Source organism: Megalobrama amblycephala, linkage group LG24, assembly GCF_018812025.1.
Source record: "Megalobrama amblycephala isolate DHTTF-2021 linkage group LG24, ASM1881202v1, whole genome shotgun sequence".
Lineage (NCBI taxonomy): Eukaryota > Metazoa > Chordata > Actinopteri > Cypriniformes > Xenocyprididae > Megalobrama > Megalobrama amblycephala.
In genome coordinates this window covers 4,342,956-4,631,313 of record NC_063067.1, presented here as the reverse complement: position 1 = coordinate 4,631,313, position 288,358 = coordinate 4,342,956, and the positions used below count along the sequence as shown (strand labels likewise).

Below are 288,358 nucleotides of genomic sequence, written 5' to 3'. Positions count from 1 at the left end.
TGACAATTGATCAAATTCAACAATTTGAACATGGAGCAGCTTTGAGATCCCCATATCTATTGGACTGAACTATGTAGGCCTTGAAAATTAAGATTTCAAAAGGAAACTTTATTAAGAATGATAATCTAGAAGGATATTAAGACATCTTGAATAATTTTAGAGTTACAGGTATGCAGACTTTGGAAAAGGCATATTTACGGGTATGTTCTATGTAATTGCGCTGAGCTACATTTCTAGTTTCAACATTATTTGTTCTTCAGCTATTTTAGTGTACAATTTACTCATGGAGTCACAGTAACATGTCCATATATCTGGGATTGAACCATCTTGAGGCAAAAAAAACATTTAGTGGTATTAATGGTCACTGTTTGCATATAATGAAACAAAGTTTGCTAAAGTCAACAGATTTTCATAACAGACCTTCCAATAAAAAAAATGATGCTGCCATCTTTCTAGAGTCATTTTTATGTCCCTGAAAATTGGCTCCAAGTGTCAGGTGAAAAAAAAAAGGTCATTCTGACCCCCTCTACAAAACAGTGGATTACTCAGTACATGTACATATGTGACATTTAATATTTTGTCTTTCATCACCATTCATGTCTGTCTTTCAAATAATAATAATAATAATATTAACAAAGTAAAAAATTAAAGCCGGGGACCTCAGATTGAGATGACACAGAATGACCCATGAGGAGTTACTGCTGTGGATCACTGGTGACATTTATATCACCTAAATATTATCACTTTAAATTGTTTTCAAATGAAGCTTTTGCAAAAAACACTTGCTTATTCATAACTTTGAGCACAATCATGAATGACGATTTATAATTTTTTACTATTCTAGTACATTACAGGCAAAGATACATTAAACATAGGCTACTCACTGCAGTGGACCACAAGCGTAGCACTCGCTGTTGGCCTCTTATCAATTAAGGCTTCTGCTGTATAGAGTCCTGCATCTCTGGAGATGCTGACATGTTGAATGGTTACATTCACGCGTCCTTCCTCAACCACCAGTGAAACTCCAGGTCGAGGTTTATCATTAAAGATCCACGGGAGCCGAGCAATAACACTGGGCTGTTCCTCGTTGACTCCCTTAAAGGTAATCCTCACTTCGGTTGTTTTCTCCACTTCTTTTATGTCGAAGGATATTGTCACATTCTGCCCCTCTGTTGCCTCCAACTTCGACCCCGCAACAATCAGAGCTGCAAATAAGAACCACTGCGTTAGAATAATGACTTATATACTGACAGTACCGTTTATTTTGGTTATACGAGTCTCCGCCCATTAGCCCAAATCATCACTCTACCTACCTGAAAAAAGTGCCAAATTGATAGCGACAATGATTTTCATGTTCAGCAAAATTCCGGATAATGACCAAGATTGTATTCGAAATGCGTAATGCATAAGAATTTAGTCTGTTTTAACGCTTAAGGCGCTCCTTGACAGTGATGCTAGCTTAGCAGTCCGAGCTAACCGGTTAACGACTCGCTTTTCTTCTTATGAGATTTGCAGCAGCTGCACTACACGGGTCATTTGCGGAATTCCATCGATTAAGTTAAATCTACTCAACTTCGATAGCAGCTACTGGCTCGCTGAAAGATTGCACGCTGTCACAAAACTACTACACTACGGATGCTTATAGCGGCCAGTTCCGGCTCTCCGGCTCTCCGCCTCTCAGCCAATCGCTGCATTCACACGGAGCGTCAGCAACCGTGCCCAGTTCTCTAGAGGAGGAGCTTGTGTGCTTCTCAATCAGCTCCCGAGTTCAGTAGTCAGTGGTGCACAGACACATTCACGGTACACTGATACATGAGCTAGGCAACTAGAGAGCTGATTGAGACGCAGCGCTGGACTGAAACCCTATAGCCTTTTTTTTCTTAATTTTATTATTATTCATCTTTTGTCCTGGTAATGTGCATCTGATCCTACGGTTATAATATAATTATTAAGTATTAATGTTGTTATGCTGTTTGTATATTATAGCCTACAATGTTCAATAATAAAAAACCTTTAAGCGCTGTTTTCTTCCAATTTCCTCGTTTTTTTATTGTTACTATCGCAATTTGGTAGGCCTACGGTTAGGTTTTGTCGTTATAATAACGTATGGCGTATGTGGAAAATATATAAGACTCAGTCCGATCTCACACAAAGCTGGGCGGATGTCAGTTCTACAATCCTAGTTCTCAAAAACAAAGATTCAGTTAGATTCGCCTATAAAGGTCATATTTGTATTATCTACTGCGTTTGTTAATAGGTTATAACACAGATTCATTTTACTTACTTGCGACATCGAAGGTTTCTGAAGCTACCACACATTTTCAGTAATGGCTTCCTTGCCGTTGTGAAAACTGCAATCCAGTATGCGATGTCGGACTCGATCTTCTCTGTGTCTGAGTCATCGGGCTGTTTTTGCACTGTTGGGGCGGAGCTTGGCTGCAGACCAAGGACAAGTTGAGCTCCACTCTCGAACAGGAAATACGTCCTGTTCGAAATGTGTTTTACATTTACATTATCCAAAGCGACTTACATTGCGACTTGGATCGAACCCATGATCTTGGGATTGCTACCCTGCTGAAAAAAACAATAGAAACCATTACAGAAATCCTAATGGTTTCCACTACAAAACCATTACAAACCATCAGCCATTAACCATTAAAACCATTACAAAATGGTTTCCATTACGTAGTGTGTTTTGGGCACATTCCATTAGGATTTATTGGTTTGTATTGGTTTCCATTACAGATTTGTATTGGTCTTTATTTGCAAATATTTAATGGTTTCCACTGTAGTTTTCGTATTGGTTCTAATGGTTCCATTATAAATTTGCATTGGTCTTTATTTGCAAATATTTAATGGTTTCCATTGCAGTTTTTGTATTGGTTCTGATTTGTATGTTTAACTGGTAGCTGTTAATTAGGTCATTGATTAATTAAATAATTTAAATTATTACTACAATTATACACTGGTTTTCTCCTTGTGGCTTAAAAAAACCCGCTCAAGAATATATAATTTTAATTGATATAAACTGCACACCAACTTTTCAATAGCTAACTGTTCAGGTTGTGTTTTGCAAAGAATTAAGAACATGAAACTGAAATCAAAATTATACTTGGATCAAGACCATCTTTTTTACTAAACCCAGCTGGAAATAAACATCTGACAAAAATGATTAACATTATATTTTTTATTATTTAATGTGTAATAGAAATACAAGAACTATGAACTGTGTTTTTGGCTTCACTGTATCCACTGTGGCTGGCTTAGACCTGCAAAAAGGAGGAGAATTCATTAGGACAATGTACCTCTTAAACCACATTACCAGTACATGAGATTATCCATACATTATATATTTATATGGGACTCTCAAAGAAGTTGCAAGAACATAGTTGTTGACACAACTTCATTATTTCATCCAACATATTTGGGTGCACTTTGAGCAGATTCAAGATCTTGAATTTTATCCATTAGTCATGTCAGGTTCATAGCATGACAGTCATCTGTTAACCTTCTCCAGTTGTAGGTTAGTGATGCGCGGGTCGTCTCATAACCCGCGAACCCTGCGGGTCGGGTTGGGGCGGGATAAGAAATTGTCACTTTATTTGCGGGGCGGGTCATTAAAAAACAAAATTAAAAACAAATCCATATGTGTTGTGTGCAATTCCCTATAGCCTATATTAAATGTTTGGGAATATCTATTTTCATATTTTTTTTAGGTTCTTTGATACGGTTACAATATGAAGGCTGTAGCAACGTAACCATTTTGGAAATGAAGCGTAAATGTGAACATCAAACATTTCTTATGCTGCTGCGCCCTCTATAGGACCAGCGACTAGTCGACGTCAAGCTTAAAGTCCCTGTAAAGCCCTATTAAAGTCTGTGTTCTGAGTATGTCACACCACAGTAAAATGTGTTATTAACCACCCAGCCAAATTTGAATGATTAAAAAAACGTCAAGTAAATTAAATAAATTATCAAATCTTGAAAAATTAGCAGTATTCTCTGCTCTCAAACGCTGGGGGCATGTCCGCTGTCAGCGCTGAAACCACACCCACTCGCGAGAGCTGTCGACTCAACATATTTGTCTAATCAGTCAAACTCACTGATGCATATAAACAAAAGAATCACGTTAGAGGGTTGCAAAATTTAGTAGTTACTGTGGACCACCTACTAATTAAGCACACAAGGCAACATACACTCATTGGTGGGCATGTACTGCCGACTGTTGTCGAGTCAACAGGTGACGGCGCCGTGAGATGGAGGATGAAGGCCGAGGCGGGAGATAGTCTGTTCAGCCCCATTCACCAATAACAGCAGATTGTCAGTGAATCCCAGTTGTCTGATGAAAGTTTGTAAAACTCTCCGGTGTAAAATTATCACAGCAGAGACTAATTGAATCCACCCCTTCTTCATATCAAATTTAAATAAGGAGAACAAGCTTCTTTTGTATATTATCGCAACCAGGTAATATGCATTTGTGTGATGAAGGCATTACTAGCTAGCAAAATGTAGGCTGTATAACTAACAGTATTGACACTCGAGATTAAGCGGGCAAGCTGCTGTAGCGTTAGGGGTGGTGCCATGCTCGATTACTCTAGTGCGTCAGACAGTTATATAGTGTTAGGGGTGGGGCCATGCTCGGTTACTCTAGTGCGTCAGACAGTTATATAGTGTTAGGGGTGGGGCCATGCTCGATTACTCTAGTGCGTCAGACAGTTATATAGTGTTAGGGGTGGGGCCATGCTCGGTTACTCTAGTGCGTCAGACAGTTATATAGTGTTAGGGGTGGGGCCATGCTCGATTACTCTAGTGCGTCAGTTATATAGTGTTAGGGGTGGGGCCATGCTCGGTTACTCTAGTGCGTCAGACAGTTATATAGTGTTAGGGGCGTGGCCATGCTCGAGGGCTCCAGTGCGTCATCGAGCCCCCAGTTTAGCACCGCCTTTTGTGAAAAGGTTCCTGATAATTTACTCACCCCCATGTCATCCAAGATGTTCATGTCTTTCTTTCTTCAGGCGAAAAGAAATTAAGGTTTTTGATGAAAACATTCCCGGATTATTCTCCTTATAGTGGACTTCAATGGAGCCCAAATGGTTGAAGGTCAAAATTACAGTTTCATTGCAGCTTCAAAGCGTTCTACAGGATCCCAGATGAGAAATAAGGGTCTTATCTAGAGAAACCATAGCTCATTTTCTAAATAAAATTAAAAAGTATATATGTTTTAACCATAAATGCTCATCTTGAACTAGCTCTCTTCTTCTCTATTTGAATTCTGGCAGTGTAGACACTGCTAAGTGTATTACTGCCTCCGCAGGCCAAAGTTTGAACTAACTGTTATATACTATTGAACTAACATATTGTATATAAAAATTAGTTCAAAACTTTTACCTGTGGAGGGCAGTAATACACTTAGCAGTGTCTACACTGCCGGAATTCAAATAGAGAAGAAGAAGAAGAGAGCTACAGTGGGTTCCAAACGGGATATATCGCCCTCCGAAGGGCACTTCGGAGTGAAAACAATCATGGCCGCCATATTGAAGGGTTGTTCCAAACTAAAGTGCTCAAAACTGACCACTTCAAAGGGCCCTTCGGAATGAAGGATTTCAAAGGGTACAACTGATGGACACTTCGGGCCCCATGATCCTTTGCACAGGAAAGTTGTTTGACATCACAGAATGGGCACAGGAGGTTAGGAGTTCGATTTTACCTATAAATGTATGTATAGTATTTTTCTGTACTATTGTAATATTTATATGAGTTAGATTTAGTAAATTATTATGGTCAAAACGACAGTGTACTTCAACAAAAATACTTTACAGCTCCCTTTATTAGTCCATTCAAATGTTTCAAATACATAGACACAATATAAAATATGGTGTAATAAACCTAAATAAATAAACTAACGTTAAACAAAGGGCACCGCTTGCACAATCTACTCCTCCTTGATTGTCTCGTTAAGATGACGCAGAAGTGCGTTCCAAAAAAAGAGGGTTTTTTTACCCCTACACCCTTCATCCCTTCGAAGCTCTCACTCTGAAGGGGAAACCATCTGAAAGGAATTAGGGCATAGGGATGAGCCCTTCCGAATGGAACGCAGGGCTACTTCAAGATGAGCATTTATGGTTAAAATGTATAAAATTGTATTTTATTTTTTAGAAAATGAGTGATGGTTTCTCTAGGTAAGACCATTATTTCTTGTATGGGATCGTGTAGAATAATTTGAAGCTGCAATGAAACTAATTTTGACCTTCAACTGTTTGGTGTCCATTGAAGTCTACTATATGGAAAATAATCCTGGAATGTTTTCATCAAAAACCTTAATTTCTTTTCGACTGAAGAATGAAAGACATGGACATCTTGGATGACATGGGGGTGAGTAAATTATCAGGAGTTAAAAAAATGGTTGAAGGTCAAAATTACAGTTTCATTGCAGCTTCAAAGCGTTCTACAGGATCCCAGATGAGAAATAAGGGTCTTATCTAGAGAAACCATAGCTCATTTTCTAAATAAAATTAAAAAGTATATATGTTTTAACCATAAATGCTCATCTTGAACTAGCTCTCTTCTTCTCTATTTGAATTCTGGCAGTGTAGACACTGCTAAGTGTATTACTGCCCTCCGCAGGCCAAAGTTTGAACTAACTGTTATATACTATTGAACTAACATATTGTATATAAAAATTAGTTCAAAACTTTTACCTGTGGAGGGCAGTAATACACTTAGCAGTGTCTACACTGCCGGAATTCAAATAGAGAAGAAGAAGAAGAGAGCTACAGTGGGTTCCAAACGGGATATATCGCCCTCCGAAGGGCACTTCGGAGTGAAAACAATCATGGCCGCCATATTGAAGGGTTGTTCCAAACTAAAGTGCTCAAAACTGACCACTTCAAAGGGCCCTTCGGAATGAAGGATTTCAAAGGGTACAACTGATGGACACTTCGGGCCCCCATGATCCTTTGCACAGGAAAGTTGTTTGACATCACAGAATGGGCACAGGAGGTTAGGAGTTCGATTTTACCTATAAATGTATGTATAGTATTTTTCTGTACTATTGTAATATTTATATGAGTTAGATTTAGTAAATTATTATGGTCAAAACGACAGTGTACTTCAACAAAAATACTTTACAGCTCCCTTTATTAGTCCATTCAAATGTTTCAAATACATAGACACAATATAAAATATGGTGTAATAAACCTAAATAAATAAACTAACGTTAAACAAAGGGCACCGCTTGCACAATCTACTCCTCCTTGATTGTCTCGTTAAGATGACGCAGAAGTGCGTTCCAAAAAAAGAGGGTTTTTTTACCCCTACACCCTTCATCCCTTCGAAGCTCTCACTCTGAAGGGGAAACCATCTGAAAGGAATTAGGGCATAGGGATGAGCCCTTCCGAATGGAACGCAGGGCTACTTCAAGATGAGCATTTATGGTTAAAATGTATAAAATTGTATTTTATTTTTTAGAAAATGAGTGATGGTTTCTCTAGGTAAGACCATTATTTCTTGTATGGGATCGTGTAGAATAATTTGAAGCTGCAATGAAACTAATTTTGACCTTCAACTGTTTGGTGTCCATTGAAGTCTACTATATGGAAAATAATCCTGGAATGTTTTCATCAAAAACCTTAATTTCTTTTCGACTGAAGAATGAAAGACATGGACATCTTGGATGACATGGGGGTGAGTAAATTATCAGGAGTTAAAAGTGGACTAATCCTTTAAGTGAAAACTCTTACCTGAGAATTTTTACTGCTATTTAGGAGAACTTTTAGTTGTAAGATAAAACATTTCGTGAATACGGCCCCAGGTATATTGGACCAGGTTTGGTGTTAAAGTCTGCAGGACAGTGGTTCTCGAGGGCCAGAGCTGAGATCACCTACAATATGTTATGAACATGACTTTCAGAGAATCAGATTGACTGCTAGATCGATCACTTACAACAGTGGTGTCCAGTCCTGGTCATGGAGGACCAACGTCCTGCAGTATGTAGCTCCAACTTTCTCACACACCTGCCTGTAGTTTCTGGTGATCCTGAAGACCTTCATCAACTGGTTCAGGTCTGCTTAATGGCTGGAGGCACAGTTAATTCTGCAAACAGGACGAGATGGCAATAAATACTGAAAAGAGAGATGACAAACAAAATTTAATGGTATAAAGCCAGTTTAAAAATTGTATTCATGAATATGTATAATAACATCTGAGAATGTACACCACTGTACTGAAAAATACAGTATTTGCCATTTAAGTGAGGATCATCTCATTTTTAAAAAATGACACCCGAAATATTAACAGATAACATAAGCAAAATCTTAATGAAAATACAGTTATATGATGCAAAGAAAGTTTTTGTAAATGTGCATGACAAATCTACAATGCAAAAACTGAGAATGTGTGACTGAGTCAAACAGTACTTACAGAGCAGAACCAATGATCTGATTACACACAAGGAAGAGGGAGAAAAAGAAACAAAAATTAATATATCAGTCAAATATTGCTCTGTATGGATGAACGTGCTGATTAAATATACACATTCAAGAGAAACTATTATATTAATATTTTAGTGATTTATTTCATGGCCTAAATGTTTTACTTCAGTTATATCTTTTCATAATTAATTAAATATTACAGATGGTTGATTTAATTTGACAGTTATCTTTTCGGGTGAATATAGGCCAATGAGTCCTCTCTCTCTCTTTCACTCTCTGTCCCCGCGCGTGCACGCGCCAGCTTGTGCGTGAGACAATACGTACAAAGTTATTGTAAAATCTGTTATTTTTAGGTCACGATAACATGATAGTAATATGACCGTAGCTTATGTAACGAGATTTAATAAGGGTGTGCAGCTTAGTTATTGTATTTACGTCGCTGTATAAAACTTTAATACAAAGACACAACTCAGCCCGGTCATCATGGCTAGCTCAGTCGAGTCATCGCGTAAAAACAGCAACGGAAAAACAATAATAAATCAAATTAACACCGAAATGGATGTAAAACAATTCAAAGTAATGAATTAATGCGGTTTTTAAAGTATATTACCTCAGATTACCAGAAAATGAATTGTCCGAGCGGCTAGTCGACCGTTATAACCGTTATAATTTAAACGCAGCAAGCTAAATAATATAATTTAACTTAACGTTACTCATCAGATAAACCACTAAAGCGGGTGTAATTTAATTCCAATTAATTAATTCATTACCATTTCGACCTGTTACACTAATTTTAATAGAAAACTCAGAAATTACTATAGAAATATAAAAAGCTTACCTGTTTGCGGTACCAGTCGATTCCGGAATGACAGTTCATGGATGCTGTTCCAGCAGTCTCATTGGTTAGAATTAATCACGTGATGTCATATTATTAATAATTTATATTTATTTATTTATTTATTGCCATTTCAGAAAAATAATATATTAATATTGTGTGTGTGCATTATATATATATATATATATATATATATATATATATATATATATATATATATATATATATACATTACCGTTCAAAAGTTTGGGGTCAGTAAGATTTTTTAATGTTTTTAAAAGAAGCCTCTTCTGCTCACCAAGGCTGCATTTATTTGATAAAAACAATAAAATAAAAAAATACAGTAATATTGTGAAATATTATGACAATTTAAAATGACTGTTTTCTATTTTAATATATTTGAAACTAATTCAATTGTGATTATTATCTATTATCGATTACTATTCTTGTGATCAAAGCTGAATTTTCAGCATCATTGCTCCAGTCTTCAGTGTCACATGATCCTTCAGAAATCAGTCTAATATGATGATTTGATGCTCAAGAAACATTCATTATTATTATCAATGTTGAAAACAGTTGTGTACAATTTTTTTTTTTAATTCTTCGATGAATAGAAAGTTCAAAAGAACAGCCTTTATTTAAAATAGAATATTTTCTAACATTATAATTGTCTTTACTGTAACTTTTGATCAGTTTAACTCATCCTTGATGAATAAAAGTACTGATTAATTTTATTTCTATCCCCTAAAAATAAAAATAAAATTCTTACTAACCCCAAACTTTTGAACGGTAGTGTTTAATGCTACAAAAGATTTAGATTTCAGACAAATGCTGTTCTTTTGAACTTTCTATTCATCATAGCATCATGAAATAAAAATGTAAATAACTGTTTTCAACATTGATAATAATCATAAATGTTTCTTGAGCATCACATCATCATATTAGATTGATTTCTGAAGGATCATGTGACACTGAAGACTGAAGTAATGATGCTGAAAATTTAGCTTTGATCACAGAATAAATTACACAAATGACATAGAAAACAGCTGTTTTAAATTGGAATAATATTTCACAATATTACTGTTTTTGTTTGTATTTTTAATCAAATAAATGCAGGCTTGGTGAGCAGAAGATACTTCTTTTAAAACATTAAAAAATCTTACTGACCCCACACTTTTGAATGGTAGTGTGTGTGTATATATATATATACACACACACACACACACACACACACACACACACACACAGTTGTCTCAGTCTGACTTTATTGGTCTGGGAGCAGCTACAAACAGGTAAAGACAGTACTTGTCTTACTATCTTGTTGACTGTGTGCAGTTTTAGTTATGGGATGGGCAACTGAATGTAATGACATTGGTGACATTTTACTAGATTGTTAAAAATAGTTTGATTAACCCTGTGCCTTGAGCATTTAATCATAAAATAATGATTTAACTTGTACTGTGCTGTGAACATGGGGGTTGCCCACAGTAAACCTGCTATGGGCCCCGGAGCTAAGGGCCCCACATGGGCTAACCAACTGGGGGCCTGTGTGGGTTTTCATGGGGCCCCAAAGAGTTTGCTCTTGCCCACACAGCCCCTCAGAAAACCCACACTTAGTGGGAAAAGGATGAAATCAAATTAAACTTGAGTTCTATGTTGATAAATTAAAATTGATTTCTGGATATCGTTATGTTATTTTTGTACACACGCAAACAAACACGTTGTGCTTTCATGTTTTATGGGGACTTTCCATATACATAATGGTTTTTTATACTGTAAAAATTGTATATTCTATCCCCCTACACTAACCCTACCCCTAAACCTACCCATCACAGAAAACATTCTGCATTTGGGAAAATGGGACAAATATGACCTATGAATATGATCTAATATGACCTACATGTCTTATATGAATGAACAATTTTGTGTGAATTCTATTAAACAATACATATATTTAACAGTATAATTTCTACATATTACATAAGGATAAGCTTAATACCATTAAACAATTTAAACAATTTAGTTTGTGTGTCATATGTGTATATATATATATATATACACATATATATATATATATATGTGTGTATATATATATGTGTATATATATATACACACACACTACCATTCAAAAGTGTGGGGTCAGTAAGATTTTTTAATGTTTTAAAAGAAGTATCTTCTGCTCACCAAGCCTGCATTTATTTGATTAAAAATACAAACAAAAACAGTCCACGTCACGCCTCTCTTCATCTCTCTTCACTGGCTACCACTTGCTGCTCGTATCAAATTCAAGGCGTTGACGCTTGCTTACAGATCTGCCACAGGCTCAGCACCCTCCTACTTCCACTCACTCTTACGAGTCTACACTCCTACCAGAAACCTGCGCTCATTAAAGGAGCGAAGGCTTGTGGTACCATCACAGAGAGGCACGAAATCACTTTCCAGAACATTCTCATTCACTGTTCCTTGCTGGTGGAACGATCTTCCTGCCTCCATCCGGAATGCGGAATCCCTGGCAATATTCAAAAGACAGCTGAAAACCCATCTCTTTCGTGAGCACTTAACCTCATCTTAAAAAAAAAAAAAAAAAAAAAAAAAACTTCTTACTCCTATCCTTTCACTTCCTCTAATCCCTCTCTATTGTATCTTAGGATAATCTGAGCACTGCCTATAACTTGTATTATGAGCACTTCTTGTCTATTTGCCTCGTCATGACGACTCGCTTGTTGTATTCCTCACTTGTAAGTCGCTTTGGATAAAAGCGTCTGCCAAATGAATAAATGTAAATGTAATGTAAATGTCATATTTAATCTATTTTGTTGTGTTGCAATAATTGTAAAAATAAATAAATCTGCATCTAACCTAAAAATTGTGTATGTGTACATCATTAAATCAAACTAAAGAAACCACTCAATTTATTGGAGTTCTAATGGTTCGTACTGGTGTCAAGATACCAACGTGTAATCTATAGGTTACCAAAGATGTTCTATTGGTCCTTAATGGTATCCAATAGGCAAAATATGCTACCAATAGAAGGTGGCAAATTACCAATAGAAACCCACTTGGACCATTATATTTTCCATTAAAACCAATACAGGCAAATAAGCAAAACATGCCACCAATAGAAAAAAGCTAATTACCCATACAGACCCACTAGGACCATTACAGTTTCCATTAAAACCAATACAGTTCCCTTTAAAACCATTAAAACCATTACAATTTCTGTAATGGTTTCTATTGTTTTTTTCAGCAGGGTAGTGCCACGCTCTAACCACTGAGCTACACTGGTTAGAGCGTCTAATGTCTGTAATATCTGAATTCAAATACAGAATTCAAGTCAATGTTTCCTGTTCGAGAGTGGAGCTCCACTCGCCCATGGTCTGCAGCCAGACCCTATTGGGACAAAAGGAAAGAAAGAGAGAGGAGAAATTTATTTTTTTTAATTATTTTAATCAAACATGTTTTCTTAAGATATTCTAATAAAGCAGTCACTTGTTTTGTTTGTTTTGTTTATTAAGATCCCTATTAGCCACTGAAACACTATTCTTCCTGGGGTCTCCTCAATATTCATTACATGTTTACTTATATTTTTTACACCATTAACACAACTGCACACACAATAACAGTACACAAGACATACAAGAGTTCATAGCAGCTAAATGCCAAACAAAAGAAAACTCAAAAACAGCTCATTTTCTGGTATCATTATACACTACAATACATATTCTATAATTACAACAAAACTAAATCATTAGTGATGAAGCCTCGTGAAGCAAGTTTTTCCAAAGCCACTGGAAGGCAAGCCTGCAACCTTAACGGCTGTGGCGCAGGGGCGGAGCCAGGGCTGGACCTAAGCCTTGACCACCCCGCTCACAACTGCAGTTTCTGTCTACTTTTTTGTTGACAAGAATTGCGTTTATTTAAACGCAGAACCGTCTATTTAGTGTCTATTTACACTAAGTGCAAATAGAATCCCTTGTTGATAAAAGCTATTTACATTAGCTCCACCCACCAATGTCTGGTTGGGCCACTGAAGTTTTAAAAAAAGACGTGCAGAATTCGACATCTCTAGTGATCTGGCTTTTAACGTGATCGACGCGGGTTCGAATCTGCTTTTTCCAAACTCACATTTATCTTCAATAAAAATGAAAACAATGTTCTGAAAGTGGAAATAAAGTGCAAACGAGTGTTTAATAAAATTAAAAATGTTTATGGGTAGGGTTAGGGGAAGGTGTAGGGAGGGTTTTTATTCTCCCAATAAGGCAGAATCCATTTGATCATTTTAATAAATATAATCATTTACACTCTATAATATTGCATCCTGTTTAATGTACAAAAATACTGAGGTGCAAATAGTATCTACCAATATAAGTATAGCAGGGCTCTCAAGTCTCACGCATTGGGCGTGAGACACACGCATTTCAACCCGTTCACACGCTCACACGCCACACCTTGTATTTCTCACGCAGAGAAATCTCCAGGATAACGCACAAGTTGCGCCGCTATTAGAGGAATCAAGCGAGTTCCCCATAGAGTTCAGAAGGCCCTGCCACGCACCAGTTAATCTAATAAAAAATATAGCTACCGAACAGCCAATCAGAAAATAGAATTACTGTATCCAGGTAAGATTTAGATATTCCCGCCACAAAAATATTTATGTTCTGATTCCAACGACACATTCTGTGATTCACGGGCTCGCGCACTGATTCAAATGCTCGCTGAAGTAGTTAGCTACAGAAGAGCACATCTGTCAGTCACATTGATTCACATCTGGCTACAGACTGATCGTGATCGATGTGGGACCATATCCTATGAGTACAGTAAGTCATCTCATCAAATTGCTGGGGAATATTTGTGTCCAGGCAGCTGGTAGGTTAGTTAACAGTTTGTCCAGAGTACTTTTACGTGAACTTGCCTGGCTAGGAGTGATGGGCATTTTTCCAAAATATTCGAATATTTGGGCTAGTAAAAAAACGAATATTCGTGTATTTAAAGCTGCAGTCCGCAACTTTTTTTGTGTTAAAAATGTACAAAAATTATATAATGAGAATATACAACATGAATCCATTTTCCAAACCGTGTTTTTGTCTTATCCTGAATCATTATGGTACACTTATAATAAGTGTTTATATTCGGACTATTTCAGACCGGACTGGTAGTACTCGCCGCAGAGTAGGCCTATGTAACTTCGTGACTCGCCATAGACATACTATGAGACATACGTGGAGAAAAGTAGCTCCGGCTAGAATGTTCCTCCGCAAGACGCGTGCAGTTCTGTTTATTAACCGCTAGAGGGCCAAAAATCGCGGACAGCAGCTTTAAATTACGATTATTTTGAGAAAATGAGAGACGTTTTTTATTTATTTTTTATTCTGCTGCTTTTATATTTTTATTTTATTATTATTTTTAATGTCGTCACCATTTCTGAACAAACTTAGGTAATATACACAACAAGTTTGTGTTTTATCTTAAGGTTTTCATTCAGTTTAAAACATTAAACAATATGTGTAAACAAAAAATATAGGCCTAAAGAAAAAAAGCATTATAGGCTCAAGCAGCGAGCGGGAAAAAACACTAGTAAAGCAGAGCGCGCCAGTTATCGTGCAGAACGTAACGTACATATAAGGTACACTAGTGTGGTACTATGGTTACCATGTTTATATTGTTTCACATTACAATGTTGAGGAAAAACAACAATATAATGTGTATGATTATATTACCATTATCTATCTCTCACACTCACTCACTCACATACACACTAAAATGCTGAATTAAATAAATATTTTTTTATTTGTGCGAATTTGTGTCATTTTTCATATCAGACCCCCGTCCCCACCCAAACCCCCGTCGCCGCCGAAATCTCACTCTGAACTCAGTTCAAAACTTGAGAGCCCTGGTATAGTTATAGCATCTAATTATTATGATTTACTATTGTTGCAAAGAACTTTTACCTTGCTGGATTAGTTTTTATTTTGATGTTAACTCGTTGTCAGATGATTGCGAATGAATAAAAACTTAAAAAGTCATATGCAATGCAATTTTCTAGTTTTAAAATATTACATCCAAAATATTAGTTTCTAAACAACAACCAAAAGTGAAAATTGTCAGTGAAATTTTTTTTTCAAATATGAAGGCACCCTGTAGACCCTGTTTTACTCGCACCAACTCCTAATACATTTTTATAAATTTACCAAAAAAGATTAAGTAGAAATTAAAACTTTTGTGTACACAAATATGTTCATTGCAATTTATTTGAAATGTTGGCTCGTGCATTTTGATTTCATGAACATATTAACTCAAGTATTTTACTGCTAGCACAATTTGTGATGGTCGCTTTTGCCACAAAGCTTCAAAAACATTTTTTTTGTTTCGAATCAGTTGTTCGGAGCACGTACAAACTGCCAAAGTCACGTGATTTCAGTAAAGTATAGTATAATAGGAATAATAGTAGATAATAGTCTCATATTGGCCTGTTTAGCCGAGTCATCAAAAAAGCCCTGAAAATTGATGAAACAACACATATTATTCAAACACTTAATATTTAATGGTATTAGATGACTAGTTAATTGCATTTGACAGATTATACTTTCAATAAAACATTTGTTATGGGTTTGTAAAAGGTGTTTTTATGCATATTTGGCCTGAGTTTTTGTTGCATTTACACTGTTCTGACCAGCAGGGGTCACCAGCGTGTGGCGTTTCGAACGCTTCGACACAATGAATCATTTTGCGAATCAATTGGTTAAATTGATTCTAACAATAACACACTTAGCAAAGAAACTGTCATTTACATTTGCATGCACAGCTAAATACAATCAGTTATTGATTTCATGATTTTTATACATGGTTTTAAGAGTTTAAACATTCTTTTGCTGCAAGCTGGTACTGATTTCATGATCACTTCCTGATGAAACTGAATATCTTCAGTGAGATTTTGTCACATGTTCACACTGCTCGAGAGCTCCAGATGAGACATCAACAGAAGACACAAACTGATGAATATCTGTCAGGATGTTGGTTTTCATTGTGTTTTTCATCAGTCTTAAAGGTAAGATATCTAAAACCTCATATTGTTTTTGTTTGTTTGTTTGTTTGTTTTGTTTCTTTAATTATTTTTTCATTGCTCCAGTTGCTCACACTGAAATACATTTAGTAGTCGGTAGTCTGCACTAATTTTGTAGTCTAATTGTAGTCTTCTATTCTGTAAAATTGGGATTGAAGCACTTGTAATATTTTTTGGCTCCTTTATGATCTTTATGTTTTTTCTTTGGCTTTTGGCCATGTGAAATAACAATTTTGACATTGTTTTGTTTAATAAAACTTGCTGTTCACATCAAAAACAATCACTGTTCCAGAGTTTCATAGAGTAAATCTAGAAATGCTCCCTTAATCATGAAGGTTAGTGTGAAAAGACAGGTGAATATATTGTGTGATGTTCAGTATTTGATGTATAAGCTAAAGTAAATATTATAAGAGTATGTTTTGAGTAGGCTACTCCATTTCAAATAATTTTATATTCAAATGTTGTTTGAAAAAACGGCTGATATTAGAAGATTTTTTGAAAAAACTCAATAGGTTCACCTCATGGTGTTCCATGATACCCAAGAAAATAAAAGTAAAAGTAAAAGGTTTTTTTTTTTTTTTTTTTCAAAAACAGTTGAGAAAATACATATACCTTCAGAAGAACATTAAGAAGCATTCAACTATAGACATTCGTATGTAAAATCGAGAAAGAAGTACGGAAAATCATATAGGCCTACATATGAAGAGGATAAAGTAAAAGTGAAGGGAAACAAATGTATGTACGAGTTACTTTAACAGAAGGGTGATGTAGCAGCAGTAATGAGGACTTCCTTTGTGGTCAGAGGACATCTCACCTACAATGAAAACAATCAAGGAAGTGAAAACATCAACAAGAAAGAAGTATAGACCAAATTACTAATCACTAAAGCATGAAGTGGTAATTACAGGGTTTTTCCTACAATGAAAATGTTTTGGCGGCCACCAAAACAATTTTTTTGTTCCGCCAAAGCCTTATTTGATCAGTTATTGAGTTGTTTATTAGTGATGCAGATGATTGTTGCGCTGACGGACAGAACGAGCAGAGCTCCTCCCTCATGTGCGCGAACTCTCTCTGTCTTCAAAGTAAGCACCGTCTTTACATATAAATCTAAATTAACTCACGATGCTAAAAGTTCGGAAGACCGAATCCATCAACAGCTGTGAATAGTGCTCAAAAGAACATCACTTTGAGGCCTTATAGACAGCAATGACATTTCCTCTCTCAAGATCCATTAATGTACTAAAAACATATTTAAATCAGTTCATGTGAGTACAGTGGTTCAATATTAATATTAATATTATAAAGCCACGAGAATATTTTTGGTGTGCCAAAAAAAATAAATAAATAACAACTAGTGATGGCCGATTTCAAAACAAAGCTTTGGAGAGTTATGAATCTTTTGTGTCAAATCATGATTGAGATGGCGTGTCAAACTGCCAAACTGCTGAAATCACGTGACTTTGGCGCTCCGAACCACTGATTCGACACGCTGATTCATTTGTGCTCCGATGCTTCCTGAAGCAGTGTTTTGAAATCGGCCATCACTATATAAGTTGTTATTTTGTTTTAGTCTTGTCACTTTATAATATTAATATTGAACCACTGTACTCACATGAACTGATTTAAATATGTTTTTAGTACATTAATGGATCTTGAGAGAGGAAATGTCATTGCTCTCTATGAAGGCCTCACGGAGCCATCGGATTTCAACAAAAATATCTTAATTTGTGTTCCGAAGATGAATGAAGGTCTTACAGGTGTGGAACGACATGAGGGTGAGTAATAAATGACAGAGTTTTCATTTTTGGGTGAACTAACCCTTTAAAGGATTAGTTCACTTTCAAATAAAAAAATCCTGATAATTTACTCACTCCCATGTCATCCAAGATGTTCATGTCTTGGAAAAAAATTAAGGCTTTATTACAATATTAAAATTAAAATAAGGGTCTTATCTAGAGAAACAATCAGTCATTTTCGGAAAAAAAAAAATTATATTTTATATTTTAGTTTACGACAAATAGCTAGTGAAGTTTCACATTTGTAAGTCACTTTGGATAAAGGTGTAATTGTTTAAATGTAATGTATGAAGCAAATCTGAGAATGCAATCTTGAGAGACAGGAAGATGTTAAATTAAATTATAATGAATAAAGACAACAGGTGAGAATTTGTGGGTTTGCCACGCTTTTCTGCAAAAGGAAAGCATTTAAAGGTGCAATATGTAAGATTTTTGCAGTAAAATATCCAAAAACCACTAGGCCAGTGTTATATATTTTGTTCACTTGAGTACTTACAATATCCCAAATGTTTCCAAATATTTGTAAATCGTGAGAAAATTGCAATTTTAACCAAGGCTCCGGGACGTGTGAGGAGTCGCCTGTCAATTGCGTCATACCCACGTTACCCTCGGTTTCCGGTTTATTTTGTAGAAACCATGGAAACACCAAAGACGCTTTAATATTTACGTGTTTTAATAGACAAGGGAACAACTGTTTTGATATATTTATAGACAGAAAACTAATTATTGTTATATAGCTCAACACATTTAGTCTTATTGTTTAAATAAATTTTCTTGATTTTTTCGAGTACCATGCTTTACCATGCCACAGAGAAAAACACAAGCCATCCAGCATTTAATATGATATTGTAAAATCGATCTATCTTACTGCAGTGTGTAACAGTGTCTCACAGCAGCCACCGAGCGAACGCACACGTTATAACATCATTTTCAACACACTCAAATGTATCTAATATGATAAACAGAGCTGCGTTACCTCATACTCATGACCGGAAAAGCGGAAGAGGCGCCGGCGACTGTGTCATAATAAAAGTCCCGCTGCTCGTGAGGCGTGTGTTGATCAATCGCTCCAGCTCCTCGTTCAGCTCCACAACACTCGCTCCTGCTCTGCTTCATACTACAGTAACGTTAATAATCACATCCATGAACATGATTTCTTCCCAAGTCCTATCCCTATTCTTTTCCACCATCCGTTGAGGTGGAGACCACATGTCCCAAGTTTCCACACTCAAAGCTACGCCTTTGTTTTGAATAGGCCTCTAGCGGACAAAATTATTACATATTGCACCTTTAAGTACAAATAAACAGATGTATCTCCCATACATATAAGCCTACCGTTTCAAATACATATAAAAAATTAGTTGCTATTTCAAAAATTTGGAATATCTGCATTTCTGCAGCAGAGCGTTGTCAGAAGTGTTTCATTTAACAATTGTAAATGTATCTGTCATGTCCAACAACATAACCTATATTTAATGCACATTAATATTGTTTCAGATCTCGTGAATGGTAATCAGGAAGAGGTAAAGACAGTGATGGAGGGAGATGTTCTGACTCTACATACAGGAGCTCAGCTGAAGAGAGACTCTGAGACAATGTGGTTTTTTAAAAGTGACAATCTTATAGCACACATTAATAATGGAAAAGTTTTAACTCATTTTGAAAAGAGACTTACTGGCAGATTGCATCTAGATCAAGAGAGCGGATCACTGACCATCTGGAATATCAGTACCAGTGATTCTGGACTTTATGAAGTATCTCTCACCATCAGGTTACTCGTCAATGAGAAGAAGTTCACAGTTAATGTATATGGTAAGTTACAGTTGCTGCACATTATTATACATTTCATTATTACGATAATGTTGTAGATAAAGGATGTCATTTAATGAATAAATAATTTCATATGGTTTCTACAAAATGGGCTTATTAAAAGATGTATATTTATTTCCTCTTGTCCTAAAGCACCTGTCTCTGTACCTGCTATTAAGAGGAACTCATTGGTTACTGCGCACCAATCTTCAGGTGAGTCTTCAGGGGTAGATTACCTGAAAATGAAAATTATCCCATGATTTACTCACCCTCAATCCATCCTAGATGTATATGACTATCTTCCTTCAGACGAACACAATCAGAGATATATTTAAACATATCCTTGCTCACAAACGATTTATAATGACAGTGAATGGGGGGTGGGGGGGGGGGATTCATAAAAAAAAAAAAAATGGATTCATAAAAAATAATCCATCTCCAGGGGATTAATAATGGTCTTTTGAAGTGATGTGATGGATTTTTATAAGAAAAATATCCGTATTTAAAACTTTATAATCTAAAATAACTAGCTTTCACCAGACGGCCGTATGCCGAATGCGCAAGTCGACTTTCAACACAAGAGTGACCTCTGACCCGATGCATGACGCACAATGTATCGTAAGCTAGACGCCTCTCACGGTTCAAACAAATAGGACTGTGCAACAAACTCAAGCTTCTTTCATTTTGAAATCCACCAACATTTCTCTCCTCTGTGCTTCCACATTCATCATTACGTCATGTGTCAGGTCAAAGGTTACTCTTCCACTGCAAATCGATGTGTACGGCCGTCTGAGTCTCTCCATCAGTGTCGACTCCGGTTTGAACAATGTAAGGCTGAACACCGTTACTGACAATCCTCATTTTGGCTGCGTGAGATTCTCCAGCTTTGTTGTTGTTGAGCTGTTAAAGCTCCGCCCTCTTCTGGAAAAGGGGCGGGGAGCAGCAGCTCATTTGCATTTAAAGGGACACACACAAAAACGGCGTGTTTTTGCTCAAGCTATAATAAATGATCTGTGGGATATTTTGAGCTGAAACTTCACAGACACATTCTGGGACACCAGAGGGGGCACATTTTATTTCTGTCTAATTGGCTCTGTTTGTGTGCCCGTGAGTCTGTGTGCTGAGATGAGTAAATATCCAATTACGCACAATTTAGGGGGTGCTTAGCCACGCTTGCACTTTAACAGGGTGAGCGCGCAGAGAAGTGAGGCTGCGGTACGAGGAAGCGCCACCGTCTTTTACATCATAGTATCATGCAACAGTACAAATTCTTTCATTTGCAATTCTGGCGCCTCCGTCTCAATGTACTGTACAAAGCGAGATAGATTCACATCATGTGTTAACGGTAGAGTTGCGCTCACTGCAGTTATTCACAATCGTGAAAGTTCATTATGTGCATGCGTTTTAAATCTTAGTTTAAACATTTCATTCACCTGCTGTTCTAACATGCGCTTTTCTGTGTGTGCACACAAGCCTGTCAAACAGTGATGGACTAAGTTATCTTACTGGGCTAATACAATAAAATACACACAAGGTTAACAAACACTTTATGCCTAAAGTGAAAGAAAAATGGAATGCGTGTCTGCATGTGTGCAGGTCTTAAAGTGATAGCAGCCTAATGGTGAACATGCTGCCATTTGTCCTTAAAGGGATAGTTCACCCCAAAATTAACATTAATAAAAGTAAAACAAAGAGTATTGCAATTAAAATACTATTCTTTTATCCTTAACCTCTTACTGTTCCTGTCGCCTGTAAGTAAAGAATAACAAAAAACACTTTGATGTGCCAAGCCATTAAAACCAAACCGAACCGAAAACCGTGGTTAAAAACCCAAGGTTTGTTTTGAACCGTGGACTGACTGTATCGTTGCATCCCTACTTGATATCCAGTCCTACTTCAAAATGTGCCTGATCACAACCATTAAAGCTTTTATATTTTAGATATATCTCTGATTGTGTTCGTCTGAAAGAAGATAGTCACATACATCTAGGATGGCTTGAGGGTGAGTAAATCATGGGATAATTTTCATTGGGTGAACAAACTCTTTAAGTCAGTTCATTCAGTTGCCATCTTGTCCTAGGGTTCTTCTCCTGACCTCTAAATCATTGCTAAGCCAAATAGGCAGGAGTTTGTTTCAGAGTAATTAAAGCCATAAATACTAACAGAATAAAGACCTCCTGAACTTTAACAAATGAAATGTAACCCAAAACAAATCTCTACCAGGCACTTTGAATCAGTCACGAGCAGTAGAAGATTTCTGCTCTGTGTTCTGCTCTGTGAGAAATGATCGAGACGTGTTCATCTCGTGGTATAAAGGGAGTGAAATGGTGAATCAGACCAGCAATCCTGATCTCAGCATCAAACTCAGTTTACCATTAGAGCTTCATTATAATGATTCAGAGATCTACAGCTGCACGGCTGCAAATCCAGTGAGCAAAAAGAGCGTCAGTCTTCACATGAACGAGATCTGCCCACGACATGAAGGTACGAGAACTCAAACTATATTTAACACAAAACACTCTTCCTGCCACAGTGACCGCTGTGCGGCTTCTGTTTTTCCACAGGAAAAAAACCCTTTAATGAGACAGAAAATGTTTCTGAACAACTCTCTTCTGTTTCAGATTGTCTGGATCATTGTGGCGTCACTGAAGCTCTGATTCGACTGGTTTTGTCTGGTCTGGTGGGAATCGCCACTGTTTTCTTTCTGGTTGAGCATGTGAAGATCTCCTCATCTCAGAGAAGAGCTGCTGCTGTGTGATGATGATACTTTCAGAGTTTGCAGGCTGTGAACTTTGACACTGAAGGAGGTTTGCAGGGTAAAGAGTTTAAAGTGTAAAGCACCTCATTTATTACTTTGGATAAAGCTATCTGCTAAAATGATATGTAGTAGGCTAAGTGTGACCAGTATGCTTTGCAGGTTACATAAAATGCACACAAACATTTATACTAACCTAAATATATTTATGTGTGAGTATGAATGTTTAATTTGTATGTTTGGCGGTTTGACTGTTATAATCATTAATAATGTATTAAAGTTTTGCTTGTAACTTTAATAGCTTAATTTTGTTCAGTGTTTCAGAGTAAAACACTATTAAAATAGCATTAGCAGACAGCACGAGGATCCTGGCTTTTTTAAATCAAGTATGGTTGATCTAGATAAAAAAAGTTTTTACCCTCGTCAATGTTTTATTAATTAAACGTTGATTAAAGTTTCCTCAATTTCATTATACAGCTAAAAGATTGTCAAGAACGCTGCCTGAACAATAAATCGAGGGGCAGGTTCAAGCTCAAACTGGTGTGCAACGTTTTGTTACTTTTTTTTTTTTTTTTGAACGACATGTTTCCTGGAAACGGTGTGCAACGGGGTTTGAGATACGTTTTCTCTTGTTTGGTGGGTGTGTCAAAAATGTCAGCCCAATCAGCATCAACATGTAAATAAACCACTCAGTATTAAAGAGACAGCTTGCACAATGGGTCCAAGTAAATTCGTTTACAAATGTGTTCTGTTTTATTCTGGACAGCAATTATTCAGTATTAAACACGTATTTATACCGACTTCATCAGGCTCTGAAAATTCTTCAAAAAGAACACAAAGAATGTCCTTCTCAGCTGCCATAGTTGCAACTCGTGCGTCATCAGAACAGGGTGTTCAACGCACCACCGTTTCCATTTAAAAAACTTTTCGCAGCGTTTTGTCGGGGCTGAACTCAGCCCTGGCCTGAAGAGATCTACATGCCAATATTCAGTTACAGTCATAGCGCCACCTGCTGGCAACAGGAAATGACGTTTTACTCTGTGATTAACTCCTCATAGAGATTTAACCAGATCAACATCATATTTGGTCAGTCTAATCTTAAGGCCTTTGTGATGTTAAATTGCAAAGATCTTGAGTGTTCGCTGAAGGGCGTGTCTGTGGAACGACAAAGTCTGGGCTGAGTTCAGCCCCAACAAAACGTTGCAAAACGTTTTTTAAACGGAAACGGTGGTGCGTTGAACACCCCGTTGTGATGACGCAAGAGATGCAACTATGGCAACTGAGAAGGCCATTCTTTGTGTTCTTTCTGAAGAATTTTCGGAGCCTGATGAAATCGGTATAAATACGTGTTTAATACTACAAAATACACTCGATGTTACAGTCACTGCCCTTGCCGTCCAGAATAAAAGAGAAAATCTCAATCGAGTGAAGGGATTTGTGGAAACTTCTAATTATTGTGATACAACATTTGCCTTTGTTTATGAAAGTTTATGAAAGTATCACTCCACAATATAATAGCAAAATAGTATAGTATTTTTATATTACATTAATCAGTGTCTAGCACACATTCGGATATGGACCAGAAGACATTGCAAATAAATGATATTTAGACAGACTTAAAGTTCCAGATCTATACTTGTGCTCTTATTGTTTAAGTTATTTTGCCATTAATGTAAATACACATGTGCAAACAATATACTTGCTCTAATATGCTCTTATGAATGTATTTTGTTGTTAATTACATTTACGAGCTGTCCCTTTAATACCGCGTGGTTTATATGTATGTTGATGCTGATTGGGTAAACATTTTTGACACACCCACCAAACAAGAGAAAACGTATCTCAAACCTGTTGCACACCGTTGCACACCGTTTCCAGGAAACATGTCGTTCAACCCGGAAACCGTAGCAAAACGTTGCACACCGGTTTGAGCTTGAACGTGCCCTGGATGTTTCGCCATTAAACAGGAAGTTGTTGTAACTCAGGCATACAGATTCTACGTCCCAATTCGCCTACTTATACTACGCCCTAAAAGTATGTACTCTTTCTGTGAACAAAAAGTACTTACTTTTGAGTGTGTAGCAAAAGAGTAGACAAGCTTTGGGACATACTATCACGTCATACAATCGCCTCTTTGCTCTCTGTCGCATCCTGTCACCGTAAACTGACCTGTCAATCATCTTACATCCTCCAGATTTCATTTAGCTAATTTCCTACCGTATCGGAGAGAAATGCAGCACGTTGATCTGCAGTCGAGGGTCTTTCATGTGGAGAACTCTCCTCATATTAATGCATTTAAATGTTAAAGGCCAATCGGATCTTTATAAATTGGTATTTACAGATAAAAAATAACACAGATGACAATAAATAGGCCTAAATATTTTCTATCAATTTGAACCAATTATTAGTCACTCAAACAACCTCTCAGCGTCGATCACGCATATTCGGCATGTTTTGTAGTTTTTTAACACTTTTTACTCGTGTTTGTAGTTCTGAACTGAATCCTCGTCCAATGCGCAATGGGTTGTGGGCAATATTAGCCTTTATAGTGTGCACGGATCCACACTTCGAAAATCTACCGGAAATAGTAGACCATCCGGGGACTTTTGGCATACTCTTTTCAACATACTATGCTTTGGGACACACTTATTTTAATCTCACATACTATTTAGGATGGATAGTACGGACATTGGGACGCAGGGAGTGTCCGATCTGCCCCAAACTTCACATGTGTGATAAGAGTCCCGGGGCCTAATTTATAAAACTTTCCGTAGATTTCATCCTAAAAGTGTACATACACACAAAAAGCTAGATTCTGCATACACACCAAAATTTCCAGATTTATAAAACCATGAACGCCAGAACCTGCGCAAAAATCCCTTTATAAATCCCAGTTGCACATATGTGCATCTCCACCCAGTCTCCTCCCCAAAATCACCATATATGGAGCTTATGACACCTAGTTTAACTATGCATAACATCATCTGCATGTCATTTCCATACATATTCCCATCCACGTGACACCATGGTTAACACCATCAAAGGTACAAGACATTGGAAAATAGATATGACTATAAATACCATTTGTGTAATAACAGTATTTTAATTGTTTTAATTGCATACATTTCATCAATTCAAATCAAATTTATGCAGTTTTGCCAATAAGCTGAAAATATCTTTTAGGATGTTTAGGCTATTTTTAGTGGAAACAGATAGGTCTGCTTATTTATTGCAGTGTAAATACAATTATCTGTCTCAGCGCATCACTGACAAAGTAGAAAAGTAAATGTGCAGATCTTACTGTTTTCTTCAAGTTGTATCCTTGAAATAGTGTTATTTTTCATAATTGTTTGAAGATGCCTTACTTTTTATGGTGTACTGAAATTGTAAAATAATTTATATTTGAATGCATTTCCACTTTTTGTCCCCAAATCTCAGACAATTTAACAAATAGCCTACCTTTGACTAAAGTGTTTTGTATTAGTAGTCCTTATGCTGGGGCATGTGCCAAAATGATTGATGACCTGACCTTTAACCTTTGACCTTTATGACATATGATATTTTTTTTTATTAAGAGAGTTATCATTTTATTTATAAACTTTTGGAGAAGTCAATGTTTTTCACTTTTTGAAATGCGTGTGTGTGCATAATCTTTTTCAGAAAATATACCATGTTTCTTCTTTTGTCATTTTGATCCGACTGTTTCTTCAATAGATTTTTTTATATTTTTGTCACTTAGTAGCACAGAGAGAGAGAGATGAGAGTTCCCGTGAGCTGGAATGCAGATGCCACCACATGAATGACCCGAAAGCTCAAAAATGACCCTCAGGACTTACAATTTGCACAGTCAAAAATCATCCATTCATTCCACTCCCCAAAGGGCCAAAGGTCACAGGTCATATCCATAACCCCAAGGTCAGAGGTGATACAACGGTCAACCATGGGGGAGGGATATATCCTGAGGGTAAATATCATATGTCATAAAGGTCAAAGGTTAAAGGTCAGGTCATCAATCATTTTGGCACATGCCCCAGCATAAGCACTATGTGTATTAAAGGGATAGTTCACCCAAAAATGAAAATTTGATGTTTATCTGCTTACCCCCAGTGCATCCAAGATGTAGGTGACTTTGTTTGGAGTTAAAAATCATCATTTGTGATCTACTGAAGAAACAAAATCTACATCTTGGATGCGCTGGGGGTAAGCAGATAAACATCAAATTTTCATTTTGGGTGAACTATCCCTTTAATTGTTTAATGAAAGAGGGATTCCTCTACACACACTATTAAATTCTCTAAAGGAATGTTTTATTGCAAATTTCTCCATGAATGAATTATAGTGAATACATCTACCAAATCAACAACATATTAAACTTTGTTCTCATACACTCTTGTTTGAATACTGTCTTCTTGTTTACTGTAATGTTCTACTATTCCACAAGGGGGAGTTGTGAGGAGTTGACCTTTTAATCAGTTGAGGAGAAACACAAGGAGAATAAGAAGGCTAAATTAGATTAGATATTCCTTCTGTTCTGCTTTGGTCAAAATGATTCTGCCCAATAGACAGATCTCACATAAACCAGTGATTAAGAGATTTTTTCATACAATCTATTTTCTCTTCTATATTTACTAATAGATAGAGAAACAATAACAATATCTTTACTAATAGATATTGTTAAAGCAAGGTATTTCACTTCAGATTTGACCGGAATTAATCCTCATCTCACGAATACAGAACAGGTCATATTTTTTAAATTCAAGCCTGATGATCTTAAAAAATCATGAATATTCATTGCTGTTGCATTTGACAATCAAGTGTTTAGAAACATCATCATATTTTATTAGACTGTTATTTAATATTAATAAGCAAAGCTTCTGGCTTCTGTGAAGCAACAACACTGTAAAGATCCGAGCACAAATAAATGCTTTTTATTCTTAACAGTGTTTGGGAAGTAATGCCTCACATCCATACATTTTCTGCATTGAAAATGAAGATCTGATAAGCCATCATCAGGCCCTGGAGTGACTGCAGAGCCTGGACATTAACTTGGCATGAAGAGTCACTGAATTAATCTTTTTAGTAAATGGATTCAACACTGATAATCAATGTCCCTGTAATGTCTTCCTCTAGTGAATATTCCCAATTTATGGGAAGAAGTGTCAAATGAGATTTTAATATTTCTTAGTAAATACAAAAGTCTAAATCGCTGATCAGTTTATTTAGGTATTTTGATGTTACCACCTTGGCAGATAAGAACGAGGACTGGGAACTCATGAAAATTAATAAAAACTTAAGTCATAATTTCTAGAGAAAATGCAATTTTCTAGATCTAAAATGTTAGTACTATACAAAAACCAAAAGTGTAAATTAATTTTTCAAATAAAATGTGAAGGAACCCTGTGGACCCTGTATTTCACCGGCACTAATAAGTTTTAAAGTTACCAAACTTTTTATTTTGTACACAAACAAGAATTTTCATTGCAATTTATTTGAAATGTTGTCTCATGCAATTTGATTTCATGAATATTGTGGTAAAGGTTCTTGTGTGGTGGGAAGGAAGAGGACAGGGATCGGCTTTGGCTGCTGACAGTGTTTATTCTCGCCAGAAAAAATATCAAACACATAAACAAAAAGTCGGTGCAACGCACACTCAATAATTCCACATCCGAGGACGGGCTTCACTCCAGCAGATGAGCACGGCTCACTTAGTGTGACTGTCAGCAGACCCTCTCTCTCTCAGCCGCTCCTGCTTCTCCTGGCGTTTTATCCTGTCTCCACGCCAATTACTGGAACGAGAAACAGGTGTTTGTGATTTACATTCAACCCAGGGCCGGCCCGAGGCATAAGCGAACTAAGCGGCTGCTTGGGGCCCCCCAATCGTGTTTTTTTTTTTTTTTTTTTTTTTACAATTAAATAACTTAAACAAGTGATATAAATGAATGAATGAATGAATGAATGAATACGAATGAATAAATAAATAATTCGAGACAAGAAAATTCTGATTTGCCGACAACTGCTGCTGTGTCTGCTAGCCTTTGAGTCATGCGCAATTGCGCATAGACACCTCGCGTGCATTGACAATTCGCGCCGGCGCGCAAGTGCACGTCACTGTAATAAATGTTATAAATGATAAGCCATGTCACAAAAAAGGATGTATCCCTCTGGTGCCGAAAAAAGAAAGAAGAAAAAGACAGAGGAGGAGAAAAAAAGAGCAAGATAAAGGTATGTTTGCATAATTATTTACAGAATGTTTTGTGCAGCAGCACAAATTGTGCTCATGTCACTTGAGGTAGCAGCTAGTCATGACTCATGATCTTATATAAGCCATCACCAGAGCTAACGTTAAATCGCATTATTAATATACATTTATCTAGGTGTATTTCACGTATTGATTATAGATATCAGTTTAAGTTGAAAGGGATGCCATATTTCTTTATTTCTTTATTATTTACTTATTAATATGGTGGCGAGTGATGTAGCAGTGCTATCCTCGGTAACACTTTAGAATAATGGTCCGTCATTAATAAGTAACTATGCAGGAAGTAATGCAGGACTAATGAGTAGATCTACATTAACACTTGAGCTACTACTATTAAGTAATATAGAAACAAGCTTAACTAATCAGTAAGTAATATCAAATTTAGGACAAAGATAGTTCCTTATTAGCTAATCAATAATTAGAGAATGACATTGGCATCAATAATAACTAATAGGTAACTATGAGAAATTATAAAGAATTACTAATTAATTACTAATCACAACATTAAAGTGTTTGAGATGTGAGCAATTGTCTTTTTTTACTCTCAGTGTGGTCATAAAATGCATCATTAATTACTCAAGTGTTACCTAGTCACTATGCAGGAACTACTAGTGATCAGGACCATTATTTTAAAGTGAAAAACATGTTTTTCACTTTAAAATAATGGTGCAGACCACTAGTAGTTAATCTCAACATCGTCATAAAATGCATCGCTAATTAATCAAGTACCTAGTCATTTTCTTCAAGAACTACTAGTGATCAGGACCATTATTTTAAAGTGAAAAACATGTTTTTCACTTTAAAATAATGGTTCGTGATCAGTAGTAGTTCCTGCATAGTGACTAGCTAACACTTGAGTAATTAATGATGCATTTTATGATTATATTCAAAGTAAATATTGTGACTGATTACATCTCAGACACATGCTAATGTTCTTTACAATTTGTCCATTAGTTAATAGTTATTAATGATGGTAATATCATTAGGTAATTACTGATTAGTTAATAAGGAACTATCTTCTAAATTTGATATTACTTACTGATTAGTTAAACTTGATTCTATAGTAGTTAATAGTAGTAGCTGAAGTGTTAATGTAGATCTACTCATTAGTCCTGCATTACTTCCTGCATAGATGTTTGTCTATTTTGGTTTTATTTAAAAGATTGCACATTTAATGCACATTTGCATTTGCTAATTATTTAATTCATGTTTTGTGACAGTTTGTATACAGAAGTTTAAGAATAAAGTATTTTAAGTATCGATTTTTTAATTATTTATTTTGTATTAATACATAACCTCACTGTATTCATTTATAATGTAACATTATAGTGTGACATTTGTGTCAATAATCTTTAACCACAGGTGACTTCACGTGGTGGGAGGGGGGCCCCCAAATCAAATGCTGCTTAGGGCCCCCAAGAGGCTCGGGCCGGCACTGATTCAACCCGTTCAATCACCGCACATCCCCAGACGCTCCCTCCGGTTGCAGACCCCGCTAAACCACGCCCCCCTCGCCACATATATATTAACTCAAATCTTTTTCCCTCTTTTCATTTTTCATCATTACATTCGAAATAGGAAATGAAATGATCAACAGCACTGAACCTTCAGATTCAGAAATGAAGCCATGGCAAAAAAGTCTTGTATAGCGGCCATTTTAAATTTCCGCCATAACCAAATTAGGCTACATAGGCCTATTTTGTATCTCATCTCCTAAATCAAACATGATAACACAGAAAAGGTGTGTACCCCTTTGATTTGTTGGTCAAGGATTACATATACGCCATCATAAACTGCTGTCTATTATGTTAGTGTCCACAAGGGGGAAGCATTTATTAATGTTGATATTTCTCAGTCGAGCCTTCCCTCTCAATGAACTGTTACTGTCAGAAAGGGGTCAAGAGGAAGAGTGGATGGAAAAAAAAATAAAAATTTACCAAACAACTGGAAGTAGATGAAAACAAAACAGCGCGGTTCACTTTCTGACCAGGAACCTTGTGGAAATGTGAGCCCGATCACCAAGTGAAAATACATCTAACTTTTTTTTCCTGGGTTGGTGTTATTATGATCAATTCAGTTCCTAATACATTAATTCTCTACCCTCCTTTTTAATATTGGCCTGGTAAATCAAAATATCATGATGTTCAGTTGATGTTTTGACAGAGTTGACAAACACTGACAGAGCTGACAAAGGTAACTGAGGTTACAACTGGTTGACAAGACAACAAATAAAGACAACTATTATAAAAACATTTTTTTTAAAAAAAAAAATCTGCACATTTCCTTTTCTTCCAGTGGTTTGCTTTTCTCCTTTAAGCTGCACAGTAGATTATGTCTCATTCTGGGTTTTCAGTTATAGCCTTGTCCAAATACCCACACTTGTTGTCACGTCAGGCACAGAGACAAAAAGGTAAGATCCATATGCAGCTTTAATGGGGTAAACCAAACACGTAATCCAAACAGGCAGGGGTCAAAATCCAAAGATCAGTCCATATAAAACAAAGAAAAACACAAACAGAAGCCGGTGATATTAAGTGAAACCACAATAACAAAAGCAGAAACAAACCAGGAATAAATAGACAGAACTAATGATCAAACACAAAACAGCTGGGTGCAATGACAGGATAATGAGTCCGGGAAGTGAGTTATGGGAAATGAAGTCCAAGGGTGTGGTGAGGAACAGTCCGGGTTGGAGTGCCCTCTCTGGTGCTCATGACACTTGTGGTCTTTGCACTTGACCACTTGTCTACTTACATGCCGTATTTTCATGTATTTGGCTCAAGTGTTCAAATGGGCATGAAGACCGCAAGTGTGTGTAGAACTTATAATAAGAATAGTCTTGCAAAAAAATGCAAGTGTTACAGCTTCTTTTTTTTTAATTATTATTTTCAGTAGGTCTACTCTCCATTTTAAAATACAGTTCTTAATGTCTGTTCAGTGGTCGCTATGTAACTAACAGAAGACACTATTTTAAAATTGTGGTGCTTCTTTAAGTGATAAAAAGCAGTTGCAAATGTTGTACAAAATAAACATAGTCTACTCATCTTTGCATCAATAAAATGCGCAACACTTTATATTTTTCTACCAAATCTATTATATAATTAACTTACAATGTTTTCCTTGATCTCACGATTTCGGGGCATAGGATTTCCCGAACATAATTGCATGATGGGATACACTTAGCCTCCAATAGTGCTCCGAAGCGGTAGACAGACACACACACACAGATCTGAGTTTCCCTCTCTTCTGTTGGTGAAACAGTTTACAGCATTAAAAGGGACATATGTGAAGTAAAAGACAGACACACACACACAGATCTGAGTTTCCTTCTCTTTCCTGTTGGTGAAACAGTTTACAACATTAAAAGGGACATATGTGAAGTAAAAGACAGACACACACACAGATCTGAGTTTCCTTCTCTTTCCTGTTGGTGAAACAGTTTACAGCATTAAAAGGGACATATGTGAAGTAAAAGACAGACACACACACAGATCTGAGTTTCCTTCTCTTTCCTGTTGGTGAAACAGTTTACAGCATTAAAAGGGACATATGTGAAGTAAAGACAGACAAACACACAGATCTGAGTTTCCTTCTCTTTCCTGTTGGTGAAACAGTTTACAGCATTAAAAGGACATATGTGAAGTAAAAGACAGACACACACACAGATCTGAGTTTCCTTCTCTTTCCTGTTGGTGAAACAGTTTACAGCATTAAAAGGGACATATGTGAAGTAAAAGACAGACAAACACACAGATCTGAGTTTCCTTCTCTTTCCTGTTGGTGAAACAGTTTACAACATTAAAAGGGACATATGTGAAGTAAAAGACAGACACACACACAGATCTGAGTTTCCTTCTCTTTCCTGTTGGTGAAACAGTTTACAGCATTAAAAGGGACATATGTGAAGTAAAAGACAGACAAACACACAGATCTGAGTTTCCTTCTCTTTCCTGTTGGTGAAACAGTTTACAACATTAAAAGGGACATATGTGAGGTAAAAGACAGACACACACACAGATCTGAGTTTCCTTCTCTTTCCTGTTGGTGAAACAGTTTACAGCATTAAAAGGACATATGTGAAGTAAAAGACAGACACACACACAGATCTGAGTTTCCTTCTCTTTCCTGTTGGTGAAACAGTTTACAACATTAAAGGGACATATGTGAGGTAAAAGACAGACACACACACAGATCTGAGTTTCCTTCTCTTTCCTGTTGGTGAAACAGTTTACAGCATTAAAAGGGACATATGTGAAGTAAAAGACAGACACACACACAGATCTGAGTTTCCTTCTCTTTCCTGTTGGTGAAACAGTTTTACAGCATTAAAAGGACATATGTGAGGTAAAAGACAGACACACACACAGATCTGAGTTTCCTTCTCTTTCCTGTTGGTGAAACAGTTTACAACATTAAAAGGGACATATGTGAGGTAAAAGACAGACACACACACAGATCTGAGTTTCCTTCTCTTTCCTGTTGGTGAAACAGTTTACAACATTAAAAGGGACATATGTGAGGTAAAAGACAGACACACACACAGATCTGAGTTTCCTTCTCTTTCCTGTTGGTGAAACAGTTTACAGCATTAAAAGGGACATATGTGAGGTAAAAGACAGACACACACACAGATCTGAGTTCCTTCTCTTTCCTGTTGGTGAAACAGTTTACAACATTAAAAGGGACATATGTGAGGTAAAAGACAGACACACACACAGATCTGAGTTTCCTTCTCTTTCCTGTTGGTGAAACAGTTTACATTAGTAAATACATATAGAAAGTTATAACCCTGTCAAAATCAGCTCTGCTTAAATGCTTTGGTATTACCACACAAAAAACGTAAAAAAAACATTTATGGCATCTAAAGGTAAATGCTTGTGACGTGATAATCCTGTTCTAATTCGCTCATTTGTTGCATTATAAGTTTTTGTTGTAGGCTACTGATGCATTACCACAGGACGTTTTTGTGCTAACCATGACCAGTTATCATTAGGGAGTGATGCTTGCTTGCTTGTAAGAGTTTCCAAAGTGCTTTCCAGAGTTTGAGAAAGTGGTGTCACGCAATGTTTAAGTGAAGAGATGTGTGCTTTACCCTCTCTTGATGTCAACTACACATCAGGTAGTTGGTCAGTTTTTGCCAAATAACCAAACCTGATACAAACCATACAAACCTGATTCCAAAAAAGTTGGGACACTGTACAAATTGTGAATAAAAAAGGAATACAATAATTTACAAACCTCATAAACTTATATTTTATTCACAATATAATATAGATAACATATCAAATGTTGAAAGTGAGACATTTTGAAATGTCATGCCAAATATTGGCTCATTTTGGATTTCATGAGAGCTACACATTCCAAAAAAGTTGGGACAGGTAGCAACTTATTAGGTCAATTGGCAACATGATTGGGTATAAAAAGAGTCTCTCAGAGTGGCAGTGTCTCTCAGAAATCAAGATGGTTAGAGGATCACCAATTCCCCCAATGCTGCGGCCAAAAATAGTGGAGCAATATCAGAAAGGAGTTTCTCAGAGAAAAATTGCAAAAAGTTTGAAGTTATCATCATCTACAGTGCATAATATCATTCAAAGATTCAGAGAATCGGGAACAATCTCTGTGCGTACGGGTCAAGACTGGAAAACCATACTGGATGCCCGTGATCTTCGGGCCCTTAGACGGCATTGCATCACATACAGGAATGCTACTGTAATGGAAATCACAACATGGGCTCAGGAATACTTCCAGAAAACATTGTCAGTGAACACAATCCACCGTGCCATTCGCCGTTGCCGGCTAAAACTCTATAGGTCAAAAAAGAAGCCATTTCTAAACATGATCCAGAAGCGCAGGCGTTTTCTCTGGGCCAAGGCTCATTTAAAATGGACTGTGGCAAAGTGGAAAACTGTTCTGTGGTCAGATGAATCAAAATTTGAAGTTCTTTTTGGAAAACTGGGACACCATGTCATCCGGACTAAAGAGGACAAGGACAACCCAAGTTGTTATCAGCGCTCAGTTCAGAAGCCTGCCTCTCTGATGGTATGGGGTTGCATGAGTGCGTGTGGCATGGGCAGCTTACACATCTGGAAAGGCACCATCAATGCTGAAAGGTATATCCAAGTTCTAGAACAACATATGCTCCCATCCAGACGTCGTCTCTTTCAGGGAAGACCTTGAATTTTCCAACATGACAATGCCAGACCACATACTGCATCAATTACAACATCACGGCTGTGTAGAAGAAGGATCCGGGTACTGAAATGGCCAGCCTGCAGTCCAGATCTTTCACCCATAGAAAACATTTGGCGCATCATAAAGAGGAAGATGCGACAAAGAAGACCTAAGACAGTTGAGCAACTAGAAGCCTGTATTAGACAAGAATGGGACAACATTCCTATTCCTAAACTTGAGCAACTTGTCTCCTCAGTCCCCAGACGTTTGCAGACTGTTATAAAAAGAAGAGGGGATGCCACACAGTGGTAAACATGGCCTTGTGTCAACTTTTTTGAGATGTGTTGATGCCATGAAATTTAAAATCAACTTATTTTTCCCTTAAAATGATACATTTTCTCAGTTTAAACATTTGATATGTCATCTATGTTGTATTCTGAATAAAACATTGAAATCTGAAACTTCCACATCATTGCATTCTGTTTTTATTCACAATTTGTACAGTGTCCCAACTTTTTTGGAATCGGGTTTGTATTTCCCGTCTTTTATAAATAATGCATATTCTAACATAAATTATAATGCGACCTGATTAAAGATCAGAGCTGTAGAAGCATTTGTTCATCTCTGACACATCAAACCTGCAATCTCAACAATACAGTTTTGTATAAATGTTCTTCTTCAAATTACTAGCATCCATACCAGCACACAAATAAAGATTAACAACATAATTCTTGTAGTGAATGTGTAAACACACATTTTCATTAAATAAATTCATGTACACTTTTAAATTTAAACAAATTTGTATTATATGAATATATGATGTCATCTTAAACTGTACACACTATTAATTAATATGTGTATCATTTAGCATTAATGATATATGTTACTTTTAAAAGTAATGCATAACAATATTGCTCCCTAAAAAGTAACTAATTGCATTACATTACTTTTTCTCACTGGGGCTGGATTTGCTTGTTTGTTTTTTAACCTCAAAAAAATTATATTTTCTACATTTTTTGCAAATGTTAAGGCCTTTTCACACCAAGAATGAAATTAATAAGCTTCAGGCTGAAGGAAATGCATGTTTACACCTGTACAGTAGAGGACGCTCAACATAAGGACAGGAGAGCTGTTGGTCAATAAATGTGAAAATGTAACTTGCGTTACTTTACTACTTACTTGAAAAAAGTAATCTGATTACGTAACTCAAGTTACTTGTAATGCGTTACCCTAACACTGTCTGGCAGAGTCAAGTGAAGCTGATGAGTGCATTTGACCAGTCAGATGAGAAAACACCATTCACAGCTGGGATAATATACAAGTGGGGAGAAAAAGATCAATTTATTTTTGAAATACAAGATAGACATTGACAAGAAATGAATTAGGATTCAAATTTATTATTATTCAAAATTATACAGAATTTCACTCTTAAAAATTTGTGCCCACTTACACAAAAATGCAAAAGGAATGAATGTCGCTTCGTACAGTATCTCATCTCATCCACAGATCGTGAACACTGTTTATTAACCGATTAATATTGCACACATAACAGGAAACAGCCTGACTCTATAATGTGGCACTTGTGTTTGAAAAGGCACTGATGTTCATATTATGAATTGTACCGCATCTGACAGTTCAGCAGGTTCATTGGCTTTAAAGGCAACGTTCACACTGTCAGTCAAATCTGATTATTTCTGTATCCGATTGGAATATGATCTAAATTATAGTTATCATGGCACCAACATTTCAGCAGTCAATAACAGTCAGAACCAATAACAGTCAAATTCCACAGTTCTCAGGACCAACTTTGCCATTTAAAAAAAAAGAAAAAAAAAGAAAAGAGATTAGTTTAATAGAAATTAATAATAGAAATTATGTTAATGCTTTTTTAATGACTTTAAATGAATAGATGAAAACTTTGGAATGTAGCCTTCAAACACTGTTCAGGTAAGAAGAAAAGTTAGTAATAAAATGAAAATTAAAGAAACCTTACAGGTAACAGAACAAGCAGAAGCTCTATTGCACTTACACTGCAAGACAATGCATTACTAAATGCAATGTAAAATGTAGGCTGTGCTCTTTACTTGCTTTGTGTATTACCCATTTACATGGCATGAAAAACTGATATATAGGCAAAAAAGCTACATTGTCAGACTGAAGAGGATTTTTCAAGAAAATATGATTTCATGCAATTTTCTTTTTTGAAGTTCTCTCTCTCTCTCTCTCTCTCTCTCATATATATATATATATATATATATATATATATATAAATAAATGTCGACAGATGACGTTGGCAATTAGAAAATTCATCATGTCATTGTTGCATTCACATTCTCTCAAGTGTCAGCCCTTTACATTTGTTTGCTTCTCTGCTGCTACCCTTTTGCTTACATAATATATTTTAATACAGCAAAATTCCCAATAAAATTGTTTTATCTATATATTTTTTCTGTTTATGTTGTCATTCAATATGAAATGGTGACTGAAACGCGGCCCATTAAGATTACATACAGGGCTCGACATTAAGCCTTGTCATGTGGACACGCGTACATCTGTCATTCACCTGTACCAGTAAAACAGTTGCTTGTGCTGAAAATTTTTTTATTTTTTTGTGGTGGAAATATAAAATTTGTTCTGAAGCAATATCCTTTCAGAATATTGCAGCTTTGACATATGTAAATCTGCATATTTTTGATTGATTACAACTGCATTAAATAATGTTATGGGATTTTTTTAAAATATTTTTTGAAAATACAGATATGAAATGTTGGGGGGGGGGATGATAGTAGGTGGCGGCAAGTAACTGTCTTAATGAGTGGGTCACTGATTCATTCATTCAAGCGATTCATTCAAAACGCTGAATCATTCAGTAATGAAAACAAGGCTGAGTGTTGCTACGCTATGGTTCTGCTGTGATCTTTGTTTGAAACTATTTTCGCTGATAAAATCACTTGCACTGTCATTGTTTCGTCTCAAGATGCACGCAGTATTGTTTTTGTCCAAGACACATTTGTAAAACCTAGTTAAAGGTGATAGAGAGGATTTTTTCGTCGACTAAGAATCCAAAGACTGTTAGAGTTTTTGAAATAAGCGCATGCGTAAGAACAACCCCCCCTCCTTCACAGCTCATTTCAAAGGAACGCCTCCCAAAACTCGTGCACGAGTATCGGAACATGAGTGTTTGTTTACCACTGGCATTCGCTGTGTCGTGTTTTTTGGATTCATTATGTCGGACTCACCGCAGGTAACTCATAATCTGCAGTTGTTACTCCTGTCTCCTGACAAAAACATCACATCATCCTTTCAGTGCACCTAATAAATAGTCTTTTATCAGTTAGTAAAGACAGTTTCAAGTAATATTGCAAAAATGTATAAAACAAAACATCCTCTTTAGCACCTTTAAGTGTCCTAATTGTCCGTCTGTGAAACTGGGCCTATGTGTTTTAAGACTCTTGGATATCTGTGAGCAGAGCTTTAGCATTTTGTCCACAACAATCATTACAACTGTTTTTCCAATTCTTTCTTTTGGAGGCACTGGATCTGTAAAGAAAAAAACAACAGAAAACTGTCATTAGTGAAGCACAACATGACAAAAGTGATATCCTTCATGGAAAAAGTCATGTGACGCATCAAAAGACCTTAAATATTCACACTGAAGTGAAGAGCTTCATTTGGAGATGTCAGAGGTTTCTGTGGCTTCTTCAACATCTGCTGTTGACTCATGGTTCTGAAAGTCAACACAAACACAATTACAAGTCATAACCAAATAAAAAGGTGCTGCTGACACTGTTGCCATGGAAACAATAGTGAATATCAGAATCTGCTTCAGTATTTTGCACTGTTGTAGATCTCTAGTGGATCAGTTCCTTTCACTGCTGTAACTGTCTAAATTTGTTAAATCATCTAAAAAATCAACAACATGTTAGTAAAGTCACCTTTATTCCTCTTCTGAATATTATTAACCCTCATGCACTGTTATCCAAAAATCAGAAAAAAAAGTTCAATCATGTAGAAATAATTAACTTTTAATATCAATACTTCACACATTACAAAGAATAAATATCTGAACTTCTGATTTATAAAAATTTTAGCTCACTTCTGAATGAAATTTTCTGATCATTTACATTCCAGGGTTTTTCTCCATATAGTGGACTTCACTGGGTTTCAATGGGTTGAAGGTCCAAATGTCAGTTTCAGTGCAGCTTCAAAGAGCTCTACATGATCCCAGATGAGGAATAAGGGTCTTATCTAGAGAAACCATCGGCCATTTTCTGAAAAACAATAAAAATGTATATACTTTTTAACCACAAATGCTCGTCTTATAGCTCTGCGATGCGCCACGCATTACGTAATCATGTTGGAAAAGTCATGTGTGACGTAGGAGGTCAGTGTTTACAAAGTGAACATGCAAAGATTAAGTCAAACGCCCTTTAGAAAAAAAAAGGTAAAACAACGATATCAGACGATTTTGAAGTTGAAGGAGAAAATGAGATGGAGCTTTTTCGTCCTACCACGGTACTTCTGTCTACGTCATGCGTGACCTTTTCAATGTAATGCAGTGCAAGACGAGCATTTGTGGATAAAAAGTATATAAATTTTTATTATTTTTAGAAAATGTCCAATAGTTTCTCTAGATAAGACCCTTATTCCTTGTCTGGGATCATGTAGAGCTCTTTGAAGCTGCACTGAAACTGACATTTGGACCTTCAACCCGTTGAACTCCAGTGAAGTCCACTATATGGAGAAAAATCCTGGAATGTTTTCATCAAAAACCTTAATGAAGAAAGAAAGACATGAGAGCTCTTGAAGAGCTCTGACATACAACATATTGTTTTGTATTTTGGGTCTGTATAGTTGATTTTGAATGGCTGTCTATATGATTGACCCATGAACAGTATGAACGTATAAAATTTCTCTATGTACATTTCATAACACATCAGCATATTGAAACTTTGCATGCATGTTCATGACCCTAAATGAGAAGAAGTCACACAATTTAGAGAAAAACAATATACACTACCGCTCAAAAGTTTGGGATCGGTAAGATTTTTAATGTTTTTAAAAGAAGTTTCGTCTGCTCACCAAGATTGCATTTACTTAATTAAAAATACAGTAAAAACAGTAATATTGTGAAATATTACAATTTAATATTTATAACTGTTCAATAACTATTTAAATATATTTGACAAAGTAATTTATTCCTGTGATCAAAGCTGAATTTTCAGCATCATTACTCCAGTCTTCAGTGTCACATGATCCTTCAGAAATCATTCTAATAAGCTGATTTGCTGCTCAAGAAACATTTATGATTATTATCAATGTTGAAAACAGTTTCTAATTTATTTTTTCAGGATTCTTTGATTAATAGAAAGTTCAAAATAACAGCATTTATCTGAAATACAAAGCTTTTGTTACATTATACACTACCATTCAAAAGTTTGGGGTCAGTAAAAAATTTTATTTTTGAAAAGAAATGAAAGAAATTAATATTTTTATTTAGCAAGGATGCATTAAATTGACAGTAAAGACAGTTATAATGTTATGAAAGATTATATTTCAAATACATGCTGTTCTTTTGAGCTTTCTATTCATCAAAGAATCCTGAAAATCTAATATTGTACACATTTTATACAATTTTTTTTAAACAAATGTTTCTTGAGCAGCAAATCAGCATATTAGAATGATTTCTGAAGGATCATGTGACACTGAAGACTTAATTATAAAGGAATAAGTTACATTTTCAAATATTTTCAAATAGAAAAGTTATTTTAAATTGTAATAATATTTCACAATATTACTGTTTTTACTGTATTTTTAATTATTAATATCAATATATTATTTAAATATTATTTAAATGCAGCCCTGGTGAGCAGAAGAGACGTCTTTTAAAAACATTAAAAATCTTACCGATCCCAAACTTTTGAACGATAGTGTAGGTTAGATAGTATTTCAGATAGATTGAAAAAATAAATTATAGCTAATTTTTACCATATGTGGCTGACAAAATATTTTTTGTATTGAAATAAATGAGGAAAATTGCCAGACGAACAACACCAAAGTAACCAAAACATTCTTCAAAAAGCTTACGCCTTCCCTATTATTCAACTTACGAAACTGACGCAATGCCGTTTTCTTCCTCTAAATATGTAAATATGGAAGCCGGTCTGGCGGAAGCTAGATATTTTCTTCATAACTTGTTAAATATGGATATTTTTTACACAAATGCATCGTTTCACTTCGGAAGGCCTTTATTAACCCCTGGAGCCGTGTGGAGTATGTTTATGATGGATGGATGTGGATGGAGACACTTTCTTCAGCTCATACTGATGACCCCTGTTCACTGGATTATAAAGTTCAGATGCATCAGGATATTTATTAATATATATCCGATTGTGTTCATCAGAAAGAAGGAAGTCATATACACGGATGGCTTGAAGGTGAGTAACGCTTGGGATAATTTTCATTTTAAAGTGAACTAATCCTTTAAAAGATCAGTGTCATTTTAAAGGTGCCCTAGAACGTTTTTTCACAAGATGTAATATAAGTCTAAGGTGTCCCCTGATTGTGTCTGTGAAGTTTCAGCTCAAAATACCCCATAGATTTTTTTTTGAAGTTGTGTTTATGAATTATACAGACTGCAAGTGTTTAAAAATGAAAATAGCGACGGCTCTTGTCTCCGTGAATACAGTAAGAAACGATGGTAACTTTAACCACATTTAACAGTACATTAGCAACATGTTAACGAAACATTTAGAAAGACAATTCACAAATATCACTAAAAATATCATGATATCATGGATCATGTCAGTTATTATCGCTACATCTGCCATTTTTCGCTATTGTTCTTGCTTGCTTACCTAGTCTGATGATTCAGCTGTGCACAGATCCAGACGTTAATACTGGCTGCCCTTGTCTAATGCCTTGAACATGGGCTGGCATATGCAAATATTGGGGGCGTACATATTAATGATCCCGACTGTTGCGTAACAGTCGGTGTTATGTTGAGATTCGCCTGTTCTTCTGAGGTCTTTTAAACAAATGAGATTTAAATAAGAAGGAGGAAACAATGGAGTTTGAGACTCACTGTATGTCATTTCCATGTACTGAACTCTTGTTATTCAACTATGCCGAGGTAAATTCAATTTTAAATTCTAGGGCACCTTTAATATTCAAATATATTTATTCAACACATATGCAACAGCAGCCATGCTTAGGATTGTATTTGAGTCACTCTTACTGATCTACAAGAGCTCATGAGGACACTTAAAACTGTCCTGGTTTAGCAGATACTTTTAAATAAAATTAGGAGTGACACGCCTATCCTAAACTTCCATGTTAGAAGACACTTTTAGCTGAAATATTTAGTCAAATATGGACTTAGATGATTAGAATCGCAGCAATGATCATATTATAAGATTTATATTATACAGAATAAATGTAAGTAATACTTGCCCTCTTGCATTTACAGAAGCAAACGACCAATGAGATGATAACGACTAGAGGAATTAATACATATAGCCAGAGGAGGTTAGAGGAGTCGGGAGGTTTGGGGGAGGAGGTGTGTGGAGGAGCTTTAGTGGAGGAAAATGATGCTTCTGTAAGAGAGGAACAAGAACAGGAAATGTGAGAGGTTTCAAACTGCAAATCTTACCCTGACCATCACATACACCTGATAGTACATTACAGGCAAACACACATGCCAGACAAATTATAGTAACATACTCACTTACCTTTGACAACAAGCACAGCATTCACAGTTAACTTCTTTCCAAAGATGGCTAGTGCTGTATAGAGTCCTGAGCTGGAGATGTTGACATGTTGAATGGTTACAGACACTCGTCCTTTCTCGACCTGCAGTGAAACTCCAGCTGGAGGTTTATCATCATAGATCCACGGGCGCCGAGCAATAACACTGGGCTTTTCCTTGTTGACTCCCTTAAAGGTAATCTGAACACTGTCTGCTTTCTCCACTTCATTGATGTCGAAGGATATTGTAACATTTTGTCCCTCTGTTGCCTCCAACTTCGACCCCGCAACAATCAGAGCTGGAAATAAACACCACTGCGTTAGAACAATGAGTTATAAACGGACAGTACCGTTAATTTTCATGATCACTCTACATACCTGAAAAAAGTGCTAAATTGATAATGACAATGATTTTCATGTTCAGCAAAATTCCACATAATGACCAATATTGTATTCGAAATGCGTAACCCATAATAATCAAGTTTGTTGTAAAGCATTGGGCTGAGGAGCTCCGTGACCGTCTTTGCCAGCTAAGCGGACCGCTCTAACATGTTAACGCCTCGTTTTTCTTCTACTTATGAGATCTGCAAGTGTTGCAGCCCTACACTTGACGAATTCCATCAACTGAGTAAAATCTGTGAAAAGTCCATTTCTGTGAATTGCGGCTTGCAGTTGCTCAAAGCAGTCCATACTGTCACACTATGAAATGCGCTTTCCGAGTCCGAGATAATAGGTGTGTTCGACATCGGCTGCGGCTGGATGTAACCGATCGGCGAGATTAGCCGCGTGCAGGCGGGGAGGAGCTGAAAACGGAGACGTGAAGTCGGACACGCTGTGGTTCCCGTAGTTTGCTGCATTTACGTCAGTCATGGCTGATAATGTGGCGTTTGCTGTAAACTTATGCTTAATACTGTAAAAGTTTGTATGAAAGTCCAAAATAAACCTATACACAAAACCTTTATAAACAAATGAATCGAATAACAATAATGTAAAAAAAAAAGATGAAAACGACATGAAATATGAATTGTAGGCTACTGTTTTGAAAGTGCGTGTATGAGCATGAGTGGAACTGAAGAGGCTTACACTTACAGCATCTGTTTTTACAAGAATAAAGTTCAATATAAGCATATATTATTTAAATACCAATGTTGTGGGGTCTACGTTTCTTATCAGTTTTATTTTGATAAACATGACACAATAACATCGTGACTTCATGAAAAGAGCTTTAACTGTTATAAAAATACAGATTTGTAAGCATTCGTGGAACTGAAGGCGTGAAAATAAACACGAAACACACGTGATCGTTGTCATGCGGTGAATCCGGCCAATCGTGAAACAGCTGTGTCGTCATCAGCGCTCGTGCAGCTCCTCTTGAGAAACTGCGCTGGCTGCCTCAGGCGGCTGCTCTCGAATCGCTCTCGTGGTACTTTGAAGCCATACGTCACAGTCACATGGTGTCGGCGCTGTCTCAAGTCGGACAAAATTTCTTACCGGCATGCACTGCTTCAAGTCAGCCGCCGATCGGTCTGTGCGGCGCTGCATGAGCTCGAACACACCTTATATAGCCTACTACACGCTTCCTCGCTGATGATGTCACTTCTTCGTAGCCAATCGCATAACCATGTTATCTAGGCGGAGCTGTGTCAACTAACCCTTCAGACCCTGCGTCCATTGGAATGGACATCACATGGATTTTGGTTTAAACCAATAAGATTTTATGTTTTTAAAATGTATGTTTATTCTCTACATTCTTATTGCATTTGTTACAGTATGTGTTCTTTTCAAAATATTAAATGCTATAGTTCACATATGTGTTTGAACTGTAGCTCATAAGAACTGTTTGGTTCAAATATGACACATTTTTTGTTGCTTAAGCCCGGATGTCCATTGTAGTGGACATGAAAAAAATCTAATAAAAAAATTAGTTTGCACAAATCTTTTTTTAGACTCATTTATACATTAAAGAAGAGCAAATATCAAGTGGACAAATTTTTTTTTGCTCAGTGGAACATAATTCAGGTCTGAAGGGATTAAAGTATTTCAATAAAGAATAAAGAAAGTTTTTATTTATATTTTATTACAGAAATCCATCTCTGCCTTTGCACAGCAGTACTTTATCACCATTTTTAAATAAAGTTGTAGTTCATTGTTATTGTAACGATGGGAGACTCAGGCAGGGGATCCAAATGCAGCCTTTTATTAAAAGTGAGCATGGTCATACAAGCAGGGTCAAACAGGAACAATAAAGGGCAGGCAAAATGGGGCAGGCAACATTCTTTTTGGGAATCTGTAACGATGGAGATGATTGGCTGGGGATTTCTTTAAAGTAAGTTATTTAATGTGTAATATTATTTAGGTCTGGGTAACTAAAGAAACAATTTTTCTTTAATTTTCTTAAGGTGGCAGGAAAAATCCCTTTGTAGTTTGCCCAAGTTATGATTGTTGGGCTCCTTGGATTGGACCTAATACCCGAAAGTCTGACATTGTTCTAAACACTGAGCATGCAAAACTACAAAAAACAAAGTCCTGTGATGTTCCAGATCTTGACGTCACAGAGGAAAGGTTAGGTGATGAGCTCTTTAATCTTATGGTAAGAACACGTGCACGACATCTAATTATGTTTTGCAACAATTTTGGTATTAACCAAAGCCTGTCATATGTTTAGGTTGAAGCAGTGAGGAAGCTGTGCAAAGAATGTGCATTGGACACAAAGGGATCAAGGATGGATCTTGTGATACGTTTGAGAACAGAGATGCAAAACCAAAATCTTCCAGCAGATTTGGGGAGCTTCTGGTAAATTGCCTAACTTTCATCTCTTAAATGTCTATATAATAATAATAATAATACATTTTAATAATGGATAAATAGCTTTGATTGAAAAAAATAATAATAATGTCCCAGGAGTTTAAAAAATGTATCCTGATGGACATTTAATTTTCAGCAAAGCATTCATTAGAAGATGCAATATTTCATTCGCTATAAGAACTTACTTGCCATTTATACATGGGTTAATTAACACTGAGTAAAGTCTCTGAGTCAACCCACTGACAAATTGTTGGTAAAAGTAGGTAGATTCACAGGTATGAAGAAATTATGAAAACCTAATGAAAAAACTAAATTATAAAAAAAAACTAAGTTAATAGATTGTGTTATTTTTATTTTTTGTAATATATATATATATATATATATATATATATATATATATATATATATTAAATTGTACTTTCTTTAAATTGTGCTTTTGTACATTTCTCTTAGGTGGCTGGGCAGTCATTACATGTCCATGTGGAATAGTGTATTCAATCAAATTCAACATAAGAGTAGAGTCTCCCAGACTTTGCGGACTTGCTTGATGTTAAAATCCTTTATTTACTTGCGAAGGTTTCTGAAGAGAGAAAGATTAGCAAGCATTTTCAATCTTATCGCTGCCATTCATTGTTCGAATTATGATCACATTCGGATGTGTGTCATTTCTTACGTTGCACGAGTGCCCACTGCTGGCGGAACTGGTGCGTAAGCTTTAAATGAAACACTCTTGATCACTTGGAATTCATTATGGAGCTGATTTATTATTTAAACCCCTTTTCTATTTATGAATTTGTTTTATGCACCATTCTATATGCTTATAAGTTGTTGGAGAAAATATATAAAATCCTATAGGTATGTGAGCTGTTGGAGAAAAATAAAATGACACAAATTAAATAAAATATAAATAAACATTGACTGTGAACATGAGGTAGCTACAAGTATTATGCGATTAAATCTCAACTTATATTATAGACTATTGTATATATTAATAAATAATTAACATATCATACACCAGAGGTCTTCAACCCTGCTCCTGGGGGCCCACTGTCCTGCAAAATTTGTTTCCAACCTGTTTCAGCACAGCTGCCTGTGATTTTCAAGCAACCCAGGATAGCTTGATTCGCTAGTTCATGTATGTTTGATTATGGTTCCAGCTAAACTCTGCAGGATATTAGGCTGGTTTGAGATGAGCAAAACTGCATAGAACCGATCACCACGAGATGCATGCCGGTTAGAAATGTGTCCTAGGGTAGGCCTATATGGAATTACGTTTCAATTCTGCCCGTGCAAGATCATATGTTGAGCGTGCAAAAGGGCATTAATTAGTGGAATTTAAAAGTGACTGATATGGGGTCTCTAATGTTACATGTTTTCAGAAATGAAGATGGTCAGACTTTTCCCATTTTAATTAGTTAAGTGTGTAAGCAAGGTACAAAACTTGCCTCTGGATATTTAAAAATAAAACCCATCAAATAAACACAGAAATGCAATGTAATAATGGTAAAGTAATTATCAAAATACTTCACACTATTTAGGATGGTTAGTGTGCACATTGGGATGCAGGCTTGTTCTCCCTCACCGCAAAAAAAAAAAGAAAGAAAAAAAAGTGGGTAACAACGACATATATTCAAATATAACAGTAAGTAAGATCTTGGGCGTGACTTTACTTTATGGGTCCCCAGATCTTCACTTACTGTTATGTCATTGTTACCCACATTTGTTTTTGTTTTGTTTTGTTGCAGTGAGGGAGAGCTTTACCGTTATTAGGCCTATACATTGTATTTCTGCGTTTATTTGATAGGTTTTATTTTTAAATATCCAGAGGCAAGTAAGGGGAAAGGTCTGACCATCTTCAATTCTGAGAGCATGTAACATTAGAGCCCGATCACACGAAAATGCGTGTTCATAATATGAGTGTGCAATGTCGTGGAATGTATACGCCAAAATGAGTTTTGGCGTGCATACGATACGCACTTTATGGCGTATAGGCTATTATACGCACGAACATTGGGGGGTTGAACGTTGGTCTATCTATCTATCTATCTATCTATCTATCTATCTATCTATCATCTCAATATCTCAATATCTATCTATCTGTTTGTTTGTTTTCTTCCTAAATTAATCTGACTTTTGAACGAATTGGCTGAATGAACGATTTAAGTGACTCACTCAAAAAAGCGAATCATTGCGGCTGGAAATTATGAAGGATACATAGATAGAAAGATATATGTTAAAGAAATAAATTATTATCTAGAGAGCAAAGGTTTTGTGAAAAAAGTGGAAGACTTAAACACAACGTGTGTAAAATAAACTGTAAAAAGGATCTGATGATCACTAGTGATAGTATTTTATTCTGTGTTGTCATCATTCAGGTTGGATTTCAGCTTTAATGTACTTTTTTTTAACAAAGCAGCTGATTTTGCCATAGACACTAGTGGATTGCCACTTGCTTTCACCCCAAAATGGCGGAAACGCAGGGCCGCTGCTGGGCGCCGGTGTTTCAATGGAACGTTCTATTGAGTGTCGCTTCTTTGTCGGAGCAAGGCGGCCCACCCTCGGGCACATTTCTAACCGGCATGCATCTTGCGGTGATCACCGTTGATCGGTTCTGCGCAGAATTTGCTCATCTCAAACAAGCCTATTCTGCAGTCGGGTGCAGTTGGTCTCCACTGACTGCGCTGACCGAAAGCACAGTGGGAAACAGCGTGCTGACGTGACCCGTGATCTGCAAATCCAGCGTCAAACTGGGACAAACTGGGACAGTATTCATTACCAAAATTCAGGGAACAAACAAACACACTTGCACAACTCCATTGCTGCCCCAGAAAAACAAACTTCATCCACTGTTCCCTTAACGCTGGGTTATTTGGGAAGCTGAAAAAAGTAATGTTTCCCTCACAACCAAAAACACACTCCTTTGGTGACACTGTCATGAACGAAGCGCATTAATGGGCATGCTCTTGCTCTTTTTGTGGGTGCTGTGTGTGTGCACGCTTATCAGGGAGAAGTGCCTAAGCAATTCCACCATTTATGACGTGATACAGGCCATACTCAAAAAAACTCTCCGAAACTGGAAGTAGTGTAGTGTAGTGAGGAATACTCCATCATACATCCAACTTGTTTTTGGCCATGTTTAGCATGAGAATGCAAACTTCAACAGTGTAAATAAGCCAGAATGCATGAAAAAGCATACATGGTTTTAATAAGCCCCATAAATTTACTGTAGTAAATTTCTAACAACTTAGCGATGTTGTCTAAAACCCCCTTAGCTTATTGCTTTCATAAAATAGTTTTAAAAAATATTAAAACCAACAAATATGCATCAATTCAATTTTCATGAAGTAAAATCATTAAAAGGCTTCTTTCTGCTGGAAGAAAATAGTCCTTGACTGTGAACAGCAATAGAAGTTACATTTATTACGCCATTAGATGAGCAAGTCACTCATTTACAAAGACTTTTATATTGAAACTTGTTGTGAACACGCAAGACGTAAATGAAAAATGCTTGGACTAGCACTGTTAGTGTCAGAAGGGCACGGGGCATAAACACATTAAATGCTAAAAGTACAAGATCTCAGAGGACATTCAAACAAATTTTTATATGAACATGGGTTGACCTGAAGGAAAAAATTTGCTAAATTTGAATGCAATACACTCAATATTGTATATGCAGTTAGCTTCAGTGAACAAAATCAATAGAGAATAAACATATATAGTAGTCAGATACTGTTTTTCACCAAAAGAAGTATGTCTGAATTCACAGTACTCATAAAAGAGTCGGCAAAAAGTCCCCGGATGACCTATTAGCCTACTTCCTCTGAGATTCTGAAGTGTGTATATGATGAACAATTTACTATCCCATGAGGCCAAGGTAAAGGAAGCAGAGAAAGAGTTGGTTTCATTTCTTGGTTTCAGACTGAAATCGTGTTTGTTGTGGATATTTAGATCTGGACTTTGTTCATACATTCTTTGTTCAACTCATGGGCAGCTTTTAAATACAACATGAACACCTGTAGTGTGAAATCTATTCACCTTCAGATAAAAGTTTGTATGTTTCACATATTTGGAGGGGACTTACATGTTTAAAAAGTTGTTGTTAAGCATTAGCTTATTAAGTTTATGTTGAAATTTTATGAATTTAATTTCTACATTTTTCATAATCTGTCTGTAAATGTTTGTATCTCAGGGGATATGTTGCCCTTAAAGGGTTAATGATCTCTTTGCTACCTTCCTGGGGCTTGAAAGTGGTAGTTGTGTAGCTGTCAACAAGCAGTGTGATTTTGTTAAATGAATAGCAGGTATGATTTCAAACATGGTTTAAAGAGTTTAAATATTATTTAAATATTATTGCAAGCTGGTGTAACTGATTTCTTGATCACTTCCTGATGAAACTGAATATCTTCAGTGAGATGTCGTCACATGTTCACACTGCTCCAGTGAGCTCCAGATGAGACATCAACAGAAGACACGAACTGATGAATATTTATCAGGATGTGGGTTTTCATTGTGTTTTTCATCAATGTTAAAGGTAAGATATCTAAAACCTCATATTGTTTGTTTGTTTCTTTCATTATTTTTTCATTGCTCCAGTTGCTCACACTGTAATTTTCAGTAGTCTGCACTAATTTTGTACCTTTTTGTCGTCTTCTATTCTGGAAATGTGGCATTGCAGCGCTGCTAATATTTTTGGCTCCTTTATGATCTTTATGTTTTTTCTTTGGCTTTTGGCCATGTGAAATAACAATTTTCACATTGTTTTGTTTAATAAAACTTCAGTTCACATCAAAAACAATCACTGTTCCAGAGTTTCATAGAGTAAATCTAGAAATGATCCCTTAATCATGAAGGTTAGTGTGAAAAGACAGGTAATCATTGTGTGATTTGTTCAGTATTTGATGTATAAGCTAAAGTAGATATAATAAGAGTATGTTTTGAGTAGGCTACTCCATTTCAAATAATTTTATATTCAAATAGTTTGAAGAAACGGCTGATATTAAAAGCTGTTTGTGAAAAAACTCAATAGGTTCACCTCATGGTGATATATATATCAGAAGAACATTATGAAGCATTCAACAAGACATTTGTATGTAAAATCGAGAAAGAAGTAAGGAAAATCATATAGGAATACATATGAAGAGTATAAAGTAAAAGTGAAGGGAAACAAATGTATGTACGAGTTATTTTAACAGAAGGGTGATGTAGCAGCAGTAATGAGGACTTCCTTTGTGGTCAGAGGACATCTCACCTACAATGAAAACAATCAAGGAAGTGAAAACATCAACAAGAGAGACCAGATTAATAATCACTAAAGCATGAAGTGGTAATGCAGTTGTTCTTGGCAGATGTCTTGGAAATTTGACTTGTATTGGTAGTTAAGAATATCAGTCAAAAGATAGTTTATGACAAATAGCTTATGAAGTTTCTCATTTGTAAGTCACTTTGGATAAAGGTGCAATTGTTTAAATGTAACGTATGAAGCAAATCTGAGAGAGGAAGCAAAGGAAGCAAAGCTGAGAATCTTGAGGGGAAGTTATTAAATTAGATTATGATGTATAAAGACAACTTGAGAACAGGTGAGAATTTGTGGTTTTGGCATGCTTTTCTGCAAAAGGTAAGCATTTAGGTTCAAATAAACAGATGTATCTTCCATACATATACATATCAAATTACTTGCCATTTTAACTGGGAATATCTGCAGTTCTGCAGCAGAATGTTGTCAGAAGTGCTTCATTTAACAGTTGTAAATGGTTATATGTCCAACAACATAACCTATATTTAATGCACATTAATATTGTTTCAGATCTCGTGAATGGTAATCAGGAAGAGGTAAAGACAGTGATGGAGGGAGACGTTCTGACTCTACATACAGGAGCTCAACTGAAGAGAGACTCTGAGACAATGTGGTTTTTTAAAAGTGACAATCTTATAGCACACATTAATAATGGAAAAGTTTTAACTCATTTTGAAAAGAGACTTACAGGCAGATTGCATCTTGATCAAGAGAGCGGATCATTGACCATCTGGAATATCAGTACCAGTGATTCTGGACTTTATGAAGTATCATTCTCCATCACGTTACACATCTCTGAGAAGAAGTTCACAGTTAATGTGTATGGTAAGTTACAGTTGCTGCACATTATTGTACATTTCATTATTATGATAATGTTGTAGATAAAGGATGTCATTTAATGAATAAATCACCTCATATGGTTTCTGCAAAATGGGCTTATTAAAAGATATTTCCTCTTGTCCTAAAGCACCTGTCTCTGTACCTGCTATTAAGAGGAACTCATTGGTTACTGCGCACCAATCTTCGGGTGAGTCTTCAGGGGTAGATTACCTGAAAATGAAAATTATCCCAATATTTTACTCACCCTCAATCCATCCTAGATGTATATGACTATCTTCTTTCAGACGAACACAATAAGAGATATATTTAAACATATCCTTGCTCACAAACGATTTATAATGGCAGTGAATGGGGGGTGGGGGGGAACGTGTTTTGAAGCCAAAAATAAATGGATTCATAAAAAATAATCCATCTCCAGGGGATTAATAATGGTCTTTTGAAGTGACGTGATGGATTTTTGTAAGAAAAAAATCCATATTTAAAACTTTATAATCTAAAATAACTAGCTTCCACCAGACGGCTCTTGCAGTTCAAACAAATAGGACTGTGCAACAAACTCAAGCTCCTCTAATTTTGAACTCCACCAACATTTCTCTTTAAAAAATGACCTCTCTCATCTGTGCTTTCACATTCATCATTACGTCATGTGTCAGGTCAAAGGTTACTCATCCACCGCAAATCGATGCGTACAGCCATCTGAGTCTCTCCATCAGTGTCGACTCCGGTTTGAACAATGTAAGGCTGAACACCGTTACTGACAATCCTCATTTTGGCTGCGTGAGATTCTCCAGCTTTGTTGTTGTTGAGCTGTTAAAGCTCCGCCCTCTTCTGGAAAGGGGGTCGGGAGCAGCAGCTCATTTGCATTTAAAGGGACACACACAAAAACGCTGTGTTTTTGCTCAAATTTGTCAAGCTATAATAAATGATCTGTGGGGTATTTTGAGCTGAAATTTCACAGACACATTCTGTGACACCAGTGGGGGCACATTTTATTTCTGTCTAATTTTACATCGCAGTATCGTGCTACAGTACAAATTCTATCATTTGCAATTCTGGCGCCTCCGTCTCAATGTACTGCGAGATATATTCACATCATGTGTTAACGGAGAGGTAGAGTTGTGCTCACTGCAGTTATTCACAATCATGAAAGTTCATTATGTGCATGCGTTTTAAATCTTAGTTTAAACATTTAATTCGCATGCTGTTCTAACATGCGCTTTTCTGTGTGTGCACACAAGCCTGTCAAACAGTGATGGACTAAGTTATCTTACTGGGCTAATACAATCAAATACGCACAAGGTTAACAAACACTTTATGCCTAAAGTGAAAGAAAAATGGAATGCGTGTCTGCATGTGTGCAGGTCTTAAAGTGATAGCAGCCTAAAGGCCCCGGTATACTTCAAACAAAATCGAAGAAAGAACTGATGTGACGTCATTTCGAACAAAATCAGGCCAAAACGAAGTTCGTTTTGTGTTCTTTTTGGAAGTTCGAAATGGCTTGCCAAAGCGAACTTTCAGGAAAAGTTCGTTCCAGCACCAAAACACCTTCGTTCTACCATTGGTTAGTGATGATAACGTAACAGGAAGTGTGTGCTGAGGCTCCGCCTTCACTCGCGTGGACCGCGTCTCTGACTCATTTGATCTGTTCAGTTTGTTGAGGTAAGATCTCCGCGGGTGAAAACATGAACAGACTAGATAGCTGCTTTATAGTACAAAACGAAGTTGTGCTTGTAAAAAAATGAGGCACTAACACGGTTTTTCATGTTTGATACTGTAAAGCTGCTTGATTTTAAGCAATCCATTGAATAAAGTGCTATATGAAGATGTGACGTGACTGGAGTGCTACTTCTGGTTTGAAGGTGAGTAAATCATGGGATAATTTTCATTGGGTGAACAAACTCTTTTAAGTCAGTTCATTCAGTTACCATCTTGTCCTAGGGTTCTTCTCCTGACCTCTAAATCATTGCTGGGCCAAACAGGCAGGAGCTTGTTTCAGAGTAATTAAAGCCATAAATACTGACAGAATAAAGACCTCTTGAACTTTAACATCAAAATGTAACCCAAAACAAATCTCTACCAGGCACTTTGAATCAGTCACGAGCAGTAGAAGATTTCTGCTCTGTGTTCTGCTCTGTGAGAAATGATCGAGACGTGTTCATCTCGTGGTATAAAGGGAGTGAAATGGTGAATCAGACCAGCAATCCTGATCTCAGCATCAAACTCAGTTTACCATTAGAGCTTCATTATAATGATTCAGAGATCTACAGCTGCACGGCTGCAAATCCAGTGAGCAACAAGAGCATCCGTCTTTACAGGAAAGAGATCTGCCAACAATGTAAAGGTATGAGAACGACATTTACCACAAAACACTCTTCCTGCCACAGTGACCGCTGTGCGGCTTCTGTTTTTCCACTGGAAAAAAACCCTTTAATGAGACAGAAAATGTTTCTGAACAACTCTCTTCTGTTTCAGATTGTCTGGATCATTGTGGCGTCACTGAAGCTCTGATTCGACTGGTTTTGTCTGGTCTGGTGGGAATCGTCACTGTTTTCTTTCTGGTTGAGCATGTGAGGATCTCCTCGTCTCAGAGAAGAGCTGCTGCTGCTGCTGTGTGATCATAATATATTTTAATGAGAGTTCAGGAGGCTCTGAACTTTGACATTGAAGGAGGTTTGCAGGGTAAAGAGTTTAAAATGTAAAGCACCTCATTTATTACTTTGGATAAAGCTATCTGCTAAAATGATATGTAGTAGGCTAAGTGTGACCAGTATGCTTTACAGGTTACATAAAATGCACACAAACATTTATACTAACCTAAATATATTTATGTGTGAGTGTGAATTTTTTAATTTGTATGTTTGGCGGTTTGACTGTTATAATCATTAATAATGTGTTAAAGTTTTGCTTGTAACTTTAATAGCTTAATTTTGTTCAGTGTTTCAGAGTAAAACACTATTAAAATAAAATTAGCAGACAGCATGAAGATCCCGGCTTTTTTAATCAAGTATGGTTGATCTAGATAAAAAAAGTTTTTACCCTCGTCAATGTTTTATTAATTAAACGTCTATTAAAGTTTTCTCAATTTCATTATACAGCTAAAAGATTGTCAAGAACGCTGCCTGAACAGTAAATCGAGGGGCACATTCAAGCTCAAACCGGTGCGCAACAATTTGCTACGGTTTCCGGGTTGAACAACGTGTTTCCTGGAAATGGTGTGCAACGGGTTTGAGACACATTTTGTCTTATTTGGTGGGTGTGTCAAAAATCACAACCCAATCAGCATCAACATGCATGATATAAACCACTCAGTATTAAAGAGACAGCTCGCACAGTTTTGTCGGGGCTGAACGCAGTCATGGCCTGAAGAGATCTACATGCCAATATTCAGTTACAGTCATAGCGCCACCTGCTGGCAACAGGAAATGACATGTTTTACACTGTGATTAACTCCTCATAGAGATTTAATCAGATCAACATCATATTTGGTCAGTCTAATCTTAAGGCCTTTGCGACGATAAACTGCAAAGATCTTGAGTGTTCGCTGAAGGGCGTGTCTGTGGAACGACAAAGTCTGATGTTTCGCCATTTAACAGGAAGTTGTTGTAGCTCAGGCATACAGTGTCCGATCTGCCCCAAGCTTCACATGTGTGATAAGAGTGCTGGGGCCTAATTTATAAAACTTTCCATAGATTTCATCCTAAAAGTGTACATATACACAAAAAGCTAGATTCTGCGTACACACCAAAATTTTCAGATTTATAAAACCATGAACGCCAGAACCTGCACAAAAATCCCTTTATAAATCCCAGTTAGTGGAAGATTGCACACATGTGCATCTCCAGCCTGGCTCCTCCCCAAAATCACCATATTATGACACCTAGTTTAACTATGCATAACATCATCTGCATGTCATTTCCATACATATTCCCATCCACGTGACACCATGGTTAACACTGTCAAAGGTACAGGATATTGGAAAATATTAGATATGGACTATAAATACCATTTGTGTAATAACAGTATTTTAATTGTTTTAATTGCATACATTTAAAACTGCATCAATTCAAATCAAATTTATGCAGTTTTGCCAATAAGCTGAAAATATCTTTTAGGATGTTTAGGCTATTTTTAGTGGAAACAGATAGGTCTGCTTATTTATTGCAGTGTAAATACAATTATCTGTCTCAGCGCATCACTGACAAAGTAGAAAAGTAAATGTGCAGATCTTACCGTTTTCTTCAAGTTGTATCCTTGAAATAGTGTTATTTTTCATAATTGTTTGAAGATGCCTTACTTTTTATGGTGTACTGAAATTGTAAAATAATTTATATTTGAATGCATTTCCACTTTTTGTCCTCAAATCTCAATTTAACAAATAGCCTACCTTTGAATAAAGTGTTTTGTATTAGTAGTCCTTATGCTGGGGCATGTGCCAAAATGATTGATGACCTGTGCCCGGTTGCATAAAGCACCTTAAGTGTAATTTTCCCTTAAGATCGCCCTTATGTTTCCCTTAAACTTAAGGGTGTTGCAGAAAATAACCGTTAAGTATTACTTAAGGGTTTCTTTAGGTGAAACGTCATAAACCCTAAGAATTTCCCTCAAGTATGTATTTTTCACTTAAGTAATCCCTTAAAAAACCGTAAGTGTTGCATAAAGCCCCTTAACCGTCATTTCCCTAAGTATAACATAAGGTTAGGAAAACTTCACCTTAAGTGTTACACGGAGTGAGCAGGTTCAATCCAAGTCTTCTAACGAGACACGATCGACCGTTTTATATGATAAACAATTTGTACTTTAGCCATTTATTCACATAAACATTGATGAGATCACATATGTAGCACATATCTTATATGGACAACGGAAGCGCAAACGTGCGTGCATCACACGCAAAAACAAACCTCATTGGTTCTTGCGCGCACGTTTGAGCTTCCGACACAGCCGTAACTATGGCCGTAATCATATGGATGTTTTTCAATAAATGGACATAAATGATGAGAGAATATTAAAAATATCTTTATTTGTTATCCAAAGATGAATGTATGGAGTCAAATTAATGCCTTAAAGTTTTGCACAAAAATAAAGTTTTGCAAAACAAAAAAAAGAATTGAGCAATAAAAAAATGTTTTGCAAACAAAAATAAAGAATTGCAAAGGAAAAATAAAGTATTGAGCAGAAAAAAATAAGTTTTGCAAGCAAAAATAATAAATTGCAAAATAAAATAACGTAGTGCAAAAATAAAAATATAATCAATTACAAAAATCAATGACAGCTGTAATCCTATTTTATCTTTGCCACATATTTTTCATGCTCAAACCTACTAAATCATTTGCAACGCTCATTTTATTCTGCGTTTCAGTCAAGCGTGCGCTCACGATACCGGCTTTCGTTTGCGCTGCACTTTTCTGTGCGGATCTCTTTATGGCACTGGTTTGACGTGGGGGTGGAGTCAAGAAACGGGGGCACGTCCCCGCGAAACACGTCATCGACAGGAGACGCAGATCGCAACAGAACAGATCAAGCATAGAGACAGAGCGCATTTATTATAATCTGAAAACCATGCCCACCGGGGGAAAAACAATCCAACCGGGGGAAAAATCAATCCAACCGTCTCCATTGACTTTGTAATGCATGAGGCTGCCTCCTTGTCTTTTCTGACTCATTACAAAAAACAGAACAATGCCTAAAAGCTGCTGTGTGACAAGGTGTACAGCTAACAAGCTAAAAAACCCAGAAATAAGTTTTTATAAGCTGTCGACCCCAAAAAACGAATGTTTAAGGACACAAAAGTGGATACAGGCAGTGAGACAGAGCACAACAGGTCATATTACTATAAGAAATGCATTGGAGGGGGTCGTAATTGGCGACAACATATGCTAAACAAACCAACAAAAACAAACCATTCATTATTTTTAACCATGTCAAAGAATTATTTCACCTGTCGCTGATTACGTTCCCCTCCAATGCATTTCGCGGGGGCGTGCCCCCGTTTCTTGACTCCACCCCCACGTCAAACCAGTGCCATAAAGAGAACCGCACAGAACAGTGCAGCGCAAACGAAAGCCGGTATCGTGAGCGCACGCTTGACTGAAACGCAGAATAAAATGAGCGTTGCAAATGATTTAGTAGGTTTGAGCATGAAAAATATGTGGCAAAGATAAAATAGGATTACAGCTGTCATTGATTTTTGTAATTTATTATATTTTTATTTTTGCACTACTTTATTTTATTTTGCAATTTATTATTTTTGTTTGCAAAACTTATTTTTTTCTGCTCAATATTTTATTTTTCCTTTGCAATTCTTTATTTTTGTTTGCAAAACATTTTTTTATTGCTCAATTCTTTTTTGTGTTTTGCAAAACTTTATTTTTGTGCAGAACTTTAAGGCATTAATTTGACTCCATATGAATGGAAGTCTTATGGGTTTGGAACGACATGAGGGTGAGTGAATGACGGCAGAAATCTCAATTTTGAGTAAACTATCAATTTGAGTTTCTCGTCTGGTCGTTCTCTTTCATATTTGGTTTTCTTTTTTGTTTTCCTTATCCATCTTATGTTGTTTTCTGTGAAAACTTACCACGATATGTATTAACAAATAACGTGTCCATGGCAACAGTAGAATTTTATAACGGCAAAACCTGGGTTGCTGTCGTGAAACACTTAACGGTTTCCCTTACCTAAGTGAACAGTTTAAGAGATTATATGCAACACCCTTAAGTCATTCCCCTTAGTTAAGGGGAAATCACGCCTTAAGTGTCATACTTAAGGGAAAAACTTAAGGTGCTTTATGCAACCGGGCACTGACCTTTAACCGTTGACCTTTATGACATATGATATTTTTTATTAAAGGTGCCCTAGATTATGTTTTTTAAAAGATGTAACATAAGTCTAAGGTGTCCCCTGAATGTGTCTGTGAAGTTTCAGATCAAAATACCCCATAGATTATTTTTTATTAATTTTTTTAACTGCCTATTTTGGGGCATCATTATAAACGCGCCGATTTCATGCTGCGGCCCCTTTAAATCCCGTGGTCCACGCCCACAGAGCTCGCGCTTGCCTTGAACAGTGCATAAACAAAGTTTACACAACTAATATAACCCTCAAAATGGATCTTTACAAAGTGTTCGTCATGCATGCAGCATGCATGCGTCGGATTATGTGAGTATTGTATACTGTTATATTGTTTACTTCTGATTCTGAATGAGTTTGAGGCTGTGCTCCGTGGCTAACGGCTAATGCTACACTGTTGGAGAGATTTATAAAGAATGAAGTTGTGTTTGTGCATTATACAGACTGCAAGTGTTTAATAATGAAAATAGTGACGGCTCTTGTCTCCGTGAATACAGTAAGAAACGATGGTAACTTTAACCACATTTAACAGTACATTAGCAACATGCTAACAAAACATTTAGAAAGACAGTTTACAAATATCACTAAAAATATCATGATATCATGGATCATATCAGTTATTATTGCTCCATCTGCCATTTTTCGCTATTGTTCTTGCTTGCTTACCTAGTCTGATGATTTGGTTGTGCATAGATGAATGTTTTTCACTTTTTGAAATGCGTGTGTGTGCGTAATCTTTTTCAGAAAATATACCATGTTTCTTCTTTTGTTATTTTGATCTGACTGTTTCTTCAGTAGATTCTTATTTTTGTCACTTAGTTGCACAGAGAGAGAGAGATGAGAGTTCCCGTGAGCTGGAATGCAGATGCCACCACACACATGCTCACCACATGCGTGACCCGAAAGCTCATAAATGACCCTCAGGACTTCCAATTTGCAAGGTCAAAAATCATCCATCATCCACAAAGGGCCAAAGGTCACAGGTCATATCCATAACCCCAAGGTCAGAGGTGATACAACGGTCAACCATGGGGGAGGGATATATCCTGAGCGTAAATATCATATGTCATAAAGGTCAAAAGTTAAAGGTCAGGTCATCAATCATTTTGGCACATGCCCCAGCATAAGCACTATGTGTGTTAAAGGGATAGTTCACCCAAAAATGAAAATTTGATGTTTATCTGCTTACCCCCAGTGCATCCAAGATGTAGGTGACTTTGTTTCTTCAGTAGAACACAAATGATGATTTTTAACTCCAACCGTTGCCGTCTGTCAGTCAAATAATGTGTATCAATGGGAACTTCGTCTATAAGGCAGTTGGACATAGTGGTGTATTCGAGGTAAAAATGATATAAATACTGTTCGGTTTCTCACACAAACCGATCGTTTCGTGTCTTAGGATATCAATGTGCCGTCACGAGCCACAGGGTTTAATTTGGATTTGTCTGTGCATGTTTTTTTTACTCTTACAGATTGTGTGACCATTCACTCGCATTATTTGACTGACAGACATCAACGGTTGGAGTTAAAAATCATTTGTGATCTACTGAAGAAACAAAGTCATCTACATCTTGGATGCGCTGGGGGTAAGCAGATAAACATCAAAAATTTTCATTTTGGGTGAACTATCCCTTTAATTGTTTAATGAAAGAGGGATTGCTCTACACACACTATTAAATTCTCTAAAGGAATGTTTTATTGCAAATTTCTCCATGAATGAATTATAGTGAATACATCTACCAAATCAACAACATATTAAACTTTGTTCTCATACACTCTTGTTTGAATACTGTCTTCCTATTTACTGTAATGTTCTACTATTCCACAAGGGGGAGTTGTGAGGAGTTGACCTTTTAATCAGTTGAGGAGAAACACAAGGAGAATAAGAAGGCTAAATTAGTTTAGATATTCCTTCTGTTCTGCTTTGGTCAAAATGATTCTGCCCAATAGACAGATCTCACATAAACCATGATTTTTTCATACTATCTATTCTCTCTTCTATATTTACTAATTATCTTATTTGAATCTTTAGATATTGTTAAAGCAAGCTATTTCACTTCAGATTTGACCAGAATTAATCCTCATCTCACGAATACAGAACAGGTCATATTTTTTAAATTCAAGCCTGATGATCTTAAAAAATCATGAATATTCATTGCTGTTGCATTTGACAATCAAGTGTTTAGAAACATTTTATTTTATATATTTTATTAGACGACTATTTAATATTAATAAGCAAAGCTTCTGGCTTCTGTGAAGTGACAACACCGTAAAGATCCGAGCACAAATAAATGAATATTTTTACATTTACAAGCTCATGGAGGAGTGGAGCATAAAGGAGAAAGTGAAGTGCCTGGTAACTGGTGCGGCAGCCAATATGATTGCATGTGTAAGATCATTAAATGTTAGGCATGCAATATGCATTGCACATGCACTACATCTCATTGTGAGGAAGTCCTTTGATGACATCAGCAGCTTCAATGACATTAGATTGAAATGTAGGAAACTTGTGACATATTTCCAAACAAGCACAACAGCAAAAGAAAGACTGGCCCAAGTACAGGAGCAGATGGCGAGACCAATACTGAAGCTGATAATTGAAGTGGACATTCGCTGGAACAGCACTTATAACATGCTGGAACGGCTCTATCAGCTGAGAGAGCCAGTGGGGGCAGCCCTTGCCTGTCTAAGGACTGACATCACCCCACCTACTGCCTTGGAGTATGAGGCTGTCCAAGATCCCTTACATGTTCTTGCACCTTTCCACCAGGCTACAGTAGAGCTTTCTGCTGAGAAAAGAGTGTCTGCCTCAAAAGTGATTCCTTTGATGAAGATGTTAAATCATATGGTAACGAGTAAGCTGGAAGGCCTCAAGTCCAATTCAACAAGGCAGCTGGGTGACAGCCTGGTCTGGAAGGTTAGAGAAAATGCTGTACATTTTGAATCATTAAGTGGATCCCACATTATTGGATCCCAGATTAAAAAAACTGGGATTCTTAAGCCAATGGAAACTACAAGAAGCAGTATCAAGATTAAAATCAGAATGTGCTACTGTAATCAGAAGTTCTGTGAATTTTCACATAAGTGATTAGTACTGTGAACCATTATTAATGGAGTTTTTCTCTTTGTACCTCTATTATTAGGTGACATTTGGCATCTGCTGGATAGCACGGTTGATCACAGTAGAAGGAGCTCAAGTGCTACTGTTGAAGTGGACCGATATTTATCGGAAGTGAATATCGCAAGACCTGAGGGTCCACTGGTATATTGGGCTCAACAGAAGCATCTGTATCCTCACTTATACCAGCTGGCACTGGCATTCTTATGTTCCCCTGCATCCTCCGTTCCTTGCGAAAGGATCTTTTCCAAGGCTGGAGAGGTTTTGTCCAAGAAGAGGAATCGTCTAAACCCCAACACACTTCAAAAAATTATGTTCCTCAATAAAAATCAATTATAATCCTTCCTTCACCCACCCCAAGCTGCTCTGTTGCAGTTTGCTCCATATCCCCAGTCCCATAAGCACAACACTGTACACCAAAAAACTGTAACAATTCTTACCCTTTCCCTTCCCAAACTGCTCTATTGCAGTTTGCAGTATTACACTCCCTCCACAATAATCACTGCACTCAACACAGCATCAGTTTTGTTATACATACTGTCACTATCCAAACAATTGATGAATTAATTAACTGTCTGTGTGTGTGTGTGTGTGTGAGACAGTTGTCTCTGCACAAGTAAAGTCAGACAGAGAAAGAGAAAGATGCATATTTTATTTTATACCCAGGCAATGCACAAATGTCTGTTCAGGTCAGAGGCTCAGGATTCATTTTGTCTGCTATTGAAGCAGATAAAGGCCTGGATGAGAGGCTTCACTATGCTGATTAAACAGCTTTTGTGGGGAAATGATATCAACAGGAACAAGCGCACCTGACGATGGAAAACTTCGAGCCTTACACTGTAAGTTGATCAGCTAATGCATACGTTTGCAATATTTGTATTCTTTGCCAATTATAAACCAGCTCATGTAGATTTAGAATACAATACAATACAATAATTTCATTGTCATTGCACAGCTATGCAACGAAATTGTGGTTCTCCTCAGTGGTACATTCACATAAAAACATATATACAAACAAATATAGACAAAAACAAAGTATAAATCGTAACATAAAAAATAACATAAAAACAATTATATTTATTAAAACATTACTGCATTAAATTCAGTGTGTGCACCTTTAAATGCTTGTGCTCCCCGCCCCCAAGCTTGCGACTCCCATTAATACATTAAATAAACAATAAATTAAGTTCACTCAGCTAATATAACTCTCAAAATGGATCTTTACAAACTGTTAGTGATGCAGCATATCAGATCATGTAAGTATGGCATGTATTTATTTGGATGTTTGCATTTGATTCTGAATGAGTTTGATAGTATGCTGCTGCTAACGGGGCTAATGGTACACTTTTGGAGAGATTTATAAAGAATGAAGTTGTGTTTATGAATTATACAGACTGCAAGACATTAATACTGGCTTGCTTGAACATGGGCTGGCATATGCAAATATTGGGGGCTTACATATTAATGATCCCGACTGTTGTGTAACAGTCGGTGTTATGTTGAGATTTGCCTGTTCTTCGGAGGTCTTTTGCAGACACTGTTACACACTGCAGTAAGATAGATCGATTTTACAATATCATATTAAATGCTGGATGAATGGTGAAAATGCTGATAAATTGCATGCAATTAATTTTAAAACGTATTGTATGATGGAGAAAATTCTGTATTACTGTTAATAAAAATGAAGCTGCATCTGATTATGCTATGTTAGCTACTTCACAAGATAGTGTTTTTCTCTGAGGCATGGTAAAGTGTGGTAAAAATTAGATTTAAACAATAAGACTAAATGTGTTGAGCTATATAACAATAATTAGTTTTCTGTCTATAAATATATCAAAACAACTGTTCCCTTGTCTATTAAAACATGTAAATATTAAAGCGTCTTTGGTGTTTCCATGGTTTCTACAAAATAAAACCGGAAACCGAGGGTAACGCGGGTATGACGCAATTGACAGGCGACTCCTCACACGTCCCGGAGCCTTGGTTAAAATTGCAATTTTCTCACGATTTACAAATAGTTGGAAATATTTGGGATATTGTAAGTACTCAATGAACAAAATACTGGCCTAGTGATTTTTGGATATTTTACTGCAGAAATATTACATATTGCACCTTCAAATAGACAGTAGACATTTGCCCATTCGCGAATGCAGTTTGCAAATTAAGACACTTTTGATGAAATCCGAGAGGTATATGACTTGTCCATAGACAGCAACATAATAAAAACTTTCAAGGTCCAGAAAGACATTGTTAAAACAGTCATGTGACTACAGTGGTTCAACCTTAATATTATAAAGAGACGAGAATACTTTTTGTGCACAAAAACAAAACAAAAAGAACTACTTTATTACACTATCTTCTCTTTTGTGTCATTCTCATATGCTCTTTCAGAGCTCCTGTGTTTACGTCAGAATGCAACTCATTATTATCCGGCTCCTGTGTCAGCCAATAATGAGCCGGTGTCCAGAGCCTGGAAGCTCTGCACTGCGTTCACTGCGCCAACAGCATAGGAGTCTGACAGGGAAGAGAACAGATTGTTCAATAAAGTCATTATTTTTGTTTTGCTTGTAAAGTGACCAGTTGGTTTGCATATAAAAGCTTGAAATTCAAAGGCTTTTGTGATTGACTCGGTATTGAACTTGAAGCACCAGTTTTGAGAACATTGATCTAATGATTGTCTTTCATTTTCTGGAATACCTGCATTGGTGTAAGTGGCTAAAAAACAACTCCAGCTTCTTGGAGGAGTGTTCAAATACAGATGTTGTCCTGACAAAGACATTAGATGTTTAAAGCTGCAGTCCGCAACTTTTTTTGGTTAAAAATGATCCAAAATCAACTTTTGAACAAGTACATAACCAGCCAGTGTTCAAAACTATCTAATTATCTTGTCTCGATTCACAACGGTAAGCTTGTAATAATGTTTTATAATAAGAGCGACATGGCGGATTTCCGCGGGAAATTCAAGCATGCAGCAGTTCCTCTGTGTGTCGTTACGTCACGTCCGTAAACAAAGGAAGGAGTCCCAGGCTAATCGGTTATCATGAGGAAGCTGCCGGTAGCGGCACATTTATAACTTGTTCTCACAGCAGCTGAAATAATTAAACTTATCATTTTGATGGCGGATTGTAATCCAGAAAGATCCAAATGACAATCATCAGTGATCAACTGGAGATTCACCCGTAGCCAAAAAGCAAAAGACTTGGACTGTGGAGTGGATACAGAAATTGAAATCTACAGGTAACACTAATACACACTAAATACACAGTCATGCAATGCTGATGTTGTAAACATTTACAATTTAATAACAGTAATAATAATTTTCACGGTTTGGCATGATCCGAGCTAAGCAATCGTTAGATTTAATCATCATTGGCAGTGTGATTTATTGTAGGCCTAATGCTTTTCCCCTCAGTTGGTCAGAACAAAAGTGGCAGAAATGTTACTTGTTCAGATGATATTTTCCAGTGAAAATTCTTATATTGGTCACACTTTCAAGATGTAGAATCTGTGATTCTGAAGATCAGTATCCACACCGGTGCGGTGACTGACAGCAAACATTAGATTCATCCACGGTGACGAACTGTGCCGAGGCACAACGCACGTACAGATAACTTCCGCATATGACTGCAATCGCATGTTTCAAACAGAGATGGCAACAAAGAGGAAAAACTGCGGACAGCAGCTTTAAGATTTACATACTGTGAGAAAGTGTATTTCATGTAGCTTTTTTTGCCTAAATATCAATCAGATCAGTCAGACAAATGGATTTCTAGAGATGAGAATAGCATTTCAAACCACATTAAATTAGCTTGAAATGGATTTTTGTGATTTTTTTTTTTTTTTTTTGCCATTCACACTTACTACGTGTTCTAATATCAGATATGCACACATATCAGATTGACAGGACTGACAGTTTGAAAAATTTTGTAACGTTATTTAGTGTTTTAAGACACTCCGGTATCTGTAGGCAGAGCTTCAGCATTTTCTCCTCAACCGTTCATGGAGACTGTTACACAATCACTGTGGGGGTTTTCCAGGCCTTTTTTTTTTTTTTTTGAGAACACAGGATCTGTAAAGAAAACAACAGAAAACTGAGATTAGTGTCAAGTACACAATCACAATTACAAGACATTATGCAAACCAAATAAAAAGGTGCTGAAATCAAAGCTTAATTTAAACATTTCAGCAATGTTCAGTCTAAGATACACGTCACTTCTGATGTCTCTGCTGTGCAGAAAAAAAAGGCACACAGGGGACAGATGCAAAATGTTTGGAGAAAGACATTAGATTTTATTCTAGTAAATGAGAAATAATAGCAGTTCTCTGGTCAACCGCTATAGAGTTAGAACCAGGTTTCACGGAAAGAGAATGACATGAACCAAACAGTGTTCACAATTTAGTGACCCTTTAAGCAGACTTTAGCTATACTTTCCGTTTAAAATAGTTGGCAAAACTGGAGCCAAACAGCTCAACACAAGAGGTAAAGCAAACACAAAGACATGAAATAAAACATCATCATGTTTTAAAGAAGAGTGACTTGATTAAGTGTTGGAAGTGACAGATGATGGACACAGAACAGTGACGTCTGAATTAACTGCTTCTTTTCAAAAATATATGATTTATTATCACTAAGTAAGGGTCAAATCACATAGAAATAGCACATTAAAGTTAAAAGTTACATGACTGCATTTTTGTGTATGCAGTACAGGTCTGATCCAATTTTGCTCAGGTGAGAAGTTTTGCTCAGAAAGAAAAAGAGCTTTAACAGGAACAGGAACAGTTGTATTCATTTAAACGCTCTCACAAACACCCCCGTTAAAATCACGGAAGCTGACGACACTGCGACATGAATCTGTTACATCGAACCTGCACTTTGTTGTTTATGATTGGAGAATTCGCAAGTTTCAGTCAGAGAGCATGCGCACTGAACAAAACTTTTACTTTCAGCGATGACTAATCTGAACGCCTCTGATTGGCCATCACGCTCAACAGAATCGTGTGTTATTGGTTACAATGCTCAACGCTGTAAAAGGGAATCTGACAGAATGCTGCAGTCGGATGGATCGAATTTGTTTAACCAATATTATCACTTAAACATATATTCTATTTTATTAATATTTTGAATCAAATTTCCATGACTTTTACAAAACTTTCTGGGTTTATTTATTTTTCCAAAACTTTTTCAGGCCTGGAAATTGCTATGACTAATTCCATGACTTTTCCAGGTTTTTCATGACTGTACGAACCCTGATATTAAAAGGTCAGAAGAAGCAAAAATGATGATGGTGATGATGATGATGATGGCTGCAGCTGTTAATAACCCTTGAAGTTCAGAGGAGGTGGAGATGGAGGTGTGAGGTGGTGCTCTATTGGACAATGGTGGTCCTGTAAGAACAGGAACAGAAAGAGTTAAGGATAATTTGATTTTTAGTTTATAATCCTCTAAAACCTTAAAACAACTGACCTTTCCTACTTTAGCAAATGTTACTATCTGCCAAATTATCAGACAACCTTCTGCTCTTTTCTAATCTTTGATTGTTCAAAGTCAGTCCAAATCTGAACTCAAAACATCTGATTGGCCATTGCGTTCACATGCTTTACAGATACGTCTGTAATTTGTGATGAAAACATTCCAGGATTTTTCTCCTTATAGTGGACTTCTGTGGACTCCTTCGCCGCATTCGTTCCTGCACTGAAACTGAAATTTTGACCTTCAAGCGTTTGGAGTCCATTGAAGTCCACTATAAGGAGAATAATACTGGAATGTTTTCATCAAAAACCTAGTCTGGGTAAACCCAGCCTGATCTGCCGGCAATTGGATTTAGCTCAGCAACTCAGTCTGGAAACCCGTGCATTCATTTCTGCTGCGCTGTTACACTTTTGCAGGAACCAATCACAGACTGGCTTATCCACCTTGCTCGCTATTGGCGGGTATAACACGATGACGATAGAGAAGCGACGGCAAGCAGCTTTCAAACTCTATCTGATCTACCCGTCTCTCGCACGACCGTCACCCAAAATAACAATGCACAATCACAGTGACGCCGATTGTGTGAAGCATTTACCTTATCTGAGAGAAATGTAGCAGAGCGTTGATCCGACAGTCTCTTCATAGGAAGATTACAAACAGGGATTGATGACACACAATGATTCTCTGCTGTTATTTTGGTGGTTTGCTTCACGATGTGAGTACAGGACTCTTTTACTTCAATGCCCCTTGATGGTAGACAATATTTTTATTATTTGCTCTATATGTTTCGTCTCCTGCTTCTTGAATCTCGCGCCGCCTGAGCTGACTGGAATTCTTTTTGGTCGTCATGACAATGACGTAGTTTAGGGCGGCTATATTCCGCGTTCATTTACACTGAACCAGAACATCATAGTCGCCTTTTAAACTCTCGACGATGCTGAATGACTTCTTTAGTTAGCAAACAAATCGCTCGAGTGGGTGTAAATACCGATCACTTTCATGTTTTTTTGCACAACCAGCAAAAATCGCTCGATGCCATTGCTGCTTCTACAAACCGTGGATCAATGCTACAAACTAAACCTGCGTCTCAATCAGTTCCCTAGGTCGTGAATCAGTATATCATGAAAGTGAATGTGGCTGATTCCCTGATCAGTGCCCTGACTACTGAACTAGGGAGCTGATTGAGACACACGGTAAACCTGTCTGGAGTTTTCGCATCGCTCTGCAAAGTACGTCACCTGGATCGTTGATCTGATTGGTTTTAAGGATTGTGTGAATAATGCTCGTTGATCACGCCTCTTGTGCAGTAGGAAATACATAGCAAACTCCCCAGACCAATGTTCAATTTTAAATTGAGCTTGGTCTGGTGATAGCCAGACTATCAAAAACCTTCATTTCCTTTTGACTGAAGAAAGAAAGACATGAACATCTTGGGTGACATGGGGGTGAGTAAATTATCAGGAAAATTTAATTTGAAAGTGGACTAATCCTTTAATATATTCTCTCAATATTGATTTTAGTACAGTACAGGCAAACAGATATATTATAACATACTCACTGTTGACCACAAGTGTGACAGTGATCTCACACACGTCCTTTCCACAGAAGGCTTGTAATTTATAATGTCCCGATCTGGAGATGTTGACATCTTGAAGAATCAAGGACACATTTCTTTCTTCAACTTGCAGCGAGACTCCATGTGTTTTCTTGAGTTTACAGCTCGGAACAGTGTATAAATGGGAACAGTATCTTGCAATTAAAGATTTTTTCTGGTCTTCTCCTTCAAAAATTACTTTCACTTCTTCAACTCTCTTCAGTTTAACAATTCCGAAGGGTATGGCAAAATCCTGACCATTTGTTGCCTCCAACTTCGACCCAGCAACGTGCACAGAGACTGTTTGGAAAGAAAGAAATTACTACACAACAGTTTTATTCAGTTCCAATACAGCTTGATGTACAAAAGAGTGCTTTAGTCTGTTTCCATCTTGGAAGCTTATACTGTTGATAAAATGGCAAAAATACAAATTCATTATACAACACATGATTTGGTTCAGAGACCATATTATTAGCTAACCTTATAAGGTTTTTGTGATAAGATGATTCATGTTCTTTTTGAAGTGGGTGACCCATGATTTCATGATTTCATTCACAGTGACCCTGTCCAAAGACTGTCCCCTCCTTCTCCCCAAAACACTTTCTCATCAGATCTACACAAATCTCAGGTGACCTATTTTGATCTCAAAAAGGTAAATTCTCACCTAAAGGTGAGGAGTTTGCATCCATGTATCTATCATTCTCCTACTGTCTGATGTTCTCATAGTATATAATAACATGTGTTGTATGACTGTCAGAGGCAGGGCCAAATACAATCTCCTCTGTTTTTTTTATATTAATGTAGAGAGCATTGTGATCACAACACTAAACTAATTTATTTACCCCCAGAGGGTGCTGTTCTGGAGTTATTTAATAAAGATATTAATGCAGCATCATCAGAGTACCTTAAAATATATTGATAGGCCTAACGTTACTTGAACGACAATAGGTAGGGCTGGGCGATATGGCCAAAAAGTCATATCTCAGTATTTTTTGGCTAAATGGCGATATGCGGTATATGTCTCGGTATTTTCGAAATCTTTCTATTTAGATTTAGAAAAAAAAACAAACATCTATTTACTTTTAATGCAATAGGGAATGCAACCATGTAGTCTGGCACACTAATAGCCCTACAGTATGTGCAAAAAAGAGAAATTTACTTTACATTCTAACATTGTAACATTACAATCTAAAAATAAAAATAGGCTTAATGCTTTTTAAAGAGGAAGTTAAATTCACTAGACTAAAAATTTTAATAAAAACAAAAGCACAGACTAATTAGCTATATATTATTAGTTGCTGCGATCGTAAAATATACTTACTTGTAGGTTTGAATTTAAACTTCAACAACAAACATTTTATCAAAATGTATATTTTAGTCAGGATTATGGCGATCCCATTCTACTGAGCTCTGTCTGTTTGGCGCGAATGCGCGCGGCGACGCTCGTTCACGGAAGTCTATGAAGTTTAGAGGAGATTCGCTAGCAGAAGGCTCGTCCACTCCTGACAGCAAAATGGAAATATTTGTATGACTTTCTAACATTTACAGATGGAGAATATACCCGTGAAATGTAAGTTATGCGCGGAGGAAAACACCACATCATAAACGCATTAAACAGCGTAAATAGGCCTATCTGTCAGCACATCAGACGGAGCAAACTGCTTTAAACGATAGGCATACGTGTTAACTATATCTTAATCTTACGAGTTATTTTTAAAGCCCTTAATATTAAGCATGTCTAATGTTTAAGCCAAATTGTATTATGCACTTCCCCCACAGCAGCACTCTGCGGTGGGTAAATATCATTATAAAGGAGTGGCTAGCAGTGCTGTTCTGGTAGCCTATGAGGAGACACATTTTTATTTATTTATGAATGTAAATTCATGTGCATTAGGCCTACTCTTAACGTTGACACATCTTCCTTGTTAAATGAACATTACTTTACATTAGGGTGAATTGCCTTAATGTGGGACATTTTTTGCATTTCAGACTTCTGTGACAAATTGCGATGTGCAGCCAAAACATTAAATCCACACACAATACCATTAAAAAAAAAAAAAAACCCAGGATGTCTCCCAATCAAATCAAAAGAGAAAATGGAGATAACACATTCATAAAATAAATTGTTGTGCTCTTAGTGCAAGTCATCTAAAAAATCTGGTGTTTCCTAACACTGAAAAGTCTATGAGAAAAGGCCAAAATCTATGATGATGATGATGATAATAATAGAGGGTCTATGAAAAGGCCCAAGTCTATGATAAAAGTCTAAAATCAATTGATTCATGTAGAATAGTAAAATCTTAAAAGTTAATAATCCTCTTGGTTATGGATGGATTGACTGAACATCATCAGACAAATAATACAATATGATAGTTTTGATGCATTTATTATACAGACATTAAGCAACTATTTTCATAGGCTATGTTATGTAATGTAGATAGAAAAGAGTTAAATGCACAGTCAGAATTCCTCACTACAAACACATGCAACCACAACAGGCATAGGCTTATTTGTAAGCAAAATATAAAATCTTGCAACATGAAAAAAAAGCTTAAACTTTAGGCTAGATTTAACCTCGAGTCACAATTCATAAAAACGTTGTAAACTGCATTTAAAAACTTGTAAGATCATTTGGCCTTATGTTTTCTATTTTACTAAACAACAAACACAATCATCGTATTATTGCATAACTACACTAAAATCCATCAAAAAATATTATATTTGATATATTTATCAAATTTCCTAGTGTCACAATTTAGGAAATGTGATTTCGAAAAGTGGGACAGTATGATTAGCCTAATGTGGGACAGTACTTAAGTCAGTCAAAAATGTGTGTTAGGGCATGGTTTTGTGTGACAAAAATGGTTATTTACAGTGTATGAGAAAAATGCATAGGCTTTTGATCAAGGGAACCCGTGCACCGCTAACTTCCGGGTTGGCCTACAAAAACACGTCATCTCTGAGGTACTCGGTCATGAGAGAGAGGAAGTCATTGGGTGCTTCTCAATATCCGTCCTCGTTTCCTCGCTCCTCCGTCCTCTATCCTATGACCCGGAAACCGATCGAGCTCAGCCATCTTAAAGGCTATCTCAATTCTCTAACTGCACCGCGTGGAGGTGAGGATCTAGGAGTGAGGAAGCTTCCCGAGGAGTTATGAGCGAGGACACACAGGTGCATCCTTTGCGGAAGTCTTTCTTGTCGAGAAACGTGATGCACACATAAATTCTCCTCCCCTTCATATCTGTCACAATAATTTAAATGAATGCTTTAATTTTGCAGTTTAAATACTCTTTACATCTCACATATTTCTACGGGGCATCATGTTTTATTAATATATATATATATTTTTTTAAATAACCAAACTTTAACAACATACGGGCAGATCCCTCGAGCGCAGCTGATGACGCTTTGAAGTGACACTAAAGGGAGCGAGGATATCATTTCACTTGATTCAATTCCTCCATCCCCGAGTTTTTACTTTTCCTTGCGTCCTTCCCTTGCATCCTGGAGGGGTGGAACTAAGACGCAAGGAAAGGAAACAAGGATGCACAAGTAAGAATTGAGAAGCACCAAATGGCTTATGTAGGGTGTGTGACTGGCTACAGCTGTGTGTGTAATCAATGCAATGGATGATGGGAAATGTAGTCCAGGGTGAAGTGCAGTGGTTAGTGTGGTGCAAGAGTCCATACAAAACAAATGACAGAACTGGGATCATGACAACTTTACTGCCTACAAAATGCAGTAAGTGTAGCATTTTGTTGTACAGCATTTCCTGTCACCAAATTATCATTAAGTTTTTAATGGTAAAGAACGCCTAAACACTTTAGCGAACTCCATGTTACTTCCATATGATAGCCATCAGTTACTGTTAAACGTGCATGCGGGTAAATGTAGCCTACACTTTACGGTGCAATAAGCGATATTGTGCCAGAATACACACCCCAGCTTGTAACAATCTAAGTATTTAACATAATGTACTTTAAATAACATGAAAAAATAAAGTCAGAAAGATGTCAGTTCTGATGTTGTTCATTTACCAATAGTGGACACTGACAACACGTCAACAGACAAGACAGAGCAGGTAACTTATGATATTAAACAAAGTCCCAGCTTTCAAATTAGGTAATTTTTTAAGAAATTCGAACATTAAAAGACATTTTGTGGCTCTTTATTGTGTTGTGACCATGGCCGTAACAAATCACTGTAGCGCCTCAGCTTGTGAACCGATCATCTTTTCCTACTACTTAATTTATAGCATCAAATAAACATGAATGAACATGAGAAGGAATGTTGTTTCAAATGCACAAAGACGTAAATACACACCATTTTTCAAGTTCAAGTCCACCGAGGTTAATCTTCAAAAGGCTGATTTAACATATCTGGTAAACTGTAAAATTCCCCTACAGTTAATGGTGGAGTGAATGCGAGCAATCATTCTTCGGTTGACATCCCTGGCTAAACAACAAACAAGGTAGGAAGCTGTTTTATTATTTTAGGGCTGTTAGGGCTGGCTATCTGGTTGGAAAGGTTGAGAGAACTGGGAAGTGAGACAGTGAGTTTACGCACACACTGCGGCGTGAGTGTGGTACACCAGGTCATTGGATATGGCTGGTGTCACGCCATCTGAGGGAGATGGTGGGTGATAACTCCACTCCATTAAGGGGTTGGAGGAACACTGGAAGCCAGAGGCAGAAGGTGATGAAATAACTCCTTCCTATTGGAAGGGTAGAAGGACACCGGTTTGGTGGGGTAAAACAACTGGGGTAAAATCTTTAACGTGTCGCGAGGTCGGTGCATAGGATGCCGGATCTCCAGTCAAGCACATAATGGCTAAGATTTCGCATTTGACAGTAATGGATCGCCAGGTAAACGAATTTAACGGTAACGGGTCGAGTGGCACACAACAGCGGTAATGTCGGAGATTATCGGTACTACGGTCTTTTATAATTTATCCCTGGGGCCCATTTAATACCGGGTTTCAGATCCATTGCATATGATGTTAACACAGAACTGCACACCTACCTGTGACAATGAAGATCAAGGCTTCTGTGATCATCTTTTGTCAAAGCCCAAACATAATTCGGTGACACAAAAGCTAGCGATCCTCACTATGAGCAGCCCAATCACTCAGATCCATCACTCGCTGCCTCTCTTGCCCACTTCCTCTTTCTCTTTCTCTCACTGCCTCCCTCCCTCCATCCCTCTCTCTCACTCGCTCGCTGCCTCCCTCCCTCGATTTAGTGGTTAGTGGATTTCTGTTGCCATTTGCGTAACAAATTCTTATTATTATTCATTACGAATTCCGCCAAGAAACTAATTTTATAGGCAATTCTAGATTCCGAGTATAAAAAGAAATGGTAAATATAACTTTAAATTGTCATAGTATTGACTATTCATAGTTTTCAGTTATGTACCGAGACCACCTCTTCAAGCAGGTCTCGGTACGCTTGTTTGGTCCGCCTTTGGTGTGCACCCGAGTACGATTGCTGCTTTCACACCTGCCCAAACGAACCACACCAAATGGGGAAATAAACTCTAGTACGATTCAACCGAACTAAATGAGGCAGGTGTGAAAGTCGCGGAGTAAGAGTGCTTTCACACCTGTCACACCTGTAACAAGCCTGTCAGTTTTCCATCTTAAAAGCAAAAATATGTAAACAGATGCAAGTTTTGCCCATTAGTCATCCATATATCTACAGCACCTGCAGAGATTTCAATCACTAAAAACAACGGGACGATTTTTTAAAAAGCTAACGTGAAAAACATAGTGTGGTTATTTGCACCAATAAGGATTTAAAATAAGCAAAGTTTAACATTAATCAAGGATTTGTTGATCTGGGTTTTATTTTAAATAAAGTTGTGTTGCATCATTTAATTTGAAACACAGATTAACTGCAGAAAGACCGTTCGAATTAAATGGCTGATTTAATCAAGCCGCATATGCGGAGGGTGAACCGACACCAGGCTAAAGAATCAACACATTAATGTAGCCTACTTAAAGAGTGATATTAAAAGATTAAATTCAGTTTAACCCTTTTTGATGATGCATAATATATACAGGCAAGCAGATGAGCCCAGAATATGAAAGCAACACGTTTTATTTATAATGGTTTTTAATGGAAAAAATGCTTAACGAGAAACGTGTTGCATTAATATTCTGTTCATTTGTTTGCCTGTACGAAGTATGCATAGTCAATATGGTGTATATTGAATTTGGTCTTTTAATATCACTGTCTTACTAAATTAAATCCTACTACAAACCTGGTAAAAATGACTGGCGGTCAATGGAGAAAAACCAACCCTGCATCCCAATGTGCATACTATCCACCCTATCCGTGTTCGATTCCGGGTTTTTAAGAATTGACTCCCATTCCCAACTTCCACAAGAGTCGATAGGAATCATCCTCCTCTTCCTCTTCCTTCTTCTCATCATCATCTTCTACTTCTCCAGATCAGTCCACACTCCAACCGCCAATAAAAACATGTTTTTATTGGCGGTTGGAGTGTGGACTTATCTGGAGTGTGAACTGATCTATTCCAAAGTCCCTTTAAGACAAGTCATTTCACTCGGCGGCCATCTTTGAAACGCCTCTCGGGCATCCTGGGCATCATGCAATCTCTTTGAATGGGGAAACATCAAATTCTCTAAAACTGTTCGCCAACCTTACGATTAAATTTCATATTTGAAATCACCAATGAAATCTAACAACAACCGGCTCATAAATTTAGTTTCTAAACGCTCGAATCATGACAAAAAAAAACAAAAAATTTCAGGCTGGATCAAGCTAATGCGCATGCACAGACCTAAATGCGCATCTCTGTGGAGGCGCGCGTCTGACTGTTTCTATAGAAACCGGTGATTCTAACAGCCGCTGAAGTGACGCGATGACTTTACCAATCGGTGATTGCCTCTTATTTAGAAGGCGGGACTTATTCCGCCATATTGCGCGTTACACTTTCTCCCATTCAAAACAATACGAGTGACACGTCTTGTGTTATTCTATAGTCTTTGTCTATTCTACACAAACAGCCAACTGTTAAGAAGGAAATAATAATAAAATTAGTAAAAACTTCTGACTTACTAATATTTACACGTATGTGCTTGTTCTTCTTACACTTTAAAGCCCTTTTTGCTGCTTTATCTTTTCATTTCCATCAGCTCCAACATGTTAGGAGGGACCCACACAAATCTAACAGACAATTGCATTTGATGAATTCTGAATAATGATTGTAGTATTTCATTCAATAAATCCTTTCTACTCCTGGAGTTGCAAAATTTTAAACTCATTAATGTGTGATATGATGATTAAGGTCCCAAAGTTAATATAAAACTGGTTAATGTTATTTTTCTAATATTGTAAAATAGTATTTAATTCGTTATTTGTGTTTAAGAGAAGAAAAATGTTTTGTGCATTTAATAAATTATTTTTTTTATTAGAAACTCACCAATAATAGAATAGCGACACCTGCTGATTGGTGAGAAGCATGACAACAAAAGATTTGATCCCTCCACTGAGAACGCCACCATTTAACATCAGTTTCACAAGAATGAGTCTCTTGTTAAAAAAAAAAATAAAATAAATAATAATAATAAATATAGCTGCAAGCAGCAATTATGGGGCCAAGCACAAAAACGGCACAATAAGCCAGCCAACATGGCTGGGTGCATCAGACTAACTGCAACAGTGAGCAATGAAAGACCTATTAAGATCATTTTAGGCAAAAGAGCTAAAAAATGATCAAAAATGAGGATTTACTGGTTCATCACTTTCGACCAATAGGTGGCGCTGTGACCAAATTAATGTGATGTAGTCAGAGTGAGGTGACAATGACACTTGCAAAGTTTGGTGTCAATATGTCAAAGCATTGCAGAGATATAGCTTCAAGAGTCGTTTTTGCATCATGCCTCAAATTCATTGCTCCGGTATACATAAATGGTTTGACGTATCGACTTGAAATCCATAACTTTTTGTCGGCATGGTCTGAAGATGATACGGTTCGATTTTGGTGAAAATCGGAGCAACGATCTAGGAGGAGTTCAAAAAAGTATGTTTTTATAGAAAAATAATATGTCGGACAGGAATTTCAGCCGACTATGGCAAATTTGATATCTGTGTTCTTGATATGACCCAAGGAATCAACTGAGACCAGTTTCATTGCAATCGGTTAATATAGTCAAAAGTTATTAGCATTTTTGTAAATTTTGTTATAACTTCTGGTCTGAAACTTCTCAGGCTCCTTCAGTGCATTGTGCTGATGACCCATACAGAGTTTCGTAACAATACGCTAATGCGTTCGTAAAATACAGCATTTTAGCACAAAATTCCAAATGGCCGACGGCTAAAATGGCAGATATGGGAAAATTGGATATCATGTGACTCGGCATGATGCCCTGAATCCAACGAATTTATGATTTTTTGACAAACATCAGAAGTTATAAGCAAAAAAAAACAAATTTTCATATCTCCGGACCAGTAGGTGGCGCTGCGCCGAAACGCTGCATGTTGCCTTAGGTCATGCTTGTGATGACATGTACCAAGTTTGGTCTGAATACGATAAAGTGTTGCGGAGATACAGCCTTACGTCTATTTTCGCAAGCACTATGTACAATTCGTTCACGTGTTTTTCGAAGATGGTTTGAGGAATCGACTTGAATTCCATAACTTTTTGTCGGCATGGTCTGAAGATGATCTGGTTCAATTTTCGTGAAAATCGGAGTAACGGCCTAGGAGGAGTTCGAAAAAGTAGGTTTTTCAGAAAATTCAAAATGGCGGAAAAATTTTCATGACGGAAAATGACGTCATAGGGTGCCATCGATTTGTCTTGACCCAAGGAGAATTTTGTTTCTAGCCCTTACGGTTCAAAAGTTATTAACATAAACATGATCGCAACTTTGGACAGCTGGTGGCGCTAGAGGGATTGAGTTACAGACTCCAAATTGCTAGGGACACAGATCAGACTGTCCTCTAACTCTGTACCAAATTTCACAACTTTTTACCGTACGGTTCTATGGGCTGCCATAGACTTACAGAGCGGAAGAAGAAGAAGAATAATAATCAAAAATAAAAATAAAAAGAACGCCAACAGATACAATAGGTGCCTCCACACCTTCGGTGCTTGGCCCCTAATAAAAATATTTGCATTAGTACGAACAAAAATAAACATGGGTTTTCTTTGAGTGCTTTTAATGCTTTTAATTTCTTTTAATGCTGTCTCGTAAACCCCTAACATCAGGGGCGTAGTTTGTGGGGGGGATGGGGGGAGGTAACCCCCCCAATACTCAAATCCATCAGTTACAACCCCCCAATACAGTACAACCATACCAACGTTCAACCCCCCCAAAGTTGAAACCAAATCTAAGCCCTTGCCTAACAATAAGAGAAACTATCTTTTTAATAAAAACAAAGTCAGGCAATTTTATTTGGATGTCAGAACAATATTATATGAAGAACCATGAAACAAGAAAGTTTGTAAACCAGTTTGTATTGATCAACTCCTAGCTTAGAAGAGTCGCATCGCCTGCACTAATGGACTGACTGAGTGTACAGTTTCAGAGTGACTTACAAGCGAGCAGTCAATAAGTTGTTTTCAGTCAGTATTCTTCTTGAAACTCATCGACAGTCAGTTTTTCTCCATCAGTAAAAGCATCTGCTCATTTAGTAAATTAATTATTTTCATTCGGCATACTTGCATCACGTCATCGCACGGTGGTTTGTGGTGCACGCCCATGATATGCTTCGTTCATTCGCAGCAAATGCAGACATGTGAAGCCATCACACCAGCATTCTTTCTTTAATTCTTACACTTCTTTCCAGGTAACTGCAAATGCACAAAATATACTGTCGATCTGAGTATAAACATTGTTTGATATAATATAAATGAGCCGTATGCTGAAAACTGTTATTTGATACTTTGTTAAGAGTTGTGAGTGTGGCTGAGCATATGATAACCATGATATTCATTATGACACATGATTGTGCCATATAATGAATGGTTATCTTCAATTTACATACGTGGTCGTTTAATCTGCGTTGATGTCTGTTAACTGTGTATGCGGTACATTTGACAATGTATTTGACGAGTGAATTTCAAGTGTCGTCATTCAGTGTAATACATCAGAACGAATTGAGCAGTATATTCTCAACTGAGAATATGGTTTGGATCCTAAATGTATTTTTACATCAACTTCATGTTATAAAGGTTATATATATGCGATTAATGTTAAAGGTCCCGTTCTTCGTGATCCCATGTTTCAAACTTTAGTTAGTGTGTAATGTTGTTGTTAGAGTATAAATAAAATCTGTAAAATTTTAAAGCTAAGCGAGATATTTTATTTAACAGAAGTCGCCTACATCGAACGGCCAGTTTGGACTACATCCGTCTACTTCCTTCATTAATGACGTCACTAAAACAGTTTTTTGACTAACCTCCGCCCACAGGAATACACAAGAGTTGCGTTTGTAGAGTGTGTTTGTCGCCATGTCGTCGAAATGCTGTTATTTTCATCCCGCAGTCCAATCACCGGGTCTGATTCCGGCTCAAATTGATAGGGTAAAATTAAAGACATGTTTACAATAACACTGAGCGCGTGCATCTCCACGTTATGGTAAGAGGCGTGACCTTTCCGGGCAAGGTTCGCTAAGCTGCTGTCGAATCGCAACACAGGAACCGCTGGCACAATCAGAACTCGTTACGTATTTCTGAAGGAGGGACTTCATAGAACAAGGAAGTCATCAGCCCGTTTTTATGACAGTGGAAACAGCGGTATACAGATAAGTAAATTATGTGAAAAATACTGTGTTTTTTTACACGCGAAACATGAACACATGTTATATTGCACACTATAAACACAATCAAAGCTTCAAAAAAACACGAAAAACAGGACCTTTAAAGAGCCACAAAACGGTTGTTATTGTTTGAATTTCTTAAAAAACTACACAGTTTTAAAGCTGGGACTTTGTTTAATATCATAAGTAACCTGCTCTGTCTTGTCTGTTGACATGTTGTCAGTGTCCTCTTTGCTCCGCGATGCATTTTTCACTGCGTTTGGCGTGACAGCGTCAACAGTAACTAAGGGGGGCGGGTCTTTGCGAAGGGTCAATTGCCCCGAGTGCTCCCATAGACTTCCATTCAAAAAACTTTTTTTCAAACTGCAGGCACTGCAATGTATTCTCTGTGGGTTCCAGGAGGGCTAGCACTAACGTGCCTTCGTCATCATATGTAACCTTAACTTGTGCAGCAATTGGTGGAAACAAACATACCTCTATTAATATTTTTTTTTAAGCTGAAGTGACATCCAATAATTTCCTCAGTGCATAATTTACATTTCACAGACATATTCTTCATCTGTAAATGTTAGAAAGTCGAGAAAATATTTCCATTTTGCAGTCTTCAGCAAGCACAAACTTCCGTGAACGAGCGCCGCCGCGCGCATGCGCGCCAAACAGACGGAGTTCAATCAAGCGGCAACCTCCCCCAGTCTCTCGTGAAGCCAATACGGAAGTGACTTAAACTGCGATTCATCAACTGGCCGCTAGGGACAGGCTTCAAAAGAGAGCAGAAACTCATAGAGTCCCATGTTAAATTGGCCAAGTTTATAGCAGAAAAAAACATGTTTACAAGTTGGTTCAAATTGTGGTTTTGGTCTATACTGCTAATTTTGCCCTTCGTGACAACTGTGAGGGGGGTGAATTTTTTTTATACCTCATTCGTTTAAATTATATTAAGCCTTAAAGTTCTGCATAATTAAGGTAGATGCCACTGCTGTCTGTGAGCCGTCACATTACCTCAGCTAATTCCAGGCAGCCGCTGAATTTGGCATCTCAGCCGTTTGTGCTGTTTTCTCTCGAGTATTTCATAAAATTATAAAATATGGCTTGCTGCATAATATTCGAGACTGATGTGTGTCTGTGTAGATGTGCATGTATGCGGAAGAAACAGAACACACGTTGTTGGATCGTGGCATTGGCTAAAAGTTTTGGTTGTGAGATTTACTACAATGACAATGGCGGGAGGATATAAAAATCCGACAGCACTGCTTGGATATTATTATATTTTACCCAAGTGCCACATATTGGATTCATCTCGCGATCTCTATTTCATTATAAAGGTATGAAGTCCCATTTTGATTTTCCATTGTTATTTGTTCAGAACTCTATGGGTGACGTCACGGACACTACAACCATGAGTTCAATCTGAGTAAAATACATTTTACACTACACAATTATACACTGATATAATTGGGTAAACTGGCAGTGGGTGGATCACACAGACCGACACACAAAAACTGACATTTTCAAAAGAGAATGACTGGCTGTAGCATTGTTCTTAAATATCTGCAAACAGATTATGCTATTTTTATGCTTTAGTACAGTCAAAAAATTACACAGAGCCCCTTTAAGTCATAATTTCCAGAGTGAAAATGCAGTTTTCTAGTTCTAAAATATTAGTTCCAAAATATTAGTTATAAACAAAAACCAAAAGTGAAAATTAATTTGTCATGAGGGAACCCTGGAGACTGTTTTACTTTTAGGTGTCTTTTGTAAATGGCAGATGTCATGATTTCAAATAAATATATTCTTTTGGTGCAAGTTGGTGAAACTGATTTCATGGTCACTTCCTGATGAAACTGAATATCCTCACTGAGATGTCGTCACATGTTCATATTACTCGAGTGAGCTCCAGATGAGACATCAACAGAAGGCACGAACTGATGAACATTTATCAGGATGTGGGTTTTGATTGTGTTTTTCATCAGTCTTAAAGGTAAGATATCTAAAATTTCATATTGTTGTTTTGTTGTTGTTTTCTTTCATTAGATTTGAATTCATTGTGCTCTGTGGTTGCTCTCTTGCTAAAACACATTCAGTAGTTGGTCTTTGCAGTTCTTTTGCACTTTTTTGTAGTCTTCTATTCTGGAAATTTGGCATATATATATATATATATATATATATATATATATATATATATATAATATGTATATTACTGCTAATATGTTTGGTTACTTTATGACCTTTATGTTGTTGTTTTTTTCACTTTTGGCCATGCGAAATATCCTTGACAAACAATTTTTACAGTAAATATGTTTAATAGAACTTGCTGTTCACAGTTCCACAGTTTCATAGTGTAAATCTAGCACTGCTCCCTTAATCATGAAGGTTAGTGTGTGAAATGTTCAGTACCATTAATCCACAAGGTGTAAAGTAAATATTATTTTGAGTAGGCTACACTGTTGCGAATAATTTTATATTCAAATGGCTTAAGTCTTTGTGGGGAAAAAACAGTAGGTCCTTCTTGGTGTTCCATGAAAACAAAAGTGGAAAAAAAAGTATGTATGCATCATTTTAATGGAAGGGGTTATGGTCTGAGTATGGGCAGCAGTGATGAATATTTCCTGTCTGGTTTAGCGGACATCTCACCTACAATGAAAACAATCAAGGAAGTGAAATAATCTACAAGACAGAAGTAGGCCAAAAAATCACTAAAAAACTGTTAACCCTTACAGGTCACATACTGTGCCTGTCTATTCTGTGTGTGTGTGTGTGCGTGTTTGGAAATTGCATCTGGAGTGTTTGCTAATATACTTTAAAGTTAATACATGATTTTCAAGCAAGTCATGAAGCTTGTAGTTGTTGTAGTCATGTAGTTGTTCTTACTGTCTTTTGACTTGTAACTATTAGTAGGATATTATAGTTTATGACAAATAGTGATGTTCCTTATTTGTATGCTAATTTGGATAAAAGTGTATGCTAATTGTATAATGTAATTGTTGTGGCAAAAATCAACAGGAGTCTTACAGCATAAAAGATAAAAGCATCCAATTGTCTTGTCTTGCAATAAAGGTCAGACAGTCATACAGAAACACAAATAGCCGCAGAGTGTAAGCTTCCCTTTACCTTTATCTCTAATCTCCAAGGCTGAAGCCCCTGTCCTTTTACCATATTAGGAACATGTTTACCACTTCAGTGTTTTTCCACCTGTCATAATTTCCTCCACATAATATCTGAGAATGCAATCTTGAGAGAGGGGAATTTGTTAATTACAGTATATTATGATGTATAATGACAACTTGAGAACATGTGAGAATTTGTGGTTTTGGCACGCTTTTCTGCACACTGATACAAATAAAAAAAAAAAAAAAAACATTTAAGTACAAATAAGCAGATGTAACCTCATACTTATACAATACATAAAACATGTAAATGTTTACAAACAATTTCAATTTATACCGGCAAATCCAACAACGCACATTGCTACTAAAATCTATTTCATACCTTTAACATACTGACAACCATAATGGTGGTAAAAGAGGAAGCCACGTGAAGAATTATGAAGAAGTTCTTTCCAAAAGCTGAATTACACTAGTACAGAAACTGTTACAGTACGACTGACCATAAATGATCTAGCAGCAGTAAATCTGGATTTGGCTGGCCATGACCTAGTCTCAGCCTCAGTCGTCACACCCACGGACCATTGGCTAAATGTCTGATGCGTATGGTACACTTAACTGGAAACACTTCAGGAGTATCGAAGTTGTCATCTGGTTAGTTAAATTCTACAGGATGTCCGGGAGACATGTGTCGCGTTCTTTATCGGTTCACCTGGAAACAAATGCCGCAATGCTAAACCCCCTCACGGAAAAAGAAAGCCTTCGTGTTTCCAAGCGCTTACCAGGATCAACTAAACACTGGATTTTCAAAAGTATGTGAAGTTCCTGGCTCCGTTGTTGCAGTAATCGTGCACAATGCTCTTGTATGAATAATTTATAGATGCACGCTGGTCTGTTATTGCAGGCACATTGACTTTACATTTTCACGCCTGTAAACATGACACAAAACAAAACAAACTGTGATTGGTTGCTTTACATGAGAGTCAAATATCCTCTTGGGCAGTCCTTGTCCAGTGAAAGCTGTGATAGAGTCCAGACCTTCTGCCATCAGTCTGAAGGTCTGGCTACGTGAGACTGGCCATGACCTGACTGACTACCTCATGAAGATCCTGACTGAGAGAGGCCACAGCTTAACCATCACAGCATCGGTTCTATTGAGAGAAAGTCACCAGTCTCGTCCCTTCATGGCCGCCGTTCCAGAGTCTCATTCCGTCATGGCCGCCATTCCAGAGTCTCATCCCGTCATGGCCGCCATTCCAGAATCTCGTCCCGTCATGGCCGCCGTTCCAGAGTCTCGTCCCGTCATGGCCGCCATTCCAGAGTCTCGTCCCGTCCCGTCATGGCCGCCACTCCAAAGTCTCGTCCTGTCATGGCCGCCACGCCTGAACCCTCAGCCAAGATGGCCGCCATGCCTGTCAATTGAATTGATAGCTGTCATTCAGTTATGACAATGGGCGCGTGTTGCATGCAGTAGACCAATGACATAAGACTGGGCCATCTGACCAATCAGAGCTGTGTAGGTTCACGGAAAGGAGGGTTTAGAGAGACTGATTCTTTGAACTGCTTCAAACAAATTGTTTATGAAACATTGAGAACTGAGGTGAAATTAAATGTATATTATGAGAAAACAAAAGTGTTTTTTGACCTTGCATGCATTAAAACCTGTTGTAGGAGACTCCCAAAACAATATTACGAACCTTAAAAAAGGCATAATAGGGGCACTTTAAACAAAAGAAAATGTAACATGAAACCCAAATGTGCATAACTTTTAAAAACTGTACATTTAACAGTATTTTACTGTTAAAAAAAAACATGAAATGTCTAGGTTTCTTCCCCCTGTATTAGTTAGTTAATCCCCTGTAGTTAACTTATTAGCATTTTTTCCCCCATGCAGTTAAAATTACACTAATCTTTTCAAATTACTTGCCATTTCAACTGGGAATATTTGCATTTCTGCAGCAGTGAGTTGTCAGAAGTGCTTTAATTAACAATTCTATTTGTCTTGACTTCTAAAGAATGAGAAATGAATGATTTCAAACACAATTCATCAACATACAACCTAAATTTAATGCATATTTATATTGTTTCAGATCGCGTGAATGGTAATCAGGAAGAGGTAAAGACAGTGATGGAGGGAGACGTTCTGACTCTACATACAGGAGCTCAACTGAAGAGAGACTCTGAGACAACGTGGCTTTTTAAAAGTGGCAACCAAACAACCCGTATAGCACAGATTAATAATGGAACAGTTTTTACCAGTTTTGAAGAGAGACTTGCTGGCAGATTGCATCTTGATCAAGAGAACGGATCATTGACCATTTGGAAAATCAGTACCAGTGATTCTGGACTTTATGAAGTATCATTCACCATCACGTTACACATCTCTGAGAAGAAGTTCAAAGTTAATGTATATGGTAAGAAACAGCTGCTGCACATTATTATACCTTACATTTATACCATAATGTTGTAGATAAAGGAAGTTACTTAATGAATAAATCTCAAGGTTTCTGGAAAATGGGCTTATTAAAAGATGTACATGTTTCCTCTTGTCCTAAAGCACCTGTCTCTGTACCTGCTATTGAGTGCAACTCATTGGTTACTGCGCACCAATCTTCAGGTGAGTCTTTTAAAGTCAGATTATTCAGTTGCTCTCTTGTCCTGTGGGGTCCTGACCTCTAAATCATTGCTGGGCAAAAGGGGCGGGAGCTTATTTAGGAGTCATTAAAGACATAAATACTGAGATTAAAGACCTTCTGAACTTTAACATTGAAATGTAACTTATACACAACAAATCTCTACCAGGTACTTTGAATCAGTCACAAGCAGTAGAAGATTTCTGCTCTGTGTTCTGCTCTGTGAGAAATGATCGAGATGTATTCATCTCGTGGTATAAAGGGGGTGAAATGGTGAATCAGACCAGCAATCCTGATCTCAGCATCAAACTCAGTTTACCATTAGAGCTTCATTATAATGATTCAGAGATCTACAGCTGCACGGCTGCAAATCCAGTGAGCAACAAGAGCGTCAGTCTTCACATGAACGAGATCTGCCAACAATGTAAAGGTATGAGAATGACATTTACCACAAAACACTCTTCCTGCCACAATTACCTCTGTATAGATTACTCCACAAAGACATTTCATAAGACATAAGATGTTTATAAATAAGTCTCTTCTCTTTCAGATTGTCTGGATCATTGTGGCGTCACTGAAGCTCTGATTCGACTGGTTTTGTCTGGTCTGGTGGGAATCGCCACTGTTTTCTTTCTGGTTGAGCATGTGAGGATCTCCTCATCTCAGAGAAGAGCTGCTGCTGCTGTGTGATCATAATATATTTTAATGAGAGGTTGCAGGCTGTGAACTTTGACATTGAAGGAGGTTTGCAGGGTAAAGAGTTTAAAATGTAAAGCACCTCATTTATTACTTTGGATAAAGCTATCTGCTAAAATGATATGTAGTAGGCTAAGTGTGACCAGTATGCTTTACAGGTTACATAAAATGCACACAAACATTTATACTAACCTAAATATATTTATGTGTGAGTATGAATGTTTAATTTGTATGTTTGGCGGTGTGACTGTTATAATCATTAGTAATGTGTTAAAGTTTTGCTTGTAACTTTAATAGCTTAATTTTGTTCTGTGTTTCAGAGTAAAACCGATATTAAAATAAAATTAGCAGACAGCATGAAGATCCCGTCTTTTTTAATGAAGTATGGTTGATCTAGAAAAAAAAAGTTTTTACGCTCGTCAATGTTTTTATTAATTAAACGTCTATTAAAGTTTCCTCAATTTAATTATTCAGATAAAAGTTTGTCAAGAACGCTGCTTGAACAAGAAATCGAGGAGCACGTTCAAGCTCAAACCGGTGCGCAACGTTTTGCTACGGTTTCCGGGATGAACGACATGTAAACGGTGTGCAACGGGTTTGTCAGAAATGACGGCCCAGTCAGCAGCAACATGTAAATAAACCATGCGGTATTAAAGAGACAGCTCTCACAATGGGTCCAAGTAAAGTCGTTTACAAATGTGTTTTCTTTATTCTGGACAGCAAGGGCAGTGTCTGTGGCGGACCGACAAAGTCTGATGTTTCGCCACGGAACAGGAAGTTGTTGTATCAGGCATACATTGTCCGATCTGCCCCAAACATCACATGTGTGATAAGAGTCCTGGGGCCTCATTTATAAAACTTTCCGTAGATTTCATCCTAAAATTGTATGCATCAAAATTTTCAGATTTATAAAGCCATGAATGCCAGAACCTGTGCACAAATCCCTTTATAAATCCCAGTCAGGGGAAGATTGTGTGTACGTGCATCTCCTCCCCGAAATCACCATATATGGAGCTTACAACGCCTAGTTTTACTATGCATAACTTCATCTGCATATCCATGCATATTCCCATCCACGTGACACCATGTTTAACACCGTCAAAGGTTCAAGACATTGGAAAATATTAGATATGGACTATAAATGCCATTTGTGTAATACACTACATTGATAAAAAAAAAAAATAAATAAATAAAAAACATCCAATATCCTTGTTATGTTTTAGAATAAATATGTCAAAATATCCATAAAAAACAAAATTATAAATACTTTTATTTTACTCATTTTCACTGGCTAAATAGTATTTTAATTGCATAAATTCAAAACCGCATTCAAATTTGTGCAGTTTTGCTGATAAGCTGAACATATATTTTAGGATGTTTATAGGCTATTTTTAGTGGAAACAGATAGGCCTACTTATTTATTGCGGTGTAAATACAATTATCTGTCTCCGCGCGTCACTGACAAAGTAGAAAAGGAAATGTGCAGATCTTACCATTTTCTTAAAGATGCATCCTTGAAATACAGTGTTATTTTTCATAATTATTTGAAGATGCCTTAAAAAAATTACTTTTGAAATCGTAAAATAATTTACATTTAAATACATTTCCACTTTTTGTCCCCAAATCTCGGACAATTTAACAAATAGCCTTGAATATAAGAGTGTTTTGTATTAATTGTTTTAATGAAAGAGGGATTGCTCTACACATACTATTAAATTCACTAAAGGGACGTTTTATCGCACATTTCTCCATGAATGAATTATACTGAATCTATCAACTCAACAACATATAAAACTTTTTTGTCATACATACACTCTAGTTTGAATACTGTCTTCCTATTTTCTGTAATGTTCTATTATTCCACAAGGGGGAGTCGTGTGGAGTTGACCTTTTCAATCAGTTTTTTCAGAAGTCTTCCTCTGGTGGTGTGCTTATACCATAGACTGTAAAAAGAAAAGCTTTTACAGACAACACAGGAATATTCAGTGGGTGTAATAAAGTAAGAAATTTATAAATTTATGGGAAAAAGTGTCAAATGAGATTTTAATATTTCTTAGCAAATACAACTAAGCCTAAATCGCTGATCAGTTTATTTAGGTATTTTGATGTTACCACCTTGGCATTTTAAGAAAGAAGCCTGGGAACTCATGAACATGAATAAAAACTTTTTCATGAACCTTGGTACACTTGAACAGTTTGGGGACCTGAACCATTTCAGAAATGAAGCCATCACAAAAAAAGTCATTTTAATTTTCTGCCATAAGCAAATTAGGCTACATAGGCCTATTTTGTATCTCATCTCCTAAATCAAACATGATAACACAGAAAAGGTGTCTACTATGTTTTGATGGTCAAGGATTACAATGATATACAACATCATAAACTGTTCAGGTGAATATTAATGGTGAATTCAGTGATGTTGTGAGAAGGATTAAAATGAATTTGCAGTATCTGAGAAGATGCATAATTTTTTTTCAAGCATATTTTCATGTACTCTTAGTTTACAATCACTCTCTGGGACCAGAGTTGTCTATTATGTTATTGTCCACAAGGGGGAAGCATTTATTCTCAGTTGATACTTCTCAGTACAGGCTTCCCTCTTAATAAATTACAGAAGTGAGTAAAGAGGTCAAGAAGAAGGGTGGATGAAAAAGACAAGTTACTAAACAACTGGAAAGGCTTCCTGAGAGTAGATGAAAAAAAACAAAGCTCTTTCATTTTCTGGCCAGGAACCTTGTGGAAATGTCGACTACAAAATAAGTTTCCACTTCTGTGATATGTGAAAATGCATGAAAGCTGGTCCACTTGTACAGTTTGAGAATTGTCTAATGAACCATTTAAGGGAACAAGTTTTACTGAAAACTCCCAAATACATCGTGGAGCAAAGAGGATACTGACAACACGTCGACATTCAAGACAAAGCAGGTTACTTAATATATTAAACAAAGTCCCAGCTTTCAAACTGTGTAGTTTTTTAAGAAATTCAAACAATAAAAACCGTTTTGTGGCTCTTTAATGTGTCGTGACAGATTGCTGTAGTGCCTCAGCTCAAGAGGCTCTTGAAACCGATCATCTCTTACTACTAGTTCATTTATAGCATCAAATAAACATGAATGAACATGAGAAGGAATGTTGTTTCAAACGCAGAAAGGCATCAGTACACACTATTTTTCAAGTTTAGGTTGACCGAGGTTATTCTTCTAACTCCTGACTGCTTTGTCAGACAAAATGCCATGCCATTTATCAACACAAGCCATTCAGCATTTAATATGATATTGTAAAATCGATCTATCTTACTGCAGTGTGTAACAGTGTCTCACAGCAGCCGCCGAGCGAACGCACAGAGTAACGTTATAACATCATTTTCATCACACTCAAATGTATCTAATATGATAAACAGAGCTGCGTTACCTCATACTCATGACCGGAAAAGCGGAAGCAGCGCCGGCGACTGTGTCATAATAAAAGTCCCGCTGCTCGTGAGGCGTGTGATGATCAATCGCTCCAGCTCCTCGTTCAGCTCCACAACACTCGCTCCTGCTCTGCTTCATACTACAGTAATGTTAATAATCACATCCATGAACATGATTTCTTCCCGAGTCCTAAGTAGACATCTGTTTATATAAGCAGGTATCAGGTGGTCTATTTTTGTCATTCAATAAAGGAAACCAACACTAGAACTGCAGATATACAAACCGTAAATAAAGCCACACTTGCTTAAGCATTTGTGAAGATATTTGTGCATTTGAATGCTCAGGTAAGATGACATAAAATTAGAGCAGCCTTCTGTCTGTACCATCTTGACTTCTTTGCTCACTTTCATCACAAATGCTTCCTACAAGGCCTTGGCGTTGAGCTTTGAATGTTTCCTCCCTGCTCTCGGCTCACCAGGCCTGGCTTCTCATTGACATGAGTCAGCGGTTGGAGAAAGGGTCTGCCCATCTGTGTCCAGACATGCTGCTCTACATATTTCCTCTCCTTTGCCTCATTACACTGACTCGGGCCAGGGTGAGAGAACAGAGTTTGTCTTTGATTTTAATAGCTCCCAGGAGGCCCAAAGCACCATGACTCACAGAGATTATCCCTCTGCTGTATGCCCAGCTGTGACTTCTCCCATTATGCATTATTCGTAGATTCTCTTAAAGTCACCGGAAGAGCTGCTCCAGAGCGGGATCTTTTCATGTTGCTGGAGGCTTTGTCTCAACAGCAGTTTGAACCTCTGGAAAATATATTCCCATAAGCTTCTGAACATGGGCGTCGGAAGCAAAAAAAATGCGGGTGGGTCCTCCCCCTAATTTTTTTTTTACTGGAGCAGATAGTATCGGTAGTTATTGATGTTTTTAATAGAATAAGGAGACACAAACCTTTACATTCAATCGCGTTTTTGCTCCCATTTATTTTCACACATTGATCATACAGTGCACAGCCTACACAAACCTTTAGTCCAAAAGTGCACACAAAATGGAGAAATACACGTGTACCTTTGATTTCGTTAGATAGGATAAGCTGGGCCGTACGCAGGGTTTCATAATTACCGAGGTCACAAAAATTAGTTTGCTGGGGGGGGGGGGGTTCGGGGGCACGCTCCCCCGAGAAAATTTAGATTTCCTTGATGTACATATGTGCATTTTAAGACGTTTTAAGGCCAACAAATTGGATAACAATAGCTTTAAAACCATGATGTCAACAAATACATACATGCACAGTTCTGATGAGGCAGCTTTAATCGCATGTTTGGTAATTTCATGAGTTAATTTACAACAGAATAACGACGGTGCATTGCCCGTAGTTTCTTTTGCGCTTTAATTAATCTGTAATAAAGTAATATGCAGCGCGCGCCGCTGCATTTGCACAAGCAATTCTTGAGTTCGCGCCTCGAGCACAGTAGGCTAGCTGATTGGAGTTTTACTGACATATCCTCCTGACAACATCTCATCTGACTGCAGTTCACTGTTGTTCAACTGAAGGCCCCCGTCCTCACCGCGCTCGTTTGAAATGTCTTAGATAGATAGATCTTTATTGATCATCAAGGCAAAGTGCAGGCTCAGCAGCACAAGATGTTGCGCTGCCAGAAGAAGCGAAACTGAATAGCCTACTGGCGCGTGAGGTGATTGAGCTTTCTGCTTTTCACCTACCTCCTTTCAGTGGTGAACCGGAGACAGGGTCATGGGCGGCCAAGGCTCTTCGAAGGCTGGCCCATGTGATCCGATCCAACAGATGAGCTACTTTAGCTCAAATTGCTCAAGAAGTTAATGCTGGTTCTGATAGAAAGGTGACAGAATACAGTGAAACACAGTTTGTTGAGGCTGCATAGAAGGTGACCTGGTCTGATGAATCATGTTTTCTTTTACATCACGCGGATGGCCGGGTGCGTGTGCGTTGCTTACCTGGGCAACACATGGCACCAGGATGCACTATGGGAAGAAGGCAAGCCGGCAGTGTGTTGGAAGCCCTCGATGGGTCAGGGCTGTTTTGGCAGCAAAAGGGGGAACAACACAATATAAGGAAGGTGGTCATAATGCCTGATCAGTGAGTCAAAAGATGTAATTTGACAAATAGCTAGCTATGTTCCTCATTTGTAAGTCACTCTGGATTTGTGTAATTGTTTAAATGTAATGTATGAATCAAAGCTGAGAATGCGAAGAGGAAGCCACACGAAGAATTTTATAGACTTTCCACAAGCTGAATTACACTAGTACAGAAGGTCCACAGAACCATTCACACAAACTCAAAACACCATCATGGTATCACACATGACACTAAAATAATGCAATAAACATTCATTAAACAACAGAAGATGTAACATAAAACCCAAATGTGCATAACTAAAAACTGTACATTTAACAGTATTTTACTGTAAAATGTCTGGTTAGATCTTCCCCCCTGTATATGTGGGAAGTTACTGTTAACCTATTAACATTTTATAATATGTTTTTACAATATTTTACAGTTAAAATTACAAAAAAAATTTCTAATTACTTGCCATTTCAAATGGGAATATCTGCATTTCTGCAGCAGTGAGGTGTCACAAGTGCTTTGATTAACAATTGTATTTGTCTTGACTTCTGAAGAATAAGAAACAAATAATTTCAAACACAATTCATTAACATATAACCTATATTTAATGCATATTTATATAGTTTCAGATTTCGTGAATGGTAATCAGGAAGAGGTAAAGACTGTGATGGTGGGAGACGTTCTGACTCTACATACAGGAGCTCAGCTGAAGAGAGACTAGTGAGAGAGACAACGTGGCTTTTTAAAAGTGACCATCTTACTACCCGTATAGCTCAGATAAATAATGGAACAGTTTTTACCAGTTTTGAAGAGAGACTTGCTGGCAGATTGCATCTAGATCAAGAGAACGGATCATTGACCATTTGGAAAATCAGTACCAGTGATTCTGGACTTTATGAAGTATCATTCACCATCACGTTACACATCTCTGAGAAGAAGTTCAAAGTTAACGTATATGGTAAGTAACAGCTGCTGCACATTGTTATACCTTACAGTTATACCATAATGTTGTAGATAAAGGAAGTCACTTAATGAATAAATCATATGGTTTCTACAAAATGGGCTTATTAAAAGATGTACATGTTTCCTCTTGTCTGTCTCTGTACCTGCTATTGAGTGCAACTCATTGGTTACTGCGCACCAATCTTCAGGTGAGTCTTTTAAGTCAGATTATTCAGTTGCTCTCTTGTCCTGTGGGGTCCTGACCTCTAAATCATTGCTGGGCAAAAGGGACAGGAGCTTATTTAGGAGTCATTAAAGCCATAAATACTGAGATTAAAGACCTTCTGAATATTGAAATGTAACTTATACACAACAAATCTCTACCAGGTACTTTGAATCAGTCACAAGCAGTAGAAGATTTCTGCTCTGTGTTCTGCTCTGTGAGAAATGATCGAGATGTATTCATCTCGTGGTATAAAGGGGGTGAAATGGTGAATCAGACCAGCAATCCTGATCTCAGCATCAAACTCAGTTTACCATTAGAGCTTCATTATAATGATTCAGAGATCTACAGCTGCACGGCTGCAAATCCAGTGAGCAACAAGAGCGTCAGTCTTCACATGAACGAGATCTGCCAACAATGTAAAGGTATGAGAACGACATTTACCACAAAACACTCTTCCTGCCACAATTACCTCTGTATAGATTACTCCACAAAGACATTTCATAAGACATAAGATGTTTATAAATAAGTCTCTTCTCTTTCAGATTGTCTGGATCATTGTGGCGTCACTGAAGCTCTGATTCGACTGGTTTTGTCTGGTCTGGTGGGAATCGCCACTGTTTTCTTTCTGGTTGAGCATGTGAGGATCTCCTCGTCTCAGAGAAGAGCTGCTGCTGCTGTGTGATCATAATATATTTTAATGAGAGTTTGCAGGCTGTGAACTTTGATATTGAAGGAGGTTTGCAGGGTAAAGAGTTTAAAGTGTAAAGCACCTCATTTATTACTTGAGGTAATTTAAAAAATGTATTTAGTTACCACTTATAATACTACAAGTGGTAACCAAATACATTTTTTAAATACAGAGATAAAAGCACATTTTATTTCATATTTCATGGTGTCTCAAAATAGCACATTGAGTACACTTAGATGTTCTTAAGATTATCTTAAGAAGTACTAAAGAAGATTTTTTTGTGTATTAAGTACAAAATTAGTGCACGAAAATAGAGCACTTTAATTTCATTATAGAAGTGTACTTTTTTTTTTTTTACTGTCTTCCTATTTACTGTAATGTTCTATTATTCCACAAGGGGGAGCCATGAGGAGTTAACCTTTTTAATCAGTTGAGGAGAAGTCTTCACCTAGTGATGTGCTTTTACAGACAACACAGGAATATTCAGTGTGTGTAATAAAGTAAGAAAATGTAAGTGTCTGCAATTTATGGGAAGAAGTGTCAAATGAGATTTTAATATATCTTAGCGAATACAACTAAGTCTAAATTGCTGATCAGTTTATTTAGGTATTTTGATGTTACCACTTTGGCAGATAAGAACGAGGACTGGGAAACTCATGAAAATGATACATACATGGTACACTTGAACAGTTTGGGGACCTGAACCATTTCAGAAATGAAGCCATCGCAAAAAAAAGCCATTTTAATTTTCTGCCATAAGCAAATTAGGCTACATATTCCTATTTTGTATCTCATCTCCTAAATCAAACATGATAACACAGAAAAAGGTGTCCACTATGTTTTGGTGGTCAAGGATTACAATGATATACAACATCATAAACTGTTCAGGTGAATATTAATGGTGAATTCAGTGATGTTGTGAGAAGGATTAAAATGAATTTGCAGTATCTGAGAAGATGCAGAACATTTTTTTCATGCATATTTTCATGTACTCTTAGTTTACAATCACTCTCTGGGACCAGAGTTGTCTATTATGTTATTGTCCACAAGGGGGAAGCATTTATTTTCAGTTACTTCTCATTGCAGCCTTGATGAACTGTCACTATACTGTCACCAAGACAGAAGTGAGGAAAGAGGTCAAGAAGAAGGGTGGATGAAAAAACAAGTTACCAAACAACTGGAAAGGCTTCCTGTAGATGAAAAAAAAAGAGCTCTTTCGTTTTCTGGCCAGGAACCTTGTGGAAATGTCGACTACAAAATAAGTTTCCACTTCTGTGATGTGTGAAAATGCATGAAAGTTGGTCCACTTGTACAGTTTGAGAGTCAGCTAATTAACTTCAGTAAAGGAGCCAAGTGAAAAAAAATACATTCTCTAATTTTTTTTTTTCCTGGGTTAGAGTAATTATGCATAATAAACACTTTCTAAATTCATTAATTCTCCACCCTCCTTTTTAATATTACACATATATAATCATAGGTAAATCATAATATCATGTAGTTCAGTTGATGTTTTGATGTTGACAAAAACTGACGGAGCTGACAAAGGTTCAACTGAGGTCACAACTGATTGACAAGATAACAAATAAAGACATGTTACATTATAATATATATATATATTTAACAATTGACTCTTCGCAGGGAGTTTGATTGACAGGCGATCTAACCAATCATAATGCGAATCCACTGTTATGTCCACCAAAGCAGTCAGGGAGTTAGTTATGTTGTCTGAATAAGCACACCACCAGAGGGAGACATTGCAGGGACGTTGATTATCCCAGTTATTCAAATAACAGGAGACGAACATCAGGTGAGGAGTCTTTAGGCAATTCACATCAAAGGAGCACATCCGAGGGTCATAGATGAGACTAGACAAAGTGTGCATCTCAATCAGCTCCCTAGTTCAGTAGTCAGGGCACTGATCAGGGAGTCGGCTACATTCATTTACACAGTATACTGACATGACCTAGGAAGCTAAGGAGCTGTTTGAGACACATGTGGTGAGTGGGTGAGTGTGAGAGAGAGAGAGAGTGAGTGTGTGTGAGTGTAGAGTCCTTATAAACAGTGTAGGTGATGAGTGACAGCTGGAGGTGATCAGTGGTGACTGTTGATGGAGTGCAGGTGAGTAAAAGGAGGGATGATGGGAAATGAAGTTCAAAGTGGATGACAGGTCTGATGACTGAAACAATATCGTTATCGTTAAAGCTGTGGTGTGGATAGTGCTTTTATATTTTGAACGATTTTTTTAGAACTTATATTTATTGTTATCTTTATTTTCGTTTTTGGTGTGATCAGGCCTTAAGTAAACACCTGTCTATATAAGTAGGTATCAGGCGGTCTATTTTTGTCAATTCAAAAAAGGAAACCAAAACTAGACGTGCAGATATACAAACCACAAACAAAACCGCACTTGCTTAACCACTTGTGAAAATATTTGTGCATTTGAATGCTCAGGTAAGATGACATAAAATTAGAACAGCCTTCTGTCTGTACCGTGTTGACTTCTTTGCTCGCTTTCTTCACTTAAGGCCTTTGCACACTGAGTCCGATGAGTATTAATGAATCCGTTGTCCTCTCTCTTCTTAAAAAGAGAAAAAGAAAGAGGAAATATTGGGTCCATCCAATCCCGAGATTGCATAGAGATGAAGGAGAGTTCACCTTATCTCACAGGAGCTGTGTGATTATCCCGAGCGTTTCAAAGTTTACTTCAGGATGTATACTACCTTGCATTCTACATGTTGTCACTTCTTCCTGAGTCTCTCCATCATTGTCCAACTTCGGTTTGAACATAAAAAGCTGAACAGTTTCTGACATTTTCAGTGAACCTGCCTGAGGTAATCTTCTTCTTCTTCTTCTTCTTCTTTTTTAACGGCGGTTGGCATCCAGTTTAATGGTGCATTACCGCCACCTTCTGTTCCGGAGTGTGGATCAGTCAGTAAGTTTACAATCTAATCTATAACATCCAGGGAGAGGAGAAGAGAAAAAAAAAAAAAAAAAAAAGGGAGAAAATTTCCCCTTTATATCCTATAATAAAGCCCAGTATCCTTTAAAAAAACCAACAATTCTCTCACCTGTGCTCTGTCATTCATACTTAGTACTGTTTTTAAAGTGATTTTCTGCACCCCTTGTTCTTTAAGTCTGTTATCCATTATCACTCTCTCCCTCTGATATTTCCTACAATGTAGAATTACATGTTCCACCGATTCCTCTTCCTGACATTCCTCACACACACCCGTCTGATGTTTCCCCACCATTCTTAATGTTTTATTTAGAGCACAGTGTCCCAGCCTTAGTCTTGTAAGTACTGTTTCCTCTTTTCTATCTCTACCTCCTACCTTATTTACTTTAATACTCTTTTGGATATAGTATAAATGTCTCCCTTTCCCCTCACTATCCCACATTTCTTGCCATTTTTGGTTAATTTTTTCCCAGATTATACATTTTACTTCCGCTTTACTGACTCTTATTTGCATTTCTACATTTTCTTTCTTTAGTGCCTTCTTTGCAACCTTGTCTACTTTTTCATTACCCTCCACTCCTATGTGTGCCGGAACCCATAAAAATATAACCAGTCCACCTTGGTGTGTAATTCTTGTGACTGAATAGAGAATTTCAAATAAAATATCCTGTCGACTTGAATGGAACGATGTTAAACTAACTAGAGCAGAAGCTGAGTCTGAACATATTATGACTTTGTCAATTTTTGCTTTCTCCACCCAACGCAAAGCAACTAAAACTGCAACCATCTCCACTGTACATACTGCTAAATTATTAGATGTTCTTCTATTGACTTCAATTCCTCTTGCTGGAACCACCACACCCATTCCTGTTACCCCTGTTTCAGGGTTCTTAGTGCCATCTGTATATATTTGAGTAAAATTTTTATATACTCCAGTAATATAATCATTAAACACCCCAACCAGATCAGCACTTTCTTCTTTCCTTTTCACTTCTAATAAATACCAATCTACCTCTGGACATCTCATCTTCCATGGGGCTATGACTGGATGTACTATTGAAGAGCTGATATTCAAATCAGATACCCCAAGTTCTTTTGCTGTTTTGTTCCCCATATAACCAAAGCTATCCTTTTTACTTCCCTCTTTCCTCCAGCTTTCCTTCAGCACTTCTTTTGTGGGGTGCGAGTCATTATGCCCCTGCAAGTTAACCCAGTAATTTGCTATTATATGCCGTCTCCTTAGCTCCAGTGGCATCTCTCCTACCTCTACCTGAATAGCTGAGACAGGTGATGTCTTAAAAGCTCCACTACACAATCTCAACGCCTGAGCCTGAATCACATCCAAATGTTTTAAATGGGATCTAGCTGCTGAAGAATACACTATACTACCATAGTCCACCGTAGATCTTATCAGGGCCACATAAATTCTTTTCAGTGCTTGGCAACTTGCCCCCCATTCTCTACCAGTCAAGCATCTCATTACATTTATTACTTTTTTACTTTTTTCCACTATTCTTCTTATATGATCTGCCCATGTTAAACGCGAATCAAAAAGTACCCCCAAGAATTTGAATGTTCCTACTCTTTCTATTTCTTTTCCATACATCCTTATTTTCAATCTTTCATCTATTCTTTTATTAGTAAAAGTTTATTAGTTTTTTCCACTGAGAATCTACATCCCCATTCTTTCCCCCATTCCACCACTTTATCCACAGCTCCTTGCACTTTCCCAACTACATAACCCATATTTCTCCCCCTCTTCCACAGAGCCCCATCATCTGCAAAAAGTGATCTACCTATATCTGCTGGAATCTTTAAAAAGATATCGTTAATCATTATTATGAATAGTAGTGGGCTTACTACACTACCTTGAGGTGTACCATTTTCCACAGTATACTGATCTGACAATTCTGACCCTATTCTTACTTGGATATTCCTTTGACACAAAAAATCTTTTATCCAATTGAAAACTCTCCCTCCAATTCCCAACTTATGTAACTTAATTAGAACTCCTTCCTTCCACATCATATCGTAAGCTTTTTCTATATCCAAAAATACTGCAATTACCGCCTCTTTATTTTCCTGGGCTTTCCTTATTTCATTTTCAAGTCTAACAACTGCATCCATAGTACTCCTACCTTTCCTAAACCCACTCTGATAATTTGCTATCTTTCCCTTCTTCTCAAGCTCATATGACAACCTTTCTGTTATCATTCTTTCCATTATTTTGCATAAATTAGAGGTTAATGCTATTGGTCTATAACTGATGGGTTTTGATGGATCCTTGCCAGGTTTCCTTATCGGAATTACAACTGCTTCTTTCCATGTTTTTGGCAATCTTCCCTCTTCCCAGACTCTATTATACAGATGCAACAATTTCAAAAGTGCACTTTCTCCTAAATGCTTTAACATCACATAGCATACCTTATCTTTCCCCGGTGATGATGATCTTGACATTTTTATTGCTCTCTTCATTTCTTCCATTGTAAAAAATTCATCAATTACACTATCTACTCTCTCCTTCCTTTCTAATATCCCTGGATATTGACTTATTTTCCACTCTCTTCTCCTTCTTTCTTCCTCTGATAAGTTTTCTGAACTATGTACCCTACCAAATGCTTTGACCATACTCTCTGCTTTTTCCCTGTTTGATACTGCTAAACCTTCCTCAGTTACTATAACCGGATATTCCCATTCCCTTCTATCACCTCCCATCCTCTTTATCATTCCCCATACTTCACCCACTGGAGTTGTTCTACCTATCCCATCACAAAAAGTCCTCCAGCTAGCCCTCTTAGCCTGTCGTACTGTTCTTCTCACTACAGCCTGAGCTTTCTTGTACTGAATTAAATGTTGCATATTATGGGTTCTTTTGACTAATCTGAATGCTTTATTCCTACCCCTTACTGCCTGCTGACATTCCTCTGTCCACCATGGTACCAATTTTCTCTTCCTCCTATTTTTACTTTTTGGAATAGAACTCTCTGCTGCTATTATAATTGCTGATGTAAACTGATTATTCAATTCATCAACATCTTCAGATACCTCCACCCTTATTATCGCCTCCTCACTCAATACCTGGAACTTGTCCCAATCTGCCTTCTCAAATATCCACTTCGGACTTCCATCACCTGGTCTTTCTTCCCCTCTTTCTCCAATTGAACAAACCACTGGGTAGTGATCACTACCAATTGTATCACCTGTCCAAACCTCCCAGTTACCAAAGCCAGCTAGTGTATTAGATACTAAGGTAAGATCTATTGCTGATTCTTTCCCTGTATTTACATTAATTCTCGTACCTCTACCATCATTCATACACACTAAATTCCTATCCTCCATCAGCTCTTCAATTACCCTTCCATTTGAGTCAGTATGATAACCTCCCCACACTGTGCTGTGAGCATTAAAGTCTGCACACCATATCACTTTATTTTTGTCTTGACCTTGTATTGTCAATAGTTTACTCAGATCCAAACTTTTGCAGGGATTGTAATAATTTATTATGACCATTTCCTCCCCCTTATCCCATATTTCCACCATTATGCATTCCTGATCATCTCCCACACCCAGTTGTCTATATGAAATTCCTTGTTTAATAAAAGTAGTGCAACCTCCGCCTTTTCCAAGATCTCTGTCTTTCCTTATCCCTAAATATCCATAAATTATAAAGTCTATGTTTGGTTTCAGCCATGTTTCTTGAATACAGATAATGTCTGGTTTCACTGCCAATGTTTTAATGAAGTGTTTGAATTCCTGACCATTAGCCAGTAAACTCCTGGCATTCCATTGTAGGAGAATTACCATAATTAAGATTAACCAATCCATGGTGCATCCTGACTTGACTGAATGGCAAGGTTCTCCCTCACCTCTTCCCACGTCAGTCCTATTAATCCAAGATGGTTCACCGCTGCTTTAACTACTAGCTGAATTTTGTCGTTTTTAGATTTAACATCCGCAGTGCTATTAATAACACCTGCAATGAATGTAACCGAGTCTCTTTTATCCACGTACACCCTTTCATTTGATCTTTTTTCCTGCTCTTGGTTCCTGATTGCCCCTTGACTGATAATACCTTTGTTCTTTCCGTTTACCATACTTGCTGCTTCAGCATAGGTAATCTTTCTTTCTACTTTTGTTTTCTGGATTTCATTCTCCCGTTTCATAATCTCACAACCTCCGTAAACTACATTATGAGCTCCACCACAATTACAGCACTTTGGTTGCACCCCTGCTCCACACATTCCATATTCATGATCCCCCCCACACCTTGCACATCTTCTCTGTTCTTTACAGTTCCTAGCTATATGACCAAACCTTTGACAGTTAAAACATCTCAATGGTTTTGGAACATAAACTCTCACTGGGTAACTCAAAAAACCCAGGAACACCTTCTTTGGCATATTGTCTTCCTCAAATTCAATCAATACTGTTTCACTTTCCTTTTTTACTCCTTCTCTTGTCGTTTTCAACCTTTGAGCTTTTATTACTTTCCCTCCTTTGATATTCTTCTTGAATTCCTCCATTCCTACACTCATTGGCACTCCTGTGATGACTCCTTTACTTCCAGCCTCATTTTTCCCTCCCAATTTCCCTGAGCTTTCCACCTTAATTTTCCCTATCTCTTTCATTTTAAGAGCTTTCTCAACTTGATTTTCATTTGCACACCTTATCAGTAGATTACCATCATTTAACACCTTTGCATATATTATTTCTCCCACTTTATTCGCCAAGGCTGCTGTCAACGTAAATGGGTTAATTTTCTTCATGTCACTCTGTGATTTCTCATTAAATCTTACTATGATTGTGTACTTGACAGGTCTTTCTCTTTGATTTCCCTCTATGTCGTCATCTTCATTTTCCGATTTCTCTTCATTATCACTTCTAACTCTTTTACTCCCTTTATTTTGATTAATTTGCATCCATCTCCCTACTTCCCCCTCATTCTCCTCATCCCTCTCATCATTACAATCCATATCAGCCCAACTAGCATTACCTACCTCTGATCCATTCACAGAACAGTCGTGCTCAACCGCCTCACAAAAGATATTTCCACCTCGACTTGTTTTTTCCGTAAACTTCCGACTACTATTTTTCCGATCTCGGCCTGCTGATGCTGCCGCCATTTTTTCTCCTCAATACCAATCCTGTTGGCCAATTTTTTCGCCTGAGGTAATCGCTACTGACACCGTGCTAAAACAGGAGCTCTTGAAGCTCCGCCCTGTTCTTGGGATCAGTAGCTCATTTGCATTTAAAGGGACATACACAAAAACAGTGTTTTTGCTCACCCTCAAAAAGTGACAAATTTAACATGTTTTAAAAAATTATCTGTACAGTATTCTGAGCTGAAACTTCACATACACACTCTGGGGACATCAGAGACTTATATTACGTCTTGTAAAAGTGGCATTCTGACCCCTTTAATAAAATATAATTGTTAATTTCCTAATTAGTAGGTTACCACACACACAAAAACAGTAGAAAAACCATATATGTATGTTAAATACATATATTGTTTATTAGAATTTACACAAAATTGTTCGTTTACATACACCTGATATAACTGCCTAATTGAAATGTGAGTGCTTTCCCCTTTAATTGTGGTGATGTCATCATGAGCCAACTTAATTTCCTATTCTGTCCCCTCCTCTTCCTCTTGGCATTGTGATTGCATGGAAGAGAGCATGATAAGGGCGAGTCACTCATAGAGCCTGCTTTTTTGTTGTTTTCATATCAGTAAAAGATCAGCGAAACTGCTGCTTGCTGTCCCGTGTCTGAAAAATGTTGTAAGTTGACAATCGTTGGTTGTCAATATCATGTCGCTGCTTAAAATTCGCAAACATTAATTTATTGCACATTTATTGGAAAGTCTGAATTTATCAGAAGTCCGAATGTGCGAATATAAAACCAACTTTACCCAAGTGCGGTCACTGCCATATTGCCTCTGTCTCATGTCGCAGACTTCCTTTTCCTGTTTTACAGTGTGGTAGCTATTGGCCTAGATACCAAAAGGATGTGGGTCACTTCAGGCAATGATGCAAGACTGCAGGTCTTCTTATGGCCTGGACAAAATGTATGTGAGCCTTGAGTGGCCTACATGTAACATGCCAAATATGGCCCAAATATTTTAAAATGACTTTTCTCCTGTTTATTGGGTATAGATGATGTATCTATGGTGACTCCCCATCCCTGTGTCACCCTGGAAACCCCTATTTGTTGCATGTAGGTTTCTGATTGAAAGGCCTTTTAAGTGTAATGGTAGGTTTTCTGGAAGATTTTAGGTGTGTTTCAGGCATAAGGGTAGGTTTTGAGTGTATTTCAGGTGTAAAGTTAGGTTTTAGGTGGCTTTCAGTGCGGTCTGTCAAAAAAAGACTAATATAATAAGTAAATGATAAAGAATTGGGTAAGTCTTTTAGATGTTCAAAGATAATGAGGATAAGCGCAACTTTTCCTCCAAACCACTTCATCAGAAATCCAGCTAATTTCCAGCTAATTTCATTTGTTAAAGGGATAGTCCACCCAAAAACTATGTTTATCTGCTTACCCCCAGATGTAGGTGACTTTGTTTCTTCAGTAGAACACAAACGATGATTTAACTCTAACCATTGCAGTCTGTCAGTCGTATAATGCGTGTCAGTGGAAACTTTATAAGTCTATAAGTTTACAGTTCTATAAGAGTCAAAAAAACATGCACAGACAAATCCAAATTAAAAACTGCGGCTCGTGACTGTCACATGATCCCGTTCACATGGACTTTCAGTTTGTTTGTTTTCATTTGTCACGTGTTCCTTTTTTCCGCCACATTCAGTTACCATGGACACTCATTGGACCACACCCCTTTGTTAAGCTTGTTTGTGCCAGTGTATTTAAGTTCCTGTCTGTGTTCAGTTGTTTGTCGGGTCTCGTTTATGGATGTAATGTGTTGGTGTTTGTTCTGCTCTGGTTTCTGTGTTTCTCCCTGTGGATTATCAAGTAAAGACTTATTTTACTTTACTCTACCTCATCGTGCGTTTGCTCAACCACCATTAAGTAACAGTGACAACACATTGATGTACGAAACGATCGGTTTGTGTGAGAAACCGAACAGTATTTATATAATTTTTTTACCTCTAAAGCACCACTATGTCCAACTGCCTTGAGCATCCGGTTAGTGAGGTCTGATGGTGCTCTGATGACAGAAGTGATCTCTCGCACTCATTGAAGCAAAGCGCGAGACATCACTTCCGTCATCAGAATGCGTTTTTTGACCTCGCTAACCGGATGTGCAGGATACAATTTTTTGAGATCCTCCAATCAGAATGCTAGCAGCCGATCTTGTGACCAGCTTGAAGAGTTCAGAAAAATTCAAACAAGATGGCGGCCTCTCATCAGCAGTGTAGCGAAGGAAAGGAGAGTGAACATATTCATCTTTTTATGCTGGTAAGTTGTCATGTGTCAACCCAAAACAGCAAATTTACCTAATTTAATGCTTAAAATACCAACAGATGTCAAATTTAATGTACCTAGGCATGTAATTTAGCCATAGAATATTTTTAGTTAAATCCTAAAAAAAAAACATGTTACATGTAACTTCAATGGTGTAGGCCGTTGGGAGTATGGCTCATGAAAGTAGCTTTACAACAAAAGTTCGAATCCACCTTTCCCAAACTAATTTTTCTCCCTTTTCCCATCACAAATCAGATTGGAAATGCATTTATATTTAATAAAAATTTTAAATAAAATGCCTAACAAATGTTTATAATAAAGTATTTAATGGATTGACAATAGATTTGCTCCTCTCTGATTGGTTGCTGCCAACTGTCCGTTTTCTGTTTTCTGTTGACGGCAACATTGCCCAGCAACATTGCTCAAAAAGTTGCCCCATGTATCATCATCTTAAGTATGGTTAGGCAGAGACAGACAGAGTGGACTGTGTGGAAGTCTTTCCTCTTGTGTTATTCCCTTTTTGTTCTCATGGGTGAATTCCCCACAAAATGCCATCAACACAGTCACACTAAAGTGTGTGAAATGTGAAGGGTTTTTTCCAGTGTGACTGCAGTACTCCTTACCACTGATTTAGAAAACTTTAGATACCAGTTATCTAAACATATGGCACATATGGCATCGAAAGGTAAATTCTTGTGATACTGTACATCCTGTTATAATTTGCTCTGCTTGTAAGAGATGGCCCAGTGATCAGAGGGATTAATTACAATCAAGCTGGTCAGAGGTTTAGTGGATCCCAAAGAGGTGGTTTATTACCATGAGGTGGGAAAAAAAATTACATAGAGTATTATGTTTCCTGGGGTGCACTTATAATGTTAGTATGCATTTTATATAAAAAATTGTCAGAATTTAGAAACTAATGGCATTTTCCTACTCTGATTTCAGCCCTCTGATTTGTGTCACGATTCCTGTAACTTCCTGGACTCCAATTCCCATAAACCTCCCTGCCAGTCACCTGCACACACTCCACACTAATCACTAATCACCACACCCAGCTGCAGCACATTAACCGGACTATAAAAGACTCTCATTCACCACACATCATTGCAAAGTCTTGTTTCACCCTTGTGTACATTTCTGAGCGTTGTTATCCTGCCTGCCTGCCCGCCCGCTGTGATTGGCTAACATCTTTGTATATGAAATAGCTAAGTATTACTCTCTCAAACTTTTAGCATGTTTTCACTAAGTTTTCATCTCTCTTGATTTTCACTAAGGTTAACTAATCATGAAAAGTGTTGATTTTATTTAGATCCACAGCATTATATTCAGATCGTGGCATGAAAGGTAGTAGTGATGAACACTGTTGTAGCCGATCACAGACATGTTGTTGATCGCATGAAAGCAGTGATCTCGTCATTGTAACTCAATCTCTGTTCACTAACAAATGCTTTCATCATAACTAACAGTGCAAACGCAATGTAATTAAAAGATTCGTTGAATAAAATGGGAGTTTTGCCACGAGTCCAGAACTTAGTCACTGATAAACTCGCATTGTTTGATTGACAGCTCTAGTGATTGTAAAGGGAGCGTTCTTTGATCACTTTCTACATTAATCATCGTTTAAACAACAGGTTATTTTCATCCTACTAAGAAAAACAACATGAAGTTGAGCGTTTAGTCACTGGTTGGATTTACTGACACACAAAGAAGGTCTGACTGTACATGAATCATTAATATCAAATCAGGCATTAGAATGAACACGGTTACTTACATGTTGTTACATTTACTGTCGAGTCCATATTGTAAAAGTCTGTTTGCAAAGCCTGAAATGCGATTGATTTACCAAAGAATCCAGAGTGAAATTGCGAATACAAATAAATAAAGCTAAACTGAGACTTAAACATTGTTGAAAATAACTATATTCCTAGCATTAGGAATCAACACACTAGTAGAGATGGCTAATGTTGCACAGATAACGTAGACAGTTGATTTCTCAATTCATGACCCCTTTAAACACACCATATAAAAATGAAAAAGGAACAGAAATGCAAAGAATCATCCAGCTGCTATTTCCTCTTCCCCCAGACAAAACTGGTTCAGTCCAATTAGGGGCATGCAAATGCTATAAAAACCAGTTTGATCCACATGGTCTGTTTGATGGGGCAGCATGAGACTGGAAGGCCAAAAGGAGGCCTTTTGGATTTTGTATTTTCTCACAAGAAATAAAGGTAATTCTGACAAAAAAAAAAAAAACTGTGTGACATTCTTTAAAAAGAATAACTGATTGAACAAAAAACAACAACAGCAGTATCATACTCATTTGAAACAGGCAAAACAATTACAAAACACAATGACTTAAAGATAGTGAATGCTGGTGTAATCAAGTAATGATGTGTCCATGTGATTTCTTGTCTGTCACCGAGCTTGTCTTGTGAAACTGCTCATGTGGTTTTTGTTGTACTAATGCATTACTATGCATTGACGTTCTTGAGCCAGTTTTTGTAGATCATGAGGAAGTGGTTTGCTTGCATGCAACTAAGAGTGGTGTCGTGTGATGATTAAGTGAGGAGACGTGTGCTTTAACTGTGATCTACTACACATCAGGTAGTAGGTCTGTTTTTGCCAAATAACCAAGTTCAGATAAATTATTTTCCCTTCTTTTATAAATACTACAAATATATCCATATCCTGAGGTACATCATAATGTGTTGATCTGATTGAAGATCAGAGCTGTAGAAGCATTTGTTCATCTCTGACACATCAAACCTGTAGCCTTTACAATACCATAAGTTGAATAACTGTGCTTCTTGAATATATAAAAAATGTAAATTATTAACATCTATACCAGCACATAAGTAAATATTAAAGGGGTGGTTCAATGCGATTTCACTTTTTTAACTTTAGTTAGTGTGTAATGTTGCTGCTTGAGCATAAACAGTATCTGCAAAGTTACAGCGCTGAAAGTTCAATGCAAACGGAGATATTGGCTGCGTCCGAAAACCTAGGTAGCTGTCTTGGTGCCTCGCTGTCTTATAAGAGAATGACTTGTAGGGCAGCGTTTGTGCATGAAGGTACCTCACGAAACTGATTTCGGACAGACTTCTGAGGCAGCGTAACAGTTTAATGATCTACAGCAAAATAGTGCCAGCTTTGGTGAGAACTAAACAAATATTTAATTATTACAGTAGTAATTTTCTCGATAGCAATGATATCAAAATTGAAATATGTTGGTCAAAATCGTACATTTATACACAAACTGAACAGCAAACGCAACTTTCGCACACCATCTTTATTTTTCTAGCTCAACTGTCACAGAATGGAAAGCACAGGATTGTGGGATATCAAAGGCAGCTAAGGATACATCTATGCTTCCTTCAAAAATCGATCTGAGGAAGGTATCTCATGAGACAGGAAGTGAAGCTAACATTGGATTCGGACGTGCCTTGATGCCTTACTACCTTGTCACTACCTTACTACATTTCAGAAATGTGTCCTCAGAAGGCAGCATTTTCCATTTCCATTTTCCAGCAATTTCATTTTCGGATGCAGCCATTGTCTTTTAAAGTTATGGCAGTTTATTGCCTACAAAAATGGGCGGTTTGGACTACTACGAGCTTCTTCCCGGGTTGGTGACATCATAAACCCTTGCTATTAACATAAACACGCCCCCGGGAACACGCAACAAAGTGGGCGAGGCCATGTGGTGCAGAAGAGTTGTGTACACCAGACGCGAGCGGCACGACGCGACGCATCAAAAGATATAGAACCCATTATAATAATAATCTGTGATATTTTCTACACTGGATGCGGCGCTGTAGACAGCTTCCAGAATCTACACGAGTTTAATGCTGGATTTACACAAAGACTTTTACTGAAAGATGAAGCAGTTCCCACTTTAAAAGCAGAAGCTGCTGTTTATTGGCTTCAAACTGTAAATACATTTTATTGTTTGTCTTTTAAACATAATGTTATAGTTCTGTTGCTATTTTTAATGCATCAAGGACATATACAAAGAGCAACTCGTTTTTGCTAGCCAGTTAACGTTAGCTAAATTCTAGTGCAACAAACTTCTATGTTCATAGACAAACAGTTGTTCATGCTATAAATTAAACGATACCTTTACAAAAATGCGACTACTTAGTCATGTGTTTGGCTACAGTAAAGCTTTAATCAGGATAAAACCGTATATTGAAAGCTAACAAACAGCAGTGACAGCATATCTAAACACTTTGACACAAATACTAAATGAAATACCACGCATAAACTTACCTTAAAAGACGCGATTGCAGAGGTTCTGCATTTTCCTCTTCATCTGGGTCTGATTCGGCTCAATTTGATACAGCAATATAGGCGCTATTATTTACATTTCGACCTAAGCGCGTAACAACGGATGGTAAGGGGCGTGGCGTTTCCGGACGCGTCAGCGAATCACGATACACTGGGCCAGTTACCAACCTGCTAACCAATCTGAGCACATTGCGTATTTTGGAGGGAGTGGCTTCATAGAAGCAGGAAGTCAAACGAACCTTTCATATGACAGTGGAAACAGAAGTGTAGAATAAAGATAAAATATATGAAAAATACAGCGTTTTCAAAAAAACGAAGCATTAAGACATGTTAAACTGTGCCCCAAAACACAATCAAGCCTAGAAAAAAAAACAACTGAACCACCCCTTTAACATAATTCTTGTAGTGAATGTGTAAATACACATTTTCATGAAATAAATTCAATCTGTATCAATCAGATTTTTGTGCGTGTACACTTTTAAATTTAAATACATTTGTATTGCATGAATATATGATGTCATCTTAAACTGTACACACTATAAATTAATGTGTATTGTTTGTTTAACTTTTATGATATATTACTCTGACAGTGAAGCTGATGACTGCATTTAACCAGTCAGATGAGAAAACACCAGTCAAACATTGACAAGAAAATATTTTAGGATACAAATTTATGCAAATATTTTTACACTTACAAATTTTTGCCCACTTACACTAAAATACAAAGAAATCTTAATCTTTTGCACTTGCAAAAGTAAGAAATAAATGTTTCATACAGTATCTCATCCAAAGATAGCGTGAACACTGTCCATTGACTGATTCATTAATATTGCACACATAACTGGAAACACCAATCATAGCCTGCCTCTACAATGTGGCACTTGTGTTTTTTGTTCATATTATGAACTGTACATGTGCTTAAGAAAAATCTGCATCTCACAGTTCAGCAGGTTCATTGGCTTTAAAGGCAAAGTTCACACTGTCAGTCAAATCTGATTATTTCTGTATCCGATTGGAATATGATCTAAATTAGTGTTATTACTATACCAAAATTTCATCAGTCGGTACCAATAACAGTCAAATTTCACAGTTCTTGGGACCAACTTTGCCACACACACACAAAAAAAATCAAAAATAGCTTTTAATTTGAATGCTTTTAATGACTATAAATAAATAGATGAAAACTTTGGTATGTAGCCTTTAAATACTGTTCAGTTAATAAGAAAACTTAGTAGAACAAGTAGAAGCTTTATTGCACTTCCACAGCAAGACTTAATGCACAGATCTTTTTTGATGTGGTTTTCACTGTCAAACAGATTCAATCCCACAATTTAATACAGTTGTCACTCCTGAAATTGAGATGTGTACTTAGTGACATGAAAAATAAGCTTAAATTTATATTATAAATGGGTTATACACAGAAAGAAAGCAAAGAGCGCAGCCTTTATAATCTATAAAGCTGACATCAATTGAGCCAAACTGAAGTGATATCAGCTTTTTAGATTATAAAGGCTGCGCTCTTACTTTTTTTTTTCCAAGTTCACACTTACTATATATATGATTGGATATGCATAAAAATCAGGTTTGGACTGACAGTTTGAACACAGCTTCAAGTGTTTGAAATAATATCCCCCCATACATGTTTGAGCGGATTTAACTGAAAGCAGCTTGATCTGACATTATCTTAAAATATGTCACTGCCATTGTTTCACCTCAAGATGCACACAGTGTTGTTTTTGTCTAAGTCACATTTGTAAAACCTAGTTAATAAATGTCCTAACTGAATGAAGGCTTAATCTAAACCCTGTCTGTGAAACCAGGCCTGCGTGTTGTAATACACTGTGAGCAGATCTTCAGATGTTTTCTCCACTATTCATGGAGATTGCTATTGCTTTCCCAATTCTTTCTTTTGCACACACTGGATCTGTAAAGAAAACAGAAAACTCCTTAGTGAGGCACAACATGGCAAAGTGAAACATCCTTTATGGAAAATGTCATTCGACACATCAAAAGACCTGAAACATTCACACACAAGTGAAAGGCTTCATACTTGGAGACAGCAGAGGTTTCTGTGGCTTCAACATCCGCTGCTGACTCATGTTTCTGAAAGTCAAAAACACAATTACAAGTCAACTAAATAAAACTAAACTAAACTCTAAACTAAATAAAAAGCTGCTGTTGCTGAATATGGAAATGATCATATATTTATCGATAAAAGAATAAACATAAGCAGTACTTGCCCTCCGGCATTTACAGAAGTAAACAACCTCCTGAGATGACGAGAGGAATTAATGCACAAAGCCAGAGGAGTTGAGACAAGTTGTTGAGAGGTTTTGGGGTGGAGGAGTGTTCTGGCGTTATAGTGGAGGAAAATGCTGCTTCTGTAGGACACAACAAAAACAGAAAATGATAAAGGGTTATACACTGCAAATCAAATGACTCTGACCATCACATAAACCTGATTCTAGTACATTACAGGCAAACAGGCAAACTATAGTAACACACTCACTCACCATTGACAACAAGCGTAGCATTCACCTCAGATGTGTACTTTTCAAAGAAGACTTCTGCTGTATAGAGTCCAGAGTTTCTGGAGATGCTGACATTCTGAATGGTTACAGACAAGCGTCTTTTCTCGACCAGCAGTGAAACTCCAGCTGGAGGGGTTTCTTCATGGTTCCAAGGCTGCTGAGCGACAACAACGGGCTGTTCATGGTTGTCTTGTTTAAAAGTAATCCTCACTTCTTTTGCTTTCTCCTCTTTATCTATGTCAAAGTATATTGTAATATTCTGTCCTTCGGTTGCTTCGAACTTCAACCCAGCAACAATCAGAGCTGGAAAAAAGAACCACTGCATTAGAAAAACAGAAACTGACAGTACTGTATCTTTTGGTTATAAGAGTATCCGGCCATTGAAATCAATCTACCTACCCGAAAGAAGTGCCAAACTGATAGTGACAATGGTTTTCATCTTTAAGATTAAAATTCCGGAAAATGACCAAGATTAGCTCTGAAAAATTCTGACCGTGACCGTCTTTTGTAGCTATGCAGACCGCATTCATACATTCATTAAGTTAAATCTATGTAAAGTCCAGTTCAATGAAGAAATAGTGGCTGCAAGCTGTCACAGACTGAACTGAACTACATGCTTCCCACAACCATATGGGCTTGGCTCACTGATGTCAAATCATCACAGCCAATTGCTAGGTTCTAACCAGTTCTCTGGGGTGGGGGGTGGAGTCTGGGTCGAGCTCCACCCATTTGGCTCTTAAATACTTGGACATGAAATCTTGGGTTTGGGTATTTCACAATAAGTTTCTTTCCTACACAGAATCTCATGATGACAGAGAAAACTAAACAAAAAACAGTTGTTATAATATAAGACTATGATTTAAAAAAAAAAAAAAAAAAAACCCTAGCTTACTTATCTCTGTTTTAAGCTGCGTTCACGTCACCTCGTATTTACCGGAATCTTGAAATGACAACACGTGACGTTATATTCGGAGCTGTTCACGTCCTTTTGGTCCTTGAACTGGGAATTATGCGTTTCCATGGCAGCACTGTCGACGCCTAAATGAATCTACAGCTGTCAGGTGGTACAGCGCGGCCACGTGGTATATCTGGGAGCTTTCAGAAAACTCCCAGCTTACAAGCTGTAATTACGAGCTCTACGAGGACGTGAACGCTTTTTACAAGCTAGAATCTCGTAACTACAGGAATTACGAGGCCACGTGAACGCACCTTTATTCTTATCATTTGTCTATTTCCTAGTAATTTACTCTTGCACCTGATCCTGCTGTTATAATGTAATGCTGTTTTGTTGTCGCCATGTTTTTACAAGAGATTGTTCAATTAGTTTAAAAAAATAAAAAACACTTAAAGGGTTAGTTCACCCAAAAATGAAAATTCTGTCATTTATTACTCACCCTCATGCCGTTTCACACCCATAAGACGTTCGTTAATCTTCTGAACACAAATTAAGATATTTTTGATGAAATCTGATGGCTCAGTGAGGCCTTCATAGGGAGCAATGACATTTCCTCTCTCAAGATCCATTAATGTACTAAAAACATATTTAAATCAGTTCATGTGAGTACAGTGGTTCAATATTAATATTATAAAGCGACGAGAATATTTTTGGTGCGCAAAAAAAAAAAAAAAACTTACATAGTGATGGCCGATTTCAAAAACTGCTTCAGAAAGCATCGGAGCATTGTGAATCGGTGAGTCGAATCTGCAGTTTGTGCTAACTTTAACTTGGAGTGGGAGAGCTGTAGAGCTGTAAAGTCCCACCCCAGGTAGTAAAAAGAACCAATCAGAGATGAGGCTCTCCAAGTTGAAGTTAGTGTAACCCCTCCGGTTCTACTATCACTGCTCCGAGTGGGATTTGAACCGACTCCCATGCTAATGTGGACGCTAAAGACCACAGCCTTTAGTGTCAGTCGCTAATGTGCCTCTTGAGACCAGGGGAGTGAGGTTTTACTTGCACAGCTCTTAAATAACTGGCCTCTTTACACCTAAACCTCACTCCCATCCGGCTCATGGCACCAATGTAACTGGTCTCTTATCGTCTTTGCATTGTGTCAATAAAGCTTGTGATTCATCAATTTATTCACTGAGAAATCACTGATAACATGTATTATTAATATGATATATTAACACACAAAACACACTCACTGATCGCCACCTAGTGGTGTAATGCTGTAACCTACAGAAAGAGTCACTGAATTCATCTTTTTATTGAATGTGGATTCAACATATTTGATTAACTGGGATAATCAATGTCCCTGCAGTGTGCTTTTACAGATAACGTAGGAATAGTCAGTGGGTGTAAGAAAATAAGAAAATGTAAGCGTCTACAATTTATAATTTATAGGAAGAAGTGCCAGATGAGATTTGAATAATAGCCTACTTAGCTATTAGAGCTGGATCAGTTTATTCAGGCAATTTGATGTTACCTCCTTGGCAGATGATAGCAAGGCCTGGGAAACTCATGGAAATGAATAAAAACTTAAAAAGTCATAATTGAATTTAATTCTAAAATATTAGCTCCAATATATTATATTAGTTTTTAAACAACAACCAAAAGTGAAAATTATTTTTTTCAAATGTGAAGGAACCCTGTAGACCCTGTGTTTTATCTTAGTTTTAAAGTTTAAAGTAGAATTTAAAACTTTTATTTTGTAGAGAAACATGGTCTCTGTGAACCCATGAATCACGATCGCCCCCCAGCGGTGAATCATTGAACAGGCGTCTATGGTTTTTACCTTATCTATCTCTGATCAGTTTTATACATTTGTAGACTTTTTAATGAGACGTTTAGTATAATTAAAGGGAATAATAGTAGTTAAGTCTCTTATTGTCCTGTAGCTATCCATAGAACAAACCAAACACGCACTGAAAATGTATGAAACAGGGTGGAGCTACGGGTGGGCCTGGGCCCACCCAGATTGACAGCTTGCCCACCCAGTCAGATCCAGGGAAATAGATATATATTTAAAAAATATATACATATAGTTCTAACGTTTAACAATTCTTCAATAACTTTTTTAACTTTGATTTTTTTCCCCCCTGCATTAAAACGCTTAATAAGAATATGCTAATTCGTCTCTTCTTCAGTTACGTCACACGCCAGTATAGTTATGTTCTTCGCGCAAATATCCAGATTTCAACCAGCAGCGCCCTTTTTATGTTAAAAAATGGCTAACTCGCTATATATGGTGCATTTAATAAAGGAAAACGACTTGACAAAGATGACAGGACGTCGTAACAACTTTTATCGTTTGAACGAGAACTAACAGATTCCTAAAAGAACGATATCAACATCTTCAATTCAAAACCCAGCCGACTCTGAATTGTTTAGAACAGCCACATCAGCCATACAAGGTAAGCTATAGGTGTTTAGTCTGGCCCGCCGTGGCATGATAATCATAATGCAATATTTTTTGTATGTTATTTGAGAGCAAGGGGTTTTCTGAAATGTTTTAATATAATATTTGACCTGATCCAGCAAAATGAGTCACAGTGATCAAATCAATTGATTTTGGTATCAATGGAAAGATGAGACAATAAGCTTTAAAATGATATCCTAGTCAAAGTCATACCTTGAATGGTTTTAAAGATATACCCATTTGAATTATGGTCGTCTGCCCTCTTTTTCCATTTGAAAACCTGAGAAAATAGCTTTTAAAGTTTTTTGCCCATTTTTTGTTGATATCTTTCAAAATCCATTGTATTTAAAGGGATAAACTATTTATTTTACAGCTTAATTTGACCAAAGACATTTTTATATATATAAATGCTATTAAACCAGGCTGAAGCTCAAATTATTTTAAAGTATTTATTTGAATTAATATTTCATAAGGCACTTTTACAAAGATTTACTAAAATCAGAAAGATTGAAGGGTTTAGGCAGTGCCTCCTCAAAAAAAAAAAACAGGATGAGAAAATAATCCATATTACATATAAAACAACACAAATATTACAAATTATGACATTAAAAAGAGCGCAAGTCACGCGTATTTCTTAAGGAACACTGCCCAACAGCGACACCCGCCGCAAGTAAAGTTACACAGAGGAGTCATCCTTTACAGTCTATGGAGTCATGCCACCCTTTCCTCTCATAGGAAACCATATAAAATCATCAGACCCCCGGCGTGCGGTGGGTTTTGTGGGGGGTAATTGAGAATGAATGGGGGACAGTCACGTGAGAGGAGGCAATGTCTCCATCGCGCTATGATTGGATGTAATTGGTTATGATTGGATATGATTGGTTTGTGCGATAAATCCCGCCTCTCGTTGACTTGCGCATTACGCGCGTCAGTTTGACTGAATAAATGATGGCGTCAATCGGAAGACTAATTGAAAAGTAAGTAAACAGATCACAGTTAGATATCACTGCTTTATGTCAAGTCAAAATCAAACTTGAAATGGACTGAAAGCATGATGACTGCGGGGTTTATAGTGCAACCATGCAGCTTGGTGAAATTAAAAATACAATTCGTGTCTGTGACAGACGGTGTTAATGGAGCATGACTGATGATCCAAAATATCCTAGGTTGACAATTAAAAAGAAAAACCGCAATACACAAATAAAATATATTGTTTGAATTATTATTGCATTTAGTTATTATTTTGGAATGAATGTAGAAATGCTTAAAACACTAACTTGATGAGATTGACTTGGTTTTGATAAATAGAACATTACATTGTTAATGTAAAATTACAAAATAGAATTGTCTTTGGTTTATTGTACTGTAAAGTACAATACTTGTATGTACTGTAAAGTAATGTTCATTTAACAAGGAAGATGTGTCAACTTTAAGAGTAATGCACATGAATTTACATTCATAAAAAATTCATTAAAAAAATGCGCCTCATTTCAGAACACCACTGCACGCCACTGGTTTACGTTAGTGTGCTGGTGGCCGTTAGAGTTGCCATGGCAACCGGGAAAACATTCAAGCTGCTGGAGAGGACAGCGTTGACATTTCAGTTTTATAGCAATAAAGTTCAACAACTGCGTCAGATTGGTTAAGTAACATTACCTACAGTCTACTTTAAGTACTTTTAATATTTTTACCTCTGTGATTATATGGTATCTTTCTTTGATCGTCTGAAATATATGTTAGCAAAATGTTATGCTAGCATAGCATATGTTTTTAATAATACTGCGTGTAAACGTCTTGAATGCTTTTATTTTATGTTGCTGTAGGCTATATGTTTTTATTTATAGTTTGGGTGTATTTTATTATTGTTATTTGGATTTTTGTTCATGTTCTGTGTGTTTTTCAAAATAAATGGATTGAATTCATTTTGAGCTCTGCCAGGGGCAGATCTAGAAAATTATTTATAAGGTTGCAGAGGGGTGGCATGAGGTCTATGAGGGGTGGCAACACCAAAGCAAGTGCCCATGCATAGTTTTTGGAGATTTATGGCCTGACATACACAATTGTGTTCACAAACATTGCATTACCAAAATAAATAACAAGATTTCAGTATCCATCATGGCACCAAGTAAAGGCACTATATGAAAAACATCAACAGATTTAAAATGAGTCTGACCTTGTATCACTAAAGGAGATGAGCAGTTTTATTAATATTACACAGGTTACTTCGATGGCATAAATCACATGTTTTAGTGCAAGTTAAAGAACAACAAAAACTTGTTTTTTGCAAACAATTTTTGAGTTTCTGTTATTAACAGAGGTGGGAATGTGTGTGTTCACCCAGAACAGCCTATCAACTACATACTCTAGCAACACCCCAGCAATTGCAGCAAGAGCCTAACAACCACCCAGAATCTCCTAGCAACCACCTAGCAACACTTTAGCAATCACCCAGAACATCTATATTCTGGCCTAACAAACTATTTATGTTTTTTAAACAAGACTTTAAGTTGGCTTTATGACAAGCCAGCATAAATTTGTCTTTCATTAAAAAAATCTAGTTGAAATGAAACAATTCAACATTTTCTTACAACTATAAACACAATCTCAAAACTATTCACCAACTTGTACAAACCTCAAACTTCCAGGTCAAAATAAAATGTTTTAGTCAAAAACTTATTCTTGTCTGACAAAATCAAACTTTGGCCTCAGATGACACACAAAACTTAACAAATACACAGACTACTGCACTGCCCAGTGAACACTAGTGAGATCAATTCATGTAACACTGTAACAGAAATACCGCTTACTGGGATTCGGGAATTATTTTGCAGCTCACGGTCTACTACACTATACCAAAAAAAAAAAAAAAATTACAGATACAGTAAAATACAGCAATGATTTTTTCAGCAATCTTTCTTTTTTCATTTTACTATTGTAAAGTGATCTGGCAGTAGATATTTATGAACTTATGCAGCACAATACAGTATACTGTCAATTACAGTACAACTAAATTCAGCATCCTCTGCACATTTGGCCAAATTTTATTGCAGTATGTAAGGTACTATAGCAGTGTATTGGTCTTCGAACACAAGACAGTCATTTCTCAGTTCTGCAAAATACAATATAACAAATGGCTACAGAGAAAGTTGACAATCACAAGTTTGAGGGTGTACAACGTGCTACAGTTTACTGTACATAGTTAAATTTCCCTCATCTAAAGTACTGGAACTGTGTAAGTTTAAAACCCCTGTAAATATTCATTCAGCTCTCTCTCAGATTTTGACTGGTGTGTGTCATCAGTATTGCTACCTAATGTAGTCATTGTTAAACGTTTTGAGAAATGTGCGAATGGTTTGGGAAACTGGGCCAACTGGATCACTTATAATGTGTTAGCAATCGAGAAAAGATAAAATATGTGAGTACATGTGAGTACAGTGGTTCAATATTAATATTATAAAGCGACGAGAATATTTTTGGTGCGCCAAAAAAACTAAATAAGAACTTATATAGTGATGGCCAATTTCAAAACACTGCTTCAGGAAGTGTGACCAGAGCAGTATCTTCTGGTGAGATTCAGATAATAATGACTACGCCACCCTGGGCTTTACACCCAAGGAAATAGTGAAAAAGGACACAGGTGAAAAAGGTTTGGTGTTGCAATGAAAAGAGAGACGTGTTGTCCAATTTAAAACAACAAACTTTTATTAATAAAGAAAATGAATCAACCCAGAATCATCAAATTCATCATATAAAATGATAAGTTTATTATAACAATATTAAAACTCACAGAGATAAAAGAACATTTCTCTGAACGTCTGCAAAGGGCCTACTCACAACCAATGAGAAAAACTAAAGAAAAATTGGACCTTCCCCACCAAAATATATTTTTTAACAAACAAATTAATTACTAAAATAACTACAAGGCTAAAGCTTACCTTAGGGGTGGCAAACTAGCAGAAAGAAAGTGTGCTCTCAACCACACGTGCACAAAGCAAACAATAGGAAGAGGTGCTCACAACCTGGTGCTCCAAACTCACAATCGTGTGCTCCACCCAGGTGACTAGCCTCCCCCTCAGCACACTCAGCCTTGGCTCAAACTAGAAAAAAAGGGAAAAAAATTAGTGGGTCCAGTACAATATCAAATTAATTGTTCCACGTAAGGAAAAGGCCATACAATAAATACCAAGTTGACGATGGAATACAGCTACAGCAACAACTTCAAAGAACAAAACAAAACTATAAACACTAAATCAAAGGCACGGGATCAGGAACATTATGAGCACAAATGATCGCCTTGCACGTGTTTCCGCTTTCCATATTCTTCAAAAAGCTTACGCTGTATGCCCTATGCTTTCCCTATTCTAAAAACGAAACTGGCGCCGCGCTCATTACGCATTTTAGAAAAAAAATATCATTTCATTCAATTATAGCTATTGTTATTACTGTTATAATGGCATCAAAACATTTATTATGAATTATAGTACATTCATTAAACTTTATTATGGCTCAGCATTTTGTTTTCATCATTTATTAAATTCAGATCCATCACAGTAGCCACCTACTGATCACATTACAGACAGCGCTATATTTCTGCCAAGGACAATGCTTTGGAAATGTCACACAAAAAACAATTGCAATAACACAGACTGTATTTCTTATAGTAAATACATATAGAAAGTGATAACCCTGTCAAAATCAGCTCTGCTTAAATGCTTTGGTATAACCACACAAAAAAAAACAATTTATGGCATCTAAAGGTAAATTCTTGTGACGTGATAATCCTGTTCTAATTCACTCACTTGTTGCATAATAAGTTTTTACTGTATTGATGCATTACCACAGGACGTTTTTGTTGTAACCATGACCAGTTATCATTAGGGAGTGGTGCTTGCTTGCTTGTAAGAGTTTCCAAAGTGCTTTCCAGAGGTTGAGAAAGTGGTGTCACGCAATGCTTATGTGAAGAGGTGTGTGCTTTACCCGTGTAATCTCTCTTGATGTCAACTACACATCAGGTAGTTGGTCAGTTTTTGCCAAATAACCAAATTCAGATAAATTATTTCCCTTCTTTTGTAAGTACTGCAAGTATGCATATTCTAACATTAATCATAATGCATTGATCTGATTGAAGATCAGAGCTGTAGAAGCATTTGTTCATCTCTGACACATCAAACCTGTAGCCTCAACAACACAGTTTTGTATAAATGTTCTTCTTGAAACGATTAAAAATATAAATTACTAGCATCCATACCAGCACACAAATAATTATTAACAACATAATTCTTGTTGAATGTGTAAATACACATTTTCATGAAATAAATTTAACCTGTATTGCTTCAAGTCTGATTTTTGTGCATGTTCACTTTTAAATTTAAACATGTGTATTATACAGTATGAATAAAAGCTGTCATCTTAAACTGTACACACAATTAATTAATGTGTATTATTTAACATTTATGACATATTACTCTGGCACCAGTGTTGGGGAAAGTTACTTTTAAAAGTAATGCATTACAATATTGCGTTACTCCCTAATGGCATTACTTGCATTACATTACTTTTTCTCACTGGGGCGGGATTTGCTTGTTTGTTTTTTAACAACAAAAAAATTATATTTTCTACATTTTTGCAAATGTTAAGGCCTTTTCACTCCAAGAGTGAAATTAATAAGCTTCAGGCTGAAGGAAATGCATGTTTACACCTAAATGTGAAAATGTAACTTGCGTTACTGTCAGGAAATGAACACAGACAGAGGATCCAAGTGCAAGTATAACAATATTTATTGACAGAATTCGCTGTACAATAACTTCACTCCAAATGGACAGTCAATGCAGAGACTGAGGCGTGCAGAGTGGTGACGAGCAGGGTGGCGCAGGGCTGCAACGGGTATCAGAGACCAAGGATAATCCAGCCCAGAAAGCAGGGCACACGACGACAGTCCAGAGATCCGAGAACCAGGGAGAGACAACAGAGAGCACGACACCGGGACAACCTGCAACGAACTGACAAAGACGACATGTAGCCACGCACATTAAATAACACGCATAAACAAGACACGGCTGGCAGCAGATCACAATCAGACCATAATGGGTGACGCCCACACAATCATTCACTCACACACATACACACACAACAAACACACGAGGGCGAGTAAATGAATCCATGAACCGTGACAGTTACTTATTTGAAAAAGTAACATATTTTGTTGTAAATTGAAAAAGTAATGTGTTACTTTACAACTTACTTGAAAAAAAGTAATCTGATCACGTAACTCAAGTTACTTGTAACCAGGGATGTGGGAACTATATTGTGGGGGGGGGGGGGGGGTGTTAGTGTAGGCCTATAGTAGGCTGTGTTATGTATCCTGATTGACTTTATGATTAGTTAAATCTGTTTTGCACATGCATCGCCACAGAGTTAACCATTTCAGACAGTACAGGACAGCCTCTGTCTCGTTCACTTCACGTCTGTGGGCGTTACGCACAGCTCAGTGTGGCCCAGGCACGGCGCCATGATTCCAGTTTTGGATGGGCCAGACCAATTGTGGGTGGGCCTTAAATTAAAAATGTTAAATAAAAAAAAAAAAAAAAAACGTTATCCAATCACTGCTTAACCTAATAAAAAATATTGACTAATATAGCCTACTGTTATATTATCTGTGCGTATACATAATATAGATTTTAATAGCTTGATGTTCTTTAAATATTTTGTTGCATTGTTAAAAGTTTCGGTGCATAGGACAGACCTATCCGCGATCGCTCTCCATGGTTCTGACCAAAGAAGAGCGCTTTGGAATCTCCAAAGAGATCCAAAGATGAAATGCATCATACCTGGGCTGCGTTTCCCGATAACATTGTCTCTTAGCGCGCTACGAAGACTCTTAAGGTATAACTTAACTAAAGATATACTACCACTAAAGGTATATCATTGCTAGGCGTCTTCAGGGCTATCATCCACTCGCGAGGCATAGGCGCTGAAAGGCAGAGGCGCTGGCGCCCTCCTAGCAACGGCGCTGTTTTTGGTAAAACATGATTTTGACGACTTCATTAAGTTTTGTTTTATAGAAAACTCTTTTTAAAAGATATTCGTTTTGTATAAATTGTATCTTAATTTTGATCAATGTTTTATCAATCAATTGTCCGTATTTAATAAATAAGAAGCAAATATATAGCAGACAATGTAATAACCTTAGTGTAATTGACAGAATTACTAAAAAATATTTTGCTACCTAAAAGTTAAAGATTTTTTTGTGTCACGCATGCATGCATGTCTATTTCCCTCATATTAAATATAAAACGCATGTGGACTGATATTTTTCCAATGTCTGGACTTTATTAATGGAGTATATGAACAGACGTTTCAATATATTGGTATTAAATGCATTTTCTGAGAATTTATATTTCAAGTTTTTACTGCAAATGTCGAAATGCGCGCTCTTTGGTCCATCAGTGCTTGGGTCACTGATCACATTAGAATAAAATATCTCATAATAAAATACAATTGACTGATTTATGAATGTATATGTGTTAGCTATCGCATGAAATATCTGATATTCCGATTGTCAAATAGGCCTACATGCAAGTGGAAGTGTATTGTTGTTTAAACACCTTTATAACGATCGCGTTAGTTGAGCTGTATGCGCGATATAATTTTATGACACAAAATTTTGAAATGTAGGCTTAAATCAAACACATTTTAATTCAGATTCTGTATTGGAAGAATGTAATAAATGTAACAGGGGGGGCGGTCAGAAATGGTTCAATATGAAATGGCGACTGAAACGCAGCCCACTAAGATTACATACAGGGCTCGACATTAAGGGTATCCACGGGCATTAAAAAGCAGTAAAAGTCATTAAATGGATTTTATGAAAATTAAGGCCTTAAATGGCATTAAAAAGCATAAAATTTTATTTCTACAGGCATTAAATTTTTTAGATAATTTTGAAGAAAAATAATAGCCTACTACCAGTTTATATCGAATATAGCCTAAATTATTAATAACTTTGATTTGCTAGCTGTTTTAACTGAAAGCAACTTGGTCTTAAAAAAAATGTCACTGCCACTGCCATTGTTTCGTCTCAAGATGCACGCAGTATTATTTTTGTCCAAGACACATTTGTAAAACCTAGTTAAGTGTCCTAATTGTCCGTCTGTGAAACTGACCCTACGTGTTTTAAAACTCTTGGATATCTGTGAGCAGAGCTTTAGCATTTTCTCCACAACTGCAACTGCTACACAATCATTACAATTGTTTTTCAAATTCTTTCATTTGGAGACACTGGATCTGTAAAGAAAACAACAGAAAACTGTCATTAGTGAGGCACAACATGACAAAGTGAAACATGCTTTACGGAAAAAGTCAATGTGACGCATCAAAAGACCTGAAATGTTCACACAGAAGCTTAATTTGGAGACGTCAGAGGTTTCTGTGGCTCCTTTAACATCTGGGTTCAGAAAGTCAACACAAACACAATTACAAGCAAAGTCCCTTTAAGACAAGTCATTTCACTTGGCGGCCATCTTTGAAACGCCTCTCGGGCATCCTGGGCATCCATGCAGCTCCTATCTCTTTGAATGGGGAAACATCAAATTCTCCAAAGTTGTTTGCCAAGCTTTCAATTAAATTTCATATTTGAAATCACCAATGAATTCTGACAACAACTGTCTCATAATTTTTTTTCCAAACGCTCGAATCATGACAAAAAAAAGCTGGATCAAGCTAATGCGCATGCGCAGACCTAAATGCGCGTCTCTTCTGCCATGTTTCAGAGGCCCGCGTCTGACTGTTTCTATAGAAACCGGTGATTCTAACGGCCGCTGAAGTGACGCGATGAATTTACCAGTCGGCGATTGGCTCTTATTTTGAAGGCGGGACTTATTCTGCCATATTGCGCGTTACACTTTCTCCCATTCAAAACAATACGAGTGACATGTCTTGTGTTATTCTATAGTCTTTGTTCATGATAACCAAATAAAAAGGTACTGTTGACACTGTTGCCATGGAAACAATGGCAAATATCAGAATCTGCATCAGTATTTTGCACTTTTGTAGATCTCTAGTGGATCAATTCCTTTCACTGCTGTAATTGTCTAAACTTGTTAAATCATCTAAAAATCAACATGTTAGTAAAGTCACCTTTATTCCTCTTCTGAATATTATTAACCCTCATGCACTGTTATCCAAAAATCAGACTATATGAGGAAAAAAAAAATTAAATCATGTACAAATAATTAACTTTTAATATCAATACTTCACACATTACAAAGAATAAATATCTGAACTTCTGATTTATAAAAATGTTTTTAAAAGGATTAGCTCACTTCTGAATGAAATTTTCTGATAATTTACATTCCAGGATTTTTCTATATATAGTGGACTTCACTGGGGTTCAGCGGGTTGAAGGTCCAAATGTCAGTTTCAGTGCAGCTTCAAAGAGCTCTACATGATCCCAGACGAGGAATAAGAGTCTTATCTAGAGAAACCATCGGACATTTTCTAAAAAAAAAAGAAGTAAATTATATACTTTTTAACCACAAATGCTCGTCTTATAGCTCTGCGATGCGCCACGCATTACGTTTTGGAAAGGTCATGCATGATGTAGGAGGTCAGTGTTTACAAAGTGAACATGCAAAGACTATGGCCCAATCCCAATTCTATTTTATACCCCTTCCCCTTCCCCTTACCCCTTCCCCTTGAAACAGAGTGTCAAGGGGTAGGGCTGAAAATATTCCCCTAAGAAATGGGACACCACTACTAGACCGTTACACGTCATCATAAGTCGTCGCTAGCTCCTACGTCATAGATGCGCCGTTTATCACACAAGATGCCATCGATAGCTGTAGTGATCTCTGTTGCTTGGGCGACAGCTATTTTTACTATTAGTGCACATATCTCACAGTAATCAGGCACAAGCAACATAACAGATGACTCACTCCCAAAGTTGTTTTGCTGTGTATTTCGATTTCAAGAAACGCTGCTTGTTTTCTGCACGAAAACGTATGAGCCTGCGTGTTTCCTCAGGAATCCCTACATACAATACTGATGAATAAGCACGCAAACTGAATGCACTTTTTGTTTCTATCATGTAACGTACACGTATTTATGGATGTAACCACAACAAAACAATACATTAATCAGGCATGCAGCAAAAGACAAGTTAGCTGCCACCGGATTTGAATTTATGTTGTCAAATCAACGCGGGTTTCAATAAAATATAAAAAAATATGTTGTGGAACTATCATAAAGTAAAAAACATTAGCAAACTTTTTTCATAGCGATTTTAACAAATCTTTTTTCGGAGAACATAACCGTATACATGAACTCAAGATTAAAGGTAACATAAAACAAGTGATTATTTATTACTAAAATACTGTTTACCGTAAGAAAATACTTACATTTATTGGTCTCTCTGCTCGCTCGGTCGGCCATGTTGGAAATTTATCATACCCCTTCGTCTGAAGTGTGGTCCCGAAAAATCTTCGTTTGAAGGGCTACCTGGCCCTTTCCCCTACCCCTTCCCCTCCAACCAAATGAGAATTGGAACACCCCTTCACGTGAACGCGCGAAACAAAGGGGAAGGGGAAAGGGGAAGGGGTAAGGGGTAAAATTGGGATTGGGCCCAAGTCAAACGCCCTTTAGAAAAAAAAGGTAAAACAACGATGTCAGACGATTTTTGAAGTTGGAGAAAATGAAATGGAGTTTTTTCGCCCTACCACGGTACTTCTGTCTACGTCATGCGTGACCTTTTCAATGTAATGCAGTGCAAGACAAGCATTTGTGGATAAAAAGTATATAAATTTTTATTATTTTTAGAAAATGTCCGATGGTTTCTCTAGATAAGACTCTTATTCCTTGTCTGGGATCATGTAGAGCTCTTTGAAGCTTCACTGAAACTGACATTTGGACCTTCAACCCGTTGAACTCCAGTGAAGTCCACTATATGGAGAAAAATCCTGGAATGTTTTCCTCAAAAACCTTCATTTATTTTTAACTGAAGAAAGAAAGACATAAGAGCTCTTGAAGAGCTCTGACATACAACACATTGTTTTGTATTTTGGGTCTGTATAGTTGATTTTGAATGGCTGTCTATATGTGTCAAATTGACCCACGAACAGTATGAACGTATAAAATTTCTGTATGCACATTTCATAACACATCAGCATATTGAAACTTTGCATGCATGTTCATGACCCTAAATGAGAAGAAGTCACAAAATTTAGAGAAAAACAATATACACTACCGCTCAAAAGTTTGGGATCGGTAAGATTTTTAATATTTTTAAAAGAAGTTTCGTCTGCTCACCAAGGCTGCATTTATTTAATTAAAAATACAGTAAAAACAGTAATATTGTGAAATATTACAATTTAAAATAACTGTTCAATAACTATTTGAATATATTTTGCGAAGTAATTTATTTCTGTGATCAAAGCTGAATTTTCAGCATCATTACTCCAGTCTTCAGTGTCACATGATCCTTCAGAAATCATTCTAATATGATGATTTGCTGCTCAAGAAACATTTCTGATTATTATCAATGTTGAAAACAGTTTCTAATTTATTTTTTCAGGATTCTTTGATGAATAGAAAGTTCAAAAGAACAGCATTTATCTGAAATACAAAGCTTTTGTAACATTTTACACTACCGTTCAAAAGTTTGGGGTCAGTAAGAACTTTTATTTTTATTTTTTTGAAAAGAAATTAAAGAAATTAATATTTTTTTCAGCAAGGATGCATTAAATCAATCAAAACTGACAGTAAAGATATTTATAATGTTACAAAAGCTTTTCAGATTAATGCTGTTCTTTTGAACTTTCTATTCATCAAAGAATCCTGAAAAAAATATTGTACACAAATGTTTTGTACAATTGTACACAATCAATGTTTCTTGAGCAGCAAATTGACATATTAGAATGATTTCTGAAGGATCATGTGACACTGAAGACTAAATTAAAAGGAATAAATTACATTTTAAAATATTTTCAAATAGAAACGTTATTTAAATTGTAATAATATTTCACAATATTACTGTTTTTACAGTATTTTTAATTAAATAAATGCAGCCTTGGTGAGCAGATGAAACTTCTCTTAAAAACATTAAAAATCTTACCGATCCCAAATTTTTGAATGGTAGTGTAGTATAGATAGTATTTCAGATAGATTTAAAAAAGAAATTATGGCTAATTTTTACCATATGTGGCTGACAAAATATTTTTTTGTATTGAAATAAGTGAGGAAAATTGCCCTGCGAACAACACTAAAGTAACCAAAATATTCTTCAAAAAGCTTACGCCTTCCCTATTCAACTTACGAAACTGACACATCGCCGTTTTCTTCCTCTATAATTTAAATACGGAAGGCGGTCTGGCGGAAGCTAGATATTTTACTTCATAACTTGTTAAATATGGATTTTTTTTTTTACACAAATGCATCGCATCGCTTTAAAAGAACTTTAATAACCCCCAGAGCCGTGTGGAATATGTTCATGAAGGATGGAGACCTTTCTTCAGCTCACTCTCGTTTGATCCCGTTCACTGCCATTATAAAGCTCAGATGCGTCTGAATATTTATTAATATTTCTCAGATTGTGTTCATCAGAAAGAAGTCATAGACACCTAGGATGGCATGAGGGTGAGTAAAGCTTGGGCTAATTTTCATTTGAAAGTGAACTAATCCTTTAAAAGATCAGTGTCACTTTAATATTCCAATATTTATTCGACACATAAGCAACAGCAGCCATGCTTAGGATTGTATTTGAGTCACTCTTACTGATCTACAAGTGCTCATGAGGACACTTAAAACTGTCCTGGTTTAGCAGATACTTTTAGATCAAATTAGGAGTGACACGCCGATCATTTTTAAGAGCTGCTCCTAAACTTCCATGTTAGAAGAAACTTTTAGCTGAAATGTTTTGTCAAATATGGACTTAGATGATTAGAATCACAGCAATGATCATATTATAAGATTTATAATATACAGAATAAATGTAAGTAATACTTGCCCTCATGCATTTACAGAAGTAAAGGACCCCTGAGATGAAAATGACTAGAGGAATTAATACATATAGCCAGAGGACGTCAGAGGAGTTGGGAGGTTTTGGGGTGGAGGTGTGTGGTGGAGCTTTAGTGGAGGAAAATGATGCTTCTGTAAGAGGAACATAAAATGATAGAGGGTTATCCATCGCAAATCAAATGACCCTGACCATCACACAAACCTGATTATAGTACATCTCAGAAAAACACACATAACAGACAAATTATAGTAACACACTCACTCACCTTTGACAACAAGTGTAGCTTTCACCTCATACATCTTCTTTCCAAAGAATATATATGAAATATATATGAAATTACAGACTTTCTACTGATGGTTGATACATCTTCTTTCCAAAGAAGGCTCATGCTGTATAGAGTCCTGAGCTGGAGATGCTGACATGTTGAATGGTTACAGACACGCGTCCTTTCTCGACCAGCAGTGAAAATCGAGCTGGAGGTTTATCATCATAGATCCAAGGTCGCCGAGCGTTAACAACGGGCTTTTCCTTGTTGTCTTGTCTAAAAGTAATCCTCACTTCGTCTGCTTTCTCCACTTCATCGATGTCGAAGGATATTGTAACATTCTGTCCCTTGGTGGTCTCGAACCTCGATCCAGCAACGATCAGAGCTGGAAATAAGAACCACTGCGTTAGAATAATGACTTATAAACTGACAGTACCGTTTCTTTTGGTTATACGAGTATCCGCCCATTAGCCAAAAAATCATCACTCTACCTACCTAAAAAAAGTGGCAAATTGATAGTGAATTCTTGTATTCGAAATGCGTAACCCATAATAATCAAGTTTGTTGTAAAGCATTGGGCTGAGGAGCTCCGTGACCGTCTTTGCCAGCTAAGCAGACCACTCTAACATGTTAACAGCTCGTTTTTCTTCTGCTTATGAGATCTGCCAGTGTTGCAACCATACACGTGACGATTTCCATTAATTGAGTAAAGTAAAATCCACTTCCATATATAGAGTTTTGCAGCTTGCGGGCTTCTCAAAGCACTGAATGATGTCACACAAATGATCTGTACTTTCCCTCAACCGTTTTTCTGGGGTAGAGCCTGGGTCATTCTTCCCATTTTCTTTCCCTCGTTTTAATGTATTTCAATAAAGAATAAAGAAAGTTTTTATTTATATTTTATTACAGGGGTACAGTTAGGGTTGTGTATCTATAATAACGTATAACGTAGGCTATGTGGCCAAAACCAAACTGGGCGGAAATTACTTTTAATTTTAAAAGAAAAACCTGCTTGTTTACTTGTTAACAATTTAGACGGTTGATGTGAACTTATTGCACAGTTTCTTAATCAGTAATAGGGAATATATTAGTCTGCGTAAACGTGAACAGATTCACACTTAGATTAAAGGTCATTTTTGTATTATCGAAATATCTACTGCATTTCTTAATGTAACCGATTACTATTAATCTGTTACACTAAGAAATGCAGTAGATATTTCGATAATACAAAAATGACCTTTAATCTAAGTGTGAACAGATTTACACTTAGATTAAAGGTAAAATTCCAAGGGCTAAATATCATGTTATTTGGGCTTGCTTCAACCCGCGGACATGAAAAACAACCCACGGCAACAGTGTAAAAGTAGCCTAGCCCAGTTTCGCAGGAAAAATGCAGACTTGGCAACAATGTTTGGTTCATTAATTCACTCATTCATTCACTCACTCACTCACACACTTTTTACTCAATTTGAAGGTCTCCCCTCCCCCAGTTTTTAAAGTTTAAAACCAGCAGATCATATAGAGAAACACTTTGTCCATACCACCCCGTCACATCAGTTACCACCCCGTCACAGGGTCATATTGTTAAAGGTTTATGGAAAGAAAATGAAATATTACATAAATTAATGTTTAATGATGTTCTTGTTGTGTGGACTGATCAGATAAATGTAACTTTATTTGTATTTTTTAAGTACAAACAATGAGGCCATTGAAAGGTCAAAAGGTCAATTTCAAGATTAAAAATCTAAAAATAAGAAATATATATGAAATTACAGACTTTCTACTGATGGTTTCCAAAAAAAGGGACATTTTTCTATTATTAGGAAAACATTAGATTTTAAAAATCTATTTCTTGTTTTACTACTCCAATGGACAAAGCTGAAATTGCTGAAATTGCGGCATCTGCAGCCACGGACTTTCTCTGGCAGCTGTCGCTGTTTGTGACACCTGCCGCTGATCATTAATTCGGTGTAATATTTTCACTTTAAAACTACGTTTGAAGAAATTAATATTAAGCTGCTATATACACAGGACTGTCATTACATTATATAGCTACCATAAGTCATATACACACGCAGTAATTTCAGCGTGCTCTGATAGCAACTGCAGCGTCAGAAAAGGCCTACATAACAAAATTAATGATAAATGCTTACAAATGACAGTCATGTGATATATAATGCTATTTTGTTGCAATGTAGCCTTTTAAAATTAGAAGAATATCCGTGGCTGCTGGAAATGCCACCTGAAATGCCGCAACGAGATGCCGCAATTTCAGCTTTGTGCAGCATAGTCTATCAGAAATTAATTTCTGTATTGACAAAATATCAGTTTATATTCATGTGCATTTCAAAGCAATGGATAACATTGCAGTTTTATTTTATCAAAACATGTGATTTACTTTCTCTTATGTAGTGGAGCATCAGAACGTTATTAACAAAATTTGTGATAAATGCTTACAAATTATAGTCTTCTGGTATATTATGTTATTTTGATTAAATGTAGTTTTTAAAATAAAACAAAAAACAACATTGAATTATAATGGCCAGCGGCAGGTGCTGCCGAATAAAGTCCCTGGCTGCTCTAGATGCCGATGCCACGGCCGCTGGAGATGCCGCTCTAGCGACAGCTGCCGAAGAAGTCCCTGGCCGCTGGAGATGCCGCCGGAAGTGCAGCTACGAGATGCCGATGCCGCGGCCGCTGGAGATGCCGCTGTAGATAGAGCTACCGAAGAAGTCCCTGGCCGCTGGAGATGCCGCCGGAAGTGCCGCTATGAGATGCCAATGCCGCGGCCGCTGGAGATGCCGCTCAAGCGACAGCTGCCGAAGAAGTCCCTGGCCGCTGGAGATGCCGCCGGAAGATTCTAGAGACGATTTTTTTTTTTGGCTGATTCAGCGCAACTCCAAAAAGGAGGACAACAAATTCCACAACACTTACAAATAGTGAAACGCGCTGCAAACTCCACAACACTTACAAAAAGACAAACGAGCTGCAAACTCCACAACACTTACAAAAAAACAAACGTACCTGTATCTTTGGAGTTTGCAGCGTGTTTGTATTTTTGTAAGTGTTGTGGAATTTGCAGCGCATGTGTTGTCAAACTGATGAAGATGTTTTCTTTATTTGCTGGTGTTTTTTCTATTTGCATGTGTTTTCTTCATTTGCAGCGCGTTGAGCTCTCTCGGCCACCGTATGATTGGCCATTGGATCTCCACATGCCACATAGAACCAGGTGTGCCTGTTTGATTATCAGTGTGCAGAAGATCTCTGCTAGCAGTGAATGTGCTTCTTCTACCCAAGTTGGTGCTAATACTGGTTATAAAACCAAAGGAGAAGGGTTGCTAAAGCATGCATGGATATAGCCACTGAGTTTGGAAGAAACCACATGCTGAGTTTGGTCAAAGACAGTTGGGAAAAGCCACAATGTGTTCATTAACTTTGAGACTCTACTGGTAGGAAAAAGAATAATTTATTAAGACAACAGACAGTTTAAAAGAACAATTGTGAATGTCTTGCAAGTTGTTTGTTAAAGCAGAACTAAGTAACTTTTTTTACCTTCATAAATAGTTTTCTAAGTCCTTACAATGGTTAATTGACTTGTAGTGGTGTGTTTGAGGTGAGCACTAACCCCCTCTGGCACGTCTACGCCAGAATACGGCACTTTGCAAGTTGAGCTGCACCGACCCGAAACAATCTCGCCTCATGTTCACGTTCACGCGAGAGTGACAAAATGCTTTACGGTAATTCAAAAACAATGTATATATTATGACTTTATAAGACAATTTCGAAAATTACCCACCTCCATCGAGTTTACTGTATTTGCAAATTACCCACCTCCTCTTTCTTGTGCTGTATTTGCAAAACTACTGCGCTGGTGAGCGTTGTAGTCGTTGTAGTCCAGAGCTTCGCTTGGAGTATTTACGACAGTGTGATTCACTGAAGGAAACTGTAGGGGGAGCTTCGCAAATCTTACTGAGTTCTGCTTTAATGCTAACAGTTTTAGCATTCAATATGCTAATTGGCCATGTGCAGTGAGCACGTTTGATTTAGTGTTGTGGTTGAACTGCACTGCTATGTACTGTACTTTATGTGATTTATGAGTACTCTAACATTGTTTGTAGTCTAAATGATCTTTAACTGATCTCATTGCTGTGTGTAGTAACTTATATATTTGTATGTTTCTATGTGTAGGTTATTAAGCTAAGCATCTGAGTTAAACATCTGAATTAACCTGTGAAGAAAAGCAAATGAGGATCAAGTTGTTACTGAAAATAAAATTGCTTCGATGATAAAGGATGTTTTGAGTTATTCCATGCGCACTCAAGAGTTGATTGAAGCCTTTGTCAAGTTAGGGCAAACATTGGGGCAGAGAAGAATCCCTACATAACTTGACAATGACCTCCAGATATAATTTTTTAAGCTTTCATTGAAACAAAAGCCAAGTCCCTATGGAAAAATACTAAAAGAAGCAAGGCTGCTGAAAAAGTGGGCGGCCACTGTTGTAACCTGAGAAATATAAACCAGTCAATCCACCTTAAGGCAAAACCAAAAGTGAAAAAAGCACTAGAGACTTTTTTTTCATTCTGTGATCGAAACAAGGAGAGACATATTGAGGGAAAAAACGATGAAAACACTGGACAACTTGCAAGCTCAAACACCATATCTTTAAGTGTGTAACTTTCTGGTGAGGACTAGCAGAGGTGAGGTGATGCAATGTAGCTAAACTAATTTATTATTCATATGGTAATAGTGTGTGACTACAGTATTTATTACACAATGATTGTATGTGTTTGCAGGCAGGCTGTCCAGTTTGCAAGGAATCATGACCTCCAGATATAAACTTTCATTGAAACATAAAACTAAATCACAGAAGAGGTTAGAACATGATTTTTTGTACAGTAAATATATAGAACCCTAAAAAAGTATTTAGACACTCAAGACATTTAAAATATATGAATTACAACAAACAAGAAGTGGCATTCGAAAATATGCTTCATAAGCTTTTCTCAGAAATAACTTGTCACAGTGATTTTTAAAAGATCTATGTCTCTTATTTTGAACAGTATCTATTGTTTTATCATTTGATACCTACTGTAAGTTCTTTATTTAAAAATGTTAGTTTGAAAAGTGTGCTTGTGCTAACTTTCTTTATAATAAATGCCATGCGGTTTGATGTTTTGCAGCTGTGTGTCCCTGAAGAGTGACCAGTCAAAGGAACATGATATTAATTTCAGGGAGGAAAACTCTTCTCCTGAGATGAGGTCAGAATCATGGTTTAACGGGTTAAATATGTTCTTCTAGAATGTACTTTCTGAGCTGGAATCTGTGGTATCTGAACCTTATTGTGAAGGTGCTCACCTGTAAAAATGTTTTAGTAAAAGGACTGAAAATATAGATATGCTTATGTTTTCACTATTGACTGATTGTGTTTAGAATAAATAGAGCCACTATATTGTCACATGGGTTTGAGGCTTGTGGAAATGTAGGTGTTTCCATGTACACATACTACACATACAGTGTATGTGACAATTATGTACAGCTTATACATTACAATATACAGTCTGTAATATAGATAGACTGTAGTCTATCTACAGCACTGTGGAAAATGTTTTGTGAAGCATCTAATGTGTCAAAGATTGTTATCTTTTGCTTTAGTGACAATCAAGCTGGACCTCATTCCTCAAGAGGAGAAAACAAGAATGCCGTCTTTAAGGTGTGTATTTGTCTGCTTTTGTGTGTGGTTGCATATTTGTATTATACAGTAATAAACAAACACCCACACATTTAATGTAATTAAAGTGTCATTGATGATTGTTCCTTGAACTTTGATTTTAGAGGCTTGAGCACAAAGTAATTTCTCTGGTGAAAAATGAACTGAAGAGGTTCAAGAGACTACTGAGCCCAGATTATCCAACATGCTCTAAAAGAGAGGAAGAAGAGGATGAAGGTCAGAGCAATGTCAGAGATGGGGTTCTGAAGATCACATTGCATGTCCTGAGGAAGATGAATCAAACAGACCTCGCCAACACACTACAGACCAGTAAGAGCACACCCATTTTACCTTATAGGAACGATCATGATCACATTTATTTCATTATATTATCTTTTTTATTAAAAATTAGGAAAAAAAAATGTAAATTAAAACAATTGGACAAATACTATATAAGAGAGATTCTGTCATGTTAGGCTGTAAGGAAGGCACAACACGAGATTCAATGAAATAAAAACTGAATTTAATAATATAACCACGGAGAATACTTAGGAGAACACAACCATAAAACAGTGATGAGACCAAACAAAGAACTGAGGAAACTAATGGCTAAAATACACATGTAGAAACAAATTAACAGCCAGGGAAACAAACTAGGAACTCGGGTAGGCAAAACAGGAACAGAACCTGGTGAAAACAAAACCAAAACAGACTATACACATTACATCACTCCAGGGGGCAGTCCTCCTGCTCGAGGCAGAACAGATGGATGGCGGATAGGTCCATAAGTGAGCGGGAGAGGAAAAAACCAAGAAAAACGCTGCAAAATTCCTTTCTTAGGGTTAGCTGTAATGAGTGCACAAAGAAGGAATATCACTAATAAAGTCTTTAATTATAAATCAAACCAGTAACAACAAGGTGGCTAAATGATGCACAGGTGTAATTAATCAGAAATCTAGGAAATTAACAAAGAATAAAACCACAATAGATCAGGAAACAGGGAATACCAAACTAAAACACAATGAAACTAAACATAACCATGACCTATACAAATGAAATACACAGTGCTTTAAATTATATAAGGTACACAAGGGTTTTTTTTTTTTAACAGTGGCATTCAAGTGAGAAATTGAATGTCACATGTAAAAATAAATCTATATAGTCTTCACTGTATGCAAATATACATTGATTCTTTTTAAAGTTACTGAAGTTATTCAGTCAAGAGCAGTGAGTGTTTTTTTTTTCTATTTGATAAATAAACAATACAGACGGCAGCAGGTACTAGATTTAAAATGCACAAATCTAATATACTGACACTGAAATTTCTACCAGATTCTCATGTCTACTAGTATATACGCCTACTTATACCACTGAGTTGCTAAATAGGGGTTGTGAGTATATTGCGTTCTATGTTGGCACAGGGGCTCCAGCCAACTACAACTGATAGAATGTGCACTGTAGTGTGATACACACAATCTCTCTGTAAAGGCATTTTAATTTTAATACATTTTAGACATTTTAATAGTTCACAAACTAATATCGTCATTGCACACCACTACCTTAATGTCAAAATGAAATGGTATTAACAACCCATTTTTCTTTTGTAATGTGACATTTCTGAGTGAAACAGGTTATTTGAAAAATGTAGGGTGGGACTTGATTTTATTAATCGAGTATTGATTGAATCACATTGCATAGGATAATACAAGCCTTTTGTACATCAGAGCTTAATAAACACAATACTTTACCAAGCATGCCTGAATCTGTGATATCAACTCTGCTTACCAGAATTGACACCAACGAGTCATCAAGTACTAAAATCCAACCTGAGGTCAAAATTTAATAGAATTCATGAAGGAATTGCACTGCAAGAAAACACAACTCTTCTGAATGAGATTTACACAGAGCTTTACATCACTGAAGGAGGGAGTGCAGCAGTCAATTATGACCATGAAGTGAGACAGATTGAGACAGCTCCTAGAACACCTTATATGCTAGACACACCAATCAAGTGCAATGATATCTTTAAAGTCTCACCTGGACAAGACAAACCCATCAGAACTGTGCTAACTAAAGGAGTTGCTGGAATTGGAAAAACAGTCTCTGTGCAGAAGTTCATTTTGGATTGGGCAGAAGGAAAAGCAAATCAGGATGTACACTTCATATTTCCACTTCCTTTCAGAGAGCTCAATTTAATGAAGGACAAAAACATCAGTCTGATGGAGCTTCTGCATCGTTTTTTTGCAAAACTGAGATTACCAAGTTGTGATGACTGTAAAATCATCTTCATTTTTGATGGTTTGGATGAGTGTCGACTTCCTCTAGACTTTTCAAACAATGATAGCTTGTTTGATGAAACAGAATCAGCCTCAGTGGATGTGCTGCTAACCAACCTCATTAAGGGGAATCTGCTTCCTTTTGCTCTCCTCTGGATCACCTCTCGACCAGCAGCAGCCAGTCAGATCCCTCCTGATTGTGTCGACCAGGTCACAGAAGTACGAGGGTTTAATGATGCTCAGAAAGATGAGTATTTCAGGAAGAAAATAAATGATCAGAGTTTGGCCAATAAACTCATCACACACATCAAATCTTCAAGGAGCCTCCACATCATGTGTCACATCCCAGTGTTCTGCTGGATCTCAGCCTGTGTTCTAGAGAGAATGTTGAATGAAGCAGAGAATTCAGAGATCCCCAAAACTCTCACTGAAATGTTCACACACTTCCTGATCTACCAAATCAAACAAAGAAGCCAGAAGTACCAAGGAAATACTGAAGTAGATCTTCAGCAGACAACAGAAAACATATTTTCCCTGGGAAAACTGGCTTTTCAAGAGCTAGAAAAGGGCAACCTGATCTTCTATGAGGAAGACCTCAGGGAATGTGGCATTGATGTCAAAGAAGTGTCTGTGTATTCAGGACTGTGCACCCAGATCTTCAGAGAGGAGTTTGGATTGTACCTGGGAAAGGTGTACAGCTTTGTTCATCTGAGCTTTCAGGAGTTTCTTGCTGCTTTATTCAAATATCTTTATTTAATCCAAAAACCTGCCAAGCATTTAAAACTTTTTAGCTCCACAATGACCAATTTGCTAAAAAGAGAAGTAGACAGGGCCTTGCAGAGTGAGAATGGTCACCTGGACCTTTACCTTCGTTTTCTTTTGGGCCTCTCATCGGAGTCAAATCAACGTCTCTTACAAGGTCTCCTGACACTTACAGGGAATGTCTTTAAAAATGAACAAAAAATAATTAAATATGTCAAGGAAAAGATCAAGGATAACCCCTCTCCAGAGAAATCCATCAATCTGTTCTACTGTCTGAATGAACTGAATGATCATTCTTTAGTGCAGGAAGTCCAAACATACCTCAACGAAACAGGACCCAGTGGTCTTTCTGGAGTCAAACTCTCTCCTGCTCAGTGGTCGGCTCTGGGGTTTGTGTTGCTGAACTCAGAAGAGGAGCTGGATGAATTTACACTGAGTAAATATGATCAATCAGAAGAATGTTTTCTGAGACTGCTGCCAGTCGTCAAAGTTTCTAGAAAAGCTGAGTGAGTATATATTTATTTATATATAATATATATATTTAAAATAGATAGAAAAACATAAAAAAGGTACAGGGAGGGAGAAAATTGGGAATTATAGGATAATTGGATATAAGTTGTAATGGTGTGAATAAATTAATGTAGGAGATGAGAAAGTGAATTGTTTGATGAAAGCTTTAGTTGTATAGCTCCTTGGCATACAAACAAAACTGTACAACCCTCTGAAGATGAAAATCAGCATAATTTAAGATGACAATAATATCAATAATTAGCATTATTGTTAAACTTAAATATTGCCTTAATTTCTCTCCCAGGCTGTGTGATTCTAATCTGACAGAGAAGAGCTGCTCAGCACTGGCCTCAGCTCTCAGCTCAAACTCCTCATGCCTGAGAGAGCTAAACCTTAATTACAACAACCTACAGGATTCAGGTGTGAAGCTACTCTCTGCTGGACTGAAGAATCCGCAATGTAAACTGGAGACATTGCAGTATGTTATATCACATTTAACATATCACACATATAATGATGCAATAAATGTATATTTCCACACTATGTATGAAGTATCTCAACCCAGTTTAGCTGAAGATTCTGGAGAAGTATTTAAGAGCAAAGCTACAACATCCATAAGAAGAGTCATTCTCTTTGCAGGTTGTCAAACTGCAGTATTACAGAAGAAGGTTGTGCTGCTCTGGCCTCTGCTCTCGAGGCAAATCCCTCACACCTGAAAGAACTGAATCTGAACTGCAATGAACCTGCAGACACAGGAGTGAAACTACTCTCAGCTCTACTGAAGGATCCACACTGTAAAATAGAGAAATTTAAGTAAGAACCAGAAGCTCTTTCAACGTTTTCAGTGCTATAATGGATGTGTTTTTTTAAATAGGCAGTTTTTACAAATTACTTTTCAAAATAAAATTACTGTTATCAGTAATTATGTAAGATCAGCCAAAACCTAAAAGTCTTGTGCTATAAATGTGGTGATTGTCTCTAGGTTGCATAACTGCAGCATTACAGAAGATGGCTGTGCTGCTTTGGTTTCAGCTCTGAAATCAAACCCTTCACACTTGAGAGAACTCAATCTAAGTGAGAATAAACTAGAAGACTCAGGATTGAACCAGCTGTCTGATCTACTGGAGGATTCACACTGCAAACTGGGCAAATTATAGTGAGTATCATTATCATATTAACTATTATATAGAGGGTATGCACATGACGCCACCGTCAGCCAGAGTGACTGCGGTTACACCCACTGAGTGGCAAAAGACTGAGTGGCAACATTGATTTTCAGCGTAAATACCACAAAAAAAACCCCACACAAAACACATTCAAAACAGGAAAAAGCTTTGCGCTTGACTGTACAAATAGATTTGACAAGAAATCTGAGGTAAATTTTTACAGACTGCTGAAAGTTAAAAAAGAAGCAAATGGATCACTGCACTTCACAGAAACAACTGAACTCCAGTCAGCAAAACATGGATTTACCATCTTATACTCTGTATAATTGGGTGTTTTTAAATAAACACTGACAAAAACTATAGAAGTTTTAGGACTGGATTTTTGTTCACATTTTCATTTTTAATTATGAACCTACAGGACGATATAGGCTTATCCATTTATTTTGAAGAACAGATTAACAGATTAGACTGCGTAACTTTTACTTTAACATGAAATTTCTCTGTACTATACTATAGGCTACGTGTTGTAGCCTTTAAAGAAAACGTAGTTTCATATTTGTTTAAATAGTCCTATGTTATGTTTTAAATTCATCTATTTGATTATGAAAAATGAAGAGCATGAGTAAGATGTATCATAAGATGCGCAATATATCAGGAGACATGGAGTGGGTCAGACATGATTTTGACCACTTCATTAAGTTTTGTTTTGTAGAAAGCCTTTCTTTAAAGTGAATTTCGTTTTGTAAAAATTGTATCTTAATTTTAATCAATGTTTCATCAACCAACTGCCTGGATTTAATAAATAAGAAGCAAATATAGCAGGCAATTTAATCATGACATTGAGGCGTGGGCGCGATCACTGGCACGTTAACTGGAGCGCATCTTACAGGCTAAATGAAAAACTCAGCAGCTGCTTGACTCACAGACATGAGAAATATATCTATAGAAAGCTTTAAATATCTACTTTAACGAAAACGAAATAATTCAAAACAAAAAAGAAATAGGCTACTCTGATTATGTAGCCTAAACCGAATGAAATGTGTGTTCTCTCTCTAGGCGCGTCCACTATGAGGAGATGATGAGAGTCAGTAATGTTAACTTCATCTTTGCAGCTGACACTGTTTCAGAAAACATTACTTTAGTAATAGACAATTAAAATGTCTCCTTGCTGTTTTGGTCACATTCATAAGACCAATATCGATTCTTAAATCCCAGTGGATCTTTTGGTAGGCTATATGCTGTTTTCAGTTGATGAATAAACAGTAGTGCGCCTCCCATCTAATAAATCGCAATAAGCTTAAAGCTTTGTGTTGCTTTTGATATGAAACAAAGTCTCAGATTTCAAATTCTATCCATTTAATTAAGAAATTCAAGCAATAAATACCGTTTTGGTGCTCTTTAATGTGGCGTCATATATCGTTGTAGCTTCTGGGTACTCGCCTGTGCATTATCAAACGCATAGCAAAAGATTCGTGCCAGTTTCATTTTTGTTCTGGATCCAGTGCTCTGCTGCTACATTGGAGCGCACTCGCCACCAACTGGACAGGGGTGTGAATTACAGTTACAATTTACAATAGATCACCCTCAGTGTAATCTGTCAAAATGACGGACGGCCTTCAGATTTTTCCGTCAATGTTAAAAAAAATTCCATCAATGACGGATCATTTTCGGTTAACGCGACCTCTTATATATATATATATATATTATATATATATATATTAGTGGTGGGTTAACGTGCTGCGTTAACGTGAGACTCTTATCGGGCGATAAAAAATATATATAATGGCCCACCATTATATATTTTATATATATATATATATAATATTATATATATTATATATATTAATATTGTATATGTTATTTATTATATATATATATATATATATATATATATATATATATATATGAAGAGTTTGATTCCAAAACGCGATAAACGCCATTTTCAAAAAAATTGAGTTTCCGCCAAAATCAGTATTGCATCTGGTTGGTATTGAAAAGTAATTTATTAATTTTGCGCCAAATGCGATATCCGTCGTGTTATTGTGTAATGTTTTCTCCCTTTCTTTCCAAAACGCGACAAACGCCAGTCTCCTTTTTCTGCAGAACGCGATATATCCGCTCTCAACCAATCACAGCGCACCATTCCACGCACTGTAAACATTGAAGTATTTTTAAAAAGATGTTTTTAATACCAATGTACTCGGCAAATGTGTTTATTTAACCATGCGGTGGCGCCAGATACTCTTTAAACGGTAATGACAAATACTTTATAACATTAACAAGATGACCCGTTGAATTCATTTTTGGAGCGACAGCTGAATGTATTTTTAGTAAAATGCCTGTATATAAGATAAATATTGGCAAAGTTTAGACTCTGTCATATAATCAACTTACTTTGTTGTGTATTTTCAATTTCAAAAATAACTTTTATATTGATGGATTAATTGCATTTTGAAAAAAAAAGTGTCATGGATTTATTGCATTTTGGGAAAAAAAAAATAAGTTTTTATAATAAACTTTTTAAAATCAAAATGTAGATTTGATTTTTTAATGTTTTTATAACCAAAAGATGCTATGTGAAAGTTTGAAACAGAAAATAGTGGTTTTCATCTTGCCACTTTCTTGGTAAAGAAAACACCTTTTTACTCAAATTAATCAAAATGGATTTATTGCGTTTTGGAACCAAACTCTTCATATATATATATATATATATTGTTTTTATTACAGCATCGGAATCTTGAATTCAGTCTTGGTAAAATCTATCCTTACACTGGCAACGGACACAGTTTCACATACTCGCCAACGCCGATTTTTACTCGCATTTGGCGCTTGGTTAGTGTTCATTTTAGGCCCTGCTTGGGCATATTTGCAAGACAAAATACAAAGTTCTGGCATGAAACTCTAATGGGCAGGCTAATAGGTCATTTAACTCAACCTGCTAATAATCACATCATTATCTAATCTGGTAAGAAAAAAACCAAGGTGGTTTCATCAGCGATACCGCCGACTCCAGAGTGTTAAACACAACACAAATCATATTCACGGATTGACTACATTTTTGCTTCCTCTACCCTGATGTAGCATATGCACATGTATCAGGACAATCAATAAACTTTGGAGTTTTCAGAATGCTTTTAACCTGATGAACTGTGTTCGTTAATCACTAAGTCGGCTCCGACCAGTCTGCAAAGATGAGCCCATTTGACATCTTTGTGGCCTGGGCGAGGTAAGACAGTGGACCCAATTTCCTAGCTTTTGGAACATCAAAGGATCAACCCCCGGTTGTGGGCAAGAAACTCAGCGCCAGAGACTGACCAGACAAATTCCACACACACACCCCACACACACACACAGACACACACACATATACAAACATGCCTAGAGATGGTATGTACAGTTATTCTCAAGATATGACTGTGCCAAAGTGTACCCGCTATATTTTAAGTGCATATATGCTTCCTAGTGTTTAGATTTTAGAGTTTAAATGACTGTAGCCATTCTAGTTTCATTCCTATTAATGTAATTTTGTCTGTAAACCATAACTTCTTCTACATGTTTCGTTTATATGTCAAGTCTAGATTCTTTTGAAAGCTGTTCATCTGATTTATTCCATAATGTATGTCACACTGCTGACAAATGCATTGTACTATTTTTAATAGTACTTCGAAGGAAAATGAACACTAATCCAACCTTGTAAATCATGCAAATGAGTTTGCAAGACAAAAACAAAGGGAAAGCTTTCCCGCCAACTTTGCACCCATGTTATTGGCTACCCCACCTCAAGGAGGTGTGTCGGCTTATCTGTCATAAAAGCAAAGACGCACAATCTCTCCCGTGTTCTCTCCGATTGTCTCACGAGCATCTCGTGCACGTTTTTCCCGGACCTCTCCGGTGACCACGCGCTGCCACCGCGCTCAGCTTCGGGATCGCCATCTTCCAGCGAAACTCACTCTCGTCCTCAGTTCAAACCTTCCCGCTGAACGGAGGAAGCCAACGAACTGCACCAGCGCTAACCTGAAATTCGACACACGCAACCAATGCAAGTATACTACCGTTTCTCAATCTTAGATGATGAAACTGATTTCCGTGCTGGCTTAGGACTGGTTGTGAGTTTGCTACTTGCCTTCTCTCTTTCCTTCTCTACTTCTATTCTTGTACATAGGTGTGTATTTTCTTGTATATTTAGATGTATAACCTCTGTATTCGTAGTTTGCATATAGTAAAACGTTATTCATGCTCGATTGTTCTGTTTGTTCTTTCAGCTGAAAACCCAAGTCACTTTAACGTTTTTCGATCGTTTTATGCTTTGATGTTATAATAGCAGGTTATTTTCATGGCCAGATAACTTTGTTTATAATATTCTGTGAGGGACTTAGTTTGCTGGACAAACTAACAGTTTCTCTAAATAATTATTAAACCAGAACTAATCATATATGTAATTGATTATAATTCGTTGTAATTGATTCACGATATATGTTTAATTCCCCGTTGGGTCGATATATGAATCATAATTTATTCATAACCTTATGAATTATTATATTCATATTTCATCCATAAATTGATTAATAACTGTACGAACCGCTACATTCGTTACACTGACCTCAGTGATACTGTACTTGAAGTTGACATTCTCCCCTATCTCTTTCAGACCATAGTAGTATTTTTTTTTTATTTTCAATTACCCAGTGACCTCCACAAGCAATAAGTGGCGATTTAACCCAAATTTATTACAAGACAAGGATTTTTGTAATCAATTTTTAAGGCTGGCAAATGACCCACAAATACTGTGTACGAGAGTATGTTAGTTCTTCCTGTTGTTAGTTCTTTCGGCATCCCTCCTCCTCCCCTTCTCCTCCTTTTGTACTATTTTTTTTGCCTGTTATAGGGGGGGCAGTCGGAGCTCGAGTAGGATATCCTTTCCGAGCCCCTATATAGCAGACAGCAAGCCAAATCTGTTTACCACTTAAACTAAGATTATATAGGCACACAAACTCTTGAAAGGGCTTTATAAAGAATTTTTCAATTTCATACACTTCTTTGTGTATGATTCATTGCATGAAAATCTCTGACCTAGAAACCAAACTTCAATCATTAGAACAGACAAACCAACACTCTTTTTCAGATAGTACTGCAGCTAAAATTGAAACTGTTAGGAAACAACTTTATTTGTTATATAGATCCAGAGCTGAATTTCTTATACAATGATCCAGACAAAACTATTATTTTCATGGAAGTAGACCCAGCCATTTATTGGCTCTAAGATGTGAAAAATAATTAAAAATGTGCTAATTTTACAGCAGTGAAATCTCAATAAAACTGGTGAGGTTAGGACTGACCAGAAGAGTGTAAATGACACTTTTCATTTCTTCCTACTTCCTATGCTTTCTTCCTATCTACTCTTTATCTTCCACATCTGTCTCAGACTCTTAGCTATACCTGTATCAGTTGACAAACTAGAATCTTCAGTCAAATGTATGAGCAAAGGGAAATTCCCAGGCATAGATGGCATACCAGTTGAGTTTTATTTGACCTTCTTGGCTGAGTTGGGTCCACAAATGCTAGATATAATGTAATATTAAATCAAAAATCTTGGCAAAGTATGAACACAGCTGTTTTATCTCTTCTTTAAAAAAAAACAAAAAAAACAACATGTTCTAGTTATCGACCACTCTCTAATTGGTACAGACGTTAAAATTTATGCAAAAGTTTTAGCCGGTCGTCTAGAAGGCTTTTTTGACTAAATTTGTTCATCATGACAAAAAATCTCACTCTGCCTCAGATAATCTTCGAAGACTGCTTCATATAATTCACAGATGACCTCCCCCTATGCAATATTTTCTTTAAATGCAATGAAAGCATCTTGTATGCTAATTCTTCAGCTGCCATTCTTACTCAGGGTTTAAAGGTGCGGTAAGTAGATGGACATTGTTGATATTTGAAATCAACCCAAGCAAACCCACCCCTCTATTTATTGCTCCGCCTCCAAAACTCAAACTCCTATCCTAACCACCCTGCTCCGAGTTGATCTTGAACCCCGGCCCAATCGCTACTGGCATGAGAGGCGAGTGCACTAACAATGACGCTAAACACCACATTCTCCAGCGGTCGACAGTGTGCAGTGCTTTAACAGCAAAACTCACTATCTGGCCACTGTTACACACGCCAAGTGGATGTCTGTTTATCAGAGCTGACATGCAACAAAATGCTTCATGAAAAATAAAGCACAGTTGATGAACGAATGACAAGGAAGCACAAAGAAATGAACGTACAGTACACAAGAGTAAATACAAAGTGTTCGTTGTTAGTTGCAAACAGCACAGCAGCTCCAGACAATCAAAACCGTGTTACTCACATGAGAAGCGGGATCAAAGCACCCTCCGTGTCTGTTTTCAGGCCTTCCCGCTTGGCTCTCTCCAGCACTGGAAAGCTTTTCTAATATAAATGCGGGTCCTAAAGCACTTGCCAAGTCATAAACCTTCATTCCAGTGATATTCTTTTGAGCTCTTTTGTATTGTGTCCCATCTCTCGTTCTGCATTTTTTTTTTTTCTTATTTTCAAATCTCCCTCTTGCTCGTTCTCTCTCCTCGACCGTCATATGCCCCCTAATGCTGATTGGTTAGACGTTTGTTGTTGGTGTCAGCTGGACTAACTTCCAAATAGTGTTTTTGAAATTCTACTGAGTCCATCTTTAAATGGCATTAAAAATAATTACATTTTATTCCTACAGGCATTACATTTTTTAGATAGTTTTAAAGAAAAAAAATTACTACCAGTTTTTTTTTTTTTAATATAGCATTTATAATTAATAATTGATTTGCTGTCACAAAATATGTGACACACACTGAACCAGTCTTGTAATTGCTGGAGGAGTAAAATTGTGTAATTGTGTAAATAAATTGTGTGTGTTTATATATTATAAATTTATATATGTATGTGTGTGTATTTATATATACATAATTATTATACACAGACCACACACATATATTACGTAAACACAGACTTTTGTTTTGCTAGCGATTAATCGTGATGATACTGTGAACACACCAGGCCAGTAACAGGGTTTCTGCAGGTTTCATCAAATCTAATGTATTGCCTTTTTAATGCCAATTTTAAAATGTTTAATGCCTATATATATATATATATATATATATTTTATAATATGTTTATGTAAATATTTTATATATAAATCTAACATTTTTCTTAAATATATACATGTATGTGTAATGTGTATTTATATATACATAACTACTATAAACAGAACACAGACCTGAGCGCAGCATTCGATACGGTCGATCACAATATTATGGTTTCCTGGTTAGAAAACCATGTTGGAATATGTGGGATAGCTCTTAAATGGTTTAAGTCAGGGGTAGGCAAGTTCGGTCCTAGAGAGCCGCTGTCCTGCTGAGTTTAGCTCCAGCCTTAATCAAACACACCTGAACAAGCTAATCAAGCTCTTCAGGATTACTAAGGCTATAGGCAGGTGAGGTTTTTTTTTCAGGGTTGGAGCTAAACTCTGCAGGACAGCGGCTCTCTAGGACTGAACTTGCCTACTCCTGGTTTAAGTCATATTTAGCCGACAGGAGCTTTGCTGTGAAGTTGGGTGAATGTATGTCAACTTCGGCTCCACTAAAGTGCAGGGTCCCACAAGGGTCCATTCTTGCCCCCCTTTTGTTTTCTTTGTACTTGCTCCCTTTGGGAGCTATATTTAGGAAGCACCGTGTCTCATTTCATTTGTATGCTGATGACATGCAGATTTATCTGCCACTTAAAAAAGACGGTGGTTCTGATATTTCCCCTCTCCTTGAATTGTTTAATGGACATCAGGGACTGGATGGCATTAAATTTTCTGAAATTTAATGAAAATAAAACTGAGATCATGTTCTTTGGCTCAGATGGAAAACAGGGTACCACAAATTCTATTCTTGGACCGTTGGCTAAGTATAGTAAACCAGTGGTGAAAAATTTAGGAGTACTATTTGACCCAGAATTTAAATTTGATAAATAAATTAACTCTGTGGTCAAATCTTGTTTTTTCAACTTGAGACTTGTTGCGAAGATGAAGCCTTTTCTTTCTTTTAGAGATTTAGAATTGAGCACATTGAGTTTTTTGTCTTTCGACAGCATTAAACTGCCTTTATTTTCTGTAATATTGCATAATAATTTTTTTTCTTTGTGCAAAATATATCTCATTTATAAAATATAAAATGATCTGTTTGACAATATCCACTTGATGTCAGTCATCAGTTGTTTTGTTGACAAATTATTTAGGGTTGAAAACGTTAACATGTTAACTTATGAATTAATTTATGCATTATTAACAACAAAAATATTGTATATACACTGTTCAAAGAGATTAATTTGTCATCTATCTATGATGTTTTGGGGTGTGTTGAGCAATAAATTAGGTTTTCTTTCCTTCTTTCTGAAGCTTGTCTAACTGTGCTATTGGAGAAGAAGGCTGTTCAGCTTTGGCTTCGGCTCTGAAGTCAAACCCCACATACCTGAGAGAGTTGGATCTGAGTATGAATAAACCAGGAGATTCAGGAGTTAGGCTGCTCTCAGGTCTACTGGAAGATCAAAACTGTAAATTGGAGAAACTATGGTAAGTTAAAGATATACTCTTGTCATTATGTTTCTGTCACTGAAATAAGGCCATAAAACACATACTAAACATTTGTTCATAAGACTTTTGGGTACTGGATTTTGTAGACTAGAATGTTTGTTAAAAAATGATGTGAAAATCCTCTAAATCTGATCATTCTCATCATGAAACGTGATGTATTTTATTTTGACTTTGTTTGCGATTAGTTTATTTTAGGGAGGTACTGTCCTGATGTAGGCATTAACTGTTTGCACGCAGATCATTACCGTACAAATAGCATGCGCTGTGAGTAGGCGTGTTCACATTACAGGTAATAAACTAACACAAGAACATAAACATAAACGGAGAATATTTGTTTTAGTTTTGAATTAGATCATTTAAAAGTAGACACTTAAAATGTTTTTTATAGAAATATTGCTAATGTCTGCGTAACAAGCATTCACTGAGTTTTCTTTCATTTTTGTGACATGCTCCAGAAAAAAGTTAATGGAGACCGAGACAGAAGAAAGCACACTTTTTGTTTTCTTTATTTTATGAAAAGCACAATATTTTGTTTAGATTGTAAACAGACACAAATAAAATAAGACCCTTTACAGTTTTGAATGATGCCAGCGCGTTTGTCAACCCCAGAAGGTTAACTTATGTGCAAAATTGAAATATTGCATAAAACATTTTCGAATAAAGCAGTCTTTCCATCCTGTGTGTTCAAGAGAACAAAATCATAATTTCCTGGGAAATTGCCATAAAATATCTCTAATAAAAAGCTGTGGCTACATCATAAATGTTTTAGAGCAAGCAGGTGAAGCGCAATAAATGCTGTCATGTTATCTTGCATTCGGATGCCTGGTGTTTAGGAATGCAAACATGTGAAACACTTCTGGGTGGTCATTATACCCAATCATTCTGATGACAGACTTTGATCAACTGACTGCTGGTTAGTCCAAATATCCAATCACATCCACTGTTGAGGCAAAGTCACTTGAGCAAGGGATTTATTCAGTTAATTTGTTTCCATCGTAGTTTATGTGCATGTCTTCTTATTGGATAAAAAATTTATCCACCTTAATTTAGTGTTTAGTTTTTTATGCGCATTTTGCAATATCCCAAATTTCGCATAAAAATAGTTTGATGGAAACATAGCTAATGTCAGAGTTTTAAAATTGTTTATAGAATTACAATGTTTGTAATTGATATATGAGCAGAACTGGCCATTAAACTGGGAAGATCAGTGTAACAAATGGTTCATGCAAAACTTATGCTAGATGATGTACAAGTGCAGCACATGACAAAAAACAGGGTTTCTGTGTGTTATAAAAATGGCTAAAACTCTTAATTTGTCCTTCTGTAAATGAAGGTCCTTAAAACGGTCTTAGATCAGAGTAACAAGTCTTAAATACATAGGGTCATGGCATTAAATGTTGCATGAGAGATTGTTTTCTCACTGTGTTTTGTTTTGAAAGTGAAGAGAAGAGAAGGCGGTTTTTCTGTGCCACATGGCTTAGAGTGTAAAAGAAATTAAGACAAAGAAATTAAATAAAAGGAGCCATAACTTCAGGGTGCCCCAAGGCCAAAACAACAAACATAACAGCTTACAAATAAAATAAATAAATACCCTAACAAAAGAAACAAAAATTCAATCAACTTCCCTAACTCCCTAAAATAAACAAATCGCAAACAAAGTCAAAATAAATGGCAGGACACCCCTACGCTCCTAAAGCATAAACAGAAACTTAATTGGATCACTTTAAACAAAACTGGAACAGTGGTTCGCGATCTGCCGACGGTAGAAGGAATCCGGAGCTCCTCACGCCTGTATTTGGATTAGTTTCAGACTGTAGCAGAATTAATTTTATGATTATTTAATGAGCTCGTCCAAGCGAACAGACAGCATAATCAGTTATCAATTCTTGAAAACAAATTATCTTCCTGGCCAAGAAAGAATAACTTTTTCCAACAATATAAAGTACTAGCAGGGTAATAGCATGTAGCTAGATCAAAACGTTTAAGAGACTTTGATTTGTAAGCATTAACACAGAGAAAATAAAGCATGGATATAATGGTTTAATGAACGAAACTACATTAGGCTACACATACAACTAAAGTAAAGATTATATACAGAATAAAGAAAGTGAAGGAAAGTAAAGAAAGAGAGAGAGAGAAGAGAATGGCAAATTTACAAAAGTGAACCACAACCTGTGAGAAACATCAAAGAATCAGGGTCACCTTAAAAGTGGCACAATAACTTGAAAACGCATCTAAAGGCTGCAAACAGGTACTTGCACTGACTTTGGTTGCTGAATGTGAAATCTGAATCTGAAAAAATTTACCTGATCTAGGACTCTTAAAGGCCCTATCAGTTCACACCCATTTCAGTGAGTAAGCGTCTACTATAAACACTCCTTTATAGTAGCAATGCATCCACATCATGCTGTGTGAAATGTTTTCTCTCTTCAGGCTGTCTAAGAGCAGTATTAGAGAGGAAGGCTGTGCTCTTCTAACATCAGCTCTGAGATCAAACCCCTCACACATGAGAAAACTGGATATGAGTGGGAATCAACCAGGAGACTTAGGAGTGAATATGCTCTCTGATTTACTAGAGGAATCAAACTGTAAACTGGAGACACTGAAGTGAGTGTAACAGTCATACAGAAGGGTGAAGCGTAGTTACCTTTTATAATTTTAGTAAAGTGCCTCCCATTAATTAACATAATAATAACACTGGTAACTGAAAAAAATCTTTCTTGTTTATTCGCTTGATCTTTCATTAAAAATATTCACAAAAATAAAATAAAAAATTTGTATCATAAAACATGCATTTTTTTTCTCAAAAAAAGAGAGATAAAGATACAGCTTTAATTAATACTTTGTGCAGTCTCCCTTTGCCAAGATCTGAGTTGTCTACTAAATAATTCAGTCGAAAGAACTTCCTCATTATATCCGTAATCCATAATCACTGCCCATTTTAAGCTTTATGGCCGAGACAATCAGGTGTTGATTTAATGCCTATTGGTACATAAAGTCTATGATACCATGTACTCTAACAAGCTGTCAACCATACTTCACAGTGGGAATGATGTTGTTTTCTACATGGCCACCTTTCTGTCTATCCCAAAACCCATATCTGGTGTTTGTTTATGAATAGCTTTATTTTGGTCTTGTTTGACCATAGAACCCAGCCCCATTAAAAAAGCCAGTAAAGTCTGGCAAAATATAATTGCTTGAGTCTGTTGTTTGACAAAGACTTTTTTAATGACAACCCTTCCAAACAATGTAGGTGGCATCTAATCTTAGTTTTGGAGAATTTCTGACCCGCAAGACCCAATTAACGTCTGCAATTTTCCAACTTTACAGATAATCTGGCCACTCAAACCATTCTTCTCCAGGCTGACTGTCAAATCTTCAGCTGATTTAACTTATTAAAGAGAAGGGAATTAGACCAGGAAAGGATCTTGAGCCAAGACTCGGGACTCGGGTTGCCATATGTCAGAGCACTTGCCCACACGGCAATGGCTTATTGATTAGGAAAACTTAAGCAGTAAGCCATGACTTGTTTCATAAAAATCCTGTTTCACTGAGGTTTAAATATTAAGTGAAACACAGACTATATTCCTATCATATATCCCTCTGGGAGAGATGAGAGCATACATTAATGTGACAAAAGGTTGTTCAGCATCAAAATCAGGAAGAAAATAGGAAATAACAGTTGTTTATTTCCACTGTCAGGGCAATAATTAAAAAAACATACTTAACCAATTTTGATTTCATGGTCAAAATTGACAAATGCTTGGTCAATTCTTAATACAGGGGATTTAATAATTCTGCTATGTTTTGCAGCCAAAGTAGTATCATTTATTTAGCTTTTTTCTTGAGATTTCACTTTCAGATATTTGTGAATATATTCAATGAAAACTAAAAGGATAAATGGCCAAATTACAACCTACACAGTGCAACTGAAAACCAAAGTAACACATTTCAGAGAGAGAGAAAAAAATTAAATATAAAAAATTTGGAATAACTAACATAAGTGTGCACAGAGGTGTGTAGTTTTTAGACTTGTTTGTCATCACTGATTAATACAATGGAACTCATGTACTAACTAATAATTGTAGTTTCATATTTATAAAAAGATGAAACTTTTCTATGTCACAGTTTAATATTTATGTCACAGCAGATGTGTACTTGTAATTGTTCTAATGTTGACAAATTCAGATTTTTTTTTAAATAGGTAGTAATTAGCACAATACATGCCAAAATTATCATCATCTAATGGTTTTGAGCAGTTACACTGTGCAAACTTTTGACTGTCAAATAATTCCACTCTGTCATTTACTGTATGTTACTGTTTGTTTATTTCGTAAGTTTTGAGATGTGTTTCTTATTTATGCAGACTATCTAACTGCAGTATTGGGGAAGAAGGTTGTGCCGTTCTGGTGGCAGCTCTGTTGTCAAACCCCTCACACCTGAGAGAGTTTGATCTCAGTTGGAACAAACCTCAAGATTCAGCAGTGAAGCTGCTATCAGATCTACTGAAAGATCCACTTTGTAAACTAGAGAAACTGAAGTGAGATTTATACTTAATAATGACTAAACTATTACATAAACTGTGTAACTCTGTAACAATGTACAGAGTACAGAGTACACAACAACTGTAGTCATCAAATACTTTTGAAAGATTATCCAACAATCATTTCCACATTTTTTGTCCATTTGCACCACCAGAGTTTGCCTTTGAATATTGAGAATTATGTATGAAATGAAAATGTTAAAATTATAAACACACACACGCCCGCCCATCCACACGCACACAATCACACACACACACACAAATCAATGCATGTAATTTTAAATTTGGAAAATTACATGCTTGAAATATAAAACACTTAAATAAATTTTGAGACGTTACATTAGCCAACAGTTATTTTTATGGAGTAAATCATTTAATAATATAAGTCCCACTTATAATATAACCTACAGTCCTACTAAACTACAGTCTGTATTACTACAGTATATATTGCAGTTTAAAATGCTTAAAAAGCTGCATCCAAAATCACATATTTTCAGAGCTTTCAGTGAAGATCTTGCTTCTACCATTTGTGAAGTATGTTCTTTAGGAATGCAAGTGTGCAGTATGAATACATATACAGTACATAATACATATCACTCATTAACAGTATTTTTCTTCTTTTTGCAGGTTGTGTAACTGCAGTATTAGAGAGGAAGGTTGTTCTGCTCTGGCTTTAGCTCTGAAATCAAACCCCTCACACCTGAGAGAACTTAATCTGAGCTGGAATATACCTGGAAACTCAGGGAAATTATTGTCCGATCTACTGGAGGATGCAAATTGCAAACTTGAGTCTCTAAAGTGAGTTTTACTGTGGTGACTGTTACATTGTTTGTTTTGGTATTTGAATAACTAGAAATCCTAATTATGTCTCTTACTGATTTAATGTACCCTGTGTCTTTTTTCCCTTCTGTTAAACAGACTCTAGACTCCATCCATTTGCCCTACAGTGTAGTCTGTGTCCTGAACTCCATTGCCTTCAAACAATATTTTCCATCCAAACTGCTTCAGTCAGATGGCCCTATATGATCCGGCTCTCTGCTATTTCTAGATAAAATGCATTCACCCACTTAAATTTTATAATGATGTTGCAGTAGTGAACATATTATCCATGAATGCTGACACTATCAAAGACAGAAACATCTTTAATACTACAAAAAGCAATACAACATTAAACACTGTTCCCTTATTTGATGATTCTGAATAATGATTGTAGCATTTCATACAATAAATCCTTTCTACTCCTGGAGTTGTAAAATTTTAAACTCATTAATGTGTGATATGGTGATTAAGTTCCCAAGGTTAATATAAAACTGGTTAATGTTATTTTTCTAATATTGTAAAATAGTATTTAATTCGTTATTTGTGTTTATGAGAAGAAAATGTTTTGTGCATTTAGTAAATAATTTTAAAACTATTTTAAAACATCACCTTTAAGCTTATTTAAAAAGAATAGCGACACCTGACGAATGGTGAGAAGCATAACAACAAAAGATTTGATCCCACTGAGAATGCCACCTTTTAACATCGGTTTCACACGAATGATTCTCTTGTAAAAAAATAATAATAATATTCGCATTAGTATGTCTAACAAAAATAAACATGGATTTTCTTTTAATGCTGTCTCGTAAACCCCTAACATTAAGAGAAACTATCTTTAAACAAATAAAAACAAAGTCAGACGATCTTATTTGGATGTCAGAACAATATTATATAAAGAACCATGAAACAAGAAAGTTTCTAAACCAGTTTGTATTGATCAACTCCTGGCTTAGAAGAGTCGCATCACCTGCACTAATGGACCGGCTGACTGTGCAGTTTCAGAGACACGGCGTGCTATGAGGGGGAATGACAGCATCCAACGTATGTACTGGAAGGGCTTACGATAAGACACATAAAGGTTACGCCAATGGTCCAGACCTGAGTCGGGAATGAATATACGGCAGTCGTTCCATGAGCCCTACACAGCCTGGGTGGAGTGTGCTCTAACTCCAATAGGACACTGGAGTCCTAAGGAGGAGTATGGAAGCACTGTTGCATCAACTATCCATCTGGATAGCCTCTGCTTCGTGACCGGATGACCTTTGGTGCAGCTTTTGAAGCATACAAAGAGCTGTTCCAACTGCCTAAACAAGGCGGAACAGCCAATGTAGGTTCTTAGGGCTCTGACTGGGCAGAACAAATTCAACCCCTGCTCATCCTGTGATGGAAGAAAGTGCCGAGAGTGTGACAACCTGTGCCCTGAATGGGGTAGGGGGGATTTAAGGAACATAACCATGTCTCGGTTTCAGAACAACTTTGGAGTCGTTGGGCCCAAACTCGAGGCAAGAAGGGCTGACAGAGAGCACCTGTAGATCTCCTACCTATTTGACTGATGCCAGAGCCAGAGCCAGAGCCAGGAGCATAGTGGTCTTTAGTGACAGGGGACACAGATTGGCAGCCAGAAGTGGTTCGAATGGAGGGCCTCTCAGAACTGTGGACAGGTCTCACATGGGGACAGAGAGAAGGGTTCATCCTTCAAGAGCCATTTTAAGAAACAAACAACTGAGTTGTTTTTGCCCTCTGTCTGCCTGGCTATAGGAGCATGAGAGGCTGCTATAGTCGCAACATAGACTTAAAGGGTAGAGGGCATAGTGCTGTTGACAGCAGTCATGTCTGGGAACCAGTGCTGGTTTCTCCATTGAGGGGCCATCAGGAGACCCTGTGTTTCCCCTCCCTGGTTCGCTTGATAACCTGAGGGATCAGGGCGACCGGGGGGAAAGCATAAGGGAGAAGGAAGGGAGAAGGCTGGGCCAGCACATCCCTTTTCTTTGAAAAATAGATTTGGCAGTGAGAGTTGTTTTCTGAGGCAAAGAGGTCAACCTCTACCTCCCCGAAGATCTCCCATATTCTCTGAACCGTCTGGGGGTGGAGCATCCACTCGTCAGAGGGGATGTTGCTCCGAGACAGGCATGTCTGCTCCCTGGTTCTGTTTGCCCGGCATGTGCACTGCTTCCAGAGAACGCAGGTGGCAATGTGCGCACTCCAGCGGGATCTTTGCCATTGTGAAGAGGCGTGGGGAGGAAAAGCCACTCTGGCAATTCACGTAGAATACTACCGTCATGTTGTCCAATCGGAGACATGGCATCCTTCTAGATGTGGTAGCAAGGACTGTAAGGCCTGCCACACTGCCAGCATTTCCAGTTGATGTGCAGCTTTTTATCTTTGTTTTGGTCTGCCATTGCACAGGGCTCCCCAGCCCGTGATCGACGCATCTGTGAAGATGACCTTCCTTTTGTGCATCATCCCCAGGGGTATGCCCTGTTCGAACCACAAAGCTTCCTTCCAAGGGGCAAGAGCTGCGACGCAGAGAAAATGTGATTGGGTCAAACTGGTCAAATCAAGAAGTTGCAGGTCTTCAGTAGTTTAAAGTTGCAGTTTGTAATATTGACAGCTAGCAGTTGAACTGGGTATTGCAGTCCAAATTCAAAGTATTGAAGAAGGTTTTTCCCCTGGCCTCTCCTCCTCAGACTCAACGCTCACGTTGGTTGCCATTTTGATGATATCAACAGGAACAAGCGAACCTGACGATGGAAAACATCGAGCCTTACAACTGTAGGTTGATCAGCTAATGCATACGCTTGCAATATTTGTATTCTTTGCAAATTATAAAGTAGCTCATGTAGATTTTTCTAATCCTGAATTTGCGTCGCATTTGGGAAGCTGCACATACATCATTGAGGCAGTCTTATTTAAAGGGTTAGTTCACCCAAAAAAAATATTTCTGTCTATGTACTCACCCTCATGTAGTTTTAAACCCCTAAGACCTTTGTTCATCTTCAGAACACAAATTAAGATATTTTTGATGAAATCCGAGAGGTTTCTGAACCACCAATGGACAGCAACGTCATTGCAACTTTCAAGGTCCTGAAAGGTAGTAAAGACATCGTTAAAATAGTCCTATGTGACTACAGTGGTTCAACCTAATGTTATGAAGTGACGTAAATACTTTTTGTGCGCCAAAAAAACAAAATAATTTATTTAACAATATCTAGTGATGGTTGATTTCAAAACACTGCTTCATGAAGCTTTAAAGTTTTTATGAATCTTTTTTGAATCAGTGATTTGAATCACTAGATATTGTTGAATAAAGTCGTTATTTAGTATTTTTGGCGCACGTTAACTGTTTTAAATATGTTTTTAGTAGCTTTCTGGGCATCTGAATGTGTTAATTATCTTGCTGTCAATGGAGGCCTCACTAACCCATCGGATTTTATCAAAAATATCTTAGTTTGTGTTCTGAAGATGAACGAAGATCTTACAGGTGTGGAACGACATGAGGGTGAGTAATTAATGACAGAATTTTCATTTTTGGGTGAACTAACCCTTTAAGCTGTCTCCATCTCTCAAGTGCATCTTCAATATTTATATAGTTATTATACTTTTGATCATACTGCTTTTTAGATGGATGCCAAGTCTTTTTAGGATGGGTGGAATGTTTGATCTCTGACCCCTTTCGATGGCTGGCTTCCATGACTGATATAATTGGGTAAACTGGCAGTGGGATCACACAGACCAAAACAAAAACTGACATTTTCAAAGGAGAATGACTGGCTGTAGCATTGTTCTTAAATATCATATTATGATATCAAACATATCATGCTATTTTCATGCTTTAGTACAGTCAAAAAATTACATACAGCACCTTTAATAAAAACCCATTCTTTGTCAATACGTGTATTTGACTTTGTGCGGCTCTGCGCAGACTGAATGGAGTGTGACATAAAAATACCACAAAAGTGACTCGAAAACGCTGCTCGTGATTCTTGATGTTAGCTAAATGGTCTGTCTTACATCATATGTGTGAGAGCTGGCAACCCTGCCTAAACTGTAACACAAAGAATTATTTCAGCATATAAAGGGTTCTTCAGGACAATATGGTTCTAAATAGAACTGTTACTACATGTAAAGATCCTTTAAAGAACCATCTTGCGCACTGGGCTCCTTGACATGGATTTCAGTTGATGCAAACTCTGAATCAACATGCACGACTGGCAAATTTTCGAGGCGTCATGTGATTTATCTACAATTTATGGGCGAAAGTATCAAAAGAGATATTAATATTATTTCTTTGAGAATAGAGCTAAATCTAAATGAGATGTTACCTCCTTGTCTGATGATAGCATAGGCTTGGACAAGTCATGGAGATAGATAACAACTTAAGTCATAATTTCCAGAGAGAAAATGTAATTTTCGAGTTCTAAAATATTAGTTATAAACAAAAACCAAAAGTGAAAATTAATTTGTCTAATGTGAGGGAACCTTTTAGGTGACTTTTGTAAATGGCAGATGTCATGATTTCAAATAAATATTCTTTTGGTGCAAGTTGGTGAAACTGATTTCATGGTCACTTCCTGATGAAACTGAATATCTTCACTGAGAAGAAATCACATGTTCATATTGCTCGAGTGAGCTCCAGATGAGACATCAACAGAAGGCACAAATTGATGAATGTTCATCAGGATGTGGGTTTTCATTGCGTTTTTCATCAGTCTTAAAGGTAAGATATCTAAAACTTCATATTGTTTTTTTTTTTTCTTTCTTTTCTTTCATTAGATTTGAATTCATTGTGCTCTGTGGTTGCTCTCTTGCTAAAACACATTCAGTAGTTGGTCTTTGCACTTATTTTGTACTTTTTTGAAGTGTTCTCTTCTGGAAATTTGATATTGCTATGTATGTGTGTGTATATATATATATATATATATATATATATATATATATATATATATATATATATATTTTTTTTTTTTTTTTTTTTTTTTTTTTTGGTTCCGTTATGACCTTTATGTTTTTTCTTTCACTTTTGGCCATGTGAAATATCCTTGACAAACAATGTTAACAGTAAATGTGTTTAATAGAACTTGCTGTTCACAGTTCCACAGTTTCATAGTGTAAATCTAGCACTGCTCCCTTAATCATGAAGGTTAGTGTGTGAAATGTTCAGTACCATTAATCCACAAGGTGTAAAGTAAATATTATTTTGAGTAGGCTACACTGTTGCGAACAATTTTATATTCAAATGGCTGAAGTCTTTGTGGAAAAAACTAGTAGGTTCTTCTTGGTGTTCCATGAAAACAAAAGTGGAAAAAAAAGTATGTATGCATCATTTTAACGGAAGAGGTTATGGTCTGAGTATGGGCAGCAGTGATGAATATTTCCTGTGTGGTTTAGCGGACATCTCACCTACAATGAAAACAATCAAGGAAGTGAAATCATCTACAAGACAGAAGTAGGCCAAAAAATCACTAAATTACTGTTAACCCTTACAGGTCACATACTGTGCCTGTCTATTCTGTGTGTGTGTCTTTAAAATTGCTCTTAAGTACATACATTTTTTTCTTCCCTAGCAAGTCATGAAGCAGTGATGTGGTGATAATGTAGTTGTTCTTACTGTCTTAGAAATGTGTAACTATTAGTAGGATATTATAGTTTATAACAGATAGTTAGTGACGTTCCTCATTTGTGCTACTTTGGATAAAAGTGTATGCTAATTGTTTATTGTAATATATATCAAATCTGAGAATGCAATCTTGAGAGAGGGGAATTTGTTAATTACAGTATATTATGATGTATAATGACAACTTGAGAACAGGTGAGAATTTGTGGTTTTGGCTCGCTTTTCTGCACACTTATACAAATAAAATAAAAGCATTTAAGTACAGATAAGCAGATGTAACCTCATACTTATACAGTTTCAAATGCACACTTTAAAGCAGCTGATTGCCAGAATAATTTGATAAAAATACATTAAAAATGTAAACATATTTACAAAAAATTTTAATTTAAATGGACAAATCCAACAACGCACACTGCTACTAAAATCTATTTTGTACCATTAACATATGACTCCTTATCACGATCATATCCACCTGTGCATCATTACATTGTTAACCCGACCAATATAAGCTTGTGTCTTTCAATCAGTCGTTGTCACTGCGAGGATGTAGCATATGTTTTGCCTTTATTTCCTTGTGTGTCTTGTGTCATCTTGTTTTATTAAAATACTGCTTGCATTTGGATCCAGCCTCTCCTCTTCCCTGCATTGACTACGTTACAGTACGACTGACCATAAATGGATATAGCAGCAGTAAATCTGGATTTGGCTGGCCATGACCTAGTCTCAGCCTCAGACATCACGCCCACGGACCATTGGCTGAACATCTGATGCATATGGCACACTTCGAGTTTCAAAATCATCATCTGATTGGTTGAATTCTATAGGATGTCCGGGAGACGCACGTGTCACGTTCTTTAACAGTCCACCTGGAAACAAATACTGCAACGCTAAACCCCCTTGTGGAAGAAGAATGTTGTTGTGTTTACAAGCGCTTACCATGACCTGACTGACTAACTCATGAAGATCCTGACCTAGAGAGGCCACAGCTTAACCATCGCAGTTCCAGTGAGAGAAAGTCTCCAGTCTAGTCTCGTCATGGCTGCCATTCCAGAGGAAATTAATGATTTCAAACACAATTCATTAACATATAACCTATATTTAATGGCCTATTTATGTATGTAGTTTCAGACTTCGTGAATGGTAATCAGGATGAGGTAAAGACAGTGAAGGAGGGAGAAGTTCTGACTCTACATACAGGAGCTCAGCTGAAGAGAGACTCTGAGACAACGTGGCTTTTTAAAAGTGGCACCCAAACCAGCCGTATAGCACAGATAAATAATGGAAAGGTTTTTACCAGTTTTGAAGAGAGACTTGCTGGCAGATTGCATCTAGATCAAGAGAGTGGATCACTGACCATTCGGAATATCAGTACCAGTGATTCTGGACTTTATGAAGTATCTTTCACCATCACGTTACACATCTCTGAGAAGAAGTTCAAAGTTAATGTATATGGTAAGTTACAGCTGCTGCACATTATTATACATTACATTATCATAATGTTGTAGATAAAGGAAGTTACTTAATGAATAAATCATATGGTTTCTCCAGAATGTGCTTGTTAAAAGATGTATATTTCCTCTTGTCCTAAAGCACCTGTCTCTGTACCTGCTATTGAGTGCAACTCATTGGTTACTGCACACCAATCTTCAGGTGAGTCTTTTAAAGTCAGTTTATTCAGTTGCTCTCTTGTCCTGTGGGGTCCTGACCTCTAAATCATTGCTGGGCAAAAGGGGCGGGAGCTTATTTAGGAGTCATTAAAGACATAAATACTGAGAATAAAGACCTCCTGAATATTGAAATGTACTATACACAACAAATCTTTACCAGGTACTTTGAATCAGTCACAAGCAGTAGAAGATTTCTGCTCTGTGTTCTGCTCTGTGAGAAATGATCGAGACGTGTCCATCTCCTGGTATAAAGGGGGTGAAATGGTGAATCAGACCAGCAATCCTGATCTCAGCATCAAACTCAGTTTACCATTAGAGCTTCATTATAATGATTCAGAGATCTACAGCTGCACGGCTGCAAATCCAGTGAGTAACAAGAGCGTCAGTCTTCACATGAACGAGATCTGCCCACGACATGAAGGTATGAGAACTCAAACTATATTTAACACAAAACACCCTTTCTGCCACAGTGACCTCTGTGCAGCTTCTGTTTTTCCACTGGAAAAAAACCTTTTAATGAGACAGAAGATGCTTCTGAACAAGTTTCTTCTCTTTCAGATTGTCTGGATCATTGTGGCGTCACTGAAGCTCTGATTCGACTGGTTTTGTCTGGTCTGGTGGGAATCGCCACTGTTTTCTTTCTGGTTGAACATGTGAGGATCTCCTCATCTCAGAGAAGAGCTGCTGCTGCTGTATGATGATGATGATACTTTCATGAGAGTTTGCAGGCTGTGAACTTTGATATTGAAGGAGGTTTGGAGGGTAAAGAGTTTAAAGTGTAAAGCACCTCATTTATTACTTGAGGTAATTTAAAGGTTCCCTAGAACTTTTTTTAAAAAGATGTAATATAAGTCTAAGGTGTCCCCTGAATGTGTCTGTGAAGTTTCAGCACAAAATACCCCATAGATTTTTTTTTTTATCTGCCTATTTTGGGGCATCATTATAAATGAGCTGATTCAGGGCTACTGGCCCTTTAATTCTTGTGCTCCACGCCCCCGGAGCTCGCGCTTGCCTTGAACAGTGCATAAACAAAGTTTACACAGCTAATATAACCCTCAAATGGATCTTTACAAAGTGGCATGCATGCGTCGGATTATGTGAGTATTGTATACTGTTATATTGTTTACATTTGATTCTATATGAGTTTGAGGCTGTGCTCCATGGCTAACGGCTAATGCTACACTGTTGGAGAGATTTATAAAGAATGAAGTTGTGTTTATGAATTATACAGACTGCAAGTGTTTAATAATGAAAATAGCGACGGCTCTTGTCTCCGTGAATACAGTAAGAAACGATGGTAACTTTAACCACATTTAACAGTACATTAGCAACATGCTAACGGAACATTTAGAAAGACAATTTACAAATATCACTAAAAATATCATGATATCATGGATCATGTCAGTTATTATTGCTCCATCTGCCATTTTTCGCTATTATTCTTGCTTGCTTACCTAGTCTGTTGATTCACCTGTGCAGATCCAGACAGTAAATACTGGCTGCCCTTGTCTAATGCCTTTCATAATGTTGGGAACATGGGCTGGCATATGCAAATATTGGGGCGTACACTCCGACTGTTACGTAACAGTCGGTGTTATGTTGAGATTCGCCTGTTCTTCGGAGGTCTTTTAAACAAATGAGATTTATATAAGAAGGAGGAAACAATGGAGTTTGAGACTCACTGTATGTCTTTTCCATGTACTAAACTCTTGTTATTTAACTATGCCAGGATAAATTAAATTTTTCATTCGAGGGCACCTTTAAAAAATGTATTTAGTTACCACTTATAATACTACAAGTGGTAACCAAATACATTTTTTAAATACAGAGATAGTATATTAAAAGCACATTTTAGTTCATATTTCATGGTGTCTCAAAATAGCACATTGAGTACACTTAGATGTTCTTAAGATTATCTAAAGAAGTACTAAAGAAGATTTTTTTGTGTATTAAGTACAAAATTAGTGCACGAAAATAGAGCACTTTAAGTTCATTACAGAAGTGTACTTTTTTTTTTTTTTACTGTCTTCCTATTTACTGTAATGTTCTATTATTCCACAAGGGGGAGCCATGAGGAGTTAACCTTTTTAATCAGTTGAGAAGTCTTCCTCTAGTGGTGTGCTTTTACAGACAACATAGGAATTGTGGGTGTAATAAAGTAAGAAAACGTCTACAATTTATGGGAAGAAGTGTCAAATGAGATTTTAATATTTCTTAGCGAATACAACTAAGTCTAAATTGCTGATCAGTTTATTTAGGTATTTTGATGTTACCTCCTTGGCATTTTAAGAAAGAAGCCTGGGAACTCATGAAAATGAATAAAAACTTTTTCATGAAACTTGGTACACTTGAACAGTTTGGGGAACCTGAACCATTTCAGAAATGAAATGACGAGAATACTTTTTGTGCGCCAAAAAAACAAAATGACGACTTTATTCAACAACTTCTAGTGATGAACATGAAGCCAGAGCTTTCCCTATCTGATCATACTATTTATTAAAGCTTTAGGCTCGGTAGCTTCTGCAGCATGAACACAAGCATGTAGTCCGCTATTGTTGTTGTTGTTGCTGTTTTGTGCTGTTAGCGGCGTCTGACTACGGTCGACACGTACGGTGATGACATCATCGTTTTACAAAATATACGGATAGGCTGTCCACTCGAAAACGCAAAGGCCGTCGTTTTCAGATTTATCCACACCCGGTTTCAAAAAATAGCAGTTTCACCTTCTGAAAACACCGGATCCGTGTGGACAAAACGCCTATACGATACAAAATTCTTCCGTATACAGCTAAACTTGTCTCCATGTGGACGGGAATAAGCATATACATTTGTATTTTTGTGAAAATGACCGATCGTTTCTCTAGATAAGATTCTTATTCCTCGTCTGGTATCGTTTAAAGCTCTTTGAAGCTGCACTGAAACTGTAATTTTGACCTTCAGCCATCTGGAGGCCATTGAAGTCCACTATAAGGAGAAAAATCCTGGAATGTTTTCATCAAAAACCTTAACCTTTTTAATTTTTTAACTGAAGAAAGAACAACATGAACATCTTGGATGACATGAATTATCAGGAAAATTTTATTTGAAAGTGAACTTATCTTTTAAGGACTACAACAGACAGCTGGTAGGGACTACAACAAGCATGTCATAAAAGCAAGATGACAACATAAGTTATAAATGATGTTTTATTAACAAAGTTCGGGAGGAACATTCAAATGATCGAACTAATCATCACATCACTCCAACCAGCAGTCAGCAATCAGCAATCAGCATGTCTACCCAATCAGCATGAGTGGAAACCTATACATATACGCAGTCAACCTATGTTTCTCAACAGTTTTCAGCATTTGGCCCAGCCCTAAGTTCCCAAAATATCAGAAACAGAGCTCTTCCCATCCGGTGAAGAATATTTCAAAACTTTCTCCACTGCCACAGCAGTGATGTTCCTTCACGCTCCCGCAGGAGCACAAGAATCGGAATCAAGAAGCAGAATTGGAATCACTAAAATTCAAATGATAACCTTGATTATCATGACCATCATCATCATCATCGCTCATTATTATTATCATCTTCATCTTCAACAGCGAACATCATCACTAGCTTTATGACCATCATTACCGTCAGTCAACAATGTAATTATGACGATCATCATGATCGTCTCTCAACGTCGTCAACAGTGATGTTCCCTCTGCTCAGTTTCTTTAGAAATTTTTCCACTACGGCAGCAGTGATGTTCCTACACGCTCCTGCAGGAGCTCTGTTTTCTCTGGCAAATTCTACACCCTGCACCAATGTTTCTCTTGGAAATTAAAAAAAAAGAAATTCTCCACTGTTGCAGCTGTGGTGCTCCTTCACGCCTCATTCATGTGCAACCCTCCATAGCCGACTACCAGCAAGGCTCACCTTACTGATGACATGATCAAACAAGCACACTTTCAGCTTTGCACTCTGCAAGTTTTTGGGGGTTATCAATGTTATTTCCAGCTGCGGTCCTTTGTTAGTTAACTTTTTGAACAGCCTCGAACAGCACGCCAAATATGCATACTATTACTATCTGATTATTTGTAAGTGTGACATTGTGAAATTATGTTTTATTAACAAAGTTTGGGAGGAACAAATGATCAAATGATCATTTGATTGAACTAATCATCACATGACTCCAACCAGCAGTCAGCAATCAACATGTCTACCCAATCAGCATGAGTGGAGACCTATACATATACGCAGTCAACCTATGTTTCTCAACAGTTTTCAGCATCCCTCCATCACCCCGTCTCCTCTCGTTTCTTTCCTAAACCAGAAATACGGGGGGAGTTCTCTGGGTTCGGTCCAAATACCGAGCTCTGAGCCCTCTCCTCGAACAGCACGCAAAATACTATTACTATCTGGTGCGCATGCTATAACTATCTGATTATTTGTACATTCTGCATGTCACTTCTTCCTGAGTCTCTCCACAATTGTCTGACTCCGGTTTGTCTGACATTTTCAGTGAGTCTTCATGAGTTAATCGGTGCTAACAATGGCTGCGTCCAAAAACTGGAAAATGCTGCCTTCGGAAGACACATTTCAATGTAGGAAGGCATCAAGGCACGTCTGAATCCAATGTTAGCTTCACTTCCTGTCTCTTGAGATATCTTCATCTCATCTCGTATAGATCTACGTATACATCTTCATCTCATATAGATGTATCCTTTGATATCCCACAATCCTGTGCATCCATTCTGTGACAGCTGAGCTAGAAAAATAAAGATGGCGTCCAAAAGTTGAGTTTGCTGGCCAGTTTGTGAGTAAATACATATTTGACCAACATTCTCCACTTTTGATGTAATTTCTAGTGAGAAATTACTACTGTAGTAATTAATTATTTGTTTAGTTCTTACCAAAGCTCAAAGCTCGTGCTGTATTGCTGTAGATCATTAAACTGTTACGATGCCTCAGAAGTCTGTCTGAAATCAGTTTCATGAGGTGCCTTCATGCACAAATGCTGCCTTACAAGTCATTGCCTGATAAGTCAAGTCAGCTATCTAGGTTTTCGGACACAGCCAATATGTGCTAACTCGAGCTCTTGGAACTCCGCCCTCTTCTTGAGATCAGCAGCTCATTTGCATTTAAAGGGACACCCAAAAATGGAGTGTTTTTGCTCACCCTCAAAAAGTGACAAATTTAACATGCTATAAAAAATTATCTGTGGGGTATTTTGAGCTAAAACGTCACATACACACTCTGGGGACATCAGAGATATATATATCTGGTATAAATCTGGTAAAAGTGGCATTATATGACCCCTTTGACTGCATTTATTAATCTTTGTTAATGTTATTTAATAAAATACAATTGTTAATTTCTTAATTAGTAGGTTACCACACACTCACACACCAAAACATTAAAAAAAAAACATATATGGTATCTAATGGTAAATTCTTGTGACACTGCACATGTGATAATCCTGTTATAATTAGCTTTGCTCATTTAATATGTGGTAAGCATTTGTTGTAGGCTATGTACTACTGCATTAGGCCTACAAGTGTTTGACTTGAGAATGTGGTTTTGCACACACACAACAGCTGTTCTTAAGCATTCCTTCACTATGGCAAACACAGAGATGTGAAACAAGCCTGATAACCACATGATAACCACAGTTTTTCCCGAGACATAAACGCAGCTTATGCGAAGACATGTCTAGCTGAGTGATCTCTCTTGATTTTTGCCAAATAACCAAATTCAGATCAATTATTTTATAAATACTGGTAGTATGCATATCCTAACATAAACCATGATGTGTTGAAGTTAGCATTTGTTCATCTCTGTTACATCAAACCTGCAATCTCAACAATACAGTAAGTTGTATAACTGTGCTTCTTGAAATGATTAAAAATACAAATTCTTAGCATCCATACCAGCATACAAGTATATTAACAACATAATTCTTGTTGTGAATGTGTAAATACACATTTTCATTAAAAAAAAAGTCTGAATTTTTGTGCATGTACACTTTTAAATTTAAACAAATTTGTATTGTATGAATATGTGATCTGTCATGTAAGATATGTCATCTTAAACTGTACACACTATAAATTAATGTATATTATTTAACATTTATGCTATATTAGTCTGGCAGTGAAATAAAGCTGATGAGTGCATTTAACCAATCAGATGAGAAAACACCAGTCAAAGATGTGGGATAATATAGTGGGGCAAAATATACATTAATTTTTTTAATATAGAGATGTGAGAAATGAATTACGATACAAGTTTATGCAAATATTTTTACACTTACAAATGTGTGCACATGTACAGAAATACAGATGAATCTTATGGCAGCTGCGAATCTTCAGAGGGAATCTCCCTTCATACAGTATCTCATCTCATTCACCGACAGCATGAACAGTCTGACTGATTTATGGTATTGCACACAACTGGAAAGCACTTGTGAAAATCTCTAGCTACAACCTGCCTGACTCTAAAATCTGGCACTTAGGTTCATATTATGATGTTTCGTCTCTGGACGTAAAAGTTTGTTATTTATTTGATTTCTTGCTGTTGTGATGTGTTCTGTGTATTGTGTGCAGTTATCTCTCCCTCTCCCTTTGTGCAGTGTTAAATGAGCTCAGCTGTGGCAGATTACGTTGAGGAGCGGGAACTCTTAAATGCTGAGAGAGACAGCAGTGGTGCAGACCTCCTCGTGTAAGCGTTGTAGAGCTCTGCTGTGGCGGTCGCTGCCATTCTGCCCTCCGTCTCATACCCCAGACATCCTTTTCCCTGTTGTTAGTGCGGTAGCTATTGGCCCAGATATCAAACGGATGTGGGCCACTTCAGGCAATGATGCAGCGCATGGCCCGGACAAAATGTATGTGAGCCTTAAGTGGCCCACATCTAACATGGCCCAAATGTTTTAAATCACACATTCTTATGAATATGGCCCAAATTTCACAAACCAAATGTGGGCCATCTTTGGCAAAAATGTGGCACAATCGACAATGGCTAATCTGGGTGTAAACCAAATATGGCCCACATATGTTTACATTTTACTTTTACATTTAGTCATTTAGAAATGAGAAGAACAATAGAAGCAATCAGACCAACAAGAAGGCAACAGTATACAAGTGCTGTAACATAGTACATATACCAAAGATGTTTTTTATATCAGAATATGTTGCAGCAAATGTGTCCGTTATCTTAAAACTGGGCCAGTTTTGGCAAAGATGTGGGACAGTAATCAATGGTGAACCTAAAGTGGCCCACACATGGCATAGCAAATATGGCCTGAATACATTACTCTAACTTTTAACCACATTTGGCAAATGTATGTGTAAGGAACCCCCCATCAGCCCAATGAATCGAATCCGATGGCCTGGGCAAGATTTAACACGTGTATGTCTTTTTAGCGCCCCTGAGAAGTTCACTTAATTTTTTAGAACTTAGTTTCAATTTTACTTTAGCTGCTCGTTTAATCTGACTCCAATTTCAAATGATTATTACTCTTATATTGTGTTCCTAATTAGAAATTAACCATTGGTGATGTATTAATTTCAATATTATTCTGGGTATCCCATACTTTCAATTATTTGTTCATTACGGACCCATATCGCCCAGGTTTGCGTGGATCTCATGACACATTCACCAGTTTCTGATCTTAATCAGAGTGTGAAGAGTTTACCAGTGCCACATGCTTGTTCATACAAAAACACAGTTCTCTTAGTCACGATACTGCAACTTGCTAAGTCAGCGATAGACAGAAATCTGAAGGTCTCGCATGATGTGCAGCATGCTCCTTTCATTGAGCCTTTAGTTTGAATCTATCCTGATGCAGATTTGCGGAAATATGGACTCCAATAATCTACTGGTCATAATGATTTCAGAAGAATCCAGAGTAAATCAAATATAACATTTTATTTGTCAGGTAAAAGGGTATCATGCCAATTACACAAATAACCAATTAGAAGCAAATTCAGAAATCATAAATACATGACATGCTCAAAGATTAACTGTTTAATAATGATATATTCAGCGGGTTGGCAATAGATTTGCTCCTCACTGCTTCAATTGTTTGCTGTCTGTTGCCCTAATTAGTTGCCCTGTGTCTCAACAGGTTCCCCATAGATGGCAACATTGCTCAAAAAGTTGCCCCATGTATCATCATCTTAAAGGTGCTCTAAGCGATGTCACGTGTTTTTAGGCCAAAACATTTTTTGTCACATACAGCAAACATCTCCTCACTATCCGCTAGCTTCCTGTCCCCTGAACACACTGTAAAAAAACGCGGTCTCTGTAGTCGCCACAAGCTCCGAAAACGGCAACAAAAACTACCTGGTGCAGCCTGGACCACGAATCATAATAAACATGCTCCAGCCAATAACCGACAAGAATGATTTTAAAGGTGCCCTAGAATTAAAAATTGAATTTACCTTGGCATAGTTGAATAACAAGAGTTCAGTACATGGAAATGACATACAGTGAGTCTCAAACTCCATTGTTTCCTCCTTCTTATATAAATCTCATTTGTTTAAAAGACCTCCGAAAAACAGGCGAATCTCAACATAACACCGACTGTTACGTAACAGTCGGGATCATTAATATGTACGCCCCCAATATTTGCATATGCCAGCCCATGTTCAAGGCATTACACAAGGGCAGCCAGTATTGAAGCGTCTAAGCTGCCGCAAATTTCACAAGAAGAAGAAGAAGAAGAAGAAGAAGAAGAAGGGCAGCCAGTATTAACGTCTGGATCTGTGCACAGCTGAATCATCAGACTAGGTAAGCAAGCAAGAACAACAGCGAAAAATGGCAGATGGAGCAATAATAACTGACATGATCCAAGATATCATGATATTTTTAGTGATATTTGTAAACTGTCTTTCTAAATGTTTCATTAGCATGTTGCTAATGTACTGTTAAATGTGGTTAAAGTTACCATCGTTTCTTACTGTATTCATGGAGACAAGACTGTCGTTATTTTCATTTTTTAAACACTTGCAGTCTGTATAATTCATAAACACAACTTCATTCTTTATAAATCTCTCCAACAGTGTGTAATGTTAGCTTTAGCCACGGAGCACCATCAAACTCATTCAGAATCAAATGTAAACATCCAAATAAATACCATACTTACGCGATTAGACATGCTGCATGATGAACACTTTGTAAAGATCCATTTTGAGGGTTATATTAGCTGTGTGAGCTTTGTTTATGCTGTTGAAGGCAAGCGTGAGCTCCGTGGGCGGAGAGCACGAGAATTTAAAGGGGCCGCAACCTATATATCGGTGCATAGTTAATGATGCCCCAAAATAGGCAGTTCAAAAAATTAATAAAAAAAAATCTATGTGGTATTTTGAGCTGAAACTTCACAGACACATACAGGGGACACCTTAGACTTATATTACATCTTTTAAAAAGACGTTCTACGGCACCTTTAAATGTGCATTCATAACTGTTTCAGGAAGCACGGAGGAGAGGGGGAGGAGGAGGAGGGAGGGTCTAGCTAGCCTCTATTTTGTTTGACAACACTTCGAACGTCAACAGGAAGTTACTCCACCCAGGATCACTTAGAGCACCTTTAAGTGGGGTTAGGCAGAGACAGACAGTGGACTGTGTGGAAGCCTTTCCTCTTGTATTATTCCCTTTTTGAAGAAATAAACAAAATAGTATCATACTCATTTGAAACAGGCAAAACAATTACACAATACCATGGTGATTTAAAAGATAGTAAATGCTAGAATAATCAAGTAATGAAGTGTGCATGTTTATCAAGTCCATGTAATTTCTTGTCTGTCACCAAGCTTGTCTTGTGAAGCTGCTCATTTGTTCTGTGGTTTGTTGTTGTACTGATGCATCTATGCATTGACGTTCTTGTGCCAGTTTTTGTAGACCAGTTATCATGAGGAAGTGGTTTTGCTCGCATGCAACAAAGAGTGGTGCCGCGTGTTTAAGTGAAAAGACGTGCTTTAACTGTGATCTCTCTTGATGTCAACTACACAGGTAGATCTGTTTTTGCCAAATAACCAAATTCAAATTCTTATTGTGAATGTGTAAATATACATTTTCATTAAATAAATTTAATCTGTATTACTCAAGTCTGATTTTTGTGCATGTACACTAAATTAAATTTAAATACATTTGTATTATATGAATATATGTCATCTTAAACTGTACACACTATAAATTAATGTGTATTATTTAACATTTATGATATATTACTCTGGCAGTGAAGTGAAGCTGAATTTAACCAGTGAATTTAACCAGTCAGGGGAGAAAACACCAGTCAAAGCTGTGAGAAAATATACAAGTGGGGAAAAACATTTATTTTTGAAATATAGAGATAGACATGGACAAGAAATGAATTAGGATACAAATGTATGCAAATATTTCACATGAACACTGTTCATTGATTGATTTATTAATATTGCACACATAACTGGAAACACTAATCATAGCCTGACTCTACAATGTGGCACTTGTGTTTTTTGTCCATATTATGAATTGTACATGTGCTTCACACTGTCAGTCAAATCTGATTATTTCTGTATCCGATTGGAATATGATCTAAATTAGGGTTATTACTGTACCAAAATTTCATCAGTCGGTACCAATAACAGTCAAATTTCACAGTTCTCGGGACCAACTTTGCCACATGCACAAAAAAAACAATTTAACCCTTTGAAAATAAAAATAAAATATATATATGTATAAAAAAAATTTAAATTAGCTTTTAATTTTAATGCTGTAAGAATAAAAGTTAATAATAAAATGAAAATCAAAGAAACACATTACAGGTAACAGGACAAACAGAAGCTCTATTGCAAGACTTAATGCACAGATCTATTTTGACACATCTGACCATCATTGCTGTGGTTTTCACTGTCAAACAGATCCAATCCCACAATTTAATACAGTTGTCATGCCTGAAATTTTGCAGTGTGTACTTAGTGACATGAAAAATAAATTTAATTTAATTATACTTACATTATGAATGGGTTATATATGGAAAGCAAGCAAAGAGCGCAGCTTTTATAATCAAAGCTGATATCACTTGAGCCGAACTGAAGTAATATCATCTTTATTGATTATAAAGGCTGTGCTCTTTGGACTGACAGTTTGAACACGGCTTCAAATGTTTGAAATAATATCCCCTTGGATAAACAAACAAAAAACGGCACACTGCCAGCGCTGCTCTCGGATTCAATTTTTGATTCTAGGGTGCCATCGAATGGAAAATTGAATTTACCTCAGCATAGTTGAATATCAAGAGTTCAGTACATGGAAATGACATACAGTGAGTCTCAAACTCCATTGTTTCCTCCTTCTTATGTAAATCTTATTTGTTTAAAAGACCTCCGAAGAACAGGCGAATCTCAACATAACACCGACTGTTACGCAACAGTCGGGATCATTAATATGCACGACCCCAATATTTGCATATACCAGCTCATGTTCAAGGCATTAGACAAGCCAGTATTAACGTCTGGATCTGTGCACAGCTGAATCATCAGACTAGGTAAGCAAGCAAGAACAATAGCGAAAAATGGCAGATGGAGCAATAATAACTGACATGATCCATGATTACATGATATTTTTAGTGATATTTGTGAATTGTCTTTCTAAATGTTTCGTTAGCATGTTGCTAATGTACTGTTAAATGTGGTTAAAGTTACCATCGTTTCTTACTGTATTCACGGAGACAAGACTGTCGTTATTTTCATTTTTAAACACTTGCAGTCTGTATAATTCATAAACACAACATCATTCTTTATAAATCTCTCCAACAGTGTGTAATGTTAGCTTTAGCCATGGAGCACCATCAAACTCATTCAGAATCAAATGTAAACATCCAAATAAATACTATACTCACATGATCTGATGTATGCATGCAGCATGCATGACGAACACTTTGTAAAGATCCATTTTGAGGGTTATACTAGCTGTGTGAACTTTGTTTATGCAATGTATTATAGAGTCGCAAGCTCGGGGCGGGGAGCACGAGCAATTAAATGGGCCGCAGCCTGAATCGGTGCATTTCTAATTATGCCCCAAAAAAGGCAGATAAAAAAATCTATGGGGTATTTTGAGCTGAAACTTCACAGACACATTCAGGGGACACCTTAGACTTATATTACATCTTGTGAAAACACATTCGATGGCACCTTTAAATTATGTCACTGCCATTGTTTCACCTCAAGATGCACACAGTGTTGTTTTTGTCTAAGGCACATTTGTAAAACCTATTTAAATGTCCTAACTAAATGAAGGCTTAATCTAAACCCTGTCTGTGAAACCAGTCTTAAAACCTGCGTGTTTTAAGACACTGTGAGCAGATCTTCAGATGTTTTCTCCACAACTATTCATGGAGATTGCTATTGCTTTCCCAATTCTTTCTTTTGCACACACTGGATCTGTAAAGAAAACAGAAAACTCCTTAGTGAGGCACAACATGGCAAAGTGAAACATCCTTTATGGAAAATGTCATTCGATACATCAAAAACCTGAAACATTCACAAACAAGTGAAAGGCTTCATACTTGGAGACAGCAGAGGTTCCTGTGGCTTCAACATCCGCTGCTGACTCATGTTTCTGAAAGTCAAAAACACAAATAAAAAAGTTCCTGTTGCTGTTTGGTGAATATGGACTCAGAATCGCAGAAATGATGATATATTTATCGATACAAGAATAAACGTAAGCAGTACTTGCCCTCCAGCATTTACAGAAGTAAACAACCTCCTGAGATGACGAGAGGAATTAAAACACAAAGCCAGACGAGTTGAGACAAGTTGTTGAGAGGTTTTGGGGTGGAGGAGTGTGGTGGCATTATAGTGGAGGAAAATGCTGCTTCTGTTGGACACAACAAGAACAGAAAATGATAAAGGGTTATACACTGCAAATCAAATGACTCTGAGCATCACATAAACCTGATTCTTGTACATTACAGGCAAACAGACGTAACAGACAAATTATAGTAACATACTCACTCACCGATGACAACAAGCATAGCATTCACCTCAGACACCTTCTTTCCAAAGAAGGCTTGTGCTGTATAGAGTCCTGAGCTGGAGATGTTGACATTCTGAATGGTTACAGACACACGTCCTTCCTCAACCAGCAGTTTGACTTCAGGTGGAGGGGTTTCATCGTAGGTCCAAGGGCGCTGTGCAATAACACTGGGCTTTTCCTTGTTGTCTTGTTTAAAAGTGATTATCACTTGATCGGCTTTCTCCACTTCATCTATATCGAAGGGTAGCATAATATTCTGTCCAACGGTTGCCTCGAACGTTGACCCAGCAATGATAATAGCTAGAAAAAAGAACCACTGCGTTAGAATATCAGAAAATGACAGTACTGTATCTTTTGTTTATACGAGTATCCGGCCATTAAATCAATCTACCTACCTGAAAGAAGTGCCAAACTGATAGTGACAATGGTTTTCATCTTTAAGATGAAGATAAATCCGGAAAATGACCAAAATTAGCTCTGAAAAATTCTTCCGCAGAAGAATTAAGTTTGTTTTAAAGCATTAGGCTGAGGAGCTCCGTGACCGTCTTTGCTAGCTCTGCAGACCACATTCCTTCATTAATTAATTGAGTTAAATCTATGTAAAGTCCAGTTCAACGAAATAGTGGCTTGCTCAAAGCTCTGCAAGCTGTGACAGACTGAACTGCACTTTCTGCCTACATGCTTCCCACAACCATATTGGTTTGGCTCACTGATGATGTCAAAATCATTGCAGTCAATCGCTAGGTCTTAACCAGTTCTCTGGGGTGGAGTCTGGGTCGAGCTCCACCCATTTGGCTCTTAAATACTTCGAAGTGAAACCTAGAGTTTGGGTATTTCATTATTTCATTATTTGGGTTTCTTTTGTATACAAAATCTCTTAAGATGAGATTTTAAGGATATGATTTAAAAAAAAAATAAACCTTAGCTTATTTATCTTTATTTTTTATTCTTATTATTGGTCTATTTACTCTTGCACCTGATCCAGCTGTTATTATGTAATGTTTTGTTGTCACCATGTTTTTACAAGATTGGGCAATTAGTTAAAAAAAAGACTTACTGCCCTGTCCCTCTACTTTCCACTAGTCACTATAATGATCCTGCTGATCACAGATTGCATAACTCTTCCTGTTTGTTTTCCCTCATTTTAAAGTATTTCAATGATGAATCTCAAGAGTTTTTATTTTATTTTATTGCAGGGATACTGTTAGGGTTGTGTATCTATAATAACGCATGACGTATCAGTGGCGCCTGCAGCCGTACAGCTGTACACACTATGCGTACCATGAGAGGGCGCTAATGCCGTTTTTATTTTTTTACATAATTTATAAATTCATTATTAAAATCTATCTGCATACACTCATAACATATTAAGAAAGCAAAAGAGAATGAGAATAAATAAAGGTGTGGGTTTTTGTGTTGTAAAGACAAATGTGTGTATGTGCATGCATGGGTGGGCATGGGGGACTTGGGTTAAAAGAAATCTGATTGACTAATTTAGTTTTGACACTTTTTCCCACACATGAACAATGACATTACAGATAGTTAATGTTTAGAAACAGGCTCAAAATGAGTAAACGCTCTTTAAAACAGCTAAATTCGATTGAAACATTTTGCAAAAAGGCCTAAAACTATTGAGTAGGGATGAAGAAAATGAAGCCTATTAAATCTTTGAAGCTTTTCTCTAAATGTTTCAAAAAAAGTTTCAAAGCATCAAGAGTGTCGAAAACAGTGGGTAAAATAGAATCGTATAGAATCATGCCAATTCATTGGCTGATGGCTCGGGTGCCACCCCGACGCTCTCACATCGCCATCCTATACTGAAGAACGCGCCATCTGCTCCTCAGATTTTCTGCCTTCACAAAGCGGCCATTTTAGCCCTTCTGCTGCGGTTTATCTGGCCTGAATTTCGAATTGTTATTCAAGTGTTTCTTCATCTGCACTTCAGCGACTGCGATAGTGGAACTCCGTTCTCCTTGTGGTGAAGTGCCATGGAGTTTCTTTGTTGTATTTCGCCATGTTCTTGCTTCATTGGGAGCAACAACCCACACAGTAAGTGTGTTAAATGTTTGGGTTTTTCGAATGCACGCGAGGCTGTTCATGGCGCTTCTGATTGTAAATTCTGTGGAAAATCTCCTTCTCAAAACTCTCCATTCTAGACTTGCAGTTTTTGAGAAAGAGTCATCTGTTTTTCCTCGTCGTGCTCACAAAGCTGCCGAGGCCTCACGTGAATCCGCGACCTGGGGTTCGGATGTAGAGCTCGAGGACATGGAGAATGAGCAGACGGGCCTCACCCTTTCTCTCCCTCCCTCTCCTGAGCACATGCACAGGGTTTTGCCAGTCGAATTCTCGCATGATTATCTGTGCCCTAGCCCAGAGGCATGCGAGACAGTTTCCTTCATGCTAGACAATGTTATTTACACCGCAGCGTCCGACTCTGAGGATTTCGGGCCTGCTTCAGCTGATGCTCTCCCGCCCGGCGGCCAGGAAGCGTGGACTTCTGCGGCCTACTCAGAGCTTATCGACATGCTTTCGCGCGCTACAGAGAAGCTCGTTATTGATTGGCCCAATGATCCCCGCAAATCTCAATCGTCTAAACTGGATGAGAGGTTTTTGAGCGGCCCCAATTCTAGGCCAGTACGGACAAAGCTGCCCTTTTTCAGTTATCTGCATAGTGAGATTTCCAGTTCCTGGAAGCAGCCGTTTTCCGCCCGCTTGATTAATGCTGCAGCCGCTGACTTCACCAACCTCGTTGGTTCTGTGGAGCAGGGTTATATCAATTGAAAACACACTGGCTACACACCTCTCTCCATCTTCGGCTCCTTCTTGGAAGCCCCCTCCTTCCATCTAAACCAGTGGTTCCCAACCTTTTTAGGGGACTGTACCCCCAAAACACTTTATCCTTCCTGAAGTACCCCCACAAGCGCATGTGATCGGTGTGATTTTTAGATTTGGTGTAAATTTTAGGTTTGCACAGTGTAACATCTAATTTACCTGTAAATAATAATATTTTTACTTCCTATAATAACTCATACTTGTCTTCGTTCAATATTTGTATTACTTTTATTTTCACATCTTCACATGTCCAGACCAATTATACAAAAACAAAGATCACATTTTATATACATAGTAGCAGCCTACTCTAAATATGTTTAGACCTGTGTATGACACAAAAGGACTCACCAATTAATAAGAAACTTGACCCTGTCTCTCACTCATAAGCTTGGTCAGTCTTGGGGCAGTGTGGCAACAGCAGCTATCAGGCTTTTCTCCAAGTTGAGTCTGTTCCTGTGCTTGGACTTGATTACGGCCATGGATGAAAATGTCACTTCACATAAATATGTAGATCCAAATGGCAGGAGTTTATTCAGTGCATGTTTCCCCAAATCAGGATATTCCTTCTCCACATCACACCAGAACTGTGACAGGTTTGTTTCTGAGTACCTCATCTTCAGTCCACGGTCTGAGGACACATCCAGCAGATTTTCCTGTAGTCTGGTTGGAATGTTGTTATCCGTACTTTCAGTCATGAAAGGATTACGGACCCAGTCAAGTTTGGCAGACTTGCTTTCAATATCAGGGAAGTAGTGGTTGAACTCACTGTTGAGTCTGGATAAATGTGTGCTTACTAGTTGCACTATAGGAGCTCTGTCAACATCACCTGCAGAAAGGTAGCTGTTGAGCTGCTGGAAACAACTTGTGTCCCCATCTTCACATTTACTCTCCCACACTTTGATCTTCTTCATGAATCCACACACTTTATCATACATGTTTAGGATGTGTGTGTCTTTACCCTGCAAAGTTAAATTCAGGTTGTTCAGTTTGCTAAAAAAATCAGCGAGATATGCAAGGCGGGCTACCCAGTCTGTGTTCTCCAGCATAACAACAAGGGGATGTGAGTGTTCTGCCAGAAAAGCGCTTACTTCATTGCGCAGCTCCAAAAGCCTCTGTAGTGCTTTCCCTTTCGATAACCAATGTACGTCGGTGTGAAGAAGTAGCTGTTGGTGCTCAGCGCCACTGTCATGACAGAGCCTTTCAAACAGTCTGTGATTCAGAGGCTGCGATTCGACAAAGTTTATCACTTTCACTGCGTCATTCAAAACTTCATGTGACTCGGGACTCATTCTCTTACTGGCCAGTGCCTCTCTGTGGATGATGCAGTGATTCCACTGAACGTCTGGGTTTACTTTCTTAATCTGCGCTATTAATCCTTTCACCCTCCCAGTCATTGATGCAGCACCATCCGTGCACACATGAATACAGGACTTCCAATCCAGATTGTGCTCTGAGAAAAAGACATCTTTACCGGTAGTGCTCCCCGTTAGCTTCTTGCAGAATAGAATGTGCTCGTTAATTTCAGAAATGTCTCTGTATCGCACAAACGCAATAAGCTGGGCTTCCCCGCTAACATCTGTTGATTCGTCCAACTGCAGCGCGAATGAACCAGACAGTTTTAACTTTTCCACTACTTGATCGACAATATCAACGGCCATGTCATCAATCCTCCGGCACACTGTGTTATTGGACAATGGTACCGTTTTCAGTGCATCAGCTGCTTTCTTATCAATCATTGTTTCTGCAAGAATTACAGCAGCAGGCAAAATTAGCTCCTCAGCAACAGTAAATGGCTTTTTGGATTTAGCCACAAGTAGCGACACAGCATATGAAGCCTCCAATGCTTTGGTTGACACTGCAGTCGCTTTTTTTAATTTTTCTTGACTTCCCTTAAATTCCGATAGTTTTCTTTGAAAAAACTCTGCTGTCTTACCGACACAGGAAAGATGCTTGGTATTTAGGTGTCGTTGTAAATGGGCTGGTTTCATGCTATTATTAGAGAGCACATCCCCACAGAGGAAACACAGCGGCTGAGGCGGTTCAGTAGATGTGGACGTAAAACCGAAAACGACATACTGTTCATGAAATTGACGGTACTTTGACTTATCAGCTTTCTTTCTTTTTTCCATTGGTTCACTTGAGCTGCCGCTAGCACTGCTGCTGTTTGGAGCGGCACGTTTTTTTAGCCATTGATCCATAGCTAGCTAGTGTTTCTGTTTTACTCAAAGCTAGACTCTCTGCCTGTTGCTATGGTTACACTACCGCCTGGCAGCGTGCGCGCGGCCACGGACAAGCGAGCTGAGAATCAGTTGGGGGGAAGGACAGGGTGACTTAACTGAATGGTTTCCATATTATAACATGATTATTATAATGTTTTGAGAATCATCCCACATACCCCGTGGGGACTGCTCACGTACCCCTAGGGGTACACATACCCCCGGTTGGGAAACACTGATCTAAACTGTGCAGGACTACTTCCCCCCTTATCGGAAAGTCCTACATAGCAGCTGAAGAGGCTGGCAAGGCCCTTCATACAATGGCCATTCTCCAAACCTACCAGGCAGATGTTTTGAAAGAAATGGACAAGGACGATGGTCTGGTGCTGGAAGCGGTCAAGGAGCTCTGCAAAGCTCTGCAGATTTGGGCCTAAAAGCCACTAAACATACCATGCGTGCTATAGGACGCTCCATGGTGGGCTTATGGAAATCCATGATAAGAAGAACGTGTTCCTCATGGATGCCCCTATCTCTCAGTCTGGTTTGTTCTGGGAGGCAGTCAACATGGTGGTTGACAGATTTTGGGCTGCCAAGTCCCAGTCGGCTGCTCTCAGGCAGTTCATGCCCAGGAAAGTTAGGGACTCTTCCACTCCCTCCTCTTCTCTACCCAGAGAGTGCTCCTCGCTTAGGAAGGAGTCCGCCAATAGGAGAAGTGACCCGGTTCATCCCCCATGACTACGGACACTCTAATACAGGTATGTCCTCTTCATTGCGACACACTGCTTCCTCTATCACATTTGGTGGTCAACTGCCCTGTGGGTTTAGTGCTGGAGTTCCTGCAAGAGAAATTTGTTGCAGGGGCAGCTGCTACTACTCTGAGAGTTTATGTCGCAGCCGTTGCTGCTGAAAGGGAGTCCGATGAAATTCCCCTGGGCAAACATAGGTTGGTCTAGGTGTTTATGTGTGCCTGAAGTCAGCACGCCCCCTGGAATTCCTTCTTGGGATCTGTAAGTCGTCCTGGAGGGCTTAATGGAGGCTCATTTTGAGCCCTTGGAGTCAGCTCCAGAGTGGATTCTAACTCTTGAGGTTGCTCTTTTGTTGGCTCTAACTTCTTTAAAGCGAGTTTGGGATTTGCAAGCTCTCTCTGTTAGTGAGGCGTGTATGGACTTTGCCCCTGGTATAGTTAAGGTAACCTTAAGACCCAGGCCAGGATCTGTGCCCAAGGTCTTGTCTACACCATTTCGCTCTCAAGTTATCACCCTTCACTTATTCCATCCTCCTCCTTTCACCTCTGATGAGGATGAAAAATGTCACTTGCTCTGCCCTGTCCGAGCTCTGAAGTCTTACAGATCTCTCTAGCGGTTGGAGAAGAACGAATCAGCTTTTGGTATGTTTTGGTGTTGGCCACCGCGGACTTGTCAGTATAGAATAGCGATGTAAGAGCATTGGGGCAGCGCCTGCACCATCAGCCAATGAACTGGCATGATTTTATACAGGCTTCAGACAATCAGCACACCCAGAGGGTGTTCTCATTGCACCATAGCTACGCAGCATCTCGTTCCCTATTCAGAGAACATAGGTTATGCTAGTAACCTGAGACGTTTTTCGTTAATCACATGCTTCTCTGTTAATCACATGCTTCTCTTCTATATGCAGCTTGTAGGCTTGTTCGACTTCGATGCAGCGCTGTACAGACCGATCAGCAGCTGACTTGAAGCAGTGCATGCCGGTAAGAAATGTTGTCCGACTTGAGACAGCGCAGACGCCATGTGACTGTGACGTATGGCTTCAAAGTACCACGAGAGCGATTCGAGAAGTCCTTCTCAAGAGGAGCTGCATGAGCGCTGATGACGACACAGCTGTTTCATGATTGGCCGGATTCACCACATGACAACATTCACGTGTGTTTCGTGTTTATTGTCACGCCTTTAGTTTCACTAATGCTCACAAATCTGTATTTTTATAAGAGTTAAAGCTCTTTTCATGTAGTTGCAATGTTATATTGTGTCATGTTTATCAAAATAAAACTGATAAAAGACCCCACTACATTAGTTTTTATATAGTATATGCTTATATTGAACTTTATTCTTGTACAAACAGATGCTGTAAGCAGTACATAAAGTATTGAATGAAAATGTCTCTGAAACATTGGTGTATTACTCAAATATTTATTTAACTGTGATAAAAAGTATGCAAACGCTGCACGAGCGTCACTACGGGAAGCAGAAAGTGTCCGACTTCACGTCTCCGTTTTCAGCTCCTCCCCGCCTGCACGCAGCTACTCTCACCGATCGGTTACATCCAGCCGCAGCCGATGTCGAACACACCTTGTGCCTTTAATGGTCACCTGACATTCAGGTAAAAAAATAAAAATGTGACCCTGGAGCACAAAACCAGTCATAAGGGTCCATTTTTTGAAATTGAGATTTATACATCATCTGAAAGCTGAATAAATGAGCTTTCCATTGATGTATGGTTTGTTAGGATATATAATAAATATATATTGTTAGGATATATATAAATAATAATACTAATAATAGCCTACCTACTGAGTTGTTTGAGGCAAGTAAATTGTGCTGTTATTTTATTGTTTTTATACTAGTTATATGACAGAACATATGATAATGTAATATATGCTACAGGCTTATATATTTAAAATGTTAGTAAATGGACCTGAACTGAACCTCCATATACCTGTATAGTAGTGTTCTGGCTTCAAACATTCCACCAAAGTGAAGCATTCAAGTGACTGGAAAGAAAGGGAGGCTTTGTTTTTCATTAATCACGTGTTTCAATACTCACATTTTGAGACAAACCCATTCAGAGATAACATCTAGTATCAACACAAGCACATCAGGGTGCATCAGATTAGAAAAAAGACAGTCAGGGCGAGCTCCTGGAGGCGTGTCGTTGTGAGCGGAGACGAGCTGTCACAAGCACGTGCAGCTTTTGTGTAGATCGGCTGCAAGCTATCAATGGTCAGCTAAACAAAAATATTTAAACACACACAATACATCGCGTTATCCATGGAAATTGAGATTTATGCATCATCTGAAAGTTTAATAAATAAGCTTTCCATTGATGTACGGGTTGTTAGGATAGGACAATATTCGGAAATCTGAGGGTGCAAAAAAATAAAAACATTGAGAAAATGTTTGATATTAAAATATCTTCATGGAACATGATCTTTACTTAATATCCTAATGATTTTTGGCATAAAAGAAAAATCTATAATTTTGACCCATACAATGTATTGTTGGCTATTGCTACAAATACACCTGTGTCACTTATGACTGGTTTTGTACTCCAGGGTCACAAATATGTTTAAAATATCACTAAATTAAATATTTCTTGTGCTTAATTTTGAGTGTTTATATTATAAAACTATTCATTTTACATGTTAATAATTAGTTTGTAATGTTTTTTTTCTCTTCGGAATCGTGGGATAATCACCATCGATCGCCATTAAAATAATGATTCTCAGTTTATCCAGAATCATGCTTCACTGTAACTTTATACCTGTGCTAACTTCAACTCGGAGTGGGAGAGACAGAGAGCTGTAAAGTCCCATCCCAGCTAGTGAACAGAATCAATCAGAGATGAGGCTCTCTGAGTTGAAGTTAGTGTAACCCCTCTGGTTCTACTTGCACCGCTCTGAGCGGGATTCAAACCGCCGTTTCCAGCATGGGAGGTGGGCAAGCTAATGTGGACGCTAAAGACCCTAGCCTTTAGCGTCAGTCACTAATGTGCCTCTTGAGACCAGGGGAGTGAGCTCTTTACTAACTGGCCTCCTTTACACTCCCCCCCTAAACCTCACTCCCATCCGGGTCACGGCACCAATGTAACTGGTCTCTTATCCTCTTTGCTTTGTGTTTTGTCAATAAAGCTCATGCTTCAAGAAATCTCTCTTCAATTTATTCACTGAAAAAGCACCACAACACAGAGTGAGTTAATATATTCCAGCATATTCAACATCCCTTGTGTTGGCGCTACAGTAAAACACACATTTTGTCACTGTCACTATTTGGGCGAAGCCTGTATGCAACCTCTTTAAATAATATTATTGCCAACTGAATATACTGATTTATTATACTGAATAGACTTTTCAGTTTGCATGTTTACTTAAATGTAAACTTAAGTTAAATTTAACATAATACAAACTGAAGAACTAATTTGCTAGTACATTTCTTCAGTAATACTATATTGAAATGTATTGGTTTCATTTTTTAGGATGTGTGAGGCTCTGGTTTTATGAGGTTTACTGGCAGGGAAGGGCCTAGGTCTCGCTTCACACACACAAAAACACACTCACTGATCGCCACCTTGTGGTGTAATGCTGTAACCCACAGAAAGAGTCACTGAATTCATCTTTTTAGTGAGTGTGGATTCAACATATTTGATTAACTGGGATAATCAATGTCCCTACAGTGTCTTCCTCTGGTGTTGTGCTTTTACAGATAACATAGGATAGTCAGTGGGTGTGAGAAAATAAGAAAATGTAAGTGTCTACAATTTATAATTTATGGGAAGAAGTGTCAGATGAGATTTGTATATTAGCGATTATTGAGATTTGAATATTAGCGATATTATTAGCGATTAGAACTATCAGTTTATTGCATTTTGATGTTACCTCCTTGGCAGATGATAGCAAGGCCTGGGAAACTCATGGAAAGAATAAAAACTTAAAACGTCATAATTTTTTTAGAGAAAATGCAATTTTCTAGTTCTAAAATATTATCTCCAAAATATTATATTAGTTTCTAAACAACAACCAAAAGTGAAAATTAATTTTTCAAATGTGAAGGAACCCTGTATACCCTGTGTTTTACCTTAGTTTTAAAGTTACCAAACTCCAAGATTAGGCTAAGTAGAATTTAATACTTATTTTGTAGGCAAACAGTGGCGATGGTCTCTGTGGTTGTGAACCCATGATTCACGATCGTCCCCCAGCGGCGAATAATTGAACACGCGTCTATGGTTTTTACCTTAACTCTGATCAGTTTTATACATTTGTAGACTTTTTAATGAGACGTTTAGTATAATTAAAAGGAATAATAGTAGTTAAGTCTCTTATTGTCCTGTTTAGCTAGCTATCCATAGAACAAACCAAACACGCACTGAAAATTTATGAAACAACACACATCATACAGACACTTCATATTTTAATTTTATTAGTTAATTGCATTTGATTATAAATTATATTTTCAATAAACCATTTGCAATGGGTTTGTAAAAGGTGTTTTTATGAATGTTTGGCCTGAATGTTTGCCTTTATGAATGTTTACACTGTTCTGACCAGCAGGGGTCACCAGTGTGTGGCGTTTTAAAGCAATAAGTGACAATTGTCATTATTGTCATATCATAACAATAAAACAAAGATCCAACAGTTTTTCAGTCCAGATTACAGCCACTAAGCTTTCAAGTTTTTAGAAAAAACTCAGATTCAAAAAACATTTTCATCTCATGTTTAAATCTTAAAAAAGAGGTTTGTATTTAGTAAATTTTCATTTATGAATGTGATATTTGGCTAACAGAAAAATAAGGTTTAAAAATGCTGTATTATGCATGCCAGACAAGTTGGTGATGTCACTTTGTAAAGAAAGACTACGCGTCTGCGCATACGCAGTCCTTAGCGCCAAACACACATGCCTATCCACCATAATTATACACTAAATATTTTACATCATAAATTGTATTCATTTTTCCTTTTTTTTTAACAGATAATGCATGATTGACGTTAACTTTTATTGAAAACAATGTATTTGTGTTGAATGTTGAACTGGGTCTTGTATGGCAAAGTGATTGAAGTTATTGTGAAATTGTGCTTCGCTTTGTTTGTTTGTGTGTTTGTTTTTTGTCAGTTGTGGACTGACGAACTACAGGGGGGTCTCTTTTTATATATTGTATGGTTTACTCTGTTCAGGTGGGGGGAACAAGTTGTACTGGTTTGATTTGGGGATTGTTGCTTTTGAGTATGAAATTAATTTGGTTTGTTTTATTTGTGATCGAGTGAAAGTGTGCACTTATTGGCAGAGTATGTGCCCAGGCTTATGATATAATTGGGAACTCCTGGTCTGTAGGTTTATTGTTGTGGGTTTTTTTTTCTTTTTTGTCTATTTGGTTTATTTGCCAATTCCACTTATCCTTGGGGATTCTCTGGTTATTGTTAAATAAACATTGTTATTTGCAAGAAAGTTCTCCTCATCTCTTGCGAAATGCTGGGGTTACACATGCACACAATATGTCACATAATCTTGAAACTTTGCAGTCCATCCTCGACCTAACCACAGGCTCTTAACCACAATGGTAACCTGCAAAACTGCAACATAACAGAAACCTCTATAAATCATAACCCAACAGAAGAGTAAACACAAACATATATATCCCTATATTAATCTTGTGCAAAAATACACAAAATAATTTGTAAGAGCATCCGAAATCGCATACTTCCCTACAAGGCCTATATAGTAGGCGAAATACAGTATGTGACAAAAAAATTTGCAGTAATCATAAAAGAGTCTGCAAAAAGACCCCGGTTGACCTATTACTTCTGCCGAGAATCTGAAGTGCACATACAGTGGACAATTTACTGTCCCATGAGACCAAGGTAGAGGAAGCAGAGAAAGAGTTGGTTTCATTTCTGGTTTTCAAGTTGAAAGTGTGTTTGTAGTGGATATTTAGATCTGGTGACTTTGTTCATACACTCTTTGTTCAGCTCACGGACAGCAACATGAACATGTAGGGGGATAAAAGCTGATATATTTCGCATATTTGGAGGGGACTTAGAAAAAGTAAAAAAAGTTGTTGTTAAGCGTTAGCTTATTAATTTTATGTTGAAATTTTATTAATTTAATTTTTACATTTTCCATAATCTGTCTGTAAATTGTATCTCAGGGGATATGCTACCCTTAAAGGGTTAATGATCTCTTCTGAGGCTTGAAAGTGGTAGATGTGTACCTGTCAACAGAGGGACAGAAAGCAGTGCGATTTTGTTAAATGAATAGCAGATATGACTTCAAACACGGTTTAAAGAGTTTAATATTATTTTACAGCAAGTTGGTGTAACTGATTTCATGGTCACTTCCTGATCTTCAGTGAGATGTTGTCACATGTTCACACTGCTTGAGTGAGCTCCAGATGAGACATCAACAGAAGACACAAACTGATGAATATTTATCAGGATGTGGGTTTTCATTGTGTTTTTCATCAGTGTTAAAGGTAAGATATCTAAAACCTCATATTGTTTTTTTTTTTTTCTTTCTTTTCTTTCATTAGATTTTTTTTCCATTGTTCTCTCTAGTTGCTCAAATACATTTAGTAGTCGGTAGTCTGCACTAATTTTGCACCTTTTTGTAGTCTACTATTCTGGAAATGTGGCATTGCAGCGCTGCTAATATTTCTGGCACCTTTATGTTTTTTCTTTGGCTTTTGGCCATGTGAAATATCCTTAAACAATTTTCACAGTAAATGTGTTTAATAAAGCTGTTCACAGTATGTTATGTTCAGTAATTTTGATGCACAAGCTAAACAAGTAATGAGGATTTCCTTTTGTGGTTCAGAGATCTTGCCTACAGTGAAAACAATAAAGGAAGTGAAATTATCTTCAAGAGAGAAATATAGACCAAATTATTAACTAAATCATGAGGTGGTTATGTAGTTGTTCTTGGCAGATACTGTCTTAGAAGTTTCTGGTAGTAAGGAATACCAGTCAAAAGACATTCTAGTTTATGACAAATAGCTAGTGAAATTCCTATTTTGTAAGTCACTTTGGATAAAGGTGCAATTGCTTTTCTGCACACTGATACAAATACAATGGAAGCATTTAAGTACAAATAAACAGATGTATCCTCCATACAAATACTGTTTCAAATACATATCAAATTACTTGCTTATTTCAACTGGGAATATCTGCATTTCTGCAGCAGAGCATTGTCAGAAGTGCTTTATTTAACAATTGTAAATGTATCTGTCATGTCCAACAACATATAACCTATATTTAATGAATATTCACATTGTTTCAGATCTTGTGAATGGTAATCAGGATGAGGTAAAGACAGTGATGGAGGGAGACGTTCTGACTCTACATACAGAAGCTCAACTGAAGACAAACACTGCAACAATCTGGCTTTTTAAAAGTGAAAATCTTACCACTCGTATAGCACAGATGAATAATGGGAATATTTTTACCAGTTTTGAAGAGAGATTTGCTGGCAGATTGCATCTTGATCAAGAGAGTGGATCATTGACCATTCGGAATATCAGTACCAGTGATTCTGGACTTTATAAAGTATCATTCATCATCAGGTTACACATCTCTGAGAAGAAGTTCAAAGTTAATGTATATGGTAAGTTACAGCTGCTGCACAGTATTAAACATTACATTATTATCATTAGTTGAAGATAAAGGAAGTCACTTAAAGGGTTAGTTCACCCCAAAATGAAAGTTCTTTCATTAATTTCTCACCCTTCTGTCGTTCCACACCTGTAAGACTTTTGTTCATCTTAATAACACAAATGAAGATTTGTGAAATATGAGAGCTTTCTGTTCCTCCATAGACAGCTACGCAACTACCATTTTGACGCTTCAAAAAGTTTAGTCCAAGATTTTTTGAAGAGACATGATTCTCTAGACATGCGAGAACCAATGGGGTTCATTCTCGTGTTACACAGCACGTTTGAGCTTCCGTAAGAACCAATGAGGTTCATTCTCGTGTTACGCAGCACGTTTGAGCTTCAGCGAGAACCAATGGGGTTCATTCTCGTGTTACACAGCACGTTTGAGCTTCAGCAAGAACCAGTGAGGTTCATTCTCGTGTTACGCAGCACGTTTGAGCTTCAGCAAGAACCAATGAGGTTCATTCTCGTGTTTCGCAGCACGTTTGAGCTTCAGCAAGAACCAGTGAGGTTCATTCTCGTGTTACGCAGCACATTTGAGCTTCTGAAAGAACCAATGAGGTTCATTCTCGTGTTACGCAGCACGTTTGAGCTTCTGAAAGAACCAATGAGGTTCATTCTCGTGTTACGCAGCACATTTGAGCTTCCTCAAGAACCAATGAGGTTCATTCTCGTGTTACGCAGCACGCTTGAGCTTCCTCAAGAACCAATGGGGTTCATTCTCGTGTTACGCAGCACGTTTGAGCTTCCGTAAGAACCAATGGGGTTCATTCTCGTGTTACGCAGCACGTTTGAGCTTCAGCAAGAACCAGTGAGGTTCATTCTCGTGTTACGCAGCACGTTTGAGCTTCAGCAAGAACCAGTGAGGTTCATTCTCGTGTTTCGCAGCACGTTTGAGCTTCAGCAAGAACCAGTGAGGTTCATTCTCGTGTTACGCAGCACGTTTGAGCTTCTGAAAGAACCAATGAGGTTCATTCTCGTGTTACGCAGCACGTTTGAGCTTCAGCAAGAACCAGTGAGGTTCATTCTCGTGTTACGCAGCACGTTTGAGCTTCAGCAAGAACCAATGAGGTTCATTCTCGTGTTTCGCAGCACGTTTGAGCTTCAGCAAGAACCAGTGAGGTTCATTCTCGTGTTACGCAGCACGTTTGAGCTTCAGCAAGAACCAATGAGGTTCATTCTCGTGTTTCGCAGCACGTTTGAGCTTCAGCAAGAACCAGTGAGGTTCATTCTCGTGTTACGCAGCACGTTTGAGCTTCTGAAAGAACCAATGAGGTTCATTCTCGTGTTACGCAGCACGGTTGAGCTTCTGAAAGAACCAATGAGGTTCATTCTCGTGTTACGCAGCACATTTGAGCTTCCTCAAGAACCAATGGGGTTCATTCTCGTGTTACACAGCACATTTGAGCTTCCGTAAGAACCAGTGAGGTTCATTCTCGTGTTACGCAGCACGTTTGAGCTTCCGTAAGAACCAGTGAGGTTCATTCTGATGTTATGCAGCACATTTGAGCTTCCTCAAGAACCAATGAGGTTCATTCTCGTGTTACGCAGCACATTTGAGCTTCCGTAAGAACCAGTGAGGTTCATTCTGATGTTATGCAGCACGTTTGAGCTTCCTCAAGAACCAATGAGGTTCATTCTCGTGTTACGCAGCACATTTGAGCTTCCGTAAGAACCAATGAGGTTCATTCTTCTCATGTTACGCAGCACGCTTGAGCTTCAGCAAGAACCAATGAGGTTCATTCTCATGTTACGCAGCACGTTTGAGCTTCAGCAAGAACCAATGAGGTTCATTTTCGTGTTACGCAGCACGTTTGAGCTTCCGTAAGAACCAGTGAGGTTCATTCTGATGTTATGCAGCACATTTGAGCTTCCTCAAGAACCAATGAGGTTCATTCTCGTGTTACGCAGCACATTTGAGCTTCCGTAAGAACCAGTGAGGTTCATTCTGATGTTATGCAGCACGTTTGAGCTTCCTCAAGAACCAATGAGGTTCATTCTCGTGTTACGCAGCACATTTGAGCTTCCGTAAGAACCAATGAGGTTCATTCTTCTCATGTTACGCAGCACGCTTGAGCTTCAGCAAGAACCAATGAGGTTCATTCTCATGTTACGCAGCACGTTTGAGCTTCAGCAAGAACCAATGAGGTTCATTTTCGTGTTACGCAGCACGTTTGAGCTTCCGTAAGAACAAATGAGGTTCATTCTTCTCATGTTACGCAGCACGCTTGAGCTTCAGCAAGAACCAATGAGGTTCATTCTCATGTTACGCAGCACGTTTGAGCTTCAGCAAGAACCAATGAGGTTCATTCTCGTGTTACGCAGCACGTTTGAGCTTCTGAAAGAACCAATGAGGTTCATTCTCGTGTTACGCAGCACGCTTGAGCTTCAGCAAGAACCAATGAGGTTCATTCTCATGTTACGCAGCACGTTTGAGCTTCAGCAAGAACCAATGAGGTTCATTCTCATGTTACGCAGCACGCTTGAGCTTCAGCAAGAACCAATGAGGTTCATTCTCGTGTTAGGTAGCACGTTTGAGCTTCAATTAGTCCAAAATGCAGCTGCTAGAGTTCCTACCAAGTCAAGAATATATGATCATATAACACCATTTTTATCATCTCTATACACTGGTTACCTATTAAGTAATTAATGAAAGAATTTTCATTTTTGTGTAAACTATCCCTTTAATTAATAAATCTCATATGATTTCTACAAAATGAGCTTATTAAAAGATTGATGTTTCCTCTTGTCCTAAAGCACCTGTCTCTGTACCTGCTATTGAGAAGAACTCGCAAGCAGTAGAAGATTTCTGCTCTGTGTTCTGCTCTGTGAGAAATGATCGAGATGTATTCATCTCGTGGTATAAAGGGGGTGAAATGGTGAATCAGACCAGCAATCCTGATCTCAGCATCAAACTCAGTTTACCATTAGAGCTTCATTATAATGATTCAGAGATCTACAGCTGCACGGCTGCAAATCCAGTGAGCAACAAGAGCGTCAGTCTTCACATGAACGAGATCTGCCAACGATCTGAGGGTACGAAAACAACGTTTACCACAAAACACTCTTCCTGCCACAGTGACCGCTGTGCGGCTTCTGTTTTTTCCACAGACAGACATTGAATAACACAGATGTTTATAAATAAGTCTCTTTTGTTTCAGATTGTCTGGATCATTGTGGTGTCACTGAAGCTCTGATTCGACTGGTTTTGTCTGGTCTGGTGGGAATCGCCACTGTTTTCTTTCTGGTTGATCATGTGAGGATCTCCTCATCTCAGAGAAGAGCTGCTGCTGCTGTATGATGATGATACTTTCATGAGAGTTTGTAGGGTGTGAACTTTGACACTCTGAGATTTGCAGGGTAGAGTTGAGGTGTGAAGCACCTCATTTATTACTTTGGATAAAGGTAGCCTGTCTACTAAAATGATATTAGGCTAAGTGTGACCAGTATGCTTTATGCAGGTTACATAAAATTCACACAAACTTTTGTACATACTACCCTTGAATATATGTGTGTGTGTGTATATGCATTTTTAATTTGTATGTTTGTACTGTTAACATCATTAATAATGTATAAAAGTTTTGGCTATAACTTTAATAGCTTAATTTTGTTCAGTGTTTCGCTGTTAAACGCGATATTAAAATAGCATTAGCAGACCGCACGAAGATCCCGCCTTTTTTTAATCAAGTATGATTGATCTAGATAAAAAATATTTTACTTAAAGTATTTTATTAATTAAACGTCGATTAAAATTTCCTACATTTCAATACTCAGATATAAAATAAATGTAAAGAACGCTGCCTGAACAATAAAGCGAGGACTTTGCTCACGTGATGTCTGTTACTTTTCTCCGCAATAATCCGTATGAACGAATCACTGTTGTTTATGATTACTATAAGAAGCACTTTTAAATAAGCACTACACATTGCAATCCTTAGCGAATTTTCATATTTGTGACATAAATAGATCTGTAAAATGAGTAGGTATAGAAAGATTATACTCATTCTCATACAAACATCTGCAATAAAGACCAAACCGTCCTGATTTTTTGAATGCATCTCAATAGAGAACAGTCTCTCTGAGCCTTCGAGCGCCGCCTGGTGGAATAACAACTGTATGTCTCACATGAAACGGACTTTGGATCGAGTGGAAGGGCGGATTTCAGTGCAGCGTCTTTGATGACGTGTTGCCGTGAAGATGGCGGAAGTTCATTCCTGATCTGAGCCGGAGTCGCTTGGTACGGATTCTGTAATAAACTATTTCAGGACGGATCGGTTCGGCTTCACGTCTCTCATCTGACCCAGAGACACATTCGGGTAAGAGACGGACATCTGATCGAGGCTGTGCTGTAGTTTACCGTGTATCTATGTGCGTTGCGTTACAGTGACACTGAGTCGTGTTGACAGGTTAACTAATCACTTTGACTATTTAAATCTTATATAAATAGCTCAGATCTGACAATGAGAGTCAGGGGGAATCAACAAGGTGCCTGAATATGTATATGTGGGTTTGTTGTTCACTGGTCATGTTCGGGTCATGTATGAACACATGTGTTATGTTAATACCCCCATGTCAGATGTACAGCTTTGAGTTTGTTGTTGGTTTTGGTTTCAGCTGATTTGATGATTTAAATATTTCCTAGCGAAACAGGTTTGTCCTGAAGCTGCTCACCTGTCCACCATTATCATTTGCTAAAAATACCGCGGTATTATTTTTCTAAAAAAACTTCCTAGTTACTACCGTTTTGTTATTTGTGATTAACCTCAACTGTCATGCAAAACAGAATGGTAATTCTTTGATATACACCATGTTATTAAAATGACCATGGTAATTACATGGTATTACAAGTGCTTCCTAGATTAAGGAGTTTTAAATCTTTTATATGAAAAGCTTAAATTCAAAAGGCAGCAAAATTTTATATGAATAATACAGTGAAAAATGTTATAATATCAATGTGTAAAGCATGTCGTTTTTATTGCATTATCATTGTTTTTTTATTCATTGTAGTACTTTACTTTTTTATTAATTTTTATAATTTTTTTTTTATAAAATGTATTAATTGATTATTCATTTATTTAAATAAGATTATTTTTTAATCAGTTTATTTAGTAATTTTTACATATTTGCACTTCTTATGTTTAGGGTTATTTATTTTAATATTTGTTATTTTAATAAATAATGCATTAACTAATTATTTATTTATTTAAATAACTGATAAGAACTAACAATAAGCAATATATTCTTACAAAATGTATTAACTTTTGTTGTTTTATGTACATTTTCGCATTCATATTCACAATGCATTAACTAATGTTAATAGATACATCTTTTGCTTCCTTGATTAAGGAGTTTTCAATCTTTTATATGAAACAAGGACACCCAAAATAAGATCATCCTAAAATTCAAAAGGCAGCTACATATTTTCATGTATAAAGACTATAATACCGTGAAAAAATAATAATATTATCAGTGTGTAAAACATGTAGTTTCTATTACATTATCATTACAACTTTACTTGTTGGTGTGTTAGCTTTTTTTCTGAAATTGTTTTCATAAAATGTATTTATTATTAATTTAGATTTTAGACATTTTTTAATCAGTTTATTTATTTTACATATTTGCACTACTTATATTTAGGGTTAGCGTTATTTATTTTAATGCAATTTTAATCAATTTCTTTTAATGTATTAAATTATTTTATTTAAATAAATAAATAATAATTAGTTAATGCAAATAACTTACAAGAACTAACAATAAGCAATATACTTTTTTACAAAATTGATAACTTTCGTTAATGTTTTATATACATTTTCACATTCATGTTCACAATGCATCAACTAATGTTAAAAAAATACAACTTTTGAGTGTTGAGATTAACATTTACTAAGATTGATAAATGCTGAAGAAGTACTGTTTAGGCCTACTAATGTTAACTAATATAGTTACCTGATTATCGTAGTGTTATTGGAAAATGTGGCTTTATCGCCCAATTAATCGAGGAAACAATCGACAGATTAATCATTTGCCAAATAATCAATAGTTTCAGACTGAGATTTGATTATAAAATGCAGTCACAATCAAATATTCCACACTTTTTTATAACAGTATTGTTGTGTTTTGAGAGATAAATGAGATTCAGTTTGTTTTTCCGATTAAAAAGTGCATTGCTATGCTGTTGCTAGGGTGTTCTGTGTGGTTGCTAGGTGGCAAATCTGATATCACTTGGGTTCTTCTGTGGGTGTTTTGTCGTCACAAACACTCCCGCCTTCTGACAGGTAGCCCCGCCCCCAAACTCACGTTAACGGTCGAGTCAGAAGTTGACATGTCGGGTCGCGCAAACTAACAGATCGGTATTTTGATTGTTTTGACTTCTCAGGAAGTCAAACCAACAAATGATTAACCTTGACTGAACATTACAGACAGTGTTGGTGTTGAGAAGGCGACATACAGCACCTTTCACAGGAAATATCAGACAGAATTAGAGCTTTGTGTTTCCTGTGGAGATTCTCTCGATGTCTGACTGACATTTAGATCATGAATTACCGTGTCTGTCGTAATCTCTAACCTGGAGGTTTAAAAACATGTCCGTGTTTCCTCTGGATTCGGCCCGTCGACTGTTATTGAGGAGCGACACACGATCAGCGATGAATAATTAACCCAGAGATCAGCTCGAGTGAAAGTTTATTCAGATCTCACTCTTGTGCGAGACACACGTGAGCGTCAGTTTGATTGTGGATGACGTCGTGACGTAACCGGAGGAGAAGTTATCGAGCGCCTGTAATCTGGGATCTATTTACAACAGAAACAGAGAAAGAAAGCGAACAACTCTTTCATTGATAGTATATGAAAGCATAATCTATTTTTTTCCCCACTTCAAAAAAGATGTTGTTGCACTGATTTGTGGATTAAGTTTCATCATTTTGGAATATGGTGAGCTTGATTTGTTTCAGTTCCTCTGTCATGCTGGATATTCCTTGAAAAAATTACATAATTGTTTTACTGTCTCGTAAAAGTCAACCAATCTGACCTAGTTTACTTAGAAACATTTACTGTTTTACTTCTTTGATTAAACGTGACAATAATGATTGTTCTTCTAAATAAAATAAATAATCAATCCTTTTATTATATATATATATATATATATATATATATATATATATATATATATATATATATATATATATATATATATTATTATTATTATTATTATTATTATTATTATTATAAGTATACTTAAAAGTATAGTCAAAAGTCTGACAGATCTTTAATAATGTTTTTTTTTTTTTTTTTTTAATTATACTTTTATTCATTAAGGATGCATTCAGTTTTGACATTAAATACATTGATAATTTCTGTGTCAAATAAGTGCTGCTCTTTTGAACTTCTTATTCACCAAAGAATCATGAAAACATGTTTCCACAAGAATATGAATCAGCACATCCGTTTTCAACATTGATAATAATCAGAAATGTTTCTTGAGTATCAAATCATCATATCAGAATGATTTCTGAAGGATCATGTGACACTGAAGACTGGAGTAATGATGCTGAAAATTCAGATTTGATCACAGGAATACATTACATTTTAACATATATTCACATAGAAAACAGTTATTTTAAATTGGAAAAATATTTTACAATTTTTACAGTATTTTTGATCAATGAAATGCAGCTTTTGTGAGCAGAACTTCTTTACAAAACATTATCCTCCATAAATGAATGTTAAAAAAAGATGTTAAAGGTGCAATATGTAAGATTTTTTCAGTTAAATATCCAAAAACCACTAGGCCAGTGTTACATATTTTGTTCACTTGAGTACTTGCAATATCCCAAATGTTTGCAACTATTTATAAATCGTGAGAAAATTGCAATTTTAACCAAGGCTGCGGGACGTGTGAGGAGTCACCTGTCAGTTGCGTCATACCCGCGTTACCCTCGGTTTCCAGTTTATTTTGTAGAAACCATGGAAACACCAAAGAGGCTTTAATATTTACATGTTTTAATAGACAAGGGAACAACTGTTTTGATATATTTATAGACAGAAAACTAATTATTGTTATATAGCTCAACATATTTAGTCTTATTATTTAAATCTAATTTTCTTGATTGTTTGCGAGTACCATACTTTACCACGCCTCAGAGAAAAACACTATTTTGTGAAGTAGCTAACATAGCATCATCTGATCCAGCTTAATTTTTAGTAACAGTAATACAGAATTTTCTCCATCATACAGTATGTTTTAAAATTATTTCCATGCCATTTATCAACACAATCCATCCAGCATTTAATATGATATTGTAAAATCGATCTATCTTACTGCAGTGTGTAACAGTGTCTCACAGCAGCCGCCGAGCGAACGCACAGAGTAACGTTATAACATCATTTTCAACACTCTCAAATGTATCTAATATGATAAACAGAGCTGCGTTACCTCATACTCATGACCGGAATAGCGGAAGCGGCGCTGGCGACTGTGTCATAATAAAAGTCCTACTGCTCGTCTGTTGCGCAGTCGCTCCAGTTCCTCGTTCAGCTCCACAACACTCGCTCCTGCTCTGCTTCATACTACAGTAACGTTAATAATCACATCCATGAACATGATTTCTTCCCGAGTCCTATCCCTATTCTTTTGCACCTTCTGTTGAGGTAAAGCCCACATGTCCCAAGATTCTGCGCTCAAAGTTGGCGTCATCAAGCTACTTCTTTGTTTTAAATAGGCTTCTAGCGACCTCTAGCGGACAGAAAATCTTACATATTGCACCTTTAAGGTGTCTTTGAAGTTACATTTTATTAGGGCTATTAATTTCTACATATTGCTTACCAAAATCTGTTGTAGAATAAGTGGGTTACAAGATTCATGCCATCAGATCTTTGAAAGACACTTGTCAATAAATTGCAGAAGTGTATATTGCTGTGTCTGACACTTTATACCCAACCAATCACGTTTGAAAGATGCACAGATGTGTGTGTTCCTCATCCAGAATCAGCTCATTGTTCATTATTAATATCTGTGTGTGTGTTGCTGTGTTTGCAGGTCTCAGCGTAGCTGTATGTCATGGCCTGCAGTGTCGCTAAAGCAGGTCCTGCTAATGGCTTCCCTATGAAAGCACAGCTGCAGATCACGGGTATGTTTGCATGTTTCCACCTGTGATTTATCTGATGGGACGTTCTTCCTCATGACTGCTTTAATATATGCTAATATTTCACTTCTAACAGTGGTGCACAGATCACAGTTTCCCCTCTCTGTCTCTGCTATCTCTACTATCTCTAATAAAAGCCCAAGTTGTTTCGCTTTAAATCATTGGGGATCTCCAAACTCATCAAACTATCTTCAGGAAATGTGCATGTTGTTTGTGCTTGACTGTCATTAATAAGTTAATGTAGCCAATACAAAAAAAATGCTACTTTCTATATAATATAGAAAGTTAATAAACTTCTTAATAGTTTAAATAAGTTAACATTCTTTTTCTGCGGCTTTGCTGAATTGCATAAAACACTAAACTACTGAACAATATTACTTGGATGATGATTGGCAGACCAACTTTGACCAAACAAAAAAACTTCATCTTAATTTCAAACATGTTTATTTCAGTTATCACAAAAATGTCTTGAAATTTTGCTCATATAGTGATCATAATATATTCAATGCTTCTGAATAATTTTACACTGTGAAATTACTTGTCATTATCAGAGGAGTTTTTTTTAAATTATAAATTTGAGCGATTTTTATTATTTAAAAATGTTTTATTATAATAAAAAAGATTTTAATGAAAGCTTTTTTTAAAAGGGCTAAACAAAACCATTTGATAAAAGGTTCTGCTATTTAGTAATTTATCACATTAAAGCAAAAAGTAACATTTTCACTTTTGTAACAAAATGCAAATTTATGCATATTTTTTGCACATAATTTTTAAGAGGTACAGAGACCCGTAATTTTACATTTAGCCTGTAAAATAAATTAATGTTAATTAATGGTAACAAATTACAATGTTTTAATATAAAAAAAAAAAAAAGTTTTAATAAAATAGAACATTTTTATAATATTTTTTTCCACAGTTTCTGTGGAGTACATCACTTTTGTAATAATATGCAAATTTATGCATATTTTCTCTACCTTATTTGTATAAGGTACAGAGACATGTAATTTTAAATTTAGCCTTGAAAATGAATTAATTATTAGAGGAATTTGTATTATTAGCAATTTATGAGACTTTAATATTTAAATAATATATATATATATATATATATATATATATATATATATATATATATATATATATATATATATATATATATATATATGGACTACAAGCATGTTTATTCACATGCATGTTTTATTAAAAATATTATTTAAAACATTTGAATTAATTTATAGTTTAATTATAAAATAAAAATGTTTTATTAAAATAAGATTTATTATTTTTTCCACATTTTCTGTGGAGTCTGCTTCACTTTTGTAATAATATGCAAATTTGTGCATATGTTATGCACAATATTTTTAAATGCAATGTGTTTTCAACATATTAATCTATTCCCTCGTACTTCCTCCTCAATAACGGCTGCTTTTCTAATGTTTAGGGTCACTTGCGTTTGCAGAAATCCATCAAAAATCATGTTGTTTTGACCATGTGTTCTTCCTGTTTGCAGTGATCTCTGCCAAACTCAAGGACAACAAGAAGAACTGGTTCGGCCCGAGTCCGTACGTGGAGGTGTGCGTGGACGGCCAGTCCAAAAAGACGGAGAAATGCACCAACACACACTCACCCAAATGGAAGCAGTCGCTCACTGTGTGAGTGTGATTTGATTTAGTACCAGTGCTAATGAGTGTTATTATGTAGCAAACACAGGCTTCACCGGCACATTGTCGTGTGACTCAGTTCTCTAGTAATGCTTTTATCCTCCCTACATGAAGTGATTGTTAAGAATGACGTCAGAACAGACTATAGACTCCATTATTAGTGGTGTTTGCCAAGTGCAATTGTGTGACTGTTGTTTTAAAGTTGAGTGTGTTTTCTTCCTCTCTAGATCTGCTTTCCAAGTTTATAATGTCTGTGTTGTTTTTGTCCATCAGGATTGTCACTCCATTCAGCAAACTGATCTTCCGTGTTTGGAGTCACCAGACGCTGAAGTCGGACGTTCTGTTGGGCATGGCCACCCTCGATGTCAGCGAGACGCTCAAGTCACATGACATGAAGAGTGAGTTTCTATGCTCTGACCCCAGAGCCACATTAACCACATTAAAGAGTGCAGTGCTCTATCAGCAGCCTGAGATCGAGTACTAGAGGCTTATTCTGTCTTATTTTAAAAGGAAATGAAAATCACTGAGCCTACATGAATTCTCCCTCCATTTTTTAGCTAAAGTCATCATTTTTTTGTTGTCAGAATACTGTTTTTCATATATTCATGTTTACCAGCTCGGACAGGAATTATATTATTGGACAGACAAGATTAGTATGTGATTTATATTGATTTTTGTTGTTTCGTTCAGTCTGTGAGGTTGTGCAGACGCTGCAGCTGTGCGCAGACAGAGATCAGACCGATAACATCGGCGATCTGTCCGTCTGTTTGGACGGTCTACAGGTGGATCCCGAAACGTTTCAGTTGGCCGAGGCCAACAGCCAGAGTCAGTCACTCTATTCGTTTGTATAACAATGCTATTTTAAGGTTTTACACTGAAAAGACCACAAATGACTCTTGTTATTTTTTCCAGGTTCTTTAAATGGCGAGTTGGAGCTTAATGAAGACTCCAGCAGAAGGTATTTCATATCAGTCATTAATTAACAGAAGTGTAAATGAAGAACTGGTCGTCTGTACACTGTTTCTTGTTGTTAGTGTGCTGATGGCAGTTTGATTGTACCAAAAATCATGAATGGAACCTGTGATTGGTTGAGGAGCATCACATGTCTGTAATCATACATGGTTTCGGATTTCTCCTGCTGATCTCCGGTGTCTTTCTCTCTCTGCAGTAGCAGGGATCCGTCCCCAACGGTCTCAGAGGGTATGGATCGGCCGTCTGCTCCTAACGGCCGTGTGAATGGAATGGACTCTCCCTCAGGGTCAGCCAGAGGGTCACGAAGCCAGAGACCGCCACGACCCTCGCGACCTCCCCCGCCAACCCCACGCAGACCCACGTCTTCCCCAGGTGAGACCGTCTGCTCATACACATTTAGGGCCTAAAACTAGCTTTTTGCCACACCAACCAATGGCCAGTCACTTAAGAAAATGTACCGGCCATAAATATTTTTCACCGGCCATAAAACCGTTTTTGAAAAAACAGACCGTAAAATTTAGATAACAGTGAAAATTCACAATTTTCTGGTACAGAATTTTAATAAAGTAATCAAATGTAATATCAAGTGATTTTTTTCTTTGTCTTTTGTTCAGTGATTGACACGGACAGCAGCAGGTTTATTAGGCTGCTGTCACTTTAAGAGCTGCACCGATCCAATATACTGATACACATGCGCTTTCTTTCTCAACTGTTTATGTTCAAGACATAACTGACTGTGTTTATGAGGATACTCTTCAATACAGGCATTTTTCAAGTGCAAGAAGACGTGAAAGAGAGTTTAATTCAGTATTCACGTGCCGTCTTGGGATGTGGCTTTCTGGGCTCGCTCTTCGGATGTTTGTGCATGGAAACCTTCCCACACAGCAAGTTATGAATTGAGTTTCCTTTCACGTCTTCTTGCGCTTGAATATTTAATTTGGCAAGTCTTAAACTGCATTGCTAAAATTCATAAAAATATTACAGTCCAACTGGCAATTGACACCGTTTTGTATACTCACCAACACTGATTTTTACTGGCATTTAGTTCTTGGTTAGTGTTAATTTTAGGACCTGCACGTTTTGTTATGATGTTTTGATGTTTAATGTTCTCCTTTTGCATGTTAAAATATATTAAAAAAATCAAAAACAAAGTCAGAAAAGTCCAAAATATCATCCAGACTGATTGGCCTGTTAACAGAAGTATGTAATTTCCAAAATCTACCAATAGTTTTGCCATCAGTAATGCATTTTGTGAATTTTTAGTAAATATTATGTCAAATAAATGTGCATTTAATTTTATGATTTTTTGATTTTACATTGTATACGCACTACCGTTTCTTAAAGAAGTCTCTTCTGCTCACCAAGGCTGTATTCACTTGATCAAAAATACAGTAAAAATTGTAAAATATTTTTACAATTTAAAATAGTTGTTTTCTCTGTGAATATATGTTAAAATGTAATTTATTCCTGTGATCAAAGCTGAATTTTCAGCATCATTACTCCAGTCTTCAGTGTCACATGATCCTTCAGAAATCATTCTGATATGATGATTTGCTGCTCAAGAAACATTCTGATTATTATCAATGTTGAAAACGGCTGTGCTGCTTCATATTTTGTCTGTTTGTGTTATTGAAAAAATTTGAGCTGACCACTATTGTGAAATGTTTGTTTTTTTTATTCCCTCATTGTTTTTGGAAGATTGCATTATGAAAATGGTGGTGAAATCCCCCCTCCCCCTCCTCTTTGCAGCTTCCTCTACTGGATCTTTTCCTGACGGCAGCGATTCGTCTCGTTCAGACACTCCAGTTCGTAATCCCTCTGGGGGAGGAGCCTCAGATTCTAGCCCCGCCCCCACAGTGGAGCAGCCTGGTAGGACGGCTCTCAGTGTAGTCCCCGCCCCCAGCAGGATTCCCAGCATGGTCAACACCGGACCTCTGCCGCCTGGGTATGACATTCATATGAACCAGAAACCGTTTGAGAGAATCTGCACGAGCCGTAACTGCACGTTTGGTTAATAAACAGAAGTGCCGGTTCCTCCTTACGTCACTTCCCAAAATACATGTTTTCCCTTTTATATTAAGTTTATTTTTCTTACCCCATTGGTGGATATTTTTCCTTGTTTTAAGCATAAAGTCACTTAATTTTTATCAGTATTTCAGGAAACAAGACATATGCTTCTCAAGTAAATGTATCTTAATTTAAGAATGATTAGATATTTGTACTGGAAAACACAACAAAAATACTGAGAAATCTTTTTATATATATATATATATATATATATATATATATATATATATATATATATATATATATATATATATATATATATATATATATACTGTACTGTGTGTGTGTGTGTGTGTGTGTGTGTGTGCTTGCAGTTGGGAGCAGCGTGTCGATCAGAACGGCCGTCTGTATTTTGTTGACCATGTTGAAAAGAGGACGACTTGGGAAAGACCGGAGCCTCTGCCAACAGGGTAGGAAACTGAGTAATGGGACACGCCCTTAAAAGAATGCACCATGCATACTTGACGCATGCCTTTAGCATATTTAAACGGTAGTCAGAGCTTGTCTATTTCAGATCGAGTTGCTTAATAGTTCAGGACCTAGACTGTTAATAAAGGCTTTATGTTTGGACAAATAAAATATTTTAAGAAAATTCAGCCTATATTTTTAGGATCACCTTTTTTTCCACAGCGATTAAGGGATTTGTAAAACTGCATATTTGCCTGAAAATATGCCTGAAAAACAAGTTGACTAATCAACTTATAATTAGGCTGGTTTCACCTGACCCACATTTCTTAGGGTGCGTTCACATAAAACATGCTCTTGGCTACACGAGCAGTGACTATATTATATTTAATGTTGTTTAAAATGTTAATGCTTAAATATTTTGGGCCTCAAAAGAGCTTCTCTCTTGTAGCTGGGAGCGGCGTGTGGATCAGATGGGACGGGTGTATTTTGTGGACCACATTACCAGAACCACAACATGGCAGCGGCCCACGATGGAGACGGTGCGCAACTACGAGCAGTGGCAGCACCAGCGCAGTCAGCTGCAGGGAGCCATGCAGCAGTTCAACCAACGGTTCATCATCGGGGTGAGAGACTTAAACACACTGATAGATCTGAAATATAAAGAAGACCTGGTATTAAGATGCGTTTTGGTTGATCGGATCATTCCCGTTTAAAACTGGTGTTTTAATCCGTCTCTTTTGTCCACTTTCGACCATTTCTGTCCGGATTTCTTTGAGGGGTGGGAATATATATGTTTTGTTTTTTTTCAGATCTTTTGATCTAATGGATGAAATAAGCTTGCGCAATTTACATATGAACGTGACCGGAGATGACGGAAAAACATACAAAGAGCATCAGCTTGCGTTTCTGCTCTGATGAGCCGAAAGACCAGCCAAACGCTGTGTGTGTTTAATCAGGACTGGTGAGAGAACATTGTGTCTTAAAACTAAACTTGCGTCTTCAGCCAACAAAGTGTCTAGTCTGGCTAGAGCTCTTCCCATAATGTTTACGCATTAGGTTACTAGGCAGAGAGTAGATAGTCTTTTGTGGTGTTTTTTAGGAGTTGGGCTAGACCTCTTACTTCCAGTGAGGAGACATTTTAGACAATGCTTCCAACTTTGTGGGATCAGTTTGGGGAAGACCCTTTTTTTCCCCAGTGTGACTGTGTCTCAGTACACAAAGCAAGGTTCATAAAGACATGGTTGGATGAGTTTTGTGTGGAAGAACTTGACTGGCCAGCACAAAGCCTTTGGAATATCCAAACCCCATCCGACACCTTTGGAATAAACTGGAATGTGGATTTTTAGTCTGGTTTTTCATCCAACATTAGTGCTTGATCTTACAAATGCTCTATGGGATTAGCAAAAATTCCTACAGAAACGCACTAAAATCTTGCGGAAAGCTTTCCCAGAAGAGTGGAAGCTGTTATAGCTGCAAAAGGGGAACCAACTCCATATTAAAGGGGACCTATAATGCCCCTTTTACAAGATGTAATATCAGTCTCTGGTGTAATATCAGTCTCTCAAGTCCCCCACTGATCCTTTATTATAGCTTGTCAAATTTGCCCCTATTTGGGTGTGAGCAAAAACACCGTTTTTGTGTGTGTCCCTTTAAATGCAAATGAGCTGCTGCTCCCCGCCCCCTTTCCAGAAGAGGGCGGAGCTTTAACAGCTCAACAAAAACAAAGCTGGAGAATCTCACGCAGCCAAAATGAGGATTGTCAGTAACGGTGTTCAGCCTTACATTGTTCAAACCGGAGTCGACACTGATGGAGAGACTCAGGAAGAAGTTACAACTTTTAGAATGAAACTGGACGTTTCTGAATGGTTAGTGGATAAATTGATGTAGTTGCTGTGGAGTTGATTCAACTCATCCACTAGCATGTGCCGTCATGTTCATCTTTTGTGCAAATCCAGTGTTGAATTGACCCTCGTTTGTGAAGCAGTCCGGCGTAAATGACGGCATGACAACAACACTCTACTACAACAACTCTTCCTCTTCTCTAAAGCAGCCCAACATGGCCCCGCCCCCTTTGTTGTGTGTTCTTGGGGGCGGGATTTATGTAAATTTTGGGGTTTGTGATGTCACCAACCCAGGAAGAAGCTCGTTGTAGTCCCTACCAGCCGTTTGTTGTAGTCCTTAAAGTGATTTCTGTAAAAGAAAATATCTCTCTTTGCATTGAACTTTGAGCGTCGTATCTTTGCAGATGTTGTTTATGATCAAACAGAAACATTACACACTAACTAAAATTAAAAAAGTGAAATCATAATCACGAAACCCTGTCTATGTGAGGTCAGTCCCTGTTGGTGTAATGGTCAGATGTCCCAATAGTTTTGTCCATATAGTGTATGTATTATGCAGTTAGCAATAATGTTTTCCTTTGTGTTGTTCTGTAGCTGCAGGATCAGGCTTCAGCCACCCAGAATAAGGAGTTTGACCCGCTGGGACCTCTGCCACACGGATGGGGTGAGAGAGCGACAAACTTTCCTTTCATCACCAGGAGAAACCGCTGTGAAAACCTCTGTAAAATGCTGGACTAGCAGCCCCTCTTTATTGTTCTGGTATCATCTGCACCTGCAAAGCAGCACTAAAATTAGCCACTACATCCTTCAGTGTCCCAATTTAACAAATGAGAACCGCTTGCTCCATGCTGCAAACCAGCTGGTGAAAATAGCTCAGAAGCTGAAAATAGCTTTGAATGATTTGTTTGAGGCAAAGTTTGCAAAGGTTTAATCACATCTTTCTTGGCTCCATTATTTCTTACTGTCCTCCTGGTATCTCCTTCTGTCTCTCTCTCTCAGAGAAGAGAACCGACTCTAATGGCAGAGTTTACTTTGTTCATCACCCGACCAGAACGACGCAGTGGGAGGATCCGCGCACTCAAGGGTCAGATCCTCTTTATCTTTTTCCTCTGAACGGTTAATACTCACTAATGAATAGTTAGCCTTATCTAAAGCAATAATCCACAAGAGACTGTGTGTTATTCATAATTACAATGGTGTTTAAAACCCTCCAAAATGCCACAGAGAGACACAATAAAGCACTATAAAGGACATTTATGACCTTCAATGTAAAATAACTCATCCGACAACTCGTATAATCACCTGCTTTAATGCTAAGCTTCAGAAACTTGACTCAGAAGTTTTCTTGTTGGTCTGTGAGTTAATCTTCCACAAAATGTGGACATTGTCCTGTAATTTCCGCCAGCGGTGTGAATATGTCCAAAATAATACATTGACTCATTAAAGGTCTGAAGGTCTGAAGAATCATAAACTGTTGCTTATTAAAGTGTTATCATGGCTCTGTTTTTGTGTTGTGCAGTTTGCTAAATGAGAAGGCGCTGCCTGAAGGTTGGGAGATGAGGTTTACAGTCGATGGCATCCCTTACTTCGTAGATCATAACCGGAGAACCACCACTTACATCGACCCACGGACTGGAAAGTCCTCCCTGTAAGTGCAAATCTCCATCAAACACTTAGTGCTTGATAAACCTGCAGAGAAATTTATGAAATTTATGTCACACAGTTAGAGGATCTTAGAAGTCGTCAGTTTATCACACTGAGCATCTATAATGGCAAGTGCTGTCAAAATTAGCACGTTAATGCATGCAATTATTTTTTTCAGTTTAACACGTTAAAAAAATATTTAACGCATTTAATGCAAGCATCCATTTTTCCATCATAATTTGGCTAGCATTACATTATATGATCACGCTCTTATTCACGTGAATACTTTTAAACCATTCAAGCGCCACAAGACAAACGATAACGTGCTGTCTGTGAATGTCATGTCATGTGACACACACACGACTCGTGTGCACAGAAATCGAACCCCTTAAGCCGATTTCGCTTCTCTGTTTGCGATCAGTTTGCGATTAAGCCGCTAAACTGCGGGAAAGAGGTGATACGCAAACTAGGCTGTATAAAGCAAACCAGCGTCTTGCTAGTAAAGTTTTGATGGATGAGGATTGCAATCAAGGTAAAGATGATTGCGGTGACGTAAAAGAGTCATACAGTAAGCACAAGTTATATTGATGTGCAAACAAACTGTGTATATGTGCTCTCGACTAAACACAGCATCATACACATGCCAAATCAAAACATGATCCTGAATGTGTGTGGAAACGACGTGAATGTACTGAAATGTGTCTGTGCAACATTCACATAGTTTCCACACACATTCAGGATCATGTTCTGATTTGTCATGTGTATGATGCTGTGTTTAGTAATTCTGAATGGATCCGTGTACTGTAGTATATGCAGTCAGGTCAAGACAGTTGCTTGTTTTTTTGGCATCTCCATGAGGTCCTGTTTAGTATCGCAATTTGACACGTCTAAAATGTAAACACGCCCTAAACAAGCTCTTTGCTGTTGCCCTGTACACATATGAGTATGAATTATATGGACTTCTTGTATCATTTGGTTATTAGGTGTACTTTTGGAGTCTCCAAGTGTCCTTTTTTGGAAAGACACCTATATTTACCTTAAAAAAAAGTTTGCAGAAAATACAGTTTTGTTAGAATCACCCTTCAATCTGATAGTTTACTTTGCTGTATATTGCAAATGATGACAAAATAAACGTATTAAACAAGATAAATGATGTATGCTTAATTTCACGATCAGTATGCGATAAAAATTTTTTATCTATTGACAGCCCTGGTATAAATCCTACATGTAATTTATGACCTTGAGGCTGGCCTGAGAGATTCATAGTGCCTGTTCATTTGATTTAGCTTAGAGATGATGATCTCTTTGTGCATCATCATAACAGGAAAAACAGGTTTGTGTGTGAAACTGCATTCGATTGTTATCTTCCGTGATGAGTCAGCTCAGAGAACACAAACGCACCTCTCGCTGTCGAGCTGGAGAATGTGTGCATCGATTAACATAAGGTGTTTTTAAGGTACAAAGCGATCCTCTACGTCAGAGGAATGTGAGACGTGCTTCTGATGACACAATATTCTCAGGAAAACAAACATCTGTGCTTGTCGTTACCCGTCATGAGCGTCAGAATAAAGGCTCACGGAATCTAGATAAGACTTTTATTGGGATTTTTTTCACCATGAGAATGAGTGATTCAGCTGTTCTGGGTTCAGTTCCTGGATGTTTGTGAAGTAACCAGGCAGGTTTAGCAGGCAAAGCAATTTTACTAAAGTCATTTTCATATTTTGATGTTAAATGAAGACATGATAGAGACAACAAAACACTTCTGTGAATGTGTAATTTTTCACATTACAAAAAATGTATTGAAAATTTAAGATTCAATACATTTAGACAAATTCAGCAAGTAATTTGTTTCTGATTACTTGTTTACAATTTTTTTTTGTGATTTACAGTTTAATTCATTTCTGAAATCCAATTCAAATGGATGACTTCATTGCATGATTATTTTTGTGTGCAAACCAGTGAGGACTACAGAATAGAAACATGAAACGTTTTTTCATCTTTCACTGAGTCTTTGTGTCATATCACATTAAATTTACAATGAAGAATCACAACCAGCCTAAAAAAAAATCTTTTTTGCCACGGTGCTGTAGATTTAGTGGTTTGGTGACTGTACAGATCAAGCTAGGACTAGTCCTGAACAAAATATAAAGCCGTTTTTAACAGACTTTTATCTTTGATTCTCTTTATATAATGAACTATTTCACTCTTTCTTTCCCCTCAGTGAGAACGGCCCTCAAATCACATACGTACGAGACTTCAAAGCCAAAGTTCAGTACTTCAAATTCTGGTGTCAGGTGAGGGTTTCCTTCAGTTCTGCATATTTCATCCAGTGTTATTATTAATGGATAAATACAAAAAAATAATGAACAAACATCTGAAGATGTTTGGAAAAAAAATTATGATAATAAAATTTTGTTTTGTTTTTACATTTTCATTATAGCAATTAGCGATGCCACAGCACATAAAGATCACCGTCAGCCGCAAAACGCTGTTTGAAGACTCGTTCCAGCAGGTACTGCAGTCCGAGTTCAAAATAAACCATGGTTATGGTAAAGCCATGCTGCTTTGTAAAACCAGATCACTGACATATCCCAGTGTTAAAAGGTTCTCAGTGGAGCTGTAATCCAGGAGCAGGTTTAACCTGTGACTGTGGAGCATGTACATTTCTTTAAACGCTTCAGGCGTCTGCACAGTTTGCGGCTCGAGTCTCTGAGATGTGAAATGACGTTGTTCTGGTGTCTGTCTGCAGATCATGAGTTTCAGCGCTCAAGATCTCCGCCGCAGGCTGTGGATCATCTTCCCCGGGGAGGAGGGGCTTGACTATGGAGGCGTGGCAAGGCAGGTTTCATATTTCACTCTTTCTGGAGAAGAAATACCTAATCAAATCATTATGTGCCTGCTGACAAATATTTTGGATATTTTTGACAAATATTTTGGCTTAAGACGATCTACAGTGTTTATAATTATAATTATATATATATAATTGAATACGTTTATTCCTGTGATCAAAGCTGAATTTTCAGCATCATTACTCCAGTCTTTGGTATCACATGATCCTTCAGAAATCATTCTAATCATGCTGATTTGCTGCTCAATAAACATTTCTGATTATTATTATCCAAGCATTTATATCATTAATACAAGCTGATATGGAGTTGGTGTGGAAAGGAGCATTGTGTTGAGAACGGATACAGAGTTGGGTGTCATCTGCATAGCAATGGAAGTTGAAGCCATGATGATGGATAATATTACCTAATGGAGAAGCATGAAGATGATGAACTGTAAAGGCCCGAGAACAGAACTCTGGGGAACACCATGTGAGACAGGGGCAGTAGTGGACTTAGCCTGCCAGTTAGAGATGTAATGCTGATGGTCAGACAGGTAGGAAGTGAACCAGTTCCAGAAATACCAAGAGCAGAGGGTTGTGAAATTGTGTCAAAAGCAGAGGAAAGAGCAGCGACAACTTTTTCATGCGGCTTCGAAAGAAACGGAAGATTTCGAGATTGGTCTGTAATTGGCCATGTCAGAAGGGTTGAGAGTTTCTTTATGACAGGTGTGACAGCTGCAGTTTTATATAGCATCACTTGTGTGTAGACCTCGTGTAATGCTTTAAAAATAATGCTTGTTGTCTGTTTCGTGCAGGGAATGGTTCTTCCTGTTATCCCATGAGGTGTTGAACCCTATGTACTGCCTGTTTGAGTACGCTGGCAAAGACAACTACTGCCTTCAGATAAACCCCGCCTCCTACATCAACCCCGACCACCTCAAATACTTCAAGTTCATTGGACGCTTCATCGCCATGGTAATGTTGTTTCACCATATTTTGTCATTGTCAGATTGTATTCCAAGTGAGGAGATTATTTTTTGTTTGATAACTGGATTTCATAACTGGAATGAAACTATGTGGTGCCAATTTAATTTTTTTTTTTCCTGATTCCTGTAGGCCTTGTTTCATGGAAAATTCATTGACACAGGCTTCTCGTTGCCGTTCTACAAGCGCATCCTAAACAAACCCTGGGCTCTAAAAGACCTGGAGTCCATTGACCCGGAGTTCTACAACTCCCTCATCTGGATTAAGTCAGTTTACCTGCTTTACTGTACTCATGAATATTCATTAAGAATAAGTATAATGAATTAAAGTCTGAATGTGGTACTATGGAACTTCAGTACATAGGCTACCATAGTTGTGATTGATTACCATATTCAAGCACGATTGATATTTACATAGTACTCCAAGGTACTTTTTTTTTTTATAAATATATACACATTCAATATACATATTCATATAAATATAATTTTTAGATTATTTACAGTCAATCAATAAATACCATCCATTCATACACCCATTCAAATGATCGCCCCAAATCATTATATATGGGTACTTTTGTTAGTCCTTTTGTTAGAGTCACGAACGCCTCTCAAAGTGTATATGTGTGTTGTGTCAGGGATAATAATATCGAGGAGTGTGGTCTGGAGATGTTTTTCTCAGTGGATAAGGAGATCCTGGGTGAGGTGTCAACTCACGAGCTGAAGCCGGACGGCGGGAACATCCAGGTCACAGAGGAGAACAAGGAGGAGTACATCAGGTGCCGCTCTGCCCGTCTCTCAGTTTCACAATTAAATGCTCTTGATGCTAATTAAAGCCAAGCCCCACACTGACACACATAAAGCCCTCTAGATGCTTTAGTACAGCTGATGATGTTGTTATTATTTTAAAGGGTTTTATTTGTTATACTTGTAAAAATCCAATTAGTGCTCATATTATAAAGGAGCTCAGCCTGATTTTCCATTTCCCTCATTTCAGTGCCGTCACACTAGATCTGTTCCAAAACGTGTATATATAAAGTTGTTCAGTGTTTGTTGGTAGTAAATGTCCTGTTGTATGTGTTCAGGCTGGTGGCGGAGTGGCGGCTGTCTCGTGGTGTCGAGGAACAAACTCAAGCATTCTTTGAAGGATTTAATGAGGTTCTTCCACAGCAGTACCTGCAGTATTTCGATGCCAAAGAGCTGGAGGTAAGAGACGCTGATTTAAAATCCCATAAATCCCTGCTGCCTTAACAATAAAATTTAAAGGGGACCTATTACGCCCTCTTTTGGTCTCTACTAGAACAGGTTTTCATGCTTGAATGTTCAAAAAACACATTATTTTCTCCATATTCTCCATTGTTGCAGCTCCTCTCTTCCCAATCTGTCAGTAACGCTCTGTTTAGTTCCTGTCTCTATGAATTCCCTCCTTCTGAAAAGCACAATGTGCTCTGATTGGTCAGCTGGATCAGTGTGTTGTGATTGGTCAAGCGCTTCGAGTGTGTTTGGGAAATGTCCCGCCCCTTACCATAACTGACAGTTTCAACACACTACTAATTAACTCAACCAGGCCCCGCCCCTTTATTCTGTGTATGAATTATTTAAATGAGGAATATTGTGACGTGTCCGTTCCCGGAAGAAAACTCAAGACTACAATGGAGGCGTTTCAGGGAGTTCAGAAACAGTGATGCTGATATAGAGAATAACTCCCGCTGGAGCAGATCTTTTTCAGGCTCAAACAGCAACATTACACACTAAAGAAAGATGAACAGAGAAAAAAGCATAAGAGGTCCTCTTTAAGCATATCGTTAAGTCATAAAATTGGATAACAAAATGCAGTGACATTAAGATATATTTACAGTAAGTGTGCAAATAATTTTCTTTTGCAAGTATTCAGTATTTAACTTTTTTTTTTTTTTTTTGTATTGTAGGTGATGTTGTGTGGTATGCAAGAAATAGATCTGAATGACTGGCAGAGAAACACCATCTACAGACATTACACCTCCTCCAGTAAACAAATTTTGTGGTTCTGGCAGGTACTGACACAATTATCTCCTTAAAACAGTGAAGTATTTTAAATTAGGAATCATTTAGTTTGCTCCGAGTTTTAATACAATCTATCTTTCTCTCCAGTTTATTAAAGAGATGGACAATGAGAAGCGCATGAGACTGTTGCAGTTTGTCACCGGTACCTGTCGTCTGCCTGTGGGAGGCTTTGCAGACCTGATGGGTGAGTTGTTTTGGATGCACATCTGTTTTTATTTACATAACAACATGAAATAGCATGCTCTATGCATTAACTTCTATAATGTGAGTTACGGCAAGACACTACAGGTGAATAGGGTAAAAAAATAAATAAATTTATAGATATAACCCTACTTTCACCAATCATTACTTAATCACAGTACATGAAGACAGTTGTTTTGTTTTACAAGTTTTCTGAAATGTTATGTTTAAATATGCAAATGATAAAAATATGCACTAATTCGCATACATTTTCAGAAAATAAATCTGAACATTGGATAAAGCCAGGTTCAAAATTCTTGTTTGATTTTGTTGACATATTAGAGTTAAAGGTTTTTACTGAGGGGATTTTCAATATCTTTTTTTATCACTCTATAAATCAGAAAATACTGTCAACAGCCAGAAAAAATAAGTTTTCACCATATATTTATGAATAATATGTTGTATAAAACCAGGTGAATGATATATGAACAAACCCCACAGTAAAAACCTTCAGAATATTGATAGGAATAAAACTCTAAAATTTGGTGTATGTAAGTGCTATATTTAAAAAACTTTTAAATATAAGTATTGTAACTGAAATCTACAGAGGCAAATACATAAAGTGAAATAAAATAAACACTTAGGTGTGTATTTATTTCCACGTCTAAAATAAAACACAAGCAAACATCTCACAACTGACCAGTGCATTAAGACAGTGGTAACAGTGGTTTTGCCTGTAGTGTCTTTCCTTAAATTAAAATAATGTAAAATAATGTAGGATTGGACTTTATCCAATCAAGATTTGATTGAATCATGGATGATAGGCTGTTTAATATTATTTTGTCCTGCCAACATAGCCTTGGTTATGTCAGCAGATAACAAATGTTTCATATTTTGATGAATAGTTATGATAAACATTTATTAGGAATGTAAATAGCATCAGTTCTATGTTTTTGGGACATTTTGCAATAGGTCACAAAAAACTGCTCTTGGTCTTAAAAAAAAAAAAAAAAGAGCTGCATAAAGATAAATTTTAGTGTAGAGATTTGTTTGAGTTTTGTTTGTTTGGTCACAGGGAGTAACGGAGCACAGAAGTTCTGCATCGAGAAGGTCGGGAAAGAGAACTGGCTTCCCCGCAGCCACACATGGTACATAACCTCACTTCATCTGAAAAGAGCTGTTCACGTTTCTTATGATGTAATCTGTTATTGAATAGTTTTGTTGTTTAACCATTATTGTGGTTGATGTCATTATTATAATTTTAAAGATATTTTGAAAATATTTATATATTTTTATAATTATGTATATTTATATATTTTTTATTTATTAGTGCTTTATTGTTTATATGGTAACACTTAACAATAAGATTCCACTAATATTAATAAACTAATATTAACTTGGTTTCCGTTAATTAATAAAAATACTGGTCTATTAAATAATATAAATTATTATAAATTATATTACAATAAAATAACAGATACAGCTTTTGATTTTAATAAGGTATTAAAATAGACTTTTGAAGTGTTTTTCATCGTTAGTTCACATTAACTAATATAGTTAAATGAAAACCTTATTGTAAAGTTTTACTATTTACATTTAGTTTTAATAATTTAATAATTTTGTCTAATTGTTTATTCAATAATTATTATATAAATTGTTAAATAATTATTGAATGTAATTAGTTGTAAATCTTAAAGTGTGTTTATTGACTACTTTATTTTGAAATTAATAAATTGATAACTCATTCCTCATTGTTGACACTGTTTCATATACTTATGTAATTATTTACACATTTGCATTATGTATTCATACCTGTATAGTGCATATAATAATCATCTTAAATACCACCAATAACTATTCAGATTGTAGTGCAGCATATACAGTAGTCAGTGTTGATATCAGACCTGTAAATGTTTCTGCTTTTCTTTCTGCTCCAGTTTCAATCGTCTGGATCTTCCGCCATACCGGAGCTACGAGCAGCTGAAGGAGAAGCTGATGTTTGCCATTGAGGAGACGGAAGGTTTCGGACAGGAGTGAGATGCTAACACACACACACACACACACACACACACTAATTTAACTGAGAGGACAGACCATGACTCGATGATCCGGCACACCAGTGCATTATGGGAAAATGGGGGTTTCTGCACTCACCTGTCACTTGGTATTCATTTTTATATTCCCCGTGAGACGAAGAGGGCTTTATGCAAGCGTGTAAGATACGTGACTTTGATGTTTCTACATGTGATTAATCCATCAAGACTTCTGAAGTACGGAGAGCTTTCCTCTACGACTCCAGGTGAAAGACCAGAACGATCGTACTGATTCACGAGAGCTCTGTGAATGTGTGTTTTTATGTTTGCAACCCTATGACGGGTCTCCTCCTCGTGCCTTTTTTCCTCACTGTCATCCAAAACAACTGGGTTGTTAAAGTGTAGCACTCTAAAACAGCAGGAGCGTCAGTCCAGAACCTGATCGCTTGTTGCACGACTGACCAAAATATTCATTCAAACTGTCAAGAAATGCCTGTTTTCATCCCAAAATCAAAATCAAAAATTAAGAAAATGTATTTTGCATTGAAATTAGGGACCATTTAGATATTTTTCATTGTGACTTTGATATATAATACTAATAATAAATATTTTTTATTTTATATATAATAAAAAATATCTTTTTTCTTTTCTTTTTTTAATTTATATATCTTGATTTTGTGGTGAAATATGGCCATGACATTTCTAAAATTCTGAAAAAAAAAATTACTAAAAGTTCCAATGATTTAGAAGTAGAGCCTGAAGTTCTTGCACATCGCCTCTGGTGCGTTTAATTTCACGCTCTGGTTCTTGAGCACAGATTCACATTACTGAATTATTTCTCTGAAATTGTGTCATTTTTGATGCACAACAGACGTGGCACTGGCCTTGAATCCCTGAAGCGCTAATGTGAGTTTATTTTGGGACTAAAATTGGGAGAGTGCAGTATTTATTACAGGTACACGCGTCAGACCGACAGCGGAGTATCGAGCGCTCTAGTTCTATAGGGCGGTTGCTTTTTAACACATTTCTGGAAGCTCTTTGGCTGTTCAGACTGTAGTTTATTTCATGTTTTATCAATTATTTGAAGTGATACTTGTCTAAACCACTGGAGCACAAAAGCCCCGCTTATAGTGTACAGCTGTGCTTCGGTGCATTGCATTATGGGTAGTAATCAAGGCTCATATGGATGACTGTTTGAATTTCAGAAAAAAAAATAAAAAATCAACATCAAATATTTATTTAAACAGTTCTTTTTATCCAAATTACCCTGTTTGAATGATTATTTAACTAGTGAAATTCCCGGGACGATGGTTTATAAACTGACATGGCTTTCATTTTGACTTTTATTTCCGACTGATCCATGTAAACCAAACCACTTTAACTCTGTATATGAACTGAATCCTGTACATGTGTGAATACTCTCCTCTCTGTTCTGATGAAAAATTATGATTTTAGTATTAAAGTAGAAGCGACTGCTTTCACTGTCGTTTCAGAGTTTATTTACTAGAGTTGATTTGTATGTATAGTCAAATGTGAAAAGATGTTCAGCAGCAGAATAAAGAATTCTATGGGAAATGTCTTGTTTGGTGTGTTTATTTATGAGATCTGGACTCTGTTCGTAATGCGAGAAAAGGAAAAATCCACATGGGATGAGATGTTATTTTAAAAGTTAAAGTGCTATTAACTCGATACGGCATCTTAAAAACACTTATGGCAAAAACCTTACAAAACGATCCACAGGCAGCCAATGACAGACTGTATCCAGAGACACTTTTTTTTCTTTTTAGCTTTATTTTTATTTTAGTTTCAGTAATTTTAGTACTCAAACTTAAAAAACAGAAATTAGAAATGTTGCCTTGGCAAATAACTGAAATAAAATGTATTAATATTTTATAAAAATATATTAATATTTAGTTTTTTTTAGATCTAGATTATTTAATTTTTATTATATAAATGGTAATTATAATATATCTTTAGAATTAACTTATTTTTTTAGCTTTAATTTAGTTTTAGTAATTATGTGCTGATTTTATATATATATATATATATATATAATCAGGGCTGGGCATTGATACGAAATTTCACAATTTGATTTTGATTCAATATTGATTAATTGGGGACTATCAAGTACAGTACATGGCAGATAAAATATGCTTAAGTTAAAGTTTTTCATCTAATATTTATATACCAAAATTTATTTTAAAGTTTTAGCAACTTTAACAACAGCGTTTTGTCCAGTTTTTGGTCAGTATCCCATAAATTGCATGATTTATGAACAAACATTAAAACAAGACATGATAACCTTACTGAAAACGTGCAGAAATTCAGCTCAGTATTTTATTTGAAACTGTATTGATTAGTTTACAGTCTGAGTTCATCTCAACAAATGCAAGAAAAAATAAATTAGCTTACAAGAGTGTTTTAATATAAAACAAATCAAATATTTAAGATCAGCAACAGGGATTTTTGTCCCCTTGACAATGATAGAAAACATCTTTTATACTTTTAAAGATGACTGTGCAAGTCAACGCTATAGAGCACTGCAGGGATGATGTATTATTATAGGCCAAAACCTGGAAATGAGTCAGTGGGTTTTTGCCTAAAATGCCTGAAATAAGGTCTGTGGTTAACATAAGCTCATGATACTTTCAGGTTTTATTCTACAGCATAAAATACATCAGTAATACCCACTTGTGATTTTTTTTTTAAGCTGTTATGCGTCTTGAAAAAGGCGGTTTCTAACAAGTGTCAAGGAAGTCATGTGACTGTGGTGTAGTTCGTTTATAAACTGCATTTAGGCATCAAAATTCATAATAGTTGTGTTCATTTCTTTAAATGATCTTGATGGACAAAATGTGTAAGTATCATAAACTTTTGCTGATCACAGATATTATCTTCTGCAATAATCCAAAAGCCCATGGAATAATCCTATTGGGTTTTTGTTATGGGAACATCCGGGTTGTTCAAAATTTAATTCAAAATCAAATTTACATCATCCCTGCACCGCTCTATTCGTAAACAACATGACGCAAGTGTGTGAATTCTGGGAAATACAAGTAGAAAGTTCACTGCAGCTTGACTCTTCTTCAGTCCACCGTCTGGAAGCACATGGGTTCAGAGAGCAGTCTGACGGCTCGGTCTTCTTCCTGCATGTGATCCAGTCTCGTCTCATCATTCCTCTCTTCTTCCTCCTCCTCCTCTTCTCTCATCTGCTTCTCTCCTCCATCCATTCCCATCATTCCATCCTGCTGCGTCTCGCCATCATTATCCTCGCCCTCCTCTTCGGTTTCTCCGCGTTCGTCAGGCTCCACGGCAGGAGATCCGTCCCCTGAAGTTTTAATAAAAAGTATATAGATTAAAAATTCATACTTACAAATATATTCACTTGTGTGTGTGTGTGTGTGTGTACCCTCGCTGCTGTCTCGTCCCTGCGTCCCGTCAGCGGCCCGCACGTCTCCTGCCGCGCCCCCCGCCAGCGGACACTTGTGATCTCGGTAGTATTTCTGGCGGGTGAAGCCTTTGTTGCAGGCGGAGCAGCGGAAGCGGTAGTTGTCGGTGTGTGAGCGCTGGTGTTCCAGCATGTGAGCTCGACGACTGAACGACTTCTGACAGAACTGACACTTGTATGGCTTAATTCCTGCAGGACAGAGAAAAACATACATTATTATACTCTTCCACATTATTATACCATGAAAAAAATGGATATTTAAAAGCTTGTTGTCAGAGAATGTTTTCTGAATATAAATATTTTTTTCTAAATTATTTTTTAATTAACTCGCTTAAAAAGAAGAAAAAAAATATATATTTATATATTGCATATTGTAATATGTACAGTATATTATAGTTTTTAATAAAATAATATATATTAATTATATATATATATATATATATATATATATATATATATTTATTTTACTTTATATATATATATATATATATAACTATATATATATTTTATTTACTTTATTTTTTATTTACTTATATATATATATATATATATATATATATAATTTTTTTTTTTTTTTTTTTTTTTTTTTTTACTTTATATGTATATATATATATATTATATATATATATATATATATATATATATATATATATATATATATATATATATACACACACTAGTAATACACTTATATTAATAATATTAATAATAATAAAGTAATAATACACTAAAAATATATTAGGGCTTTCAAGCTATTAAATCAGCACATCAAATTTGGAAGAGAAATTTCTCCCAAAACATCATTTAAAGTCATTATTGTGTTAAATGAGAAAAGCATTAAATAAACATTACAAAAGTAGCTTTAGAAAAAAATATTTTAACTAGAATAAACTGTAAATACCTAGAATTTATCACACAAATTTTTAGGCTTCAACAGCTATGATTTCTTTTTCAGAAGCTGCATCTGAATTGGTATTTAGATATATTTATGGATCAAAATATCTTCTTTTATGTTATGCAAAAGATAGAAAGTCATAAAGGTTTGAAACAACACGAGTAAATATAAATAAACTGAAACCTTCCCCAAAATATTAAATTATTTTTTAATGGAATGATATTCTAAATAAGAAACTAAAACTGCCAGTAGGTGGCAGTAAATGTCTAAATGAATAAGTCATTGAATCATTCACTCATTCGAATCATTTAAACAGTTGATTCATTCAGGAATGAAGTACATGGCTCTCTTTATGAATGAATCATTGAATCATCGATTCGCTCAAAACACAGATTCATTCAGAAAGAAACACCACTGTGTGTTCGACCTGAAGTGGTGCTGCACAGACAGATCGGTGTATGACATCAAAATACCGCAAGAGTGATTCGAAAGCATACGGAGCCAACTATATCTATATATCTTGAGACGTGATGATCATTCTCACCTGAATGAGAGAGAATATGAGCTTTGAGTTTGTCCGGCCTGTTAAACTCTTTGGTGCAGCCCACATGAGTCCTGCAGAGGAGAGACGACAGAAATAATGAAACATGTTCACGTCAGATTGATGTTCTCTGTGGCGATCTGACACCTGTCACTCACCTGAAGGGACACTTGTACTTCTTGAAGGGTTCGTGAATCAGCATGTGCCTCTTTACTTTGTCCTTCCTGTTGAACGTGGCCTCACAGACGGAGCACTTGTACGGTTTCTCTCCTGCAAAACAACAAAACCAATCACTGTAATTAATAATTACTAAATTCAATTAATAAAATTAATAATTTCTGATGCCACTCATATACCAATGATATAACTACATAACCATAAACCTGCTTTTACGAGTGCAGGACATTTCCACCGAATAAAGCGTCACACCTGAGTGGATCTGTGTGTGGAGTTTGAGGTAGTGCTCAGTTTTGAAGAACTTTTTACAGATCTGACACTTGAATTTGCCGCCGACGCCGTGAGTGGAGAGATGCCTCCGGAAATACCTCTCGCACGGAAACACCTGCACACAAAAACACACTGACACCTGACGTCTGCGTCTCTAACCATTCTTCATTCTTCTCACACACCGACTCCTGCAGTGATGCCGTCGTTAACTGAAACTAAAGTAAAACTATTCAAAGTCGTTAATTGGAATAAAGCTGCAATAAAATAAAATATGTACATTAGATGAAAAACTTAAACTAACAAAACTTTAATTTTCTAAATTTAAGTTTTTTTAAATTAGAAATGTTGCCTTGGCAACTAACTGAAGTAAGTTTAAGCTGAAGTACTAAAATGACTAAAAATGAAATAAAAATAAAACAAATTTATAAAAATTACTACAACTTGAAAATTTCAAATTCAAAATATTAATAAACACTATAATAGTATTAATACTAAAACTCTAAAAATCATTTCGCTAATTGAAATAAAACTGAAATGAAATGTAGAAATGTTGCCTTGTCAACTAACTAAAATAAGATGAAGTATTAAAATTAATAAAGTAAAACTGAAATAAAAATCTAATATTAAAAATCTAATAAAAATTACAAAAGCAAATAAATTACTAAGACAAACTAAAATTAAAAAGAAAACTAAATATAAAACTAAAAGCTAATTCAAAATATTAATAAATACTATAACAGTGTATGAGTAATAATACAAATATTAAAATTCATTTTTGGTTAATGAAATAAAATATGAATATTAGATGAAAATCTTAAAGCAAAAATGATAAATGTTTCCTTAGAAAGAAATTGTAATAAGTTTAAGGTGAAATACTAAAATTACTAAGACTGAAATAAAAATAAATTAAAGATAAATGTATAAAAACTAATAAAAACGACAAAAGCACATAAAAATTGACTAAAAATTAAAATGAAAGCTAATTCAACATAGTAATATTATAACAGGTTATGAATAATAATAAAACTAAAACAATTAACAATAAAGCAAAAATAAGTTATTTTAAAAAGTTAAAAGTTGAAATAATTAAATGAAAGGTAATTAGAAATATAAAAAAAAAACTGAAATAAAAAAGAAAATTGACAAAAGCACAACACAATTACTAAAACTTAAACTGAAATTAAACTGAAAATATAAAATTAACTGTTAACTGAAATAAAGCTGAAATAAAATATGAATATTAGATGAAAAACTTAAACTAAAGTACTAAAATTACTAAAATAATCTGAAATAAAATAAATTTAAAAAATAACTAGAATAGAATATTAAAAAAATATATATAAAAGGGCAACAGCACATAACTTAATTACAAAAACTTAAAGTAAAATGAAGATCTAAATTCTAAATTCTAAAAATCTAAATTCGAGGTAATTGCAGTATCAGAGGAGTACCTTCATGCAGTGTGGACAGGGGTAGTTGTGTGTGGCGTTCAGCAGATGCTGCTCCAGAGCTTCCTGTGTGGAATATTTACTCTGACACTTCATACATCTGAACACAAGAACAACCACAACACACTCAGTTCAAACCTGACATTCAATTCTCTTCAACCTAAACTATCATCAGTGACCTGCAGAAGATGTCGTCATATTTGCGGAATGAATCCAATACTTGTTTCTGCTCATTTTAGGGAGTTGATTCCAAAAATAGGCCTTTGGTGACTTTCTGGTAATGCACTTCAAAAAATGATATTCTTCCTTCCTTTTGTCTTCAAGTACAAATATCTGAACATTCTTAAATCAAGATTTACTTGAGAAGCAAAATTAGATATTAGTCTTGTTTTCTGAAAAATCCATCAAAATTAAGTGAGATTTTGCTGAAAATAAGAACAAATATCTGCCAATGGAAAAATAAAAATAAACTTGCTTTCTCTTTGAGTTGAAAGATTAGTTCACTTTCAAATTAAAACGGTTGAAGGTCAAAATTACAGTTTATGCGTTCGTTCCGTAAGTAGAATAGGGAAGGTGTAGGACACACAGCGTAAGCCTTTTGAAGAATACGGAAAGCAGAAGCACTTACAAAGGCGATCGTTTGTTTAATGACTGATCATTTCGCTAGATTAGACCCTTATTCCTCATCTGGTATCGTTTAAAGCTCTTTGAAGCTGCACTGAAACTGTAATTTTGACCTTCAACAGTTTGGTGCCCATTGAAGTCCACTATATGGAGAATAATCCTGGAATATTTTCATCAAAAACCTTCATTTCTTTTCGACTGAAGAAAGAAAGACATGAACATCTTGGATGACATGGAGGTGAGAAATTTTTATTTGAAAGTGAACTAATCCTTTAAGCACATTGTTTTAATGATAAACTCACTTCATTTTGATCATTTTCACCGAAAACAAGACTTCATATTTGAAGTCATTTCGCTTCTCCAGTAAATGTATCTTGATTTGAGGATGTTTACATATTTGTACTGGAAAACAAGACAAAAATACTGAGGAAGAACATCATTTCTGCAGCATATTAGACCATTCTTCTCAAGATGCGGGGCTGAGTGTGTGTGTGTGTGTGTGTGACCTGTAGTAGTTGGTCTCTTTGCGCTGGTTCTGCTGCGGACAGAAGCTGTGTGAGTACTGGTGAAGGCCGAGCTCGAAGAGCGACGGGAAGACTTTACTGCACTGGTGACAGCGGTACGTCAGCTGCTCCTGGTGCGTGTGGATGTGCTCCAGAAACTGATCCAGCTTCTGGAAGGTCTGAGAGCAGCTCTTCACCACACAGCGGTACACCTGCACAACAACTCGTCACTACAACGTTTCACCATCCACTACTTACGACAGCCAAACACAATTTTCAGCCATAAATCTACGATGAAAGATGCCATTTCATATTTTCAGCAAGCACCTTTGTCCTGTTTCTGTAAAAATATTGGCAACACTTTGCAATAAGTACGAATGTTTTGTCTCTCCTGTCTGTGAATGTTTTAGTCCGTGTGGTACCTGTTCGTTTTTGTGCTGGGTCATGTGAGACTTCAGCTGGAAGTAGGTGCTGAATTTGGCCGAGCAGAACTGGCACTGGTACGAGCTGTCGATGAGGATGATCTGCTTGTTCTGGTTGGTCCCGTCGCTCTGCTTCCCCTCCGCCGGACCCTGCGTCTCCTGGACCTCCGCGTCCGGCTCTTCAATGGCTAAAGACGAGGCCAGACCAATGAGCTTGAGCTATCAGATATAACATCATTTCACAGATAATACCATTTCAGAAAACATAAGTTTTTCACAACTTAAGGACATATTTTTGTTAGCTGGGAAACAGCATAGACTAAAAGATGGCTCTCGGGATTTAAAGTCACTATGAAATCAAAATGGATGATTCTTGGTTTTTATGGAATATTGCAGTATTTATTATAAATGATTTATATGTGCACATCATTATTGTTTTAAATTCATCTTGAATCAGAATCTCTTCTCTGATGACGAGGGCGGGGCAAACTGTCACTCACATGAGTTCCACCAATAGCAAACCACAACCATCCAATCAATTCCACAAGCCCCGCCCCACATTTGTTCTTGTTTGAGAAGCAGTATATACACTGCCATCCAAAAGTTTGGAAACACCCCAGGCAAAGTGTGGTTTTGGACGATATCAGCATAAATCCTGATCATTTTTTGGTCCAAATAGTAACTTGACATTATCATTGAAGACCAGCAATAATAATTTTCATTTTGATTACATAATAATGGCAATATATTCATGTCAAAGTCAGACACGCCCCTTTGCCAGCTGTGATGCTGGTTACTGGTTTAAACTTGGCCCAGGTTTGTAAAAGATGATTGGGTCAGCACACCTTAATAGCTTCAACAATTGATTGCCAATTAAGTTTAGAATACAATGAACCAATCAGAACCCAGTTTAGGTCAGATAGCTGCTAATGCAAGTTTTTTCTATGTATAAACTGTTTATGTAATAAAATATGTATTCATAGTTTGTGTTGTCCCTTATCAGTGCAAAATTATCACAAATTTAAAAGGATTCATGCCAATATTGTCCAAAATCCCACTTTTCTAGGGCGTTTCCAAACTTTTGGAGGGCAGTGTACGTCACAATAGTGAACTAAAGACTATCACGACTTCCGTTTCTCTCACCTTGCTCGTGCTCCTCTTCCTCCGTCTGCTGTGAGTTTTCATGGTTGTTTAGAGGAAGCACACGGACGGTGATGGGCATCCTGGAGGCGGTGCTGTGAACTCCAGCGGGCCAAACCTTGTGCGTCTGCATGTGTTTCTTCACATTAGACTTCTGAGCGAAGGCACGGCCGCACACGATACACTGAAACGGCTTTTCACCCGTGTGACTGCAGAAAGGAGCGTCACGATGGATCACAGTGCTGTCACGTTTATTTGAACAATTGAATTTCGTGCCGTTAATATCACGGTTTGGATATAAATCTTCTCATTTACCTTCTAATATGCTGCTGGAGGTCAAAGTTCTTGGTAAACACTTTGTCACAGTAATTGCACTTGAGCTTCTGGGCTTTTCCTTTAGTTTGTCCTGCTGAAACAACATAAGCTTGTTTTCACTTCTAAATAAAGCAGTAATTTAAGCTGGTGTAGATGATGTATAAACGGTGTGAACTACCATCCTGTGTTTTCTTGGAGCTTCTGGCTCTCTTAGGGATGATAACCTTGTCATATTCGCCCAGCTCGGAGAGGTTTGTGCTGATGGTGCAGCTCTTGTTTTTGGCGGTCTGTTTTCCTGGGCTGTAAACCGGAGCGGCGCTGAACACCTGACCCTCCACACACTGACTGGGGACCTGTCACATCAGGTGAATAAATGATCAATAATCAGATAAACCTGCATTAGTAAATATATATATATATATATATATGCATTTGTTAACCAGACAAGGCCTAGATTCATTAATAATAATGAATCTTTATTTATATGTTATAAATTAAAAGCTGTTTACAAAGACTTTTAAATGGAATATTAATTGCATCTAACATAAAAGTATGTAAATATGTGTGTTTATATACACACACACACACACATTTACAAATGTTTATGTTAGATGTGATTATTCATGATTAATCGATTGATAGAAATCGATTAATCGTGAATAATCACATCTAACAAATGTAAATATGTGTGTGTGTGTGTGTATACACACTTATTTGCAAATGTTTATGCTAGATGTGATTAATCAATTTCTATCAAATCGATTGATCATGAATAATAATCGCATCTAACATAAAGTATGTAAATATGTGTATGTATATATAATTACAACCGTTTGTTAGATGCAATTAATCGATTTGACAGAACTAATATACTTATAGAAAATTTACATACAACTCCATTTACTTTTATTTTCAGACAGTGTTTTTTTTAACTAAAATTATTAAAGAATCGTTACAATTGTAATTGAAATAAAGCTAACAATAATAAAATAAAATAAAAATATTAGATGAAAAACTTAAAAATGTTGTAAGTAATGTTAAAGTACTAAAATTACCAAAACTAAAACTAAATAAATTAAAGCTAAATAGAAATAAAAATAAAAACTATTAGCAGTTATTGTTGTTATTGGTAACTAACACTCAAACTATTAAAATAGACTAACTATTAAACTATTAATTACATAGAGATGAAAAAACAATATTAGATGAAAAACCTAAAATTACAAAAAATTGAATGAAATTATGTGTTGAATGTTTCCTTCGCAACTAACTGATATTAAAATAGTCTAAGTTGAAGCATTAAAATGACTAAAACTGAAATAAAATAATTAAAGCTAAATAAAAATATAACACAAATAAAATAACAAAAGGACATAAAATTACTAAACAACTTAAATGAAAACTGGAAATATAAAAATAAAAGCTAATTCAAAATATTACTAAATACCTTAATAATATATAATTAATACTAAAATTATACTTCAAAATTACTAAACCTTAAAGTTAAATAAAAATAATAGCTAATTCAAAATATTAATAAATACTATAATAGTCTATAAATAGTACTAAAAATAACACTGTTTACAGCAAAACTATAATATAATATTCAGAACACGAAACAGGGTCAATTATATTATGTTTAAATAATTGTATTTACAATCTCTGTCAAAAAACGTGCATTTCATTATTTTAATACGGGTGAAATTCACATGACATTTGTGAACGTGTGAATGAATAAACAGCGTTGTACCTGAATGGACTGAAACGACTGCAGCCCCAGTGCAGGCACCTCTGCAGTACCGCCGCCGGCCATAGAGGGCAGTGTGCTGTACACCTGCACCACTGAATTACTGTTACTGGAGGGCACCTGTGAGGAAAGGGGCGTGGCCTGTGTTTGAGGGAGGGGCTGTGGAGGCTGCTGATGGTGCTGGAGGTACGAGGTTCCCGCATGCATGCTGAGATTGCTCTGAAAAACACCAGGTCAAAGGTCACCGTTTTACACACACATATATATGCCTCTGGTAGATATATCTCTGATGACGAGGGCGGGGCAACCTGTCACTCACATGAGATCCACCAATAGCAAACCACAATCAATTCCCTAATGGACAAAATCAAGCTCCGCCCTACATTTGTTCTTGTTTGAGAAGCAGTTTCACTCGTATGTAAGTCACAATAGAGAAGAAAAGACTATCACGACTGTGTTCACCTGTGTGGATCCCTGCATGGCTGCCATTGGCTGATCCAGAGAGCTGAAAGCTGATATCGCCGACATCAGAACCTCATCGCTGACCAACACGTTTCCCTGGACCAGCGTGTGTGTGAGCGGAGACTGCGGCACAGTGATGTACGACACCTTGAGGAATACACAAAGCAAATAAATATCAGAGATACGCAGTCATATGGATGGCGGTGTTTCAGCAGGTGTGCCGTACCTGTCTGTTGGTGGGCAGCTGCGCTCCCGTGCTGATGGACGGTACGGAGGTGTAGGCGTTGTTGGAGGCCAGAGAGACGGTGGCCAGTGACGGCGTGTTGGACTGACACTGTTCACGCTTGTGAGTCATGAACGCCGGCAAAGAGTTGAACTGCTTCTTACATTTCCCACACAGAAACACGTCGTCATCGTCTGCAGATGTGATGTGACGGACAGGAATAATAATAATACAGGAGGTTTAACAAAAAGAACTGACTGAAAAAATAATTACTATGTATATGCAAATCAGTGTTGTTAATGTTAACTAAAGCTAATTGATTTAAGTATTTGAAATAAAGCTGAAATAAAATAAATATTAGACAGCTAGCTGAAATAAGTAAGTTTAGGTTGAAGTGAAAAAATTACTAAAACTAAAAAAAAAAAAAAAAGCACTGAAACAAACTAAAATTAAAATGAAAACTGAAAATATATATAAAAAAATAAATAAATATATTTAAAAATCATTAATATGTATTTACAACTCAGTGTTATTATTGTTAACTAAAACTATTATTAATCCTTTTAGGTAATTAAAATGAAGCTGAAATAAAATAGATATAAATTAAAAATAAATTTAAAAAACATAAATTAGAACTGGAATATATAAGTAGAAGTACTAAAATTATTAAATCTGAATAATCTGAATAAAACAAAAAAAACGTACTAAAACTGAAATACAAATAAATGACGGCTAAATAGAAATATAAAAAAATAAAAATGCAAAAATGCATAACAAAATTCCTAAAACTTAAACTGAAATAACAATTAAAATTGAAAATATAAAAAATATTTAAAAATCAATACTATGTATATACAAATCAGTTATCATTAACTACAACTAAAACAATTACTAATTGAACTGTAATAAAACAAGTTAAAATTGAAAAACTAAAATTGAAAAATGAATTCATTGTAAATATATATAAAAAAAATAATAAAAATGATTACTAATACTAATACTAAAATTAAAATATATATATATATATATATATATATATAAAAAAAAACTAATTCAAAATATTAATAAATATAAATAAAACAGTATATAAATAATACTAAAGTAACACTGATATAAATGCACACTTTGCCTTTGACTGAATACGGTATATAATCACATAAATGCATGAATAAGTCTCACCCATTGGCTGGATGGTCGTTCCTGAGACGTTTTGTGTGCCCGGATCCAGAACACCACCCTGACCGTCTAACAGTGACTGGACATTGAGCACCGTCTGATTGTCCATGCCTTAACAAGAAGACAAACATGACTTAATCAATAAATAGACAGTTACTTCCTGACAATTTTGCCAGTTCAAAATCCATTTCAGTACTGTTACTTGAGTTATATGTAGTATTAATAATCATTATTGCATGACTCTCTGCAGTACTTCATTCTGATTGGTCAAAAATATTTTATATTATATAATGACACTGTTTCTCAAGCACTGGTTTCCTACGTATCTGTGCTAGTTAGTTGTCTGGAAGTCCCTTTCTTTGTAGATATTATAATTATTGAAACTAAAACCTATATTTCACACCCATATTTATTTATTTGGGACCAAAAATGATTCAGACACTTTGACCTGACACTGTTTTGCTTAAGTGTTATCCGACATAATTAAGATTATTTTTTCTAACACAGTTTAACTCTGAGATCTTGTCATATTTTATTACCATTTTTTAAGTGAATAAACTGTATTAATGAATGAAATGTTCAAGATGTCTGAATACATTTTGGTTTGACTGTATATAATGTGTGTGTTAGTGCTGTCAAATCAATTAATCGCGCATATTACACATATTATATATTTACAAACTTATGTTAGATGCAATTAATCAGGATTAATTGTTTTGACAGCACTTATATATACACAGTGTTGAGTATAATGCAATTTATTACTGTAATATAATTACTTTTCACTAGAAAAAGTAAAGTAAGGGTTTACTCTTAATTTTCAGTAATTTAATTACAGTTATTTCTGATGTAACTGCATTAAATACTGTATACAGAACAATTCTATACAAAACAATAGTGGATTTAACATCAGATTTTAACATTTAATGTTAAATGTATGTTTTTAAAGGGTTAGTTCACCCAAAAATGAAAATAATGTCATTAATTACTCACCCTCGTGTCGTTCCACACCCGTAAGACCTTCGTTAAACTTCAGAACACAAATTAAGATATTTTTGATGAAATCCGATGGCTCAGTGAAGCCTCCATAGGGAGCAATGACATTTCCTCTCTCAAGATCCATAAAGGTACTAAAAACATATTTAAATCAGTTCATGTGAGTACAGTGGTTCAATATTAATATTATAAAGCGACGAAAATATTTTTGGTGCGCCAAAAAAAACAAAATAACATCTTATTTAGTGATGGCCGATTTCAAAACACTGCTTCAGGAAGCTTCGGAGCGTTATGAATCTTTTGTGTCAAATCAGCGGTTCGGATCGTGTGTCAAACCGCCAAACTGCTGAAATCATGTGACTTTGGCGCTCTGAACAACTGATTCGACACACTGATTCATAACGCTCCGAATCTTCCTGAAGCAGTGTTTTGAAATCGGCCATCACTATATAAGTCGTTATTTTGTTTTTTTGGCGCACCAAAAATATTCTCGTCGCTTTATAATATTAATATTGAACCACTGTACTCACATGAACTGATTTAAATATGTTTTTAGTACATTAATGGATCTTGAGAGAGGAAATGTCATTGCTCCCTATGAAGGCCTCACAGAGCCATTGGATTTCATCAAAAATATCTTAATTTGTGTTCTGAAGATTAACGAAGGTCTTACAGGTGTGGAACGACATGAGGGTGAGTAATAAATGACATTATTTTCATTTTTGGGTGAACTAACCCTTTAATGTAACCTTCTTCCTTTAAATACTTTGGGCAGTTCAAGAATAATTTATGCAATTTTATATTATTTATTTGAAAGAATTAAGAGTAGTTTCATGTTATCATTGAGGTTAATATGGGATTTAGAAAGTAATTAATAAGTAATCCAATACTTTTTAGACAGAGTAACTGCTAAAGAAATCCAGTTACACTGCTGAAGATGTAATTAATTAGTAGCTACTAATTAATAACTATATATATATATATATATATATATATATATATATATATATACACCAATCATTTAAAAGATTATCACTGAATCATGACCATTTCCTTCCATCATAATACCAAGTGCTATCAGTTTAGGAAAAGAAAACATCTGCAACACAAAAACAATCAAATGTGGACACAAATATAAGTACTTATACCAAATATCAATTACTATTTTCACACTGAACATGAAAGTGTCAGTGTATAATAATGCAATCAAATAACTGAGCAGATGTAAGGCTGTTCTGTGGCTTTTCCCCTGACGTGTCTCTCTCCCTCCGCCATGATCCGCGGCACGAGGCTGTTGTTCCAATCGCTCTTCCTCCCTCCTCTACATCAATCTCTCTGCTCAGCTACATTAAAGTGAAGACATCAAATCCACCGCGATCCTGCGCTAATATTATTATTTATATATTTAAAAAACATTCATTCTTTTACTATTCAAACACAGTGACAATTACATGAACCGAAACAACTGTGTAAAATGTGTTTCTTTGCTCTGCTCGTCTCTCTCGCGCGCATGCATTCTCACTGAAAACATAAAATAATCATTATAGATTGTGCATATGCTGAAGGATCTCAAATAAAGTGCATTAATACCTTCCAGAACCTCAAATATTGCCTGCGCCATCTTGTAGCTCCTGTGCATAACGCCAGCAGTGGGCGGGGCTTATTACAATCACACTGAATAGAAAGTTTACATGTTTAATACCAGACAGACAGACAGATAGATAGATAGATAGATAGATAGATAGATAGATAGATAGATAGATAGATAGATAGATAGATGTTTTCATGACATCAGCATTTTATGTTTTTAAATATGTATTCATATCTGTACACTGTAATTTGTCAGTTTTCTATATCTTATATTTTGCTATAACGTGAAACAAAGCATACTCTGGATTTGATATTTTTATACATGGGTCAGTGATGTGACGGGTCATTTTATTGTCCAAAGACCTTAATAATAATAATTAAAAAAAAAAGATATGACATCCAAAGTATGTAAGGTAGTACAACTAGATCTCTTTTATTGAATCCCAAAGGTTTTAATTATATTTTGATACATATAAAGGTATTTTAAAGATTTTGAAGCGTCAAAAGGTCATTCGGTTTAACCGTCCAAAGGCCAATGCAGCCATTTCATTTGTGATTAAAATATCTAAAAATGTAATAAATGTATAAATTTTTTATTCTGGCATGATTTTATAACATCATATAAACGGTATTAAAATTATGTGTAGAAGTCGTTGCTTTGTTATGAATTTCAATGAATTTCTTTGATGTCATTTGGAGTAACCAATAGTCATGCGGTCAAAATCATGTGACAGGATGTGGCATCATTCAGACACCTGCAAAGGACCACATGGTCATGAAGCAAATTAACTATTTGAAAAATTCATGTTTTCACTTGCTCATACGCATGTCCCGAAACATCAGGTCATTTGGTACAACCGCTATAAAACATGGAAAATGTTGTAATATTTTAAAAACCTGTACTAAATATAAAATATTTGATTGTCCTTTTGCTAGATATCAGCCTGTTAGCATTGTTTGAAAATATTGTCATTCGGTATAACCAAAAGTGTCATTCGGTGAAACTGAAATTTTGGTTAAACCGAATGACTTTGTTGGTGGAAAATTTCGTCCATCTTGTAAAAAATGACAAAAGCAGTGTTAACTGATTATAAAAACCACGAAATCTCATTATTAACACTTAATAAAACTTCAAAATTAATTACATCTCCATTTTGTTTGTTTTCTTACACTTTTAAAAAACTTACTTGCCAATGACCCACATAAAATATAGAATAAAGTAATAAAATACAATAAAGGCAGAATAGATTAATATAGATTTAATTAGTCTAAAGCAACTAATTTGTTCTATTTAAATCTTGGAGCTATTCCAATAATTTGTCTAAAATTATATATTTTTTTAAGCTTTATTAAACGATTAAACAATAGCTTACTGAGCACAAACAAGATTCTTTTATTTCTATACAAATAATGACATTTCTAACGGATCGAAGTTATTTTCATAGCGACATTGTTTATTCATCACCATTACTTACTAAAAAAAAACAACAAATCAAAAGACGAGCGTGAAAATGTAGTTTTCCATTCAAACAACTCTTATTTTTAAAACAAAATAACTCAAAGAGAGAGAAAACAGGACGCCGTTGACTTTGAGTGACAGCCGCTCCAGCCAACCAACGGCCTGGGAATTCTGACGCCAGGCGCGAAGGACGCAACTTCTCAGCCAATCAGTGGGCGGCACGCTGGCACGTGCCAGTTTCGCGGCAAAAAAGATTTGGCGCGTAAAACCTTAGAGCAGGTTCCGATCAGCTGGAACACAAAAAAACAACAACAACAAAAGTGATTCCGGCTGCGTCGCGCGCAGAGACCGTCGGGCCGCACCTTCCCTCTGTTTCAATGGATTTATGCATTAAATGAGCGAGGATCTAAGCATTATCTGGAGTTAATGACAATACTTCCTGGATGGAGTCATTAAAAAGGACAAAAGCGAAGGATATTTTGGATTAAAGTGTCAGATGAGAAAAGAAACCGGACTTTGGCTTTGTTCTGCATCTGAATCGGGTTAAACGGTTATATTTACTTCATCTACAGCATGTTTACCATATTAATTACACCTTTCTAACACGTTTACCAATGCACATGTGAGAACAAACTCAGTTTCTCTTGAAAATATCGCAACAATATCAATCATTTGTTGATTATACTTAATCATTTCATGTTTTATGCACTTTAAAAGTTAAAATTGCATTGCAATTTGTTTGTGATGTTGTTATTTATAGTGGACTTTATTTGTTATGTTTTGCTGCCATTTTCAAAAGCACTTCCTTAAACAAAGGATTCACAACTAAACTCATCATGCATGTGAAAAACATCTGAAATGTTTATAAATAACATGCATGGTCTTATTTTTTACTTTTGCTAAAGTAAAGTTGATCTTTTTTGTTTTGCAAACTGAAGTTGACCTACATTCTGGCCAGGCTGTGGTTTGGGAGTCTCACCCATATGTTCAGTCAAGGCCTGTTTTTAACATGCTTCTCAGTGTGCACTTCTCAGAAACCTGTCAGAACATGGTTTTTCCAACTCTTCTGCGTGCAATTTGAAAAGCAGCCCGTTTCCATGCACTGAAGGCCATCAGGACTGAAAATAAACCCAGAGACCAAGTAACCCCTGCTGTTTTAGCACGATATGTCTGAAAGTTTTATATCGGGTCAGACCTCGGAGGATCTGCTGGCTGATTTTGAGTCTCTCTTGAACAATGGCAGTATTGATCTTAGTGAAGATCATCAAATCGTCATCATCTCCACGCCCGGCACGGCCACGGCCAGCACTGCTGCGGGGGACATCCTTCTGTTTGCCACCCCACATCACACCGCCACCACCACCACAACCCTTCCCGACCACAGGAGACCCACTCTGGGCAGACCGCCGGTATGGCTTTGGCCTCTGGTGAACTACAGCCTTTGGGGTTCCACCTCAGATCTTAGCATTCCATTTTGGAATTTTCACCTTTGGAAATTCCATTCCATAATGTGGCTCAAAGATCTGACCTGGTAACCCAAATGTTGAGGCTCAAATTCCTGAAGGAGTGGTTCATGACCTTCAGCATAAGTCAATTACAGCTTGATTTTATGGTTTTATGTTGTTATTAATGTAACATTATTGTTTTATGACACATGCATTGTTGGATTGATTTGTTGATTGCACTACAGGGTCATGAGCTCTGCTTTCTTTGTGTTTTTTGACTTTAGGTAAAGAGGAAGTTGGATTTAGACAGTGATCATCAGTACATCTGCACCTCCCGATCTGCTTCACACGGGCCCGCACCTCCGGCTACACCCGCACCGCCCAGAGGTACAAGTGAAAAACTGCTGAATATAAATAGATACATTAGCATTCAAACATTTGGGGTCGGTAAGATTTCAAAACGTTCTTGAAGTCTATTCTGCTGCATTTATTTATATAGAAAAAACAGTAATATTGTGAAATATTATTACAATTTAAAATAGCTGTATTCTATTTGAATATATATAGTAAACTGTAATTTATTCCTGTGACGAAAGCTGAATTTTCAGCATCATTACTCCAGTCTTCAGTGTCACATGATCCTTCAGAAATCATTCTAATATGATGATTTGATGCTCAAGAAACATTTCTGATTATTATCAATGTTGCAAACAGTTGTGCTGATTTTTTTCAGGATACTATAATAAATGGAAAGTTCCAAAGAACTATGGACTTTTTAAAGACGGAATTGCGAGTTATAAAGTCAGAATTGCGTGACATAAAGTCAGAATTGCGTGATATAAAGTCAGAATTGCGAGTTATAAAGTCAGAATTGTGAGTTATAAAGTCAGTATTGCGAGTTATAAAGGCAGAATTGCGAGTTATAAAGGCAGAATTGCGAGTTATAAAGTCAGAACTGCGTGATATAAAGTCAGAACTGCGTGATATAAAGTCAGAACTGCGAGTTATAAAGTCAGAATTGCGAGATATAAAGTCAGAATTGCTTAATATAAAGTCAGAATTGCGAGTTATAAAGTCAGAACTGCGAGTTATAAAGTCAGAATTGCGTGACATAAAGTCAGAATTGCTTGACATAAAGTCAGAATTGCTTGATATAAAGTCAGAATTGCTTGACATAAAGTCAGAATTGCTTGATATAAAGTCAGAACTGCGAGTTATAAAGTCAGAACTGCGAGTTATAAAGTCAGAACTGCGTGATATAAAGTCAGAATTGCGAGTTATAAAGTCAGAATTATGAGTTATAAAGTCAGAATTATGAGATATAAAGTCAGAACTGCGAGTTATAAAGTCAGAACTGCGAGATATAAAGTCAGAACTGCGTGATATAAAGTCAGAACTGCGAGTTATAAAGTCAGAACTGCGAGTTATAAAGTCAGAATTGCGAGTTATAAAGTCAGAACTGCGAGTTATAAAGTCAGAATTGCGAGTTATAAAGTCAGAATTGCGAGTTATAAAGTCAGAATTATGAGATATAAAGTCAGAATTATGAGATATAAAGTCAGAATTGCGAGTTATAAAGTCAGAATTGCGAGTTATAAAGTCAGAATTGCGAGTTATAAAGTCAGAATTATGAGATAAAGTCAGAATTATGAGATATAAAGTCAGAATTGCGAGATATAAAGTCAGAATTGCGAGATATAAAGTCAGAATTGCGAGATATAAAGTCAGAATTGCGAGTTATAAAGTCAGAACTGCGTGATATAAAGTCAGAACTGCGTGATATAAAGTCAGAACTGCGAGATATAAAGTCAGAACTGCGAGTTATAAAGTCAGAACTGCGAGATATAAAGTCAGAACTGCGTGATATAAAGTCAGAACTGCGTGATATAAAGTCAGAACTGCGTGATATAAAGTCAGAACTGCGAGTTATAAAGTCAGAATTGCGTGATATAAAGTCAGAACTGCGTGATATAAAGTCAGAACTGCGAGTTATAAAGTCAGAATTGCGAGTTATAAAGTCAGAATTATGAGTTATAAAGTCAGAATTATGAGATATAAAGTCAGAATTGCGAGTTATAAAGTCAGAATTGCGAGTTATAAAGTCAGAATTGCGAGTTATAAAGTCAGAATTATGAGATATAAAGTCAGAATTATGAGATATAAAGTCAGAACTGCGAGATATAAAGTCAGAACTGCGTGATATAAAGTCAGAACTGCGAGATATAAAGTCAGAACTGCGAGATATAAAGTCAGAACTGCGTGATATAAAGTCAGAACTGCGAGATATAAAGTCAGAACTGCGTGATATAAAGTCAGAACTGCGAGATATAAAGTCAGAACTGCGTGATATAAAGTCAGAACTGCGTGATATAAAGTCAGAACTGCGTGATATAAAGTCAGAACTGCGTGATATAAAGTCAGAACTGCGAGTTATAAAGTCAGAATTGCGAGTTATAAAGTCAGAATTATGAGTTATAAAGTCAGAATTATGAGATATAAAGTCAGAACTGCGAGTTATAAAGTCAGAGCTGCGAGATATAAAGTCAGAACTGCGTGATATAAAGTCAGAATTGCGAGTTATAAAGTCAGAATTGTGAGTTATAAAGTCAGTATTGCGAGTTATAAAGGCAGAATTGCGAGTTATAAAGGCAGAATTGCGAGTTATAAAGTCAGAACTGCGTGATATAAAGTCAGAACTGCGAGTTATAAAGTCAGTATTGCGAGTTATAAAGGCAGAATTGCGAGTTATAAAGTCAGAACTGCGAGATATAAAGTCAGAACTGCGTGATATAAAGTCAGAACTGCGTGATATAAAGTCAGAACTGCGTGATATAAAGTCAGAACTGCGAGTTATAAAGTCAGAATTGCGAGTTATAAAGTCAGAATTATGAGTTATAAAGTCAGAATTATGAGATATAAAGTCAGAACTGCGTGATATAAAGTCAGAACTGCGAGTTATAAAGTCAGAACTGCGAGTTATAAAGTCAGAACTGCGAGTTATAAAGTCAGAATTGCGAGTTATAAAGTCAGAATTATGAGATATAAAGTCAGAATTATGAGATATAAAGTCAGAATTGCGAGTTATAAAGTCAGAATTGCGAGTTATAAAGTCAGAATTATGAGATATAAAGTCAGAATTATGAGATATAAAGTCAGAATTGCGAGTTATAAAGTCAGAATTGCGAGTTATAAAGTCAGAATTATGAGATATAAAGTCAGAATTATGAGATATAAAGTCAGAATTGCGAGTTATAAAGTCAGAATTGCGAGTTATAAAGTCAGAATTATGAGATATAAAGTCAGAATTATGAGATATAAAGTCAGAATTGCGAGTTATAAAGTCAGAATTGCGAGTTATAAAGTCAGAATTGCGAGTTATAAAGTCAGAATTATGAGATATAAAGTCAGAATTATGAGATATAAAGTCAGAATTGCGAGATATAAAGTCAGAATTGCGAGATATAAAGTCAGAATTGCGAGATATAAAGTCAGAATTGCGAGTTATAAAGTCAGAACTGCAAGTTATAAAGTCAGAATTGCAATTCTGACTTTATATCTCATAATTCTGAATATATAAAAGAATTGTGAGAATTGTCAGAATATAATTATCTTTTTTTTTATTTCGTGGTGGAAACAAGCCTCCATAAAGAACAGCTTTTTTTTTTTTTTTTTGAAGTAGAATCTTTTGTAACATTATAAATGTTATTAGTGTCACTTTTGATTAATTTAATGCATCCTTATTGAATAAAAGTATTTGTTTTAGTCCCTAAACTAGCTACGGAGAAATCCCGCTACGACACGTCTCTGAATCTGACCACCAAACGCTTCCTGGACCTTCTGGCTCAGTCTCCGGACGGCGTGGTCGACCTGAACTGGGCCTCTCAGGTGCTGGACGTCCAGAAACGCCGCATCTACGACATCACCAACGTCCTGGAGGGAATTCATCTGATCTCCAAGAAGTCTAAGAACAACATTCAGTGGCTGTAGGTTCTTTAGAGTGATATTGATTTATTCACAGGTGACTATATAGATGTTTATCTGCATGTGTGTCATGTTCTGCGTGATGTTCTCAGGGGGAATCGTATCGACGGGGCGTCCGTGGCCAGGTTTCAGGAGCTGCAGAAGGAAGTGTCCGAGCTGACGGAGGCTGAGGAGAAACTCGACGAGCTCATTAACAAATGCAGCTTACAACTACGGCTCCTCACAGAGGACACACACAACAAAAAATATCCTTCATGTCAATGTGTATGTGTAGATAGATCTTCTCAAAATGTCCTTTAGCTTTTTATTATAGACTTTCTTCATAGATTTAAGTGGTTTTGGAGATGAAATTAGACCTGAGAACGGAAAATGGGAATCTGAGCAGCTCAAGTAGACTAACATGTTTAATTTGTGGATACTGTGATCTTTAATGCAAAGTCAAGCTTGGGTATGTTAGATGCCAGGACCTGCGTAATACAGTCAACCCTCCGGACCAGATCATCATGGTGATTCGAGCTCCACCAGAGACGCAGATGCAGGTGTCTGAACCCAGTGAGGTGAGCAAACACAGACACACTTGATTTATTTGTGTAAATGAGGATATATTATAGACTTCTATTGCTCTTAAATAAAACTTTCTGTATATACAGTATATGAAATGTGTGTGTGTTAGGGCTGTCGATTTAATGCATCAATTTAATAACTTAGTTCAATATATTGGGGCAAAAATGCCTCTGTATGAGTTTTTGTCTCATATTTATATCATGATAGTTAAGCAATATCACATGAGTGCTGTTTTTGGACCGAATGGCATGAGTGCAAATGTGATTCTGATACTACAGTTCAATAAATATTCATTTTAATATTGTGTTATATTTTAGACACAATATTGTCTGTTTTTACTAAAATATTACCTATAAAACCAGAGCAGAACTGTTTTGAGCGAATCAATCGAGTAAGTAAATGATTCAATGACTCATTAATAAAGAGAGTCATTTACTTCATTCCTGAATGATTCAGCTGTTTGAACAAATCAAATGAATGAATGACTCTTTTAATGAATGACACCATTCCACCCACCGCCCCCGAATTGGCACTAATTCAAAAGTGGAAGTAAAATGCGCAGTGGTGCGTGTCCACTAACGCGGAGCGGTTTTAGTTCATTAATTAAAAAAGCTCGCTCGGCTCCGCACCAGAATGCCTGTGCCGGCGTGCGCATTTATATTAGCCCAATTAGCGCCAATTTTGGGGAGGCTGGTTGAATGGTGTGTTCATTATTATTATTATTATTATAATGAAAAACACAGTAACTAGAAAAACACAACTAATTCCTTGCAGGTTCCCTATTAGCACTGGGTTTAAATTCAAAATATTGCCAAATAGGTGCTTTTACATTTCACTTTGAAACCAAATCTTCTGCCATCGTCTTGTCAGTCAGCTCCTCACTCTCATGATAAATGAAATCTGACTCCTGACGTAAAAGTAAGGTGCAAAAGAGGGAAATTTTGCTAATTTTATTAGTTATTACTAATTTTTTTACTGTCTTTCAGAGTCATTTCTTTTCTTTTATTTTTTAATAACGTGTTGTACATTTTATGTCTGCATTGTCTGTTATATGAGATATTTTCAGTGCTTGAGTTTAAGATTTTAAAATGTATCTGTCTCTTTATATGTGTTAAATTCGTCCTCTGTCTGTATTTCAGGGTTACCAGATTTCTCTCAAGAGCTCCAAAGGCCCGATCGACGTGTTTCTGTGTCCAGAGGACAGTTCTGGGGTCTGTAGTCCCGTCACTGATTGTAGTCCAGCGAAATCGTCCTGTCAGAGCCCCCCGCAGTCTGATCTTGTCTCACAGGAAGTGGCATCATCAACGCCGGCTACTCTGCCTAGCTCCTCCCCTCTGCCTTTGGGTACAGACTCGGGTAATCATTGTCTTGTTTGTCACTTTAGCACAACAAATAGCAATTTTGCCTGATTTACTGTATTTCACCAAGTGTTAGATTTTCCAAATGTATCATTTTTAAACATTTTATAATATATTATACATATTTAGGGAAAAAACTGTGAATATGAATCTAAATATTTATATAGAAATGCTAACATTAAATCTAAATGTACATTTTAAATATAAATCTTACATGTAAAGTCCAAATATAAAACTTATAAAAATTAAAGGTTGTAAATATAAATGTTTGAAGTATTGAAAGTAAATCTTAATCATAAATGTTAAATAACAATATAACATTTGTGAAATAATTTACATTTACGTGAAATTATTTTCCAAATTTTACATATTTAAGTATTTTAGAATATTAAATATAAAAATGTGATATTAAATTAAAATCTTTAGCCGTAAATGTTAATTCCAATATAAAATTTCTGATTTACATTTAGACATTTATGTGAAATAATTTTAAATGTAAATTCCAAATTTACTTATTAAAGGTATTTTGAAATATTAAATATAAATGTGATTTTTAAATGCAAACCTTAGGCATAAATATTAAATTTAAATATAACATTTGTGATTTTATATTTTACATTTATGTGAAAAATTTTATATATATATAATATATATATATACACACACACAAAAATGTGAAAAATGTAATAAAATAATTAATTTCACTTTTTAATAAATGAACCAAAATAATTTTTTCCCCATGATTTTAACTTCTCGTTTCTTCAATCATTCATTTCAGAGTCATTTCTGGACTCGTTTTCTGGTATTTGCGAGATGCCAGATTTCGACTTGTCTCCTCTGGGTTCGTCTGACTTCCTGCTGGAGCGCGGCGGTGCGGCGGACGCTATCGGCCTCCCGCTGGACAGCTTCATCTGCCTGTCTCCGCCACACAGCCAGGACTATCACTTCGGCCTGGAGGATCACGAGGGCGTCAGCGAGCTGTTCGACTGCGACTTCAGCGACCTCGGCCCTCTGGAGTTTTGATAGACAGATCCGAGTGCGAACGGAAAACCGGTTCCACATCGCTTCGCTTTTGAATCCAGATTTGCTCGGGAGGCTCCGAGCGCTGCCATTTAATTTATTAATAGAAATAAGTCACCTTTAATCTCTTTGGTTTCATGTTTATTGGAATTTATTGTAAATCTAATGTCGTTTTGAAGGTTTTAGGATGTCGTACTGGATAGAGTTTGAATATAAACTGACAGGTTTTATGGACTATTTCTCAGGTGAGTGATTACGTGCTAGTTACCGTGTGTATTTAGGGTCAGGTTATGTTGCATATGTTGGTTATGCATGCTGCGCGATAATCAATCCGCCATCGCTCGCATGGCGACCGAGAGGATTTACAGAAAAACTTTTCACAGTCGTGATATCAATATTTCTAATCACAATTATATCCACCCTTTCCGTACAAATGTTCATCATGTCACCGATTCTCTCGTGTTCGTGAAGTTCTGCATCTTTTAAAGCATTGTGTGTGTAGGCTTGTGTGATCTTTATCGCTGTTACAGGAGACGTTCTGTATTTATTTGCATTGATATCTGATCCTGGTACAGTAAATGCCTAGTTATTATAAATATATATATAAATATAGTCCCCTAAGAATTCACTTGTCTTATTTTTTTATGTTGTTTTTCCTGTGCATGTGTGTAAAAATTCATATCCTTTCCAGCCTCATCTTAAATATTAATCTTTGATATTTAAAAAAAAAAAAGCACTATAATTTTGTTGTTGTTGTTTATTCCTACTAGGATTCCTTCTAGTCCAGGTCTAGAAATAATATTTTCTTACTGGAGTTGTTCTTCTCTGGTGATCATTTGTGATCGTTTTATAGCGTTTGGTGTTTTAGAGTCATAACTCCACTTCAGTACGTCAGACGAAGTATATGTATAGTCATGTGAAAGGATTATAATGATATAATGTCATTTTAGTGGAATATATTAAAGCATTTTGGTAGAGTACCGGTAGGTTTGATTATAAAGGGCTCTGAAGTTCATGAGGACACTGTTTGATAAGCTCTTCATCTTATAAAATGTATAATTTAATGCAGATTGACCTTTTGCGTGTAGATTTTCCCGGGATTTGCTTTATTCTGAAGGCAGCTTTTGTCTTTTGGTTGAATGTGGTATTTGTCTGTTTAGTAAATCATAAATGTGCATGTGTGAGTCCTAGTTTTGTGTGATTTGATGTTTGCATGTGAATTGTCTTGTTGATTTTGTTCTTTTGCGAGGTTGAGTTGTCTGGGACAATTCTTATGACCGGATCAAGCGCTTCGGTGAGTGTGATTCGTGTTTATGTGGTTGTACAATAGCAATATTTTTGTAATAGGGCTTTTTTTTCTTTCTTTTTTTTTTTTTTTTTTTTTGCATAATTGGTTTTCCTGTTTACTTTATATAAGCCACTAAAAAAGTGGACAACGGCACAGTGAACGTGTATACTTTTAAAATTAAGTACAAATTCCGATTTTGAACTAAAGTCTGTTTAAATTGACTCGAATTATGGGTTTAAATTCCATTTGCAGTGTTTTTAGTTATAAAGGTTTGAAGTTTGAGATGTAAAGGTTGTAATATTGTTTTTGTTGAGCACTGATTCATAGTTTCAGCAGCAGAGAGGATGATATATTTGTGATGTGATCTCATGTCAATATTTCAGATTATCACCTGTCAATCACAGACTGATGGATTGTCTTTGTTCTGACAACATAAATAAACCTTTTGACTTAAAATCACTCATGATCTTGCAGAATCTCTTGCTGAACATCATGCTGTAATTACTCTGAATTCTTCCATAAGATATAATTACAATTCCAATAATTCCAATGATTCCAATAATTACTCTGAATTCTTCCATAAGATGATTTTAATGGTTTAAATCAAATTTAACTTAGTTTTATATTCATGCAAATTTATTTGACATTTTCACGTTTATTGCTGCATACTGTTTTACACACTTTTTTTTTTTTTTTTTACAAAATATTAAGCAATATGCAGTATACACTGTGCAGTATGTAAGAAGAAGCCTTTGAAATCAGTATTGCGTTGCTGAAACTGTAAACACATTGGTGACCAGCAGAGGGCGCTCTTATCAAACACATCTGGCAGGAGTTTAAACTTGCTTTTGCTACTGATAATATCAGATGGAAATACAAAGTGGTTTATATATATATATATATATATATATATATATATATATATATAAACCATTTCAATATATATATATATAACCATTTCACCTCACTGTCCAATAAAGCCAGAGTCAGGCTGATTTAATCAGCGAATGATTAACCTGCAGGTGCAAATAATTGCCCTCATTAAAACTGATTTGGAACATTAATAAACCTCACAATGCTAATTTCTTTGTGCCGACTAATGGCTAATTTGCATTTTTCTCTGGGTTTTAATTTGTGGTTATGAGGACTCAGGGAATCCCACGAAGGGCCGGTGCTGTTTTCACCTCTACAGATGAACCCCACAGAACCTGCTGATGGAGGAGTTTAATACAGACCGACGCCTCCAGAGACGGACAATAACCAAGAGAAAAATAACATGAACCATCAGCAAACACAAACTCTGTCTGTGCTCACATTGGCTGATAAATCATGTTTGAGATAAGCATTTGTCTTGTTAAACATCTGACCTCTGACCTAGAGTCACTAGACACCTTCATCCTGCAGAGGAGAGACTGAACCTCTCTCTCTCTCTCTCTGTGAATGTACAGTAGCTGCAGCGGGTGTGTAAAGCACAGGAAGGTTACCTTTACGCCCACTGCTCTTGGCTCAAACATGCTGTGTGCTGGTGTAACATTCACAAGCTGCTCCATCATCACCACCTTCATCAGCATCGCCATTACCACCATCATTGTCATTGCCAGTATTATCATCACTACCGCCATCACATCACCAGCCACCATAATATCTAACACTAATAAAGTCACTATCACATTATCATCATCACCAACAATAACTTCATGACTACCGTCATCACATTATCACCACCATAACCATAACATTACCATCACAACCATTCATCATCATCATAATCCCTTACATTATCACCACCATCAACATAACATGACCATTATTATCATCACATTATCACCATGATCATCATCAGCATAACATCATTACCACCAACATCACCACCACCACCATCATCATCATCATCACATTATCACCAGCATCACAACATCACCATTATCATCATCATTACATGGTAATGTTATGGTGATGATAACAGCCGCATTATCATCATCACCATAACATCACCATTATAATATCCTCTTCATAACATTATCACATCACCATCGCATAACAATAGCATTATCATCACATTATCACCACTACCATAACATCACTATTACCATAATCCTCTTCCTCATATCACCATCATCACCACAAATCACTATCATCATCAACACCACCATTGCCATAACATCAGCATTATTATCATCACATCATAGCCACTATCACTATAACATCATATCACATAATCACTACATCATCATCATCCTCTTCCTCATATTATCACCATCACATCATCATCATCATCACCACCACCACCACCACCATTGGCATAACAGCAGCAGCATCACCATAACATCACCATTATAATATCCTATTCACCATTATCATCATCACTGTTGCCATAACATCACCATTATCATCATCATCATCACCACCACCATGGCCATCGCCATAACAGCGGCATTATAATCACATTAATACCATCACCATTATCACCATCATCACATCACCATCGCCATAACAACAGCATTATCATCACATTATCACCACCACCATAACATCACCATTATCACCATCATCACATCACCATCGCCATAACAGGAGCATTATAATCACATTATCACCACCACCATAACATCACCATTATCATCATCATCATCACCACCACCATGGCCATCGCCATAACAGCAGCATTATAATCATATTAATACCACCACCATAACATCACCATTATCACCATCACATCACCATCACTGTAACAGCAGCATTATAATCACATTATCACCACCACCATAACATCACCATTATCACCATCATCACATCACCATCGCCATAACAGCAGCATTATCATCACATTATCACCACCACCATAACATCACCATTATCACCATCATCACATCACCATCATCATCGTAACAGCAGCATTATAATCACATTATCACCACCACCATAACATCACCATTATCATCATCACCACCATGGCCATCGCCATAACAGCAGCATTATAATCACATTACTACCACCACCATAACATCACCATTATCATCATCATCACCACCATGGCCATCGCCATAACAGCAGCATTATAATCACATTATCACCACCACCATAACATCACCATTACCACCATCATCACATCACCATTGCCATAACAGCAGCATTATAATCACATTATCACCACCACCATAATATCACCATTATCATCATCATCATCACCACCACCATGGCCATCACCATAACAGCAACATTATAATCACATTATCACCACCACCATAACATCACCATTATCACCATCATCACATCACCATTGCCATAACAGCAGCATTATAATCACATTATCACCACCACCATAACATCACTATTATCATCACCATCATCACAACCATGGCCATCGCCATAACAGCAGCATTATAATCACATTACTACCACCACCATAACATCACCATTATCACCATCATCACATCACCATCACCATAACAGCAGCATTATAATCACATTATCACCATCATCACATCACCATTGCCATAACAGGAGCATTATAATCACATTACTATCACCACCATAACATCACCATTATCACCATCATCACATCACCATTGCCGTAACAGCAGCATTATAATCACATTATCACCACCACCACAAATCACCATTATCATCATCATCACCACCATGGCCATCGCCATAACAGCAGCATTATAATCACATTACTACCACCACCATAACATCACCATTATCACCATCATCACATCACCATCGCCATAACAGCAGCATTATAATCACATTATCACCATCATCACATCACCATTGCCATAACAGGAGCATTATAATCACATTACTATCACCACCATAACATCACCATTATCATCATCATCATCATCACCACCATGGCCATCGCCATAACAGGAGCATTATAATCACATTATCACCACCACCATAACATCACCATTATCACCATCATCACATCACCATCGCCATAACAGGAGCATTATAATCACATTATCACCACCACCATAACATCACCATTATCACCATCATCACATCACCATCGCCATAACAGGAGCATTATAATCACATTATCACCACCACCACCATAACATCACCATTATCACCATCATCACATCACCATCGCCATAACAGGAGCATTATAATCACATTATCACCACCACCATAACATCACCATTATCACCATCATCACATCACCATCGCCATAACAGGAGCATTATAATCACATTATCACCAGCACCATAACATCACCATCATCACATCACCATCGCCATAACAGGAGCATTATAATCACATTACTACCACCACCATAACATCACCATTATCACCATCATCACATCACCATCGCCATAACAGCAGCATTATAATCACATTATCACCATCATCACATCACCATTGCCATAACAGGAGCATTATAATCACATTACTATCACCACCATAACATCACCATTATCATCATCATCATCACCACCACCATGGCCATCGCCATAACAGCGGCATTATAATCACATTAATACCATCACCATTATCACCATCATCACATCACCATCGCCATAACAACAGCATTATCATCACATTATCACCACCACCATAACATCACCATTATCACCATCATCACATCACCATCGCCATAACAGGAGCATTATAATCACATTATCACCACCACCATAACATCACCATTATCACCATCATCACATCACCATCGCCATAACAGCAGCATTATAATCACATTACTATCACCACCATAACATCACCATTATCATCATCATCATCACCACCACCATGGCCATCGCCATAACAGGAGCATTATAATCACATTATCACCACCACCATAACATCACCATTATCACCATCATCACATCACCATCGCCATAACAGCAGCATTATAATCACATTACTATCACCACCATAACATCACCATTATCATCATCATCATCACCACCACCATGGCCATCGCCATAACAGGAGCATTATAATCACATTATCACCACCACCATAACATCACCATTATCACCATCATCACATCACCATCGCCATAACAGGAGCATTATAATCACATTACTATCACCACCATAACATCACCATTATCATCATCATCATCACCACCACCATGGCCATCGCCATAACAGGAGCATTATAATCACATTATCACCACCACCATAACATCACCATTATCACCATCATCACATCACCATCGCCATAACAGGAGCATTATAATCACATTATCACCACCACCATAACATCACCATTATCACCATCATCACATCACCATCGCCATAACAGGAGCATTATAATCACATTATCACCAGCACCATAACATCACCATCATCACATCACCATCGCCATAACAGGAGCATTTTAATCATATTATCACCAGCACCATTATCATCATCCTCTTCCTCACAATCATCACCACTGCCATAACATCAGGATTATTATCATTATCACATTATAACCACCATCACTATAACATCACCATTTCCATAACATCAGCATTATCATCATCACATTATTACCATCATCACCACAACATCACCATAATCAGATCTCACTATAACATTTCCATTTCCATAACATCACCATTAACAACATTAACAGCATTATTACAACCATTTACCATAACATTGTCATCACCACAGAAATGTCAAAAGGAAATATCATCGGAAATTCTAAGATGTCATTTTTGCAGTAATCAAACTCAGCAACCTAATTCAGTTTTTATTTTGGTCCATTATCTTTGGAGTTCTTCTCCAACTCATTTCCCTCTTTTTTTCAATCTGCCAGAAGTGCACTTTGCAACAACATGAGATCAATTTTGCAGTTTATTTAATGACGTGAAGAATCCAAGCATTATTTTAGGATATATTCATTCAATGACCTCACATCTGGACGCCTTTCTTGACTCAATTACACCATCTCACCGCTTGAAGGCGCTATTGAGTCAACTGCTGCTTTTGCGCCATATAAAACAGCTCAATGTCATTCAGTCTCAGGTCAAAGTTGAGCACACACCCACTGTCTTTACTCTACATTAAACACCACAATTTCCATTTCACGACTCATTTACAATCAAATGCATCCTAAACGACCCTCGTATCATTCAGCAAAAACGCATATATCATCAGGGCTTTATATCTGCTCAAGGTAGAACCTAAAATAATGAGATCTATAACATATATTTCATACTTTTGGTTCACTGACAGACTGCACAAATCATTTATACTGTCCCACTCACACATAGAGCAGTATATCAGAGGATGTTGTTAAATGATCCAATAAAAATGTGCTACAGTATATATAAATCAATGCAAATATTAATAATCTACCTGCAGACACAAAATTTGACTTATCTGCAATTGGCTTCTTTCACATGGATGCATGTGCAATTTAAATCACAATATAGTCCTTTCAAAAAGTACTATGGCAGTACCATGGTATGCCTAATTTGAAATATGCAGTGGCCTACATGCATGAAATGACATTTTAAATACTTCGAATTTTTAAATACCATGTTATTAACATCAAGTTAATGTCCTTGCTTTACCATGCAAGGCTATGTTTGTTGTGATAATGCCACGGTTAAATCATTTATCATGAATAGAAGCATCAGGACGATCATATGCAAACACTACCTGATCAGATGTGTCATTATTTTCCGATGGGTTGTGATATTGACAGTGTTTCAGATGTTCAGTGATGGTGAAAGCACAGATTTGTGGAGGGATGCGGGTCGTGGAGATAATCAGACTTGCACGCTTGCTGATTTTCAGACAAATTAAATGTCAGGGGAAACGGGACTCGCTCGAGTACTTTGAAAAGCTGAGACTATCATAAATTATTAAGGCCTCCTTTACTTTTACGAGCCTCTGAGATCCGTCATACCGAAGCTCAAGCCTCCCAACTTTATTCTAGAGTGAGGAATTAACAGACTTCAGGATCTGATTTCAAACACTTCCCAGAATCCAACCTCAACAACCTGGGCACGTAGTTAACACCATTTGTTTTTTCCTTTGAATGATATCTAATACCTTACTTTAGGGGAACATTGCATTTGTCACTGTTACAGCGCGACAGCAATGAGAAGTGAGAAACCAGTCGAGAGGAATAAACAAAATACAATAACAAAATGGAATAAAAAGTAAATAACAAATAAAATTATTAACAGAAAAAAATAACAGTAAAAGAAAAAAATCAAAATAAAAAAATTTAAAATTTAAAAATAAATAAAAATAAAAAACAAATAACAAAAGTAAAAGAATAACATAAAATAACAAAATAAAATAACAAATGACAAAATAAAATAAAATAAAATTAACAAAAATAAAATGAAACAATTAAAATAGAAAAATAGAATTAAAAATAAATAAATAAATAACAAAATAAAATAACAAAATAGAATAGAATAAAATAAAATAAAATAACAAAAATAAAATGAAAAAATAAAGAACAAAATTAAAATATCGTAAAATAGAATTTAAAAAATAAAAATTAATATATAAATAAGAGCAAAATAAAATAACAAAATAAAAGAAAGAAAATTTTAAATAAATAAAAATAGAACAGAATAAATAAAAATAGATAATTAACAAAAATAAAATAAAAAAATAAAGAACAAAATTAAAATATCATAGAATAGAATAAATAAGAAATTAAAATAAACTAAAATATTAACAAAATAAAATAAAAAAGGAAATTACAAAAAAAATTAACAAAATTAAAACATAAAATAGAATTGAATAAAATAAGACAAAGAAAATAAATCAATAACAACAAAATAAAACATATATCAGCATTAAATTCCCTGGCACTTCATAGTTTGTCAACCTTGGGCTCAAGGCAGGCTTGTAATGTTAAGTTAAACTGTAAAACTGTAAAAGTATATAATTTAGATGGCACAACTCAATTTTTCAACACTTAAATACATTATTTATATTACATGTGCTTTAAAATCACCTCATCAAACTGTGAAGTGTGCCTGTTTCAGTGTCTGATCCACTGGTTGGTGTAAAATACCACAACTGAAATACAGTCAGATTAAAATAGCTTGCATTCATTTTGCTCTGTAAATCTGCATGCTTTAGTAGCGCTCAGAAGTGTGTTAACTAGATCTTCCTGACAGCAATAATGAGTCTATCGTGACCCCATTCATCGCCATTATTAACAGGTCAATACTGGACTCAATATCCCATTATAAACGCAATTCTAATGCGACGCTGAGCCACCGGCCGGCCTGAGCCATTTATATCTAGTCACATTACAGCCTTTTTGTTCTGTCAGAAACAACATTCATCTCTGCTGGATTCTTTTCATCTGTGTTTGGAGAGCTGACTGGGCCAGAATGAATTTTTTCCCCCACATAAAAAGAAAAAAAGTGTTTTCATTCACCATTGAGTCAAAAAGTTAACCTGAACAAATGCAAAATAAAGCAATAAGCCATGAGAGACTGTGATTCACTGTAACAACTGAAAACTGTTGTAGCTGTTTCATGTACATCTGAGATTGTGTCCAAACCTGCTGTGACAAGAAATGAACGACAGGACATTTTAAATCGTGTATTAAAAATAATTAATTAAATAAATAAATAAATAATACAAATAAAATAAAATAAATAATAATAAAAATAACAAAATACACAAATTATTATGCAAGTGACATATCTGTAAGGTTTCAGTACAATAAACATTCAGATTTTAGTTTTCTAAGAAAATGTTTGTTTGTTTATTTATCCATGTCTTTTTAGATAACTGGTATCAATCTCAGACAAAATAATTTGCCAGATCTATGGAAACCCTACTTAGAGGTTGTTCCACATTATTAAGCAGGTCACAGTTCTCATGAAATATGGGGAGGAAGAAAGATCTTTCTGAAGATGAAAAGCATGAAATGGTGCAATGATGTGCAAAAGGTATGAAAACAACTAATATTGTGTGAAAACTGAATGGAGATTATCAAATTATCATAAGATTTGTGAGTGATTTAGAGCACAGCAGGTCAGATAAAGGCTTATTAATGAAAGTTCCTGTCAAAAAAATGTATTGTATTAAAAGGGCAACTATAAAAAAGCCAGTGTTGAGCGGCAAACAGGTATTTGAAGCTGCTGGTGTCTCTGGAGTCTCAAGAAGCTCTCCATGCAGGCTGGCAGTTGTGCGTAAAGATGCATTTTGCTGTGAACGCGGTGTATAATAGAATGTATAATAGAATAGAATAGGCGTTGCGGTGTCCATCTTTTTTTACAGTCTATGGTTTGTACCATAGACTGGTTTGTACAAAGTCCTCCTGTCTGTGTAAATAGGAGAAAAAACTAGGCTAAGTGGATCGGACCAATCAAATTGAACGACAAAACACTAGCCAATCAGCAAAGGGGGCGTGTCCGTTGATGAGGCGGGAGGAGAGAGAGCAAGCGGGACATTTGTAGAAAAACTGTAGAAAGAAGAATGGGTGAAATATTACCAAAGAGGAAACAGTCAGAGGAATATAACTGGACTTATTTCTCGTCTGGTATCGTTTAAAGCTCTTTGAAGCTGCACTGAAACTGTAATTTTGACCTTCAACTGTTTGGAGGCCAGTGAAGTCCACTATAAAGAGAATAATCCTGGAATGTTTTCATCAGAAATCTTCATTTCTTTTTGACTGATGAAAGAAAGACATGAACATCTTGGATGACATGGGGGTGAGTAAATTATGAGGAAGGTTTATTTGAAAGTGAACTAATCCTTTAAGACAAGACTATAGACAAAGTCCCTTTAAGACAAGTCATTTCACTCGGCGGCCATCTTTGAAACGCCTCTCGGGCATCCTGGGCATCATACAGCTCCAAAGCTGTTTGCCAAGCTTTCGATTAAATTTCATATTTGAAATCACCAATGAAATCTGACAACAACTGTCTCATATTTTTTTCCAAACGCTCGAATCATGACAAAAAATCCTGTATTTTTATGCTGGATGCGCTAATGCGCATGCACAGAACTAAATGCGCGTCTCTTGTGCCTCATTTCGGAGGCGCGCGTCTGACTGTTTCTATAGAAACCGGTGCTTCTAACGGCCGCTGCAGTGACGCGATGACTTTACTAGTCGGCGATTGGCTCTTATTTAGAAGGCGGGACATATTCCGCCATATTACGCGTTACACTTTCTCCCATTCAAAACAATACGAGTGACGCGTCTTGTGTTATTCTATAGTCTTTGCTATAGATAGACGGTTCACTCCTATTATATGGCGGAATACGCCCCGCCTTCTAAGTAAAAGAGCCAATCGCTGATTGATAAAATGATTGCATCACTGCAGCTGCCGTTAGAGGCTCCGGTTCCCATGGAAACCTGAGACTCACATTTATGACTGCACATGCGCATTGGCTCGTCTTGTCTGAAAAATAACCCTTTAACGCTATTTGAGCATAAGGAAATACGTTTATGGGACAGTTCATGTCAGATTTTGTTGCTGATTTAAAATATGTTATTTAATTATGAGTTCGCCAAGCAGTTTTTGAGATTTCAGGATTCCCCCATTCAAATAGGACTTGGATGCCCGAGATAGCTGCCATTGCAAATATGGCCGCCGAGTGAACAGACTTTATTGGAAAAGCTTTCCAGCGCTGGAGAGCCTACAGAGCGGGGAGGCCTGAAAACGGACACTGATGTAACTGTTTCTGCTCCATATGTGAGTTAACATTGGTTTTGCTGTTTGACAGAATCAAGAAATGGTGATTCATGCATACTTGTGCGATCTGTCTGATGTTAGTCAGCTGTTGCATCATAGCGTGTTCCTTATTTTGGGGGGCGGAGCAATGAAGAAAGGGGTGTGATTGATTGTTTTGGTGTTGAATTCAAATATCAACAGTGTTTCTCAGAACTCGCTTACAGCACCTTTAATAAACAAAATCATATATTTATCATTGCGTCTTTTATTATATTGCATTTGTCATGTGTGTTATAAAAGCAATATGAGAGAAGATTAATGGCTTATTGCTTTTTTAACTTTATTTAGCTTCCTTGTGTAGGAGAGACAAATGTTCAGACTGTATGAAGCTGTGCAGATTCAGAACCGCTGGATCCGCCGGCATCATGATTATCTCAGGATGAAGCACCTGAGTGTGGAGAACAACAGAGACGGGAGTTAATGGGATGAGATGAACGGACCCGCCGCTGGGACTCGCCTGCCGTACCATCAGTCAACGCAATGACACACTATACTGAGAGAAACACACCGTGTGTAGATGACTTGATTGTCGTTTCTGTGATGCAGGTGATTTGAATGAACCTTTATGTGCTCTCATTGAAATTTTGATGCTGATTAAGTAGTAATTGATTTGCACAAACAATCACACTGACAACTGGACCTGAGCAGAATATTTGCATGTTTATGCTCATGAATATTTAATGATGTAATGCGTGGGTGTCATATTTCAGAGGCGCTGTTATGGATGCATGTGGCCGTCCTGCACCAGAGATGGGCCTCAGGGTGTCATTATGACCCTCGGTTGATGAGAAACTCGTCCATCTGTGGATGTTTTACACCAGACAGTGTCAGACTCATCAGAAGGCAAGTTTATCACAGTCCTTGTCGTTTTACATTACACACTGAAATGAACATGTATTTTTCATTTTAAAGGGCCTTTCACAGAAAAAATGAAAATTCAATCTATATATCTGCTAAATAAGTGAATTTGATCTGATTGCTCAGTTGGAATATAAAAGTGTGTGAAACAGGTTTAGGAGGGTTTTTATTGCTGGTTGTAGGTTTATTTTTCATTGTAATGTTGCATGTTGTTATTATTATTGAACGATATAATCCAAAATGTGTAGTACTAGACTTTATTTAGAATAGTGCAAGCATACTATTTTTGTGTTATTTTAGTAATATTTATATACTCTTAGTATTTTTTAATATTTTGAATTTAAATATTTTGTTTAAGTTTGAATAATTTTATTATTACTGTTGTCATTATTTTTCTTTCTTTTTATTTTTAAAAAAATATCCATGAAAGCCCATTTTCACTGCATAAGAAAAATTATGTCATAATTATGAGATAAAATAATAATGACATTTATGACATATTTTTTTTTACTTTTGTCTGAAAATTATGACTTAATATGTCATAATTTTGACCTTTATCTTATAATTATGACTTAGTATGTCATAATTTTGACTTTTTAGTATCATAATTTAAATTTTTTAATCTAATAATTTTGATTTTGTCACAATTATGACACAATGTGATAAAAAGTCAAAATGATGAGATAAAAAAGTCAATTGTGACATCAAAATTGACAAATATAATAATTTAGACTTTTTATCACAATTCTATCAATAATTATTGCTTGTCATTTAGATTTTTTTATGTAACTCTTTAGTTAATAATTCTGACATAACTCTTAATTATAATTTTGCCTTTTCAGTCTCATAATTTTAACTTTTTGTCATACTTCATTTTTTATATGAATTCTAACTTTTTCCACATAACTTTGAATTTTTATCTCACCTTTTTGACTTCATTCTTTTATCATTTTATAATTAAATTTAGACATTTTGTCATCATTTAAACCTGTGATTTTGACTTTTATCCCCTAATTATGACTTAATATGTCAATTTTGACTTTTTATTTCATAATCATGCTTAGTAAGTCATAATTTTTAACTTTCAACTCTCAAATTTCTACTATTTCATAATTTCGACTTTTTAATCTCAATTCTTCCCTCATCACTTTGACTTTTTAAATCATAATTTCAGGTTTTTATGTCATAAATTTGACTGTTTGACTTTATTTCAGTTTTTAGTTTTAGTAATTTTAGTACTTAAACCTATTTTATTTCAGTCAGTTTCTAATTTTCATTTAAGTTTTTGAAGTGCAAGTTTTTCATCTAATAATTTCATTTAATTTTATTTCATATTTATTTAGAATAATAAAATTTATTTCGAAATATTTTCACTATTCTGCAGTACATATATTCTCTGTTGAATACCCAGATGACCTGCAGACGACTGAAGGTAACCACACATTTTTCTATCATCGTTGACTTTTCATTGACTTCTACTGTTTTTATATGTTTCTAATAATATTTTTCTCAATCCTAAATCTAAACTTTCTGCATCTGAAGTCATTTAGTATGTTTATTCACTGTTTTCCGTGTAGCTGATGTCAGGTTTTTGCTACCCTTGACGTTTGGTCAGACGCTTTTTCTCGTCTACAGGCACCTTGAGGTCCAAAGCCATTTTCTCGACACTATCTTTGAGCACACAGAGGGCAAATGTCGCCGTTATCTCCATGTTATTCCCGCAGCATTTTGACCTCACGGTTTAAAGCGGCCCTTGTGTCCCGTTCGGAGGTAACGCACCGCGCACCGCGGTCTATCAGCTCTCCTGCAGGCCGCCGCAGGAAATGGGTGTTTTATGAGAACGATACATCACCGGCCGGCAACAGCAGCGACTGACACCTGCGATTTTTCTTCGGGCTTAAAGAAACGAAAGGAAATAAATGGACAAGAACAGGCCCGTGTTTGCGGGAAAGGTTGAATGGTCATCCGAGCTGACAGAAGAGCTGAAGAGGAACAACAGCCCTGACAGCATATTTCAATGTGTGTTTAATTAAATCAATACAGCAGTGAGTCTGTGCGCCCCAGATTTACCTCCAGGAAGGTGAGGCCAGGAAAGCTGATACAAGTAGAAAGGGTGAAAACAATGTCACGAGAGCTCAGTGATCACAACACAACACGCTCGAGCCTGAGGGGTGCGCTGGGGCTCCCATTCAACACATCCACTCTGGAGCCCGAAATAATGCTGCATGATTACAGTGATCCAGAAAAACACGTTCACTGTAAGCCATTTTACATCTGTCATATTTAAGAGCAAAACAACATATTCTGATAGAAGACTTGATTTTATCCAACTGAGCCCATTTCATAATTATGACTTAATATTGACTTAGTATGTCATCAGTTTGACTTTAATATCCCTCACATAAGAAAAAAAATCATGCTTTGGTAAATGATCAAAGTCATAATGTGATAAAAAGTCAAAATGATGAGATAAAAGTAAATTGTGACAAATTAATGCATAAAAATATAATAATTTTGACTTTTTATGTCATAATTATGGCTTAGTATGTCATGATTTTTATTTATTTAATGTCATTTAGACTTTTTTTGTCATTTTTATCTAACAATTTCAATGTTTATCACTTAATTATGACTTAATGTCATAATTTTCACTTTATCTCATAATTATTATTGTCATAATTTAGAATTTGCAATCTCATAATTTCGATTTATGTCATATTTCGACTTTTTATCTTTTTATAATTTTGAATTTTTTTTAAATGTAATTACGACTTTATCATGATCATAATTGAAACTTTTTAGCTAATTTGACATGATTGCTTTGGTAAATGATAATTATGAAAAATTCACAATTATGACATAATGTGATAAAAAGTAAAAAATTATGAGATTAAAAAGTCATTTGTGACAAATCAAAATTTACAAAAATATAATAATTTAGACTTTTTTTATCATAACTATGGCTTAATATGTCAATTTAGATTTAAAAAAAAATAATTTAGACTTGTTTGTCATAATTGTAACTTTTTAGCTAATAATTCTGACATTTAACTCTTAATTATGACTTGGTGTGTCATAATTTTGACTTTTTAATCTCATAATTTCAACTTTTTATGTCATATTTCAATTTTTTAATATGAATTTTCACTTTTTTCACTTAACTTTCACTTTATTTCACCTTTTTGACTTATCATCTTTTATCTTTTTATAATTTAGATTTTTTAAATGTAACTTAGACTTTTTTGTCATTAAAACTTTTAAGCTAATAATTGTAATAACTTATTTATGACTTAATATGTCAATTTTGTTTCATAGTCATACTTAGTAAGTCATATTTTTTTCACTTTTAAATTTCAACTTTATTTCATAATTTTGACTTTTTAATCTCTATTTCAACTTTCTCCTCACAATTTTGACTCTTTATCTTATAATTATTATTTACTAAAGCATGATTTTTTTTCTCATGTGGTGGAAATGGGCTTCCTTACATCAGCTGGAAAGGAAAGTGATTTGAGAGATGAAGCAAGATTGTTCTCTTTGGAATAATATGCAGTGATGAATAATTTACAATTAGACCAGAAAAATGCATTAAAGTAAATGGAGTCCATTTTCATTTCTAGTATGACTTACATGGTGCAGAATTACAACAACAGTTAACAGAAGAACGGAAGAGTGGGCGTAATTTACGAGGACTCGATGACCTGAAGGAGTCGGTCCTGGTTCCTCTTTGATAATTAACAGTGACTCATGGACACTAAAGGTGGAAGCAGCTTTTCTTGTGAGGGGAAAGTAAATGTAATCGCATCAAGTTTTACCGCTTGGGATGAGCTGCGACCTCGGATGAGAAACACATTTATATTAGAGCCAGAACTCCTTGTCTTTAATTTCACGCTGGGTGCGTCTCCATGAGAAAAATAAGGCTTAATTTTCTGCCGTGTTTTCTAAACCGCTGGAAATGAAAAGGTTGCCTCAGGAAAGGCTGCCATTTGTGGCCTGTTTGTCCAATTATATCTTACTGCTGATATAATTAACAGAATACTGAATTGTCACTGATTTATGAATTATATGATGTGCTTGAATGATATTTGCTTGTTAAGGCTGTTATTACACATTTTAGCTCTGATCTTTAACCCCAAAACACTTTGATTTGTAACAAAATTTTCAATGTGTGAGGTATTATAACTTTTTTCATTACAAATTATAGTATCTCATCACTAGAGTCTCATGATCACTGTCACTAGAAATATAAAATCAGGCTTAGCAATCATATTTACATCAAAACTCTCTTTGTTTTATTTATTCTTGCTTTATTTCCAGGTTTAAAGGGGCTTTACTGTTTGTAGAATTCAGAAACCCTTGTTATTAGCACTACCGGTGGCCCTTAGGTGAACTGCAGCTACTTCTCGTGCTCGTGCACACACAACACGATATAGTTTGCTCAAGTAAAAAGATGTAAATACATTTGCAGCGACATAACGGCAGTTAGAAAGCATCTGATCATAGCGATGCGGATGTTTGCATCAGTTCTGCAGTTCTCCGGCATCATGTCGACATATGAGGTAATTAAAAGTACACTGTTACGATAGTTTGATTATAAAGTATTTTTGAGACTATTGGCCTTGCTATGTGAGAATATAGTTTGAATTAATTGCTTTTCTTTGCAATTCACCGGCATGGCGTCGACAGATGCGGCCATTAAAATTTCACTGTTATGATAGTTTGATTATTATAATGCTTTTGCGAGACTATAGTTTGAATCAATCTTCTTTGCATGACATTAAAATTACAGTACAGTATGGCTCTTCCAGCATTATTGTGAACATTTTATAAGCATTCGTATCATGTAACATTAAACGGAAGAGAGGCTAGGAAGCACGTAACCGTCAACCTTTCGATTTTCCCGGCAAAAACGACCCGAGTCCTTCACATAAAAATCAGCCTATGGCTTTCGTAGACAGCCTAGGAAGTTGGGGAAGTTTTCATTTTTAAGTTTTCTTAGGCTGTTCACACATAAAAAAGCGATTAATACACTCTAAAAAATGCTGGGTTAAAAACAACCCACGTTGGGTTGAAAATGTACAAACCAAGCGATTGGGTTGTTTTAACCAAGCAGTTGGGTTAAATTTTTGCCCAATGTGCTGGGTAGTTTTATTTAACTCTACTATTGTTTACAAATTATTGTATTGTTTGCTTAAAATGAACCCAAAATATGTTGGAAATTAACATTTATTAATATGTTAAATGAGTTAAATGAATAATTAAACAATAAACATTTCTAAATTGCTTATTAATAAATGTTCACCATTTGATTATTATTGTTTCCTCTAGTAATTATGTGCCTGATTTTTAATTTCCAACATATTTTGGGTTCATTTTAAGCCAGACATATAGTCATTTTTAAACAATAGTTGGGTTAAATAAAACTGCCCTGCACGTTGGGCAAACATTTAACCCAGCCGCTGGGTTAAAACAACCCAATCACAGGGTTTATCCATTTTCAACCCAGCATTTTTTAGAGTGTAGATTCATCATTTCATAACTATTACACAGATACCCGAGGTTTGACTGCATGCGGTTTTCTTGTCTTTTTTGTCAGGTCACTCTGACACCATCTTTCTGTTGATGTGTTTAAATGACTGCCTTTCCCTCTCTGCATCTGGGTTTCTTGAAGCTTTGATAGAAGGCCGTGATTCAGCTGCTAACCCGAGCATCGCTCACGGATGGAGAGAGACTGCGGCTGAAATCTCTCCTGCGGCTCTGATTGATGGAGGAGTTGAATAGACGAGTTGGCAGCAAAGTTGAGTAGCGTTCATTGTAATGTGTTCGCTATGAATAAATGCCCTGAATATGAGCACGACTTTGCTGCATTTTACACTTCATCAGATTTTTTCCCTGCACAAGTCAAAGTGAAATAAAAGACAAAGGCATAAGTGCACTTACACTGCAGCTAGTTCACCAAAAACTGTTCTAAATTACTTTTTATGTTCATTATCCACCCTTCTATCTGACCTTTTACTATTAAATATTGTTTTTGCACACTTTAAAATAATGATATGATCAATAAGTTATGACAACATGCTTTTTCCACACTGTAAAAATGATTGTTGGTTTAACTTAAAAACGTAAGTTTGACTTAAAATTTTTGAGTTCATTGAAAAATTTGAGTTAATACAAAGAAAGATTTTGGTTTAACCAACAGAAACTAAAAAATTTGGCTGCAACTAATCTTAAGTTATCAAGTTGAATTAGGGGATTTTTTTTTTATTTATTTTTTTACATATGTTAATTTTTAAATGTCATTTTTGCAGCTTATTTTCAATAAATGTTCTTTTAGTATATGGCATGTTGTGAATGTTTTATGTACAGTATATCCATTCAGTACATCAAACTCTTTTATTTCGAAAGATCAAGAAAAATCTTATTTTCCATTATGTGAAATACACCTGAAAATAATGAAATGACCAAAGCGTATAGAGTGTCGCTGAAACACACAGCTGATGGATTGTGCGCTGTGATAATCTCATAAACGTTCACGTCCAAACCTCAAATCAATAAGAGCCTGAAGCACATGAACTATAAATATCTGTTTTGTAGTAATGCGCTGTTTTGTCATATTTGCATTTTTTGGCAATCAAAACCCTTGTAATCAGCAAACATTTACTTGGCCGTATTCCCAAGAGGATATTTTACATTCTGTGGCATATTGAGTCGAACAGGTTGTATATGTGGCTGATGATTAAGTCAACATGTCTGTCACATCCTAAATAAACAGCTGCCGGATTTAAAATAAACTGTTTTGTTCCCTCGTTCCCAGTAAACGGTTGTTGCTTCTCTTGCCATGTGAAATTAAACACAATCTGTCCTCAACGAATCAGATGACAGGAGAGTTCAGATTCATGTACACACTATAAAGTTTCAGAACTTTTTTAAATACGGGAGTGAATCCCCTAAATTATCGCTCCATGTGTGTACGGAACACGACTCACTCCCGAAACTGAGATGATTGACACCGTGGTAACAATAGCAACGTTCTGACGTCTTGCGCATTTGGAAAGAAATATTACGGTGACAAAACACTCATGTTCAGCAATTTCAACTAATGCTGCGTTCCAGACTTGGTTGGATGTGGGATATCCCAATTTAAATGTTCAACATCACCCTGTTTTTATGATCATTTTGAAGTATCACATCAGAAACGAGTGGGTAAATGTCGAATTCTCAAAAAAAAAACCCTTAATTCGCAAAAAGTTTTTAACGCTCATTTTTTGACTTCTGCGAAAAAGAGTTAACACGAATAATGGAAGATGGAAATGCATTTGGCGAATAAATTCTGACGTAGCGAACGTTAATTGGTGGTTTCCATTGATGTTTTATTTACTGTTGGTTACTAAGTTACCAATACCACCATCATCCGCTTGAACAACTTGATGGAAACACACCTAATTTGCATTTTTTTTTTTTTTTTCAAACTTTGAAAAGATTTGCTTCATGTTTGAATAGAAACCCAAGTTCCAGGGTTTACAAAACAAAACAGCTGACGATAAGCAAAAACGAAGGTATTATTACTTAAAATTAATGTCTAATGTTAAAATGTGTTTTTCCGTTTAAGCTCATTGGAAGTATTTTGGATTTTTTGAAAAACCTACTTTTGCGAACTAGTCCTATAGGTTTTGGTCCGATCAGAAATAAACCAGTGCAGCGAGATTCTCCGGCGACCGATTGTCAATAATTATCAAAAAAAAAAAAAGTTGAAATTTCGATTCATGGTCCCCAGGGGCCGTGAAAACGTTTAAAGTGGGTGGAGCCACTTTTACTAAAATGCCTATAGCTCATGAAGGGAATAAGATATTTTCACCAAACTCGGCACACCCATGTAAGAGCTCATTCTGTGATCGTGTGCAAAAGGACAAGGCAACTGGCCGCTTGATGGTGCTATAACAACAAAAAACATGAAAACGGCTATAACTACTTCACCGTTAGTCCGATTTACTTGAAAATTGGCACGCAGTGTCTTTGTCCGAGGTGTCATGATAGTCTTTGAGGACATTGCCATATCTCAAAATACATGGCCGCCATCGGCCAATGAATTTTGAGCAGCTATCAGACAAGATTAACAGAGGCCAATCGGAACGAAACTCACTGGGCCTGTTTGACCCACGGACCTAGAGACCGAGACCTAGAGGGGGCGCCTTCGCACGATTTTTCACACATGCCCACAACAGTCATACCACATGGTAGAACTCCTCATTCTGAGCAACTTTGCCTCTAGGATCGCCGCTGTCCATCGAATCGTTTGTTACATATTGCAGATTATTTCAAAAACTAGTCCTAGGTTTTTGGCTCAACCTCTATAAAACCACTGCGGCACAATTCTCTGGACTATCTAGGTCAATAGTTATCCAAAAAAGTTAAACTTTACCCTTTGGGTAGCTATAATGGGGTCATTTAGAAAAGGGTGTGGCCAAGTGCTTACAAAAGCCTATAACTTCAAAACGAAAACTTCACGAAACGACTTCACGAAAATAGGTGAGCATATGCGACATATGATTCTAAACAAGCATGCCGACTTTTATGGAGATCGAACAATAGGTGCTGCTACAACTGTTAAAAAGCTTTAAAATCCATATATTTCCAAATGGTAAATTGGCTGTAAATGGTCTTTTCCTTCTATGTTTTAAGTGGTTACTTGCTTGCTAAATAAAATGTAATATCTTTTTGCGCAAGTGCTGTGCTTGAACCTCGATAATTGCTGCTCGCAGCTATATTTGTGCTTATTGTTGCAGGTCTTTTCAAGATTGGAGTCTCAGTATTTATGAATTCAGACCAAGACAAGCGCTCAAGTGGTGCTCACTGCAGAGCCAAATAACGTCATGCGCCAGGAGGCGTGGCTAATGTGAACACCAAGTGAAGCGAAGTGACTTCGATTCGTCTTATAAAGTAAGTTCTTGAGTTCAGTTGTTTGTGTGTCTCATTCTACTCCACATTATGGCCTCTAAAACAACCCTCACGTCTAAACACTCGTTCATTTCTTCTATCTATTCTCTCGGCTCATTTTCAAAACAAACATGTTCTTTTGCGCTCGTTGTTGCAGTATTTATCAGCGCTGTCAGTCTCAGGAGCTGTTGTTGGGTTCAGGTGAGGGCGCGTGTTATCGGAGCGCTGCAGCCGCGCGTCTGTCAGCGCAGGCCTCGCCTGTCCGGCCTGCTTTAGTTGTGGGTGTTTAAAATTAGATTTAACATCTATCATTTCTGTTGGCTGAATGGCTCGGTGTCAGGGTTTGGCAGAGGCCATCCGTCACTGACCGTGTGTCTGCTCCATCCCACCAGACCATCCGTCAAGCAGCAGCATCCCGCTCCGCAGCGGCGGGAGAGGGGAAACATCACCGCGGGTCGAACGCAAACACGCATGCATTCACGAGTGCACACGTGTGCTGGACAAAACATGCAGTACACACAAAGGAGGTTTTGTCTGCAGTGTTATGCACAGACATCCCTTGACCAATACATCATATTTCAACCCAGAATGTAAGGGAAAAATTAACTTACATTTTGCATAAATAAAATGAAGCTTATTTTTAGAACCATGAAGATTTTTTAAAACGTTATTTCCTTGACAGGATGAAATTAATTAATTAATTAATCAGTTTATTTCAGTCTCACTGGTGATCATGTATTACTGTAATAAATATTTTACTATATTGAAGTATAATTTAATATGTTTTAAATAATTAAAATTTCAATAATTGTAATTAAAAATTAACTTTTTATTTTTGCGAATATAATTAAAACTTAATAAGATTTAAATAATTATAATTTAAATTATTAATATAATTTTTTTTCTCATTCCTATGAGTATGATTAAAAAATATATAATTTTATCTACTATTTAATATTATAATTTAATATATAATTAAATATTATCATTTAAATTATTTAAATAATTATTAGCTAATTTATTTTTTTTGCTAATCTGAGTATAATTAATTATAATTCAAATAATTACCATTTTAAAAGATTAGAATTAAAAATTGTAATTATTTTACTTTTTAATCACCAAATACTATGACATATGAATTTATCAGTCTTATATTTGTATAATAATATATTACTTTGATCACACTTTTGTTTAGGGTCCAGTTCTCACTATTAACTACGACTTTTGCCTCAATAAACTCCTAATTACTGCTTATTAATAGTTAGTAAGGTACACAGCAAGATCCCCATAGTTAAATCAACTCTGCTCAGATTACATATGGTCTCTCCCTATATAGTGTTAAAATAACACTGAAGCAGAGTTAAAGTTAATGAGATAATTAAGTTAATAATTAAGTTATGATTGAGCATTAGTGATGAACGCCTGCTGTTAACAAGCAGAATCACTGAAGAGAAACACAATAATTACAAATGACTTCCAGCCACAGTCTTAGATGAAATCAACTGAAGATAAAATACATTAAATCTCTCAAGATCTGATTAAACAACTCCACAAAAAGCATGTTATCTCATTAACTTTAACTCTGCTTCAGTGTTATTTTAACACTGTGTTATTTTAACTAATAAACAGCCAATATCCTTAAATGCTTGCTAATAAACAACTAGTTAATAGTGAGAATTGGACCCTAAACTGAAGTATTACCATGTGCTTGTGACATTATTTTCAAGCTATTTACTATTTTATAATAAAGTTTATTATAAAATAAACCTTTTGGTTTCAGTGGAATATGACCTGGACATGTCCTTGACAGGTTTCGTGAGATTCGTCCTCGTACAGGACCACACAAATGAAAGCACACATGTATTCACAATGAAACTTCAATATGTACACAAACACACTAAACACACAGTGGAGAACGTGTTTTTAATGTTATCAGTCTGCAGATGAACCTCCAGACAGTCTATAGCGAAGCACAGGGCCAGTGACACCGGGCATGCTGGAGGTGATATGTCTATTTCACAGGTCGGCCTGTGTGAGTTTGTCTTTCAGACGGATGAACCGTGTCTCTGACCTCCTGACTGCAGAGATAAAGATTTCAGAGTGTCACGACTCTCTGTGTAGAGCTTTATGGGGGGAATCAGTCATACTGAAGCCCTCCAGACCTCACAGTCATATTCTACTGTTTAGTGTAACGTAAAATTAATTACAATGACTATAGGCCCATTTACACCAAGGGCGATAACTATGATGATAACGATAAAGACATAGTTCTAAACAACTCTTCTAATACAACTATAATGATAATGGCAGAGAGGAACAACATCACTGGAATCACTTTCAGTATGATTTTTTTTCCAGCTGATGGATGATAAAAACATTGACAGCCAATCAGAATCCATCCTGCTTTAAAGAGCTTGAGCATTTAAACAAAGACTTTATATACAGAAAGACGGTGCACTCATATTACTATGAATGGGAGAAAGTGCAATGCTCAATATGGTGGAATAAGCCCCGCCTTCTAAATAAAACATTTTTGCATCACTGCAGCTGCTGCTAGAAGCTTCGGTTTCTATAAAAACTGTGTTTTTAGACGCACGCTTATGACTGCACATGCACATTAGCTACTCCAGCCTGAAAAATGCATTTTTTTGTGTTTAGAAACATAATTTATGAGTCAGTTGTTGTCACATTTCATTGGTGATTTCAAATATGAAATTTAATCATATAAGCTTGGTGAACAGCTTTGGAGAATTTGATGTTTCCTCATAGGAGTTGCACTTGCATGACTGAAATATCTGACTGAGAGCGTCTCAAAGATGGCTGTCGAGTGTAATGACTTGCCTCAAAGGGACTTTGATTTAAAGTGACACACGGCATAAACTTAAACATGTACTTTAAAGGTGCCATCGAACGTTTTTTTTACAAGATGTAATATAAGTCTAAGGTGTCCCCTGAATGTGTCTGTGAAGTTTCAGCTCAAAATACCCCATAGATTTTTTTTAATTCATTTTTTTAACTGCCTATTTTGGGGCATCGTTATAAATGCACCGATTCAGGCTGCGGCCCCTTTAATTGCTCGCGCTCTCCGCCCCCTCTCGAGCTCTCGACTCTATCATTGCATAAACAAAGTTCACACAGCTAATATAACCCTCAAATGGATCTTTACAAAGTGTTCGTCATGCATGCTGCATGCATACATTGGATTATGTGAGTATTGTATTTATTTGGATGTTTACATTTGATTCTGAATGAGTTTGATGGTGCTCCGTGGCTAACGGCTAATGCGACGCTGTTGGAGAGATTTATAAAGAATGAAGTTGTGTTTATGAATTATACAGACTCCAAGTGTTTAAAAATGAAAATAACGACGGCTCTCTTGTCTCCGTGAATACAGTAAGAAACGATGGTAACTTTAATCACATTTAATAGTACATTAGCAACATGCTAACGAAACATTTAGAAAGACAATTTACAAATATCACTAAAAATATCATGTTATCATGGATCATGTCAGTTATTATTAGAGATGTTCCGATACCCCTTTTCCATTCCCGATACCGATTCCGATACCTGAGCTCAGGGTATCGGCCGATACCGAGTACTGATCCGATACCTGGGTGTGTATCTGTATATATATATACTACTAGCCCTGTATGAATTGATAGAATTATTTATGGTGTGCTTCAGACTTATCCCTTAATAAAACAAGAACAAAAACATACAGTGAACTAGAGTATTTTTATTATCTGACATACATTTGTCAGTTATATTATTTATTTATTTTAAGTGAAAAAGATCTTCAAATGCAGCCACAAATCTAACACTGTAAACTGAAAAAGGTATATTAGTTTTACAATATAACTATAAAAACAGTGCAACAAATAAATCTAGGAATATAATTAGGCTATATAAGAAAATAATCTCTTTAAAACTTGAAGTCCAGAAACAATTTTGTTAAATAAAAATCTCACGTTTTCGACGACTGACAGCAGCTGGTCATCCAGAACAATAAACCCGACAATTTTGTCGGTTATCTTTATTTGTCTTTTAAAAACATTTCTCTTTGTTTGAATGAAGCTGGCACGCCTCATCCTTCTCCATCTTAAGCGCGTCAAACGCCCGAATCGCTCAATTCGCACCGCGTCATTCACGCGAATCGCGCCGCAGGGAGTCAATTCGCGTCTTTGCATTGACTTAACATGTAAATCACTCGCGCTTATCGCTTCATTCGCGTCTGGTGTGAACGCAGCATTAACCTAAATGTAACCATCGTGTTGCGCAGGGTGACGCGTCTTCAAATGCTTTATTAAGTTATTTGTGTTAAAGTTGCCAATACTTGTGCCACTCGAAATTGCAGCATTGCATATGAGACATGTCGCCGTTTTACTGGTCTGAAATACTGCCAAACAGCAGACATACTGCTAGCGCGTTTTCACTTCTCCGCTGCTCTAAACAGTGGTTGCTTGTGGCAACACAGCACAACTTCCTGTGTTTGCATTCTGAGCCGCGAAGAAGAATTGATTTCCGATTTGCTGCGTTAAGCAAAGATAGCGGGCACAACTAGGTATTGTTTAAGAAAATGGTATCGGATCGGTACGTGAGTTTAAATACTCGCCGATACCGATGCCAGAAATTTTTGAGGTATTGGTGGTATTTCCGATACTAGTATCGGAATCGGAACAACCCTAGTTATTATTGCCCCATCTGCCATTTTTCGCTATTGTTCTTGCTTGCTTACCTAGTCTGATGATTCAGCTGTGCACAGATCCAGACGTTAATACTGGCTGCCCTTGTCTAATGCCTTGAACATGGGCTGGCATATGCAAATATTGGGGGTGTACATATTAATGATCCCGACTGTTACGTAACAGTCGGTGTTATGTTGAGATTCGCCTGTTCTTTGGAGGTCTTTTAAACAAATGAGATTTACACAAGAAGGAGGAAACAATGGAGTTTGAGACTCACTGTATGTCATTTCCATGTACTGAACTCTTGATATTCAACTATGCCAAGATAAATTCAATTTTTTATTCTAGGGCACCTTTAAATAAACAGAACAATAATATAGTTATTGTTATAGTTATCGTTCTTGGTGTGAACGGGCCTAAACTTCCTAAAAATGATTAGACCAATTTGGAAAAACAATCTTTATACTGGTAAAAAATACTGTGATTTTAACTGGTCACATGTATTATATTATATTATATTTAAGCAATGTAAGGCTGAAGACCGTTACTGACAATCCTCATTTTGGCTGCCTGAGATTGTCCAACTTTGTTGTTGTTGAGCAACCGAAGCGTGAGCTGTTAAAGCTCCGCCCTCTTCTGGAAAGGGGGCTGGGAGCAGCAGCTCATTTGCATTTAAAGGGACACACACAAACCCAAACAGGGGCAAATTTGACAAGCTATAATAAATGATCTGTGGGGGATTTTGAGCTGAAACTTCACAGACACATTCTGGGGACACCAGAGACTTATATTACATCTTGTAGAAAGGGCATAATAGGTCCCCTTTAACAGGGGTGTGAAGACTTTTTATATCCACTGTATTTGTTGCCAAAAAACAAATGTCTTGCTCTAGATTAATGTGCATGGCTGAATCTTTCACAGTAAGACCAGAAACATGCATTGAAGTCAATATGGACGTTTTTGATTTCATGTTGACTTGTATTTAGTGCGTGCATTTTTCAGTATAAACCTTATTTACAATGCTGTGGTTATTCAGCACATACAGGGACACACAGATAAAGAGAGAGGCATGATGGGAGTTGAGACGCTCCAGCATTGATTATCCTGCAGCTCTTGCTGGGTTTGTTGATTAAATCAGTGTGAAGTCGGGAAAATCCAGCCACATCTCTGTGTGTTTGGAGCTCGACACGCGTCCTGCTCAGGAGAAACTCCGAGTCCAATCAGACCGTGTTAAAAACACCTCCAACACCTCGTCCTGAAATAACACCCCAGTTGCTTTTCTGCCGGATGAACATTATAAAAGGTCAGAACTTGGCATGTGGTCTCGCTGCGTGAGCTCTGCGCCTCAGGTGACGTCTGACTGAAGCTTCATGACACACACAGCTCTAATGACCAGACATTATGATGCACACGACAGCTCTGGAAAAGAGTTCACTTGATATTCATTGTGTGTGTAAATGAATGGCAGTATCTGTTTTTATTGAGGATGCAGTGTCTCAGTGATGCAGATCTTCTCTCTGGATTTATTCAGCACTGTTAATCTCAGTTCTAGCAGAACCTCAGATATCAGACTGACTTTCTCCTGGTCAGACTCTTAAAATGGCGTTCAGTGCATGTGAAGTGATGCAACTGAATATTCATCAGTAAATCTGAAATACGTTTATGATGCTTTATGGTGTTTGTTTAGTAATTCATTCTGCCATTATGAAAAAAAAGAATAATCAATTTAAATGATTACTATTGAATTTGTATCTGAGTATAATTTAAATAATTATAATAAAAATTGTAATTATTTTATTGTTGCTAATATAACTATAATTTATTCATTTAACTCAGTGAGCCATTATTAAAAAACAAAAAGGTATATTTTTTTACATTTATTTAAATAATTATAATTTAAATGTTTAATTATTTGATTTTTTTTGCTAATTTGAATATAATGTGAATTATTATAATTAAAATTAAAATTATTAATTATTATATTTGCTAATATAAGTATAGTTTAATCATTTAATTCAGTCAGCCATTATGAAAAAATAACCCAAATGATATAATTTGTTATATTAATTTAAATAATTATAATTTAAATGTTTATTTTATTTTATTTGCAAATTTAAATATAAGTTAATATAAAAATGCATACATTATATAAATAATATAAATTATTTAATATAAATATAATTTCATATCAAATATTAAATAATTTAATAATATAAATAATTTAATATAAGTTAAATAATAACATTTAAATGATTATATATTTTTGTAATTATTTTATTTTAAATCACCAAATATATCCATGTTTGAAAATTTCAATTTCAAATATTTGTTTAATAATATATGACTGTAAATGACAGAAATGTATTGAATTGAAATGAAGATTTAATGTGATGCATTTTAAAAGAAACTGAATATTCAACAGTAAATAATAAACACTTTCACAAAGCTTTCATAGTGTTTAAATAAATTCGTCAGCCAATATACAATAAAACAAAAAGTATAATTTGTTAAATGAATTAAAATAATTATAATTTAAATGATAATTAAAACTTAAAATATTTTTGCTAATACAAGTATGACTTAATATAAGTTAATATAATTAAAAAAATATATATATTAATGTAATTTTTTTTTTTTTAATCACCAAATATCATGTATGAATATTACAATTTCAAATATTTATATAATAAAATATTGCTTTTTTCATTAAAGTAAAATTAGACATGACGTGAGATTTTTTTAAGTCAAATTGAAGTACGTTCTTGATGCTTTTATGGTTTTTGTTTTGTAATTTAGTCAGCAATTTTCCATGTTTAAGTTAAGCTAACTTTCTTCTGTTTATTTTCTGCCTGTCATGACTTTGAGCGTGGTGTCTGTCTGACGTGTGCTGTGATTGGTGTTTTCTCACTGTCATTTGTGTCATTGGACACATTCATTTCTGCTGCTTCGAGATGTTGGGTGGAATTACATTCACTTGCGCTCGATTTCCAGCTGACATTTCTGCTTCCTATTTTTAGGCAGGTGTTCCATTTGCGCTCAGAACACACCTGTGATGGTACGGCGCTGTGATATCACTGTCACTTCACCTCTGATCTCTGTCTCTCTCAGCAGGGTGCGTCTGCTTTACAGCTCTGGCTCTGTTTGACAAAGGTTTGTTCGATATTTTCTTCACACCGTCACAATGAAATATATTCACCTTCTTCCTTTGCATATTTTGGCTAAAGTTTCATATTGTGAGGATTGTGTATTCTTATCATTACAGTGACTGCTGATCATTAAATCTGTTTTTGAGAGCATTTTAACATCCAAAGTAGGAGGATGCAAAAATAGGAACGAGGTGTCCGTCAAGCGAAGCTGCGTTGCATCACAATTCACCACTGCCAGACTGGACAGCTTTGTTTATTTAAAATGAGAATATATATATAAATTTTTAAATCTCTAACCATAAGAATGAGCAAAAGTAATGGTGGTTTTGCATCAGTCTAGCCGGATTGTAGTTGTTCTGAAGACACTGACATTAATCTGACATTTGTGTTCATTGGTTCAGGACCAGCAGGTTCCAGATTTTAATTCAGTTAGCCATTATGAACAACAATAAGTATAATTTGTTTTTGTTTTTTGCTAATTTAAGTATAAGTGAAATAATTATAATGTAAATTACTACATTATTGTATTTTTTTGCTAATATTTAAAGGGTTAGTACACCCAAAAATACAATTTCTGTCATTAATTACTCATCCTCATGTCATTCCACACCTGTAAGACCTTCATTCATCAACACAAATTAAGATATTTTTGATGAAATCCAATGGCTCAGTGAGGCCTCCATTGACAGCAAGATAATTAACTCTTTCAATGCCCAGAAAGCTACTAAAGACGTATTTAAAACAGGTCATGTGACTACAGTGGTTCAACCTTAATGTTATATAGTGACGAGAATATTTTTTGTGCATCAAAAAAACAAAATACTGACTTTATTCAACAATATCTAGTGATGGGCGATTTCAAAACACTGCTTCATGAAGCTTTACGAATCTTTTGTTTTGAATCAGTGGTTCAGAGCGTGAATCAAACTGCCAAAGTCACGTGAATTCAGTAAATGAGGCTTTGTTACTATATAAGTGTTTCGAAATTTCAGTGGTTTACACTCTGAAATTTCATGCACGCTCTGAATCACTGATTCGAAACAAAAGATTCGTAAAGCTTCATGAAGCAGTGTTTTGAATTCACCCATCACTAGATATTGTTGAATAAAGTCATTATTTTTTTGTGCACAAAAAGTATTCTCGTCACTTCATAACATTAATGTTGAACCACTGTAGTCACATGAACTGTTTTAAATATGTCTTTAGTAGCTTTCTGGGCATTGAAAGTGTTAATTATCTTGCCGTCAATGCAGGCCTCACTGAACCATCAGATTTTATCAAAAATATCTTAATTTGTGTTGATGAACGAAGGTCTTATGGGTGTGGAACAAGATGAGGGTGAGTAATTAATGACAGAAATTTCATTTTTGGGTGAACTAACCTTTTAACATGTTAAATAATGCAACTTAAACGATTATTACAATTTGAATTATTGTATTTTAATCACCAAATACCATGATGTTTAATTTTTTTATATTTGTATTATAATATTTATAACTTTTTTGCATTACATTAATGAGAATTTTAAAGTGAAAACAGGGCCAGATTCATGCATAGACATTCCAGGCAAACAATTGCTATCTAAATCTAAAATATCTAAATATTCAATATTTAAAATATAGGGCAGAAACCTCATATCTCCATATTTTGTCATTTTAAATCATTACTATTGGTCACCCTTTACGGATGTCTGTGGGTTTTGCACATATTTAACCAATAAAAATTATTAAAAAGAGCTTCAGACTAAATCTCGTATCTCAATTGGCTCGTCAAACTGTCAGTCAAACCTCATAACTCCGCCCTGCCTCTATCGTGAATGAAGTGCCACACTCAGTTTGAAACGTCTCTGCTTGTTTGCAAAGCAATGAGTAAACTGGTTGTTTGAATGGGTCACTGAAGAATAAGGTTTTTAAAAGTGTAAAAAAATATAATGGAGATAATAAAGATAATTAATTTTGAAGTTTTATTAGTGTTAACAATGAGATTATGTGGTTTTTATAATCAATTAACACTGCTTTTGTCATTTTTTACAAGATGGACAAAATTTGTCACCAACAAAGTCATTCAGTTTATCCAAAATTTTGGTTATACCGAATGATAATATTTTCAAACAATGCTAACAGGCTGATATCTAGCAAAAGGACAATCAAACATTTTACATTTAGTACAAGTTTTTAAAATATTACAACATTTTCCATGTTTTATAGCGGTTGTACCGAATGACCTGATGTTTCAGGACATGCGTATGATCAAGAGAAAACATGAATTTTTCAAATAGTTAAGAGAGAGTTAGTTACTTTGCTTAGTGACCATGTGGTCCTTTGCAGGTGTCTGAATGATGTCACATCCTGTCACATGATACTGTCCGCATGACTTGATCCAGAATGGTCCCTTTATATCGGTTACTCCGAATGACATCAACGAAATTAATTTTTCCGGACATTCTTTCTCATAACAAAGCAACGACTTCCACACATAATTTTAATACAATTTTGCACTATGTTGATATATGATGTTATAAAATCATGCCAGAATGAAAAATATACATTTATTACATTTTAAGATAGTTTTATCACAAATGAACGGTTGGACGGTTAAACCGAATGACCTTTTGACACTTCAAAATCTTTAAAATACCTTTATATGTAGCAAAATATAATTAAAACCTATTGGATTCAATAAAAGAGATCTAGTTGTACTATCTTACATACTTTGGATGTCATATCTTATTTTTTTTTTTTAATTATTATTAAGGCTTTTGGACAATAAAAAAGACCCGTCATGTCATTGACCCGAAGAAGTGCAGCGTTTTCTTTACTCAAGAAACACACATTTGCCGTTGATTCCCAGCAATACTGAGCAAAGCATTTCATGTTTTCTAACATGAGATTTTGGACAAATGACAAAAAACTGAGCGCCACATATGTGGAAAAGTGGCGTCAGAAATGTCAGTGAATTTACATTTGACCCAGTGTGCATTGCTCAAAGTCACGCTTAACTCATGTCTGTGTTCTCCAGTAACGTTGTATCAAAGTTGAGTATTTCTGTCATGTTTTAATCATCTAATCCTGAGATGATCTCAGTTATTGTGCTCCTGCCTCGGGCCTATAGTTGAAAGTATAAAAACAAAACGCACTGTCATGCTTGTCATCACCAACTACTGAATAAATCCTCTGAACTCATTCCATTTTCCCAGCCGGCTCAGAGTGTTTTCAAGCATTCATAGTTTGGTTTGTGGATATTTGGATATATATTTTCATGCATCGATATTGTCTGAACGAGTGGACTGCACACAACACATCTCTCTGTACGATTACATGAAATCAGGCCTTTCTTTTCTCTAATACAGATCAAAAATATGACAATATCAAGAAATTCAGGATCAACCACATTCAGGAAGGTCAGATTCAATCCACTTCTACTAGATTCACAGTTTGATTTGAAACATTCAAAGAGAGCTGGTCTGTGACAGTGAAAATTATTTTTGCTCAAAATGTTTCAAGTATTTGTATATCAGAGCCTATTTTACTCTAAATATCTTTTTACTCACTACATTTCAATAAAACATTTCGTTCCTTGCTGTTTCTATATAGAGATGTAAAGCAGTTGTTCTTTCGAGTCGATTCATTTCAGTGAACCGTTTAGGACTGAACGATTCACTCGCCTTTCGGACCGGGCTGCGTTTCTCAAAATCATTCTAACAATTAGAAGTGTTTATAACTAATTGTCTTTACAATATCATTTTTGTTCTGATGTTTTTGTGAAACGCACTCATGAACTGTTTGATTCACTGAATCGATTCACTGACTCTATGCCTGTCTTGAGTGAATGGCTCAATATAGAATAGCATACTATCATAATACTTTTACTATTTTTCCTCCATATACTTATAAATCTTTTTATAGCTTAAATAGTAAGAGTAGTCCAATCTGAATTCTGATTGGAAAACAAAAGATTTGTACAAGTTTCGAAGCTTAAAGAAGCATTGTTTCGAAAGCACCCATCACTAACTAAATTTTAATAACTATACTTTAATAATATCATGAAAGAGATAGCCTACTCAAAAGAAACTTATGTTTTTATCTGGCTATCTGTACTGTACTTCAGGTTCAGGATTTGTTTACGTTGTCCACTCCTGACACCAGAATCAGTCCGATTCATAAAGACATTTTCTTCCGGCAGTCTCATGATTTATTCAGCCAGAATTGTTCATAAACCAAGTATCCAATGCTTAAACTCTGAGAGATTCTCTGCAGTTTTCTCAAACGTCAATCATTGTTTTAAGGTTTATTGAGCGTTTTACGGCCCCTGCGCTGCACACAACAGCAGGCAGCGTTTGAGATTGAAGTTCTCTCAGAAACTGTTTATACAGAGATCCCTCCAAAGAAAAGAAGAGCTGCCGAATCCTGTGGGAACTGTGGATGCTGGACAAATTCAGTGCGCAGAAGCTCCCCGCGATGCCGCAGTTAAGCAGACCCAGCAGCCCGCCGATCGATCGCTTATAAATTGTTGATCAATGGCCGTGTGCCGACTCTCTCTCAAACGATCTGGACTGATTCTCGTGAGACGCTGCCTCAATAAAGCAGAGAGAGGCGCTGCATCTGAATCAGAGAGCTGAGACGCATGAGCAAATCTCTCTCTCTCTCTCTCTGTGATGTCGCAGCGCTCTGAAAGGCCCGTTACCACCATCAGCGCCGGGTAATGTAGAAAGACGAGGGCTGTCTGGAGCAATCTCAAAGCTCTCAGCTCTTTTTACACTGAAAGAGAGACTAATGGAGACGCTCAATGAGATCAAGAGAGAGAGGGAGACTAAAGACTACACTCAAAAACAGAGAAAGAAAGTTAGATGGGTTGAAGTGACAAGAAAATAGAGGTTAAACGAAAGAGAGAGAGAGAGCTGGATGAGTGGCTTAAAGAAAAAAAACATTTGAATTAGATGCATATTGAATGTTCAGTATTTTCTATAAATGAATAAATCTGGTCTCACTTGAGCCATATAATAATCAGTAATATATGTATATGGAATAGTTCATTAAAGGGATAGTTCACCCAAAAATGAAAATTTGATGTTTATCTGCTTACCCCCAGCGCATCCAAGATGTAGGTGACTTTGTTTCATCAGTAGAACACAAATGATGATTTTTAACTCCAACCGCTGCCGTCTGTCAGTGGTATAATGCAAGTCAGCGGGAACTTGGACTATAAGAGTAAATAAAACACGACAGACAAATCCAAATTAAACCCTGCGGCTCGTGACGACACATTGATGTCTTAAGACACGAAACGATCGATTTGTGTGAGAAACCGAACAGTATTTATATCATTTTTTTACCTCTAATACACCACTATGTCCAACTGCATTCATCACTCGATTCGTTTGGTCTGATCGCGCTCTGACAGCGGCAGTGATGTCTCGCGCATATAGGAGGGTATGCATCGACGTCACTTTCCCGCCGAAAACGCGCTCCCTCAGCTGTACTGAGTGGCAAAAGAACCTGCTGCGTAACTGGATTAATAGGAGAAACGGCGAAAACGCGAGTAAAACTAACGAATTACCCTAAAGGCTGGACTCGAAAGTGTTTCTTACAACTTGTCAAATAAACCTAATCCATGGATATGCAGCCAGGAGTCCTGTTTCCTGACATTTATATGTGCCTGATTTGACGCCGGGGAAATACATAAAGCAAATCTGGCTGTGAATATTTTATATAACTACAATATCGGTAACTACAATATCTGCTTAATCACTTATATCAATGTTATATCGTCATATTGTCCAGCCCTAAAACATATATAGTTTTATAGTATAGTTTTTGACAGTGTTTTTATTTAAAAACACCCAATTATGCAGAATATAAGATGGAAAATATTTAATTGATGAGTCGTCAACATAATATATAACAATACAATATATAAGGTATGATTTTACCTCAAAATCCAACAATTCGACACAAAATGATAACTGCAAATCCATGTTTCTTTGCCTGGAGTCCAGCTGTTTCTGTGACTTGCAGTGATCCATTTGCTTCTTTTTCTGTTGCTTTCTCTAGTTTTTAAATATATACCTCAGGGTTTGTGTCAAATCTATTTGTACAGTCAGCCGCAAAGCTCTTTCCCGTTTTGAATGTGTTTTGTGTGTTTTTCGAGACATTCACGCTGAAAACCAATGCTGTTGCTCAGTCTTTTGCCACTTAACGGTCGATGGTGACGTCACATGCATACCCTCTGTACTTCAATGAGAGCGAGACATCACTTCCGCTGTCAGAGTGCGATCAGACCAAACGAATCGAGTGATGAATGCCGTTGGACATAGTGGTGTATTAGAGGTAAAAATGATATAAATACTGTTCGGTTTCTCGCACAAACCGATCGTTTCTTGTCTTAGGACATCAATGTGTCATCACGAGCTGCAGGGTTTAATTTGGACTTGTCTAAGCAAGTTTTATTTACTGTTATTGTAGAAGTTCCCATCCACTAGCATTATTTGACTGACAGACGGCAGCGGTTGGAGTTAAAAATCATCATTTGTGTTCTACTAAAGAAACAAAGTCATCTACATCTTGGATGCGCTGGGGGTAAGCAGATAAACATCAAATTTTCATTTTTGGGTGAACTATCCCTTTAATGTAAAGGAAAAACATATAGAAAATCACTAATTTACATAAAATATGTTTTATTTTTAAAAAGATTTTATATATATTTAATATAATTAATTATTATATATAGCCTAATATTGTATAATAATTGATATATATATATATATATATATATATATATATATATATATAAACAGTAATATTGTGACATATTATTACAATTTAAAATAATGGTTTTCTGTTTTAATATACTTTAAAATATATATTTTTTTCTGTAATGCAAAGCTGAATTTTCATCAGCCATTATTCCAGTCTTTTGTGTCACATGATCCTTCAGAAATCATTCTAATATGATGATTTGATACTCAGTTATTATCAAAGTTGGAAACAGTTGTGCTGCTTAATATTTTTTGGAAACTGTGATCCTTTTTTCAGGATTCACTGATGAATAAATAGCCAAAAAGAACAGCATTTATTCAAAATAGAAATATTTTCTAACAATATAAATCTTTACTATCACTTTTTATCAATTTAACACATCCGTGCTGAAAAAAAGTATTAATTTCTTCCCAAAAAAAGAGAAAGAAAGAAAAAAACACCTGACCCCAAACTTTTGAACAGTAGTGTATATTGTTATAAAAGATTTAATTTAAATAAATGCTGCTCTTTTTTAACTTTTTATTAATCAAAGAATCCTGAAAAAAAAGTATCACATTATAAAAAAATATTAAGCAGCGCAACATTTGTAATAAATCAGCATATTAATATGATTTCTGAAGGATCATGTGACACTGAAGACTGGAGTAATGATGCTGAAAATTCAGCTTTGATCACAGGAATAAATTACATTCTAAAGTATATTATAATAGAAAACCATAATTTTAAAATTGTAATAATATTTTACTATATTACTGTTTTTTTCTGTATTTTTGATCAAGTAAATGCAGGCTTGATGAGTAGAAGAGACTTCTTTCGAAAACATTAAAAATAGTAATGTTTCCATACTTTTGACTGGTAGTGTATATTGCTTATATATAATATTGAATAAAAATTTAACATTGTGTATAAATATGTATATACAAATATTATATATATATATATATATATATATATATATATATATATATATATATATATATATAAATCAAATATTTTTATATATATTTAAAAAGATTTTAAAATATATATAATTGATTTTTATATATATATATATATATATATATATATATATATATATATATATATTTATATATATATATATATATATATATGTTTTATATATATTTAAAAAGATTTTATATACATTTTATATGATTTATGTCAAATTCCTGTTCAAAACCCTCGAATCAAGATTAATCAAGAAGCGGTTCATCAGAAGAGAGAAATGGACAGTCCAGTTTTCTCATGAGAAGATGAAAGTGTATTATATGCATCAGCTGCATCTAAATCCAGCAAAAAAAATACACTTCAATGAAATTGGCAGAACGGTGGGAATCAATGTGAAACGCTCTTAAGGTTTGGGAAAAGGTGAAACAAATTCATCAAATAATGTTTGGTAAGTGATTTCGTTCTGCGGGCGGCAATTTATCATCGTTACTGGGCGAATCAGGAGGGAAGGGAATCAAGGTAATTGGGGTGGAACGCTGACAAGACTGCTGGCTTTAAAAACACCTCCAACCCGCAGACTGTGTTATTCCCTCCTGACAGCAGGCAAACTTTGTTCCTTTGCTGGATTCACTTTGCTCAAGTATAAATTCAATCTGCTTTTCAAGTAAATGTTTTATTTGTGCAGGAAAAGTAAAACTGCTACTCCATTTACAGGTGTGTATGAAATCATAAATGACTTGTGAGATGTTTCTCAATGAGATTAAATAGAGCAAAATCCAAGACTTTTGCTTCTCAGATGTTTTTCCTGATAAAATGATTCTCCTTAGAGTTTCAGAAGAGATGTCAACAGAGATTCTCCAAGCACTTTGAAGTCTGCAATCAAAGGTCAGAGATCTCAGTATGAGCTCAATCCTTTCTGATTAGAGTCCAGATCAAATGAAAGTTAATATTTTTATTCAGCAAGGATGCATTAAATGATCAAAAGTGACATAAAGACATTTAGAATGATTTCTGAAGGATCATGTGACACTGAAGACTGGAGTAATGATGCTGAAAATTCAGCTTTGATCACAGAAATAAATTACATTTTACAATAAATTCACATAGAAAACAGCTATTTTAAATTGTAAAAATATTTAACAATTTTTACTGTATTTTTGATCAAATAAATGCAGCTTTGGTGAGCAGAAAAGACTCTTTCAAAAACATTTAAAATTCTTACTGCCCCAAAACATTTGAACAGTAGTGTATAAACACAAACACTGAAGAACTGACACAAAGTCATCAGATCTTATATTTCAGATGCGTATCAGCAGATGTTACATGTCACGTGTTCTGTGAGGACGGTTTATCGCTCATCTTTAATAAAGGCACTGAAATTGGAGGTCCTCTCTGCAAGCGTTTAAACAACCTTCCAATAACCTTCCTGCTGTTCTCTGACTCGTGTTGTGTTTGTGTCTGAGCTGTAGGGGCCGCTGTGAGAACTGCATGCTGGGAAACTACAGCCACACGGCAGCTCCAAACAACATCAATGTCGGATCTGGAACACAAAGTCAAACAGCATCTGACAGGAAGAAACTGTTCACAGATCAGTGAGTGCATCTCTTCATTGACATGATGCTGCATCCCTATTTACACACTTCTACTGTCCTAAAACACAAACACGTCATTAAATTTCATCTTGATACCACAGACTGATTTGTTGCATGCTATTTGCATTTGCATGTAAACATTAACATCGACTAAACTCATTACCTTAAAATGTGTTATTTCACTGTGGCGGCTTTGGCCTCTCATTACTCCATTTTTACACAACTAAAGTAAAAAATGAAGCATCGCGAACTCTTCCTCAGTAATGCATGTGATTGTGGGTGATATTATCTCAAAATGCCTGTGGTTTGAAAATCTACCAGAAATGGTGAACCATCTGGGCACAGAATATCATCAATATATTATGATTTGGGATGAAATAACCCTAATTTTACATGCTATTTGGCATATTATGTGTATTGGTATGCAGCCTCTGTGATGTTTTCTAGTATTAAAAGACTCTTTGTTGCCACATTATTCTTCAACTACATATTTAAAATCCATAGTGTGACCCATCTACTTTTACATACTTTTACTGGGAGAATGAATCAGGCACTGGTAAAACATCCACTGTAATATTTATGTTGCTTAAATTTATTCTGTCAGAAAACACGGCTATTTTTATGTGAGGCAGGGGTTTCCAATCTTTTTTGTCAGCCGAACCCCATTAGACATAAAATATTAAGACATAAAGTACCGCCTGAAATTTTTAGTTAATGTTTAATTGATTTAACAACACATTTACATGTTCACGATTCTCCGATGACAATAAATGGTCACATGACATGCAAGAAAACAGATAAAATATTTCATTTTAGAATTTTAAAAATGAAATTATTATTATTAGTTTAACTCTAATTGTACTGTTGTACAAAATTGAATGTTTGACAATAATTGTAACAATCATTTTATTTGACAACAAAACAAGTTAGTTACGTTTGACATTGTTAAACAATTGTGAAGTTAATTAGATGAATTAATTGTGTAATTAATTAGATATATATATCTTATATATATTAGGAGTGTCAAGCAAATAAAATTTTTAATCGTCTGCCGATTAATTAATTGCACATCAAATTTGGCTGAGAATTTACCCCCAAAAGATAAAGTCATTATTGTGTTAAATGAGAAAACTATTAAATAGATATTACAAAAAGTAGCTTTAGAAATATTTTATTTGATTCAACATAGAATTTATTACATATACATTTTTTTTTTGATATTTAGAATTGGTATTTAGATATATTTACAGACCGGTAAATGTCTAGATGAGTAAATCATTGAATCATTGATTAATTTGATTCGTTCAAACAGCTGATTCATTCAGGAATGAAGTAAAGAGTCATTGAATCATTGAATCATTGATTCACCTGATTGATTCGCTCAAAACGCGTATTCATTCAGAAACGAAACACTGCTGTGTGTTGCTCAGAGATGCAACAACAGTTCTATAGGTAATATTTTAGGAAAAACAGACAAAATTGTGTCTAAAATATAACCCAATATTAACTTCTTATTTATTGAACTGTTGTATAAAATCAATATGACATTTGAACTCATGCTATTCGGAGCAAAAACAGCACTTGTGTGATATTGCATAAACAATATCATATGATATAAACATCAAAAAATCATACAGCGGCATTTTTGCCTTGATATCTTGAATTTTATGGTCATTCTAACTGCATTCTATTGGCTAATATATACACACTCACACATTTCTTGAGTGTAGGCGAGTTCACAGCTGACAGACGTGCACTAAACGCCATAAAACTCTCTTGGTTTCACAGGGTCTTTAAAGTGATTTACGAGTGATTATCAAGGCTTTATGATGGTGTTAGACAGATAATCTGGGCTCAGTCTCCGCTACCGAAAGAAAGAGGAAAAGAACAAATCGTTGTTTACCGGCAGAATCCATTCAGTGACCATGGCAACCTCATTCCCACCAAACAACTGACCTAATGTAAAGGTCAAATGGTCTGTGCTCGGCGCGGCGTTACATCAGCACGGAATTTTCAATCTTCTCCACGAGCAGACGGATTCCAATGTTCCGAAACGGAACACAGAACTCGTTTTGATACCTGTTCTGGAGATTTGTTTTCCATGGTAATGAAAAAACAGCTCAGATAATGGAATAGCTTAATATATATTGATTTTATAATGTTGTGGAAAGGTTGTTTGCTAATAAGAGCTGAATTGGTTTCTTTCTCGCCGTCTGGCCTCTCCAGAAATAGCAATGTGGATCTGTGGAGAAATTACCCAGCATACCTTCTCACACACACACACACAATTTATCTCAGAGCAAATGGAAAAACCACTGAGAGAGAAAATAATTTCATCACAGCATCCTCTGCGGTTCCGAGACAATTCTGTGAATTCATCAGGGGTAAAATATTATCACAGTTTAACTCGGAGGATGAGATGATTCACTGTACAACCCAACACACTTAAACAACAGATGGACCTAAAACAGAGGAAAGAGACAGAGGATATATATATATAGAGAGAGAGAGAGAGAGAGATGAACATGACTCTCAGAAGATATGTGAGTCTGTTTCAGTGATTTTTAAAGTCAGTTTTACAGTTGTGATGTAACGAAAGTTGCGACAGATCTTTTATTCTGTATTGTGACATGCATTTTAATAAAATAGCAAAATGTAGGGTGTGAACTTCTGTGCATCAGTTGTTGATTGGACAGAGGCAGATGTAAATTGCAGCTTGCAGATTATTATAAGAGACGGGCGGGTTTTAAGCAGACAAAAAGATTGAGAAGTTGTGCATACGTCACCAGAGAACGCATTTGATTTTATACGGGTCATGAACTGAGAAATCAACTTTTCCTTGAGCTTTTGATATTTAAGAGGTCACCATATTATAAGAATATCTTGTAAGTTTCAGAACTGAAAACTTCTTTGTTTGTCCAATAAAAGCTTTTATTGACACCAGACTGAACGACATCCTAGAATGTGCCTATCTATAGGTCAAACCCCGCCTCCGCAGAAGAAATAAACGCCTACTTCATCATTGTAACGTTAGCCCCACCCACTGGTGTGTTAGTGAGACGAGGAGGAGAGAAGAGCGATACAGGACTAAAATAACATTACCTTTCAAAAGATCCTAATGCGAGGAATATGGTTATTTATTTTAAACAATGTGCATGTCTCAGCTGAGCTTTATTTATTTGTATTCGGTTCATTTCACTGTGGATTCTTTGGTAAATCAATTGCATTTCAGGCTTTGCAAACAGACTTTTACGACATAGACTCGACAGTAATGCAACAACATGTCAGTAACTGTGTTCATTCTAATGCCTGATCTGATATTAATGATTCATGTACAGTCAGATGTTCTTTGTCTGTGTGTCAGTAAATCAAACCAGTGACTAAACGCTCAACTTGTTTCTCTTAGTAGGATGAAAATAATCTGTTATTTAAATGGTGATTAAATTATATATAGAAAATGATCAAAGAACGCTCCCTTTACAATCGCTGGAGCTGTCAATCAAACAGTGCACGATGGACTCATGTTTTATTCAATGAATCTCTTAGTTACATCAGGTTTACACTGGTTAGTTATGATGAAAGCATTCGTTAGTGTGCAGAAACTGAGTTGCAATGACAAGATCACTGCTTTCATGCGCTCAACAACTACATGTTCATCACTGCAACCTTTCATGCCACGATCTAAATACAATGCTATAATCAACACTTTTCACGATTAGTTAACCTTGAGAGCTGAAGTAAAAATGTGCTCAAAGTTTTCCAGAGAGTAATAGCTATTTCATATGTAAAGATGTTAGCCAATCACAGCAGTGGGCGTTCTAGTTTAGTCTCACAGCAGACACGCCCCTTAAAACAGGCCGTTCAAAATCAGGGTTGAAAAAATGCCTTTTATTTCTAAGCATTCTAACATTATAAGTGCACCACGGGAAATATAAAACAATAAATGACCCCTTTAATATTATCCATATTTTGGGAACACAGCAGGCAAAAAAGCATTTGAATTTAAACAGGGTTTAAAAGCAGAAATGTGCAGCTTGTATTTTGGTGAAAGTGCTTATTTTTATAGTTTTGTAAAATTATTCAAATTTAAACTGCCTGAATCATCCTGGACATTACAAATAGTTACATCACATCCCTTTCTGGCGTCCTGATTTCATTGAAATGGTAAATCAATTACGCCATCCGTAGAGTTGCATTTAATCTGGAATATATTATTAAAGAGGCCATATTATTTCCTTTTACAAAGTCTTGATGTTGTTTTTTGGGCTCTACTAGAACAGGTTTTCCTGCTTGAATGTTGATTATTTTCCTCATATTCTCCATTGTTGCAGCTCCTCTCTTCCCAGTCTGTCAGTAACGCTCTGTTTAGTTCCTGTCTCTATGAAGCCCCTCCTTCTGAAAAGCACCATGTGCTCTGATTGGTTGGCTGGAGCAGTGTGTTGTGATTGGTGTTTGGGAAATGTCCCGCCCCTTACCATAACTGCCAGTTTCAACACACTACTAACTAACTTAACCAGGCCCGCCCCTTTATTCTGCAAATGAATTATTTTAATGAGGAATATTGTGACGTGTTCGTTCCCGGAAGAAAACTCAAGACTACAATGGAGGCTTTCAGGGAGTTCAGAAACACTGACGCTGATATATAGAGAAGACTATTTCATGCTCAAACAGCAACATTACACAAAGAAACATGAACATGGTAAAAGCATAATAGGTCCTCTTTAAGTGTTATATCATCGTTTCATGTTCAGCTTTGTCATGCAATTAAAGGTTTATCCCCACAGATATGTAATTTGTGTTTGTGTGGCACACCTGCTGTAATTAAGACCAGCACGTGCCCTCCGACGAACCATTTAATGTGTCAGCTCAAATGGGACTCGCACGGCCCTTAACGACTTCAAACCAGACTTCACAGGCTGCTCTCATTTACATATTAATGACATTTTCATGCTACGTTTCACTTTACGCAGTGTCACTAACCGCGGAGAGACAGTGGAAGAGAATAGAAGAAAAGGCCGATGCATAATAACAAGCTGTAAAACGCTGAAGGTAGCTGTGAACAAAATCATAATTGCACGCGGGTGAATTACGTGGCCCTCCGAGCGCCTGTGGAGCTGTGAATGTACTGCAGATGGAGATGAATTATAAAAACAATAAGAGAAAAATAGTGCAAACTGGTGCTAACAGTCACAGATAAACGCGAGAAGTGACAAGCGTGTGGTGTAAATATGAATGAGGGGCTGTTGCCGTGTTTCTGATAACAGTAATCCGCAAAACACTGTGTTTCCTGCTGTGATAAAGAAACTCATTCAAGGGAGGAAAAAGAAATGAAAGTGCTGAATATAAAGCAGAAAACAAATAATTATACATATGGACTATTACAGTTTTCTTGCATAGCTCTAAAAGTCTTAAAGCTTTCCATTGTTTACTATGGTAAATGTTGATGAGAGTTACTTTTCTTAATGTGTTATACAGTATAAGTTTTCAGAACCTCCCCTTGTCGAAGATAAGTATTTAAAGGTGCCATAGAATTGAAAATTGAATTTACCTTGGAATAGTTGAATAATTAGAGTTCAGTACATGGAAATGACATACAGTGAGTCTCAAACACCATTGTTTCCTCCTTCTTATATAAATCTCATTTGTTTAAAAGACCTCCAAAGAACAGGCGAACCTCAGCATAACACCGACTGTTACGTAACAATCAGGATCATTAATATGTACGCCCCCAATATTTGCATATGCCAGCCCATGTTCAAGGCATTACACAAGGGCAGCCAGTATTAACGTCTGGATCTGTGCACAGCTGAATCATCAGACTAGGTAAGCAAGCAAGAACAATAGCGAAAAATGGCAGATGGAGCGATAATAACTGACATGATCCATGATAACGATATTTTTTGTGATATTTGTAAATTGTCTTTCGAAATGTTTCGTTTGCATGTTTTGCTAATGTACTGTTAAATGTGGTTAAAGTTACCATCGTTTCTTACTGTATTCATGGAGACAAGAGAGCCGTCGCTATTTTCATTTTTTAAACACTTGCAGTCTGTATAACTCATAAACACAACTTCATTCTTTATAAAGCTCTCCAACAGGGTGTAATGTTAGCTTTAGCCCGTTAGCCATGGAACATAGCATCAAACTCATTCAGAATCAAATGTAAACATCCAAATAAATGCTATACTCACATGATCTGATGCATGCATGCAGCATGCATGACGAACATTTTGTAAAGATCCATTTTGAGGGTTATATTAGCTGTGTGATCTTTGTTTATGCAATCTATTATAGAGTTGCGAGCTCAGGGGCGGGGAGCGCGAGGATTTAAAGGGGAAGCAGCCTGGATCGGCGCATATTTAATGATGCCCCAAAATAGGCAGTTAAAAAAAATCTATGGGGTATTTTGAGCTGAAACTTCACAGACACATTCAGTGGACACCTTAGACTTATATTACATCTTCTGAAAAAGCATTCTATGGCACCTTTAATATTGGATAATTATGTCTTTAAAATCTGATTGGATGAGTCATTTGTGGCTGCACTTCAATTGAATTCTAATTATCCGCCAAGTTACAAGGTTGCTTGGCAACAATAAACAACCTGGAGTGAAACTAATGAACTTATTTCAGTTGTTTATTGAATATTTCTTTGTGATAATTAGCATTAATGAATCACATTATTTGCAGTGCCTAGCAACACTTCTACAGGGATAAACCTGTGACTTTTTGCTTGGCAGTTTTCTCAGAGTAACATCTCTGAAAGGGAAAAAGAGCAAAACTTTGCGCTAACTTTTATTTTAAATTCATGCAGGTCACAGCAGCCGTTAATCAGCCTCTCTCCCTCGACCACATGCTGATTTACCTGATCTGCCAATCTCTCCAACCTATTTATCAATACTTAACCGAGAAGAGACGCCGTCATTTCACAGGTCAATTCACTCTAATTATGGCGTGGCGATTTAATCTGCTTTTAAACAGCCAGACGGACACTTTAGAAAAATTTCATTAACCTCCCAATTTTCAATCTCTCCTCTTTATTAGACAGGGCATCCTGCTACCGCTGGTGCTCTGATGAACAAAAGTGATTTAGATCAGACAGACAGAGGGAAAACAAGAGAGAGAGACCAGCTTCCTCTTCAAAACCATGTGAGCTCCCAATCTAGACAGCATTTCGAGGCATCAGATGCCAAAGCTTTTCCAGCAGAATGATCAAGATACCTTAAAAAAGTTTCAGTCACAGAGAATGCAATTACACAATGCACTGCAACAAGTGCAGGCACAAAAATGAACGCTCCAGCAGGAGTTATTCTCTAGATCAGTGACTCTGAACTCCCTGAAACGCCTCCATTGTAGTCTTGAGTTTTCTTCCGGGAACGAACACGTCACAATATTCCTCATTTAAATAATTCATATGCAAAATAAAGGGGCGGGGCCTGGTTGAGTCAGTTAGTAGTGTGTTGAAACTGGCAGTTATGATAAGAGGCGGGACCAACTTTTTGCTACACCAGCCAATAGCCGGCGACTTAAGAAAATTTACCGGCCATAAATATATTGACATCAAAATTTTAGATATCAGTAAAAATTCACTCTTCAGATAAAGAAATTGAAAGTAATCAAATGTAAAATAACACTGGATATTAATTAAATATAGTTGAATCCTTATTTAAGTTCGGCAGCAGGTTTATTAGGCTGCTGTCACTTTAAGACCAAATGCACTGATCCAATATACTGTTACACATGAGTTTCTATCTCAACTGCTTACATCCCCTTAAAGGGTTAGTTCACCCAAAAATGAAAATAATGTCATTAATTACTCACTCTCATGTCGTTCTACACCTGTAAGACCTTCGTTCATCTTCGTTTTTGATGAAATCCGATGGCTCAGTTAGGCCTGCATCGCCAGCAAGATAATTAACACTTTCAATGCCCAGAAAGCTACTAAAGGCATATTTAAAACAGTTCATGTGACTACAGTGGTTCAACCTTAATGTTATTTCAAAACACTGCTTCATGAAGCTTCGAAGCTTTATGAATCTTTTGTTTTGAATCAGTGGTCGGGACCGCCAATCAAACGGCCAGAGTCACGCCCCCCAGTGGTGAAGCATTGAAACACTTATGACGTAACGAAGCCTCGTTTACTGAAATCACGTGACTTTGGCAGTTTGATGCACGCTCCGAACCACTGATTCAAAACAAAAGATTTCATATATGCGCACCAAACGGCGATTTTTACTGGCATTTGGCCGCTTGGCGCTTTTTGTGTCTGGGCGTGATTTTTCCCAAATACGCTGGAAGCGCTTGACCAATCACAACACACTGCTCCAGCCGACCAATTATTGTGCTTTTCAGAAGGAGGGACTTCATAGAGACAGGAACTAAACAGAGCGTTACTGACAGACTGGGAAAAGAGGAGCTGCAACAATGGAGAATATGAGGAAAATAATGAACATTCAAGCAGGAAAACCTGCTCTAGTAGAGCCCAAAAACAAAATCAACTTTATAAAAGGGTCTTCTTTAAATACTGAAAAACATAAATACAATTTTCAAAAAATGTATCCAATATTTAAGTGTGCAGTTTTTTTTATTTTCTACTGGTTTTGCTGTTTCTGCTTTTTTGGGTTTAATGCACCTACTAAATCTACAACATGTTGTAATTAGTGTAATTTGAAGCTATTTTCTAGAGATTTCTGGTTGGCACATCAATCCTGTTGTCAGAAGTGATCCAGGAGATCCACATGCACAACTCTAATGCTGAAGTTCAGAAAAGTGAGTGATTTTGCATTCGCACAAGCTGACGGCACCCCTCGACTATATGCTTGTCAGTTCTTTAATTGAATTTCCAGTGGAAGCCTTATGAGACATTCATATACCTGATTACCTGCATGACCCTTGGAGCCTGACAGCAAAAATCACAAGTCTGATTGCTTAAAAAAATGAGCACCAATAAACATTTTAGCAAATGTCAGTTAATATAAAGAACTACCTTTTTATATGTATTAGAGCTGCATGATTCTGGATAAATTGAGAATCACGATTTTCCCATGATTCTGAACAGACATTTAAAAAAATAACATGTAATTTACTAGAGGTTCTGTCAAAATGTTAATTTCTGCAATCTATTTAAAAAGTTTAATTAATCTGAATGAATTATTTAAAAAAACAGTATTTGCAGACTTCAGGACGGGCGATGGAACAAACCCCTTTGAGTTCTCTGTCGGGTTTGTGTTTTCGTGCTGTGCTGAGGCTAATAGGCTCCGCCCCCTGAGCAGATGTTAACACCGCACCCCCTCTGACCTCTCACACCTGTTTCAATTAGAGCGCGTCACCTCGTACCCGCGCCTGCCGAGCTGAGACTGCCACAAACACACGGGTCACACACACACACACACACACACACACACACACACACACACACACACACACATCCTCAATGATTTAGTTTAGAAGCACTCAGACATACACTAACGGCTCGTGATGTCAATCACTGTTAGGAGAGAGTTACACTTAATTCTGAGTTCTATGACACAATATACAAAATATAGATCTATCTATCTATCTATCTATCTATCTATCTATCTATCTATCTATCTATCTATCTGTGTGTTCTTCTGTCTATCTGTTTGCCTGTCTCTCTGTTTGACTATGGTCCGTTATAAGGTCTAAACTCTGTGTATAATTTGAATCCTTACATCAACCTTCGATACGATGCGTTCCAGCCTTCTGTCAGTATGAGATGTTTGTGTCTCACATTCAGTATTACAGTGTTAAAGTCATTATTCTCTGTCCTCTCTGAGTGTCTCTAAGAGCTTCTGCTTGTTTTCTCTTATCTGGGCCGCTTCACCAGAAACATTCGCACATCTGTCGGCTTCATCCTGGAACCAATCATGAGTTGGCATGCTTTAATTGAACAGGAAGTGTCTAACACGTGTATTCATTACAGTGTTGAACTGAAGAGAGAACAAAGACTGTTCTTGCTGTTTAAGATAATACCACATGGTGATTTGTAACTGCTGCTAAATAATATAAAATGTTATTTTTGCTGCTCTGTATTTCAAATGCATCACTTTTGCATGCTTTGCAAAGGACATATATAAGGATGAAGGACGCAGCATGTGAGATTCTTTAAATAAGTTTGTCAGGGTCAAACCTGCCACACATTCACAGAATCACATCTGAAAATGTTGCTATAGTAACCATTCATTTGAACGTGCTAAAACAGGAGGTGACATGCAAATATGGCTCTCTGCCTCCCTCGCTTTCTCCTTTATGATTCCTCCTCTTCACCTCGTTTTGCTTTCTTCTATCTGTTTCTCCTGATCTCTCTCTCTGCATCAAACGGGTGGATGTTGAAGGTGTAAACCCTGGTTTTGTTTGACAGCTGGGTATGATGTAGAGGTCTCTGGTCTCATTTTTCACTGCGCATGTATTCATTATGCATGATATAATTCACCGGTTTTCAAATATAGATGGTTTTATACGCCGCTGGATCCACATTGAGATTTTATAGGAGCGTGGATTCAAAGCAGTAAAGGCATAAAATTAAATTCAGTCACTGTTAAAGCACTTGCCTCACAGATGTTGGGAATATACCATAATTTCTACACAAAAAACGTCACTTAAAGTTTCTTGCACATCAAAAAAAAAAAAAAAAAATTTTCAGAGTTTATTGGAGTATGTTTTACAAGAAAATACAAGTTTAGTATTTCTACTTCAAAATGTCAATGTCTTTATTCAATTGCCTTTTTTTGTGAAATTCACTAAGAATTTCTAAGTGAAACTGTTTCAAAGTAAATTTTTGAGATTTATGAACTCTTCTTTTAGTTAAACAGGCTGTTTTTGCTGCTGCACCTTTAAGATGTGACCTCACATTGTTGGTCATGTATGTTAATGAGCTCATAGTTGTCATAATCATGATTATATCTGAATGAGCCGTTTTTAGTTTCATTAAATGGCCATTAAAAGTTTTGCACTTGCATCATTACCGTGGTTACCAAAGCTCAGTTATGCTCATGATGTTGATATGCATGTTTTCCGTTACTGCGGAAACAATAACAAACATCTACATATTAGACTATTAACTTCATCGCACACCATGGAATAGGAATGTCACATGGTTGCAAAGGAAAATTAAATGCATACGTACAAATCGTATTTACATAATGACTTGAAACCTATCAAGAACATGTCCAGCATATACACCGATCAGGCATAACATCATGAGCACTGACAGGTGAAGTGAATAACACTGATTATCTCTTCATCAAGGCACCTGTTAGTGGGTGGATATATTAGGCAGCAAGTGAACATTTTGTCCTCAAAGCTGATGTGTTAGAAGCAGGAAAAATGGGCAAGTGTAAGGATTTGAGTGAGTTTGACAAGGGCCAAATTGTGATGGCTAGATGACTGGATCAGAGCATCTCCAAAACTGCAGCTCTTGTGGGGTGTTCCCGGTCTGCAGTGGTCAGTATCTATCAAAAGTGCTCCAAGGAAGGAACAGTGGTGAACCGGCGACAGGGTCATGGGCGGCCGAGATCATTGATGCACATGGGGAGAGAAGGCTGGCCCGTGTGGTCTGATCCAACAGACGAGCTACTGTAGCTCAAAATGCTCAAGAAGTTAATGCTGGTTCTGATAGAAAGGTGTCAGAATACACACGTATGGAGCTGCATAGCTGCAGACCAGTCAGGGTGCCTATACTGACCCCTGTCCACTGCCGAAAGAGCCAACAGTGGACACGTGAGCATCAGAACTGGACCAGGGAGCAATGGAAGAAGGTGGCCTGGTACCTGGGGAACACATGAGAATAAGGCAAGCCAGTGTGATGCTTTGAGCAATGTTCTGCTGGGAATCCTTGGGTCCTGCCATCCATGTGGATGTTACTTTGACACGTACCACCTACCTAAGCATTGATGCAGACCATGGAAACTTTCATGGAAACGGTATTCTCTGGTGGCTGTGGCCTCTTTCAGCAGGATAATGCTTTTGCCACAAAGCAAAAATGGTTCAGGAATGGTTTGAGGAGCACAACAACGAGTTTGAGGTGTTGACTTGACCTCCAAATTCCCCAGATCTCAATCCAATCGATCATCTGTGGGATGTGCTGAACAAACAAGTCCGATCCATGGAGGCTCCACCTCACAACTTACAGGACTTAAAGGATCTGCTGCTAACATCTTGGTGCAGATACCACAGCACACCTTCAGGGGTCTAGAGGAGTCCATGCCTCGACGGGTCAGGGCTGTTTTGGCAGCAAAAGGGGGATCAGTACAATTATTAGGAAGGTGATCATAATGTTATGCCTATTCTTTATGCAAAATGTAATTTCTTGATTTTGTGGTGTCCTGAACATGTTTTCATGATATTCAGCCGTCTGTATGTCCTACTGTACAAATATCATGCATCAGAATTACAGAAGAATGTGATGTCGGCTGGTAAAAGAGTAACAGCTCTTAACAGATTGAAATAGTTCTGCAATGGCAGCAGAAAGCGAGATAATGTACTCAAACACAACCCTGAT

General features: G+C 36.6%; 10 protein-coding genes and 9 long non-coding RNA genes across 29 annotated transcripts in view; 11 read left to right on the top strand and 8 right to left on the bottom strand.

Moving 5' to 3' along the window:
• The window catches only part of LOC125259830, a 5,516-nt gene extending 3,080 nt beyond the window's left edge, over positions 1–2,436 (bottom strand). Inside the window, exons 1-2 of the long non-coding RNA XR_007182910.1 lie at positions 2,285–2,436; positions 885–1,205 (exon numbers count right to left, since the gene is read on the bottom strand). This is a non-coding gene — a long non-coding RNA (uncharacterized LOC125259830). The remainder of the gene's footprint in view (positions 1–884; positions 1,206–2,284) is intronic.
• Positions 2,437–2,856: 420 nt separating this feature from the next.
• Positions 2,857–9,328, bottom strand: LOC125259832. Of its 3 annotated transcripts, none has more exons than XR_007182911.1 (4): positions 9,268–9,328; positions 8,419–8,435; positions 7,942–8,120; positions 2,857–3,269 (listed from the first exon to the last, which is right to left on the bottom strand). It is a non-coding gene; the product is annotated as an uncharacterized LOC125259832 (long non-coding RNA). The 3 variants fall into 3 exon arrangements; XR_007182912.1 differs by having other exon boundaries at positions 7,942–8,091; positions 9,268–9,318; XR_007182913.1 differs by lacking the exon at positions 8,419–8,435 and having other exon boundaries at positions 7,942–8,091; positions 9,268–9,302.
• Positions 9,329–16,048: 6,720 nt separating this feature from the next.
• Positions 16,049–23,044, top strand: LOC125259828 (CD48 antigen-like). The gene is made up of 5 exons (XM_048177777.1): positions 16,049–16,309; positions 19,618–19,932; positions 20,083–20,142; positions 22,153–22,413; positions 22,551–23,044. The coding sequence occupies exons 1-5, from the start codon at positions 16,273–16,275 to the stop codon at positions 22,685–22,687; spliced, it is 810 nt and encodes a 269-aa protein (XP_048033734.1). The 5' UTR covers positions 16,049–16,272; the 3' UTR covers positions 22,688–23,044.
• A 27,026-nt stretch (positions 23,045–50,070) lies between these two features.
• LOC125259827 (CD48 antigen-like) lies at positions 50,071–54,616 on the top strand. Its single transcript, XM_048177776.1, has 5 exons — positions 50,071–50,196; positions 51,469–51,783; positions 51,926–51,985; positions 53,879–54,139; positions 54,271–54,616. Exons 1-5 carry the CDS (start codon positions 50,160–50,162, stop codon positions 54,411–54,413), a joined length of 816 nt encoding a protein of 271 aa, XP_048033733.1. The 5' UTR covers positions 50,071–50,159; the 3' UTR covers positions 54,414–54,616.
• A 5,645-nt stretch (positions 54,617–60,261) lies between these two features.
• On the top strand, positions 60,262–62,861 carry LOC125260431 (E3 SUMO-protein ligase ZBED1-like). The gene is made up of 2 exons (XM_048178791.1): positions 60,262–61,564; positions 61,791–62,861. The coding sequence occupies exons 1-2, from the start codon at positions 60,965–60,967 to the stop codon at positions 61,881–61,883; spliced, it is 693 nt and encodes a 230-aa protein (XP_048034748.1). The 5' UTR covers positions 60,262–60,964; the 3' UTR covers positions 61,884–62,861.
• Positions 62,862–67,017: 4,156 nt separating this feature from the next.
• On the bottom strand, positions 67,018–84,798 carry LOC125260453. Its single transcript, XR_007183047.1, has 3 exons — positions 82,725–84,798; positions 68,794–69,129; positions 67,018–67,150 (listed from the first exon to the last, which is right to left on the bottom strand). It is a non-coding gene; the product is annotated as an uncharacterized LOC125260453 (long non-coding RNA).
• LOC125260452 (CD48 antigen-like) lies at positions 80,981–86,558 on the top strand. The gene is made up of 5 exons (XM_048178833.1): positions 80,981–81,594; positions 84,808–85,131; positions 85,275–85,334; positions 85,520–85,780; positions 85,901–86,558. Exons 1-5 carry the CDS (start codon positions 81,558–81,560, stop codon positions 86,038–86,040), a joined length of 822 nt encoding a protein of 273 aa, XP_048034790.1. The 5' UTR covers positions 80,981–81,557; the 3' UTR covers positions 86,041–86,558.
• Positions 86,559–109,223: 22,665 nt separating this feature from the next.
• Positions 109,224–110,192, bottom strand: LOC125260644. Its single transcript, XR_007183092.1, has 2 exons — positions 110,135–110,192; positions 109,224–110,008 (listed from the first exon to the last, which is right to left on the bottom strand). It is a non-coding gene; the product is annotated as an uncharacterized LOC125260644 (long non-coding RNA).
• A 132-nt stretch (positions 110,193–110,324) lies between these two features.
• Positions 110,325–111,275, bottom strand: LOC125260643. Its single transcript, XR_007183091.1, has 3 exons — positions 111,015–111,275; positions 110,598–110,918; positions 110,325–110,465 (listed from the first exon to the last, which is right to left on the bottom strand). It is a non-coding gene; the product is annotated as an uncharacterized LOC125260643 (long non-coding RNA).
• An 8,452-nt stretch (positions 111,276–119,727) lies between these two features.
• On the bottom strand, positions 119,728–122,572 carry LOC125260101. Its single transcript, XR_007182972.1, has 2 exons — positions 122,355–122,572; positions 119,728–122,257 (listed from the first exon to the last, which is right to left on the bottom strand). It is a non-coding gene; the product is annotated as an uncharacterized LOC125260101 (long non-coding RNA).
• Positions 122,573–126,038: 3,466 nt separating this feature from the next.
• Positions 126,039–127,890, bottom strand: LOC125260471. The gene is made up of 3 exons (XR_007183050.1): positions 127,744–127,890; positions 127,249–127,633; positions 126,039–127,114 (listed from the first exon to the last, which is right to left on the bottom strand). It is a non-coding gene; the product is annotated as an uncharacterized LOC125260471 (long non-coding RNA).
• A 3,317-nt stretch (positions 127,891–131,207) lies between these two features.
• Positions 131,208–154,477, top strand: LOC125259521 (NACHT, LRR and PYD domains-containing protein 3-like). Of its 2 annotated transcripts, XM_048177165.1 has the most exons (14): positions 131,218–131,945; positions 132,042–132,120; positions 132,429–132,506; positions 132,901–132,958; positions 133,081–133,285; positions 134,744–136,499; positions 136,808–136,981; positions 137,143–137,316; positions 137,486–137,659; positions 146,101–146,274; positions 148,729–148,902; positions 150,662–150,835; positions 151,466–151,636; positions 151,757–154,477. In XM_048177165.1, the coding sequence occupies exons 2-14, from the start codon at positions 132,068–132,070 to the stop codon at positions 151,761–151,763; spliced, it is 3,372 nt and encodes a 1,123-aa protein (XP_048033122.1). In that variant the 5' UTR covers positions 131,218–131,945; positions 132,042–132,067; the 3' UTR covers positions 151,764–154,477. The 2 variants fall into 2 exon arrangements, with proteins under 2 accessions (XP_048033123.1, XP_048033122.1); XM_048177166.1 differs by lacking the exons at positions 148,729–148,902; positions 151,466–151,636; positions 151,757–154,477 and having other exon boundaries at positions 131,208–131,945; positions 150,662–150,790.
• Positions 154,478–155,241: 764 nt separating this feature from the next.
• LOC125259523 (CD48 antigen-like) lies at positions 155,242–159,851 on the top strand. Of its 2 annotated transcripts, none has more exons than XM_048177170.1 (5): positions 155,242–156,374; positions 158,394–158,723; positions 158,862–158,921; positions 159,099–159,359; positions 159,497–159,851. In XM_048177170.1, exons 1-5 carry the CDS (start codon positions 156,326–156,328, stop codon positions 159,634–159,636), a joined length of 840 nt encoding a protein of 279 aa, XP_048033127.1. In that variant the 5' UTR covers positions 155,242–156,325; the 3' UTR covers positions 159,637–159,851. The 2 variants fall into 2 exon arrangements, with proteins under 2 accessions (XP_048033127.1, XP_048033128.1); XM_048177171.1 differs by having other exon boundaries at positions 157,899–158,723.
• A 23,815-nt stretch (positions 159,852–183,666) lies between these two features.
• On the top strand, positions 183,667–189,488 carry LOC125259524 (CD48 antigen-like). 4 transcript variants are annotated; one of them, XM_048177176.1, is made up of 5 exons: positions 183,667–183,705; positions 184,020–184,185; positions 184,989–185,312; positions 188,119–188,397; positions 188,523–189,488. In XM_048177176.1, the coding sequence occupies exons 2-5, from the start codon at positions 184,149–184,151 to the stop codon at positions 188,660–188,662; spliced, it is 780 nt and encodes a 259-aa protein (XP_048033133.1). In that variant the 5' UTR covers positions 183,667–183,705; positions 184,020–184,148; the 3' UTR covers positions 188,663–189,488. The 4 variants fall into 4 exon arrangements, with proteins under 4 accessions (XP_048033133.1, XP_048033130.1, XP_048033131.1 ...); XM_048177174.1 differs by having other exon boundaries at positions 183,682–183,758; XM_048177173.1 differs by having other exon boundaries at positions 183,680–184,185.
• Positions 189,489–189,530: 42 nt separating this feature from the next.
• Positions 189,531–212,729, top strand: itchb (itchy E3 ubiquitin protein ligase b). 2 transcript variants are annotated; one of them, XM_048177167.1, is made up of 24 exons: positions 189,531–189,677; positions 194,396–194,486; positions 196,009–196,150; positions 196,433–196,557; positions 196,850–196,984; positions 197,072–197,117; positions 197,328–197,503; positions 198,881–199,076; positions 199,513–199,608; positions 200,055–200,229; positions 202,042–202,111; positions 202,447–202,531; positions 202,967–203,095; positions 205,313–205,385; positions 205,532–205,603; positions 205,841–205,929; positions 206,734–206,893; positions 207,035–207,168; positions 207,537–207,677; positions 207,984–208,104; positions 208,827–208,931; positions 209,029–209,125; positions 210,197–210,269; positions 211,059–212,729. In XM_048177167.1, exons 2-24 carry the CDS (start codon positions 194,417–194,419, stop codon positions 211,156–211,158), a joined length of 2,610 nt encoding a protein of 869 aa, XP_048033124.1. In that variant the 5' UTR covers positions 189,531–189,677; positions 194,396–194,416; the 3' UTR covers positions 211,159–212,729. The 2 variants fall into 2 exon arrangements, with proteins under 2 accessions (XP_048033124.1, XP_048033125.1); XM_048177168.1 differs by lacking the exon at positions 189,531–189,677 and adding an exon at positions 191,653–192,291.
• Positions 212,730–213,461: 732 nt separating this feature from the next.
• On the bottom strand, positions 213,462–227,237 carry znf341 (zinc finger protein 341). 3 transcript variants are annotated; one of them, XM_048178770.1, is made up of 16 exons: positions 227,132–227,237; positions 224,549–224,656; positions 223,373–223,563; positions 223,147–223,293; positions 222,688–222,903; positions 221,116–221,290; positions 220,938–221,031; positions 220,626–220,831; positions 219,483–219,670; positions 219,064–219,272; positions 217,937–218,033; positions 216,468–216,600; positions 216,197–216,308; positions 216,042–216,112; positions 214,564–214,791; positions 213,462–214,482 (listed from the first exon to the last, which is right to left on the bottom strand). In XM_048178770.1, the coding sequence occupies exons 1-16, from the start codon at positions 227,178–227,180 to the stop codon at positions 214,241–214,243; spliced, it is 2,466 nt and encodes an 821-aa protein (XP_048034727.1). In that variant the 5' UTR covers positions 227,181–227,237; the 3' UTR covers positions 213,462–214,240. The 3 variants fall into 3 exon arrangements, with proteins under 3 accessions (XP_048034727.1, XP_048034728.1, XP_048034729.1); XM_048178771.1 differs by having other exon boundaries at positions 220,938–221,028; XM_048178772.1 differs by lacking the exon at positions 227,132–227,237 and adding an exon at positions 226,757–227,078.
• A 1,585-nt stretch (positions 227,238–228,822) lies between these two features.
• On the top strand, positions 228,823–238,705 carry e2f1 (E2F transcription factor 1). Its single transcript, XM_048178865.1, has 7 exons — positions 228,823–229,999; positions 230,320–230,422; positions 233,799–234,018; positions 234,109–234,261; positions 234,459–234,573; positions 235,720–235,936; positions 236,717–238,705. The coding sequence occupies exons 1-7, from the start codon at positions 229,757–229,759 to the stop codon at positions 236,959–236,961; spliced, it is 1,296 nt and encodes a 431-aa protein (XP_048034822.1). The 5' UTR covers positions 228,823–229,756; the 3' UTR covers positions 236,962–238,705.
• Positions 238,706–248,615: 9,910 nt separating this feature from the next.
• LOC125259648 lies at positions 248,616–249,755 on the top strand. The gene is made up of 3 exons (XR_007182864.1): positions 248,616–248,879; positions 249,207–249,464; positions 249,629–249,755. It is a non-coding gene; the product is annotated as an uncharacterized LOC125259648 (long non-coding RNA).
• Positions 249,756–254,173: 4,418 nt separating this feature from the next.
• On the top strand, positions 254,174–278,333 carry LOC125259726. The gene is made up of 6 exons (XR_007182901.1): positions 254,174–254,335; positions 255,448–255,573; positions 258,560–258,713; positions 275,075–275,132; positions 275,717–275,839; positions 277,628–278,333. It is a non-coding gene; the product is annotated as an uncharacterized LOC125259726 (long non-coding RNA).
• The last annotated feature ends 10,025 nt before the right edge of the window (positions 278,334–288,358 follow it).

Excerpts from the sequence above, each read along its gene's own strand:
- LOC125260452 (XM_048178833.1), top strand. The coding sequence starts at position 81,558 with ATGTGGGTTTTGATTGTGTTTTTCATCAGTCTTAAAG. Across the intron at positions 81,595-84,807 it reads GTTTTTCATCAGTCTTAAAG|ATCGCGTGAATGGTAATCAG; the intron begins GTAAGATATCTA and ends ATATTGTTTCAG. Across the intron at positions 85,132-85,274 it reads GTTCAAAGTTAATGTATATG|CACCTGTCTCTGTACCTGCT; the intron begins GTAAGAAACAGC and ends CTTGTCCTAAAG.
- LOC125259521 (XM_048177165.1), top strand. The coding sequence starts at position 132,068 with ATGACCTCCAGATATAAACTTTCATTGAAACATAAAACTAAATCACAG. Across the intron at positions 132,959-133,080 it reads ACAAGAATGCCGTCTTTAAG|AGGCTTGAGCACAAAGTAAT; the intron begins GTGTGTATTTGT and ends CTTTGATTTTAG. Across the intron at positions 133,286-134,743 it reads CGCCAACACACTACAGACCA|AATTGACACCAACGAGTCAT; the intron begins GTAAGAGCACAC and ends TCTGCTTACCAG.
- LOC125259827 (XM_048177776.1), top strand. The coding sequence starts at position 50,160 with ATGTGGGTTTTCATTGTGTTTTTCATCAATGTTAAAG. Across the intron at positions 51,784-51,925 it reads GTTCACAGTTAATGTGTATG|CACCTGTCTCTGTACCTGCT; the intron begins GTAAGTTACAGT and ends CTTGTCCTAAAG. Across the intron at positions 54,140-54,270 it reads GATCTGCCAACAATGTAAAG|ATTGTCTGGATCATTGTGGC; the intron begins GTATGAGAACGA and ends CTTCTGTTTCAG.
- itchb (XM_048177167.1), top strand. The coding sequence starts at position 194,417 with ATGGCCTGCAGTGTCGCTAAAGCAGGTCCTGCTAATGGCTTCCCTATG. Across the intron at positions 207,169-207,536 it reads AACTCCCTCATCTGGATTAA|GGATAATAATATCGAGGAGT; the intron begins GTCAGTTTACCT and ends GTGTTGTGTCAG. Across the intron at positions 208,932-209,028 it reads AAATTTTGTGGTTCTGGCAG|TTTATTAAAGAGATGGACAA; the intron begins GTACTGACACAA and ends CTTTCTCTCCAG.
- LOC125260431 (XM_048178791.1), top strand. The coding sequence starts at position 60,965 with ATGGAGGAGTGGAGCATAAAGGAGAAAGTGAAGTGCCTGGTAACTGGT. Across the intron at positions 61,565-61,790 it reads GTGACAGCCTGGTCTGGAAG|GTGACATTTGGCATCTGCTG; the intron begins GTTAGAGAAAAT and ends CTCTATTATTAG.
- znf341 (XM_048178770.1), bottom strand. The coding sequence starts at position 227,180 with ATGCACAGGAGCTACAAGATGGCGCAGGCAATATTTGAGGTTCTGGAA. Across the intron at positions 216,113-216,196 it reads AAGTACAAGTGTCCCTTCAG|GACTCATGTGGGCTGCACCA; the intron begins GTGAGTGACAGG and ends TCTCCTCTGCAG. Across the intron at positions 214,792-216,041 it reads TCATATTCTCTCTCATTCAG|GAATTAAGCCATACAAGTGT; the intron begins GTGAGAATGATC and ends TCTGTCCTGCAG.
- LOC125259523 (XM_048177170.1), top strand. The coding sequence starts at position 156,326 with ATGTTCATCAGGATGTGGGTTTTCATTGCGTTTTTCATCAGTCTTAAA. Across the intron at positions 156,375-158,393 it reads GTTTTTCATCAGTCTTAAAG|TTTCAGACTTCGTGAATGGT; the intron begins GTAAGATATCTA and ends TTATGTATGTAG. Across the intron at positions 158,922-159,098 it reads TACTGCACACCAATCTTCAG|GTACTTTGAATCAGTCACAA; the intron begins GTGAGTCTTTTA and ends AATCTTTACCAG.
- e2f1 (XM_048178865.1), top strand. The coding sequence starts at position 229,757 with ATGTCTGAAAGTTTTATATCGGGTCAGACCTCGGAGGATCTGCTGGCT. Across the intron at positions 234,019-234,108 it reads AAGAACAACATTCAGTGGCT|GGGGAATCGTATCGACGGGG; the intron begins GTAGGTTCTTTA and ends TGATGTTCTCAG. Across the intron at positions 235,937-236,716 it reads GCCTTTGGGTACAGACTCGG|AGTCATTTCTGGACTCGTTT; the intron begins GTAATCATTGTC and ends CATTCATTTCAG.
- LOC125259828 (XM_048177777.1), top strand. The coding sequence starts at position 16,273 with ATGTTGGTTTTCATTGTGTTTTTCATCAGTCTTAAAG. Across the intron at positions 19,933-20,082 it reads GTTCACAGTTAATGTATATG|CACCTGTCTCTGTACCTGCT; the intron begins GTAAGTTACAGT and ends CTTGTCCTAAAG. Across the intron at positions 22,414-22,550 it reads GATCTGCCCACGACATGAAG|ATTGTCTGGATCATTGTGGC; the intron begins GTACGAGAACTC and ends CTTCTGTTTCAG.
- LOC125259524 (XM_048177172.1), top strand. The coding sequence starts at position 184,928 with ATGTATCTGTCATGTCCAACAACATATAACCTATATTTAATGAATATT. Across the intron at positions 185,313-188,118 it reads GTTCAAAGTTAATGTATATG|CACCTGTCTCTGTACCTGCT; the intron begins GTAAGTTACAGC and ends CTTGTCCTAAAG. Across the intron at positions 188,398-188,522 it reads GATCTGCCAACGATCTGAGG|ATTGTCTGGATCATTGTGGT; the intron begins GTACGAAAACAA and ends CTTTTGTTTCAG.